This window comes from Opisthocomus hoazin, chromosome 5 (genome assembly GCF_030867145.1).
Source record: "Opisthocomus hoazin isolate bOpiHoa1 chromosome 5, bOpiHoa1.hap1, whole genome shotgun sequence".
Lineage (NCBI taxonomy): Eukaryota > Metazoa > Chordata > Aves > Opisthocomiformes > Opisthocomidae > Opisthocomus > Opisthocomus hoazin.
Window position 1 is genome coordinate 74,924,484 of NC_134418.1, and position 240,762 is coordinate 75,165,245.

Below are 240,762 nucleotides of genomic sequence, written 5' to 3' on the forward strand. Positions count from 1 at the left end.
CCAACCCAAAGCATTCTCTGATTCAGTGAAAGCAGGGTGCTAAAAGACAACGTTATTCCAGATCATGTTCTCACTTTCATTCTGTTCCACTGTCTTAAAATGCTCGCTAGTGAAAAATGGTGCTCTGCTCTTCACGACTCCTCAGCGAAGAGAAGCTACGGCTAAAAACAGGCGCGGACTCACGGCTAAGGGCTCGCAGGCGAGACCCCAGCCCAGCCCCGCCCCCTACCGCCCCGCCCCGCCCCCTGCCGGGCCGGACCGCGGGCTGGCGGCCCGGGGCCTGTCCCCACGGACGCTGCACAGACGTAGGAAGCTGTTGCAGAGGAGATACCGGCGTCTGCACGAGGGGTGAGTGGCTCCGAAGAGCCCCGTCGCTCTTGTCGCAAAAGCCGGCTATTCCCGCTTCCTCGGGGCTCTGCGGGTGCCGAAGTCAGCGGCGCCTCAGGGCAGGGCTCCACAGGCAGCGCCCGGAGGTCGCTCAGTGCGTGGCGGGGTCTCGAACCCGTGGACACACAGACCCACGACCCCAGGTAGCCGTATTCGCCGAGTTCCCCTGTTCGCAGCGACGGCTGTGACCTCGGCTGTGCACAGGAGCAGCTCCTACCTACGAACTTCCAACAGGTTTTCACCCTGCTCTTTTTTTGTATGGCTTTGAAATAGCTGCTCTGATAAATTTTGTTAGTACTCGTTTTTACGCTACGGAACGCTACAAGATTGTAAAGAAAGCTTTAGAGAAGCACTCCCCATTGGGCAACCATCAACTTGCCTTACTCGGCAGTGTCAAAGGGGAGAGGTCACTAGAAAGGCAACATGAGCAGTTTATTATTAAAAAAAGCAGCAAGCAAACAAACAAAAACTCCAAGACCAGCCCACAAGTCTCACTGGTGCACTGATGCCTCTGCAAACACCAAGTCAAAGTCGGTACCTTTCCCACTAATGTTTGAGATTCCCCAGTCAAACACTCCCGGAAAAGCACATCTCCGCCCACGAAGCCAGCCCCGCTACTTGCTGCCTTCCTCAGCAGCGGTGAACGAAGCCATCAGCCTCAGCAAGCGGAGCTGGTAAGGTCAGGAGATGGGGTCTCTCAGCAGCAAGGCCAAAGCTAGAGGCGAGTGTTCTGAACGCTGTGAGGTTTGCAGACAGAGCGGAAAACTCACCTGGCTTATCTTTTTCCAGAGCTACAGGTAAAAATACCACAGAGTAAGAAAGGAAAGAAAAGGGGGCAAGAAAGAGTGAAAGAGAGAAAGACATAAAAAAAGGAGCAAGGAATCAAAAAATATCCTTAATTACTTCAACAGGAAAACTAGCCTGCTGCCCTAACTTGCCTCTTAAGCTGCAGTTATGCAGCAAAGGGGACATTATAATGATCTCAGAGCTGATAAATCATCTGGTACAGAGTAAGGACTAGATTTGGCTTCTGTTGAAAGTAATGGAGTGTCCACTGACACTGCATTAGGAAAAGTACAACATTATGAAAGGCAAAATAAGTCATTTTGTTGAAGAGTACATTACTCATTTAGGCAAGTCAAGCACATATATGTCATTATTTAACAAGTGTAGCAGACAAAAAAACATGGTTTTGACCCTTTTTCAGTGTTGCATTATATTTTAGGAAACATCAACAATTGATTAAAAAAGAAATCCTGTTGTTGCCTTTCAGACTCTTCTCTTGTATTTACACAAATACATTTTCTTGCTGATAAAATCCAGAATGTAGGCAGATCACCATAATTTTTTAAATGCTTGAATAATCTGAGGAAGACCCAGCCACAGAATATGAAACGCTTCTTTGGAGCTATCAGACTGCAAACTGTAAGGAGTAGCAATCTGTTTAGAGCATACCAGGCAAATTCGCATCTATATACTATTTGCTAAAGAAAACTACTGTCATCCTTCATCTGAAACACATAGGTTTTCTAATTGCTTGTAAAAGCAAATTTCCACTGTTGCACTAACATATTTAAGGTGGTAAATAATATAAAGATTTAGCATTCACCAGCAGATGAAATTATTGACTAGAATCACTGGTCCGGAAACGGATCAGCTCCCCCCAAAATGCGTGACACTAGCCAGCGCAAAATTAGTATTTTTAAAAATTTTTCTTTTACTAAATGGCAGCAATATGTAGGTGTTATTTTTTAAACATTCCAAGTAAGCTATCACGATTTTACAATACAAATTCCACTAGTGGAAAAACAAGACAGTGTTTCCGTAGGAAACTGGTTTATTTTAAGGGGCTATTTTCCTGTCAGAGATCTTCAATTCCATGCATTTCAGCAAAAACAGATGCTTATTTTTGTCAGTGCAGAAGATGATTAAAAACTTACATTGTATACAGTGGGGCATCTAGTAGGAGGGCACCTGATGAGAATTCACACTGCCCACAATCACTTCTTGCATTAACCTCACTGACAGTAGACAACATGAAAGCCCAAGAACGAAACAAACTGAACAGCTTTCTGGCCCCCAGAAAAATTCTTAATCCTATCAAAGAGTTTTTAACTACCATAGCTATACATTATCAACTGCTGGCTCTGAAACACTGGTATGTAGCAGCATCTGATGCTAGCAGAATTTCTAGTGTAGTTTATTATTATAAATTAGCATATTGGCAATTGTAATAAATTATGAAACAATGTACTTCTCAAAGATAATGTGTATTAACTCTAAAACTCACTGTTAAGTGACCACGTGACACTTAATAATTGTGCGCATATTCTCAAAGTATTCAACTGTTTTGCTTCCATTCATTTCCAAAAGGGATTAGACCAGGATGAATATCCACAGGCCTATAGTTAGGACAATCACATCTGCAGCTTTCCCAGGCACAAAAGGAACAAAGATTATTTCTCCCTATTCCAATTAAGACAGCAGCTTAATAGCAAACCAGTGGAATTCCTTCCCTCCAGCCCCCCCCAGTTTTGAATCTAGCTGTATAATTTGAAACATTAACATTTGTATGAGATTCAGTTTTCCAAGTCATTAAGATAAATTCAGTTTATTTTGTATTTTCTAATTTGGTCATTCTTGCTGGCAAAGTAATTTTACTTGAAGTTAAAAGTATTAGAAATGATTACTCAAAAATGAAGTACATATAGATGCTGGTTACAAAGTGCAATAGAAATAAGCAGCTCAAAAGGAGTAAAATGAAAACTCATGCTTCATGAATGAAGAATCACATGCCAACTGAAAGAAATTCACATTCTTGGTATAATATTAAATCCATGAACTAATTAAGATCTAATGCCAGCTAATTTAAAATTTTTTAGTGTTTTTAAAACTTTCAGTCTATCCCCAGTAACAGATAAACTGCCATTTTCACTTGTACCAATGAATGGATAAGACTGAGGTTGTAGATATGATTAGGGAGAGACAGGATACAAAAGTTCTATGATTGATAGATTTTTGTTTCCATATTTAAATAAAATATCTCAGATGAAAGCAACATTTCAATGCAAAACCACAGAAGTCTAGATGCAGACATGTTCTTTCTTCTCTTGCAAAGTTTTACATAAAAGAAGGAAGCTAGGCTTCCTATGCTTTTGAAGCTTTCAGATTTTATATGAGCTAGCGGGAAGTTAAAAGTTGGTCTTTAACATTGATGATTAATGTGTCAGTCTGAACTGTCATCATGTATTTCCATCTTGCTTTTTACTTAAGTAATATAGAATCACACTCTTGAGTAGTTTAGCACTGCACCTAAAAAACCCAAGAACTCAAGATGACTATATAAAGGAAATTAATATAGCTATAGAAAGTTCAGAATCAACCTGTTAGCAATTCCTCTAGGTTTACCATACACCAGCCCAGGATATGCTTATACACAACTGAAACTATTCAGAAGATAAGAAATTAAACACACATATACAGTAACTAGCTTGTGTCAAACAAGTTCTGAACAAATTTTGCCTTTTCTTTCCTCTGCACTGCTTAAGATGTAAAAAATTACATGAGATCAAAATCATGATACCATGAGATGTATTTATCTAGGTTATTATAAATCTGAGCCACTGCAGCAGTTCTCAGAAATGGAGTTCATTAATTAGAGCTCAAAAATGGACAGTTGTTTCCAACATCTTTTAAGTCGAAATGGTACAATGCATTTATCTACCACAGTAGTTCTGCTGTACTTTCCTAATAGCATGTCTGATGTTCCAGTAAATTCTGAATAGTGACAGTGTCTTCAAAACTGACCTTATCTCTCTGTTTCAAGCATGTCCAAGCAAAATCTTGTCCCCACTGAAATCAATGACAAAACTTTTGCTTGATATGATGAAAGGCAGGATTCATTACCCCAGATCTTACTACTACAAAGTTCTCTAAATGGCGGATTTTTGAAGTGCAGTGCTTCTATTAAAATAGTTACAATACTCTGTATTTTATGTAGATGCCATTGTTTTCAAATTTGAAAACAAGAAGATCTCAATTCTGGAACTTGGTCCCATTCCAGTTACATCCACTGTGTTACTTTCCTGAAAACCACTGATTTAGCCTCCAGATATGAGTAAGCAAGCATGAAGAAATTATACCTGCATGAAAGCACCTGACAAGAAATATGATATCCTATTTTATTCAATAAAATCTGAAGGATTTGAGTGGCACTGAGGGGGGGCTGGGGGCAGGGAAGAAGATGGAAAAAAATGTCAAGTAAGTGGAATTTTTCTTTAATCTTCCATTCTCTGCTTGTAAAGGATTAATACTCGTAACATCTTACTACAGACAAGAAGACCGTGTGAACTCCAACTTTCTTAATTCTTCAACAGAACTGTCACAGCCTGACATCATGTTACTAAGTATTGACTAAGTTACGATCCCTTACTTAAAAGCTGTCAGCTTTTAACTGGTAATCAAGAGATAATGATAGAAGAAGAAAGGTGGAAGAAAAGCAAGTAAGAGAACTCCTACCAATGAGGGGCTACAATAAGGTACATTTAAACACGGGAAAAGCACAGTAAAGGAAGAGGGCTAGAAGAAAATAAATAGCTATGCACCTGGTCCCTGAAAGGCTACTTGAGGATAAAAGAGATAGACGAGGGACTGAAGGAAAGAAGAAGCAGGCAGAACAGGAGGGGAGGACAGATGTCCATAGAAGACACGGTAAGAGCAGTAAAGAGATAATTTCACAGATCCACAAGGGAAGAGATCAGATGGTAGCTCTATGATCTAATGCACTGTGAACAAGGCTATCTCAAAAATGAAGTTCCAGCATGAATGCAAAACCTTGACTGCAGCAAATTCCCAGTCTCCTTCTCCCGGAGTGGCGAGGTCTGCCCCTACACGTGCCACACACTCTGTAGCGGCTCATGCAGCACGACTGCGTGGCCCCTGCCCACACCACGCAGCCCCACCGCCCACCCCCATCCCGCTGCACGACCCAGGGAGTTCCATGGCCCGCACGCCCATCGGCACCAGACAGGGCACTGCATTCGAACATTTCCCATCACGAAAGAGGCTCTGCCCTTGGAGGCGCGTGGAGGAGTTGGTCCCCCAGTGGTTCACCCACCATGATTTCTCTCTACCTTCTGGGCATTTACAGCACTGCTGGGACTCGCTTCACCTCACGGAGCGTCACCACACCTCATCCCGGCCTGAGGCATCTCATCCTCTCCCACAGTTTCTCAAGCCTCGTTTTCTTGAGATCCCAGTTGGGGTTACCAAAATTCATTGTAAGTGTTAAGAGCTTGCAGCATGAGTAAGGACAAATTTAAACTAACATAAAACAGTTGTAGTAGAGCTGGCACTATAATCTTCTTCCTTCCTACCAGCAAAGAGTTATGAGTATAAAAGTTGTCTACCATTAAAGACCTGAAATTACTCCTGGTTTCTGTAATTATCTAAAACTAAAAAAATTGAGTGCCTAGTTGTTATAAACCATAAGCAACTCATAACACAGAGCTTCTGACTCAATACAATTGTTTTTATGATAACTTTATCTATTAGTTCAAATTAGTACCAAGATATTCAGAAAAAAAGAAAGAAACCTATTCCACGGGATTTAATTTAATGCTAAATGTAAGATGAGAATAACTGCTTCAAGTTTAATCAGAAGTGTATGAAATAAAATATTTGAGAGAAGATATGATTGCTACCTGTGAAATAAGAGGTTTTGTTAGTGGGATTGAATGATAGTACAGTTAATACCCATATCTCTCTCTCTCTTTCTCCTTATCTCTCTGAAGAAGGCTATGGAGGAGAGGAAGGAAGCAAGCAAGGGGGAGAATACAATGTACTTTTAAATCAATATGTTCATTGGTATATGTTTCGTACCATCCAGGACAGCTAGAAATGTTAGTTCTTGGGTTTATCACCTTAGGTTTCTGCATTTGAGATTTAATTATGCAAGATGCTGTAGCGGGCCACTGCAGAAGACATTGCAACAGGGGATAGCGATTTCAAGCAGAATCTCGACAGTTTAATTGTAGGCCTTGGTTGCAGAGACCCATACATGGACATGAGTTACTGCTGTATGACCTGAGCACGTATCATGACGTTAGTATGTACTGCCTTTAACAAAGCGACTTGTACGTACTGTGTTTAAGAGCTTATTCCTATACAGATGTGTAAGAGTTTAATGCTCTCAGAGAACTTCTATTCTGGTCTATAAAATTTATCTATTCTAATTATAATAAAAGGATGAAGACATAATTATATTTGCCAGCTCTTTGCTTTTTCCACCTCGAAGGAATTCTGACAAGCCAGCTGGAGCTGTACAATGCCTGGAGAAGGGAACAAAATCAGCCTCAACACTTTTTTGATTCTAAAATATTTGTTTTAACTAGCATCGATATACCCCTGAAGTTATTTTTCACAGGAGGATAGAAATCCCACAAGTATTTCTGAAAAAAAAAGAAAAAAAAAATCAGAAAAGCAGGTGTTTTGCCTCAGAAGATGCTGGTCCATTATGATCCCAGTTAAAAAGGCACTGACTCTGTACCATTTAAAATACTATTTATTAGAGGTAACACTACAAAGAAAGAGAGAATAGTACAGATAATCTTACCTCCCTTTAGGTGCTGGGACCCCTAAGCTGTGCAGTGTCAAATGGGCCTCTGATCAGCAAGCAGCACACTGCGCAGAGCCTGTCTGTAGAAAGGGTTACCACATGTTGGTCATTTGGGTTACTATAGGATTTTCTTGCAAGAAAACAACTCTATTCATCTTTTCTACTGTTAAATAGGTAGAGTATTCATAGAGAACTTCTTGTACTTTTAGAAAAAAGGCAAGTCCAGGCAGGTGGGGCAATCACCAGTACCACAGAATCACACAGAACCACAGAATAGTAGGGGTTGGAAGGGACCTCTGTGGGTCATCTAGTCGAACCCTCCTGCTGAAGCAGGGTCACCTACAGCAGGCTGCACAGGACCTTGTCCAGGCAGGTCTTGAATATTTCCAGAGAAGGAGACTCCACAACCTCCCTGGGCAGCCTGTTCCAGTGCTCCGTCACCCTCAGAGGGAAGAAGTTCTTCCTCATGTTCAGACGGAACTTCCTGTGCCTCAGTTTGTGCCCATTGCCCCTTGTCCTGTCACTGGGCATCACTGAAAAGAGCTTGGCCCCATCCTCCTGACGCCCACCCTTCAGATATTTCTAAGCATTTATTAGGTCCCCTCGCAGTCTTCTCTTCTTCAGGCTGAACAAGCCCAGTTCCCTCAACCTCTCCTTGTAGGGGAGATGTTCCAGTCCCCTCATCATCCTCGTAGCCCTCTGCTGGACTCTCTCCAGTAGCTCTTCATCTTTCTTGAACTGGGGAGCCCAGAACTGGACACAGCACTCCAGATGAGGCCTCACCAGGGCAGTGTAGAGGGGAAGGAGAACCTCCCTCGTCCTGCTGGCCACACTCCTCCTAATGCACCACAGGATTCCATTGGCTTTCTTGGCAGCCAGGGCACACTGCTGGCTCATGGTTAACCTCTCGTCCACCAGGACACCCAGGTCCCTCTCCGCAGAGCTGCTCTCCAGCAGGTCTACCCCAAGCCTGTAATGATGCATGGGGTTGTTCCTCCCCAGGTGCAGGACCCTGCATTTGCCTTTGTTGAACCTCATCATGTTCCTCTCTGCCCAACTTTCCAGCCTGTCCAGGTCACGCTGAATGGCAGCACAGCCTTCCGGTGTGTCTACCACACCTCCCAGTTTGGTGTCATCAGCAAACTTGCTGAGGGTACATTCTAACTCTTCATCCAGGTCATTGATGAGGAAGTTAAACAAGACTGGGCCAAGTACTGACCCCTGGGGGACACCACTTGTTACCAGCCTCCAACTAGACTCAGCGCTGCTGATGACAACCCTCGGAGTTCTGCCATTTAAGCCAGTTCTCAATCCACTTCACCGACCACTCATCCAGCCCACACTTCCTCAGCTTCCCTAGGAGGATATCATGGGAGACTGTGTCGAAGGCCTTGCTGAAGTCAAGGTAGACAACATCCACAGCTCTCACTTCGTCTACCCAGCCAGTCATGTCATCGTAGAAAGGTATCAGATTGGTCAGGCATGATTTCCCCTTGGTGAATCCTTGCTGACTACTCCTGATAACCTTCTTTTCTTCCACTTGCTTGATGATGGCCTCCAGGGTAAGCTGCTCCATCACCTTTCCTGGGATGGAGGTGAGGCTGACCGGCCTGTAGTGCCCTGGGTACTCCTTCCTGCCCTTTTTGAAAATTGGAGTGACATTGGCCTTTCTCCAGTCCTCGGGCACCTCTCCTGTCCTCCAGGACCTCTCAAAGATGATGGAGAGTGGCTCAGCAATGACATCCGCCAGCTCCCTCAGCACTCGTGGGTGCATTCCATGGGGGCCCATGGATTTGTGGACTTCCAGATCGCTTAAGCGATCCCTCACACAGTCCTCCTCGACCAAGGGAAAGTCATCCTCTTTGTAGGCTTCTTCTGTTACCTCCGGGGCCTGGGATTCCTGAGGGCCTGTCTTGGCACTGAAGACTGAAGCAAAGAAGGCATTTAGTAGCTCTGCCTTCTCCGCATCCTCCGTCACCAGGACACGCGCCTCATTCAGCAGCGGCCCCACATTGTCCCTAGCCTTCCTTTTGCTGCTGATGTAGTTGAAGAAGCCCTTCTTGTTGTTTTTGACATCCCTTGCCAGCTTCAATTCCAGGTGGGCTTTGGCCTTCCTTGTCGCATCCCTGCATGCTCTCACCACGTTTCTGTACTCTTCCCAAGTGGCCTGCCCCTCTTTCCACATTCCATGGACCTTTCTCTTCCACCTGATCTCCACTAGAAGCTCTTTATTTAACCATGCAGGTCTCCTGCCTCCTTTGCTCGATTTCTTTCTCAGGGGCATGCATTGCTCCTGTGCATGGAAGAAGTGTCGTTTAAAGAGCGACCAGCACTCATGGACCCCCCTGCCTTCGAGAGCCCTGGCCCACGGGATTCCTCCCAGTAGCTCCTTGAAGAGGCCAAAGTCAGCCCTCCTAAGGTCCAAGGTTTTGATCCTGCTTATCGCCCTGCTTCCTCCACGCAGGATCCTGAACTCGACCATTTCATGGTCACTGCAGCCGAGTCTACCTCCGACCTTCACATCCTCCACCAGTCCTTCCTTGTTTGTTAACACAAGGTCCAGCAGAGCGCCTTTCCTTGTTGGTTCCTCCACCACTTGCATCAGAAAGTGATCATCGATGCTCTGTAGGAACCTCCTGGATTGCACCTGCCTAGCTGTATGGTCTTCCCAGCTGATGTCAGGGTGGTTGAAGTCCCCCATGAGAACCAGGGCCTGTGATTGTGAGGCTGCTTGCAGCTGCCTGTAGAAGGCCTCATCAACCTCCTCCTCCTGGTCAGGTGGCCTGTAGTGCACACCCACCGTAATGTCACCCTTATGAGCCTGTCCCTTAATTCTAACCCACAAGCTTTCAACTTGTTCCTCATTTGCCCCCAGGCCAAGCTCAATGCATTCTACTTGCTCCCTCACATATAGAGCAACTCCACCACCTCTCCTTGTTGGCCTGTCTTTCCTGAAGAGTCTGTAGCCATCCATGACAGCATGCCAGTCATGCGAGTTGTCCCACCACGTTTCTGTGATAGCGACCAAGTCGTAGCCGTCCTGCTGTATAATGGCTTCCAGCGCCTCCTGTTTATTGCCCATGCTACATGCATTGTTGTAAACACACTTGAGCTAGGCTGTGAATCTCACCCCTGGCCTTGGCACGCCAAGCCTATGCTCATCCCTAGTGAGCTAGGCAATATCCCCTTCCCCCTTCGAACCTAGTTTAAAGCCCTCTCAATGAGCCCCACCAGCTCGTGGCCAAGAATTCTGTTTCCCCTTTGAGACAGCTGAGTTCCACCTGTCGCCAGCAGGCCCGGTGCTGTGTACACCTCCCCGTGATCAAAGAAGCCAAAATTTGACCGATGGCACCAGTCTCTGAGCCACCTGTTAACCAGGTGAGTTTTCCTGCCCCTTTCAGTGCTGTTCCCTGCCACTGATGGGATGGAGGAAAACACCACCTGCGCCCCTGATCCCTCAACCAGTCGCCCCAGTGCCCTGAAGTCCCTTTTGATGGCCTTGGGACTTCTTTCTGCGATCTCGTCCCCGCCAACCTCCATTACCAAGAGGGGGTAGTAATCAGTAGGCCGCACCAGACCAGGGAGTTTCTTCGCAACATCCCTAACCCGGGCCCCAGGGAGGCAGCAGACTTCCCTGTGGGATGGGTCCGGTCGGCAGATCGGGCCCTCTGCTCCCCTCAGAAGGGAATCACCTATGACAATGACCCTCCTTTTTTTCTTAGTTGAGGCAGTTGTAATACATGGGGCTGTCTGACCCATCCTAGGCAACCCCCTGGATGGAGCCTCACCTTCACCCACATCCTCTGTGGCCAGTCCCTCACATTCCAGAGCCCCATACCTGTTGCTTAAGGGCAACTGGGCAGGTGAGGGAGGCTGGGGGGAGATTCGCTTGCCACCCCGAGCAGGGACCTGTTTCCATTCCCCCCCATCTCTTAGGCCCCCTCTTTCTGCTCGGTGGCAAGAGGGTAGGGGGTTCTCTGCTTTCTGTGGAGCCGCCTCCTGCTGCCTCTGCCTCAGGGAGGGCAGGGTGCGGCTCCACCAGTCGATCTCCCTCTCACACTCCCGGATGCTCCTCAACCTCTCCACTTCCTCCTTCAGCTCTGCCACCAGGCTGAGCAGGTCATTCACCTGCTCGCACCGAACACAGCCGTTGTCTCTGCTGTCCGCCAGTACGAGCGCCAGGCTCAGGCACTCCCTGCAGCCAGAGACCGGGACACCCGCGTTCTTGCATGGGGCCTCCGTCTGGGTCCCCACACTCCTTCGAGCAACAGCTTTCCCACGGGTGGTAACCATGGCTAGAATATCTCCTGGAAGAGCGATGCCCACTACTTGAGTTGCTAGGAGGGGCGGCTGCACCCTGCCAGTCGCCTTCCCCGCTCGCTCGAACTGCCGCGCAAACTGCTGCGCCGCTCCCGGGCTGCTGCGCCGGCTCTGTTTGCCGGCTCTGTTTGCCGGCTCTGTTTGCCGGCTCTGTTTGCCGGCTCTGTTTGCCGGCTCTGTTCGCCCGCGCTCCTGGTCGCTCACGCTCCCTGGGGGCTGCTCTTATCCGTGAGGGGGTTTGGCCGCTGTCACACTGGACTCCGCCCCCGCTGAGTCAGAGCTGCTGCTCGGGGGGGGGGAGGGGCTGGGGTCTTCTCTCTCTCTCTCAGCGTTTTTTGCTGCCTCGCCGCTGCGGTTTTGCCACCGGAGAAAGGGTCCCTCGGCGCGAGCCTCTGCTCCAGAGCCCTTCACCTTCAGTAGCTTCAAGTGGGAGCAGCCCGCAGGCTCCTGTTTCAGAAGGAGCTGCCTGAGTCTGTCCCACGGCCACGGGACACGTGCAGCACAGCACAGCACCAGCCTGCGCCTTCTCAGGTTCAACGTTACGTGGGCCAGTATCTCTGTGATATGCGATGGTCTTATGGTCAGGATCACTGCAGGAGGCTGGCACTACCTAGGCTAAGCATCTGTTGCTAGTAAATATCTGGGGAGGTATTCAGGTGGCTTAAATTTAAGTGTCTGAAATTCCTGTTATAGTCAATAATGATCTAATCAATACAGACAACAGATCCCAGAAAACCATTTACTCTAGACACCTAGTCTTTAGTAAACCAAGCTGCTCTGTGAGAGACTGTGAAAGATCTTGTGGGACTCCTGTGAGAGGCTAATGGTAATGGCAGTTATGTACCTACTGGTCCAGCGATTCAAAGTAGCCCAGTCTCAACGTGAATCTCCCCCCAATGCTAGATCTTGTAACTAGAGCCCATCTGCCAGCCAGTTCAGTGCAGTCAGCATCCCAGGTTGCTAAAAAAGAGTCTGTCACCTTGCACTGCCTCAGGTCCTGCAGAACCTCTGTGTTCAAAATCTACCCCATACAGGTCACCAAGGGCAAGTGGGACTTTCTGATTTGGTCTGATTTCATTTGCAAATATGGACTCTGTGATAGATATTCCATTTCTCAAAATAAATTCTTGGCAATCCTAATGCTGTACCAACAGACATCAACAGCACTGCCAAGGTGGCAGTTCTTCCACTTAAAATTGCTTATTAAAAGCTATTGATTTTAGCCACAACAGAGACTGTATCCATCTAATAAAACAACCGCATGAACTAAGTATAATGAATGAAACTTCTTTCAAGTATTTTCTTTTTTTGACACCTTTCAGTAAGCACTTCTCAGCAAGAATGAAGAAAAATAATCAGCAGCCTGAGTCCTACACAAAATTCTTTGCTAGATGCAATCTGACAGTTAAAACGAGGTAGAAAAGCATATGATCCCTGCCAAGCAGCAGGCTAATAGTACTGCAGGATCACTAGTGGAAAAAAACAGTCTTAGTAAGAAATTAAAATAATATTTGCTGCCTCCCACCAGAGGTCAGTCACATCACAGGAATAAAATGAAAATTACCAAAATTCTAAGTACTCATTGATTCTACATGTGATAGAGATTGAAACTCCATTTTTGACCCAATTTAAAGTTCTATTTCTACTTGTTTTATTGTATTATTCATAGTGGGGATAAAGGTATCCTGCTTTAATAACATGAGCGCAGGAGAAAATACAGAGCTCTGGTAAGAAAGAGAAAACACTACCTCTATGATCTTCAGTTTAGCTTTCAGCGAATGAGAAAGAACAAGAAACAATTCTGTAAGAACCTAAGGCACTAGTAACTATAACTGAAGCTCTAGATAAGACTGTGTATAATGGACATTTCACCATGGCAGATTTCTTGAGCTGAAAGTCACAGAGAAGTTAGAAGTAGGATTTGTTCTTAGTAGTGTGATAGAGCTAGACACTTTGCATAAAGGAGTTGTTATGCATGCATAGATTAATCAAGATTCCTAGTAGTTAGTAAAAATTGTATTACTTTTCTGAATAACTAAAATGAAACACAACATAACAGAGATTGCGGTGCTAAATATAATCTCAGAATCCAGAGAAAATTACAACTTCATGCACTCAAATGGGAGTAGTCCTACTTAAATAAAAGGTTTCTATCCTTAACGTGAAAGAAAATTAAAACATTTTCCTGTTATACACATTTAACTTTTTTTCCTCTACTCAGCGCTTCTTAGACCACATGTGTAACACTGCATCCAGTTTTGGGCCCCCAACACAAGAAAGGCATCAATAAGATAGAGTAATTTCAGTAGAGGACCACCAAGATAAAGCTGCGAGCAACCTGGTCTGACCTCATAGCTCACCCTGCTTTGAACAGGCAGATTGTCTCAGAAGGCCCCTTCTAATCTGAATCATCCTCTTGTACTATCTTATGATCCCATGAACCTGTCCTATGACCCACAGACCATCTCTTTTCCAGGAATAATCTTTAAGCGGTTCCAGTCACCCTATCTTAAAAGAATGAAGTAGAACTACAAAAGATAAAGGCAACAAGGATGGTCATTTGAATTTATAGATTAGGTATTATCTAAGAGACAAAATAGGCTAGATCTCTTCAAACTGCGAAAAGAACAGCTGAAAACAGCTATGAAAGCATGAATGACACACAGAAATAGAAAATTATTTTTTGCTACCTGTCATTAAAAAGGGAGCACATGGATTACCAGATAGATGTTTTAAAAGTAACGAAAGCAGATGCTTTTCTGCAGGACTTCAAAAATAGAATTCAGTGTGGTGGGATGTTTTTGGGGATCAAAAGTTTAGGGGGATAGATAAATGCCGGGAGTACATATACATTATCTGAATGCAACATTTAGTACAAGAATCTCATAGTGTATAATTGCCAAAAGATATAATATCAAGAGGAAGAGAGTACTTTTTTTTCCCTTACATTCTTTGCACCTACATCCCCTAGAAGCTTTTGTTGGAGATGGAATACAGTACTTGTGGGACCTTTTGTATGACCAAGTGCCTAATTCATGATTGTCAGAAGGCATAACGTAAAGAGGGAAAGGCTGTATGGCTTCATTCCTTACTCTCTCTGCTCCTACATCTTGTACTGACTATTCTTGGATATGGAATATAGTGCTGGGGACTTCTGGTGTGACCAAGTATGATGGTTATGCCCTTCAAGAAGATCATATAGGTTAAAACTTAGCATAGGCTTCTAAGGAAGGAAGCAAATTCAGCAAAAATTTTCGCTGGCAGGTGGTGTATGTTGGAGCTGTATGCTTCCCCCACAGTAAATCATACGTAAAGTGATACCCTATCCCCCTCTTTTCAGTTCCTTCTGCTAAAGAAGAATCTATTGGCAAGGTCAGGAATCACATTGCAGGACATATCTCCTCAGGAAATAGTTTTTTTTTTTTGTCCAGAGAACAGAGTAAGACGACTTCTTTTTTTTTTCATTTGAGCATGCATAGATATCAGCTACAGAGGGTGGAGTTAGCTTTAAGGAAAGAAATCAAGAGCTGTCTTTGGAGTTGCAGTTCCACAATTCATGGGCTGCCTCCCACTGTTTGCATTTGCATTGAGACAAACACAGTGATGGTGATGTAGTGAGTTGAATCAGGAAATTGTTCTGTCTGAAAAACAATTCAAGGAGAAAGAGTTGTTCAGCAAACAAGTAAGTTCCGTGCTGCAAGTCACCATCCAGCTGCACAAACACCTGGAGGAGGGAAGAAGACGAGAACAAGCAGATGTTGTCCATGATGCCGTGAAAAGCTGGAATTGAAGACTCAATAGTCAGACGACTATTAAGCAGGTATTCTTTATTACGGCACCGGGCACACGGGAGATCTCTCCTCCAAACGTGTGCACCAAACACCCTGTCATTTCAGGTTAAATGCAATCATAATATACATATTCATTATATTTCTGAGAAATGCTTATTCATTACTTTTCCAGGGACTAATTAGCATATGTTAATGTCTTTCACGCATGCCTGTTAGAGTCCTCGGGTAGTCTTTGGGGGTCTCAAGATGAAGGCTTATACTCCTCATCACAGTGTTTGCTTGTTGTCCTTTGCTTCTGTGCAGACTCAGTTCTAAGATCACGTATACCGTGTCCTTCCAGGTTGGTTTGCTCCGGTCTTGTTGCCCTCTTGGTGCCTCTTTATCTCTGTAGCTTGGTGCATTGGCCCTCCCAAGGCTGAGCTGTCCAAGTAACATTATTTAGGAGTCTCTCTATCTTCGAGATTTCCTATCCCCTCCAAAACAGCAAGTCAAGTTTGTCCAAGTAGTGTTATTTAGGAGCCTCTTTATCTTAGCCTTTCCTGTCTTCTCAAAACAGCAAGGATCTACTTTAGTTTCATTACAGTCACTCTAGTAAGTGGAAAATCTTACATTTAGGGGTATCATCCAACAAATGCCTGTGGATTAAAAGCCCACACGATGTACCTGCCTCCAGGCTGGTGGAGCTGGATCCGGCAGAACGCGTTTTGGGACTGGGACTCGAGGGGACTGGTGTGGAACGCAGAGCCCGCGGCCCTTTCCCGTCGCTGAGCATGGAGCCACGGGCTCTACCAGCGCGGCGCAGCTACGGCCGCACGGCTCAACATTGACCTTAAAGCGCTCAGCGTACGACGGCGTCGTCCGGGGGCGCGGGGCCAGAGACCCTCGGGGCGCGTAAGCTGCGCCCTTCCCTCCCGGCACGAGTGTCCGGTCCCCTCACGGTAACGGGGAAGACGGCTGGCTAGCTCGGGAACACCTCCCCGCTCCCAACCCGGCCGACACCCGCACGAAGGAGCGGCGCCGGGGTCGGGGTTCGCCCCCTCAGCGTCTCTCAGGTCACGGTGACGCGGCCGTTAACGGCTGAGCCGCCAGCTGCCGCCGGCCCCTCCCCGGGCCGCGGCTCCTTAGGGGGCCGCGGAGCAACCCGCGCCCCTCGCCCCGTTGCTAAGCAACGCGGCCCTCGTTTCCGCCTGCCCGCCCGCCGGCCTCTCCCTCCAATGAGCGCGCGGCGGGGGCGGGCCCGCCGGGTTGCCCGGGAGACGGGGTTGGTTTTCCCCTGCGCGGCGGCGGCGGGCGCGGGCAGGTGAGGGCTGGCGGCCGCCCCGGGAGCGGGCCCCGACCTCGGCACCCGGCCGGGGTGGGAACGGACGGACGGGCGGTGCGCGGCGCGGCGCGGCGCGGTGTTTCTCGCTCCGCCGTGTGGCGGGTGGGCTCGGGCGGTTGAGGCCGGTGCGTGCCCAGCTAGTCCCGCGGGGGGCGGTTCTGTGGGGCCGGGCCGGGCCCGGCCGTGCCGTCCGCCCGCGGCCTGGGGACGGGGCGGCCCTGGGGAGCTCTCGGGGCTTTGGGCGGTTGGGTGGAGGATCGAGGAGCGGGGCTGGCGGTGGCTGTTGGGTTTTTGCGTCGTTTTGGGGACTTTTCTGTTGTGTGCCTGTCTCTGCACGAACGCGCCTGTGTGGAAAAATAAATTTGAAATCGAGTAAACGCGGAGGCAGCGATCTTCGGAGGAAGCGAACCGCCTGGAGAACGCTTGCCCTCCGTAGGGAGGGAGAGCTTTGGGCTGATTTATTCTTCAGATCCTTTTCCTGGCTGGGACAAGTGTGGGAGGAGAGAGCAAAAACAAACTTAAAGAATCAAAAGAAAATATTCAAGTACAAAACCAAACTACAGGATAAGCAAACAAAGCTTATGGAAACAAATTTAAGGCAGTAGACTCTGCAAATGAAGAAATAAGTTTTTAATTTTTTTTTCTGTTAAATAAATCGCTGGGATATCTGAAGAGCCCTGGCTTTATGTAGAAAAGGTCACACAACAATTTAAGAAATGATCCTGGAAGGCCTGAAAGTGGCAGGCATGAAATAAAAGTCTGAGTGAGGTATTTAATTGCTTGGAATGCTGTAGTAAATACCATAATTCTGGAATTACAGATCAGTGAAGACCATAGTGTTCTTAAGAATTGGCTTAACCACTGCATGATATAGAACATAAATACTTGGAAATTTCTGTTTCAAGCCCCAAAACTTGTTGTTTCAAGGACATCTTTCTGATGGCCATGCACTCAGTCTTTCAAAAACATCGTGGGCTAGGGAGTCCACTGTGTCTCTTTCTAATTCTGGAGTTTAAGTCTCTCCTGTGTTAGAAGTGGAGAGCTTTCCGGTTTTATGCCTCATTTAAAAATATTTGTCATGACCTTATGGAGTTTCCCACTATTATAAAGTGCTTGTAGGGGGAAGAATTCAGATAATAAGCACGTCTAGTAAATGATCAGATGTTCTTCAAACTTTAGCAGACTGTTATTGTGCTGAAGTCATTCATGGTAAGGCATATTTCCCATTGTTTTAAATTAAGTTCAAGTTGCAAACCTTGGCACTTACTAATTTTTTGTAGTCCTAAAATAGTGGAAATTCGCTTAGGTTGTGCCATTTGCAATTAAATTCTTTTCTGATTAAAGCCATTGCTGTATAGGTTGCTGATATATTTTAAGGTTTCTCCTACAGAACACGTTGCTTGCACAAATCAGTCAAGCCAACTTTGTGTTATTGTTATTTATGATTTGCGTATCAGAACTTCGAAAAATTCTGTTAAGACTGTAGTGGTCTTTGGCTAGTTGTTGTAACCCATATGGAGACATGGGGGTCTAAAAAACTTGCAAAGTTAATATGGAGTATGTATGGAGTAACACAGATAATGCAAAATGATATGTTGATGAATTTACAGTTTGGTCATCTGCTATGAGGAAAATTCCCACACAGCAAGAACAGCATAAGAAGGTCCTCACTGAGTTTGACTAAATGGTCCGTTTAACTCAGTGGGCCAGTATTTTATTTCTAACAGTGGTAACAGGAGATGAGAACTTAGGGAAAGCAGTATTTCCTCTTCCTGTGGTCTCAGAGTCAGAGTTGATATGGACAAGAAGAGTTCCTTGAGCAAATCCTGGTGAAGATACCATGTAACTCGCATATTTTGTTGCTATATGAGGCAAAAGATACAAAGCACAAAAAAGAGAAGTATGAATATAACATTTGAATTATAGCAACTCGCCTGTAGGGTGTAGGCAGTTCAGTGACATAGTGTCATTCAGGCTTGCAATTGTTTATGGTAGCAGCTGAGCTGTTCTCTGGGCACTGGAGAAGGGCAGAAGCTTTGTGCAGTATTCTTTTCCCCATGTAAGTCCTAAGTGTAGTAAGAGCACCTTGGCTGAATCCATTTGGGCTGTTTATTCCTTATCCAGTTCTAGCACAGGTTGGAGAATTTGGGTTTGCTGCTGTGTGTGGGATTCACTAGATTAGCAGTAAAGACTTGTACAGTTTTGTTGACTCTCTTTTTTATGTTCTTAACAATATGCTATACTAGCTCTTAAGGCAGTCTTGTGATGAAGTGTGGGAACTCGTCTCTTCCTGTTCTTTCTGTCATTTGGCGGTGTTTTAATTTGTGGTGATGAGCTTGACTGCACCGTCATCTCTGCTAAGGCTCCTCCTTAGGTTTTTCACTTGGGCTACTTCGTTCAGTTTTATCTGGGAAGCTGTATGTGAAGCAGAGAAGTTGATAATTAGTGATTTCTAAAGTCTTCATCAGAAATGAATCTTTCTATTCAGTGTCCAGTATCTTAATTTCCTATTTAATGATGGGGGATGCCCAGCTCTCAGAAGCAGTTGTTGGAGTGGAAAAGTATTAATGTTGTATTTTTTGGGGGGGCTGTATATTATAGGTCTGATATTGGTGAAGTTAATACTGCATTTTCCCCGCTTCATGATTTTTTTTTCTTAATGCTTCTACTGACTAGACATTTGGCTCAGGTACAGGAACCTTTGTCTGCTTTCTAGCCTATATAACCAATTTGAATCCAGCTGATTAGCCTGTATGGTATCTTGATTTAAATAACAGTTCTATATCTCTGATAATTATCACCTCCTTCCATCGTTTTTTAAAACACTGTATCTAAAATGTTTAAATCCATCTCTCTTGAATATGCTGACCAAATGTAGCACATGAATGCCTGGCGTAATGCTGCTAAGCTTCCTTCTGTGTTGAAAATAGCTTTCCTACATTTCTTCTTCTCATGGCCCCATCCCGTTGATGGCTCGTACATGGTTTACCACATCCAGTGTTTGGCTGATTTTGTAAGGGTTTTTTCCTCTCTCCTTTTGTTATACTACAGTTGTGTAGTTTTTACTCAATTTCATAGTCTCTTGAAATCAATCATCTCTACTTGCATTTTTTTGGGGGGGATAGGATTTAAACCATCCCTTCACTTTATAAGTTTCGATATCTCCTATTTTGTTTCTGTCTTAGATATAATTGTTAGCATTTATTTGCGCCATTAGACAAGCTGCTTTTGCCTCTTACTCAGTAGCCTCTTTCTTAATCAGATGTAAATTGCCTGATTTATTGATTGTCTGGATCCTAATCTCCTTGGTTTTGGCCTTCTCTATTGTCTTTTTCAATCTGGTTAAAGCATCATTTGGAGTTTTTATTCTACAGTTGATTTCCTCCTCCTCCACCATAGGCAAATCAAGGTCTAAAAGTACTAATTAATGCTACTATTTTCATTGTCTTAAATTCCTTTTCACGTTGTTACCTATTGTCTGAAAATACCTGTAGTGGGAGACTGATTGTGTTGGAATGAAAGAAAGTATGTCAGATCCTGGAGATCAATTTCATATATAAGCTTAAATGCCAGGAAAGAAAAATTAAGATTTCCACTTTCAAATGTGAGGTTAGTGTTGAGAAGAGCTCTGTAATCATTTGTTGCTAACCTACAGCACATTTTTTTTATACTTAACCTACTAACTATGAACAGGTGTGTAGTTGTATCCCATTCAGTATTCCAGAGAATGGAGTGCAATCTTGTTGCAGCTGAAGAGGTTTCTTTTTTTGGAGGTGGTGGTGGTGTATGTTTTTCCAGGGTTCTTTTCGCTTTTGTGGTTATTAGAGTACAAGTGGCCCCTGGAGTGTCTGAACAGAACTGTTAAATTGACTGTTCTGTAAAAATTCTTAGGGCAGAAAATGTCCATGTTTTAGAACACTATCTTGGAGACAGACTTTTCAAGAGTTGATCTGTTTTGCCAATAAAATCAACTCAATCTTGCCTGTATCCAGTTGTAGCTAGTTTTGCAAATTTGGAGAATTAGTATTAGCAGAAGTGTGAGAGGGTACAGCTTGTACAAGATAATACACAACTGGATGTCATCCACACTTTGGCTGTTCAACCTCTCTCATCTCACCAAATCCATTAACAAATACATACAGATGATTAATAGCACAGGGACATGACCAGGATCCGAGGGATTTTAAATATTATCTTGACCTTCACAGCTAGAGAGAATTATTTCTTCTTTATTCATTAATTTTTTTGCCTGCCTCGAAGTTATGTTCCCTATAGTCTTGTTTGTGTTTCAGATGCTGGATTTTTTTTCTGCCAAGGAAAGTTCTTGGTACATTAGAGTTAAGTATACTGAGGATGTGTTTTTGTTATTTCTTATATCTGCCATAGAAATGTATTTAAATATAAATTAAATAACAACTACTATTATCTTAACATTCAAATCAGAAAAATATAGCTTAAAAATTATTATTATTATTAAAATGTTTACTTTAAAATGTGTCCAGTATTATTCCAGAGAGGGATTTGCGCTATTATAATTTAAATTTATTATAATAAAGTGTCTGTGAAGAACACGTTAGAATGGAATGACATACAATCTAGCTGGGCATAGATAAATCCTATGACCACGATACAGAAAAATACATGCAAAATCTTTCTTGACTTATTAACTCTTTGATCACAGACTGAATTATTTTTTTTCTTTTACAAAAACTAGGGCACTTCAGCTTTGAGTACATCCAGATTTTATACATGTAGTGATTATGAAACCAAGACAAGCATTTCAATATAGACATAGCTTTATGAAAAAAACTGTAATTTTTCTCCATACCTATGTAGTGTGCCCTTTTTGTCTTTTTTGACCAAGAAATTTGAAAATTAAAGAGATACTCGGCTTTACTTTTCTTAAATGTTGTATGTATTCTTCATGGAATTTGAATGGAAGCATCTGCTAAGCCATAGTGTCAGTGGTACTGTATATATAAGCATAGTAATTTGTATATTTTTCTTAAGAGATGTTAAATTTGTGATCTTTTTGAGAAAATAAGACTATAAAAATGTAATTGAATTTATTTTTCAAGATCTAATTATGGAACACTCTTAGGAAGATACGTGATCAAGTCCAATCCACTGCTATTGTTGGCAGCTAGAGCCTAATCTCCTCCATAAACTGATAAAGCTCAGTCTTAAAAGTAGCTATGTTTTTGTCCTTGTACGCTTGTGGGAAGGTTGTTCTAGAGTCTCATCCCAGTGCAGATCTGGTGATGATGATGGTGTTGCAAATCTGTTACTAACAGCTTATTCTAATCGCTGTGAGGTGGCCTGGCTGTCCTGTATGTCATCTTTTCCTGATAAATCCACACAGCCTGTTGGGAAAGAGGAAATGAGGGGAAAAATAAAAAGGACAACCATTTAGAGCCCTGCTTATGTTTGTGCCATTAGTAGCTTGGGAGGAGTAGGGGAAATATAATTCTTAACTGAGCTCATGTGTCACAGGATCACTGAGATATGGGTTTGCTGTGTCATTATCTTAGGATTTCTTATTGCACAGCCTTACTGTAAATATAGTATTTTAGGATATTTAGGATCAAGAAATGCTTCATATTCTCAGTATAAAGGTTCTTAGACCCCTAATTAATAAATAAAACGTGAGGCTTTTTAAGTAAATTCTTTACTATAGATATTAATGTAATAAATTTACATAATCCCATACAAATGACAAAAGTAATGATTTTTTTTATACTCCTGTAATTTAAGGAATTTTTGAAATGTTATTGGGTTTTTTTGTTGTGAGTTTTTTGTTATGAAGACATTAATTCCTATAATGATTTTTTTGGCTTCAAAATATGTCAAAAGAGAAAATGCAAAGTTGTAGCATGTTAATCTTTAGTATATAGTCATTCGATAGATAATTTTTAGGTCTATGATGGGACATATTGTGAAATAATGTCTACATGAATTGACACAGAATGAATTTTGTCATAGAATTGGGTGCAGTGAATCTGAAGACAAGCTTACTACAATACCAATTTCTGTGAGGTGTAAATATAGTCAATTAATTGAAAATCATTCTTAATTTTGAAATATACTTAATGCTACTGATTTATGGCAAGAATACATCAAACCTGACTTAATAGAAATGAGACAAATGTCTAAATATTTTTCTATGTAAAATTTAGGCAGAAACATAAACACTGGTTAGAAATATATTTGGAAAAAAATAAACGCATAGTAGTATATCAACTACAGATTATTAAATGATAGCAATTTGGTGGTGAAAGTGGAAGATCAAGATAGAGCGATTTCTAACCTCTCTTCCATTCTTGAAGATCTTTCTTCATAACTGAAATGCGCTGCTGATTTCAGACATTGCCAGATAACGTGCAAGTGATGCAAGTGGTGGAGGAACCAACAAGGAACCAACAAGTGATGCAAGTGGTGGAGGAACCAACAAGGAAAGGCGCTCTGCTGGACCTTGTATTAACAAACAAGGAGGGACTGGTGGAGGATGTGAAGGTCGGAGGTAGACTCGGCTGCAGTGACCATGAAATGGTCGAGTTCAGGATCCTGCGTGGAGGAAGCAGGGTGATAAGCAGGATCAAAACCTTGGACCTCAGGAGGGCTGACTTTGGCCTCTTCAAGGAGCTACTGGGAGGAATCCCGTGGGCCAGGGCTCTCGAAAGCAGGGGGGTCCAAGAGTGCTGGTCGCTCTTTAAAAATCACTTCCTCCATGCTCAGGAGCGGTGCATCCCCCTGAGAAAGAAATCGAGCAAATGAGGCAGGAGACCTGCATGGTTAAACAAGGAGCTTCTAGTGGAGATCAGGTGGAAGAGAAAGGTCCATGGAATGTGGAAAGAGGGGCAGGCCACTTGGGAAGAATACAGGAATGTGGTCAGAGCATTCAGGGATGCGACGAAGAAGGCCAAAGCCCACCTGGAATTGAAGCTGGCAAGGGATGTCAAAAACAACAAGAAGGGCTCCTTCAACTACATCAGCAGCAAAAGGAAGGCTAGGGACAATGTGGGGCCGCTGCTGAATGAGGCGGGTATCCTGGTGACGGAGGATGCAGAGAAGGCAGAGCTACTAAATGCCTTCTTTGCTTCAGTCTTCAGTGCCAAGACAGGCCCTCAGGAATCCCAGGCCCCGGAGGTAAGAGAAGAAGCCTACAAAGAGGACGACTTTCCCTTGGTCGAGGAGGACTGTGTGAGGGATCGCTTAAGCGATCTGGAAGTCCACAAATCCATGGGCCCCCATGGAATGCACCCACGAGTGCTGAGGGAGCTGGCGGATGTCATTGCTGAGCCACTCTCCATCATCTTTGAGAGGTCCTGGAGGACAGGAGAGGTGCCCGAGGACTGGAGAAAGGCCAATGTCACTCCAATTTTCAAAAAGGGCAAGAAGGAGGACCCAGGGCACTACAGGCCGGTCAGCCTCACCTCCATCCCGGGAAAGGTGATGGAGCAGCTTATCCTGGAGGTCATGAACAAGCAAGTGGAGGAAAATAAGATTACAAGGAGTAGTCAGCATGGATTCACCAAGGGGAAATCATGCCTGACCAATATGATAGCTTTCTATGATGACATGACTGGCTGGGTAGATGAAGGGAGAGCAGTGGATGTTGTCTACCTTGACTTCAGCAAGGCTTTTGACATAGTCTCCCATAATATCCTCCTAGGGAAGCTGAGGAAGTGTGGGCTGGATGAGTGGTCGGTGAAGTGGATAGAGAACTGGCTGAATGGCAGAACTCAGAGGGTTGTCATCAGCAGCGCTGAGTCTGTTTGGAGGCTGGTAACAAGTGGTGTCCCCCAGGGGTCAGTACTGGGCCCAGTCTTGTTTAACTTCTCCATCAACGACCTGGATGAAGAGTTAGAATGTACCCTCAGCAAGTTTGCTGATGACACCAAACTGGGAGGTGTGGTAGATACACCAGAAGGCTGTGCTGCCATTCAGAAGGCTGTGCTGCCATTTAGCAAGACCTGGACAGGCTGGAAAGTTGGGCAGAGAGGAACCTGATGAGGTTCAACAAAGGCAAATGCAGGGTCCTGCACCTGGGGAGGAACAACCCCATGCATCAGGTGTTGTGCATTGTGAAGTGACCCAGATCAGCATTAAATCTAGAACGCTATTTTTGTGTGCTTTTAGTTGGCTTAATTTGCGTATCTCGCTCGCCTTTTAAAATGCACATGGCAATGTAAAAACGCTGAAGTGCTGAGCCTGGCAAAATACCTTGGCTTGCCTTAAAGTATGTTCTTATAATCATATGCATTTCTGTAGAAGTCTTATATTACAGCATTGATAGCTAGTGCGATTTGCACCTCAAATGTTGAGAAGTTAATGTTTGTGAGTGCTAAATAGTAACAGACCTTTTTGACTTGTAACATACATTGATAATATTATTCTTCTTGTATCATATATTTACATACTAGTTGTTGCATATGCAGAACAACTTTAGTTTCTAAAATTTAGTTACTTTACCAGAATTGTTCCTTCTGGGAGTTAAGTCCTGACCCTGAAATGTGTGAAATGATTCTATTGCTCCCTGAAATCGGAGTACCTTGTTCCAAAGGGAGGACTGTGAAATGTGTGCAGCATAGGCTTAATCATAGATTCATGGAATATCTTGAATTGAAAGGGACCTATAAGATCATCAAGTCCAATTCCCTGCTCCTTGCAGGACTACCTAAACTAAACTGTATGACTAAGAGTGTCATCCAGACACTCCTTGAACTCAGAGAAGCTTGGTGCCAGGACCACTTCCCGGGGGAGCCTCTTCCAGTGACTGACCACCCTCTCCATGAAGAACGTTTTCCTGATGTCCAACCTGAACTTCCCCTGATGCAGCTTCATTCCATTTCCTCATGTCAGCTCAAGAATTAAACAATTATTTCTGCATGAAATGAAGAGGATCTGTTTTATCTTTTTATTGCCTCCGGAATATTGCAGATACATTTATTGGACAATCTATTGTAAGGCTGTATGCACCTTAAAGATGACTTTTTTAGTTTGATCTATTAAAATTCCTTTTTAACATTCAATGCTTGAATAAAAATTCTCTTTTTTTTAGTTTGATATCCTAGTATATTTTGTTGTCCTTTAAAGTGAGAACAAAGAACACGTAACTAGATGTACCAACTGGATTTTAGGTTAAGTGTATGCTAAGTTATTTGCAAAACATTTATTAAGATTAACCTTAATTAAAAAAAAAATTAAGGGATGGAATACTTCAGAGTTTTTGTATTTTTTGTTGTAATATTTAGTACATCGAGTTTCATTCATCCTCCACTGGAGTATTATTACACCTCTAGTATAATAGTTTTTCCAGCAGTTGGAGATGAATGATGGAATAGGCAAACAGATACTAAGGAGTCATGATGCATTTGCAACTACTGTTCTGTCTTGTCTTTATTTTTCCAAGTATAATTTAGCACTAAGCTTTTTACTTTATTTACAGGTAATTGTAACAGATCGGCTTTAGCAGTTTAAGTTCCCATCCATTATCCTGTGAAGATTTTAATTGTGTCTGTGCCTTTGAACTGAAGATATCACCAGTTTATTGAAAGGATAATGCAGTATCCATCTTCATTTAGCCCATTCTTCCGTCATGGTCCTGAAACTAAATGTGAACCGAGGTGTTAGTCTCTCTTGAGATGCATCATTCTAACACGTTGCTATTGAGAGTAGAAAATTCCGTTTGCATACATTGTGGAACAGCTGTAGGTGTAGAACAGAAACAAATTTGTTGCTGTTGAACTACATGTAATACTTTGCTCAAGGTTCTGAATGATGCTACCTGCCCTTATAAAGAGACAGAGCAGCCTGAAAGCAAAGGCTTTCCTAAATGCACTAGTATTAATTTATTTGAAACCATGATTTTGGGGTGTAACAAGCAGTAACAATGTGGATATTATTTGTTTAGCAAATTATAAAATTTTTGTGGGAAGGAGGGGTACGTCAGTAACACATGTTATTTAGTTACAGACTGTCGATATGGTCAGGCGTTTCTTCAGCTGCATGAATAGAGGTGTCTGAATTAATCCTATGTTTCCCAGATAGTTTATGAGGCCATGCAATTCTGTGCACTTTGTGTTGTTTAAGTTTGAGTCAAAGTCTCAAAGGGCAAGTAATCTGAAAAATTGCAGCAGTATGCTGGGGAGTTCCTCTGTTTGTTCTTGTGTATGTATACATTTATCTGGAGAACTGTATAACCACAAAAAAATCTATTAATTTGGGAATGCCATTTCCCATAAATAGAGTGAGTGTCTTGACTTAAATTTTTATTATTTTGTGTGTCATTTGTTTTTGTGGTTTTTTTTTTTTCCCTTGGATGTCATAATTTCTGAGTGAGAGGTTGGAAAGCCAAAGTATTGCTGCATTTCTTTATTTCCCTGCTGTGTATCTGAGAATGTAGCCTGCTTATACAATAGCCTTAATGGAAACTGCATGTGCTAGAGTAGGACTGGTAATGACACTGAATTGCTCTTTGGAAATGGTAAATAATGTTGATCACTAACTCCAGGTTAATATCAGGTACTTCCAGCTTTTCTTTTCCTACTTTGCTTTGTTTATTTCTTGGCTGAACAATTGACTTCACACAGATTTGCATTTATTAAATTACAAATTTTGGGAAACTGCTTGTTAATCCAGTACAGAAAGGCAGAGGTTGTTTGGGTTCTAGATTTCTTAAGAAACTGGGGTTTTTTAGGTCTCCATAATCTCTGTCGAGGATTTGATGGTTGCTGCAACCATGCAGTCAGGAAGATTTGTGTAACAATGTCTTCTGAACAGCACCACTGATGAAGTGTGCTGCTGAAGTACTGAATTGTGGTGTGAACAACACAGCTTTTATTCCTCTTTTTACCTCTTGTTTTCATTGGTATAATGCACTGTGAAATCTGATGTGAAACTTGGGAGCATACCAAAAAAGGATAATTAGCTGCAGAAGGAATAAATACACTCAGATATGTGAAACTCTCCTGAGGGAGAGAAAAGAAGCAGATGCATTCTGATGAGTTAATGAAAATTAGTCTCTCCAGATTTCCCAGCCAGTGCTGCTGGCTGTAGCTGAGCCCTTCAGGCTTTGCTGGCTGCGAACAACAAACAACGAAGATGCAGATCTTTTTTCTTTCTTTTCCCCTCCTTTTAAAAAAAATTGTTAAACATAAGATGTTCAGCACTTGCGATAATCATGGCCCCTCCTACTATGCCAGCTGAAACCACTCCCTGCGTAACCAAAACATCACTCCCCATGATTCTGAAGGTATTTTACATTTCAGTACAGGCTTTCGTGCCATGAACCACATTTCTTACAGAAAGTACATTTGAAAAAAAGGAAAAGAATTTTTTAGGAGACAAATAAGAGTGACTCGCACAGCACCTCCTTTTCAGAGCTCAGAAGTACTATAAAATCAAGCTGGAAGCCCTAACCTGCTTTAATTTAAAATACTGGAATATATAATCTAGTAAATGTTTTAGTGTTGATTTCTGTGTTCCAGTTCAGAATCCAATACATATAGCATTTCAATTGCTGCTATAAGTATTTCAGATTATGTATTTATGGATGTAAAGCTTATTAATGTAGAATCGTACCACAGAGTTCAGAGCTGATCTTTGGGTATCTTGTTTCTGAATAATTTGAGTAAATTTTAGCACAGGACTCATTGTACTTACATGTGTTCAGGTTCTGTATTTTTTATTTCAACTGTGCCTTCTATCATGGCTTGGATGACTTATATTTCCCACTGGTTTGATGAAGATGATTGGTATGAAGGACAACAACGAGTAAGAATTGTTTAAATTAATATTTTCTCTTTTACTTCCTTTATATTTTTCTTTCTTAAGCTGCTGTTCATTCTATTGCCAGTACGAGAAGTAATATTCCTGTAGTGGTACTAGAAGGGATTTTTAGTAGTTTTAATTAGATCTGGAATCATAGATAAGCACATCTAAAATTAGTTTTTTGAAAATTAATGTTGCTAGCTGGATAAAAGATACTGGAAGTTTGGTGGCAACATTTTTTTAGGTTGCATAATTTAATGAGTAGTAATTCTTTAATATGTAACGAGATAGAAATTAAGCATTTTATTGTATTAAGAGGAATTAATATACTTTGCATGGAGTAAACTAAAATAATTATAAGCAGTAATTGAATGAAACAAAAATATTTGGGAGATATTAATTCACCTAGGGTCATTTCCAAGTTGTGCCTTGGATACCTGTATATTTTTATTAACATTTTTCCAAAGAGGAGGAGTTGTTGTTACTATAGCAACATTTGCAGGATATCTTGGGGTTTTTTCTAATGTTTTTTTAACTGTATGCCTTGGGCAAGCTTGATCTACTGCTGCTTTCGTGGATTTATGGTGGGAAGTGAATATGTCACATTTCTGTCACTGTATCAAGCTCCTTTATGTAATCATATATTTCTATAATTTCTGTTTCTTGATTTGATAGTATGTTCTCAGCTATTGAATCAGAATGCAGGAGATGCTACTGAAACATAAGGGCCAGCAGCTGCTTTAATTATATTATTATGTATTACTTGGTAATGCCAGTTATATGCACATAAGTATTAAAAACTATCAGAATTTAATACTGTTCCACTGTTCTGATTTTGGATGTCACTCGTGATGTGAATGTTTCAGATGTGGAGTTATCTTTTTATAGCTGCTCATCAGGGATTTGGGTGTGAGATGTGTCAAAAGGTAGCTTTATGTGGAATCAGAAGTGTTGTCTTTGCAATTTGCCAGCAGAAAAGCAATCTTCTGGTGATTGTGGTAGCTCTGGGCTGGAAGATGAGAACGAAACTCTTACGGAGGGTTTTAAATGCTTTTTGCTGAGATCAGGGGTGGTTATATGTATTTCTTTGTATTACATACAGTATCTGAAAACTACATTTCTGGTACCATATGACTAACAAATACTCTGTAGATTATGGTTTTGTTACCGCTGCTGTGTATTATGTTTCGATTGATTAGGTGCATAGCTCAGCATTCCTGGTGATGGGTTATTAGAAATACCAGCATTTCTCTGTGCTCTGTTTCAAATCATAGTATTGCTGTTTATATTATCTTCTTAAAGTTGCACAATAAAAGAGATTCTAGGTAAACTGTACAAGTAGTGTAGTCAAGACAGCCAAAAACATTCCCTGGCAAGACTTGCCCCAAGTCATGATTTTTTTTTTTTTTTAGTGTTAAATTGTTGGCCCTTAGGTTTTCTAAGCAGGGTATATATCTGGGATTAATGTATTCGGTTTTAATTTCAAAAAAGTGTTTGTGTTTGTAAAATACAGTCTCGGGCTGTGATTTCAACTCCAATTTTTTTCTGAGCTTCAGCCAGAGGTCCACAACATTTTTAGGACTTCTTCCATTCTGAAGCCAGAAATACTGTGGTTAAGTCAGTTCTTGTAGTAATTTGGCTCTGGTTTTATTGTAGAGGTTTAGAACATCTGTGAACTCTAGTAGAACACTTGTTTGTTTAAAATGATCTCTTAAATAATAGTGTTCTCTTCCTAATCAGTGGATAACTGAATGCACTCATGTTGAACACTTGCTAGGTTATCATAAGTTAGGAAATGTCATCTGCAGATGCTGGTTGTAAGAGTCTAGCTGAGGCTTCTGGTGTTTTTGAAGAATCTTGCAGAAATTCAAAGCCTTGTCCCAGCCACTCTCTTCTTGCCTCTGGTTAATCTTCTGTTTCTCCAGGAGCCGCAGATGGTCTATGTGCCATGAATTGTATACAGAAATAGAAAAAACTTGTCTAGTTTTTGCAGAGCAGCATGCAAATTCTGTCTGTACTGCTTAGTGGTAAACTAACAACCAAGACTTTAACAAGCAGTAGAGCACCTAGGTTAAATCCTCCTGGGAAGTATGAAGAGCTTGGCTTTTGTTTAGAGCAGTACATGCATAAACCTACATAATTATGGTACGTTGTTCTGTGTTGTGACTGTCATGATTAATGTAGTCAGTCTGTGCTCATCTTTTGCCCAGAAGCTGTTGCTTGAAGTAGTGTACAGTCTCAGACTATTTAGACACCTACATTAGTACCTGCAGTTTGACTGTCCACACCAAGAACTAGAAAATTCTTTAGCATTTTGTGGTACTCTACACAAAGTAGGAAGAATTTTTGTTTAAAGGGAGTAGCTCAATTGATACTGAGATATCTGGTTCATAAGAAACTATAACTGAAATATGACACTGCCATCTATTTCTTTGTTTCTAACCTTTTTTTTGTTACAGATCTGTTAAAATCCATGACAGCTGGTCTTTGACAATATACATATTTTCAAAGTTTTCATAGTATAAGTTTTCTTCTCATCTTCTGATGTGCTTACTTTTACTTTTGAGTTTCCCCAGATTCATAAAGTAATAGATATAAATACAATTTAATGTAATGGATAGATAGTGAATGAATAGAATTTAGAAAATATGCTGACTTATTAACTGCTCCTTCCAGGAACATTAAAGTTTTTGGAAATTTCATTTCTCTGTTTAGTCTTAGTAGATTTAATTTGTGTATTGGCTTTTAAGTTACATATGTACCAGAATATAGGATTATAGATTATGGAATCATAGAGTGGTTTGGGTTGGAAGGGACCTTATATATAACTTAGTTCCAACCCCCCTCCATAGACAGGGATGCCTTCCACCAGCCCAGGTTGCTCAGAGCCCCATCCAACCTATCCTTGAACACTGCCAGGGAGGGGGCATCCACAGCTTCTCTGGGCAGCCTGTGCCAGTGCCTCACCACTCTGAGTGAAGAATTTCTTTCTTACATCTGAGAACTAATTTCTTCTCTCTCCTGCTTCTCTCTTTCATGGGTCTGGACATAATAATGAGAATTTAATGTCTTAACATGGCTATAACGTGCTTGGTGTTTTCCAGACCCATTGGAAGAGGATACCTACTAATTATGCTAATGTTCTTTCATGAGTGTCCGTGCTATTGAGGCAGGCACAGTCAGGAAGAAGTTGTTTTCTGCTGTGTCTTGCAGACACGGAGTGTTTTTGCTGGGTTTGAAGACCTTCATGTTTTTAACAAGATAAAGCCATTGTCCATTATCTGCTGCTTCAAACTGATCCCATTGGATAGGGTAATGAGTTTGAAACTCTGGCTCATAGGTCACATTTTCATCTCCAATGGATAAAAGTTGGGTAAATGTGCCCAGTGTCTTTAAGGAGACATCACTTTTATATAATTAAAGAATATCTTTAATTAATACATTATCATTGACATGTTGACAAAAATACTGGTACCTCTGGACAGTAGTCTGGATGAGATATAATACTTTTGTATGTCAAATATACAGGAGTGGCAGCAAACTTTCCACATAAGAAAAGATACAAACTTAATTGGAAGATAGTGACAATAGAATGAACAGAAGCAGAGTACACTAACACTTTACTACATATAGCTGTTCAGAAACTAGGGGTTTGTATGTACAGAAGCATATTGATTAACACAAGAATACTGTATATTCACTTTTGTGTTCATGCCGTGTTGCGTATGTACTCATTTAGACAGGTCATACACTGTATGGACCGCAATCGCTAACAGTATAAGCAGATGTTATTGGTTGTGCTTGATGGTTATAAATTTATGAATACTTATAACATGCAAGCACATCTCTTGATAATTAAAGGGTGCTAAGTGATGGATTTAAAGAGCTATTTTTAATCGGTAAATATCATTGCAGTACAATTGGGAAATAGACTGAGCAATGAAATACACTGAGTAGCTAAAGCAGAGGAAAAGGAGTTAGGTTAAAATTAAAATGGTGTCTGTTAAAGAGCTGCAGTTGCCAGGCTACTGACACTGCCGTTTTGTGTGTGGTGTGACACAATGCTCAGTCTTTTCTCCAACATCCTTTAGTAACTGCATTATTCTGTGAACATCAAGGTTTAGTTCCTTCATCTGTCAAGTAAAGTGATTTCATTCTACAATCAGAGCAAGATTTTGTGTTTTTGGGAGCAGCAACGTGTTGTAATGAACATGGAAATTCTTAAGTGGTTTACAAAAATGATACCTATGCTAAGGTAGGGATTATTAGGCATTTATCTTTAAGTTATTGGTATATAAACATGTCTATGTATCTAGTCCATTCAGATGATATTTTTAAATAATACTAAGTCTGTGGTATACAGAATTTCAGGGTTGGTTCTTTTTTTTCTATATTTAGCAACAAGGAAGGACTTAGAATGTTGCTGCACACGCCAATTGAAACGAAAGGCTTTTATTGTCCTCCCTCTTCCCTTCATCTCCTTGGAAACTGTGGGCATCCTTTGATAGCATTCCCAGTGTGGTATATGTTTTTTACATGCACAATTTTTTTCAGTGTGTACTTAAGAGTCAAATACAATTACTTGTCCACCCCTTATTTTGAAATAAAAAGCTTTTTTAACAAAGTATGAAAAATCTCCATTGTATAAAAATGCAACCTGTGTGAAATTATACACGTATATATTTATTCAGTTATACTGTATTTCTAGCTTTCTGACGTTTTACTCAGGCTATTCTGATGAATGCTGCTTTCTCCCTTGTACTACGAGTATGTTGAACAAAATTCCACGATGTCTGAAAAGATCTACAAGAAACTGCTTTGATTCATAATACTTCAAAGAAAACAGTTAGTAAGCTGCACAATTGTAATTTCTTCTTCTAGATGTTGTACTGAATCTCTAAGCAAATGCTTCTACTTAATAACATTATTTTTTAAAAAATAGTATGTAACTCATTACAAGCAGCAGAAAATATTGACAGGTTTAAACCAGGAAATATTAATAAATAAAGTGCAATTTCCTTTTTGTAATACAGGTCAGAATATTCTACGTATGTAATTTTTTTACATATACTTAAATAGGAAACTTCTATATGAAGAATCAAAGTTTAATAATGATTCTTAAGAAGGAATTATTAACTGAGTGGAATAATGATACATCACAAAGCAGCATTTTTCATCTAAATGTTGATCTCATTTAGGAGACATTTTCATTTGAATGTCAGACCGTAAGAAAAAATCGTACATTATCAAAACAGTGGTTGTTTTAAATTAAACTTGTGACCGAGGCTATTAGTGAATTTCTGCAAAAAATGTATTAAAGTTACCTTTTGTCTTTAATGTAAGAGAAAACAAATGTGTTCTTCTGTTCCAAATACAGTACTTAATATGACATATCCAGTAATGCTTATAGACATACATTTAAAACTAGGCTGAAATAATTTTATAGCCATTTGATGACAATGATTTTTGGTCATGATTAATCTGGCCTGAATTCAATTTAGTGACATATGCATTTGGGAACCATTAAAATACCCTAAATTGTGCAGGTGTCCTGATGACATTAAAAAAAAAATACATAAAAGCCTCTTCATTGTTAATCTGCTGCATGGAAAACATGGAAATAGTAGCACTAGTAGTGGACTCCAAACCCAGAGTGCTAGTCTGTTTGTGTGATTGTGGTAATTGTAAAGCCAGTGTAGCAGATCTTTTTGTTCTGGATTTCAGCACTTAGACTTGGAATCTTCCTTATTCTCAGCCACTTAGAATAGTATTTTCCTGTAGACTGGATTTCATGTAATCAGGAATAACTTCTCTCTCTCATACCAAGGCAAAAAGGAAAATCTACTCAATATATTAGCAGCAATAGTTTTTATACAGATTACTGCAGAATACTACAAGACGTATCTGTTGTTACTCTGAAAGAAATATTTGTGGAATTCTGGTTTAGCATCTGTAAGAGATCTGAACTTTGCAGTCAATTTTACCTGTAATCCAAACCACAAATTGAACAAGATTTAAGATAATATTTTCTTATATATTAAGCTTCATGAAATCAGGAACCTCTTAGCGTCTATACGAGAAGGTGAAAAAGAGGATCTGTACAAAATGAGACAAATCTGTTATTACTATGAAATAAATATTCGTGCACTCTTAGTGTCTAAAGAGATGTTAACTTTTAATCAGTCTTAGGTGTGATATACCTACAAAGTAAACCTCTGATAATCCAATGTTGTACATCTAATTCTCTTCTGCTTCACCATGTTCTTTACCTGTTTGCTGACATACCTAGTGTTTTAACTATCATTTTCCCTGGAATCAAAAGCAGAAACCAAGAATTCTGGTTCTAGGTGTTATCCTGCATTTTTATTCAATTGTTATGTAATCAACTGGATGACTTTAATTTCAGAAAAAGTGGTTGTTAATGATGCCAGTTATTTTTCTACTGTGACTAGAAAAAGTCTGTGTTGGAGTTCTGAATGCCCCAAATCCAAATATTTCTGAATATATGTGATACTTGAATTGGACAGCAGGGACCTCTGGAATTTGTAGTTTTACTAACCAGTAAAAGAACACTAAATGGCAAAATCAGAAATTTAGAGGGGGTTTTTTGACAGTTTGTGGTGATGATGATGATGATGATGACAATTTTCATAAAAAATTTCTGTGGGACTCATGTCATTTCTAACAAGAGATGGATTGCAAATGAACTGCAAGGTGATGCAATGTATAGACCTGTTCTCTCTAGAATCTCTCTGCAGAAGTCAGAAGAATTGTTGGCCGAGGCAGAAAGGAAGTCTGATAGCCAAAGCACTAGTGTGCAGCAGAGCTGTATATTCTAACTTGTTTTTCTGTATATTTCTGTTCTGTTGTTGTACAGTCTCTTTTACCAAAATTTTCAGAGGTTAAACATGGGTGTTTTATTTTCTTTAGATATTTAGAACTCAGTTAGAACCTTTAAGCACTATAACTACAGTCAGTGATATCTTTGAGATGATCAATCCCAAACATTCAGTCTGATCCTGATCTTCTGCTAAAGAAGCACCCGAAATAAGTCTCTCAATTTTTTTCTTTCACACTTTCCAAAGTGAAAGAGGGAGACATAACTGCGTGGAGGTCACTTCTTATATTTATCACAGAATCACAGAATGGCAGGGGTTGGAAGGGACCTCTGTGGGTCATCTAGACCAACCCCTCTGCCAAAGCAGGGTCACCTAGAGCACGCTGCACAGGACCGCGTCCAGGCAGGTCTTGAATATCTCCAGAGAAGGAGACTGCACAACCTCCCTGGGCAGCCTGTTCCAGTGCTCTGTCACCCTCAGAGCGAAGAAGTTCTTCCTCATGTTCAGACAGAACTTCCTATGCCTCAGTTTGTGCCCATTGCCCCTTGTCCTGTCACTGGGCACCACTGAAAAGAGTCTGGTCCCATCCTCCTGACACCCACCCTTCAGATATTTATAGGCATTTATTAGGTCCCCTCTCAGCCTTCTCTTCTTCAGGCTGAACAAGCCCAGCTCCCTCAGCCTTTCCTCGTAGTGGAGATGCTCCAGTCCCCTCATCATCCTTGTAGCCCTCCGCTGGACTCTCTCCAGTAGCTCCTCATCTTTCTTGAACTGGGGAGCCCAGAACTGGACACAGCACTCCAGATGAGGCCTCACTAGGGCAGAGTAGGGGGGGAGGGGAACCTCCCTCGACCTACTGGCCACACTCCTCCTAATGCACCCCAGGATCCCATTGGACTTCTTGGCAGCCAGGGCACACTGCGGGCTCATGGTCGACTTGTCATCCACCAGGACACCCAGGTCCCTCTCCACAGAGCTGCTCTCCAGCAGGTCCGCCCTGAGCCTGTACTGATGCATGGGGTTGTTCCTCCCTAGGTGCAGGACCCTGCACTTGCCCTTGTTAATATTTAGATAGTAAGCTTTTTATCAATATTGACCGATAGGTTACATTGAGTGCTATAGGTCTCTATTACCATACTCCATACAGCTGATATCAAGTAGGTGGAAAGTGATCTGCAGATGACATATCTCTCCTAATGCTGTTACACAGCAATGCATTGCATAACCAACAGTTGCTCCTTTGAAATACTGGATTGCATTTGAAGTTTCCTTATTTGTTTTTAATTCCCTCTCCTTTGTGGGGCTTGAAAACATACCTAACACTTGGTAAATTGGACATAAGTCTGCTTGTCTTTGAAGACTATAATCTCAGCTCTTTGGAGGATGCGATCTTTAGGTCATATTCCATGTAATCTTTTTCCACATAATGTCCCTCAGTCCATAAATCTATCCACGGTATAAATGTGTCCTTAAATGAGACATTCAATAACATAGTTGGAGGAGTAATTCTTTATGTCTAGACCTTACCTTAGCCCATGCTGAAGCACTCACTGGTATGGTGAAACTTAGCAGAGTTGTCCTTTACCAATCTGCACAAGAAGATTCTTTTCTGGAGGAGCTCTCACTGACGGAAGTACAATTGTTTTCCCATATTAGGATTCTGCTGCTAGCCCAGCTGAAGTCATTCGCGTGAAGAGGTTTCAGCTATGGGTTATCTAAATATCCTGTGTATGGGTAGGACTTTGAGTCATGCTCATAGAGCCTTGTTTGGATTGATTTAACTTCTGTGCAAAGAGGTGAATCATTTTTGCAGCCATATGGACCTTGTTCTGCCGTTTGGATCACCATACTGTTGCAGGCTGTGATCCACCTAGTCATCATTGTCAACCTCAGTTGCAGTTGTTTGGCCACTGGAGCCTTCTGTTGTGGTGGCAAAGTCACAACTATTTCTGCAGGTTGAAGGAGCAGGCATTGCATCATCTGACAATTGGCTTGAACTTGGGACGTTCATGTCATGTAAAGACTGGTTTCTAAGTGAATTCAGAGATTCTGTAAAAAGTGATGGCTTTTCATGCTTGCCTCATTTTGAACTTTTTGTTAAATCAGAGAATCACAGAGTGGTCGAAGTTGGAAGGGACCTCTGGAGGTCATCTTATACTGCCCACCCAGGAGTTAAGTTTAAGTTAAGTTTTTGGTCGGTGAAGTGGATAGAGAACTGGCTGAATGGCAGAACTCAGAGGGTTGTCATCAGCGGCGCTGAGTCTAGTTGGAGGCTGGTGACAAGTGGTGTCCCTCAGGGGTCAGTACTGGGCCCAGTCTTGTTTAACTTCTTCATCAACGACCTGGATGAAGAGTTAGAATGTACCCTCAGCAAGTTTGCTGACGACACCAAACTGGGAGGTGTGGTAGATACACCAGAAGGCTGTGCTGCCATTCAGCGTGACCTGGATAGGCTGGAGAGCTGGGCAGAGAGGAACCTGATGAGGTTCAACAAGGGCAAGTGCAGGGTCCTGCACCTGGGGAGGAACAACCTCATGCACCAGTACAGGCTTGGGGTGGACCTGCTGGAGAGCAGCTCTGCGGAGAGGGACCTGGGTGTCCTGGTGGACGACAGGTTAACTATGAGCCAGCAGTGTGCCCTGGCTGCCAAGAAGGCCAATGGGATCCTGGGGTGCATCAAGAAGAGTGTGGCCAGCAGGACAAGGGAGGTTCTCCTTCCCCTCTACACTACCCTGGTGAGGCCTCATCTGGAGTACTGTGTCCAGTTCTGGGCTCCCCAGTTCAAGAAGGATGAAGAGCTACTGGAGAGAGTCCAGCGGAGGGCTACAAGGATGGTGAGGGGACTGGAGCATCTCCACTACGAGGAGAGGTTGAGGGAACTGGGCTTGTTCAGCCTGAAGAAGAGAAGGCTGCGAGGGGACCTTATAAATGCCTACAAATATCTGAAGGGTGGGCGTCAGGAGGATGGGGCCAAGCTCTTTTCAGTGGTGCCCAGTGACAGGACAAGGGGTAATGGGCACAAACTGAGGCACAGGAAGTTCCGTCTGAACATGAGGAGGAACTTCTTCCCTCTGAGGGTGACGGAGCACTGGAACAGGCTGCCCAGGGAGGTTGTGGAGTCTCCTTCTCTGGAGATATTCAAGACCCGCCTGGACAAGGTCCTGTGCAGCCTGCTGTTGGTGACCCTGCTTATGCGGGGGGGTTGGACTAGATGACCCACAGAGGTCCCTTCCAACCCCTACTATTCTGTGATTCTGTGATTAAGTTTTAACAATACCTTTGCAAAGATGTGCATTCTTGGTCATAGTAGGGTATGTAAATGGGCCATAGGAAAAACGGCCAGGCTCATCTACTCTAAGTAACATTTTGACATTATCATGAATCAAAGTGGGCTAGGTGGATAACTGGTCTGGCCTAGCAAAGCATTTCTTGTGTTTTGATGTTGGTCGGTTGTTGCCTCATGCGGAGCAGAGCTGGTAGTTTGAGACTTGTTTTGGACAGTGAAGGCGTAGTTTGCTGTACGGTAACACAGTGATGTTACCCTAACCTTTGCTTTTTATTTTCGACCGTTTACTTCAACTTTTTTGTTAAACGGTAATTATTAAGAAAATTTAGAAAGCTTCTCTGAAAAAGATGATAATAAATAATGCATAGTTGTTTTATGTGGGTGGTTTGAAGACCTTTTTAGACATGTTGCTTACTTTAAAAAAAGTATTAGTTAGCATATGGTTTATTTTTTCCAGCTGTCTTTGTGGGGGATGAAGGGAAGAGAGCAGAGGGCATTACACGGTAATACAGAAAGTGTTGAACCAGAAGAAAATGAAAGTGATGAAGAACAGCTTCAGCTAGTACAAATCAAGAACTATCCAAGTTTTCTTGTGCTGTCCCCCCTTTTTTTTCTCCCAAATGGATTCCTCTGAATGGTATTAGAATCCCTTCCTTGTGTAGCACTGAGCCCTCTAAGCATCTGCTTGGCTGTATTTTGGATATGTTCATTTGTACCTCCTAAACACAACATGTTGCTCTTAAAACATAAAGGCTAGCTGTGTTTTTAAGGTACATCTGTATATGTTATTTATTGGAACAAAGATGTATTATTCTGTTCTTTAACATTTTGTTGTCTTGTTGTAGTCTAAGAAATTTCTGTTTTAAAGGCAAAAATGTCACAGGTTAAACAAGTGGGACTTCTAGCTGCTGGATGTCAGCCATGGAACAAGGATGTGTGTGCCGCTAGTGGGGACAGATTTGCCTACTGTGCTACTCTTGCTATTTATATTTATCAGGTAAGATTATTTTTATTTAACAGACTGGTTACATTTTTACATTGTTGTCAGCCTTGCTTTGAACCGTTTCAATGTTTCTGCAATGCTTTTGGAAGTAATGATTGCTACTGAGATGATGTCTATGTAAAGCTCAGTCTTACAATAAGGATATTCTTTCCAAATTGTTTTTTCTCCTTGTTACAGCTAGTGCAAAAGATTGATGTAAACTTTATATTTGAAGTTGTACGTGTCAGGAATTACTCTTAACAGACAGGCTCTCAATCCAGCAAACACTTGAGATCAATGAAGTGTGGTGACAGAAGAGCAGTTTCTGAGAGAGAAATGAAGCAATTCCATGGTTTCATTTGAAGCTGTAGTGCAGAAGTAGTCTTTTGAAGTAGTTTAATCCACTTGGCAAAGTTGTGGATTCAGTGGCCTACCTTTCTTTGATTTGGAACAAGTTATTAATTCGTTTATGAACTGCTCAGCGCTGTGGTCTTCTGAAGTTCACAGTTACTATACAGCAACACCTGAGGAAAAAAATAGAAATGCTGTGATGTGGAATTTTCAGATTGAGAAATGTCAGGCAATAAAGGATGTGCTTATTTTAACTTCATGAGTTGTACCACTAGTAGGATTAAAATAAAATTTACTGTGTCGGGTTTGGGCATTTGATTTTTTTTTAAACTGTACTAAGTGATTTAAGAAATGAAAAGGATTTCAACTCGTTTTCATATTCTATCCTGTTTAACCCCTTGCAGATTACTAAATTATTGATACCATCCCTACAAATTAAGCATTTTAGGATTGAGTGCCAGTATTGATGGAATATAATAGTTTACAAGTGAAAAGAGGATAGACTATGTAAATACTGATTGGGGTAACGGAGTATTTGACAACTTTTCTATCCAAGTCAATGTACAAGAGTTATTGTATGAGTTTATTGAGAGGTTGTCGTATACTGACATTTTTTAAATCCACTATAAATTAATCTGTAAGTCTAATACTGTTATATGAACTACTCTCCAACCCAATAGTACTTAAAGTGTGTTTACAATATACATATTTCTAAAAGGAATTTTACTTTTTGTTTAGCTGGATCACCGATACAATGAATTCAAGCTCCGAGCAATCATGTCTGAGCATAAGAAGACGATCACAGCCATATCTTGGTGTCCCCACAATCCTGACATGTTTGCAAGTGCCAGTGCAGACAGCTTAGTGATTATCTGGAATGTGACTGAACAGAAAGTTGTGGCCAAGCTGGACAATACGAAAGGTATTTCAGATGTGGAGGTCTGTTTGATCTGTTTTCATCCACAGGTGTCAGAAATCCTTGATGTAGAGTAAATTCCAAGCAGTTGGTGGGCCGGAAGTTGAACAATTGCATAACACAATATTCTTGTCAGATTTGTTGCAGTTCATTTTGGAAAATAATGATGGTGTGTTGGAGTAAATTGCTCTGAACTGTCTAGTAATTGGTAAAGAAAGAGGTTATTCTTTTTTCTAAAGTACTTGACCAATTCAGGAATTTGCTGTGCCATTGGTTTTTTGTTGAGAAGGAAAAAACCCAATTTTTTCCATCACTGTATTAAAGGATAAGTAAATAAGTTTTAAATCTTGTGTGTTTTCATGATAGCTTTGTGGAAGTGAAAGCAAATTGAATGTAGTCTCTAACATATTCAAGTATAAATTATCAGTGAATTGGAAAAACAGTTTTTGTTTAAATACCCTAGTGTGTGTCTACCTCCATCTTCTCTTAGGACTTGAAAGTCCTGGTTAGGAGATTGTAATAAAAGTCTAGGGGGTTAAAAGTCTGTCTCTGTCACCTTTCACTGCCCGGTTCTGATTCATTCCCTGCAGTCAAAACCACTACCTATATTTCTGTTCTTACAGTCAATCTCTGAAAGGTGTCTTTCACTCATACGTTTGCATTCTTGGAAAACAGGTACAACCCAAGAACAGTCAGTATCTCAGGATCTTCTAAGACATTTCAGGACCCCCTACTCTGTTCTTTCCAGAGCAGTTAGGATACCTCTGTACATCTTGCACATCTTGCATATCCTGCAATGTGAATAAGTAGGAAAAAAACACATTGATTTGATCTATTCTAAAAGGAATATTTTATCAGATTATGCATTAATATAAAAACTGATATTTTTTTCAATACATTGCTTGTTTAAACAACTACTTCAGCCAAAGATTATGTGTGAAAGAAGTATTGTTACTATTTTAAACTTTTTGAAAGCTAATTTAGGGTAATATCTTTAAAACTCCTATTAATTCTGCTTTTACTCTCTTTGACACTGCCATATTAAAGTGTCTAAATACAGTTTTGAATTTTCAGCTTGAGGGGTTCGTCTCACCATCATTTATTCCTTCAGACATGCACTATTAAATTATGAGAATAATGAGGGCTGGAGATGTTGAGGTCAAAATCCTTAAACTGAAATACCTACAGTTAGGTGTTAGACAACTGAATTAAAAATGTCATATATCCAGAAGGAAGCTGTTAGAGTTCCTTTTGATTAAGAGCTAGCTTTCCAGTTTTGTCACAAACATCTGCCTCTGTTATATTTATCTCTAAATTAAATTTTGTTGTGTTTTGCAAAAATAGACATTTTAAATTTTTCAGTATTTTACCAGCTTGATAGCAAATAGCTTGCAGTAAAACATAATGGTGAGTGGAACTGTGAATTAATGGATGTATTGTTTACAGGATCAGGCTTATCCTCTTTCATGTGTGTGATTGTCTTTGGCACTAATGAAGTATAGGTATCATAAAATACAGCCCATCGAAGCAGTATTAAAATAATTTTGGAAATAATTCTACTTCCTGCCTGTGGATATGTGTAATTTCCATTTACACCAGCAGATGTTCCCGCAGTTACCTAAATTTCAGTCTAATCATTTTTATGTAGAAGAATAACTATTTCTACAGATTCTCAGACAATTGCTGATACTTGGTCAAGCAATAATACACTGAATTTCATATCATATCATGGTTCTTACAAGGTTTACCTGTATGTTTCAGGAGTTCCTGTGTCACTTAGCTGGTGCTGGAATACAGGTGATGCAGTTGCATTTGTGTCCCACAGAGGTCCGCTGTACATTTGGACTATCTCAGGACCTGACAGCGGGGTGACTGTACATAGAGAAGCACACAGTTTCTTGTCAGATATCAGTCTGTTTAGATGGCATCCAAAGAAAAAAGGAAAAGTAGTGTTTGGACATACTGATGGAAGCCTGTCTATTTTTCAGCCAGGTAAAAACCAATATGGTGAAACATCTATTTATGTATATGTATTATTTTTGTATCTGTATATGTGTGCAAATCTACTTTTTTTTCATTTAGTATTCATAACATATGTACATATATAAAGCTTGTTCTTAGTTCATAGTATTCCTACTCCTTCCATATCACAAAAGTATGTTTTCTTAGATAAAGCGTGCAGAGCATTTTCTTTGTATCGTCTCCCTTTTGTGATCAAGATAACGTTGCAATTTTCAACAAGTACAATAAACTGTTTTTTTAGGGAATGATAGCGGCCATGATGTTCTGCTGAACTATATTTCCCAGAAAGCTGGTTCTTCTGAGTGGACTGACTTGAATCTTTTGCTTAGTCTCTTACTTTGCTTGCATTTGTTCTAGAGCCCCCTGCTCCGTATTCTGGAGTGCTCTGCATTTTTGTAGGTAGAATATCATGTCATGCTTCATATTATCTTCTTATTCTGTTTTATCAAAGACTATATGGGAAAATATTTATCTCATTATGTCTGAAATCCATCGAGCACATTAGTGCAGATGTTATAAATGGTCCAGTACTCTGCTAATGAAGGTATCTTGCTGATAAACTCCGTTGAAGCTAAAATTCAGCTCTCTCTCATAAATAATTTTCTGCAGAGACAGATATCTGTATTAGCTAGACTGTTTCAGGTTTTTTTTCTGGTTAGTTCTTTGTCCTCCAGTGAAAACGTGATTTTCAACTTTGTAAGAAAATTGTTCTTTAAATAATGGAACATGATACTGTGTAAAATTAACGCAACAGCCATGCAAAATTTATTCTGCTTCGGTTCATTCTACTAAGTTGTCACTCAGGATGTCACAGAGAATATATTCCCTTGCTTCAGTAGTGCTGACTGAATTACTATTGACATTGAGAAGAGAAAATCTGTTTTAGTATTATAACCTCTAAATATGTGTTGAACTGAGACTTTTTATGAGGTTTGTCTAGAATTATTTGAATATGAAAATAGAAATAATGGGAAAAGGATTTAAAATGTCAACATATTTTTCTGCATCTGCAAATATATCAGCCAAAAAAGCTAGCAGCAGTTGCAGTTTTGGATGTAATATGATTCAGTTTGCTATAAAAACTTATTTATTGAAAATTATCCATTACTGCTGGGGAAAAACCTACTTCCATCACCTTCAAATTGAGTTTAGGTTATCACAGAAATTTTGCCTGTCTCTATATTTGGGGTAGTTTTCATTATTATTGTAATATTATACATACTTATTAAGTTCATTTTAAAATAAAAATAAATTAACCATGACATTTGTTTCCTGTTCTTAACTTATATAAGATTCTTCGTTTCCAACAGAGAAATAGTTGAAAGTTTATACATAGGTGAAAATCTTTTCCAGAAATCTTTCTCTGAAAGTCCAGGATTCAAGTGGTGCGGTTTACTTCCAAGTAATAAATTCTTTGGAATTTAAAAAAGAATTTTGCACTTTGGCTTTTAGAAATGAACTTTTCAGGTTTTTGTTTTTAAACTGTTTAGAATTTCACTTTCTCAAAATTAGTCAAGAAAGCAGTACACTTTCAGTTGGAGCATATTAAGAGTTTTTTAAACATGAACACACTTCTTTTAATGAAATGCATGTGAAAAACTTTTTAGTCAGTTAGTATTTTTATTTGATTTTATGTAACAAAAATCACTGATCTGCAAATGTCTACTTACAGATTAACTGTCAGAACTGAGTAGCAAATTTTACTATGTGGGATAAATTAGTACAACAAATTTATATGCATTCAAGAGTAACCACTAATTGAAATACCATAGAGCTGCCATTCAAAGCCCAGACTGGCATGCTGTAAGAAATTTTAATATTTTAATTCAAAGGATTATATTCTTATAATTAAGACAATTACATTGGAGCCATCATAATGACTTTGAGAGAATGCAGACCAGTGTTAGTTTTCTTTTAACTTGCTTTTTTTAAACTATTAGGATTAAGAATTTATTTAGATAAAAACGTAGGTGTGTTTAAGAATAGATCTCAAAAATTTTGGTGAACTGATTAATTCATTAAAACGTGTTTCAAGGTTAGGTAATATTGAAAAATAGATTGTATCATTGATTGTATGACTATAAGTACCATTAGCGTACTGTGGTTACGCTTTCATAAGTCACTTTAATATGTCTTAACATTCAGATATAATTGAAAATGTAGGCTATCCAAGTGATCTGTTTTATCAACTGCAGGTTTCTAGTTTGCAGTTTATAGTAAAAATTCATCTGCCGTCTGTAATTGGTAGCTTTTAAAAAATAACAATACTTAGAAGAAAGCGGTATCAATAGGATGCATATAGGCCCTCTATTTAAAAAGAAAAAAAAGGGGAGAGAAGGGGCACAAAGAATTGGTACTTTTCAATAAGGAATAGAAAGCTAATATTTTGTGTAGAGATCCAAGTTCAACTCTCATCTACCTCATGTCAGAATGTGTACAATGACTTGTTACTGGACCAGAACTTGGTTTGTTACCAAGTGAAATCAATTTATAAAAAACAAACAAACAAACAAACACCCCCTCCCCCCAAAAAAAATAAAAAGAAATACAAAACCAAAATAAAATGAAAAACAACCAAAAACCTATTCCTTACTTCTAAAGGTTTCAGTCCTTTTGTGGGGTACCCTAGAAAGCACTGCCTTGAGAGAACCTGGACATGGACAAGTTCCTGTTAATGGCTTGGAAGCTGGGTGTGATTGACTCCTCCAAGGCTGTAGTCTTTCTGTTGAAGTGTGAGTCACTGCTGCATAATTAGCAGACTACTCAACTTTTTTTCATTATTGTTATCTATGTAGGTTTTTCTCTTGTGGTTGTACTTTCTTTTCATTAACTCCAGACTATCCATTAATGTAGAAGAGCAATTAGGGTGAAAAAAAAATACACAAGGATTTAAGATTTGTACCCTATTTTTAAAGACATAGTGCAGTCTTGTAGAGTGAAATGTTCTGTACTAGTTTACCTTTCTTTTGTTCTCAAAAGAAGCACAGCTTCCTTAAATGACCTGTGATTCAGTTCCATGATTCACACTGCTGATGTTGTCTTTTAATGGAAAATAAAATTTAACAGTTAGGGTTTCCATGAGCTTTGCTTCCGAACTCTGGTGAAACCCAGGTGAAACTGAATAGCTCCTAGACATCCGTGCTCCCCCACCAGCTGATTGTGCTTTCTTGGGACTGAAGTGTTTGAACATGACTGGACTTGTTGCCTTTAGTTCTTGTAAAGCTAACTGAAAAATGACAATTCTGCTTTGTTGTCAGTTCTTGGTTTTCATTTGAATGTCAGTTTTCATTCAACAAAAATTCTGAAGTGTAAGCAGGGACCATTGTTAAAGACGGTGGGAATCCCAAAGTTTTGGGCAAATTTAAAGCAGTTATCTGATGATATTTCTAATGTTACTCCTGATGCTTCAAAAGAGACAACTGCACTTCTGCAGTTGTCTTGAATACAAACGTACATGGAATGGAGAAATAAGTCTCTGCTGTTAATTGTTGTGCAGCCTTAAATTATTTCCCCCATTTCTGGTAATTGAGTTACAGAGTTACCCTAGATATAATGTGCACTAATAGCATTTTCACTAGAAAATCATAATGAGAGTTATTTTAATATTCAGAAAGTTCCCCAGTAAACAAAAACTTTTCAGCATTTTTTTTTTAGTATGTATCAAATAGGGTTTGCTCTGCATTAATCATTAAGGAATATAAGTAGGTCTTGGCATTTATCATAATATGACAAATTAATTGTATTCTTCATATTCAAAATTGAAAATTAGATTAAAAACTGAATAATGGAAGAAGCCAATTCATTATTTCTAGAAAAGGGGTACAAAATTAGTTTGTTTTTCTAATACAAGATCACAACTTCAAAAATACAGATCTGTGTTGTTAATTGTTTGTTTGGATTGTACACTGTCTTATAAAACTAAGAGCCAGCTCTCCGTAAAAACAAAAAGTGGGAAGCAAACATGATGTTAAAAATTATGATTCCAAATAATATGGATCATCAAGTGAAATATGTCTTCTGTTATGCAGGTGTCAAATTAGGTATTTAAGTGCCTGTTCTGGCTTCAAAATCTATGAATGCTTCATGATTGAACACATAGTTTTGAAGAAGAAAAAAAATCTAGAGGCAGTTGTTCATAAACAGTTTTTTGGCTGCTACAGGTTTTTTTTTTCTAGTTCATACTGCTTTTACTTTGCCTGTATTTACTGTGGTGTGCAGATTTACTTAAATAACTTTTAGGCTTTTACTCATGGAAATTGTTAGGAGAATGTATATAATTTAACATACTGGTTTTTGGTATAAAATGATGTTAATAAACCTGGCAGCTGTTTCTATTGCCTGCTGTCTTAAAAAGAAAATTGGATCTGATGGAGCCAGAACTACTTTAAGTCAAAAACTGCAAAACCAGCTTCATTCATTTCACTGGTGCGGACAGTAAAGCAGACTGCTACAGATTTCAGGGAGAGACAATAATTATGTTTCCAAACCTTGTAACTATTGAAAGGTTATACTTGATTTCATTTTGAAATAATCTGTTTTCTTGTGCTCTTCAAGGTTCTAAAAATCAGAAACACGTCCTAAGACCAGAGTCTCTTGAAGGAACAGATGAAGAGGATCCAGTTACAGCGCTGGAGTGGGACCCCTTGTCAACTGACTACCTTCTTGTTGCAAACTTACATAATGGTATTCGACTAGTTGATTCTGAATCTCTGTCCTGTATCACAACTTTTAATTTTCCCAGTGCAGCGGCATCTGTTCAGTGTTTAGCCTGGGTTTCTAGTGCACCTGGAATGTTTATAACTGGAGGTAAGCCTTTTATTTCCTGATTTATGCAAAGGTAATAAATACAGGACTGAGTCTTCAAAACTGATACTTCAAGACTGATCTTTCTGTTTCTTAACATTTCTACAAATAAAAACATACATGCATTTTACAAAAATTACATAAAGCTGTAGACAAGAGCAGAAAACTACACTGAGCCATTTTTACTTATGTTGTTTTTGTTGGGTACATAAACCAGTGACCTCAAACTATTTTTTATACTAAATATTTTCCTCACGCACACTTCAGCAACAAATGAGTTACTTTGGAATAGGAGTAAAAATGCATTGTACTAGTGGATGTCACTTCTTGCCCCCCTGCTTTTCTTAATTTTTAGAAGGATTTAAAAAAAAAAAAAAGTCTGTTTCCTGCCTCTTTTCTACACCATAGACATTAGTGCTCAGGTTAAAGAACTAATGAATAACGGAAGTGAGACTGCGAATATATTATAATGAGAGAGGTTTCATTGAGTTTATCTACTGAAGTTTAAATAACGAATGCTAATAATTATTGTTGTTAACAGTGATATTATCATGGAGATGACAGTGTCTGCTTATAAAATTCTTCTTAGCATTCTGAGTTTAATTCGTTGTATTTTTGCTTAAAACAATTGTTAAATCACATAGCTCTGTGTACAGTAAAAAAGAGAAAAATAAATTTAAAAAAATGCTTTTGTATGTTTTTTTTTTTAAACCTCAGATTCTCAGGTTGGTGTGTTACGTATTTGGAATGTTTCACGTACAACACCTATAGATAATTTTAAATTGAAGAAAACTGGTTTTCATGGTTTGCATGTGCTAAGTTCTCCTCCTAAGAAAAAGTGTAAGTATAATTTTGATTGTTATTCATTGCAGTGGCTGCAAGTTAAGAAAATCTTGTTTGTGAATCTTATTATATCCGAGTTGATCTCTGTAAGTTTGTCAACTCCATGGTTCTTAATTCAACAAAGTATCTTCTAGTGCCAGTGGACTAGACAAATGTGTAAAGGATCAAGCACTTTATAAGGTCTTTCTTTAGTAGGCCAGGCTTCATACAGGAATTCTCCATTTATTTTGTTTTTAGTCTCATTGAAATACAAAGTATTTTACTCTGTAGAATTGTTACTTGTTATTAAATGAAAAAAACTAAATAATAATCTGTTTCTGTCTTTTGCTTTTTTTTGTTAAGCATGTTCATCACATTATCCTACTAAAAATCACCATACATCCTCAACAAGTGAGGCTGTTCCTCCTCCAACTTTTTCCCCAAACCAAGCATTTTCTCTTCCTCCTGGTCACGCTGTCTGTTGCTTCATGGATGGTGGAGTGGGACTTTATGACATGGGAGCCAAGAAGTGGGATTTCCTTAGAGATTTGGTACGTTTCATTTCTTGTCATTGCAATGAGAGTTTATTTGCCTTGTACACTTCCTTCTAACAGCAAAAAACAGAGAATGAAGTCTTCGCAGCACTGTGAAACAGTTTCTTTCATTGAAAAGCGTCTAAATTTGTAGGAAACAAAATGACAGTTCTGAAGTGGAAAGTTATTCTTTCTTGTAAAAAGAATTAATCCTGTTGGAAGTATTCTGGCAGTTTTCATCCTGAAATAAATACTTAAGGGCTTGTTTTGTTTTTGTTTTTTTAAACTGAAATTTAATTTTATGTACTTCTCTGAAATATTATCTGGAGGGTTTTCTGTAATCCAGAATAAAAGTTCTGGTCAAATCAGAGAGAAAATATATGCAACTCAGGTCGTGAGGTCACTCAGTTTAGAATGACAAAGACTGAATTACGAAGTCTTCTTTGAAGCAGAAGTTCAAAACCGGTTTATCACAGATTAGTTGAGTTTCTTCTTCACTGGACTTTTGGCTGTTCTTGAGGATTTTTCTCTTTTCCTCTTTCCCTGTTCCCTTTTCACTGGAAAAACTTGAATAATTTTCAGCTGTACTCCCACCTGCATTTGAATAGAGGCTGCTGGATGGGGTTTTTTCCACTTTTAATGGGTTTGGTCCTGTAAAGCAACTGAGGCTTAAAAAACATATCTTACATATTATCTGTTTCTCATGTATGTATCAAGTTAATTTCTACGGATGCATGTCTTAGAAAACAAGCAACTGACATGTGAAATTTCTAATGTATTAAAGTTTAAACTACAATAGAGCATAGATTGTATTTAGAACATAGAAAGCCCAATGAAATACTAGAAAATTTGCAGAACGTGATCAAAATACAAAGCTTTATTCTTTTAGTCAGATACTTTTTACTTAAAGGACAAAATTATTTCTGTTTTAAAAAATTAATTTTTCTGTGGGTTTTTTTTTAGCTTAACTTTTTAAATTCTATTTTTTAACAACTCGATTTCAATGGAAAATGCTAACATGTCCCTGGTATTGCATCATCCTGTTGTTCCAAGGCAGAATTCTTCTGTCTTTAATAACGATCTATGAAAGGGAGAAGTGTTGTAGCCCAAGCTATTTTATGCCTTTTAATTTTGACTGATGAGCCATAACACACGAGTTTTTTGGAACTCATAATTGATCTGATAGGTTGTAATACAGTGTATTTTAGAGTTTGATCTGGAGTTGGACTTCTGAAAAAAATCAAATGTAATAAAAATGGATTAAATATTTGTTTCATTTAAGGGACATGTTGAGACCATCTTTGATTGCAAATTCAAACCTGATAACCCTGATCTTCTTGCTACAGCTTCATTTGATGGCACAATAAAAGTTTGGGATATAAATACTTTAACAGCGGTTTACACATCTCCTGGTAATGAGGGGGTTATTTATTCCCTTTCTTGGGCTCCAGGTAAGAACATTTTGTCTTAGGTCTAAATGTTCTTTGAATGAGTATTGACCAGGAGCAATTTGTATTTTATAAGTATTAGGTTTAGATAGAAGTGTATCTTATAAGGTTTAAATGTAACTGTTATCTGTGAAACCTGTAGAATTCAATGCTTCAGAGCTTATTGAGGCTTACCCTTATGAGGAATGATCTCAGTATTTCATACTGAGACAGAATAGAGGGAGGAATATCTCCAGAGCCTTTCTACCATTACATTATTGAGATGATGAAAAGGCTTTCTTTGCATGGGAAGCAGCTGATTAAATGAATCCGGATTCTATTTTGTGCTGAAAAAGTGGAACATATGTGTTTCGTTCTTTCTCTTCCTTCTTTGTGTAGGATTCTAATCACTGAAGAGCTCTGCTTTTACTTTATAAAAGTAGGGAGTACCTTTTCTGCAAAGCATCTACTTTTTCTTAGAGAAATCACTCAAGTCAGTGGGAGATTTTCTTCTTAAAACTGTTCTGCAACTGACTTGTGTGAACCTGGGAGTACATTTCAGATGGTTACTAATGTCAGTAGTTGATGATAGGTAGGCCTTCCTGTTATGTTTTAATTCTTTGGACAGTAGATGGATTTTTTAAAGTTTAAATAATTCAGCTCACTGCCTTTCTCCCATATGCTTTTAAACTCTAAGAAATAATAGTTGACAGGAAAAGAATACTGTGATAGGAAACAATGTCATTTGCATATGTGAAATGAATATGCACTGCTTTTATTTCAAAGAGTCTCTTGCACCTTGTTCCTCTTCGCAGATAATTTGTCTTGCTATATGGAAATTATGGCAATATGAAGTATGGTATTTTGTGTTATTTTGTTTTGAAATTTAAATTCAGTTTGTAGTAGTATCTCACATTGAGAGAACACTTTGTTCACTGGGGGTTGATTTTCAAGTCTTGTATTCTGATTTCTTTTTAAAAAGTAAATGTAAGGTAATTGGAAACACGTGCTTCAGTTCCTCACCATCATGTTCAAAAGTTCCTATCAATATCAGACGGAACTTTTCCTGCTCTTTCACATCCCTTACTCCTAGAGAGTTCCTCCTCACCTTGTACTATCATTTATCTTTCTCTTGGACTGTTCGGTGGATGAAGAATTGGTTGGATCGTCGCATACAGAGGATAATGGTCTTCAGCTCAATGTCCAGATGGAGATCAGTAATGAATGATGTCCCTCAGGGGTCCATATCGGGACCAGTACTGTTTAATATCTTCATCAGTGACATGGACAGTGGGATCAAGTGCACCCTCAGCAAGTTTGCAGATGACACCAAGCTGAGTGGTGCAGTCAACATTCCTGAGGGTTGGGATGCCATGCAGAGGGACCTCGACAAGCTGGAGAACTGGGCCCTTATGAACCTCATGAGGTTCAACAAGGCCAAGTGCAAGGTCCTGCACATGAGTCGGGGCAACCCCAGGTATCAACACAGGCTGGGGGATGAAGGGATTTAGAGCAGCCCTGAGGAGAAGGACTTGGGGTTGCTGGTGAAGGAGAACCTGGACATGAGGCAACAATGTGTGCTCGCAGCCCAGAAGGCCAACCGTACCCTGGGCTGCATCCCCAGCAACGTGGCCAGCAGGTTGGGGGAGGGGATTCTGCCCCTCTGCTCCGCTCTGGTGAGACCCCACCAGGAGTCTTGCATCCAGCTCTGGAGCCCTCAGCACAGGAAAGGCAGGGATCTGTTGGAGTGGGACCAGAGGTGGCCACAAAGATGATCTGAGGGCTGGAACACCTCTCCTATGAGGAAAGGCTGGGAGAGTTGGGGCTGTTCAGCCTGGAGAAGACAAGGCTCCAGGGAGGCCTTATTGCAGCCTTTCAGTACTTAAAGGAGGCTTCTAAGAAAGATGAAGACATGCTTTTTAGCAGGGCTTGTTGTGATAGAACAAGGGATAATGGTTTTAAACTAAGAGAGGGTAGATTTAGACTGGATATAAGGGGGAAATTTTTCACATTGAGGGTGGTGAAACACTGGCACAGGTTGCCCAGAGAGGTGGTCGATGCCCCATCCCGGGAAACATTCAGGGTCAGGTTGGGATGGGGCTCTGATCTAGTTGAAGATATCCTGGCTTACTGCAGGGGGTTTGGACTAGATGGCTTTTAAAGGTCCCTTCCAACCCAAACTATTCTGTGATTCTATGATCTTCATCCTTATATAATCCAGTGCATGCCACGATTTGTATTTGGTCTCAAAAGACCTTTGAACACAGTGATTACTCTCCCCCCCCATATCATTCTCCTACCTGAATCTTTTTCCATCTTATGTATGTGCCTTTCTAGATTCCTCTGGCATAGATTGCCTTTTCCACCTCTGAAGTGTGGTATAACAGTTAAAACTTATATATAAACGCACCATATAGCTATTTAGGAAAAGTATAGTTATATTGGGATAGAGGGTCACTGTGATGAGGAGAATTTGGTGGCTTTTGGATTAGGCCTGAGTTCAGTTTTCAAGTTCTCACTACGGAGTCATGTATTCAGATTTTCCACCTGGAGAGTACAGTTACAAATTCAAGTACATTGTTGATGGGCTTAGGTGTTGTAGTGGTGCAAGATTAAGAAAAAAAAAAGTACTGTTATATGTTCTGATTTGTCTCAGTATGTAGGGAATTTTAAAAGAAAATGCTCTAGTTGCTACAACTTTAAGCTTGAAACATTGAGATTATATCTTTTTCTCAGTTTGAGTCATATGCATCATGGACATTATATTATTGTCACCTTAACTGCAGGACTTTCAACAGGCATTGACAATACTTTTTGCAACAATACAACTTTAATTTCACTCTTTCCTCAGCGTAGGAATGTAGAAAAGCAGGTCAGGCTTTCGTTGAAATTGATATTTGTGACTTAGTATCAAATGCTGGCCTTAAACTATGAAAAACTCTTGTTTATGTGCCATTGGTGTCTTCTGTTTAGATTACCTTTCTTGAATTTAAAGTAGAAACGTATTAGTCAAACAGTATTGTGGTCTTATATTTATTATGAGATCTTACAAATATCTTTCCTTAAAGGAGATCTGAACTGCATAGCAGGTGCAACATCCAGAAATGGTGGCTTCATCTGGGATGTCCTGAAAGGCAAAATGATAACCAGATTCAGTGAGGTAAAATGAGATTACATCTGTTTTTGTCTATATGAAAAGTTACTCCCTCTAGTGTCAATAAATAAAGATGGGTCAAAGTTCATATGTTTTTAAAAGATGCTACAATATAAAAATCTATACAAAGAATTATGTGGGTGGCAGTTTACCTCTGAATCAGAAGTATTTTTACTTCCTCGGACTGGATTTGTGACATGAGAATGGTGAAGTGCCAGGTGGTCTCTGTTATCTTAAAATTGGTCCTGCTGATTCTGTCTTATACGTGTAAATGTATGTGGACATACAGACTTGAAACTGGGTATCAAAATGTAAAAATATGTTCTGTATTTTCAAACGTAAGGTCCAGAAAAAATTTTCAGTCCCTGAAGTTTAGACCAGTGACGCTCCATTCCACAGCACTCTAAAACAGTATGCCTTATTTAGGATCTTGCCTTGTATTACCTGAAATCTGTGCAGGCATTAGCAAGGCCTGAAACAGCAGCATAATTGTTATTGGCAGAAGGAGCTATTTAATACTATGTTGTATTATTCTATACTATTCGTGTATTCTTACTATATAGCTGTAATCTTCAGCTTATACAGACATAATAACTGTGGCACCTCCATCAGAGGATGAAGGATGCTCTTTAAGAAGACAGAGATGGAGGGGGCAGAAGACAAATGTACATACATACATTCAGGAATCTTGAGTTCTAACACTCAGAAGATTTGCACTTGTGCTACTAAACATCTTTTCTCAAACACTTGTGCTGATACACGTCCTGCTAAAGTTTTCACATACCACAATTATTCATGCCCGCTAACTTCGTTATATCAAGAAGTAGCTAAACTTTATTCAAGCTTCAGGTTTATATAGTTATGGGTTGCTCATTCTTCAACTTAACCCAGTTTTGTCTCTTGGGTCCTGGAGAGTATGGCAGTTTTACTGTCTCTCTTCTCAGTCCCAATTTTTTGGACTTAGATTCTCAGATATCCCAGTTATATTTGGGACTGATTATAACGTGGTTTTGTACAGTCTACTTTAATGGGAGTACAGGGCTGAAGCCCATAGGAGAATAAAATAAAAAAGATGAGTCAATAGATGAGAGAAAAAAGGGGTGAATTATTTCTTATTGATAGGTATTTTGCATTTTTTGAAGCATGGAAAGAATGGAATCTTCTGCATTGCCTGGAGTCATAAAGATTCCAAAAGAATAGCAACCTGCAGCGGTGATGGATTTTGGTGAGTGTTATTGGAAGAATAACAAAATTGCTAAATGCACTGTCAGTAAACTCTGACAGTGCTATCAGTGATTAATTTTAAAACTGTTTTTAGTGGCCGAAACTTGGATTATATTAATCTCCTGTACTTGTTAGGATATCTTTTTCATGATTTTAAGAAAATAATAAAGGACATGTTTGCAAAAGAAATAGTGTCCAAGGCACTCTAGTGAAACTCAATATTGATTTTTATTTAGCCAAGAGTATTCTTCTAGGTTTCTTGTCTGTAGGTATGGAGGACACTTTCCAAAAGTTATCCCACTTTACTTGTCTTCATTTTTTAAATTTTTTTAAACTTTGTTATTTCAAGGACTAGGAATCACTATTTTAGAACAAAGCAATTGTACTGTTACAGTAGTAAAAACTTGCAAAGCCCGTTGAGAACAGTTTTGCATATATTGTGTTTCAGTACATTTTTAAAACCTTGTTCATTCTTTCCCTTTGCTACCGATGTTATTTCAGCTCAAACATAACAAGAACAAGAATGTTAGGAAACAGTCAATCAACCTTTTTTTTTTTTTTTTTTTTGTATTAAACCCGTAAAGTTCTATTTCTACCTTAAAGCCATAACTACAACTTAGATTTTGGGCTATGAGGATCCTTTCAGGGAGGGTGGTATCGCATTGGATACCTTTACAGCCCCTCTGAAGGAACGTGGACTCTGAAGTCCAATTAAATGTTTTCCGGGGAAATATATAGTTAGCCTTATAGTTGAGGGGCTGTAGAAATAAAGATTTCTCATATTCTTTCTGTATACTGTTTTGTTGTGTGGCTTATTTGCACAGAATTAAACTTGGCTTTTGGATAGCCTACTCAAAATACTTTTTTTCCTCATAATATTGCATTATAATTGGTTTCAGTATTATTCGAACCATTGACGGCAAGGTTCTTCACAAGTACAAACATCCAGCTGCAGTGTTTGGCTGTGACTGGAGTCAAAACAACAAGTAAGTAAAAATTAACCCACGGAATTAATAATATTTACTATTTAAATTGATTACTAATACAGTAACTCAAAGCTATTTAGAATGTGATATTTACTGTGAATTAGAGTGCTGAAATTGTTTCTGTTCCACAGTAGGATATGTCTGTAGCAGCTGTGTATTCTCAGTAGTGTATTTCATTGTGTTGTGGAACACAATGGGTATGTTAATGTGTTGAGTAGGACAAGGACTACTTAACTTTCAAAAGAGGCTCTTTTCATACTGATGGGAGAAAAAAAAATCTCTAGCTGAGTATATAATGGGGAAACAAAAAGCAGACATTCAATAACAGGAAAGGTGGGTTTAGATTGGCTTCCTTTTAATGACTGATAAATTTAAGATATAGCAGGCAACTAAATACACTGTGATACCTGTTAATTTTTCAGATAGTTCCTAATAATGCTGTGAGAAGTTTTTGTCAAAAGCCAATTATACAGTAATTCAATCTATTAATAGTTGTGTTGGGTGCTTGGTCAGACTGTAGTGCAAATTCCCTGTTGCAGCTAACGGATCTTTATCAGTTTTTTTCTGATTTAGTGTATTTAATTGGGTTATCAATAATTACAGCATAAAGAGGCAAAGGAGAAGCAAAAATAAGCTGTTTTTTAAAGTAAACTGCAAAATATGCGTCATATTTATTTTTAAACTAAAAAACGTAAATACTTCTCATGATCTCAGTGACTGAGGGTTTTACTATTTTTATTTTGCAGAGATATGATAGCTACTGGTTGTGAGGATAAAAATGTTCGTGTTTACTACTTGGCAACCAGCTCAGATCAGCCACTGAAAGTTTTTACAGGCCATACTGCAAAGGTGTTTCATGTACGGTGGTCTCCCCTGAGAGAAGGAATCCTCTGCAGTGGCTCTGATGATGGGTGTGTATTTCTGAACCATTAGAAGACTTAAAACCTCAAGCTGGACTAATAGAGGAACTTAAGATCTTTAGTTGTTCTGGTGTTGGCACCTTCAAAAACTCTGTGAAGAATATAATAACCTAAATGTTCAGGTTCAGGCTGTAGCTTTGCTGTTAGCTTAATATAGTATTTGGGCAGCAGGATAATTATCTAAAATTGTCACAACAGCTCTAGCAAGGCAAATTTCCAAATGCTTTCCCAACAGTAGAGTCAGTGACTGATATCTGTTACTCCCAGGAATGATACAAGGAAGATACCACATGCTTACATTATGTCTAAAGATATGGGTGCAAGACCTGCTCTTATTTGATGTCTTTCAAAAGTATAATTAAGTAGAATCTGTGGAGATTTTTAATGGGTGCTAGGTACTTCTGTTTTGGTAGTTTTGATGGCATTTTCTGAGGGAGAGCACATCAGTCTATGGAAAGCAGGAGGAAGGATTTTTCTGTGATTCTAAGCCACTTCCCTGCAGAGTATACAAAACGTTTCTGTAAAGGATCACAAGTTTGGAGTATTGGCTTCTATTGCTTTCCCCAATAGCATGTGTTAGATGTCTATGCTTTCAGAAAAATCAGTTAGTTCATAGTGTAACGATTCATGAAAGAAACCAACTTGACAACAAACTTTTTATGTGTAAATCGAAGATTTACACAAGAAGCAAGAAGTAGTGAATCCAAAATTCTGTCATAGTGTCATTATGATATATTCTGATTTTATTAGCAACAATGGCTATGTAATAAGTCTGGATTACAGAGGGACTTCCAGAATACAGTCACACTTTCACTTTGAGGGAAGGGAGATAATATGTATGTATTGTATATGTAATATATTGTTGAATAATTTAGTCCCAAGTAACACAGAAAGTAAGCAGTCTCTTGTGTTTATTGTACTTGGTAACACTCCGGTTCATAGTCAAACTTGGAACTATTTCAGATGACCTGTTAAGTGGCTAGTCTTACAAACCGTATGCCAGGGTCACACATGAGCACATATTGCTGTAGGATAATATATATGTAAACATATAAAATGGCCTTCTAACTTGTGTATTCTACTTTGTGATGCGAAGCCTAGCAAATGGCCCCGTTGCAGCACTGGAGAGACTGTAATAGGTGCCTCTGCTGCCATCGGTCAGCTTTGGTAACATATTTGATTTGTAATAAAATTTAGCCAGAATTAAAATGATCTTTTCAAGAAACTGAATTTTTAACTTCTTAATTCTGTAGTCTGCTCAATTTGCTGTACCCAGTGATAGCAACTACTGAAAATAAAAGGAAATGCTGGAAACTTACAGGGTTTAAAGGGAACTAAAAAATAGTGAGAAAGCTGGTATGAATTCCTCCTCATTACTTGTGTAATTGTGGTGGGAGTTTCACAATTGAAGATAGTGTGGTGTCCACTTCTGCCATGTGATAAATGCCACATTCAAAGGAGAGAAGATAATAGAACAGACTATTTCAGTTGGAAGGGACCTACAACATCACCTAGTCCAACTGCCTGACCATTTCAGGGCTGACCAAAAGTTAAAGCATGTTTTGAAGGGCATCGTCCAAATGCCTCTTAAACACCGACAGGCTTGGGGCATCGACCACCTCTCTAGGAAGCCTATTCCAGGGTTTGACCACCCTCTTGGTAAAAAAATGCTTCCTAATGTCAAGTCTAGACCTCCCTGACGCAGCTTTGAACTGTTCACACGCGTCCTGTCACTTGATCCCAGGGAGAAGAGCTCAGCACCTCCCTCTCCACGTCCCCTCCTCAGGAAGCTGCCGAGAGCAATGAGGTCTCCCCTCAGCCTCCTTTTCTTCAAACCAGACAAGCCCAAAGCCCTTAGCTGCTCCTCACAGGACATGTCTTCCAGCCCTTGCACCACCTTTGTTGCCCTCCTCTGGACACATTCCAGGACCTTCACATCTTTCTTGAATTGTGGGGCCCAGAACTGCCCACAGCACTCCAGGTGAGGCCGCACCAATGCTGAACACAGCGGGACAATCCCCTCTTTGGACCAGCAGGTTGTGCTGTTTTTGATGCGCCCTGGGATGGGGTTTGCGCTCCTGGCTGCCAGGGACCATTGCTGACTCGTATTGAGCCTGCTGCTGGCCAGCACCCGCAGGTCCCTCTCTGCAGAGCTACTCTCCAGCCACTCCTCTCCCCAGTTATACCTGTGCCTGGCATTACTCCATCCCAGGTGCGGAATTCATTTCTTGGACTTGTTAAACTTCATCCTATTAATCATAGCCCAATGGTCCAATCTGTTTAGATCCCCCTGCAAGGTCTCTTATCCCTCGAGAGAGTCAGCAGCACCTCTCAGTTTGGTATCATCACCAAATTGCTAGTGATTCATTTAAGTCCTGCATCTAGATCATTGATAAATATATTGAACAGAACTGGCCCCAGAATTGAACCCTGAGGAACACTACTGCTGACAAGTTGCCAGCCAGATATAGCCCCATCACTACACCCCTTTGAGCCCTGCCCTTCAGCCAGTTCTTCACCCAGTGCACCATGAACCTACTCATCCCACTGTTGAAGAACCTGTCTAGAGGGATGCTGTGAGGGACAGTATCAAAAACCTTACTGAAATCCAGAAAAACATCTACCACCTTCCCTTCATCCACTAGGTGGGTGACCTTGTCATAGAAGGATATCAAATTAGTTAAACAGGGCTTTCCCTTTGTGAACCCATGTTGACTCTGCCTGATGATCGCATTATTCTTTAAGTGCTTTTCAACATTACCCCGTATGATCCTCTCCGTAGTTTTTCCAGGAACTGAAGTTAGTCTAACAGATCTGTAGTTTCCTAGGGCTGTTAAGCCTTAGGGAAGAAAGATCTTAGTTTTGCTTTCTTTTTCTTTCATTTTTTTTCCCCTTGAGAGTCCTAACAGACAAATTTGTTACACAAACTTCTTTTCTCTCACTGATACTATGATTCTATGATGATTCTGATTCTATGCATGTAAGATAATGGTGTGTGTGAGATTTTGAAAGACCATGCAGTGGATGGAATAGTTTCTTGCTGTGGTGAACTGCCCCATCTTAAACATGAAGGGCATTGGCTCCAACCTGTCCTATTACAACTTCTAGAAACGTATTGCAGATAAATATGCTGATAAATTTGAAGCTTGAATATTGCTGAAGTAGAGAGATAATCATATTTCAGTAGGTGATTTGATGGACATGGGTCTTTTTTATCCTGTTTCAGTACTGTTCGAATATGGGATTATACACAGGATGCTTGTATAAATATCCTTAGTGGACATACAGCTCCAGTACGGGGGCTGATGTGGAATCCTGAAATTCCTTACCTTCTAATATCCGGCAGCTGGGACTACACAATTCGAGTCTGGGACACAAGAGATGGAACATGTTTGGACACAGTTTGTGATCATGGTGCAGATGTGTATGGTAATATTTTAAAATTTTGTTTTATTTCTGTATTGAAATGAATTTTTGAATATTTTTATTTTATAAAATAATTTACTCAAACTGATTATTAGTTAAATGTAATTATTTGACTACATTTTTAAATGCCCTCTCTACTAGGATTAACATGTCATCCTAGTCGTCCATTTACTATGGCATCTTGCTCTCGTGACTCCACTGTGAGACTCTGGTCACTAACACCTCTTATAAACCCTCTACAAATAAATATCTTAGCAGACAGATGTTGGGACGAGATTATTGGTAATACAGGTAAGTAAATTGTATATACCATTGTTTTAATTTCCTGTCTGTTACTACACTTTTTTCTTGGATTGTTTTTTTTTTTATTTTCATGTATTAATCTTTGTGTGTGTTAGATCGTGCTGTGGAATCTGGTGCTCCTCCTTTGCTGTGTGGTAAAGTTTCCAGGGATATTAAACAAGAAGTGGAAAAATTGACAGGAAATCCTCAAGGAAAAAAGCTAAGATGGTTTTCAGAATGTTTTTCAGTAAGTATTCTGCAAACTGAAGGATGTTGTCAGTATTCATGCCTTTCTCTTCTGAAGTCAGTCTCCAAAACTGAAATGTCTTTCTCCTCTACCATTTTTTTTCTTGCTTTCTTAAAAGGAGCTCAGAAAATATGCAGAAATCAGTTCTCTCTCTTAACAGTTCTGCATATAAAAATGTCCGTGACTGACTTGTTTGTCAGTTGTGAACACCAATTTTTCACAAAGTGAGAAGTGGAAACAAATGAAGTTGGATAATCATTTTCCATGGGAAAAGTTTGATTTGACAAGAATTTTCTACTGGAGAAAATGAAAGGATGTTTTTTATCAAACTACATTGGAGTTTTTAATTTTAATCCATCGAAGAGACACTGTCGTTACAGATGAGGTTTAAAATGCCCAAGTGCCAAACCTGCTGTATTACTTTCTAGGAGCTGTAGATCTGGATGACCCATGCCCCAGTATCCATCTATTGCCTTTGCTCCACTGCACAGTAATATTTCCTATAAAGCACTGCAGCCTCTCTGAATTAAAAGTATAAACTACTGGGTCCTTCTGAGTGCTTGTCTGCATAGGAGCTGAACTTCAGGTAGAATAAGGACAAAAATGACCTGGAATTACAGTTTGTGTCAAGCACTGTTGTAATTAAAGTCAATACACTGGTCTAGAAGGACCTAGTTCATCCAAAACTTTTGTTTGGATTTCTAGCTAAATTGAAGTGTATTATTTAGAAATGCTGAAATAATCTTCACCTAGAAGTCTTGACATTTCCTGTCTTATTTAAAATATATATTTTATGGAGTTCCTTGTTTTACATAAGTTATACAGTTTGATGTCCCATGTTGATTCGATAGTGAAACTGTTACAAGAATATTCAAATTTTCCAAGAACAAAAGCTTTTTTTGATCAGCTTTGTTCAGTGCTTTTTGACTCCAGAAAATAAAGTATTCTCCTTAAACTATGAGGAGTCAAGTAAGAGTTTTAAGGGACTGAATAAAAGAGGAATATTTATTTTTTTTTTTCTAGTAGGATCTTCTGCTTTTTACCAGCTCAGAAGTAATTGGACTTCTAAACTTGTGATTCTGTTATTCTTAGAAAAGCTCCTTCAGGTCAAATTTTAATTTTTAATTTTTTTTTTTAAGCTTTTAATTACCCTCTTCTAGAACTTATTGAATGCTAAACCATTGTCCTAGTTGCACGGAAGGATTGATTCAAATCTGAGACCAGTAAAAATGCTTAAAGTTTATTTTAAAACAAAATCACCTTCATGGCCTGCAAGATTTTGTGCATATACAGTTATACCATATGTGTCTACTTTAAGATTTAATATTAAGATAGTAAACTGGATTGTGGCAGTCGAGCCTTGAAGTTATTTTTTACCTGGCTCATGCCTTTGCTTTACACAAAAAGGGGCAACGAGTACCGGGGTAGCTCCTGCACCCCAGCAGCTGAATGTTGTTTTATGCCAGCAGTAGTCACCAGATAGCTTGCATTCCTTTGGGAGCAAAAGGGGAAGCTCTCATGGTGAGCCTTCAACTATATCCACGTGTAACCAAATAGTTGCGTTCACGGACCTTGCTGTATCTTCAAGCCTTCAAGAAGACAAAAAGAGTTGTAGTATCTTGATCTAATTCCTGTCTTCATAATAAAGCTTCTAATATTGAAATGGTCTGAAATTGTGTTTCTTGGAACTGATTGACAAATGTATTTCAATGTTTTTATAAGTTTAATTTATCTCTTGAACATTACTGTGATACAACCCTTTTCTTCCCTAACAATTTTAGCCTCCGGGAGGCAGCAAAAATTTGTGGGATTTGGTTGCTGTAATAAAAGGACAGGATGATAGTTTGCTTCCACAAAACTACTGCAAAGGAATTATGCATATGAAACATCTGGTTAGATTTAGAATGGTAAGTGAAGCATAAATGGCATGTGAAAATGGTTGTTAATCCATATAGCTTTGCACTCTTAAAAATAGCATTTAATACTTTACGAAAGGGTTACCATTTATTTCATGTCCAAAGACATTTGTGCAATATCAGTTCTCTGTGCAATACTAGTCTGTTAGAACAATAGCATCTAGCTAAGTCTGCCTGACTTCATGCGTACTCAGTGTTAAAATGCTGAGTTACAGTTATGAACTAGAAAAATAGTTTTCAAAATAACGAAAAGAAATTGCAAAACAGGCATTACTACAGCTTGAGCTTTGAAGTGAGTTCATCTTCCCTGCTATATGTATGGTACTTTTGTACTATTTTGTTGTATAGACACTAAATTTGTAGTTATGTTGAGATGCAGGGACAGGGGAATTAATCTCTGAAAGTGGTGGAGAGTCAGCAGAAACATGCTCTGTAGCTGTCTGGAAGAAGGAGTGGAAAAGCAAGAACCTGTCATTAACAGCGATGTGCAGCTGAAGAATGACTGCGATGTAACTGTCAAATTCAAGTACTAGGCCACAAACTTATTAGTAGCTGTATATATGAATATGCAACCAGACATAGGATTTGTGCAGAATATGGGGATACATGGTTCTGTCGGGTACTTCTTAGGGATACTAAAGAATCCCATACTGTAACGGCTGGGTTGGAAGCAGAGGAAAGGTACCTACTGGTATGGATCAGGAAACACTTAACTCCCCACTGCCACCCCCAGGGCTGAATACCTGCCAGCTGTCACCGGTTGTCTGTGGTTGCAGACTGTCTCTTTTGCAAAATCCCAGGCTCTTTAAGAGTGTTCTACACACCTTAGGACTTAAGTGATGGAAGTGTTTTATTGGTGATGTTAACTGTGATAATAGCAGCTGCTTTTGTACACTACAAAGCTGGGAGTGTGTGTCTCCATCCGTGTCGTGTGTCCAAAAACCAGTTTTCTCAGCCAGTTAGCCTGAGAAGAAGAAATTCATTCTTGACTCATGCAGTGCAAGCAGTCTGTTTATCCCTGCAACGTGATTTCATGCATTTATAACTCAGGTGACCTAGAATAACTACAGTAATTATTGATCATTCTGTGGATCTGGATTATGTGTTCACATTAAATAAAAGCATTTTGTCCCCTTTTTGCTGACTCAGAGTCTTGCTTGAGAGCCTTAGGAGAAAGTAGGGGTAGGGTGATGCTGGCTGACTGTGTATGGCTGCTAATAGCATTTTTTTTCCTTTGGAAACTGGATAATGGCATTGCAGCACCTAGACATTTCAGAATGAAGTAGGGACCTAGAGCAAGTGTATTTTTCTGTTACTAGCAAACAGGGGATACATTGGAGACTTCAGCATGAAAATGAAAAAAAAAAAAGATAGAGGTGCCAAGTAAAAAAGTAACATAGTTTGTTTTAAAAAAACAGATCCTTTGCCTTTCTCAGCAGCTGCCATTGGTCTACAATGCACTTTTCTTTGGTGAAGAATGTTCAAAGTTCATCCTCTGTCCTCCCATCTGTGGTACTGTAGAGCCATGAATAGCCAAACACCGTCTCGCATTGATGGTACAGAGTTAAACTGACAGTTCTGCAGATGTGAAGCTCCTTTTGCTTTTTTTTTTTTTTTATGTGAAATGTGATCTTGTTGCAACTTGTTTCTCAAACTCTGCCAGATGAAGAAATTTAGTCTTATCTCTTCAGCTAATATAAAAACTGCAGTGATTTGGAATGCAAGTCATTTATTAGTTATAAGGTTAATGGGGGTATGACAGATCAGAACACAGGTTGAGCCTGCTGTCTTTATTCTTTCTTTATTTGGGTATCATTGGAATGGTAATAAGTACAATTTCTGGCTCTGGATGGTTTATATTCAAATATTTTTTTTAAATTTCAAAAATACCATGATTTTTATGTTGGGTATCTGGGTGAATTACTATTACAAATGAGAAAATTGGTGAGAATAAAAAAATGTATAAAAAAGAGATTAAAGGAAGATAATGGAAGAAAATGTATGTGTGCAACCAAACACTAAAACAGTTACTTTAACAATATAAATAGTCCACAATAATCTCATTGGAAGCTCTTCTAATTAGTTCACTGTAGTCTCATTGGAAGCTCTTGCAATTAGTCTTTTCTCAAAAAGGATTTTTGTCTTAAATTATAGCCTTTATATTCCATTGTAGTGTTTGACACTAGTACATTCTTAAGAAAACTTGTTTTCATCATAGACAACTGTACTTTCTTTTTTAACTTTTTAAACCTTTTTCCCCCCTCCCTCAGTCCAAGGCACAAGAACTGACAACAGTAAAAATGTCCAAGTTCGGAGGTGGTATTGGTGCACCAAGCAAAGAAGAGAGGCTTAAAGAAGCTGCAGAAATACATTTAAGACTAGGACAAATTCAGCGATATTGTGAACTAATGGTAGAACTTGGAGAGGTAAAATATCAGAACGTTATTCAAGAACAATAAAATATGAAAGTTTCTGAAAACCAGCTACCCTGGCAAAGATGGGGTAGCAACAAAATGTGTCACAAGTCCAGAAAGGAGTAATCTTACTCCAGTTATATTATTTTGACATATGCAGTCTAATGCATAGCTCATTCCTTATTTAACCTCTTGACAAATTTATTTTTAATGGAAGAAACATGAAACGAGTTAAAAATACAGCTATTTCTCAAAATGTGACGAGCTCAGAGCAAACTGGTCTATTTGAAGATGTCCCTGCTCACCCCAGGGGAGTTGGGCTAGATGAACTCTAAAGGTCCCTTGCAACCCGAAGCATTCTATGATCCTATGAAGATAAAATGATCAGGTTAAATGTATTGCTGCTTTCTTCTAGTGGGACAAAGCTCTCTCAGTTGCACCTGGTGTATCGATGAAATATTGGAGGAAGTTAATGCAAAGGTAAGGTAATAAAAATATGGATCCTGTCAAGTTGCTCTCTGTCAAATAAAAATAGGATGCTGAATTGTCGCTTCTGTCCGTAAAAGGACATAGACAAGTAGGAAGGATGGATGCTAATATCAGTTGTACTTGGCTTTTGTTACAGCATTCAAGTGATGTTACTTTTTATTCAGAGAGCTTTCGGGTGGAACTGTGGAGGATTTGAATAATTTTGAATATGGGAATCAAGTTAAATGGTTGAGCATAGATTGCAAGTTTAACTGGAAATGCTGTAGCTGTCTGGAAAGACAGATGGGTTTCAGTGAACTTTATATGGCTTCATCTAACACCTATATCATAGAGATAAGTTTAGTGATCAATTACATATGTAGATTTTCTTGTTCATTTATTCATTTGTTTAATTAGGAGAGCCGATCAGTTAATTCAGGAAGAAAATGATGATGTCATCCCATACTGTATAGCTGTTGGAGATGTGAAGAAACTAATTTCCTTCTTTACTTCAAGAGGCCAGCTTAAAGAGGCACTGCTTGTTGCACAGGTATTATTATGTACAACAGTGTGGGAGATGTATGTATGTGTATGTTATGTATTTAGCTATTCATTTCTAACTCTGAAGATGACAAGCCTATGTAAAAGGCTAGCTCTGTTGACCTTTGCAAAATGGCTAAATAATACCTTACTCTTTTGTATTGTATTGACCAATTTTTATGCAGAAATCATAAAAAGGTATCTCATATTTACAGATTTTAAGCCTGATTCTTCTGAATTGTAATCAAATGCCAATAATGAAAACTGATGTATTTGATTTTGGTTGAAGTAGAAAATTAACCTGATTTTCAGCAGTCAGTATTGCCCTTAACATCTAAGATATGTCAGATTTCTCTTGTATTTTTACTGAGGTCTTGGTTATACTACTTGCTATAGAATCTCTGGGTGAAACTGCTCAGTTGCAGTAATAATCCATATAGGAAATCAAACTTAAATTAATGCAGAAAACAGTACAAGATATTACCAAAAGCACCTATGTCCATTCTGCTTCCTGAAGTAAACACAGTTAAAGGGCACACAAAACATGCGAGACTGATACTTTGTTTCACTCTTTCTCACCATTCCTTTATTCTTTTGGAGTAACTTCTGCATACTTAATATAGTTTGTTAGATAAACTGTCAAGATTTGTCCCTGGTACATTCTCTCATGCCTGCCAGTCCTTGAACGTTCAATTGCCTCAGAGTTAAGAACTTCAATAATGCACGTGAATTTGTCCGTTAGAAATTGTCTATCTGTATGTTGTTGTTCTTCTAATAGTAGCTGAACAGTGCACAGAATGGAACTTTGAGGCATGCTTAAATTTTAAAATTATAATGTTTGAACCTTAAAGCTTTAGAAAGATCTTAATTTTTCTTGTAAGAGAGACATTGCAGGGGTTGCTTTTTTACAATTCATAGAATAGTCTTTGTCTCAAAGATTTAATCAGATAATATTAAGCAAGAAAATACCAGGACTTTCTTTGCCTTTTAACCGAGCCATGAGTTTTAATGTTGTTATCCCAGCTACACCTGAAAGCACATGAAAGAATTTCCTTTTAACCTACACTGATCTCTGCTCATTGAACATTAGAAATAATTTATTGCCAGACATGAAAAAGGTTCAGCTTAGACCACTCTATAAACCTTTTCAGATTTGCTGATATACCTACTGAGAAGTATCTACTGAGTATACCTACTGAGAAGTTCATCCTTCACTCACAGCCATTTACTCCTTGGGGTGTAAAAATCAAGGTTGCAGCCCTCACTGTCTGTTTTAAGCGTATTCAGATGCTGGAAAAATCCTGTACAAATGCATAGGAAGGAAGAGGTCTTTTGCTTCTGTGGAATTTCTTGTATGGCTGGATAAAACTAGGCTAAGATTTAGCTATGAATAAGTTCATTGGTTTAAACATTTTCTGTGTTATAACTGGGCTTTAGGAGATTTTTTATAGCTCTTAGATCATTTTTTTGTTGAAAAATCATATTTCGTATTCGGTTTTGATTTGTGCATTAATTAATCCTTTTTTTTTTTTTTTTATTCCATTCTAGGCAGCTTGTGAGGGAAATATACAGATGCCATCACTCTCCACAACAAGTGGATCTTCAAATTCTGGTGGAAACAATACAGATGATTATAATGAGTAAGTTGTTCTAGTTTATATCTAAAGCCTCATTTTAGTGCAGAATGTAAAGCCATCAAGGGAGATAAACCTTAGTCGTTTAATCTGGCATCAGCAATGTAGAATTCGACAACAAAATACTACATCTTCTAATACTTAGTTGGCAGAGTTACTAACTAACTGATGCTACACTGAATAATTGTCCCATTGTGCCTCCTTCTGGAACCAAGGGGATTTTTCATATGTGTATATTACAGTTATAATTGCATTTGCTTTATATTTAAGGTGCATTCCTATGCACTTAAATACATTTAAATATGTAGCATATTAACTTAAAGCTTTTGGTAAGTAGAGTAAGATTTAGCATTAACAAGTATCTGTGAGACCCTGTGTTTTATGCATCTCCTCCTCCTGAAGCTTCACTGTATATCAGCAGTGAAGTTTGTGACAATGTATACTAATGGCCATATTTTCATTGTATGTGCCTGTAAAACAAACCATGCATCTCTCCTTGCTTAGAACACTGCTCAAAAACCTTAATTACATTTTCTTACTACACATATAACTTGATGAGCAGCTCAGAGGCTGTTTCGTTACTTCATTTACATGTGCAGGTTTTGAGCAATTAGAGAGATATTTATGCAGAGTTCACAGGTACAGAATGAATATCCTTCTGTCAGTCTGAAGAGACATTTCCAGACTGATGTAGATTTTTGGGAAACTGACCCACCTGAATATGCACCAGCATAAGTAGCGGATGAAGCTCAAACTGATTGCATTTTGAAAGCTAATGGTGTCATTATCTGTAAGTCAAATATAGAAATTTTAAGGTGCAGAAGCAATGGGGTGACTTGTACATAAATTAAGAGCCAAAGAACTCCAGCCTTTAAGCGACCTTGCAGAATTCATGTTTTGTGCTTGCAGGCTCCTGCAGAAAGTCAGTAAAGAACTGGCAGAATGGTATTTCCAGGATGGCCATGCAGTGCTCGCAGCATGTTGCCATCTGGCTGTTGAAAATATAGAGGTAATTTTTTTTTTTCTTTTTTTTTACTCTTAGACTATGGAAAGGCCAACATGAGTTCCTTTTTACATGTCCATGTTAACTGTCTCTTAAAATGTGTGTACCACATTCTAAAATGTATTACTTATCCTTGGTATGTGCTTTCTATATATTTATAGAGAGTTTGATCCTTACAATATTGAAGTTAGCGAGACTCCCCTGCTTCTATTAAACTCAAAATTTCTTTCATGCACAGAAAGTAGTACGTTATTATTTAATTGTATTTTCATATATACAGTATCTTGTTTTATTAGAAAATATAAGGTACCTAAGTACCTTACATATATACATATACACATAAGTATTACTGTTTACTGTTTATGGTGACTCAAAAAACACATGCAGAACTGGCACTTCATTGTTCTACAAAAGATACAATCTCTGCCTTGAAGAATTTGCAGTCTAAATGGTTAAGTAAATAGGAAAAAAACCCTACCCCTCAATACAAAAATAGGGCTGACATGTAGGAAACATTTTATTAGACTTTCATTTTGCTTGTAGTCTTATAAATTGTTTATTTTCCTCATTCTCTCTGGATTTTGTTGTTGGTGACTCAATGTGTTCTTCCTCCTCTGTCCCCCAAAATGAGTAAAATTCCATCTTAATAAGCTGTTCAGAAAGAAAGCAATGATCAGTTAATACGTGTATTTCAAAATAGACATATTTCAAGTTTTTGTATAATCTCATAGTGTTTAATATTCTGCTATGCCTATCGGCAACTCCACTTGCCCAGAGAGGGTAAGAACAGGAGAGTCCTTCCTGGTTTGGGTTGTTTTTTCGTTTTTGTGGGATTTTTTGTTTGGTTTTTTTTTGAGTCTCCTTTCATGAAAATAGAGGGGAAGTATGTACTCTGAAAGCTAGTGTCCTTGCTTAAGACTAGAAGGAATTGCTATCATGCTTTTTAGGTATGATATTTATGTAATCTCTTTGGTTGAAAACAGGAAGATTTTGCTAAAGGAAACCTATTTGTTTATTTAAAAACTGATTAACACATGGTGCACAATTATTTAATCATTCAGGAGACCCAAATTATATATAAAGTTGCTTTAATTAATGCATATTTTGTCATTCTGTAAAAAGCAGTTTCATAAATGAATGTCATATGCTCAACATGGTGAATCCCCAAAGATGCTTATGTCCCTTAATGATATAACTTTTTCATTGAGCAAGCTTGCGATGGCAAACCTGATTCGTGGAAATGAACTGGAGTTGGCAATCAGTGTGGGTACTGTCTTAGGAGAAAGTGCAGCACAAGCAACACATTATGCCCTAGAATTACTAGCAAGAAAATGTATGACAGTAACAACATGGTAAGAATTTCTTAATCCAAAGAAGATTTTTTTTTTCCCTCCCCTCCCCCTTGACAAAATGATTAAGGTGTTTCATTCTGAAACTTCTACAGACACTGAGCCACCATGGGTAGGTAGAATAAGAATTGCTGTATTAGACCTTTGAAGCAAAGGGCATGCAAACGTTCTGCTTTAATCTCAAAATACGTTATGTATGCATTGTAAATGAGAGCAGTCTCGTCATCAAACAGAGTATGAAACCCGCTGGAAAAAAACTAGATATTCGGGCAATAGGTAGCATTGTAATTCCTAGCCTGTACTCAGTAAAAATGACATCTTCAGACAAAGTAGGGCTAGAATTGAACTATAAAGTCAAAAGGAACCGAAGCTTAAGTAGTATCTGTGAAGTGATTCTTAAGTACTTGCTTGAAAAATACGAAAACCTAAGAGGCTGAGGAATTATTTTACATTGGTATTGAGAATACAAAACAGCTGACAAGATTTAGGGATGAAACAGGATTACTGTTTAATTCTGCAGGAGTAGGTGATTTCTCTGTTGCGTGTAAGGGAAACTTTATCTCTGCTAAATTTTCTTTTCCTCCTTGGAGTGGTTTTATTTTGAAGGATACAGTTTTTGGTCTGTTTTTGTCTACCAACAAAAAGCAGAAAATCTCCCTAAGGTGTATTTGGCAGCTCTACAGGTGTTACGGAATTAACATTTCATAGAAAACATGTGCTTAAACAGATACTGCAATGAAGCATCAGTTTTTCTGTGACAGTTCGTATTTGCTTAAGCATCTAGAGGTAGTCTGAGCGAAACCTAGTGGAACTCCTCTCTACAGAGCATTTAGCCTGCCTTAGACAATGAAGCATTGTAGAAAAAGACAAAATAAGAAACGGATGACTTGGTGCCTTGGCTTTGCAATGATTTAGCATGTCTGCATTGCACCAGTTCTAACACGATTGTTTTGGCAACTCCATCTGCAGCTTTTAAAGTCTCTGAAGCTCTGTCTGATCTCCCTGCCTTGATGGTGATGATCAAATTTTATGTAGCCTCTGATAGGAAGCACTGGACGTGGCATTAAGAAAAACAATGTGCATTTTTTTTCCAGTTCCGTAACAAAAGTTTGTTCTGATCTCAGTGCTGTAACAAGTATTTATAATAGTAAGGCACTGACATGTATGTACATAAAACTTCTGCAAACTTATGGCATGTGTACACTGAAGTCTACATGTTATACGTTATAAAATCTTAAATTGGGATACTGCATATTGCCCAAGTATATGTCTGGATTTGTCAGTGGGTTTCATACGCTATCCAGAACACCCATTACAGCTACAACCTGCAATCCTGTCTTCTGGTTTGCAGCCATTACAGCATATTTTTCTGTCCTGTAGGGAAAGATCAGAGATTCCTGAATCTCCTCGTACTTTGTAATGAAGAGGTGCTGGCACAGCGTGGTACCCTTTGGTCCACTGCATGTGTAAGATCATGTATGGGGAAGCTGGAGTTCAAGGGCCTCTGATATTTGAAGGGCTCCCTTTTTGTTTTTACTGGTTGTTATCCTTGGGGATATCCATCAACTGGAAACATTTCATTGTAGAGACAGACTCAATTGTAGACACCTCAAGGAATACCAAAAGGACCTTGATGTGTTAGTAATGAAATCAGTTATTGGTGGAATGCTTTTTGGTTTTTGGTTGTTTTGGGGTTTTTTGTGTGGTTTGTTGTTTATTTTTTTTAAGTGCTCTAAAATATAAAATCAAAACAAAAAAAGGCAAACCTAAATATTAATGCCCTTCCTCATCTTTCCAAATCTACAGCCTTGGGAAAATGTGTGAGTGTTTAAGAACACCATTTTCATTTTATTTGTGCTTAGCACCACGTACTGTTAAAAGAAACCCTCTGCTATTCAGAAGGGTAGTGGTATTTTACTTGAGATACTGAATTCTGCATAGGCAGACTCAGCCACCTCAGTTTGTTCTTTATACTGACAGTGTTTTCAGTCTGATTCTTAAAAAAAGCATTCAAGGTAACGCAATTTGTAGGCCATTATATGAGGGCTTCTTTGGGTTCTTTAAAATAAACATTTGATTTCAGTTTTTTGGCTGAGCAATTTCTAGTCACTTTAAAAAATATTTAAATTGCCTATGAAGATGCGTACATGTGAATAACTGATCTTAAAAATAGTTTAAGAACTTGTGAAACATCCTATGTTATGAAAGAGCTTTTCTGTATCTTGGAAAGGTGGCTATTGCGTGGTAATCGTATAAAAGATTTTCCAAAGCCCTTTTGGCATCAGCTGCTTTAGGTTGTCAAAAGGCATTGGAAAGCTATTTTTTTGTTGTTAAAGTTGGTTAACCTGACCCTTAGATTTGCTGTTGTAGTTGAATTATTTTCTATTAGATTTTTCCTCTGTTTAGTAAGAATACAAAACAAAGATTTTTTCATTACTGTTTCAATGTCTTCCTTTTAGCTTTCCATCACTTGGATACAGGTATTTTGCTTGTTTTTAGAAAGAGAGATTTGACAAGTGTGTGACTTTACTAATGTTAAAAATAAGCTTAAACTACTTTAATTGTGGTGAATACTTGAAAGTGGGATGGAAAGCAGTTGCAAATATTGGACAGTAGCTTGCTCAAACATTTTTAAGCCAAGGAACACATTCTGAAAATCCAGAGGAAATCAGCAGGAGTTTTTGCCTTACACAGGGGCAAGTCAGTCTTGTGGGTCACAGCAGAAATCATGTCTGCATGAATAGAAGAGTCACAGAACAACCAGAATAATCAGTTATTAAAAGCTCAATAGATTCATTTTTTCAAAATAATTTCTTAATATTTACCTGTGTTCTTTCCAGCTGCTTGTTGCGGGGGACAATGAGGGGTAACAAATGGTAAAAATAAAGGAATATTTCAGAAATGTCAGTTTGGTAAAACATGATTTTCCTTTCAGAAGGATGAAAATATGTGTCACATTCTTTTCTTGCATAATCTCTCTTTTGTAATGTCACAGAAACGCTAGTCATTCTAGATGACGGAGAGGTGCTCTATGCTGATGTCATGGAGCTCTGGAAGCCTGGGAGGTTGAGGATGGTTTCATGACACGGGGCCCCTCTAACAGCTTTCCTTCTTTCGAATTGGTTAGGTCCTACGCTCCCTTCCCATCCCTGCTCACATATTCTGCCATCTCATTTTGAGGTGGTTCTGATCCTTGAGAATAGCACAGCTGTTTAATTCAACTAGCTAAAGCAACAGACAATTAACACTTCCCAAAAGAGGCAAATAAATTAAGCCTCACTTATTGCACTGAAATTGTCTTAGAGACTGAGGCTTATTGTGCTGTTCTCTGGAAATAGTACTTTTTTCAGTAAACTCTTTGTTAAAAAGGGAATGTAAAAGAGAAGACAGAGTTTCCTCCTATTACAAACCATCAAGAGTAACCCCATGTCATCTTTTGTTTGTGCAGGGATTTAGCAGCTGATCTTCTTATGATGATTCCTGATAATAAACTGCAGTTAGTAAAACTATGTGCTTTTTATCCTGGATGCGTAGCAGAAATAAATGACCTGCATCAAAAGGTACAATGAAAAAGAATTTACCTGAATGCTAACAAGAGGTTATGTGTTGATTTGTTTACTGATTTCAGAAAACTTAAGGACAAAAAAATCTGTAGGATGAATTTATCACTAACAGTCTCGTATGTTACATGTCCTTTTTTCCTCTTTTAGTCTTCATTGACTTTATTTTCAGTATTGCAGGAGAACAACTTTAGTTCTTTAATTCTGCTCTTTCCATGACACGGGTTACTGCCTGAAGTAGCTTATGATCTTCAGAACTACCTGTCAGTATGGTTTATAACCTCCTCATCACTGAAGTGCAGCCTAATCAAGTCTCAGCAGATCAGCTTTCTGTACTATCCTGAACGGTTTTACATCCTACACCTGTAATCTCCTTGAATCCTCCCTTTCCTCTTCAGCAGCAGAAGGGTCTGCTCCACTAACTCCCTTAATGTTCAGCTCAGACTGCACATCTCTTAAGAAGTAGCAAAAAGTTCACAAAAACATTAGCAATGGAAACCGGTGCTGCTTAAGTTAAAGTTATCGCACCTTCTCCTCCTGTGTTGTTCTCTGGTCTAGATGGCTTTCTTAATGCACGTTATATGCAGGTATGTCCTTCAGACAATGACTCTTCTGTCAGAGAGCTTCATTTTATTGATATGTGCAAACTTCAGTATTTCTCTGCATCTTAAGAGAATTGTTTGAACATGACAATAATTCTTTGGCAAAAATCTTTGTTTTCCAGTGTAATCTTCCTGATGTAGAAGAATGTATGCGATTGGCAGAGACAATTCGGGCAGATGGGGATATATTCGAAACTATGAAGTACTATCTGTTAAGCACAGAACCTGAAAATGCTCTCCCTATTGGCATTCAGTATGTGAAAGGTAGGCACTTGGGCGAAGAAACCTTTTAAAGCAGAAGTCACGTGTGTAGCTTGCCTCTTGAGATATTTTTGTTTCTGTTTTTCAACAGAACAACTTTGTGGCTCAGATTGGACTTTAGATTCAGTCTGTCCGTATCTTGATCTTCTAAGTTACATACGCACTGAACGATTAGTGTTGCATAAATGTAGTGAGTGAGTATATTTTCCTTACTTATACAAGTGGAAGTTTCATTAAAGGAAACTTTTGGAATTAAAAAAATACAGGCGCACACTGTTTCCTAAATTTTCAAGGTTTAGCAAAAAGAAAAAAGATATTTTACTGCTTCTTTCTCTGTGGGACATTTACAGTGGGTGAATTAATGTTGGTATTATTTGAAGAATCTCACTTTGATCAGCTCTGGTTTCAGTTTCCTGAAGAAAAAGAGCAGTGGTACCACACGTAATACGGGTCTTTATGTCAAAGTGTTAAGGAAACTGGAGCTGCCACTCTCAGAATTAACTCTCAAATAGTTGGATAGCTGTGGTTCACCATTACGACAGGTGGCTGAAGCTAGGCCTGGGTGCCTGCACAGAGGTACACGTGAAGAAAAGGAGTAAAAAGCTTAACTCATATCTGTGGCCTGGGGGGAAACTTGGCGAAACTGAAGTCTGCTCTAATACGTGGGGCAATTTTATTCAGAGTTTTATCACAGTAAAAGGTCTGAGTAACATTGTTTTTGTAACTTTACATGATTGTACTTAATAACTACGCGTTGTACATGCTATTTAAAATTTAATAATTGAGATCAATGTAAAGCAGATGGAGTCTGTTTTAACAATTACATCACACAGAAAGTAAGCATAATCAGCAAACGTAAATTCTCCACAAAAGATGGATGGATAAATTAGTGTTTTAAAATAATAGTTTGCATATGAATTTGTTCAGTATTTCTGCAAATGCTGGTTATTGTTCATGATTAAAACTTGTCCATTTATAGATTTCGGAATGAGTTGCTGATTTTGTGTGGTTACATCGGTGCTTTACTTGCTATCAGAAGACAATACAATAGCATTGTGCCTGCACTTTATGAGTATACAAGGTAATACTATGTTTTTGGTAAACTGAGAAATCTCAGTCCCAATTATGATGTATGCCATTCATTGTCCCCACTTCCCCCCACCCCCCTCCCACAAAAACAAAACAAAACAAAAAATCGGAGTTCCCAGTTCTGTTATAAAGTTACAAGAGTATAGCCATGCCTGCACACAGAACCTTCTTTACTTTCTTTATGCGTTATACACGTAGAAGTTTCTGAGCTAAGCAGCAAGTTGTGAATCCAGGATTTCAGTCAAACTCTTAGTTCTCTAAGAAAAACAATTTTTAGAAGTAGATAAGTATTCAGCATTACCTCCATGCATGATTGTGTTGAACAGTAACAGTCCTAATTTTGTAGCTGTGTAGACCATTTCACAAGACTTGCTCAGTAGCAACGAAGACAAGCTTTGAATTTACAGTGTGTAACTGAGTACTAGCTTGATTTCCACCAAGAAACCTGGCTTGACCTTCTGTTACTCAGTGAGCTAATATTCCCAGGCATTAATACACTTGACCTGGCCCACTTGATCTGACCTGGCCTGGTCCTGCCCACTTGGCCCAGCTCAACCCCAACCAGTCACCTGGCCAGGCCCTCCTGACTAGACTTGACTGACTTGAACCTGACCCTATTGACTTAACCTCACTCACTTCATGTGACCTGACTTCGCCCACATGATGCGACCGGACTTGGCTTGAGTTTACCCAACCCACTTGGCTTGACCAGACTGGGCTTGACCCAGCCCAGTCCAGCTTGGCCCAGCCCACTTGACCCTACTTGACCTGACCCACGTGATTTCACTTGGTACCCTTGACTTGACCTGACCCCATTTGTCCCATTTGGACTTGAACCAACCAACCTGGACTTGAAAGGACAAATATTAAGATCAATAAGATCTTTTTCTTATCTGGCAAATAAACTAGGCTTACCTAGAGCACTGCAGTAATCCTTCCTCAGAGTACAGCCGCCATTGTTTAGTCTTCCTGTCTGGTTTGGTAACGGTACTACTGCCCAGCTGACTACTTTCCATTTCTCCCTCACAATATGGGACTGTCAAATCCTTTTGGTTTTGTTACCTGAGTTGCTGGGTAGCAAGGCCAGCCCCAAGATGTCACTGGGTGCAAGCTGCGCTGGCATTGTTCTAGCTGTTACTGCTCCACTAGCTGCTCTGACTGACTGCTGTAGCTTTGCTAACAATTTCAGCTCATTTATCTCTTCATCAAGAATAAATGTTGCATATATGTTGTCCAGTCCTTTCACACCTTACTAGAATTGTGAGCTTTCCTACACCTACTGATATTTTGCCAGAATTGCCCACCAAGGATAATCAAACAACATGAATTTAACATGTCCTGGATCTGTGTGTTTGCCAGTTACCTTCAGCTCCTCTCCATTAGATGTCTCAACAGCGCTCCCTTCCTGTTAGCCATCCTCACCTCTGAAACTTGGTGAGAGGACAGGGAAAAGAGAAAGGGACTGGGGTTTCTTTTGTTGGGTTTTTTTTTCCCCTTTCTGAGCCACCAGACTTCTGTATGGAAAACAACAAGATGAAATACAAGCTTTTACAGAAGGGCTATTCTGATACGGAAATTAATATTAGACTAGTAACAGGCCAACTCAGTTTGTGATACTTTGGCTGTCGAGCTTTAAGTTTTCCTGCGATTTAAAGAACCACACAACAATACTGTCCTAATTTTTTTTCTCAGAATGCCCAATATTTTCAGGATTCATAGATTTTTAGATTCCAGCCCATCTTAAACTGGACACTTAAATACTTAAGGTGGACATTTTTAAGGCATCCCAACACAAATGGAAGTTTGCTGAATTAGGTCAGGTGATAACTGTCCCTTGTATTATATTTTGATAAATAAAAAATGTATTCACTGCGAGGGTTTTGAAATTGTTTTCCACGAGTAAGGAATCAGGTGAAACAAGGCTGTCCCAGAGCATATATTGAAACACGTTACTCTAACTGTATTTTAATCATATCTACTATATATAGGCAACATGAGCCCTTAATTTTTAGTAGAGTGGTCATTATTAAGAAATAAAAACACATACAGCCTTAAAATATAGAACAGCCTCAAAGAAGAAAAAAAACAGAGCTGATTAAAGGCAAGAAAGGTTGAACAGGAAGGTGTAAATAGGGATAATTAAAATCAAACTTCAGTGAAAAGGTATACTTTTATATGTAGCAATTTAGTATTTCTAAGGTTTAGTATTGTGATTATCATGAAGGATCAATTTATTTCCATAAAGTTATTTCCATACCCAATCAAAAATATGTTTATATTACTGCTAGTCTATCTTGCTTTTATTTTAAGAAAATATTCATTGTTAGAATTAATTTGGACTTCAATTATTTGCATTCCTTTTCAGTCAGCTTTTAAAAAGACGGGAAGTATCTGTACCTTTGAAAATTGAACAGCTTTCTGAGGAATTAGATGCATGGAGAGCTTGTACTCAATTAAACAAGTAGGTGGAAAAATATGAAATTACCATGAATGAGACCGTTAATATTTAAAGGTTTAGCCGTAAATACAGTACTTATTTCCTTTGTAAAATCTGAATACGAATGTAAAAAATAAGTACTTTGTGGCTCTTAATTTCTAACACGAGTCAAGATGTATAGTTGAAAAACAAACGTCTCTTGTTCACAGGCCTACCGATGAACTGCCCGGCACCCCGCCTTCTGAATCGCAGCGAGCGCTGTACTCAATGCTGGTATCCCGAATTCAAGAGGAGCCCCTGAAAGGAATGGTTGGGCCGGACTATGTCACTGGGTCCAACCTCCCCAGTCATTCCGATGGTCACATCTCCTGCCTGACAGGGCTAAGGATACAGGTATGGTTTCAGAGAGCTGAGGCGTTCTGTCTCACTGACAGCATGCGCTGGTTGTGAGATTGCCATAAATCTAACGTTGCTCACGTCATCTGCGAGCAAGAACATTTGCCCTGTTGTCACAGGGGCAGAAGTTAAAGAGGACAAGCGCTGAAATCTGCTATATAAAGAATTATTGTCCAATCAAATAATTGCCCAGTTTCCCAATCCAAAGCTTTTTAATTTCTGTGGGAAAGACCGACTTCCTTTGTCAGATGTTCTGACCAAAGTGCATCTAACCTATTGCCTACTACCTCACCACAGCTTGAATGAAAACCAGGAAATTACTTCTCTTCAACCACATGCTAACGTTATTCTGTTGTTAGTATTTATTATTAGGGAAATACATACTATAAAACTTGTAATTCATGATTAATTAAACCCAAGAAGACTAAATATTCAAATATATTTATTCATCACTCACATAGAGTTTTATGATCAAAACACACTGGTCCTTATAACACCTCTTTGGTATATGTTGTTATGTCCATAAAGGGAAAATTGACAGAGCCTGAAAACACTGCTGTCGGGCTCCTGTCTCCAGACAGCGCCTTGGTGCAAATTTACTCTCTTATACGAGGCTGAGTCTATTTCCGCTGCCCAGTGCAAGATGCCAGCCCAAGGAGTCACAGGGTGGTTCAGGGATTAAGAGGGACAGTTTTGCATCAGAAAATGGAAATTGCAAAATGCTAGCGGGATTTTTCAGGTAAAAAAAAATTCACAGCTGCATGCCATCAAGTCCAAAATACTTGGCTGCCAACACTTCCACGTTAGACCAGCGGTCTCTGGCTGTGGCTGTACTCTCAGCATTTGCTAACAGCCACGTAAAGCTGCCATTGCTATAATCCATCCAACAAGAATGGCAAATACGGCATCACCAGCTTGTCATCTACAATATCCTTGTTTCTGGATTAGTGAACATTAGGAGTCATTGCCTTAAGCGTACAGATCAGCTTACAAATCACTTAGTTAATACTAAGGTTTAATAGCCTAATTGCATGTGTTCACAAAGTTAAGTAGCAAGTTCTACTTGTTTTACTTGTTCTTACTTGTTTACTTGTCTGTGAAGATGATGAGGGGACTGGAGCATCTCTGCTACGAGGAAAGACTGAGGGAGCTGCACTTGTTTAGCCTGAAGAAGAGAAGGCTGAGAGGGGACCTAATAAATGCTTATAAATATTTCAAGGGTTGGTGTCAGGAGAACGGGGCCAAGCTCTTTTCAGTGGTGCCCAGTGACAGGACAAGGGGCAATGGGCACAAACTGAAGCAGAGGAAGTTCCGTCTGAACATGAGGAAGAACTTCTTCACTCTGACTCGCTTGGACGAGGTCCTGTGCAGCCTGCTGTAGGCGGCCCTGCTTCAGCAGGGGGGTTGGACTAGATGATCCCCAGAGGTCCCTTCCAACGCCTACCTTTCTGTGAGGTTCCGAGAACATAACTCTTCAAGAAAGCACTTAAAGTGAATTGCAGCTTTGAGACCGTATTTTGTCAGTGAAGAAGTTAGCAAATACCTCTTCTTCCATCAGATAAATTAGTATTTTGTCTTTTTCACAGTGAACATTTGAAATTATTGTGTACACTGTAGGTAGACCCCACATTTTCAAACAATTGATGGAGGCATTATATTAGTCGTTTTGTAGATGGGGACACACACAGATCAGCACAGATAATGACAGACACAAGGAAATGTGTATAGTATTCTGAAGGAAAAAACTTGTTACCTCAGTTTCTAATTCAGGCTAAATTTAACTCTGGAATACTTGACAAACAAATAAAATACTACAATTATTAAAAATCAAACTAAAAATTTAAGGATTATGAAATGTTGGATCTCCAGATTTTGGAACATAACAAGTTCACTGAATTTATAAAGCGTAACTATTATCAAAGCTTTAAGTTGGTGGGGTACAATTTTTGCACGCATGTAGATGATAGTTGCAAATCAGGTTTCTGTGTTCTCAGATAAAACAAAACGTGCTTTCTGTTGCGCTAGCCTTTACACTATACGTATGTACTTTCTTCTTTCTCTCCCGAAACGTTTTTGCTGTACAGGGTCCAGTGTTCTTCCTTGAGGATGGAAAATCTGCAATTTCCCTGAATGATGCTTTGATGTGGGCCAAAGTGAATCCTTTTTCACCACTAGGAACAGGAATACGACTTAACCCATTTTGATGAGGTGTTTTCCTCTGTACTTTGTAGTGCTTAAAATAGCACTCTGGGGGCTAATACTGGTTTAACCTGGGTTGTCAAAGGACAGAAAGATGGCAGTTGACTCCTCCTGAAGGGCAATTACTTGGACTTTTCACACTGTAAAATGAGAACAAGAAAAGGATTTCTATACAAATGTTTGTTGATAATCCAAAGAAAAAGTTATTTGAGAATCCAAAGAAGAAAAAAAAAGTCCTAACTTCATAGACAGCCATGTCTTTTTTTAAATAAGAATAGTGGTGTCAGACAATATCGACATATTTTGGTCAACTCTGTGTAAACAGATGCCGTGTAAAGGAAGTAAGCAACTATCTACACATTATCAAAATATTGATAACAAACTGTGAAATCCATAAACACACTTTCAAATACATAATAATAGAATGACTTTATTGATAGCCACTGCAACCTGTTTTTAGAATGACTGGAATCCTGTGGCTGTTTCACCCATTGTGTCCCCGTTTTTAATTTTGACTAATTTTTACACACAGGATTCTATAGCAAAAGTAAAATTTAACAAGTGTTTAAGTGATTTTTTTTTCATCCATTAGTTATTGTGCTTTAATAGCAGAACAAAGATATTTACTAATGTTTCGTTTAGATAGGTTTGAATATCTAAATGATAAAATTCTATTTTCTGATAACTTCATCTTTGGCAACTGTCCCCCTTATACTTTCACTGGAACCTAAAATGTATTTATAAAACTTTTTTTTTTTTTAAAAGAAAAAAACAAAGAGTTTGTAAGGAACAAACAGCACATGTGTTGAAATTATTTAAATATGTTATGTAAATTTAAAATACTTGTTTTCTTTTTACATTTTGTATTAGTTATACATATACATATAGTATGATAGACCAGAAGTAAATATTTGTGCATATATTTTTATTTACTGAAGCTGTGCTCAAATGAAAAGAAAATTATGGCAATAGAATACTAAGAATATTTAAATTTTAAAGCTATGTATAGTATGGAATTTTTAATATAAGGCAAATCTTATACATCATTATTATTAATAATTATTATAATCAGAAATACCTGTAGAAAAGATGCCTTGGTTTATAATATTCTTTATTAGCTTAATTGATGGCATACAAGCAGAAATCTACTTTATCTGTTGTTACATTTTTTGCTGCTGCTTTAAAATCTAAAATCTGCAGTTAAATAAAATGTAAAAAAAGTTGCAATTAAAAATTGGCAGAACTAGTTCTAGAGAAACAGTTCTAAAATGGGAAATAACACAAGGTCTCTTCTAGCAGACTCTGTTGAACAAAATCCTCAATATATAGGTAAACAGTGCCCTTGTTTAACTAGAAATAACGATGCCAACATGCTGAGAAGGTGGGATGGAGATTACAAATAAAAAAGTCTTGTGGGTTTTTTTTTCTTTTTTCTCTCTTTAAAAAGTTAAAATTTCATTCTGTCAGTGTTCTAGAGTATTATTACAGGGTTTCTGGTGTAAGAATATATTGGGGGTAGGGGAAAGCTTAGCTGTTTTGCAACCTATACAAAAACATTTTTCTGCATAGGTGGATGCTGGAATAGGTTGTTATACTTTTTGCAGGGATTGTTTGGAAAACTGTTTTCCTTTGTTTAACCCTGTGGAGCTTGTGGAATGGGAGTTGGATTTTGGAAATAAAAATTCATGGTTTTTGAAAGAATTTTCCAGCAGTCAGTGATGTGTTGCTTCTGTCATATTAAAGACTAGCTATCTTTCAGCACATAAACTGTACAACCTTGTACGTAAAAGTTGTTAATACAGAGTTGGAGAGCAGAGGTAAGAATTGAATGTGCAGCCCCATCTATGATGACTGGGATCTGAAGGACTGACTCAGCTGCCACTCTACTATATTTAAAATCTTTTGCTGTGTCCTAAAGATTTTTACCCATAGTTCACAGTTTAAATTTCTTACAATATGTAGTATAACTGCATCCATTTGTTGTGCATAAATTGTGCCTTAATGTGGGATCTTAGATAAATTTATTTGTCTTTAAATCAGAGAGTGAGGGTTAAGAACCCTTTCATTGCTGAAATACAAAAATTAAGTCAAAGCACGCTTTTTATATCAGGACTCCATCAGGTAACAGTCATTGTGAATAAAATGAGGTTGCATTTTCGTTAAGGTGATTGTACCCCAGGTGGTGAGCCAAGGGACCATGCAGAAAAGGTTGTAATTGTGTCTACTGCTACAGCTATGGTTGCAATTGTCAGACTATAGATTCTTCATTTTCAAGAATAATTTCAGATTGTTTGCTAATGTGTGACTTCATTGTCTGGCACAGTTAGTCAAATACAGATATTTCCCATTAATATTAAAGAATCCTTTGTCTTCAGATGATTGTTTGACTCTTCTGTACAAGTCATGTTTCGATTTGAATGAAGAATTTTATCGCTTTAGTGCTTCCCAATTACTGTTAAATCTCTGTTAAGTTTAACATCGCTTTATCCCTACAAAATCGAATTAATTGTTCTGTTGAAAGAATCTGACCCACATTACTGACATGTTTATAAGCTTCACGGGTGCACTCACATGCGAGACTTTCCTAGGTGGGTTTCAAAACAACACCAAAAAATCTATCATGCTGTAAACTGTTCCCATTGCAAAGACTGCCTTTAAAATGAGATATGGCACTTGAGATCCATGTTGTTGAATTTCCTCATTGGGTAAAATCATATAAATCCAGAATTACAACAATTTAAGATGACACTAATGCAAGAAACTCCCTTCCTTCTTCACACAGAAAACAAAACTAAACTACTGAGTCTAGATATCTTTTTCAGAGTAGGCATCAGTTTTTTTTTTTAAACTTGAAGGTTACACATTTATGTAGGAAGGAAATGAAATCCAGGAGCATCTTTGCTCTAGATAAAACTAATAAAAACACGGGGCAGGGAATAGGTTTAGAAAAGCAGTTGGGAAGACCAGTATGCGTTTGCACAACAGGCCAAGCTCTGAAGCCATGAAGTACGCTTCCAGATCTAGTGAAAGTTCCAGATGCAACAGTCATACCTTGTGGCTTCTAACGTTGTTCTAAAGAACACCTGGTTTGATGCTTGTGTCTGAGAAATCTAGATGCTGGCGGGGGAGAGGGAAATGGAAAACTATATTAAAAAAAGCAGTGGCTTTGAAGATTCAAAGTATTAAAACTCTGTAATTTAAAATGACAACGCTGTTTTAATCACCTTTTAGTTTAGTGTACAATTTTATAGTTACAACAGTGAAAGAAGACCTCATCTTTCTGTATGAAAGCAGCATTTTGGCTCTATGTACAGAGGCAAAGCACTACCACCTCCAGAAGGTGTGTGATTGTTTGAACCAATGTAGACTCCTGGTGGTAGAAAACAGGAAAAAATCTATGCAAAGAACCTGAACGTCGATTTCACTGATCAGTTTGGCACTGTCGCTGCCGGCGTCTGAACCAGCCCCAGGTGCTGGTGCCTGCGGGTCGGTGCAGCCGCACGCCTGCACACGGGGCCCCGGCTTGCCACAGCGCCCGCTCCGCGCCCCGCCGCTCCTGCCCCGCGTCCCGCAGCCCCCTGCGCAGGGCAGACCTCCGGCAGCGCTGTGGGAACTGCGGCCGGATAATCGCACGTTCATCCACAAAACGAAGATCTCCATTACGCAGTGGGAGGGAGGAAAACTGATTTCAGTATGGTGAAAGCATCCAGAATAAATCAAAGCTCTGAGGAAGGTAATAGAATTGCTTTTGAATATTAGAATAATTTCTGCAGCTGCCATGCCAGCGAATAGCTCAAAGCAGTTATACGTTAAAAATAAAAAAGACTGGCAACCCTCTCCAAAATTCCTATTTTCTAAAAATTGTATCCGATGTCTTCAAATTTTAAACACAAAATCTCTTTGTTGCCTTTATAGCAAAAGTAAACCAAACCCACACAACATTACAGCCTGGAAATATTTAAGTGAAGACTTACGTGGTGTGAGAAACACGTTTACACCGTGTGGCAAAGAGTTTTTCCTCTGGGCTGTGAGCTACGTTCTCAGAGGCTGTGGGGCAGCAAAGACAGTGAACTGCACGCTGTCCCAAAGCCGGTTTAGTGTTAAACCTCCCTGGCAAGCAAAAACCGCAAGCTGTTCCTTTCAGCAGTGTGTTCAGCACCTGATGGGTTGGTTGTTCCCTTCTCTGCTTACTTGCAGTTACTGCCCTTCCCACCCCTTGACTTAGACACCCCACGGATCTTGGCAGCTGTATAAAATGAGCACTACACCAGAAAAAAATCGTCTCTTCTCAGAAGAGCAGGGGAAGCACGAAGCGGGTTGCATGGTGAAAGTGCCCTGTATCTTCTCTTTAAATCAAATGGTTTGCATATGTTGAAAAAACGAAAACGAGATTGCTTCATCATGTCGGGGGCACACCATGAGCGAGATCATCAAAAATCAGCATGGAATAGAATGTTGGGAGCTCGGACAGTATGTCTTGAACCCACACATGCTGAACTGGAACAACTGTTTGAACAGTGGAATCCTGAAGTCATTCCAGTTAAACATCTGACTTGGCAAGGTCGGTCCGATACTGAAATTAAAAAAAGCCAGCCTCTGACAAACTGTGATCGTGTACATCCTTCTGATGATCCAGAACAAATTTTTCATTTGATATCTGTCAATCGGTGTACTTTACTCTCTTCAAAGACGCAGCTTTAAACCGACTGGCCTGAAGTTTAATGTCTATAAATTCTGTTTGCGTATGCTTCATCTACTCCTGCAGCTACCACTGGCATCAAGAAGCTGGAAGAACTTGTACAGTCCCAGGACATGAAACACATGGGACATTAAAAAACGAGGAGAGGAGATTTTTTTTACCTTGGCCTGTGGCACACAAGAGACTGATGTGGGAATGCTGGGTTCCACGCTTGTGCCAGCATTTTGAGGAGGACGCTGAGAAGTCACGGGCGTGCAGAAAAGGGCTCCAAAGTGAAACAAACCAGAGAGCTCAATCTCATTTGGGAAGCAGCACCGATACGTTCTGGTGTCTTTTCACTGAGACAGAGCATCCTCCAAAAAAAAAGATGCACTTTAGCTAATGCACCGGTTAGGATGTGGAATGTGAAAAAATTCAGGTGAAATGCAGCGGCCTGCAAGACCAAGGAGGTCACACTAGGCAGGCTAATGAGGTCTTTGGACATGAAAATCATAGAATCATAGAATAGTTTGGGTTGGAAGGGACCTTAAAGATCATCTAGTTCCAACCCCCCTGCCATGAGCAGGGACACCTTCCACTAGACCAGGTTGCTCAGAGCTCCATCCAACCTGGCCTTGAACACTGCCAGGGAGGGGGCAGCCACAGCTTCTCTGGGAAACCTGTGCCAGGGCCTCAACACCCTCATGGTGAAGAAAATACCTGAACTGGTTGCACTCAGACCAACACATGTACAAATATTTGCAAGATTGGATTGATACAGGAGTATTTTTTTTAAAAGGTCATGCAGTTTGTCTTACAGAAGAGGAGTAATAAGCAACATTAAAATGGACGGCATTATAAACTCAATTGATTTAAAAAAATACCCTTTTACTCTGGAAGACCATTTGATAATATTACTGATCCAATTCCTAACACCGATTACCCACATAAGTTAAATTAACCTAATTAGCAGAAGAAGGAAATAATTAGATATGGCATTATCACTTCACCTGCTCTTCTTCCTGCTGAAGGAAGCCAGTCCTCTCAGCCCCTCCCTTGGTGGCCCTCCTTGGGCTCGCTCCAGCGTGCCAATGCTGCGGCACGGAGCACAGTGCTCCCGCCGCGGGCTCACAGCCGCCGCACAGAGGGGCAGAGTCGCACCCTGACTAACGGACACAGCCCGAGGCGCTGCTGGCCCCACTGCCGCAAGGGCACTGCCCGACTTGTCGGCCGTCGGGAACCCCCGTGTCCTCTTCTTCAAACGCTCTGCTGAAGCCACCCGCCGCTGCCGGTAGTGGTGCATGGGTTACTCTGTCCCCAGAGCTGGACATGGTCGCTGCCGAGTGTCATGGTCATGGCCTGTCAGCCCTCTTCTCCAGCCTGCTGAAGTCCCTCTGCACCTGGAGGGACTTCCTGCATGTCACTCCCTGGCCTGGTTGCTGTGTGTGTCCTCCAGCCCGTTGTCCCAGGTCACCAACAAAGACATTTAGCAGTGCTGCCCCAAGACGCGATCCCTAAGGGAGATCACCTGTAACCGGCCATCGGCTGGACTTCATCTCCACCCCTCTGGTCACAGCCCTTTGAATACGACAGGCCAGCTAGTTTTCCATCCACCTCGTCAACCACTTCTCCACTCTGTGTCTCGGTAATTCGACTACAAGGACACTAGACAACATCCACTGCCACCCCCTTGAACCCAGAGCCATTTATTTCTTCAAAGAATATCAGTGACAAGTTGCAATAGCGCTGCTCTAGGCATAACGATTCAGCCAGGAGGAGCTCAGCAGCTTCTGTCAGTAAGAAGAGGTAGTAGAGGAGAGCATTCATCAGTAACACGGTAACGGTGGAGGGCCTATTTATGAAATTTAAATTTCACTCCAGCAGCATAATGCTGACAGACTACCCCAGGAATGTTGATTGTAGCTACACAGCCGTCATCAACCATCACGAAATGCTGGGAAACACTCAGAAGCCCGTAGGCACGGCCCAATTCCTGTTACCGCCCGTACGGCTCTGACGGCCCTCCCTGACCACGTCCCGGCAAGCCAGACAAAGGCAGCCGGAGGAGGCTGCTGCTCGCTGCCTTCCCCTGTCCTCCCGACGCTCGGCGCAGCCGCTGTGGCAACGCACGACTGCCCCACGCGCTCGTCCTGCTCTAATGCTTTTCAAGAAAAAAAAAACCACTCACCTGGATCCTCGTCCCTCTCTTCTGTTGCCATTCTTGTGCATATTAACGCTGGCTTTCACCGTCTGTCTGTTTAGGTTGCTGCTGGGCTCCATCCTCACGTCTGTTAGCTGGACGTTCCTCCTGGCAGCCTCTGAAGCTGTCGATCCGGCAACCAAGGGCAACTGTGCCTGGTGACAGATGTCAGTAAAATCGGTCTCCCTGTCCTGAAAATTTTAATTCTGAAGGAAAAAAAAAAAAAAGACTTCAGGAATTGATGACATTGCAAAATCACTCAATATTGGTTATTTAGCTTTTACTGTTCTATAATGTATTATTGCTTTCATTCAGAAAACAGGGGGGTGAATAAAGAATCATCTTAAAGAGCCGGACCAAAGCTGCTGAGCGGCAGCCGCTCTCCAGGCCGGTGAGCTCAGCTGGCCAGATTAGCGCTTCTCCAACTCTGCTTCCAGAGTCACACCCCACTTTCAAGCACACTCGATCTCGTTTATGACTCCGCTGTCTCTTGCCACATCAGGGTAAGACATGAGCGGTACTGAGTACGAGGTGAGCGCTGAGCAGCGCCGAGGCCCCTGGCAGGCACCCCCCGCCGATCCCCAGCATCGCGCAGACGCCTCGCGCCAGCGGGGACATTTCTTGTTGCCCCAAAACACCCTTTAATTCAGGCAGAGCGGCTCTCAGTGCCCGGACCGAGCTTGTACCAGCACAAAAACCAACGAAATATCGCTGCGCGCAGCGGCTCGGCCCGGCTGTTTGCGTTTCACACGTCTCATTCTTGCGGGGAGGGAACTCAAGATGGCAGAGCCTGGGCAGGGCGGCGGGCGCTGCCGGGGCAGTGCTGAGCTCCCACCCCCCCCCGCAGTGCATCCCCGAACGTCGCGCTCTGTTCGCTGGCCCCATGTGTGCGCGCGCGTCTCTCGAGGGAGGGTTTCTTGGCAGAACTGAGGTACCTCACTTTATGTTTTTATCTGAAAATGCCTTGCGATGCTTTCCTGCTGGTATAGTAACTCACGCAGTCAGAGACACTTCAGCCAGGATAGGAGGCTTCTCCTAAACGTGGATGTGCTGTAGTGGTCTTCAACGGTGTTCTGACATGGCTCAGTGTTTGTCTCAGATCCCGGTTCCTGATATTTTAATATATTACACTGCTTAACATTTATTTTATACTAAGAATTCAACCCAGCAGAGCCCCGTTGTAAGGGGGCCCTCACATAATGTGAACAATAAGAGTAACTGTTTCCTTTCATTTCTGGCTAAACAAGGGATCATTTTTTGGAAAGAATTTTACCGAACACTAACGTCAGGTATTTCATGACTGTGTGTATTTGGTATGTGGCATTAGCGTGGTCTGACCTGCCCACGACCTGTTCCAGCGCAAAGTCCTGCCAGGGCCAGAACGTCCCTTCCCGATTGTGTTTGTCCCTGTTACATGGTAACAGCGGCGATGCCCATCCAACTCCGCTCAGTTTGCCAAGGTGACTCCATTTTCATATAATTATCTGGTAGCAAAAGATTAAAGATTATCTTGAGAACTGCATATTGCCCGAGATTGAAGTCATAATCTTGCTGTACACTAGTTCTGGATTACTCTTCAGGTGAGTCCACCATTCTGTAGAACTAAAGAGAAGGCGGTACCAGATACCTGTAAAGCCTTTAAGACGGTCCTGTCTGCTCTTTGGACGGTGCTGAGGATCAGTGGGGATGGTGGGAATGGACACTGCAAACGCCACCAGAACACAAACACACCTCTTAGCGATGAGCTGGCTCGGACTCTGACACGACTCTCGGCAAAACTTCCACCTACCACCCAGTTTTGCTTCCAGCAGGTGTTTTGCAGGATAGCCACGCTTGCTGAAAACTAACCGTACCGTACAGAACATGAGAGAGGGGCTTTCTGTGCCACTTTTCCGGAGTAAACTCGAAAAGCACTGTGCACACCTGCAGGTGAGGGTCTACGTGATCTCATTCTACACAAAAAAGTTCAACGGTGCCACGGTTGGCTTGGCACGTCCTTGTTTCTTGAAGTAACACACAGTAACGGGATTGTACATAAAACCACAAATTGGTAGTTTCTGGATGGAAACCAAAGCCACCCAGCTTGCTCCACTACAGAGGGCGTACATTATGGACGCCCGAGCAGCTCCTCTCGCTTGCCTCTGACTGCCCTTTACGGCCCTCGCTAGAGGTTTTGCAGGGAACAGAAGCAAATTAAGATTACTTTTAACAAGGGCAAGTGCCAGGGCGCTGCATTTCTTTATTAGGTGGCGATAATTTAGCAACTGAGTAAGCACTCTTCTTTGTGAAAACTTCCTCTATAGTTAGTTCCTCACTTAGCATCTTTCCAGTCGGAACAGAAATACTGACGGGAGTCACTGAGAAGGAATGGCAGAGGGTGAATCACCACGGGCAAGTGGCGAATTCTCAGGTGTCTCATGCTTTGGTTTGCAGGAACTGGGTGTCAGTCACTGAGGAAGTAATCCGCTCTCAGCAGAAGACCAAAGGAAAAGACCAGGAGAAGGAGCGCTGTATGTCGCCAGAGCAGTCAGATCACCTTTTCTGACGTGACTGGCAATCGTCGCCACACACGGCGCGAGCGAGGCAGAAATCCTTTGGGTTGTCTAATGTCTCCTGGGGGTGTCAGCATTCCTGCTCTGGCTAGAGAGCTGAACAATAACATTTCAGCCTGATCACAGAAATGCCTGCTAGAGCATTCTGGGATTCTGCAACGTGATTTTTTGGAGCTGGGTAATTGTTTATAAACTAGGCGGCAAGAGAAAGAATGTCCTTTTCAGAGAGATACCTGTCCTGATACAGGGAACTGATATATTTCTGGGGCCTTGCATCCACCTCCGGAACTTGAGGTTGAAGATTTAGCATCCACACCTCCACCACACACCTTCAGAAACCTCACAGATACTATAAAATAATATATGCCTTTTCCTGAGGCAAATAATTATTTAATATGCCCATGAGTTGTGACAGAGCATAGCTATGAAAAGATCAGGAAAGAGCCCAGGTAATTCTGTTTTACAAGAAGAGATTTAAAGTATCTCAGCATTAAGGCTTTTGAGGAATATTCCTCTGGAATTTTTAAAGTTACTAACTGTACTAATAAACAGCGAATCTATAAACTGTGCGTGGCTGAAAAAATTGTGATTATGTTCACAGCAGCATAACTCCAATTCACAGCACAGACAGTGACAAAGAATAAAGGAAGTTTCTCACTGTCACGAATGAATTGTCTAGGTAAAGAAAAAGAATAATAATTGTCATCTATTTGTTTTATTTTTATCAGTGTATACAGTGCACCTATCAACAAGTATTTTTAGGTACACAAACAATAGAAATTTAAAAACACATAAAATAATGACTTGAAATGGACAAACTTAACAAATAATAATGAAGAAACTCCTTGTGGTTCAGGTGTGTCAAACAGATTTTAAAAGTATAACTAAAATTACCAGCACTAAAGCTATTTAGTAAGTGTTAGGCTAAAGCTACACAATCATTTCCCAGAGTATCAGCACACTTATTCAATTCAGCCTTATTAGCACCTTGGTACCAGTTGCTGAATGGCTCCCAATTATGATTATATACCAACAGCGGGTGTCAAAGAGAGATATATATATATATTTTTTTTTTTTTAAGTAATACGCAAAAGGCTTTTTTTCCGCCCAGCAGTTCTTTAGATAAAACGTACGATAAAGAGAAAGAAGAAAAAGTACTTGTTATTCAAGTTTCTAAAGGTTAACTACTATGTTATCTATACTGTAAGAAATTCTTCAGTATTGTTGGCAGCTGAAGTTGTGGGACAAGATGCAGTCTAGCTCTTCCTATGTAACTTCGGATACGTAGTCGGCAGAGCTGACAAAGAGAAGACGGCGTGGCTGCGAACAAAAAAGAAAGGACTTTGATTATACAACTATAACAGCCAGTGCTTTGTTTTACAACAGTCTTGTTGTAATGCAATTTCTAAAAAAAAAAGTTCACATTTTGCAGATTTGTCCTTTTCCTTCCCTCCTTTTCCTTCCTTGCCTTTTTCCCCACAAAGATAAAGACTTAGGCTGCTGAAACCATATTAATAATAAAGGAAACACTCAGAAAAGCAAAGTCAAGCCAGCAAATAATTTGTGGTTTAAAATTAAAAACCTGCTCCAAGAAAATATCTGATGTCAACTTTAAAAGCAGCAGTGTTTTTTTTTTTATTCATAGAACAGGTGAAACACATGCTACGGCGCTACAAGGCGCACTGCCAACACAACACTGCACCAAGAATCAGCAAGCAAATCACCCCGGGATCGTGGGCCGTGGTTAGTGGTCTGACTACCTCCTGGTAGCGCCTTCCTCCCTCTGCGCCCCCCACTCCCTCGAAACAAAGACTCCTGTGTTCCTCTGGGCAATAAAACCACAGACGTTTCACGCCAGTACTCTTTTTTTTTTTTTTTACATCTTTGCAGCGGCTTTTAAAAATCCTACTAGCCTTGGTAATTTTGTCATAACCCACTGTTTTTAGAGGGTTTTTTTTAACTGACTGCAGAGGTGTTTTCTGGAGGAAAGCAGCAATCAATGCTACTTGCCAGTTCACTTCTGAAGAGATGCCCGCGGTTATTGCAATAGTTTCTCTGCTGATTTCCCGCCTTTGTCTTGTGGCTTATTTTTACGCTGAACATCGGTCAGTCTGAACAAACCCAGTCCCCTTGGGGATATTCTCTCCCTCTCTAAGGCAACGGACCTTTAAGAGCTTTAAGGGACGCTTACGTGTCGACTCCTATTTCTCAGGCACTTATAATTCAGTAAAGAAAACAGAGAAAATGGAACTTAGTATACTTTTTGCCTACAATCAAAATAAAACACTTTATATACACTTAAAAATATATTCTTAAAAATATTGGGACAGCTGGCCAAAACTAAATATATTTTTAATCCAAAATGGAAATATTCTGTTTCTTTTTAACAAGCTCTGTAACAGCCAGTAAAAAGGTAGCTTTAATGTCTAATTGTGTAAACACCCAATAAACACAAGATTATACTTTTTCAGCTTGTGTGAATTCTGATGCTGCTCAGTCAACAGGCTCTGGCCTGAGACTAAATATTACTGGGTATTTTTATGGTTAGAAAAGAATTTATCTGAATGTCAATATATGCGTTTTGTAAAGCACAATGCTAGGTTCTATAACACGGGTTGTTTCGGCTGTTGCAGCTTTTCTGGGGGGGTGGGTTGTTGTTTTTTTTTTAAGAATACAAGTTACAAGTTGCCAAAACACACATGTAAAACTTACCTTCATGGAGGAGCAGCAGTCTCTCCACTAAACTGCTCGGAGCAGCTAAATCAACAGGCCTCTCAAAATCTGTATTTTTGGCATTTATGTCTGCCCCAAACTCAAGGAGTAAATTTACAATCTCTGTACTAGAATGCTGGGCAGCAGCATGGAGTGGAGTTTCCAAATGCTTTCCCTTCTGCACGTTGGCACCTGGTGGGTAGACAGATGCACATAAAGAGATGTAAGAAGAGATTAATTAAAACTGTCATTAAGTAAAGATGATGTTGCAAAACAAAAATCCCCACTGTCCTAGAATGCCACAGTGAATTTCGCCACTTTATTAATTTTACTGCATAGCACTATCAGTGGTTTTCTTTGAACCCATACGTTTATCCTATTACCTAAGTACAACTAGATATTAAAGGAAAATACTTTATAAAAAGAAGGAAAAGAAAAATCAAATTAGGTCACGTGAGCATCATTGTTGCCCTAATTATAAAAAAGTACATTTTGTACATGTTTAAGAAAATCATCACTACATAAAAATATACTTTCCTTATTTAAATCTTTAAAAAGAATCACTAAACTGAAGTTTAGTATTTATATTTTTGTAAGTACACCAACACAGGAAGGAATGTAAGTTGGACGCTGTATAGTTTTTCATGTGTTGAAGCTGGAAAAGGGTTTGAAACAAGATTCCATCCCATCCAACCTTTATGAAGGATTTTTCTATAAAGGACTTAATTTTAATTCAAGTGGGGTACACAGTCAAGAAAGCTAATAGGGAAAAAAAAAACCCAAACCATTAATTCTCCCAGTCCATAGAATTCTAATTATTACACTTTCGTATCAATAAAGAATTGCTAATTTATTTTTAAATCAAATGGAATAAATTAATTTGCAATAGTGTATTCATATTCAAGAAAAAAATATCCATACAAGAGTTAAACAAAACCAGCTAGTATGGCAGAATTTCCCTTACAGGCAAGATGTTAGTCCTCCTAAAACTGGGTTTGCCCCAACAGTTTTCTAGACTATTCTAGCAGAAGAAAACCCCAGACTTCTTAAGAGAGCTTTACTGATCTTATGAGACCAAAAATTGGCTTTTGTACCAACTTTTCTCCCTGAATCAACAATTTCTGCCTTTTTACTTCCCATTTCAGTAAAATCATGTAATAATATCACAGGCCTAGTAATTAGATTTGAGGTCTGAAAAACTCACTGTTCTCAGTATTAGCAATGTGAGAGTACCTCCACAGTATCATTCTCTTGCCTATTTCATTGCTTATTTGCTTTTTAACTTCTAATACATTCTCATAAATGGACAAAATATGAAAAAAATCAAGCTGACACACGTAGTTACTTCTATTCTCAATTTACATACCCTTTCCTACTTCAGGGCACCAAGGAATGTAGAATATGCCCTTCTGCTACTGTTTTTAGTGTATGGGTAGTATTTGAGTCCCAAAATATGTCACTTCTACTTCTGCGGTTTTTAAACACAAAAATCATGACATGGGGTAATTAATCATACATAGAGACTGACTTAATGAGAAACAATTTAGCTGCTTGCTTAAGTGCTAAATAATCTGCAATTAACTAGAAAAGCAATTCTGGTGCAATGATGGCAAGTCTGTAATTATTCATATACACATTTTCATTCATTCTGCTGCAGGACGCGAAAGCCCTGTTTGTCATTACCTGAAACACAGCAACTGATCCTTTAGCTATGGCCCATTGTGCCTCTGGACTTGCGCTGAAACAGAATGAGCCTCCAACATCTCTCTTTCGTTGATTAAATAAATGATGTGAAATTTAGGATCAAATGCCTTTTACCTTACCTCTTCGCTCTGCAACTCAGCCTTGTAAAAAGATCAGTCAGGACATGCTGAAGAAATAAAAAGGGTGCGACTACACTGCTAAAATGTTGTGTTGAAACCTCAGTGACTACTGTATAAAATTCCATTCTCAAAGCTCATTTTATACCTTTGTTTTTCCTACAGAAAATGAACATTTACAAAGCTGTAGCAGGTATTAAAAACTTTGAACATCCATTCTTACTGGTCTATTTTCCTTTTTCCCCTCATATGCTTGCTATGCCACAAAAAATGAAAGATGTGGTAAGTTACGACAAGAAAACACGCATCACAGAACAAACTTCGAAGTAGAGCCCTGCAAGCAAGGGTTCTGGTTTCACTGATTGAGCACAGCTCACTACAAAGGCGAGTGCAGTACGTTTATTTTACAAACTGGTGATATTTTTATTTAAATCACAACATACCTGCATAAAGAAGCTTTCGAATACAATGGATCTGCTGTGAAACACATGCTACATACAGAGGTGTTCCTAAATGAGGAAGATCTTGGTCAACATCTATACCCCAGGATATCAGCACCTCCAGGCACTCACTGTGACCTGCCAGTACAAAGCACGAGAGAGTTTGCTTGACCTCACGAAGCTGTCTCGTAGATGAAACTGGACACCTTTCTTGACACTATTATTGAGACATTCATCAACTGCTCCGTGCCTGTTCAGCAGGTAGACCCTCACCTCTGCTGGCTGCTTCATGAGTTGGCGATGGAAGGCAGGACTCCCACTGGGCTTTGGCACCGTACTCTAACAGGAGCTCAGCACATGCCGCACTGCCTCTTGAACATGCATTAAATAAAGGGGTCACTCCATCAATTGTTGTAGCGTTTACCTAGAATATATGAAATCTACTTCAGAATGGAATTGAAAGAAAGTTAATTTTTTAAACAGGATATAGTTAGAAACTGCATTAAAATACTAACAATTTACTCGTTAGAACAAGGTAGCTTAACTGATCAGCCCTTGGGCTACTGTCTTCCTCTCACCACACCCCTCAACTGAAATTGGTTTACTATTACTCTTGTTAAACTGTGTTGAATAAACCAACCTGGAATACTAAAGAGCACCCATTAACCTCTGGGCAGTAAATAATTTTCAAAAGTCATTGCACTTAGCTTGTTTCACTGACACAGAAAATCTACGCTTTCTGTAGTAACGGGATAATGGGGACCTTCTCCCCATGGCTCTGTCAAGAACGCAAACTCCATAGTAAATGTGAGAATTATTTGCTGTTTTCATCTGTGGTTTTCATCTCCAGGTTGGAGTGATATTTCACAGGATGGAGAAAAAGCTAATATACAGGCTCGCTGTTTTAATACCAACCTGGCCACCTCACTGGTTAACTGAATATTCCCAGTGTGACAGATTGAGGAGAGAAACCAAGAAAATTTGTGAGGGCTAACGATACTCACAGAAGGAGCACAGGCATTAGGAGAGGGCTCCTTCCAGGACTCTGGCCCATCCTCTTCTGTGCACCCCCCAAACCCACCAAAACAATTAAAAGTACTAAAAAAATTCAGATAGGAAAATGAAATTACTTCTTCTAGTTTTGTCTATAGTATCGATATTTTTTATCTTTAAAATCCTTGTGCTAGCTGAAGTGGAGAGGAACTGTTTTTGGAAAACATCTATGCATTTTTTTTCCTCTATTACACAGACATATTCGACACAGTTCTCAAAACTGAACAGTAAGTATAATAAATATTTCCATAGTTTCCCAAATCTCTGCTCTTTGTGGTGCATTTGAACTCGGATGTCAGCAGAGATTGTAGTGAAAGTGGTCTGTGAAGTCCCATTTTAGTTTTGGGGTAACAGACAGACAGCCTGTGTTAGCAGTACAGAAAAGAGCCGGTGCTTTTTTGTACTCAGATCAAAAAATCTTCAGAGCACAAAGGTGTAGCATGACAAAAGATATTCTGGAGATTAAAAGAACAGTCTCTTGTAAGCCACCCAAAGCAAGAGGAAACCAGTAGAGGGGCGCATTCCGCATTTTAGAAGAGAAATAACGTAATGAAATTCAGAGAAGAAATATGGCTGGTAACATACTGCTAGCAGATTCTCTCCAGTTCATTTCTCTGTCTCAGTGTCTGCCCATCTCCCATCTATTTTCCCTGATGGTGTTCGACTGTTTGACATCTACTCTTACACATATAATTATGTGGTTTGGTTGTTGTTTTTTTTTTTCTTTTAACCTAACATCTCTATACTGATGTTTCTTTGACCCATCACTTTCCTCTGCTAGCTTTCAGATGGCAGCTTATCATAATTAAATGAGATCAACACAGTCAACAGGGAGAGCAGAGAGAAATACCAATTAAAAAAAAAATGAAGGAATATATCCTTCTCAGTAAACCAACGTTAGCATTGGACTTCATATACAAAAGAAAAACCCTTACATTTGCTCCTGCTTCAAGTAGGATTCTTGCACATCCTACATGATCTCCCAGGCAGGCTTCATGAAGTGGAGTTACTTGGTCAATTGTTAGTGTGTCTACATTGTACCCCTAAATAAGACACGAACGAGATGTAACAATCATACAAAAGCTGAGTCATTTGCTCACACTACTGCTCAAATAAATAGTTTACAATACTCTATGCTTAAAACTCTACTTGCAGTAAATAAATCTTAGGCAAGCATCAAAAGAATCTTTCAATCAATCAATGTATATAACAGAATAAAAGCGAGTTGTCAGCTTTTCTTTTTTTTTAAATCAGAAATAGGAATAGGATATAGAGGGTAAAAAGAAGGTGGAAACAGACTTTGAGATGCGCAGTGACAGGACAACAGGCAACAGACACAAGTCGGAACATGGTGAATTCCAATTAATTATATGGAAAAATATTTCACTGTGGGGACAGCGAAACCCTGGAACAGCGGTCCAGAGAGGTTGGGGCATCTCCACTCCTCGTGATCTTTCAAACTCAGTAAGGCCCTGAGTCTAAACTGTCCCATGATTCTATGATTCTCTGACTTCACGTCTGAAATATCTAAAGCCACAAATTTTAGAAAGGAAAACACTTCTTAGACTGACAAAATCATCAAGCTCTTGAAACTTTCTGCAGTAGAAGTTGTTTGATTCTTAAGAACTAATAATTGCATGTATTGTCTTTCAGCAAATCTATTTTACAGCATAGTTTTTCAGATTTGTAGTAGCTAATATGACAATACTGCAATATTAAAATTTAGTGGTTTACAGTCTTTCCCTTTACTAGTAACAAAATACATTTTTTTTAAAATCACAGCTATGCAAAACCCACAATCTTTCAGTGATTCTTCCCCTCAGCAAGTATCTTCCTGGCTAACTCTATTTACCTGAGGGCTTAAAGCACTGGAACTATATCAACTTCTACCATGCAAGAGGGGAAGAGTAATGTACATTTAGATACAGCTTTGGTAAAGATTTTTTTTTTTGAGGGGAAGTTTTAAAACATACAGAGGAAATATTTTAAATATTACCTTATATCTTATCATATTAAAAATTCCTAGATGTGTATTGGTCTGAAAATTTCAAGTGAAAAAAAGCAAAGCAAAGCAAACTAAAACTGCATTAATACTGTATGCTGAGCAATTAAGTAATGTTAAAAATGAAAGCGATTTTAAGAACACAGCCTTCACCTGTGACAATAAAGTCTTTAGAGAAAGAAGACGTCCTTGACTGGCTGCCTCATGCAGAGGTGAGCGATCTGCCCAAGAACCTATATAATAACAACATTCATTGAGTAAACTGTATGAATCAGAAGGATTTTGGAATGCATAGAGCAAAACAGAAAATATAACGCACAGAATGAAGTCAACCGCCCCATGAAATTAATTTTTCCGTTTTAGAGACTGTATGTCAAATTATCAGTTTCTAGACAATAAGAACTGCTCTATCATTAACTGTCAACATCTATAATAAATTATTATGTGGTATAGAGAACAACATATTGATACATTGATTTCAGTAATCTGATATCATAAATTCATCAAATGCCATATTTCTCACTTCTATTTTTGCCTTTTTTTAAAAAAACAGCATATAACTTATTTTTGCAGCTGGCATATAGAAATGTATAGACTTCAACAAATTGATATTTGAACTTAAATCAGACATAAACCTGCCTGAAAAAGATGATGTATATGAAAATCAATATGGAAATCCTTACGTCTGACGAGATTGATCTGCAGTTACTACACTAGTGCAAGGAAAGAAATACAGTGAGAATCACACTAAAAAAAATTGCTGTAGCAGAAATATGATATTAAGTCTAAATTCTCATTCTAGTATGCTATTAGAGCTAAAAATAGATATGCTTAAATGTAAAGACTTGGCATTTATTTTCGTTTATTTATCACCCCCAAGAAAGAAAGGACAAACGCAAAGAAACCCAACAACAACGCCGCCTTCACACACATAACCCCCTCAACTCCCAGCGTCATCCCGTGGCTCCTGACGAAGAACCTGCCCGTTCCTCTAGAAGCCTGGCCACTGACAGGTCTCTGCTAGCCAGGCAGGGTTGCAGGCACAGCTGATACCAAGTTATTGTATGAATTTCACAAATCAAGTTTTGAGAGATTGTGCAAGGAAAAACCATCTTCAAAATATACTATGAATTACCAATATTTATTCCTGTAAGAAGAAAATCACCAGAACTGTAATATGCTAATACAATCACTCGTGTGAGTTATATGAAGCCCCCCAAAATCCCTGGAGAAAGGTAGAGTGAATTAGCTAAGTCTGACAAACTGGTAACCACGGCAGATGAAATCTCCAATGTGTAAACGTGTTTGACTTTGTCCGTTGCAATGGGCTAGGGCTGCCCACAAAGCCAGTTACTGCCTTTTAGTGACAAGGCAATGAATTTTAAAGGAGCAGGCTATTGCTCAATCACTGGCAATCATCAGTCTAAGCTCTAAGGTCACTATGTGGTAGAAGTAGATGCTGTTTCTGTTCCCTGCTGGATCCCTTCTGGCCACTAGTCTGTCTCGGAATGCATGCTTTTGGTTACAATAAACAACCTCCTCAAATCACACGAAGACTGACCAAAAAGATTAAGACTGCTCAGCCTGAAAAGAAATCAGGGCATAGTTAAAAACATCTGCATCTGTGAAGCTCCTTGTACTCTGTCATCTGTAGGAGTAGGTGGACCATAGGTAAGATCCAGCTTCCAATACTCTTTCAGAATTATCTGCACTAAGCTCTGATCACCTGTGTGCACGCATATGTACATGCACACACACTGTTCCCTAAACTTTTAGCTTCAGGTTTATGAAATGTAATATTTTTTAATTATTGCTAGCCAGAATAACAGCTGAAAAAAAGCCATACACAAAGTGACTGGGATTTTAAGGGGTATTATGCTACAAAAACTCAACTCAGAAATCTTAAAGCAACTTGGTTTTGACAAAACATCAGTATTTTCTCAGTCATCGCAATAATCTCAGATATATTTATCCTATTGTATTTTGAATGTGTGCAATCACTATGAGAATTTTGACCAACGTTCTCCTTCTTCTGCAGTAGTATCCGAACCAGCACTCAAGTTGTTTTAACTCAAATGAACTAGATCCATTAAGCTCTCCTGCTGGCAGATGCAAAGAATTCCTCAAAAATAATTTAAAACTGTATTTAGAGGCTGCTTTTGAAATGTTGTCCCCCGTCTCTAGTGATGAGAACTTTTCTCTCTTTAAAGTTTATCCTACTCCTAAATTAACAGGGGAAAAAGAAAGACACTTAACTATTACATAGAAAAACACCTAATAAAAATGTAAGCATCGTGAAGTTTTTATACCCATTAAATACACTCACACTTTGGGCAGTTTTGTAGCCATGTATAACTCTAAACCGAAAAATATGCAGGTAGGATCTGAAAACAACATTTTTTTTCCCACCTTTCTTTCCTTCACCTCCTTCCCTGCTGGGTTGCTCAGAAGAATGTCTGTTAATGTCATTACTCAAGTGACATTGGGAATCAAGTGATGCCAGATCCCGCTGTGAGCTCTGTTTTGTACCTAGCCCCCCTCACAGCCCTGTCTTCATGCAGAGACATCCAACAGCTAGCAGTTCCTGCTAAATCCATTAAATACACAATGCTTGTGTCATCTCCATTAGAAATAAATTCTATAAGCAAAATGCTGCAGAAATATTTTGTGCAAACCAAGTTTGGAAAAAAGCTTTCACATTCCAACTGACTTATCAATAAACATAGTAATTCAGCATTGAACACCACAGGGACAAGAGTATGTTCAAAATAAACATGTATCATAAATAAACATCAAGGAGGTCTTAAAATATATTCTTTGTCTAGATTGTTTCCTTCTGCTAATCTACAAACTTGCTGTGTGTCTCACTTAGAAAACATTAACAAGAATATAAATGAGGATGTTTTGTCATTCACTGTTGTCTGTAACAGAAGTATTAGCAAACATAGTCTATCCCAAAACTGTTAATGCATTAATTCCCTACTGATGGCGTCTCTGACAGATGCTGAATACAAAATATCTCTAACTATATTTAGAAGCCACATTAGTTCCAAGTTCTGTGGTGTACAGTTTACCAGGGCAGCCTACATTGCTTTGTAAGCACTAACAAGAAAGAATAAATATATTCACTGTATTAACAGGCGAAGTTAAAAAAAAAAAATTACAAAGTATCATACAATACCTAAATCTCCATCTCCCCATGGCACTTCCAGCCAATTGCAATTATAAATCCTACTCATTTCTTTCAATCTGGAAAATAAAAAAAAATTTTAAAAAAACCCTGTTCTTTCTAGTTGGGCCTGTTCTTAACACACCCCAGCGATGTTTGGAAGGAGATCAGCAGCTCATTGTAATATGGACTTTCACCCTTCAGTAAACACAGTCCTGAAGATAAGAGCACATACAGGTTCTCAGTTTCTTTTCTTATGCTAAGGGACTGTGGCCCTTTTTACTAATTTTTCACATTTCTTTTTTTAACATAACAACTTTTCAAAGTGCCAGCATCTGTGCATTTGCCTTCGAAGACAGATTAACCAGAATTTCAACACAAGAAAAACTCACAGTGAAATCAAGAAAACCTTGAATTGAAAAAGAACTGCAGGACAAACTCCTTTTTTAACCTCATGCAATGAGACACACAGTTTTGTATCCTCAAGAAATCAGTATTAGTACAGAGATTTGTAAGGGACGTACTGCCAAATGTTCATATGTTATTTTACTACTTACTCATAATCTGCTTAGAAAAGAAACAAGCAAAGCTACTCTGAACGTGTTTCAAATGCTATTTGATCCATACACTGAACTATGTTTTTCTTTTAGTAGTTCACCATTGCCTCAATTACCTTCTAAACAATTCTTTGGTTGTTAAATTGGGGTTTTGATAATTATTCTTAGCACTGAAAATCCCTAAAAATGGGGATTTGCAGTTCTGACTTTGACCCATTTCTAAGCCACTAATGTTACCATCTTCACGTTTTCCTACAGACTTCACTCCTTTACATCTACCTGTAGTTATGATCATAGTAATAAAATACTAAGTAAAAGTATATTTGTAAAAGACATTAACTCCAGTCATCCCATCTTTTTGTTTTTATCTGCAAAAATTTGTGTAGCCTTCAAAGAAAAAAAAAACAAACCCAGAGAACAACTAGTATAAAAGGTACATTAAGAAGCTGCATTTTCAAAACAAGGAGGACTGGAAATGAATGAAAGTCTTCTCACTGACTTCACTGAGAGAATATTTATGCCAGAGCCCAGCACTTTAGAAAAAGACCGCTCTCAGGGTAAACAGATGGCGTCCCAGTCCTCAGAAGAAGCAGTATCATCAGAGAAGAACTGAAAATACCAGCCACCACAGTTCATTATTGGGAGGTGAGAAACACGTACTATTTGGAAAGTGTTGTAGCTAATATTTATTTCTGCAAAAATAAAAATGCTATGTATTGAGCTCATCACTGTTACCTTTTATCCCTTAAGATGTATTCTGAGTGTTTCAGTTTGCGGCAACTGAAGCAACAGACAGGATCAATAACTATAAAAGAAAAAACTCTGTAACATTGTAGTCCCAAGATCAATGGACTTGCTTCATTCCAGTTGTTAAAACTGATATTTTGTATATGTAATTAAGTTTAACAGATTTTTACTGTGGCATTATAAAATTGCCCATTTTTCTAAAGCCCTTGCAGGACAAAGAAGTGTGTCAACTACTTAATTGATATTTGATTTTAAAAACTATTGAAAAGAATCTTAAGTCAAGGATTTTAAAGTTAAGAAATGTATCTGTGGTGCCTAACTATGATTAGATATGACCAGCAAAGCAGAAGCCACTTCATCTTTAACAAATGAAATTCCAACAATCAACACAGAAGAGCTCCAAAAGAATCAGAATTTAGGCTATAGATGATTAAAATATGTCTGAGAGAGAAGATGTAGTTCAAGTAGCATTTAAATATTTCAAGTATTTCAAATAATCTTTTTTCTCATTTGACTGAAAATTATATAACAATGTATAAATATATATACAGAAGTATAGAAACATACGCATACAAAATATGAAACTTGGAACAGGCTGCCCAGGGAGGCTGTGGAGTCTCCTTCTCTGGAGATATTCAAGAACCGCCTGGACAAGGTCCTGTGCAGCCTCCTCTGGGTGACCCTGCTTCGGCAGGGGGGTTGGACTGGATGATCCACAGAGATCCCTTCCAACCCCAAACATTCCGTGATTCTGTGATTGGTTCAAGTCAATATTCTTTTCAGTGTTTATCATCATGTAGACTTTCAAAATTAAGGGATTTCATTCCAAATGCAAATGCCAGCAATTTCCTACTCTTGAAAACCACACAAAACAAATTTATTTTCCCACACAGTTCAGTTTACGATGCATCCACATTACACAACCACAAATTAGTTTTGCCATTCCAGTGTTATATTCAATGAATGAGCTAGCATTCAAATTATTTTGTATCTCCACATCTAGTAGGACCTCTTGCTCTTTAAGACACACTATCCAAACTATAAACGGACTATAACATGTTAATTTTATATGGCCTTTTTCATGGTATTCCCCTGATAACAAAAGAATACTTCAAAACCCTTGCTGAATCTATCTTCATAACATTCATGCTATTTTATAACTAAGGAAACAAAAGACAGAGTTTTAATGCTTAAATTTTAAAACCAATCTAATAGCTTATTTTTTCCAGAGTACTTAAGCATTAGAGTATACACTGAAAGCATGTTTACTTACAGTTATGAGAGCTTTGAGCTTCTGAAATTTCAGCCTCAGATAATAATAACCATGATCACTCAAGAAACTTTTAGGTTAGACGATTGGTCTTAAAACACACAGGTGCCACAGCAAAGTCAAGAATAGAATTTGCTTTTAGGGACACTAAAATATTAACCCTTTTTTCCTACCATTCACTACATGCCTTCTAACCTTTGCAACATGCAGGAAAACATAGGGTGTATTTTTTCTGAGTATAAACCTAATGCATCTGCTGAACACCATCCACCTCGCACATCAAAGGAAGCAGGGGCTTTGTGGGAAATACAGCGTGTGACTGCGCTGTCAAATACTGGCTTATAACGCTTGAGAGGGCCAAATCAGTGTGGCACAAGCATTAATTCTGAGTGCTTTGCCATTGCAATTTAACACACTTTTCACACAGAAACACGAGCCACTAAACTGTATCAACAATCCTGAAAAACTCCAGCAGCAACACCCAAACAGAGCTGGCTGGGCTCCCAGCAGAAGCAACGTTACGCCACGCGCAGGCCGTGGCACCGACGATGGCGGCAGCAGTTGCTGCTGCTGGCTCCGTGCCGGGCCTCGCGCCCAGGGGAGCAGCGTGCCAGGCCCCTGCTCCCGTCACGGGGAAGCATGGCCACAACTGCCCGGCCCATTGCTCATGCACAGTTTGGTTTCTGCATCTTCTTGAAGGATGAACATGTGGCTGGATATTTTTCTAGCTGAAGAGTAGCTTGCAAACTCTGTCTGCCAAAGCTCGAGTGCCAAGGTGTAAAACCACATCAGCCTCTAAACCCAGCACTCCATTAGACCCACGTCAGACTTCATGTGAGTGTGTGGAGCCACTGGGTAGCACTCTTAGGCTGTTCTTATTTCCTTGGACAAGTCATCAGAACAAAGCAAGGGTTCTTCAGTGGCCTTCCCAACTAGACGGTGAAAAGGCACACGGACATTCTGAGCTGAGTTCAGGCTCTGGAGGACTTCTGCCTGGAATAATTTTGATCCTCAAATGCAGCCTCAGTCTTAATCCAGACTGCGAGCAATTTTCCCCACGCTGTGCTCGGAACCCTCAGCATTTCCCCAGCCTGCCAGAGGGTGAACGCAGCACGTGGCCTAATCCCAGCCTTAACAGCAGGCCCCAGCTGCGCAGCAAAGCTGGGCCTAGTGTGCCAATTCTTGCCGCACCCAGGACGTGTTGGTGAAACAGCCTGGTTGGGGACCCTCAGGCCAGTAGGCTGAAGAGCTCTTCCTAGCCTGAATCTATCCTTTCGCCCTTCTACCAAATCTTGCCATGACATATTCCACTCCCCATACCACTTTTAGCCCTTTTTCCAATTTGCATATTTAATTACATACTGCATTGCAGTACGACTTTCTCTTCCATCGCTCTGCAAGGGTGCCTGAGGAACAAAGTCAGGTTTGGATACCCCCATGGATGGGAATAGAGAGGGAAGGAAAGAGCCTCCTTCAGATTTGATGTTAGATATACCTGCTATTCAAGTGAACTGCAACAACCAGATGCCTTGTCAGCAACAGAAGCCTCTCAGTACCTCAAGATGTCCATCAATAAATATATACTCCCGCTCTGGCAATCACAAAGAGGCTGGAAGTAGCTGGACCGTGTTAAAATGGATTCTTCATATAATTTTACTTTCCGTATTTTACTGTGATTTTGAAAACTTCAAAACTTGACTGACTGTGGGTATTTCTTTGTAAGAATGGGAAAAGAGCCTAACCCCGAACCATGCACCAAAGAGTGGCTAGTGTTAACATTGACAGACTTTTGTAAAATTTCTTTTCAGTCTGAGGGAGAATGTCCTAGTTTTTTGGGAACTACTGACCTAACTAGCTGAAATGTTCATAAAGAAAAGTTACTCTAGATCAGGAAATATTAGCCCAAAAGGTGAACAATATCAGGGTAAAAGACAACACTGTGTGTTAAAACTGATGAATAAATATAACCTTACAGTACCACTGCATTCAGTCAGTTACTTGGGAAGCTCTAGTAACTGTTGCTGAAATTCTTGAATATTGCTTAATACTAAAACTGGCAGTACTGGAAATTAGCAAAGGTACTTTAAGAATAACTCTGATTCCTGTAACATATAGCTACATTTTACATGGCAAATTCATAATTATTTTTACGCACAATATATCAAAATTCTCTTTCCTGTTTCCTCCTTTCCTTGCCTATTTTAACATCTCCAGTTTTTAATTTGATATCATATGATCAAGAATTTCAGATTTAATTTCCTTATTTTCTTTTTTGTTTCACTCTAAGCCTTATAATATGGTCAATATTCACTGGAATTATGATCACTCTTTCAAAAATTCCTATTAGACTCTCGTAGTTACTCAAAGCTCCCTTTCATACACTAGTATTATGAAAAAAATAGGAAACTATGACACAGACAATAGCAGTCCTAAACACTTCTTTTATAATAGAGTTTGTACCTCCTGGCTGAAAACGTCAGTGTCCAGCAACTTTAATACCTCCCAAGCACTTCTCTATGCAAACCCTTACAATTGTATCTTTGTCTCTAGTATCTTAGTACCGCACAGTAATTCTGTCACCTGGAGTTCCTCCATTGCCTCCTGTTTCTGGTACCTGTAAACTGCTCTTTACATATCAAGTTATATGTGAAGTTTATCCTCCCCCTGCTTTCATTCCCTGGTTCCCTGTTGTAAACAATTAGCGCTCAGTATCCAGTTACCTTGTGACAGGACAGCAAAAGTCAGGGTAAGTCAAGCCTTAAACACTTGCATAAAACAAACAGGGCAGATAAACAAGAAAAGGTATTTTAGATCAGCTGATAAGAGTGCAGAAAGAACAAAAATAGCTTCAACACCCGTGTGTTAACCCATGCAAGACTAAATAAAGTGCCACTAACATAAGCATGCATTAAGATTACAGCTAGGAAAAAAAAAAAAAAAACCACAACCCAAAACAGTTTAGAGCTAGAACATCATAAATTGGGTCAGCTTAGCGTATTTCAGCACACAGTTTCTGAAATGGCTGCTATACTAACCTTGGCTGGTCAGAATACCCCAGCTAGCTTTTCGTTTTGCAGGACACTCCCCTATGCTTTCTAGGCGTCTTTTGGGGAGATTCTGGCTCCTCTGAACAGCAGTGTTTGTTGTCATTATTTGTTTCTCGAGGACAGCCTGTCCGTCATTGGTGCGGGTACTCTGGTCTGATGAAAGTCCACAAATGGATTTCTACTACCTTTTTTCCTCCTTTCGCTTTTCCACAAAGGATCCCGCTGTACTTACTGTAGAATGGCTACAACACTGAAATCCATTCAGTAACATTTACTAGCTTGGACTAGCGAGTACATAGTGGGGGAAGGGAAGGACTGCTTGAGCATTTTCTATTTTTAAAACAGAGAAAGAATCAGCTTAGCTACAGCATGAGTCTTAACTATTTACATGATTTAAATGGAAAGAAGGTGCTAATTTTTCAATCATTTAACCAAAAAAGAAAGATTCTTAAAGCATAAGTATTCAGTGCTTTGTTGCTTGAATAATAAGCAACCTAAACAGAAAAACTGAAACTGTTTTATCAGAATGACAGTTCTTTTAATAATAGAAACAATAATTATTGTTGCATCAGGCTTTACTCCCATGTAACTTGCAGTTAAGAGAGATTTTGGAATTCAGAAGGATCCATGAAACTATGAAGCACTTCTGTTTTTTTGTGGTTGGTTTGGTTGTTGGTTTGGGTTTTTTTTTTTCTTTAAATAGGGGACAAGGTATCCTACATCCTGAATAAATAAAATCATGGTCTGACTACCAAAACAAAAGACAGAAACCAAAAAGATTTCACTGGTTATTTTGAAAGTCGGATCCCCTTATGAAAGCAAGGCTGTAGTCTTGTTAGAAGAAGCACCAGTCAATATTTTTTTAAAATAGTAACAAAAACAAGGGCAACCAACTAGCAGTATTTTTTTTTTGTTACTATGTATCATGCTGATAGTATACAACAGAAATCTGCAGGGAGAAGCAATCCATGATAAAATTCCCAGCACGGATAAAGAGGACAGTGATTTCTCTGTACTAATAACATGTTAAGACACAGCCTTTACTTCCCTGCCACTTTCTTCTGGTATTTCCTCACTATCTTCTTCTACTGATGTAAAAAATAGCCATTTGCAAACTTTTAAAAAGGAAATTAACATTAGTGGGTTTCATTAGCACTACTACTTTCAAGTACCAAACAAAAATTAATCCCTAAGATGTTGAAATAACACACCCCCCAGGGTTTTTAAGAGAAAATCAGAGGTAAGATTACAGTTACGTAGGGTAAGGCAAAGACGGAGCAGCTGCAAATTTCACCTTGAAATTACAGCACGAGAACTGCCCTACAGGAATGGCGCTCCGCTCTGTACAGAACAGAAGCAGGTGGGCTACTGCTATTCTCACAGAGAGAACAAAACTGCCCTCTCCCAGATGCTATGCTGCCTTCAGAAAGTTGTTTTTCCTCAGGTTTTATCTAGCTGAATGAACCAGAATATCTCACAGACTGACATAAACACTTCTACACATGCAGCAATCAGACTCTGCAACTATGTCTTGAACAGAGCTTTCGCAAAAGGGCTCATTATAAAAGGGCACATTATAAATATATCACGTTAATACTAGAATTATTTGTTAAATTGTGCTGATTTCTTCAAGTGAATAAATACTGTAAGATGAATTAACAGGAAAGCTTGCTAAGGACATGTATACATGTGTCTGTGTCAGGAAGACACCAGCGCTATTCTCCAGGTGAGAAATAACCGATGACAATTTGTGTACTCGCCATGGCTCTGAGGCTCATCTCAGTTTTATACTTCCTTTCCTTTTGGAATGGAATCCAAGGACTTTCAGGAGAAGGTGGTGAGGATTAGGATCAAGCAAAGCATCTGGCACAGTGGGCCGGGAAGACAAGACCTACATGTTTTTGTAGGAGTGCTGTGGGTGAGGCTGTCAGCTGAGAATGAAGTTGGGTCCTTTGAGAGGAGTGGTAGAAACCTGGAAGTAGTTCACACAACTCGCTTTCCACAGATAGTCCAGCCCCCATTCTCTCCTGGTGGTCTCAGAGGTGTGACTTGCAGGAGCGAGGACACCAGCAGGTGCACAGACAGCTGCCCCGGCTTCAAAGAGGAAGGCCCCAGGGCAGTCAGCAGCCCCTGCTCGCTCTCCCCCAGAGAGCTGCACAAGAAGCAAGGAGCTATCGGCAGACTCAGGCGGACCCCAAAATCTGCCACCAGCAAGGCAAGGGTCCCGGGAAAAGTACTGCTATTCCATAGACACTCGCCGTTCCTTAAGTTGCCTTGAATACTTTGGAGGACATTAGAATGCAATGTATAAAAACCCGCACTAGCTTTTTTCATGCTTTGAAGAAGCTTATCCCATTCAGGACTCTAAAAGCAACTTCTCAGCAAATTCTGCTAGGCACAACCATCTATCCTTTGGCCAAAAGCCATTAAAAAGTCCTATTAAAAGATTACATAAATAAAAGTTTAAAAAAAAAAAAAAGTGAAAGCTCGACCAACATCAGAAATCACCTGGAAATGTATTAAAAATATACTGCAGTTGTTGATATAAAGAGAGGATGAACATATAGTTAAAACTGTGGAGTAAGACTGAAAAACTCGCTATTTCACTTCCACCTCTGATGCGGAATTGCTATGTGATCTTCCACAAGTCAGCCATCCATGCACTGGTTACATTAGCTACAAAATAAAAATCAGTATCTCTGGACTTCATTAGGTAATCAAACTATTAATATTTGAAACTGCTTAGGCTTGGTACTCAGATTCTCTTCGCCAGATTTTTCTCTGTAGCAGACACTCACACACTTCCAAAATCCGCCAGAAAACCTGTAACAGAAATCTAAGTAGATATCCAAGTACGCAGAAAACACAGTGGGCCATTGCCTTCCCCGCCTCGGCGCACAAGCAATTAGGGACAGTATTTAGATTACAGTTACCCATGGAAGCAATACAGCTACCTGGAAAAACAAGCAGCCAGAGGAAGGGGCAGACACCGCAGTCTGAGAGTAAGGAAACTGGAGGATTTTACTGATGAGTTTGGAATTCTGACTTAATTTAGCAGACAAGCTTTAAATAAACCATTATTTTGCACTTCACTAATAATTAGTTCTGTTCCACTTCTGTAACCCAGGGGAAGAACTGTTAAAGGAAACTTTCATGTTATTTTCTTCACAATCTTTATACAGATTTTTATAAAAACAAATGTCAGCATAGTTTCAACATTTCTATCTCAGCAAATAGCTCTGAGTTTACTCTACCAGGGCAGCAGTTCTTAACAGGTGGGAATGAAAATGGAAAGAAATTTTTGTTCCTCCCTTTGAATGGGGAACTCATTTGATTTTGAAGACTGTTCTTAAGGCAATAAAGATGCAATTGTGATAATGCACAAAAAAAAATTTTAAACAAAAACGATGACAAAAAACCCCCACACCTTTCAACAAATGATGCAGCCTGATGCAATACAGTCCAAACTCCAATAACAACAATTTACCTTAGGAAAAACTGGACAAAATTGCACTATTTTCAAATGTCACAGATCAGTGGTTTGGGTGCAACCCTCCTTAAGCTAGCCAACTGATGAGCCACCTCGCTTCCCAGACTGTTCTCTGCTTTCAGATTCACTCTGCTTTTATGGGCAGGATTGTTATGGAGTGACGGTGACTGCACGGGACCTGCCACACCAAATTCTGCAACATGACTAGAAACTGCCTTTTCCTGCTGATGCAACCCACAGCCCCAACCACGAAGCTGAAGTGATAGACAGGCTCCCTGGATCTCAGGGCTGCTACCCCAAGAGCTCCCTATCATTTGACATCGTCAGAAATGGACCAGGAGAGCTTTGAACATTCCTCCCTGTAGGAGAAGCCAAGACAAAGCAAGTTTTAGAAATAATTACAGAAATATAGTTACCAACAAAAACTTCGTGTCCCAAAAGGCCGCAGTGGCCACTGTTACATCCTGCAGTGCCAAGGAACTTAAACACACCCTAAAAGTACAGTGATAAAGCTCTAACAGCAGGAGAGGGAAAAGATTGGAGCAACTATTTTTTTTTTTCTGAACAGATTCTTGCATCAAGCCATACTTGAGGGCCAATACAATGATATTGTAAGTATTCATAACCAGAAGCTTAGGCATCACCCAGGTGTCACCAACCTGTGCTCTGTCCTCCCTATTGTGATAAATGCTGGCAGATACGCAGATAATACTTAAATGGTCATCAGCTATTTAAGCATAAAATGACATTTCTTTACACCACTATAAGCACTAAAAAAGCCTATTACGCACTCCTGCTCTTTGTACAGTATCATCACTGTCTCTTAGATGGAAATCCAAATTGTTATTATTCTTATTATTAAGGTAGCAACAGCATGGATGGCTAGTAATTTTTCTACCTCTTCCCCTGAGATTTTTACAGTTGTTAGGCCCTGTATCCTTGGAAGCTGGTAATCAGAGCAGAAGGTTGAGAAAATATTTAAAAGTCTGATGTGATAAAGGCTCTCTCTCAGCCCCTGCAGACAATGACACATTTACTATATTTCCTGGCTTGTGGATTTGCAATGTGTACCCGCCAGACCTCTCCATGCAGACAGACAGCGGTAACAGAGAATATTTGCTAATACACAGGCTAAAGTAAACCAAATCACTGCAGTCATGCTGATGAATCCAGCCAAATCAGTTACCAAGCAGTCCTGGCTTTCAGATATTGACAGAAATGAAAGGCACAAGGCACGAGACCAGTAGTAGGCACAGGAGTGGTATAGAGCACCAGAGTGAATCTCCAGTCAATTACCAGGAGAGAACAGCCATAAAGAGAGGGATCATATCTATAGCCAGAAAGACTCTGGACATAGCACAGCGTAACATCCACTGGTGCAACAGATGCAGCATGCCGCAATGGATTTATGACCAACCAGCCAGCATTGCTGCAGTGGCGAACAGAGCTCAGTACTTAGGAACGCAATGCATTCCCCCAAAGCCGTCATCATCTCACCCTGGCAGAAGTTCACTCGCTGCCTGCCTGCATTGCAAATGTTTGAGAACATCCCCTACAAGAGAGGAGTGTGAATAGCAGAGCCCCGGCCATAACAACCCTATGGCTGAGGGGAGGAACATCACCTTCAGGGAGCTGTGCTATTTTGGTCTTCCCCTCTTGCCTTATGCCTCACCACTGCAAAAAAAGACCAGAGCAGATGGTACGCTTGAGCGTGCCCCAGTCCAGTACTGGAGTCTCCTGACAGCTCTTCTTTAACAATTGTGTTTAAGGCCTTGGAGGCAGATTGCTTCAGGAATATCTTTTAGTCTTATTGCTATGCACCTTTACAAATCCAGGTTTTAATCTACATTAGCGTTCGTAATGTTTCATTTTGTATTTATTTGTCGTTCAAAAGCTTATTATTAATTTCATCAAGAAAAAATAAAGAAATCGGTTGATGAAGGGGATTTCCATGTGAGTTAACTTTAGAGTGTGCACATGAAGCAAGCCAGTAGGACCTAGGTTGGTGACAAGTTAAGGTCCATCTCCTGAAAAGACACTTTTCAAGGAGGCACACAAATGATACTGACCATAAAACACAGTTTACGGCAATGCTATTCTCAAGGAGGTCCTGACATACAAATACAGACAGGAGTTTTAAAAACATCCACAAAGGAATCCACATGATAGGATATCTCAGTTCCTTTCAGGGAAGCAAGCATGCAAACAGGCTCCAGCAGATACATTAACTGAAGTTCCTGTAGCCTTAGACATTTTCTTTAAGGTGAGGGAAGAGTCAATTCCTGCAAACAGATATGCTTGGGTTTTGTTGCTGCTAATAGGTCAGGGCTCTGGCCACACCAGTCTAGTTGCATCATGTAACTCTCGCCAAAAGGGCTTTAAGGTAGATTATGGTCTTCAGAGGAGAACTGTTCTGGTATCTTTCTAATACGTGGTGTCGTTTGCTTCATTCTAAGCAAGTGTCGTCTTGAGATTTATTCTGAAGTATGTCTCTTCTTTGGCAGTTATTTGTCATACTAGGCAAAGTTATTTAGTGTGTAAGAGAAGGTGATGAGCTCCATCAAAAATAACTCCCTTCTGAACTTTCAAAAAAGAACATTCACACCATCTTAAGCATTTTTACACTATTAGCTTACGTGCTGCATATGAAAAACAAATGCTAAATGTGGTGCCTTACACCAAGTGGTATGGTGAATAGGTATGCCATACAATATTCCTGTCATTACTAAATGAATCTCTATTGTATCCAGGAAGCTAGCAGAGGTCTTATATGGCTTTTATTAATAGAACTGTGATCTCTGTGGAATGCAAGTTGAGAAAATGCCTCATGCCTATCTTCCCTACCTAACAACTGTTGCTGAGTGACATTATCAATTGCAACTCATAAGAATAAAATAATAGGAAAACTTCGCTCTAACCATTCACTACAGTTCAAAATGTAAACAAGCTTTCCAAACAGCAGATCTCTAACAGCCAAAACATCACATTATTTCCTATTCATGAGTTGTATTTAATGGACCATTTTCTTGGGTCCACCCAAGCAGCACTCAGTGTACAAGAAAGCAGGAAACAGAAAGCTTCATACTGTTTACAAGCCTCATAATCCTGAAAGGAGATGGGGACTCCAGTCTTGAACTACCACAATCCCATGGATGGCTTAATTTAGGGTAACTAGGAATAACTAGTGTACTGAGCATTCCCACCATGCCTGGCCAAGGCAGATACAGCAAAGATGGGTAGCTTAGAACTTGCTATATTCATTCAAGAGTAGCCTTTTTTTAAAAAAAAAATAATAAATCGGGTCATATTCACCTCTACAGTTCTGCAAAAACAGTACGACATATTTTGAGAAGCTACATGCAAATACCACAAATACAAATTCTGCTTTCAAATAACTTTCAAATATTACTTAAAAATAGCACAGTGAAGCACAAAGTGATACTCTATGAAAATTTTTGAAAAGACAGTTGACAAAATTAAAAACCAGGATATTAAAGGAAAAGCATTTTATGTTGTCAGAACTACTCAGCTTGTGCCTCGGACCCCAGGTATTTGTATAAGTACATGACTGGCTGTTTGTCATTTATGCTAAATTAACTTCTGTAAAGTGATTCTTTCATAACAAAGTTCCTCTGTATCACCTTCTGCTTGCAGCTAAAAGCATTTTGACAGTTACTGAGTATCAGGTTTCATTTTGATAAAATAGACTCTTTCTGCCTTATAAAAAGTTTATGAATGGCAGCTTTACCTCCTTCTATAAAGTCATCTGTGTTATCGAAGTATGGACTCTTCCATACAAACCAAGCTCTTACCAGTATTTGTCAGCAGAGTTTATATCTTACAGACCCAAAACACCTGACTATGAATTAAGTCTTCAGATTTGATACGCATTTACACTTTAAAATCACTTCACACCACAGCACTACCACCTCATCATAAAGCAAATGAACTATAAAACTCAGCTGAAGCTTCAACTCAGCGCTTGTATATACCCAGAGCACTTTCACGATACGACCAGCTAGTTGGTATAGTAGGAAGAGTCTAAAGGTTGCTTTTATTCTCCAGTTTGCATCCAGCAACAGCTGTACAAAAGGCTGAGTTATTAACCCTTCACAGCTCTGGAAACACAGTGAGAGAAGAAATCTTATTGTGCAGATCACTGTCACTGCAGACAGCCTGCTAAGGAGCTATTTATATCCAAAGTTAATTTATTTGCAAGTAAGTTCATTTTTGTAGGTCAGTTTGTAGGGTCCAGAATTTTAAAATGGAATAAACATGTACCTGCTACAACTTTTTCCATAAGGAAAGAAATTATTAATAAAATGTTGACTTTTGAAAATCTTCTAGCATAATGAATAAATGCATGTTCACTTCAACACAATAAAAAAGGAAAAGCTAGGCATCATAACCTATTTACAACACAGCTATAGTCCCTGCTCGCAAAGCACTTAGCTCTGAACAACTAAAGAGGCCCTTTCAATTCAATGGGGCAAATATGCATATATGAGTAGGTCTTTACCAAATTAGTGCCAAAGCTAAATATAATCCAGTAAATGGGACCTTTATAATACAATGCAACCCTTTTTCATTTAATTCTTTTATGGTAGTAATACCATTGACTTCACGGAAAAAAAGAATTAAATTCTGATAGTTAAGACACAGGTCTTTAATCCGCTTTCAACAAATGTAAAAGACTGCAGAGTTTTGTCCTGCAATCGGTGCTATTCAGTTTTTTAATATTGTGGATGATAAAATATTGTATTCCTTTTTGTAAAATCAGTAGATGACACTGAACTGCAGGTGTTGCAACTGGTCAGAGGGAAACAATTCAAGACAGTCTTGAGTAAAATGGAGAAATTGTCTGATATCAAGAACATGAAGTAAGTTGAAGGCCAGTACAAAGTATTACACATAGAGAGGAATAAGCAAATGCATAGTACAGGGACTCTGTTTTAACATAGGGTTCATAGGCTACAGACTGTATCCTTAATACTTTACTGTTGGGGAGAAAAAAAAAGGGGGGGGGGAGCAAGCATCATTCCAGGAGGTATTACATATCATATATATGGCACATGATATAACTGTTCCACTTTTATACAACTAATAGTTCCACTGGTTGCACTAATAAAGTCTCAGCTGGAGCACTCTGTTTAACACGGGGAATTAGACATCAATAAAGATGTCTATGAACCGTATATGAACTGGCACAAGTCCAAAGGAGAGCAACTACAGTAATTCTAGGTCTAGAAAACAAGACTTAGAAGGACAGACTAAGTTAAATCCTTTTTTCTTTATTCTAGAAAAGACAAAAACAGCAGAGGTAGGAAGACATATGACATTAGTATTTAAATTGATTACCTTTCATACACGGAGAAAAACTGATAAATACCTTAATCATATTTTATGTATTTAGTTTGCTGAAATAAAGATTTAGGTAGGTCTTGGGGAGTGTGGGAAGCATTCTAGTGACAGGAACAGTAAAGACTGTAATTGGTTGCATAAGGACACTGCAGAAATCACTATTACTAAGCATTTTAAAAACAGGCTAGCCAAACATTTGCCAGACAGCCCATGTATATTTGATCCTGGAGCATCCATATTACCTCCGAAGGTGCCTTTCAGCTGTACGCAAGAGAACTTTTATTCAGACTTCATCTCCATAAAGAAACTAATGTAACTTATAATTAGAGCTTTTACATGCACTTTTCTGGTCTTAGCTGATGCTGACCACTGATCTAGTTCTTCTATTTCAGTGCCACGTACATAGTATAATAATTCCAAATTAATTATTGGGACGCTATTCCTATCTACCTGTTCCAAAAGCTGATCCAACAGACAGATTTAACACAGTAGATTGCTGACTATCCCAACTGGAGAGAAAACACTCCTGAAATATTAAGGAACAAAATATGACCTGTTTCACAACTAGTAAGTAGCATCAAGATCACATCAGGCAGATGTCACAGGTAAAGCTGTCACCTTGTATTCTACAAAGAACTAAGCCATGAAACAGAGGAAGTCAGCCATGAACTGTGTGATCCCTGGGCCTCAAATCCTGTACCTGCCTGTACACCTTCAGCTTGATAAAAGGAGCTCCACCAAGCACTACTGCTCAGTAACTAAAATGTCCTCAATTATACAGGCTTCATAAAAGAAAGGCTTATTTTAACTCAGGAGCTCATGAAATAATGCCTGTGCCTAGTAGCACATTTCCAAAGGCTCTTTTCTTCTTAAAAATTATAGCACTCTAGCCTAGCCAAGCTATTACAATAGCAAGAAGTAATTTTGTACTATTACAAGCAAACTGAAAATACCAGCACTAACAGAATTTTAAGAGTACACAATCAGGTTAAAACTAGAAAATTAAAACTAACATTTCCTCTAACTCAAATTACTTCTTGAAACATTATAAACTTTAATTAGGCAATGATAGGCTAATTTTCTGGGTTTGTTTTGGTTTGTTTTTTTTTTTCACTGAGGCTTCTCTGTTGCTTAAGAAAAAGCACAGAACAGGATCACTAATTAGAAGGATACTCAGTATTTAATTTTATCATTTAACGATTCAAGCTGTAGCTTCACTTTACTTATTGTACCTCTTCTGGATATTACTTTGAAGAGGATATTTTGTTACAGGGTATTGTATAAACTCTGCTGAGGTATTTCTGTACTGTATTTCACAAACATAAACAAGCCAAATCCCACAACGTGGTGTGAGTTGAGACAGTAACATGCCCCCTTCTACAAACATAGAACAAAGGTATAGAACAGATGAGGTAAAACAGTAATTTTGAGGAGCCTTATTTTCATCCCAAAGAGCAAGGATTGGTCCTGTTAATCACGACAAATGGCTCAATTTGCAGATTATGTAACATTAGCTGAACATGGGTTTAGGACTGTTATGAATCCAGACCCAAACCCTGCAAGCTGGGCAGTGAAAAATTAAGACACACTGCTGTCAAGTTGTAAACAGCACAGTTGAAGCACAAAAGATTTGCATTAAGTAATTTCTTTTAATCAACCAAACAGAAAACCAGAAACTGTACGATATGTTTGAGCCTTTAAATCAATACAAACCTCTGCTACCCAAGCAAAACAGTAGCCTGCAAGTGACAGATTTTCATTTTTTCTGTGGGCCAGCTACTAGAATGCTGAATATACATTTATTTACATCTAACAGTTCAGACAGTTAACAAATGACCAAACTACAGTCTCCTGGATTCAGCAACAGGTAACACTGTAGAGACCATTTTGCTTTCCAGTCTGATGCATGTTATTCCATTCTCTCTAGTTTTCCCCAGTCTTTTTCCTTCCTTACTCAGATTCTGCATCAGTCTTCCCAGAATGAGCCACCTTAGAGCTAGCCAGCAGTTTCTGATAAAGAATTCTTGATTTCAAGTGAGGGCTACCACAATCTCCGAGAGTATTTCTGCCAATGGGACAGACAGTCCTTCCCATCCTACTGTAGTGAAGACATACCTACATACACCCCCCACATACATACATACCTGTACATATACTCACACACAAACACACATGCGTAATAGTTCACATGATGTCATCAACATACTCAGATGTAAAAACTCTGTGTTTCAGAGCTTCCTCTCTAAATTGTGCAGAAAACACATGATATAAATCCACCCCAAGTAAACCTTCAGCAAGGCAAGCTAATTCCCGCTATAGGATGTAAGCCTCTCTTTCTGGTTTGCAAATTTAAACACACACAGAAAACATCTAGCTTTTGTCCAGTCACTGAAGTCCGAAAAGATACTCAGGTCTGAAACTGTTTTTGGCTTGTTTCTACAGTTTCTCCCTTTGCATTTAACTCGGATCATTTCTTCTCATTCACAGTACCTAGGGATGAGTGGTGAAGGCGATAAGAGGCAAGACAAGTCCTTCCTGTTCCATCACCTGACTCAAGCTTGATGTCATCCCAGAATACAAGGAACAACAACAAAGACAAGTGAGCAGCAGGCATCCCAAGTTGAGCAAAAACAAGGCTCATTCACGCACTAGGATACCACAGTCGAGAAGAGAGAGTTTTCTGCGTTCTGTGACCCAGAAAAAGAACTGAATGAAAACAGTAGTGGCTCACCACAATGAGCTTGGGGGAACAGTAGTGCCCAGCTCTGCCAAAGTTCTGCTTGAGCAAACAGAAGAAGGAGTTTTCACAAGAGCCTTTAACCCAGTAAAATCTGATGGCTTTCTACACAGATGCCCAAAAGCTCACGCTAACAAACAGTAAGATTGTTCATATGTGCCAAGACAGTAACTTATTCAAAGTACAGAAGGACTGTATCTTCTCAAGAAAATTATTATAAGAAAATTTTAACTAATCAAGAAATAATTCTCAGAAATATTTGGACTAGTTTCACTAAAGTGTTGCAAAATAATCACGTGCCAAGCATAGACAATTTCAACCACACGAGTAAGCTAGGAAACCTTAGAAGCAATTGGGAAAAAAGTCTTAGATTGGGGAGTATTTGGTAATCTTAAATATAGCCATCTTAAGTAGAGGCCTCTCTCCTAACCAGACATTGGCTGTAATACTTCAGTTTTATTCCGAACTTAATATTAACCTTAAAAAAAAGAGCTTAAAAATATCTAACAACACTCCTTATTTTTTTTTTTAAAAAACACAGTAATACCTACAGAAAAAAAAAAAAACACTCACGCATACCATCTGACAAACTGAATATAAATGAGGCTAGCAGATTAGTAATTACCTGGGAAAAAAACCAGTAACAACAAAAGCCCCAAACAGTAGTGATAAGATAGTAAGTACAAATATACCTTGTCCTTGAGGAACTCCGTAAAATTCAGCAGCTATCCTTGCTGCTTCCTTACGGTTTCCTTTCACAATGTAGAAATGACTAAGTATAGCGAGGCTGATCTTCACAAAAAGTTTAAAACAAAAAAGTGAAAGTATAGTAAAGTAGACATTGGATAGCTGCTGAGCAAAAGGGCGACTTTCTTCTATGACAGTCATTGCTGCAGCAAAACCTCTCTCGGTGTTTGGGTAGGGCTCTCAAATGTGTTGATAAGATCATATGGCTCCAGCCACGCACTCTTGGGAACAACTGGTCCTGAGGAAAGAAAATATCAGCTGGTCATGATGCTTGCTGCTCAAAATATGACGATTATTTATACTGTACATAGTATTGAGTTCACTACCGCTCCTGCTAGCCTGGTGATATTCAAGTGGGACAGAATATAACAGACACAGGTTCCATTTAAAAGGTCTGTTTCATTGCAAATTCTGCATTTCTAATTAATTTATTTACCCTATTCTTACATGCTCAAAAATACACTGTCAAAAGTATTATTATTAAGAAATACAATTTCATGTATTAAAGGAGGTAACTTTGGTAATCAGTTTTTGCTAAAATAAATTCTCCTGCTTCTTAAGTACAATTGCTCTTTTGTGCTACTTCATTTTATGTTAGACTAGTATTTTTTTCTTACAAAGCTAGAACCACATCTCTAAATACTTGAAATACACACTGTTAAAGAAACAGATTTAATATATACCAGCTTTGACAGTCTCTTATTATTTTGTTCAGGCTGAATGAAAACATCTAGTATACACAGCTTACAGCATTATACAAAAAAAGAGTATTCAGGGCAGATTATATGAATCAAACTCCTAAATATTTTTATAAATAAGATATTGGAGTATTTAAAATTAAATTAATTAAAATGTAACTAAAATTTTAAAAATGCAATGGTAAATATACAACATGGAAAATTTCTCATGCCTACGACACATTTCGTTGTGCTGCATCACATTATTTTAAACCTACAACATGACAGGCCTGATGTCTTGTCCAGTTTTAGAGAAGGGAATCTAAATTCCTCAGATTTTTTAAGAATTAATTTGTTTATATACCATAAGGTTATTACTCACAGTCATCAGCAATTCTGCACAAGTTGTTCCATTAGTGTGAGTAACCGCTGAGTAAATAATCATGTCACAACATGATACAAACTGAGGAGCTGCAGGACAGAACTAGATTCCTAAGTAAGCTATAACCCTAAAATAAAGAATCACAGCCGCATAGGAAAGGGTGCTGCTCTAAACTATTTCTTTTATTTAAAAGGAAATATAAAAGTGTCAGTGTCTTGAATTACAGTTTAAAATATGCTACCCATAGTAATCTTAAATTGAAACACCCTTTCTATTCTACCCTGGATTCTCTTGTTTGATGGTCAGAAAAAAAGATATTAGAATGTTGGCAACTGTCCATCAGGAACAGAGGGTATGATTCAAATGTCACTGCTTCCACAGATCCCCCTGACTTCACCCTGACTTCAATGAACAGCATAGCAGACATTAAGGACATGATACAAAATCACATTTCTGAAAGGAAAAGTGGCAAAACAAAGAACCTCTTATCATCTAGCTCCAGAAGTAATTTATTAGAGTAAGAAACTATAATGTTTTCTGGAAACTACATTCAAAAAAACGTACACAAATGAAGAAGAGACAATGATAAAAGGAAATGTGCTTTGAAATAAATATCAAGATTTTTAACAGACAGGAACTGAATGGTGCTTATCTTGAGAGAAACAGACATTCAGTCTTTTTCTTTGAAAAAAATTTAATCCATATAAACGTCAAAACAGTAACTAGAAAAAGCAATTAAAAAGCAGTTTACAGTGTAAATTACATTAGTCTGTGAAAAAATATACACATTTTCTTCTAAATTTCATTTATAGACATTTTCTCATCCAGTCAGAATAGGAACTGCTCTCCTCATACCATAGTTAGAAGCAGGAGTGAGTACTTAAAATGCCAAATGAAAATCCCTTTTTATATTTGGCACATTGTTATCTGACACTGAATTGAGGTGTCATGTTTTCCATAAGGATAAATGGGCATTATGTTCTGAGCCACCACTGCCAATTTCCGTTTCAGTCATTAACAGAAATGATACTTTCCTTAGTAACACATCCAGTATTAGAATTTCTTATTTCTTCCATATTTCTACTAGCATTATTAAGCTTAACTCAATCAGTCCACAGAATTCCCCAGCCATCTTAAGTACCTGTTTTGCAAATTTACCATGCAGAGTAAGGAAGAATCATAATTGTGTCATGGAAAGCCTGCCTTTTTCTTCTTTATAGTGTTTTACCTGACCCTTTTTTGCCTGACTCCACATTGTGTCATCTAGTAAGTGTTCTTTCTCATCTGGACTTCTCCCATGTTTTGTTAATTAACAAAATAGTCTTTCTTTGTAGAGGCGAAAATCCAAATAGCAATTACTATAAATAACAGCTGGAGTTAACAGCAGCGCTCAGAGCTAATCTTCCCCTCCCAATACCATTTTCTGCTTCTTCTAACTGCAGTAGACAAATCACTGAAAAGAAAGGTCTCAGTTTTAGGTTGTCTTCTTCAGGTTCAATTTTTCTACAATCAACAATAACAATAACCTTTTCAAAAATAAGCTTGTGGATGCATGTAACATTTCATAAGTCATCTTTCAAAAATCCTCACTGATCTGTAAAACTGCTTGTAGAAACAACACAAAAATTGAGCAGGAAGGTTATTCCTGTATCAAAGTTTGTCTTCTGTTCTGTCAAGAATTTCCTTCCTCAGCTATAAACTACATCAAAATGAAAATAATTATGAGATTTGAGAATTTCAGTTCACACATGCTCATAAGAAGCTGACAAAATTACTCTCTTAATAATATTTCTTCTTTTTTTAAAGTCCTAACTCATATGTGTCAGCTTAACTGGAAACTCTCCCAACCTCACAGAACCACCACATTTACCCTAATCTAAGGCTCCTAAGGCTCTGCAGAAACTGCCGTTACAGCTTGTTGGCAAACCCATGCTACCAGGCACCCAGTCAGGAAAACAGAACAACTGTTCAGATGTTAACGCTCACATGGCATTTTGGAAGAATCAACAATGTGAATACTGAGACTTGAACACAAAATAGATGAAGGCGTGCCCATACAGACTGGGAGAACCAGGAACAGAAAGCTACAGATGGTGTAGAGGAAATCAGATAGAAGCAGCATAAGTAAATAAGTAAAGGACCTGACAGTCATCACAACACCATGAAAAAGTGTAAAAAAACTGGCATGAAAGTGTCTCAAATTTTCTATTGCACGGCAATGTGAAGCAACTGGACTCTGGTCTTGCAGCAGTGCAGAGAGTGCACTGAGGGCTTCCAAACAGAAATGCGTCATCAAGATGTAACAAATATACAACAACAATATTATAAAAATATCAAAGCACTTGAAAAGAGCAGTGGCTTAATCTGGACATTCACATTTCCTGTATAGTTTTGACTTCTGGGAATAAAATTTCCCTCACTTGAAAAAGGGGTTTAAAAGGATGACTCAAGAGGAGTATTCTGAAGATGACTTCATTGCTGCTAAGAAAATACTCAGATATTCTGGTAAAAACTATGCTGAAATTAATTAGGTATCTAATATTTTTTCTTTTAATACAAAATTTGGATAACAAACCTAAATAAAATGAAATACTGAATGTTCATTCACTTAATGGCTACAAAAGGGACAGCATGTAAAATTACTGTAACATTTCAGTTTTCATCACAGCACACAGGAAAATGGCACCAAGCTACACTGCTGATACACAATACTAGGACTTTTGTTTCAAGAACACAGTAATAGTGTGACAGACAAGGATCCCCCTAGCTTGACATACTAGCATATTCCCAGCAAATAACACAAGAACAATGTACTAATTTCTCTGGTATGCCTTCGCCATTTCTGGCAATTAACTATTTTAGTTTTAAAACCATTTTAAAAACTTCAAATGCTGGAATTTATGGTCTTAATACCCTTTTAATGTAGCTTAGCCAGTTATCACTTCTAAAGACCACAACCAGTATATTCAAGATAGCAATACTGCCATTTACAATGACTATAAAAGTGGTGAGTTTCAAACCCCCAGTGCTCAAAGTATCCTGCCCTTTAATGCCTTACTGTAGAGGCCAAGTACAGAAAGAAATTATTCAGCAGCAGCACCTATTCGTGGTAATTCAAACTGTTTGTGAAATCTAGTGCAATTTACCTACAACCTAAGGCAGTAACTTTTAGGAAAAAAGTATGCACTATCTTCTATGATTAATTACATAACCATGTTAATAAACTCTTTATTTTATTCTGGCAATTTTTCCTCAACGCTTTAGAAGAGTGGTGTCCTAATTTTCAGTAAGGCAAGACACACAGGACAAATAACACAACTGATACAATATTGAGTATTTGAAAGCATCTTTTAATACTGAAGGCTGCAAAACCCTTACAAATGTGATATCTTTATGGCATATACTGTGTCTTTAGTTCTGGAAAATATACTTACTTCTAATTAAATATTTTAAAGCAATATCCTTATATTACAGTAATATAGAGGCTGTAGAAGAGTAATTATACTCACGGCACAAATTCTGTTATAGTTAGTCTTAATGGTTTTCTTCAATATTTTGGGGATGCATCCAAATGACTGAAACGGAAGATGTTATTTTAAAGGCAAGATATGCAATACAGTACAAGGAATTATTTGATGACACTTCACCTGTCTGTCTTTCTCCACATATAAGACAATTGGCTGAAAATACGCAAGAAGTTAAGATAGTTGTCCTGATTTTGAAACTTATGGCTAATTACAAATAAAACAGAAGGTAATTTAATGAAATAGGATGCCAGGCAGAGGAACGGACACTCTTAGGTGCTTTGAAGAATACATTATTTTATACACTACAGACAACCCACCAGAAGAAACTCCTAAAACAATGACCTCGAAACAGAAAGATTTTAAAATAAAATCAGGAAGAAGCCCCTAGTTCTAGAACAGAGCTTCTGATGCAAACATACAATGCTTGATGAAGGACTCAAAAATGCTGAGAAGCCTGAGCTACTGAAAAGACAATGTCCGATTCAGTATGAAAAATGACCTATGTAGTGACCTGCTGACTTGTATTTTAATAGGTGTGTGGGATGCTAATCCTCAACACTTAAAATTTTATCTGATTCATCTAAAGTTACTGAATGTTGTTTATACATCAAGGAGGAAACAGCATGTTAAGCATTTTTTCTATTATTTCCTATTCAAAGCACTTGAAATGAATAAATCTAAACACAGAGCAATTATTTTATAATGCATTTGCTCATACTTGTTATGTAAAAAGTTACCTTAAGTCAGCAGTGAAGGCAAGACAAAAAGACATACAATTAAACAATCTTCAAAAAATACTAAATATTATTTTCAATAATACCCTTCATAAGTTAAGGATATTATGCATCTATGCTCTAGGCATAGAAAAACAAATAAATCATATTTATCTGATAGCTGCAAGAAATTCAGAAATCGGACTGGAAGACATCAAACAGCTGCTGAGTCCTTTTCCAAACAGGAACTCCAGCCCATTAGCACAACCCAGACACCACTCTTTCTTTGTCAAACACGAAGAGAAGAGGTGGCCAAAGTACAGAAGTTGTGCTACTGTTCTGGGGGAATGAAAAGAAGAAAAGTGAGAGAACACAAACTTTGGTCCAGAAAAGACCAAGCTCAGTTCAGATCTGAACTGCTTTTTCACTGCACCCTGCTGCTATCCTTAAAACCGACCTACCTGACCACACGACAAAGCCATATTCTCAGCACAAAACCTTGAGACTTGTGTTGCCATTTGGAGCAAATACAACACTGTAAAACAAATGAAAGGCCTACATCTCCTTTTTACAGCTTTTCTTCCTGAAGTACCTTAATGCCATGTCTATCCAAAATCTACACAAGCAATGCAGCGTGAGGTTACAACTGATATCCAAAGTTCTGTTTCATTCAGATTTCTGCAGTTCTCCCAATTCCTGCTAGGCTCCTGATCACCCAACTAAAGACTTTAACCAAAAGTCCTTTTCAAAATGTGATGCAATGACATCTTAAGTGCCATAACAGGGAAAATTAGAACAAGTGTGGAAAAATACGTCACCCTCCTCCTCTTCGTAGTCCTGCTCCAACTGTGAACACTCATTCTACTGAACAGCTATGTATTTAGACACCATTCCTCTTCTCTCATAAGACTATGAAAGACACCAGTTCATTTGAAAAGCTTTAATGCACAAAAAATTATCATATACAGGTTTTGTTGCATATATAATTTCTCTCTGTATTTCGGTGTAGCATGTTATTTCTATCAGTTCTCAAACTGCTCCAGAAAGTCCAAATTCATGCCTTTAGGTGTGTGGGGTTGTTTTTTTTTTCCTCCACTGTGTTAAAATCAGTGCTCTGATACAGTTTAGGTTCTATACAAAATCAAGTTCTTCTGGTACATGAATAATGCAACCTTTCATTTGTGTTATCACGGAAAGTTTGCTTATTCTACTGCTAACTTTCAATTAGTTTAAAATTGTTTTATTCAGGTCTTTTGTCTTTCCTGTCTGTTGAAAATACTACTCCTATCTTGTAAAATAGTTCTAACACACAGACTTGCATGTCTGGATTTCCAGAGAACGGAATTACTGGTGAAGGATTTAAATATCAATCAGTATCTCTAGACAGAACAGACATTCCCTGTATCAGATGTGTTTAAAAACATAAAAAGTAACTCAGATATTTAAGTGAAATTACACAATTCCAGTTTTCTAACTTTCTCAGTTCTTTGAAAGAATACACAGAAATTTTCAAGCTCTATCACTTTGTTACACACCCACCAGACAGCTGCTTCTCACAATGGTGATAGATTCCACTTCAGTTACAAGTCTAACATCAAATAATCCCTGCTATCAGCAACATTATCATATGAGCACTCTTGATCTGCTTAACCAGTCCATCTAATCACTGACAGTAAAGTTCCATACAGAAGGGAAGCCAGTATAACTGACGTGCTCACAAGTAAATTCAATGTGAGTTCTGCTAAGAAACCGAGTAAGTTTGTCCTACAGTATTTATTGCAGTCCTCTTTGGATATCTAACATGACTCAACTATTAAGAGCATTATAGAAGAAGATTCCAAAATAAGTCATGTGTGTACTGGGAGACATTACTAAAACCAGAAACGTGTCAGACCGCAGGCACGCACAGCCTGCTGACAGACAAACTCTAGCAAATCTTGCCCCCCAGGAGTTTAAAAAGTTACCACCTCCAGCTGCCCATTCCATTCCTCAGCTAAAGGCTCCTGCCCTTCTTTCTCCCTTCCTGGAAATCAACAGGAAAGAATGTGTATTAGCATTCAGCCATTTCAGTTAAAAGTTTGGGAATTTAAACTGTTGATGAGTTTAAATTAACCTACTGGACCTCAGACTGAAACAAATACCCACACCCCCTTCCTTAGTTATGTGTTACTACAGCTACTACTATGCTTTTGAAATTTGAACTACCTTGACAGAACTAACTTCGCTATTTGTCACGTCTCTGGCAGGCAGTGCAACCACCCTATTAATCTAAACTCACGTGACTGAACCTGGTATTTTTGCATGTATTTTTCATTTCTTTAATGAACTACAAAAATGTCACCTGTTGTTACTATATAGCTGTCTCTAAATAAATAAATAAATTGGTAACATTCAAACCCCAAAAAAGCCATGATGTGCAGATTTGGTTTTCATCACACAGACAGTTAGTACACGAGAAATGAACTTGACATAAATTTTCTGTTTCAACTGACAGTTTTCAAAAGACTAGACCTGTACCTGTAACTAAAACCTCTCTGTCACTTTGAAACCTAGACAGACTCCTTCAGCTGTTTGAATTTGTGTTACCTGGACTTATGAAACTGTTTTGGATCCATAGTAATTTTTTTATTTATGTGTAAGATCTTTAAATTATGTCATCATGATGAGATGAACGTCAATTATTCTAAAGTGAAAAGTTTGCTTGAAATAATATGAGTTGTGAATGTTCTCTGTCACCAATTTGAATTCCTTTCAAAATTGCTAATTTTATTCTACATCATAATCTGTATTTTAATTTTTCTTTAATTGCTCAACTGATTTTTTTTCTTCATTTTACTGTTTTTAGAAACAGTTTGTAATCATCTGTTTCCTTGAACTTTATATCCACTTTCTTCAAACGTTTGCCAGGTTTTCTTCTAGGCTAAGTAAAAGTGGTTTCATTTGTCTCCTTTCTGTATTAAATATATTTTGGTGCCTATGAATGGTACTAATCAAAGGAAACAACAAAGTCACTTTCATGACTTGGTAGGGATGACAGTTAGAAGATTATTCTGCAAGCATATGTCACTACAAGCTGACTGCCATGGCTAGTGTTCATATCAGAAAGGTTTTTTCCATCCACTGAAATTGGTATCACTTAAATGACATCATCATGAGAGAGCTAGCAAAACATTCTTTTCCTCCAGCCAAGGCATAACAGTCTCTGCTTGGTCCTTTTACAAGAGACATAAAAATACTTTGTGATGAAGAACTTGTAACTGACTCTGAATGAGTAAAACCAGAGTGAGATGGATGAGTAGCACACAGGCTTCTTGCCACAGAATGCAAAGCACAATGAAGTGTCAAAGCTTCAGCTGAACCAGTGATGCAGTAGAGGACTTCACCTAACATGGCTTTATATATCATGGAATGGGCAATAACAAATCTGCCAGGAGCCAAAAATGAATGGTGACGGGCTCCAAAACATACTTAGAGTTGGTTTTGGAGCCAAGAACATTTGGTTCCATCTCTGCTGCATCATTGCTATGCTGCTAAATGAGACAGCGTTATAAATTTCTGATTTCAGAATGAACTTGATATTTTAAAACTCCTTTAGACTTTCATGTTGGAGACTAGTAAGAAGAATACAGAGGCAAGCGAAAATTCCTGTTTGCTTATCTTCTTATTCTCCACACTTTGTAGATCCAAAGCAAAAAAATCGAGGTGAGAAGAAAGTTAGAAATAAAAACCCTTCAATGTGGTTCAGTAAGACTCCTTCTCTCAGCCACTGCCTTTCCACACCAGTTGTAAAAATGGCCCACCCAGAAGAGGTGCTAACTGCAAGGGGGCTGTTGCAACAGAGACAAAAATTCCCCAAGTTGCTCATGGCCACATTTATTTTAACCTTCACCCGCACACCCAGAGCTGCCTAAGAGGCTGTGTGTCTCTACTGTCTCTTAAAGAGTTAACGTTTCAATAATTAAAGACAAATGCAGTAAAGGATTTAGACATTCATGATAAAATTTAGGCAGCATATACACAGCCCTAGACCAGAAAAAGTTATCTGTACACTCCTCATCTAACTAGGCAGGTGCCAAAGATGCCACCAGCACCTAAACTTTCACCTGTAAAATTAGTTAGAAACTTAAGCCCCAAGGCCAAAGGTGCTACCAACATGGGCTGACAATAATACCTCCCCTTCACCTGGAATTCACAAACCATACACCCCAAACTGTCAGCCACCTCAAAGCTCCTATCCATCTGTAGCATGTTGGAACCAATCTAACTTCAGAAGAAAAAACAAAGACCTCACAGCAATCTCTGTTGATGGTCAATGTCAACACCTGCCATTTTGTTTGCAGATGATTAAAGGAATCACTCACTAACTTGAGCATCAGAGCAGAAACATATAAACCAAAGCAAGCAAGCAAGCTACTCTCTCTCAGAAGACTACTCTAATAATCAGCTGCTGACTGGGACCAATCCTGTCGAAGTGCTGACACTATGAAAAAAAAGAACACGATCAACAGGTCAAAGAGCGCATAAAAACACAATTCCAAAGTTGGATAATTCTGGGGAAGGACAGGAGAAGAAGGAAGAATTCTGCTTTTTGACCTGCTCCCAATCCCATCTCTGCATTTTGTTCAATTAGTTTGCAGTGAAAAATTATGAAATTTCTTGAAGTAAGAACCAGGCTGACCACTGCCGTGCCTCATGTGCTCTGCTGGTCTGGGCCTGAGTACACTGCTCGGGCATACTGAATCCTCATACCACTGCATCTTGGAAACGGTCTCCAAAACATTTCTGCCTCCCCAGTACTCTATAAACTTTGTTTTCACAATTATAATATTTGATCCATTCAGACTCACACAACTTGTTTAGCTGACAGTGACTTCTGACATTATTATTCTGCCACTATTCTTTACAAGAAGAACAGATTCTATACTTTTCAGAGAACAATTTGGAACCTACCAGCAAACAGCTGTTGTGAATAATCCTCTTCCCTTCCTCCTTCATAACTGCCGTCTTTGTTTAAAATTTTTCTCCTCTCTTGATTTTGCAAGATTTCAGTCATTAAAAAGCCACAGAAGGTTTCTTGGTTCTGAAACAGTAATAGATCAGTCCTTGAATAAACTACACCATTTGTCTTCCCCAGCATACTGTGCTTTTAAGTGGCATTTATTCAAGTGTTCTACTAAAATAAATCCAAACCCACAGGAGCAACAGTCATATATTTCTCCATTTGTCTTAAAAACACATGGTGACATGAACTTGGCTAAAACTTTTGATTTTAGTCTTCTTCAGGTACTTGACTGCTGCTTTGGAAATTTCACTACTTTACTCCTGTAAGTTCTGCCTTAGTTACTAAAGTTTCCCCCAACAGCAGAGTTGTTTAATGAAAAACTCTGAAAAGCAGCTATAGGAACTACAAGCAAGAGCAAAGGCAATTGAGCCTTTTGTTTTGTAGATAGAAGAAAAGAAACACATTCACACTTGGGACTACCTTGCTGATTACAGCAGAGATTTCACAACTTCTGATATGTTTAGGTTCCCCAGTTTGCACTAAAACCTTCCTTGTTGCTTCTAAGTCTTCAAATGTTTTGGGGAAAAGTATCCACTTCTCAGTAACAGTTATCCAAGGTTACAGTAACACCATGTTCCAGACCATAAATGAAACACCTTTACCTCACAACAGTGAATGTTTTGAATAGAAAATCAAAGCATGAAATACGAACAAGCAAACAAAAACCTTTACACAAGAAACTCTGTGTTTCTGGAACTCTTCTGGAGTATCAGGAAGATCAAGAACTACCAAATTCAAACCAGCAAAGAGTTTATCATCAGAACATTGCTAAAGAGCCTATCCTCTTTTGACCTATGACTGATTTCATTACGGCAAACGCACAGACACACAGAAACCAACAGCACAGTGGAACAGAGGTGCCCAACTGCAAGGAATGTCCCCACCTTCATAACCTACATTCAATAACAGTGCTAAACAGAGGTGTGCTACAGATAAGCTGAGTGGAAACACAAAGCATTTGTATGATCTTTTTTCTCTTCCATTCTCTACCTTTAGATGCAAAGATTTTTCTTCTCTGAATTAGAGACCTGACTCAGTTACAGGGGAGGAAAAGAAACAGCCCTGTTGTTACAGGTCATATGTATTTCAAAATGTCCCAACAGTCCACGCCTTCTTCTCCCTACCCCTTCAGGCACCATGAGGCCTTCCACCTTTTTGGACCCCTGTATGTGAGCTCCTGTTCCAGCTCCCCATGTTCACATTAGAATGTTACAGCTGGGAAGTCAGATATAACTGAACCACTGCTGACACCTGTTGTCCGCCCTGAGAAACCCGTGTTAATCAGGCCTGGTGTATTAATACAGCGAAATATGGAAAGCACCCCATTGCAGAGGCTCCCTCTCCCCCCAGTTCTCAGACTCCTAATGTCGCAGGTCCAGGGAGCAGGAATGGGCGCCAAGCAGGGGCCTGGGAAGAGGAGTTAGATAAGTTACATAAGCCAAGCTTTGCTAGCACCGATTTGAAGCGAAGTTTCAACCAGCTCGGAGGGGTAAGGTGAAAGACTGGCTCGTCCCGCGACCGGTGCGGGATCACTGAGCCATCTGGAAAAGAACAAGGATTCCCGTGACATGCCCAGCTGCTAGAGGAGATTTGTAGACAAGATGATTTACGTACCGAGTACGTGTCTAACAAAGCACAAATGAGCAAGAACATCCCACAGGAAACAAAGCAGCGAAGGGCAAGGCACAGTACCACCCAGGTACAGACGCCGAGTGAAAAGCCTTCACCTCAAACGTTATTTACATTTTATTATACCAATACAAAAATCCACCAGAGCTACAAACGCCAGCACCGCTCTAGAAACGGATGCCTGCGAAACACAGCGGGTGGCAAGCAATTAGTTCACCAAAAACGCTCCAACACATAACAGCCCTTCAGTTACGAAGGAACTGGGACGAGAACCAGGCCGGGCCCGGGGGCACCCTCCGCGGCTGAGCAGGGCACAACGAAGTGGGCACGCCTTGCCTTCAGGAGCTCTCCCGCCGGGAAGCGGCCAGGCTGCGGCCCGCAGCCCTCCCCGCCATGTCGCGACAGAGAGCGATGCCCGTGAGCGGCCCAGCGCCGGGCGGAAGCGCCGGGAGGGGGGGCGGCCACCCCTGCCGCGGGCGCAGGCGCGGTGCGGGAGGGGCGTGGCCCCGCCCCGACTGGGCGGGCTCTTAGGCGAGGCCGCGCCCCTCCCTCCGCGGCCCCAGCCCAGGCGCCGCTGCCCGCCCGGCCGCTTCCTGCCGCGTCCCGGAGCCGCCGCCCCCCTCCCCGAGCAGCGGCCGGAGCCTGGGAGCCGGCGCGGCGGCCGGGCCGAGCGGGGAGATGAACACGGTGCTGTCCCGGGCCAACTCGCTGTTCGCCTTTTCTTTGAGCGTGATGGCGGCGCTCACCTTCGGTTGCTTCATCACCACCGCCTTCAAGGAGCGGAGCGTGCCCGTCAGCATCGCCGTCTCCCGGGTCACGCTGTGAGTGCGGGCGGTAGAGTGACGGGCCGGGCCGGGGTGGGGGGCTGCCCGCCGGAGAGAGGAAGGGTTCGTCTGGGAGCCGTTTGGCGGCTGCCCGCCGGGGAGCCGCTGCGGGGCGGTTAAAGGCTGGGGGGCGCGAGGGGACGGCGCAGCCGCGAGCGGAGGCCGCCGCGGGAGCCCCCGGCCGAGGCCGCCGAGTCCCCGCTCCCCGCCCGCTCCCTCGCTCCGCTCCCGGCCAATGAGCGAGCCCCACGACGGCGCCCCGCCGCCTGGCGGCCCGGCCGGGCGGGACCGGGAGCCGGGCGCCGCCCCCCGCCTCAGGCGCTCCGCGGCCGCTCAGCGGAGCTCGGAGGGGGTCGAGCGGACGGCTCTGGGTGGTTTCGAGGGCGCGGGGACCTCGAAGCGTGCGGTTTATTTCCCCCCCCCAGCACCATTTTTAATCAGTGATTCCCTCATATTTTCCCACTTGCTCTGCGGCAGCAGCCTGGCCGGGCTGGCTTCTCTTCCTGCGAAACGCGCCAGGTGTAGGACACGTCGTTCCACATCGGAAGCGGGTTGCCCACATGACACGATGCGCCGAAGCGAACTTCTGCCTGGGGAGCCTTTTTGTACTTCTGTTGTTTTTTTTTTTAAAAAAAGGGAACTTTGTCACAGGAAACTCCCATCCTGTTAAGCGTCTGTGATGTGGAGGGCTGCAGTTTCACAGTTGATGTTGGGTTGACGGTTGGGCTTGATGACCTTGGAGGTCTTTTCCAGCCTTAACGATTCTATGATTCACGAGCAGCTGCTGCGGCCACCAAAACGTGGAGGTTGGTCTTTTCTGGCGCAGCCACCGAAACGTGGAGGTCGGTCTTTGCTGGTGCTGCTCGCCACGTGGTCCTTTACCAGAGCTGCACAGGCAAACCGGGCTTGCAGGATGCTGGGCTGTTTTAACTCCACTGATGAGTTGGTTTAGTTTGGTTTTGGCCAAGTTAGTGAGCTAAAGCAGCTCATGGAGCTTTGGACCACCCCAGAAGGGGGTGGTCCGACACTGGAATGGGTTGCCCAGAGAGGTAGTGGAGGCCCCATCGCTGGAAACATTCAAGGTCAGGTTGGACGGGGCTCTGAGCAACCTGGTGTACTTCAGGATGTCCCTGCTCACTGCAGGGGGGTTGGGCTAGATGATCTCGAAAGGTCCCTTCCAACCCAAAGCATTCTATGATTTTTTTAAAGTACGTGGCAGGGGTGGATGGCTAGCAGCGGGGTTTGAAAGGGGAGGTGAATGCAAATAGTGGGAACTGCCATCGCCTTTTGTATTACTTTAATATCCCAGGAAAATAAACCCTGTGTTTATACTAGATTGAGGATTGCAAACAGCATAAAACCAGCATAAAAGCATATTTTTTGAGTATTCCCGTAAGCTTCACATAGATGAGGGAGCATAGTAATGCCTAATTTGGATGAAATTTGTAGTGCCGTGCCAGTCCCTCCCGTGATGCACAGATCTGGTATTAATGAGAGGCGTTACGGCTTAGTTGCTTGTCTTGAACTTCTGAGAAGTTCTGCACACCCCAGGCTTAAGGCCTGCTGCCACGCCAGATTCAGAAATGAAGTCAAGTGCTTCACAAGGGCTAGTACTTAAAAAGATGTTGCTTTTTGCAAAAGGATGGAAATTCATAGCATGGCTTAAAGTGGGAAGTTTTGGTTGTGTTTTTCTTAACTACTGTCTCCAAAAGTGCTCTTTCTGCTGGTAAGCTTTTTTTCTTCGGGATTACTAAACTTAGTTTTAATTAAAAGATATTTTAATAGGCTAATCTTCAAACTGGAATAAATGTCACTAAGAAGTTCATAATTCATAAAATTTTTGTTACATGAGGAGCTAAGGTTCATAGCTGATTGCCAACCTGCTTATGGTATTCCTCTTTGTAGAGGGTAAGTTTGGTAGATTGATAAGCTTTTTGAATACATGTGAAAATACCTGCTGTGTCTCTGTTATTTTGCAATTTCTTTTTCTAATGTGGCTTAGTGTGGCAATGTCAGATACTCCTCCAAATGTGGATTTGAAATAAAGTCTTCCAAAATGATATGATTTTCCATACTGTAGAAGAAAAAAAGTGTTTTCTTTATACCGCTACTTAAATACATTCCAGGGAGAAATCTTGCAAGTTGTGTGAACTACAAACATAAATTCTGTTCTGTCAGAATGGTTGGAGTGTTTCGCGTGAGACTGAGCACTAGCAGCTTTTTTTTTATAGAAAGTTGAGAGATAATACTGAAAATCGTTGCCAGCAGACGGCTACGCTGCCGATACTCCAATTGGCTTTATGTATTTGGGGATGAGTAACACATTTTACTAAAATTAGATGTGGTGCAGTTTAGGTACAGACAGATACAGATTTTTGTTAACAGGAAAAAGTTTACAGGCTATTTGTATAACTTAGGTGACTGTGGTGTCAAGGCCTGTCATTCAAAACTGGGGCTCCATGATTTCCGGAAGACAGGTTTTATTTTGTAGTGTTGATTATATTTTAGCCAAAAGTGTTTGAAAGAAAGTACACAAAATGAAATTAGATAGTAAGAATTATAATTTATGTAATGCATGAAACCGAAATAATGAGAAAGGATAATACTGTGTTTTGTTTTGTCTTAGAAAAAATGTAGAAGATTTCACTGGACCTAGAGAAAGAAGCGACCTGGGATTCGTCACATTTGACATTACGGCAGATATCCTTAATGGAAAAAATGGTTTGCGAACATTTAGAAATAAGAACATCTTGACATCTGTTTTTGTTACCTTGTAATCTTCGGATATTCAGAACTGGAGGAAAAACTAGCAATTTGTCTTAAAATACAAATTTCAAGCAGTGAAAAGTAGTATTTTACATAGCTAGGGCAGTAAAATAAAACTTGGAATAGCTGTTTCTCTAGCAGATGACACGGGGCAAGTTGTTTTCTGTCTTTTTTTAATGTCTGTTTTTAAAATGGGGCTCTGTAGTGAAATGCACTGTATCTAGACATGCGGACAGTATTACCATTAAGTGAAGTCTGTATTAGTGGTTTGAGGTGTGAATTAATTATAGGGTTTATATAACATATTATTTTGACTGTCATACAATCTAGAAACTCCAAGGCACCTTTCAAACTCACTTTGTTGTGAGTTTTTCAAAGTTCTGACCATGTAATAGTTGCATACAAGTACCTGTCTTCCTTTGAAAACAAAAAGACGTTGTAATCCTTTATTTGTTTAGTTGTTCAAGTATCGAACCTTTAGCATTGAATAGTATTAAATTCACTGGGAAGCATACGAGGTACCACAAAATTTATCACATTACTTTTTTGGCCTCTTTCTCATTGCTGTTGCGTTTTTGCAGCTTTTCTTTTGTATTTCTCTGCTTCCCTATTAGTCTGTTTTTTACTGGGGAGAGAGGGTTGTGCATAGGTGTTTTTGTTTGATTTTGTTTTGGGTAGGTTTGATTTGAGTCTTGATATAAACAGAATTATCTGTTTTTCTGCAAAAGTCAGTACCAAATATGAGGCAGCATGCTCTACCTCAGGTGATTACACTAAGCCTTGCTTTGCAGCTGGGCTGAGATTCTGGGCATTCTTTTCCAGTCTGCTGTGTTTGGTCACTCTGTTAGGTGAGACATTGATTACCTCTGTGTTTTGGTTTCCCTCTGTTGGAGAATACTACGTTGTGTAAGCAAACCAGACAAAATACAAATCTTGAATGCACGTAAATGCTGGATAAACAGTTTGGTCAGATTTTTGCAGGCGTGTGTTGCACAGGAATAAGAGGGGGTTTTTAAATCAGCTGAGAGCAGGAGAGGTGAACTCCTAAGTCTGAGTTTTACTTCTGAAATGCAAGTATCTATTAAAACCAGAGACTGAAATTCTGAAGTAGATGAATTGTATGCAGTATGTATAGGGGGAGGCAGGGCAAGGCAGGATGGGAGCTCTAAAAGAAATGTTCATATACAAGGGATTAGTCTGCAGTATGCAGATGTAAAGATTCCATGTTTTATGACTTTTAATAGTAGCTGTGGTTTTAAGGTTTTCTTTAGACAGACTGTGAGTTAATCTTTCATGTCTGGTATAAATAAACACCACAGTGTGAAAGTTGTAAAATACAACTTTCTGGTAGATTTTTTTTTTTTTGGATGAATTTCGTAAAGAGATACTGGTAGGTGGGGTCTCTTAACTAACGGAAACAAGTTGTCAGTCCTAAGAAAAGTTAAATAAAATGACAGTTAGAAAAAGCAACCAGGGAAAGGAAACAGGAGGAGACAGTTTTACAGACTCTTCGTAGCTTACTTAATTTGTGGCTACCTTCAACAAGCGTTAAGAAATTCTACAAAGGAGATCTCCAGAATCTTGTATGTTGTTTTGAATTAGGTGATGAAAAATGTTCAAGTAAAATAGCACCAGCAATTCTTGCAACAACAGCAGTTAGTTACTTAATTCTTTTCCTTGCTTGCCTTTTGAATTAGTGGCTTTAAAACAGGATTCAGTCTTGGGATGAGTGGAACAAGATACAATAGATATTGAGGCTGGCTGGGGAATCTGTTTAATTTATTCTTTGAGGTAGTGGCAAATAGAATAAAAAAGAGGACTGGGAGATAAAAGGTTACAGCTAATTTTTATTGTGAGTTAAAAGGTCTTTTTCCTCAGCAGTCACACACAGTGCATTTTATTGCTAAATAAACAGACAAGTATTTAGAATACCGGTTTTATTATACTGGCAGTCTCAAAAGGCAGTCGTCAGTTCTCTACTGCTGATGAAAAATCTGAGCAGAGTTTTGTTCCAGTCTGATAAGCTGGCTTTCTCTGTAGTAAGTAGGTAACTAAATTTGCTAATTCCTGGTGTCCTTTCCAATATGAAATACTTCCCATCTACTAACTTCTCTAATGTGGGTGTTACAGGCCCTTTGAACTCTCTGCACTCCGCCAATTTTGTGTTTATGTATTGTTTAGTGCTATTGTATCTCAATCCACAGCTGGATAGCAGGGATATTTCATAGTATAAATAATTGCTTTGAAGATATTTACTGAAGAATTCTGTCTTGCCTTTTATGTTTAAGGTTTTATAATAGATTGTCTAGTAGTGGATTATGGTTACTAGCTTGCACTGTCAAATCTAGAATTCTTAAATCGGTGGAGGTAATAGATGTTAGATTTTATAAATAGTAAAAAAAAAACCAAAAAACACCAGACCAAAACCCTGTTGCTTTAATACGATTAAAATACATGTTAGAACTCCTGGAAGTACTCTGATTTATAAATAAGGTGAGGTATGTTGACAGGTAAGAACTCACTGTAGTTATTATAGTCTAGGTCTAGTAAAAATAAAACAGGGTTATGTGAGTACAATGTGGTATTTTTCTTAACTTGCTTACATCTGCAGAGTATATTTGACTGGAATGTTAAACAATTGTTTCTGTATTTGTCTGCAGAATATTCAACAAAAAACAATGTAAGTATCAAAAAGAAAGTTGAAGCGATTAACCTTTCTGTACTGCAGGTATTTTTAACATTCTGAAGTTCTGCTGGGAAGAGTTAAGGCACCAGTATTTCCTACTGGCTTGGAGTGTTTTTACTGGCCTTCATGATCGCTGTTTTCTTGACAGTTTAACCGCAGGGTGGGAAGTTCACCCTCACAAAACCCATCTTGATATGTGCCCAGCAGTGCATGAGAAAAGTAACACATGCCTTGTTGTTCACTTACAATAGTGAACTGTAAATGAGTTTTTTCACTTATTTGCTCCATGTTGTTTTACTTTTCTGTAATGTTCTGTCATTGACTGCAGTTAGAAACAAGGTACAGTGGCATTTGGTCTGGCCAGGTGTGGTGGGTCTTTTGTTCGTAGATCACAGAAGTGTTTGCCGGTACCAGTTACTGTAGCCCCATAATACATTTATGTTATCTCATCATACTTCTCAAAATAATTGGCCTTGCTGCACCCTTTAAATTGGTTGCTACTGATACTTCACTTTGGATGGCTGAAGGCTTTTTACACTGATCTAACAGCAGCTGTGTGGGACAGTCTATGGAAAAATTATTTTAATGAAACATCATGCTACCATGGTACCACTGAATTCTAGTTTAAGATACTGTGGTCATATTGCAAGGTTGTAGTGAAGGCTTGGGGTTTTTTTCTTAACTTGCTGCACAAAACTATCTCACTGCTTTTCTTTCTTTTTTCTTTTTTTTTTTTAAGCACCTTAGTTATTTTATATGTGCTGGTGGATATTGTGTTTGTTCTAAAGTAGTTTTAAAGTTCTTTATTGGGGTCTCAGATGAAAGATGACAATCAAGTCCATCTTTCATCTACTTTTTTTTCATGTGGCTCACTAGTTGCAAATATTGAGAAACGTTTTTTTCTAAATTGTTCTGTAAGGTACTAAATAAGACTGTTCAGACTTAATTACTTAAAAAAGAACAGTATAATAAAGTTTCAAATATTTAAGAATTTGGGATCTGTCTCTTGAATTGTTCGTACAATTCTTGGGGTTGAGTTTGCAATTCAAGTAGACATTTTTTACATTAAAGCTGGAAAAATGTTAAATACCTTGGCAGTGTCACAATAGCTCAACTGAAGTCCTTTATTTGAAACAAAGTCTAAATGTTGCTTTAAAAGTGACTTACCTTTGCAATTTGAAAGGAAAAACCACCATACCTTGTAAGTCGTTGAAAGCTTATGAGTTTTTAAAATGGCTTTCTCACGTTTTGTTGAGTTGTTTGTTCTTTCCATTCCGTGACACGCTTAGGTGTATAACTAGTTCCCCCCTGTAAAGCATTATTTTGTTAAATTAGTTACGGATTGTAAGCATGTACTTGAACTTCAGGGGTTTTAGATGAGTAATGCTATGAAATTCCAGTGACTGAATATGATCTTGTAAGGTAACTTGCTGACTTAATTACAATTGTATTTGTAGGCTCTAAATCAGGTGGTCCTTTGGGACAAGATCATGCTGAGAGGGGATAACCCAAGACTGTTCTTAAAAGATATGAAGTCAAAGTACTTTTTCTTTGATGATGGAAATGGTCTCAAGTAAGTAAATCCATATTATTGTTACTAATAATATTCATGGTGTCTTGATTTACTTGCATACTTTGCATTTTATATGTGTTTTTATCAGGCAAGGAAGGGAAGAGATGAGCATGGCTGAGTCGAGACATGCTGGTCAAACTAAAGAGCAAGAGGGAACTGCACAGGCAATGGAAGCAGGGACAGGTAACCTGTGAAGAGTATAGGGACACTGCCCGGTTGTGTAGGGATGGGGTCAGGAGGGACAAGGTGTGGCTGGAGCTCAATTTGGCAAGGGATGCAAAGAATAACAAGAAGGGCTGCTACACGTCTGTCAACTAGAAAAGAAAGGTTATAAAGAAAGCGTACCCCCCCGATGAACAAGAATGGTGACCTTGTATCAACAGATGAGGAGAAGGCTGAGGTACTCGACAACTCTTTTGTCCCAGTCTTCACTGGCAGCCTAGCTCCTCACCTCTCTCGAGTTGGTGGACTGCAAGATGGGGACCAGGGGGGTAAAGCCCCTCCCACTGTAAAGGAAGATCAGGTTCGTGACCACCTGAGGAACCTGAACGTACAGAAGTCTATGGGACCTGATGAGATGCATCCCAGAGTCCTGAGGGAATCAGCGGATGTAGTTGCCCAGCCACTCTCCATGATATTTGAAGAGTCATGGCAGTCAGGTGGAGCCCCTGGTGACTGGAAAAAGGGAAACATTGTGCCCGTTTTTAAAAAGCATAGAAAGGAGAACCCTGGGAACTACTGATCTATCAGCGCCACCTCTGTTCCTGGGAAGATCGTGGAACAGAGCCTCCTAGAAGCTATGCTAAAGCACATGGAGGACAGGGAGGTGATTGGAGACAGCCAGCATGGCTTCACCAAGGACAAGTCCTGCCTGACCAACCTTGTGGCTTTCTGTGATGGAGTGACTGCAACAGTGGACAAGGGAAGAGCAATGGATGTGGTCTGTCTGGACTTCTGTAAGGCCTTTGGCACAATCCCCCATGGCATCTTTCTCTCTAAATTGGAGAGATACGGATTTGATGGGTGGACTGTTTAGTGGATGAGGAATTGGTTGGATGGTCACAGCCAGAGGGTAGTGGTCAATGGCTCGATGTCCAAATCGACACCAGTGACAAGCGGTGTCCCTCAGGGTTCTGCACTGGGACTGGTGCTGCTTAATATTTTCATCAGTGGCATAGACAGTGAGATCGAGTGCACGCTCAGCAAGTCTGCAGATGATGCCAAGCTGAGTTGACACACCAGAAGGATGGGATCCAGAGAGACCTGGACAAGCTGGAGATGTGGACCTGCACGAACCTCATGAGGTTCAACAAGGCCAAGTACAAGGTCCTGCACATGGGTCAGGGCAACCCCCAGTATCAATACAGGCTGGAGGATGAAAGGATTGAGAGCAGCCCTGAGGAGAAGGACTTGGGCGTATTGGTGGATGAAAAGCAAAAAGCTGGACATGATCCAGCAGTGTGTGCTCACAGCCCAGCAGGCCAACTGTATCCTGGGCTGCATCCCCAGCAGAGTGGCCATCAGGTCGAGGGAGGGGATTCTGCCCCTCTGCTCTGCTCTGGTGAGACCCCGCCGGGAGTCCTGCATCCAGCTCTGGAGCCCTCAGCACAGGAAAGGCAGGGATCTGTTGGAGCGGGGCCAGAGAAGGTCACAAAAATGATCAGAGGGCTGGAACACCTCTGCTGTGAGAAAGGCTGAGAGAGTTGAGGCTGTTCAGCGTAGAGAAGACAAGGCTCCAGGGAGACCTTATTGCAGCCTTGCAGTACCTAAAGGGGCCCCAAAAGAAAGATGGAGAAAATCTTTTTAGCAAGGCCTGTTGTGACAGGACAAGGAGTAATGGATTTGAACTAAGGGAGGGTAGATTTAGACTGGATATAAGGAAGAAATTTTTTACCAGGAGGGTGGTGAAACACTGGAAGGGGTTGCCCAGAGAGGTAGTGGAGGCCCCATCCCTGGCAACATTCAAGGCCAGGTTGGACAGGGCTCTGAGCAATGTGGTCTGGTTGAAGATGTCCCTGCTCACTGCAGGGGGGTTGGCTAGATGGCCTTTAAAGGTCCCTTCCAACCCAAGGCCTTCTATGATTCTGCTGGTGTGGCCAGATACCTATATTGTGTCTGATGTTCTGTCAGTCTATTGCATCTTCATAGTTTGATTGTTAGAAGTGATTGTTAGAAGGTGATCTTGGGACAGAAGATACCCTGTTTCTTCTGTAGACTAGAAGTTGTGCTATTATTATGAGCAGTAGGCTTCTGGGTTTCTGCTTCCAGTATTGTCTGCGTGCAGTTGGTTCTGTGATGCACTCAACTCCAAGGGAGTTAGGTAACAGTAAAAAAAAAAGTCTTATCTGGAAAACAGGTAATACTTTGTGAAGTAACTACATAGAATTAAAAAGACAACTGTTTCTGGGTCAGGGAAACCATTTGTATCTGAATTTATTTAATATTGGTAATTATTAATTAAATTGGTTTACTCGAGTATTTATGCTGATAATCTTTGTTGCTTTTGCAGGGGAAACAGGAACGTCACTTTGACTCTCTCCTGGAATGTTGTACCGAATGCTGGCATTCTACCTCTTGTAACCGGATCAGGACATGTGTCTGTACCTTTCCCAGATACCTATGAAACAACAAAAAGTTACTAAATTATAATACTGAATCCTAAGCAAGATATTTTTATACTTGTATATTGTGAATAAATTTTATTGCCGTTTCTTCTCGCATCCCATGCAACCCTCAGCGAAAGGTACATGATTTCCTCAGGTTTAACAGCATAGGAAAAGGAAATGAAAGTTCCGGGTTGTTGTTTTTTTGGGTTTTTTTGTTAATAAAACATTGAAGCTGAAACTTAAGGGAAAGGTAAATTGCAGAGTAATGGTTTTTGGGGGGGGAAGCTGAGGAAGTTTTTTTTCTTTTCTTTCTCCTGGTTATCTGGGTATAGATCTCCCTTTCTTTGAATAAACATTTTTAAACCGGAAGATAGTCTTGCTGTGGTTTTTTGAGGTACTGTGGTAGTTAGTTATTCTGTGTAGAACTCAAATACCTTCTGGAGTCAGTTTCTGCGAGTGCCTGAAGGAAATGGCTATTCTGTTTTACAGCACTTTGCTAAATGCGTGTTAAGAGTAAGGTAAGCTTGGCCCTTTCTAGGACTGCCAGCAGCTGCTTTGGAAACTCATTAGCTGCCAGTCAGCCTGCAGAACTCGTTTTGAGTGTCACTGATGTAGCCCACATGCATTCTGTATTATAAAACTTTTTAATAACTGCTTATAATGCAGTTAACTGAAGAGTGAAATCTTTTCAGTGGATTAAGCGCAAGTCAGTAAGAAAAGTCAAAGCTTTAGGTAAAGAAGGTGTCTACAAAGCAACTGCTTGGTTTTTATTGGGATCTGCTCAGCAGGAAGGATGAAGGCCCTTGTTCCAGAGGGGGCTGGGACAACCAATATTAGAGGGGCCCTTGCATAGCAAGGAATACGACAGATGTTCTCCGAAACAGTCTGGGAAAACATCTAAGAAATAGTGGGTTTCCCATGGGAACAGAGAGAAACTTCGATTTACCAGCTTGATCGTGGAGGCGAGTCTACCTGCGAGCCTTCCCCATCTGCATCAGCCAGGAATGGTGGGGAGCTGCGTGCAGTGGTTCCAGTCAGCACCTCTGCTGAAGACGTGGCCTCTCTTTGTGTCCTCCTTCACTCAGCTGCTGATGCTTGTCGTAGTTGGGCAGACAGAAGGAAGAAAGGGGGTCTTTGGGCTGCGTCTTAGTGGTGATGATGGTTGATACTGGTCAATGGGTGTTGCTCATCGTGTGTCCAGGAGGAGGAGCACTTGCCACTGTCGCCTTCCTCACGTAGTTCTTAATGTACACATATATATTCAAAGTATGGTAGAAGTTAATTTATTGCCAGATGTGGAATGTTCTGAATGTGCTGGGGACTTTCAAAAGAGCGAACATAGCCTGAAATTGAAACTGAGTTTTTTAATACTGTAAATCAGAAGAAATAATAGGAAAAATGATGATAACGGCAGTGGGACAAACTGTTCAACAGAAGAGATGCAAAAGAGTGGAGCAGTCTCCCCCTTTGTTGTAAGTTTACCGAAGAGCTGATGGATTTTGAGGAAGCCAACTTGCTTTTAAAAAGGGATCTTTAATATTTGTGAATTATCCCTAAGTGACGATGAAGTACATTCTCCATCTTGGTGTATCAATCAAAGAGTTGCTGAAAAAATTTCCAAAAACTGCTTTGTCTTTTTAGAAACAAAATTAAGTATGAAAACTAAAAAATTTCTTTCATGGGAATATTTTCGACATTTTTTCATTTGTATCCAGCATATTTACATGAATTTCAATTCTCTGAACTTCTGCTGTGTTCCACAGATCAGCATAATCAGCACACTGAAGTACATCCTAATTTTTCTGTGCTTCGATATCAAATGTATATATCGCTCTGAAGACTTACACTGTTACAGAGAACTTCATACTGTCATACAAAAGAAAAAAAAAATTTTGTTAGAGATAATTGGGTGAAGTTGTGGAGTTGTTTTGTTAATTGCCAAGTGGTTTGTTTATTCATCAATTATATTCCTGAAATGTTTACTGAAACTCATTTCTTGTGGCTTTCCATTCAGCCACTTCCCTGAATTCCTCTGGCAGTACGCTTCCAAGGAGTGTAAAGGCTGCATAGGAAAGAGATGCAAAGACAGGGATCCGCTGCCAAAAACCAGAGAGAAGTCTGCCTGCTTTCCTCCGGAATGGTATGTTCCTCCCAGCAGACAGCAGCAGAATTTTAAGACACTCAAATTGTAGCTTCGAACATGATGCTTCAAGCTTTTCTAGCCTTTCCCCGTGAAGAGAAATTGCAATGTCTGGGGTAAGGCCGTTAGAGGGATCAAGAAGAAACCAGGTTGTGTTCAAGTTCTGAGAAGAGCTCGGGAAAGGCCGGCATAGATGAGCACTGAAATGATGCTGTGACAGCTCACTCTCCGCTTCTCAGCCGCCGAGTGGAGCGGGGTGCTCTCTGTCCTCTCCTTGGTTCGGGGAGCAAGGAGGCAAATTCCTCAGCTGGTCTCTTTAGAGCCTTTCAAAAAGTAAAATGCTTACTGTGTTTTGTTGTGACAGTTCTCAAACCGTTTAGAAGAACACTCTTCTATGGGAATCAAATGGCATCTACTTCCCCTTGTCTCTTCTGATACATCTTATAAAGAGAAGCAGTAGTATTGCTGGCAGTTGATCGTTCTCTTAGATGTGTTACTAACTAAATAATGTTTTGTGTAGCGATGTGTACAAAAGACAACTGATTTACTTAGCAACTAGCAACTGATTTACTTAATGGGAAAAGGCCAGAAATCCTTTTGAAGGAAACTGGAACTGAAAACGCTTCTGATGCGTTTTGGATAGCAATTTATTGAGGTTTTGGAGACCGGAGTTGTTGTCTAAGGACTGAAAAAAGCAAACTCTTAAAGCAGCCTGGGTGTCCATTTACTGTGGAGAGCGCACGGCACAGAAAGCCCTATGCGGGAGAGGGAAGTAACTTCTACAGATCTGTATTTACAGCTCTGCTCCGGTGCGCATACGGTCCTATTTATGCTTTGGCACGATAGATATTGAAAATAGGAAGACATTGAGAAAACTTGAGATTTTCTCCATTAAAAACAGTTTAAAACTGTTTAAAATCTGTTTTTAAAACAGTTTTAAACTGTTCATGCAACCAAACAAGCAAACAGGTGTATACTCTTTTGCATGAAGAATCCCCTTGTAAGCACACAGGTACACGCTCGTATTACAGTAGTCACATCAGGCTACTATTTTATTATACAAAACCCCCAAAACTTAGCTTGAACAAGCCAAACTGCTGCTGGATCTTCTTCTGGTGCCCTCCACCACTTCCCTGGGACCATTTCTGTGAATCTGCACATTCTTGAAGAGATGAGGCATGGGTAAAGACAAAGTAGTCATTCCATTGTTAAAGTTTCTTTTTCCCTTAATATTGTATCACGGTAATAATTCCTTTTGTGCAAGTTATTGTTTAGTTTATCCACTAATAATTGTTCTTATCTAGCAATTCTTAATTTTCTTGTTTTATGTGGAAAGATAGCCAGAATTTTCTCTCTGTCTTTTCTGCTTACTCCAGACTCCAAGAGACTGGCATTTATAATTTGTTTTTCCAAACATTATTGCTCTAATAATGAAATGCTAAATCTAAATGAAATTCTCTATGCATAAGCTATTGAGAAAACAAAACAAACAAAAAACCCCTCTGAATCAGTATAGTTATATTATCCGGACTTACAAGCTGTTGATTCAAAATGAAAATAATGGAGCCAAATACATCATTACAAGACTATTTGAAGACTGAGGTGTGGTCCAGAGGGGGTGTCTGAGCTCCCCCAGCGCAGCGCTGATGCCGCACACCAAAGTTACCTGGGACTCCCCCGGGCTTTCCAGCTGTAGCCCCTTGTGCTGGTTAGTGGTGCTCCAGGCCATAAACGCTGCAGAAATAGCTGGTGCTCCGTTGAAGTCCAGCTGGCAGTAAATGGATTAGAGAGAACAGGCGTATTTCCAGCCCTGGAGGATCGTGGCAGTGAGCAAGTGTTTTTATAATTTGGAGACCCGTTTACATTATACCCATAACTTTGTTATCAGCAACTGTCATTTATTTTGCACTTGCAATCCAATGACTTCCAAGTGCTTTCCCAGAAAAATCCATGTTTATTTGCAGAAAGAGGCTGGTGTTCTTAACCCGTACTGGGAGTGTTTTTGCAAGAGACCGTCTCAAAAATATCATCTGACGGTAGCTGGAGCTGCCTGGGGCGGTCGGTGACAAACCTGCTGCGGGCTTCTACCGCCTGGCTGCACGGGTGGTTGCCAGGCAAATAGGGTAATTAATTAATTGGGCCTCCTCACTGGGGCTCCCTTTGCAGAACCAGGCTTTGGACTTCACACGTGGGGTTTTGCTCCTGTGCTGCAGCAGCGGCAACAGGTACAGTGCTGTTAATTCCGTCTGCCTCCTCGCTCGGTGTCTCTTCTTGCTTTACTATGGTTTGGTTTTTTCCGTGAGTGAAGCGACTGCCGTGGTGCTGGGCGCTCGTGCTGAGGCGAATGAATTTGGTTTGGCACAGAGGAGAGGTTTCGGAGCATGGTGACGTGCGGGCTGTTTTGAGAAAGAGAAGGGGTTTGGGTGGGGCTGCAGAAGATCAGTTCAGAAATGAGTGTTTGGTTTAAGCGTAAAAAATATTTGCCTTTAAGAATAACTTGTGTTGGATGTAGTTACGAGTGGCTGACACAGCAGGCAGACAAAAGAGTTCTTTTTTGTGTAAGACAGTAATTGAAGAGTAAGATAAAACTAGTGTGATTGGGAAGTAACAGCAATGAGATTGTGGCTGCTGTAGTCTGTTTCTCCCCCCTACGCCCCCCTTTCTACTTTTATTTCTAAAAGGTAATTTCCTTCCTGTTTTATTTCTCCTCTTTCTCCCAGTTTTGAAAGGAGAGGGTCAGAGGTTCTTTTTCTTCGCTTCTAGCCCCTGTCTCTCATTAAATGCTACTTGTTCATTTTTTTTTTTTGCTTTGGGAATCGGCATGGGCACTGGCACCCGCAACCTTGCCGGGTACACGGCTGCAGCCAATGCAAGCATTTCTCTTTTTAACAATTGGGGTGTTTACATTTACAAATGTTAAGATTAAAAGTGATTGTACAACTTCAAGTTTGTTAGTCATGTCCTTTTTTTAATGCTCTCCCTATGCCATCGGGAGGAGGAAATGTTCAAGTACTTAAAAAAGTCTGATTCTTTAATATTAAAGAACAAATAATGTGGAACTTCTAATTGTATCTTACGTAGCAAATTGTTCTCCTTTCAGGGAGTGTATGGTATGCATCTGTATCTACAGTTCAGTGTAATGCTTTAAGAACTGGTCAATACCAGGGAATTTTAGCAATTTGTTTGCAGTGCTGCTTACACATCTGGGGAACCAGCATCAAACACCGAGACTTGTCTGCCCAGTTCTACTGGGTGCAACCCAGTTTAATGCTTTCACTCCCCAGGAGCTATAGGAGGGTGTAGGTGACTTGTTTTCCTGGAGCCCACAAGTAAAGTTCTTTGCTGGCTCTGATTGTGAATTCTTCTTGTCTTTTTTTTTTTTTTCTCTCTCTCTTTTTTTTTTTTTTTGCTTTGCTTGTTTTCTTTCTGTCAAAGAGAACTGCAGATAGTTTGCATTCAGAAAACCAATATTCATTTGTCTTTAAATTCAAAGTAACTCTTTAATGTTCTCTTTTTGGCAGTATTGTAGCAAACTCTAGTTTTCACATTGCACGCAACCAGAACAGCACATTATGATTTAGGGATCCAACAGATGTTCTACCAGATTTTAATTCTATTTTATTGTTTTTGTTGGTACAAAAGAAAAATGAGAAAATGAAAATGGATGGAGGCAATAGCTTAATAGCTTTTACTTTTTTTTTTTCTTTTCATTTCTTTGGGTTCATGGTGATGCTTCTACAGGGCAAAAGAAGATCTTGTCAAATAAAATTTTATTTTTGTTTGGAAAGAAGGATCAGTTTCTGTGGCTGAAAGAGTGCTGATATTTGATATCCATATAGTCTTTGAGTAAAGGTCAGTTGTTAACTCTGGAAGTTTTGAGGTTTTTCTTCCCCCTTTAAACTTCGTCAGAACATTTTATTTACTACCTGCATATTAAAGAATTCATAAAATGTTTTACAATTTCCCATTTTCCTGTGTATATTCTTGCTTTTTCTCCTGCTTTCTGGGTGTGATACAGTGGGATTATTTTCATTCTGATGTGCTGACCCCTTCATGCACAAAATTAGTTTCTGAATTACGTTTTACCAAGACATCATGTTGGGAAAAATTTTTTCTGGATACTGGATTTGATCGCTTCTGCAGGAAAATTTTGTAGGAAATTCTAAGACACTATCTTGCATCTAACGAGTAAAAGCAATGTTGATGCAGTTCTGTTCTGAAACCTCATTACATCATGATTGCAATAATTTAAATATTTTTATGTGAATAATTTAGACGTTCTGAATCATTGTCCTTTGTCTAAACTCTAAAGACAGTTTTATTTAATAATATACAGTTTGTATAATTACCAGCAGATGTCAGGCATTCACTTTACAAAACAACTGAGCTTGAAAAGTGTCTGTTTTCACAGTAGGATATAAGAAGCTTTGTTTTTAAATTTAGGTATATAATGCTATTGTGCAGCTTGTTACCCATTAGACTTGAGAGAGCTTAATTTAATGAATGACTTTTCAAGCTGTTTTGTGTTAAACAGTGGTGGGCTTAATCTTAATGTGACATCTTTTTCAATATTTGACATATTTACGAATGACATATGTGACATGGTAAAAAAATGAGTCAAAGCAACGTACATGTGTATGTAAATGACATCCTTGCATTTGTTTTCTCTAGACACTAGATGTCTGGTGAGATTTAAGATAGCACTGTTTAGTTTATCCCTGAGATATAACCAGTCATCTCTTGCAAATGAATGAATTCTTACAGTTAAAATCCATGAGGGAGTCAGGACTTTGGGATATTATTCTTGGCTCCTCTACAGATCTTTCATGGACCAAAGAAGAAGTTGCAGATGACAAAACTATGGTACAGAGTTTTAAAACTGGTAGGAGCAATGGTTGGTTGTCATGCAAGCACTTTGAAACTTACTTCACTGTGAACAGAAGTCAACTTATTCAACTTTGCATTGTATGGGTAGGGATTACTGTAGAGAATAACAACACAGTCTTTCTGATGCTCTGCTGTTGTTACGAATGTAGGTAGATCAATTTTTGGTGCGTTTATTAACTGCCTGTTAAATGTTTCCTGTAGGAAACAAAATAAAAATATTTTTCCTAAATATTTGGGCAGTGGAGCATGGATAGCTGCCCTTTGAAGTGGGGTGGTATTTCTATGCAGATAACCGCATTGACCCTGTTCTTTAAGGTAAATGTCTGTGTTGTGAGCATCTAGCCCTGCTAAATGGGAACAGCTGCTTCCCAAGGAGACAAGATACAAGGTTGTGCTAGTGCTGCAGCCACAGGAGTCTCAAAGCAGTATTGGTTAAAAACAACAGAAAGGATTGAGCATGAAACGAGACCCGCTGCCTTGGCAGTTCCTACTCTATCAGAAACAAACCACTATTTTCATCCTCTCCCTACCCAACTTTAGCCACTACAAATAAAAAGGAACAAAATAATTGACGTAACAAAATGCGCCATTCTGTATACATGTGAAAGAAAGAGGGAGGACTACATCTATTGGGCTTTTTTTGTACCTGTTCTAGAATGTTGTGGGTTTTTCCCTCATGCACAAGCACTAAAGATGTCTTTTTGATCAAAAACAAAACATAAAGACAAAGATTAGATCTGCTACAATTAGGGATCAATAGTGTTCATAAACCACTCTGAAAGTGCCCTGAGAAGACATGAAAGAGGATGACTGTGTAAAGCAAACAGACTTGGAAGCAAATCTTACACGCTTCTTCCACCTCTTGCACCTTGGCTCAAGAGCTGATGCCTCTGTAGCACCAAGTACGTGGTGGAGAATTAAAGAGCTTACACATGTTTTTCGAATGAATAAAGTGTGACTACTCCTTTAGTCATGCATAGAGAATCAGTTAGTATCTGCTTAACATTGCACGTAGCAGTTCGTGGTGCTCAATATTACTTTCTTGCAAGGTTAGCATGGTTAGGTTTCCATTTCTTTCATCTGGACCTCATTCATTCACCTCTGAGCTGCAAGAAATTCAGGCAAATGGCCATCTTTGGTGCCTGGGTCCAAAGCCTAAAACCAACTCGGACAGGGCATCCCACCCTGCACAAAATAACCACTGGCAAGTAGCGGTATTTCAGAGATTGCTTGGAACAAGTAACACATTAAAAGACAGGTAATGGTAACTCTGTCAACCAATTAATTTATGTAAACTATGAGAGGCCAAATTAATTTGTCAGCTATGACAGGCCCTTTGGAAATCTCCTCTATTTGTGGGACTCTTGGCTATAAGCCTGTCATGAGAGTGGCCAGAGGCAGCGCAGTGAAACCTCCACTTCCACTGGGAAGGCTGTGGTGCGCACCGTGGAGCTTGTAAAGCTGAAAGGCCGGGGCGTGCCAGGGTTACTGTCAGGTTGGGGTTTGGCTGTGACTCCCTAGAGCTTTTATTGCTTTAGTGAGCCAGTGCTGGAGCAGCTTCTGCTGCTCGCTGCTGTTGCAGGGGTTTGCAGTGTCTGCGGGAGGTGAGCCTGCGGCACTGGGGTTCACCTGAGCTGCTGGGACCAACTCCTGCCCAACCCGGCAGCGGGTGCGCATCGCTGATCCTCAGCACAAGCGCGTTCATTTTTTGGCTTGTCTGGCTCTTCCACTTAGGCTCTTGCATCTTGTATTTATAGTTTTGAAAGTACCTGGTATTGATTAAGGGGATGGCATGTAAGGCATGCGTCAGGAGAAGGTTCAATTTTAAATGTAAAAGAAATACAAATGCATATGACTGTTCAGAGCACGAACAGCATGGTCTACAACCACGCAAATAGTCCTGCGTGATCTCTTTCCGAAGGAGAAAATACTAACTTCCACTTCCTCCTGATATAAAGGTCTTTTTCATTAGCAATATTAAAAGGTTCCAACCAGATTTCTGAAGAGCCAATCATGGAAATGTAAACACACAGTGAGAAATATTCTAAAATCAGTCAAATTGTGAAACTTCCTTTCTTGTTAAACTACATTAATGATTCGAATAGTCTTTTATTAACACTAAACTAATACACCGCGCTAGGTTTCCTTAGGGAAAAAGTGACGGAGAATAGTTTATCGGCAGACAACGCCCTTGCAGTGGGTCACTAGATGGCAATGTTGCATACAGCACCGGGGGCTTCTGTCCTAACTCTCCAAGCAAGATTTTGACATCCAGAGAAAACAGCTTTTTGAGGTAGTTTGCATGGATAAAAGCAGAGCAGACTTGAAGAGAGATAATCTTGTCGCAAGGCTGTTCCCTAAAAACCGTGTGTTTATACTCGTGAAAGGAGAGAAACGTTAGTGATGTTTGTGGTCAGATGTGTTTTGAGGACCATGAGTAGAGAGAAACAGAGATTGCACAAGGTATCTGTCTAGTCAGAGTTTGTGTCGTACTGCTCCTTCATGGAAGGGCAGCTGGAAAGGTCTTGGCATCTGCTCTCCGTCTTGGTAGCCGAGTAACACTGTGTCTAGGCTGCAGCCTATTAATTCTTGCCCATGTTCAGTAAAACTAGACCATTTCCCATAGGTTTTTTTCCTGTTTGGTGGCGTTTTGTTCGTTTGTGTTTTTAACCTCCAGACCCAATATTAAGAGGGACTAGGGGAACTCGCTGCAGGCAAGCAGCGCTTGGCAGAGCCGGCTGTGACGGTACTGCCCTCGCGTCGTGCTCGGAAATTCCACTGGTACCGAAGGGAGTTGCACAGGCAGAACGCACGAAGGGTCCACAACGCAAAGATTGCACGCAATGAATTATAGAGGGGAAACTAAGCTTTTCAGTTTCCTTCGCTTATCCCAGTGTGCCTGGCTATTGCACAACAGATGGGGTCAAGTGACCTCTCAGTGTACGCACAGACTAGTACCCATTAATCGTGAAGGGAGGTAAGATTTCATGGTATGTGAGGATTTTTTTTTCCCCTTGTGCTGAAATACAGAGATGCTATGGGGAAATGAAGCCTTGATGATGCATTGACTTTACACAAATGGCATATTATTTTAAGATTAAAATCATATTCCCTTTCCTTTTTACTGTAATGGATCATAAAACAATGTTGCACAAGACGGGTGCATTTTAGTTGTTGTTAAGAAGTCACATGGCTGCAAAGTTTAAATAAGTTCGTATTGAACAGGGAAACAAATTTCTTAATTTCTATCTACAATCCTAAAAGCTAGCAACTAGAATTAAATGTTAACTTTTTGTTGACAGGGCATTTGAAAATCTGCTACAACCACTCTCTCAGTCTTTCTTACCAATGGATGTTTCCATTGCTCTTGTTCATTCATGAGAACAAGGGAAGTGATGCAGGATGAGCTGGTGAGAAAATTTAAAGGAAACAATAGTAGTGACTCACAACTGAAGTCCATGCTGCAGAAATTCCCACCTTTCAAAGAAGGTCTGCTAAAGAAAACTCAAAGTAATGTTCTAGCCAAATCAAAATTATATTGAAGAAATACTATGGCATGCAAAGTATTGTTTTCAGAGGGACAACCCAGTCCGCTTGTGCGTTTGTTCTGAACTTTTTTTGGATTAATTGCATGCTAAAAATTGCTTGCCCAATCCATTGTCTTCAGAGACTGCCCTTTCTTTGAAGACTTGCAGGAGTTGAATTCTGCAAAGAGCTGACTGCATTCTCTGGCATTAAGTTTCTCTGCTCTTTGGAGCTGATTTTTTGAAGTGTTTAGCAGAATGTGTTTAATACTTCAAGGGCTTGGGTCTTCCAAATGTTAAATTCAGTATAACAATATCGTGAAAACTAGCACTAAAACAGGAACACAGTGGCCAAAAGAATACGCAATGTAATGTGAGAAGCCACAGACTGTGATGGATTTTTATGTTTTAATTGTTACGCACTTTACACATTTGTGATGAGGTAGTGATGTTTTCAAACACAACTCATCTCCCTCCAAGTTGCTCTGTAAATGTCTTTTTCCTAGCTAGTGTGTACAGCTCCTCTTTGTGACTACTCTTGGGATCAAATTAAGTCACGTACCTGATTTTACCACGTGAGAAACATGCTTCTATGAATGGTGGTTCTTCTGTGTTGCAAAATGGAACAGAATAGTATCTTGGGGGAAATTGAGTTCAACATAGTAAGATTTTTATCTGCCGCTGGTAGGTCTCTGCATATGGCTTCTGTTACATGACTGCTTAGAAGACTTATTTTCTCATGAATGCTTGTAGCTGTCATGTTAAAGGAATCTTGTTTATCTGGGGGCTGAAGTTAAAATTACAGAAGTTGTATTTTTAGTGGTGATTTGATGTGTATACAGCACTGAGAACACTAATAGACTAAAGTTGTCTGTTAATCCACTAAACAGAAAACATACTGTGTCATATACGGTCATTTTCATGTTAATTTATCAGTGCTCTTAACTATGTCTGGCAAACTCTTGAAGCTATCATCTGGAAGAGTTGCTCCTAAATGTGTATGAGCTCTGACTTTTTATAGTAGAAAACATACTAAGTCTTTTTTTTTTTTTAAATATATCCATGGTTACATTAATATTACCAAGTTACCAGATATTTCAGTGGTTGTCTACTAAGAATCTTTTCAAGATCTTGGAATATGTTATAAAGTGAGAAATTTAATAAAAATACAACCTCAGACCATGCACAGATATAGCAAAATATGAAAGGCAATGTATGCAAATCCACAGAGCAATATTGCCTAAATATATAGACACACCATGATATTTATTAGGTGTGCAGTGGATCACTCCAATGAGATAATGTTTGAGAGAGTGACTATATGATTGACTGCTGTGAACATTTCATTTCTGCATATTGGTATGCTTCTGGGGTTTTTTTAGCTGTTGATTTAATCATTCTGATATGTCTGTGTCTTTACAATTTCTTTGCCCTGCCCCCAACGGCTATTCATGTACACCAAGCTTTCTGATCAAACACCTAAACTCAGTTCAGTGGACTTGTGCAATTTTGTAAAATTGGTACAACAGCCCCCAAAGAGGGACATCAGTATCTTCCCATCCTCCCTTGGTATGCCTGTGGACCACATCTGGATTCTTGGAAATTTTGTCCGTTGGAGAACCACTATTATTTTAAAAAAATTCACACATAAAAAAATCAGAGCTTCATTGCTTTGACCTGTCAGTTCAGTCTTAAAAAATTTGTTTTGTATAAATGAGCTATGTACAGACTTTCAAATGGATACCTACAAATGGATGAAGCTGCTGTGTTGTTCTAAAATTCCTGAACAATTTTCTAGTAGACAAATAATGTAGCAAAGACAAAACACTTCTCGTAAGTATGCCAATTTTAAGGAAATCTTTTGGGAAGTAAAAGTCTTAAAATGCATCTACTGTAAAATGATTTAAATTCTAATGCTTTAAAACATTACATCATTGAATACAGAAATTATACTTTTCCTGCTTTTCACAGTTACAAGATTTCATTTCAAATTTTCATTATAAGAAAGGCATGGAATGTGGAAGGAGAGGATGACTCTGGTTTTTCTTAATTCTGCACTACAAAAATAAAGTAAGAAATAAGCTACCTTTCTGCCTCTCCGTGAAAAAAAAGATTGAACATCTCCCCATTCTTAAGTGCTGTGCCCTCAAGTATCACCTAGTTCCTGTTTTTTTAAAGATGATATACCTTGATTTCCATTTCTGTATGCCACACATGATATTGTGTAGCCATCCTGATGAAGCAGCCTCTTGTCGTCCCATAGAGCTTTTTTGACTGGTCATATTTTGCTGATAGGTTATGTAGTCGGACTATTTTTCTTTCTGCTTGGCCATGATTTGCTGCAGAGAGGTGTAGTCTTTCTCAATTATATCGTCTTTATGCTACATTCTTTTGTGCTGCTGTTCTTTAATAACTTGGAATACAAAGCGTTCTGTTTTATCTCTACAGAAGCGGTACTATGGTTTGAGTTCCTACGCAGTAGCCCAGAGTGTAAGCCCAGCCCCATGGTACAGCAGCTCGGTCAGCGGCTCTTCCGTGCTCCTCATAGAATCATAGAAAGTTTTGGGTTGGAAGGGACCCCTAGAGGTCATCTAGTCCGACCCCCCCGCAGCGAGCAGGGACACCACTAACTAGATCAGGTTGCTCAGAGCCCTGTTCAACCTGGTCTTGAATGTTTCCAGGAACGGGGCCTCCACTACCTCTCTGGGCAACCCGTTCCAGTGTTTTTCCCACCCTCATTGTAAAGAATTTCTTCCTGATATCCAGCCTAAACCTACCCTCTTTTAGTTTAAAATCATTACCTCTCGTCCTGTCACTGCTGTCTCTACTAAAAAGATCGTCCCCATCTTTCCTATAGGCTCCCTTTAAGTACTGAAAGGCTGCAATCAAGTGTCCCCCCAGCCTTCTCTTCTCCAGGCTGAACAAGCCCAACTCTCTCAGCCTGTCCTCATAGGACAGGTGCTCCAGCCCTCGGATCGGTTTTGTAGCCCTCCTTTGGACCCGCTCCAACAGGTCCATGTCCTTCTTGTGCTGAGGGCTCCAGAGCTGAACGCAGTACTCCAGGTGAGGTCTCACCAGAGCAGAGTAGAGGGGCAGAATCACTTCTCTCGACCTGCTGGCCACTCTTCTCTTGATGCAGCCCAGGACACGGTTGACCCTCTGGGCTGCCAGTGCACATTGCCGGCTCATGTCCAGCCTTTCGTCTGTCAGTACCCCCAAGTCCCTCTCAGCAGAGCTGCTCTCAATCCTTTCATCCCCCAGCCTGTATTGATACTGGGGATTACCCCGACCCAGGTGTAGGACTTTTGGTGCTTTTCTTTACAGAAAGATTAGTCAGTAGTTGATCTGAAGCCTGGGCTGAACTTCTGGTTCGTGTGGGTGTAATTAAGCAGCATGCAAGCTGGTCTATTGGGCAATGTACTGCTATAGTTTGAATAACTTGGGCTGGAGTTCCATTATAGACCTAGGTGCCAAGCTCCTAATGAAGCAAGTTACTTCTTGCCTGCAGCAGGTAGTAGAGCGTAGCGGGGAAGATGCTTGGGTTGCAAATGAGATGGTTGATGTTGTCATAGCCTAAAAACTCACATCTGCAGGAACAATTTTTTGAGTCTCCCCTCTACTAATAAGTTACTTTGTGCTGATGTGCTTGTCCTGCTGCTTGTTCTGGATCCAGCTCAGGGATCTCTATCCTGTGTTACACTGTAAAATATATACTTTATTCTGTTCCCTTGTGAGGTTTTTCTGTGAATCTGAGCTAAGTGTGTTAGCTGGAAGCAGTAACAGGCTGATCTGTAATCTCAACCAAAAAGTAGAGTGGGATAGAAGCTCTTAAAAGGGGATATATAAACATGGAAACTGTCGTTCTGCTGCTGGAACTACTGAATTCTCTCTGTGGCTTCAGACCAGCTATTTGTTTACTATCTTTATTTACTCATGAAAGAAGGATGATAGTTATTTACCTCACTGGAAGTTTTAATGGTTCATTAGTTTATTTTCAAAGCAATTCATGACAGCTGAAGCAGACCAGCATACACACACAAATTTCCAGTGGCCAAGACCTAGCAGCTCAGTTACGTTGATCCCTGCCCAGACAGCTGTCTCCACTTCTTCAGCAGGGATCCTAAGGCTGGCTTCAAGATGTCCTCTCTTTTTTTTTCCCTGTGCCTGCCTCAGATATTTATATTTATATACATTTTTTCCGCCCCGGAACCTGGTTCATGATGTCCTTCATGAGTGTTCCCGAAAACCTAACTAACTAAACAAAACAGGTACCTAGACTTGTGATCACTGTAGGAAGGTGGTCCTGTGTCCAAATGACTTTTTAAACTTTTAAAGAACTGGGCTTTTCAGGAAATTTATGATTCAGGTTTTGTAGGAAAAACATGGAATCTGCTTGCAGGGAGGGGATAACTACCAGGGACGGTAGAAAGAAGGTGAACAGTGGGGAGATGAAGGTAACAGAATGAAAAAAAAGCATCATTTCCTGGCGAAAGTGAACAGCAAATCACGAAAAGGGCTAGATAAGGCCTGTTTCACTGCCTGTGTAAATGAAAATACAAGCTGTGTCATGTTAGCAAACTGGGCAGTGTTTACCTGGCACTTGGAAATGCAGTTTTTGCAGGTAGGATGTCAAAGTTCTGTTCATGCCTCACAAAAGCCTGCTCCTGGCTTGTCAGAGATTACCAAAAAGCTTTGAGGCTACTGTATTAAAATTGTCTTTGCTTAGCACATAATGAACACATATTGTATCTCAAAATGTACAAAGTTGCACAAGACCTGAAATAAAGTAAGCCTTTCTGCATTTTTGGTAAGGGATGGGTTTTTTTCTTTCTGCAAACAGGACTTCAGGCTATAAACAAGAAAATAACCACTGGTGGATATTTGTCCTGCTACAAACAAGTTAGCAATGCTAGAAAGCTATTTTTTTAACTAAACAGGTGTAATTTTGCCAGTAAATTGACAAAACTTGCCTCAAGAAATTAAATATATCTATATATGGAAAAATCAGTTCTCACAGTAAGCAATAAATTGATACATACAGTAGTGATTAAATTGTGGTATCAAAGTGAAGCTGATTTAGGATAAATAAGATAAATTTGCTGATGTAACAGATCAGATACTTGGTTGTCCCATAAATATTACTTAATGCAGCAGTTGTGTTAGGAACGAGCTAAAAGCTGCCAACATGTTTGTATACAAAGGGTAATGTTTTAATTTAATTCTGCCATTTAGTTTAAGCAGCCCTTAGGTTCTTCCAGACATGAGAAAAATGTGAATTAGCGTTGCAAATTCTTGCAACCAAGACTGTTTCAGCTTTTTGTATAAAAGCTAAAAACAAATGTTCTCTTGTTCTTCTGTAATCTTTAACCCAATTGCCTAGGTAATATGACATAAGGTCCCATCCTCCACAACCCTTCTTTCCCTGTGGGTTTTAAGGTCGTAGCATCACTTCCAAAATGAGAGAGCAGAATTGTGCCTCAGGGACAGCTCTGTCACTCGGGACCTGAAAAAATGTGTTTTTTCACTTCTGAAGTATTTTGAATGCGTTTGTATATGCTTGATAGCAGTAGCAAGAAAAACAGGTAAAAAACATACAAACCATGATTTACAAAAAAACAATGTGGAAAATAATATCCTAAGCTTTCTACTGGCAATGTTTTTGTATGCCACCCAATTTTACACAATTTTTAAATGACAAGTTTCTGGCTGCCAATTCTGTATGGAAGAGACTTCAGATATTAACTGCGATTTACTCTGAAAAAAACCAGAAGAGTCTGTAGTGACAACATGCATATTTGAAATAAAGAAAAATCTTCAGGTTCAGAGACAAATGTAACTGTGAGACATTCATAATTAGTCCTCTCTAAGAGCAAATTTTAGCTTTATTTGTCTGTGTATGCTGGTGTTATTCTTTTAGCCTTTTTCTAAGCATATCATAAATATATCTTCTCCTAATATTCTTTTAGAAATAATTCTGTCACTTTTCCTTTGCTTATGCAGTGATGAATTCTCTGTGTGTACGTTCAGAGTCAATGATGCTTTAGAGATGTTTCAACTGGAAGCTGCTTCCAGAACTATTTGCAGAACAAGGACTACGTTCATCAATGACATGAAAAATATTTTCTTGAGTTCAGGAGGGGCTAAGTGCTTGAAAGAGACATCTATGCATGGTTGCTAAACAAAAAAATTATCAGCCTTGGGATAACCTTTGAGATTAAATAATTGAGGGGGTTCTTACTTGCACAAGCTCACATATACTTGCCCAGTTCTTGCTTTTTCCACAGCTGGGGATCAAAGTGCTTGCCTATATGGACCCTTGGTCTCAGATAATGTTGCTTTTATGCTTTGCCATCTATGTACTTACTCATCTTTTTATTTATGTTTATTTGTGTAATGAATTAAGAATTTAACAAGTCAATAAAACAAAAAAAACCCCAGGAAACTGGCAAAATATGTGGCTACAGAGGTTTCACGTAAGTGCATGCTCTACCACCTAAAACTCATCTCTCCCATAGGTGTTAGGATGTGTGTGTCACCTTCAGATTGGTGGAAAACATGCAAAATTTGATTATTTCTTTTTGCTAGAGGATCTAATGAAAAACTACCATCTGTGCCTTCTTGTTTGTCTTTTCTCAAGCTCTAGCCTACCGATCAGTTTGTAACACATAATCCTGGAGTCAAAATGCCTTACTTCTGAAATTCAGTGTCTGCTGTTTGACTCCTGAGATGGCTTGATCGCTCTTTCTCTCTGTAACACGAAATCTTTCCTAAAATGCTGCTTGCTTGCACTCATGACCTCCTTTCTTTTTCACAACAGTATTGCCCCTCTCCTTCCTCCAGGTACGAGCATCGCTCGTCCTTATGGCAAAGGGCAGTCGGCCGCTGGATGAAGCCGCAGAAAGCCACTTCTGCTGACCACTTCTGCACTCCAGATGCTAGGTCTTGCCCCGAGTCTCCCCTTGGCAGGGCACAAGGGCCACCTTCCCGTCACCCTCTGCCGTTCCTGGTGTCAGCAGGGGATGTGGCGGGTCAGGGGATGTGCGTCCCTGCTGCCCCATGTGCTCTCCCCCCCACGTCTGCTTGCTGGGATGCTCTGGGGAGGGATTTGGCCCTTGGGGTGGTGGATGCTCCTCGTCCTTCCAGCTGCCTTCCCAGGGAGTGGATGTGCGCTAAGGAATCTGAGTTGTGATTCACTCGCTTCGTTAAAATTTGAAAGAGGATTTTGTGACTTTAAAATAACTTCTAGTTCTTCCACGTGAAGGCATTCTTTTAAAAATCTGTGCAGCCAAATATGTTTTATGATAGTAATCAGAAATGAGCACCCTTCTCCTGTTTCAGGTCAAGCAACTGCACGTGAAACACAGTTTGCATGTCGTTGTCTGGGATTTGTCTCAGATCTGTGGGCAGTTAAATATTTTTGAAGTTCTCTTTTTTTTTTTTTTTTTTAAATTCATTCAGTTGAGTGAGAGCCTACAGATAAAATCGTCTGGATTTGAAGTCAATTGCTAGGTATGTTGAATACTTATATCTCCAAAGAAATAACAGACATTCTTTTGTATTTGGTTTTGTCACTAAGCAGGTTAGGTCAGTAGGACATAGATTTACTTCCTGCAAGCTCCTTCTCTGCTCCTGACTTACAAGCTGAGCCCTGAAAAGCTCTGCAGCAGTGCGAAGTAGCAGCATTCAGTATTGGAGCGTGTGAGAGCGGTAGTAAAATACCTCCTTTTCTTAATCACTAGAAAGTACTTTTAAAGGCTTCCATACCTAAAATATTTGGCGTTGGGTTTTGTATGTGGTAGGATTTACAGGAAGTAAGTGGTTAGGACTTATTTTTTTATTATTCACATTGACCACACACCACTTCTGTATTGGATGTGCTGAGGTTCACTTCTGTACAGAATAATAAAAATCATAGTGGATGAAACAGTTAAACTCTGTTTTAATTTTTGCCTTGTATTACATCTCGGGATAAAAATATATGCAGTCACCTTCTACGTGCTTATTATAGAAGAAATAATTCTGTCTTTGATATAAGAGCCAAAGTTTAGATTTAAAATGCAAACTATGGTTACAGAAGTAACCCTTATGTCAGGAATTGTACAGCAGCATCTTCATGGCCCAAAGCTTTTCTCAGAGTGGTGGAAGAGGGATTTTTTTTCTGTTCTTCCTTTTCTCTTTAGAATTCTAAGGCAGGTTGTTTTTCAGTGCTGAGGGACCCCTGAAGACCTTTTCATCTTGAAAAGATTGTATCAAAGATTTGCACAAAGCAAAATTGTCTTTCTTCTGGCCCTGGTTCCATCTGTGCAGATAGCCTCTGAATAAAAGTATTAATATTTAAAATTGACGTAGATGAACAGACTACTGGCTGGTACTTGCATGATTACTTGTTTCCTGTTATATGTTTCCTGTGATATCTTTTTTCTTTTTTCCAGTTGTAGCTTGGGATTTAACCTAGCAGCTATGTTTTTGTTACAAATTGTGTGGCTGAATTCCCTAATCTCTTTTGTAGCTCTTCAGCTTCATCACTTAAAAAGGCTGTATTTCAGAATAAATCAAATTTATCTGTTAGATTTACTCCTGAAATATTTGCAGTTGAGCAGAGAATTTCATAAACTAGAATTTCAATGTTTGTTATCCAATATTTGTATCAAAAATAAAGCTGTAAAACTGAAAACTGAATTGCCCTAATGGTGAGGGACAACAGGTTTCGTTATTCCAGGTGTGACACAGTCTAAAACTGCTGCTGGGAACCTTCAGAGTTGCACTGCTGGTCGGAGGGCTTGTAGTACTATGCTCTCCCGCTTCCACCTCTTGACCGCGCTCCTGCTACCTCTTGCCTCGCCCAACGAGCCCGGCAGGGCAGACCTAGGCACAGCTGGCTGTGCAGGGGTGCAGGGACGGTGACTGGGAACATCCACAGTCACCCAGCAAGAAAATTTACGACTGAATTATAGTGACTTCATGGGTAGAGACAGTGGAAACCGTAAGCTGTTTGTGAATCGAAGAACTTCTCCTTCTTGGGTTTGTGCTGTAAGAAGTGAGCTGTGTCCAGAGGCATTTGCAGCACAACGGACAATGTTCAGCTCTCCAGACCCCCACCTGTGGGGCATGGTTTTCCTCTCTGCTATACAGCTTGAGGGAACAAAACCCCGTAGCACGCTGGGAACAGAATTCCGTCTCTGTGGATTTAGGTAGATTGATACAGGTGAACAACTTCATTGCTTCAGTGTATGAAGTTGTACGCAGAGAGGGTGACTGCAGTGCAGGGAGGATACTTATTCTGTTACTTCCCTATGGAAGATGTGCGTTATAGGCTTTTGAAATAGTCATGAAAACCATCTGTATGACCAGCTAAACTCTCCAAATCTTAATGAGGAAACTTTTAATTCCACTTTGTTTCCTGAGGTGACCTCATTCTTTTGGTGGGAACCTGCTCAACTATTGCCAGGAAGTGTTTAGGAGATGGTTGGGTGTACAAAGACTTCCTTTGACACAGCACTGAGCTTTTAGATATGAAACTTGTTACACAAACATGCCATAACTATCAGTCACCTGTTCTGATGATTAGAGAAGACAGAAGTGGCCAGAATCTGAAGTTGATATGATTTGCTGCTGTTGTTATTTACCATGACAAATGGATGGATGGAGGTGAGGAAAAAAGACAACCACAAATTTAAGATACTTTTTTTTTTTTCACCTTTTCTTTTCTAAGCTTTCTAAAGTTAGCTGTCTAGTCCTACATTTAAGATAGTTTGGGAACTTGAATGAAATTTGGGATTGTATACATAGTTATTTACTTTTGTTGCTGAAATTCTTGCTAAAACTATGGAACTTCATATAGCCTGCAGACAGCTAAGAAGACATATTAGACTCTGTGACTGGGTTTTGTGAATATGAAACCCAGCCCATTCTTTGCAATTGTGAATACTGAGTGTCCATCATCAAAAAATGGAGACACTCAGCATTACTGTACTAGGGAGTTCTAAAGATTTTTTTACTCATAAAATTTATCTCCTCCCTACCCAGTGCAAAAATGCAGATTTGTCAGGTTTATTTCAATGAACTACTTTCAATGAATTTTTATGGCTTTGATTTTTGTCTTTAATTTGTAAAAGGAAAGCACTTTCAGAGATGGGAAATATTTCCCCAGACAGAAAAAATTCAGCTTAACTTTAGTATAAATTGGGTAACAATTATTCATAGGTAGGCCTAAAATATTAGAGTATTGGAATCAGGGATCTCATCTGCTATATCGTGACACTTTACAGAATACGGGAACACATATAAGTGGACAGTGGCTTGCAAAATTTTGGCGCCTAATTAGCAGCTAACAAATTTCAGAACTTCTGGACCAATATGTATTTTTTTACAGGGCACCCTAAAAGCACTCTTGAATATGGTTCTGAGAATTACTGAATTCCCACAGACCACAGTTTGGAAGCTGCTGCTAAATATAGTATCCATTGTTGCTCCTTGCATAGGAGGATGTGAAATAGGTAGAGAAAAACTGAAATCTGTGAAATTTATCTACCTGTAAAATGGGTTGATGACATTTCCTTCCTTTTTTAATGATTTTGCGATCCCTTGGTGAAAAATGATGTATAAGAACAAAATAGTAGTGTTGCTTGTTACTACTATCATATAAGGAAATACAATGCAGTTTGTGTAACTTCTATTAGCTTCAAACTCTCATTGCAGAGCATAAACAAGATGAAAACCCCAGAAATCTCAGATTTTTGTTACAAGTAATTGCTCAGACCTTTCTTTTTGTAATGAAATAATCCTAAAGATGTAGCTTAACTACAACTTTCTACCAAGAGTTAAAATGGTAAATGATGTAATTTAAAAGGCTGTTTCAGTTGTGGTCTAGTGTGAGTTAATTTCTTTCCAGAATGCATGTAATATTGCTGGCAGAATTTTACAAAATCTAGTAGTGCTGTAATGCATTATTTTTTGAAGGAAAGGTTTGGTGCCTGATTCCGTTTCCTTCTTTTTTGAGGCAGCTAGAAATAAAGCAGATAACCAGTTTGGGATTTGCGGATTAATTTAAGAAATCATTGTTTTTATAATTACTCTAACATGTAAATATGTTTGCATAATTACTGTAACATGTATTAATCGGGACTAATCTGAGTGCAAACTTGAATCTCATTTACTAACGGAATAAGACCTTGAAGAGTATGTAGCTTACAGTGTAGTAAGGAATTAGGAGTATTTAGTTATGTACTGTAGCCATGAAAAGACTTTTCTTAAATACACCTATTAAGTCCAGAAATGCACTGACTTTGCTTTAAAAATAGAATCATAGGATCATTAAGGTTGGACAAGACCTTCAAGATCATCAAGTCCAACTGTCCATATACAGTAGTCCATGCACTTACTAGAAAGGAGGCAAAAAGAGTGTGTTGCTGTTGAGGTACTTTGATTTTTAAAGTTTTCTATAAATGGTAAAACATCTGTAAAGAATACCTGCATCGTTAAAACTACCAGAAAGTAGTAGTAGAAACTATGGCTATGCTTGGTGGTCCACCCCGCGTCAGCAGCCAGAGTGAAGTGCTCGGGGCCCAAGCAAAGGTCTTGTTCAGCTTGCTCGTGTTCTGGTGCTTTCAGGGTGGCTCCACAGCCTTGGTGGCACTCCTTGTAGCTGCTTCTACGTGTCATTGGCTTATTTTAAGTGGCCATTCTTCACAAATGTCTTTTAAAAGATGATCTTCAGGCTGCAAGATATTGCCAAGTCGTAAATATGTTAGCTGTATACACCAAAGTTGCTATTTAACATGATTCTGTGAACTATTAAACAGGCCTTACGGCTCAGCTGATAGTTCCCATTACAAGATTATGCGGTTCCAGCTTGTTCGTATTTTGGCTGATTTGCTTGAAACTAAAACTAAAAGTTGCTGTTTAAGTTAAAAATACTGTAATAGTGGTTACATGCACAATACCTTCTCTCCCTGAATGGCTTCGCTGTCTTTAGTTTGGACTGCAATACTCTAAATCTTTAAGATTTTATTATAATGGATACAGACTCCTCAGGTTCTTGTAGCTGAAGTGAAAATTGTAGTTACTCCTAGAGATGTCCATTTCCTGCTCATGTTGGAGTACACATTGTGAATTTTAATTTCAAGTTGGGTTTAGCGATTTCATTAGTGACTATGTCTATCCCACAGTCTTACTCCATCTCTTTCCATATGACACCTGCCACTTTGTCACCCCTGAAGAGATGGGGGAGGACTTGTGATGTGAACTGTGTGCAAGAGAGCTGTTCTTCCACTTATTTGGCTCTTTTGTAGCCCGCATCAGTCCTATATGTTCTGATTAGAAATCCCTTCCCTCTTTGCTGCTTCCACAGGTTGCTGCGTTATGCCAGTGAGTTGTAGTGACTCACCATAAAGGATGGAGGATGATATGGCAATGCTAAAACTAAACAAAAATTTATCCCACAAAAATTTTTTTTAACCTTTTGCGCATCTGTTGGAAATGAAGAGAATTGGTCAAGCTGTTAGAAAACCTGAAGGGCTTCCTAACAGTGACTCGCAATCAGAGCAAGGGGAGATGGCTGCTCAGGGGCAGCACTGCCCTCCTTACCTAGGGGCTGTTGCTTGAAACCGCCAAGTCCATCAATGTTTTCCCTTTCATACATAGCACACTTTAAAGGAGGGCTATGAAGAAGCTTGAAACTTCCTATAACATCAGCCAGAGACTGATACAGGAAATAATGTGGTCTGCATTTCACTCTTGGAGACTTAAAGAGGTTGTGTGAACATATCAACATCATCAGACTCTTGTGAAAGTACTCTGAAGTACTCTTCTTCCACACATTTGAGTTCATGCAGCCATGAGTCTGTGTAGGGTGGAAAATGTAGTTTTGGTCTGCAGAGCCATTAAATCTACTGGTGATAGCTGAGTTATCAGTGTCTGTGATATGAGTATGAAACGCATTGCCCATGCTTTGGAACTTTTTTTCTGGAAAACTTTCAAAAGAGCTAAATGATGATTGTAGTTGTCCATTTTGTTATCTTTAGTGTTACACGTTTTATAATGTTATCTGTGTAATTTTGCATTATTTTCCAATTCTGTGGATAATTTTATCTGGAAAGTTGCTGATCAAGTAGCTTGATGGTGTGTCTGTGTTGTTAGGTGGGTCTTCTCTATGCATGTGTTCAACAGTGAATTTCTTGGTAAAACAATATTTTTTTTTTATTCTTGCTTGCCAAAGCAAGTAAATGAAGAATGATTTTAATTCTCATTCAGACTAGGATTATATTTTCTGTTTATGCTAATCCATTACATCTGTGGAATTCTAATGTATGGGCCATTAAGGGCAAGCAGAAGAAAATTAGACTGCCGAGGTACGTTTCCGTGATGAAGTGGGTCAAACACACATTAGGGTTGGTGAAAGTGCTTGAAAACCACAGCATCTGATCTGGCTTTTAGTTTTTACTTCGATTTGTGGGGATGAAGTTTAATGTTCTTTGCTGGTTTGCTTCTAAACTATGTATTTATTATGAAAAGCTTTTGAAAAAAGATCTTAGTTTTAGGATTTGTAAAACAATTTTCAGAATCTTTGTGCTGCAAATGAAGGTTACTGCTTTTTTTAAAAAAATAAAAACACAGCAGTGGAGTACAATTTGTCTGAATATTTGTAATGCATAAGGTTCATTTTACTAGGATTTGCAGGGCTAAACTTTACAATTTTTTCGTATTTTACCTGTAAACTACATATTTGATATGGAAAACTTTTTTTATTTAAAAAAAGACCATAAACATCTTCAAGATGTCCAAGACAATTTTCAGTATTTTTGTGCAAATTAAGCTTACTGATCTTACTTTTTAAGTCCATGGCAGAAGAATACAATTTGCTCATATGTTTGCAACTGATAAGGTTAATGATTTCAGATCTATTTTTCTTTTAGTATCTGTATTTTGTCTGTTCAGGGTACTACTGCCTGCCTGCCTGCAGAAAAGTACAAACTTTCTCATGCTTGCTTAAACACTTTTAGTATAGCTAAGGTGCAGCCTTCAGTGATTAGCATGGTATTTCTCGTTTCCTAGAGACCAAGTGCTAAGTCTATTAGACATTTCCTGTTATTCTTTTGAATTGTAAATACTATTCTTGTAAATTGAAAAGGCCAGTGTAGGGAGATATTCATGCAATTTCCCATCTATTAAAGATGTAGATTTGAGAATGGAGAAACAATAAAATGCAGTTTTTTTGTAGAAATTAAGAAACACTATAGATGGAATTCACACTCTGAGCATTCACAAGGAGCAAATATTTGGAATGCCAACATCAATTGTTTTCCTTTTCTCATGATCTGTTTGAAGCAAATATCAGCACATAACTAAAGCAAATGGTCAAATCCTGATCTTGGAGGTCCTGGAGGAAAGTCTGTAGCAACTCTTTTTAGCATCAGTGAAAGTATTCAGTGACATAAGTGAGATCAGCATTTGGCCTCCTGCTTTATCTTTTTAGAAAGTCCTTCAGTATACAAATGCAGATGTTGTAATTCTTAAATTAAGCTATTTGGCTAGCATTTGGAGTAGCAGCCAATAAGAACATAGAGAGCTTACAACCCAGTGTACACTGTTTGTAAGAATTAATGTTTATAGCCGGATACAGCTGATTTGGGGGCAGGAGAGAATGGAGGGAAATGAAGGAGGAGAAGGAAAAAAAGAAACAGTCCAGGGAGGGGGAGAGGAGGGAGAATGAAATCGCACAACCTACTGAATGTGAGCTCTGTGTGTCAGCCTGAAGACCACCCATGGGGAGGACAAGTGAGCCTAACCTTTTCTTAAAATTCTGGCTGCCTTTGAAATGCAGCATCCTACAAAGCAGCTGCAGCAAAAAGTATTAACCAGCCTCAAGTGCAGGTATAAACTTAATGATCTCCAGACTTCAAATGCATCCTGTCAGCTGCGTTTACATACGTTGATCTAGAACACATGGCATTTATTGGAGTTGGTTAATCTTTGCTGATGTAGGGGAGCTCAGACTTGTATGATCCTGCTGCATTTCAGGAGGGCAGGTGGTAGCTGCATTACATCTTTTCTTAAGGATTCCGCCAGGAAAGAATGGAATTTCATTATAGCTTGGATTGCCCAGGAAGCATTTACGAATATATTGGGTACTTTTTGAATTTACTTGCTTCTTGAACATGGACCCCCAGATACTTTTACACAGATGCTGGCAACTTATGGTGTGATTTTTTTTTTTTTTCTTCTAGTTTGACATTTTTTAAAGTTCTTCCCTTCTCTAGGCAGAGTTTTGAGCCCTTTTGATCACTACGCCTTTGTGGCTGCAGAGACCACAGTGATCTAAACCAACTCAAATGGTTTGCCAAGAAACTTTCAGGCAAACCAGAGCATTTAGCCACATGCTGGAGGGGGCATGACTATAACATAAGCAGTGGCAGGCACACCTGTATTGTACTCAGCCTCTTACTCTCCTGCAATAGGACCTTCGTTATAACCATTTCTAAACTACCCACTTTAATCTGCATCCTTTGCTGTTGCCTATGCGTTTTGTAAATGGCCTGCATTTTTTTGCCTGGCTGGAACCAAAACAAGTTGGGATAGCAACAGCACCCAGAATTTTCTACATCAGTTTTGTCCTTTAAAAAAAAAAAAACCAAACCAAAACCCCAAAACAACTGAAAAAAAAAAAAAAAAAAAAAACCCCAGGCAAAATAACGTGTACTCAGAGTGCTGACAGCATTGCACCTCCTCATGCACAAGGTATCAGCTTGTTTTTGCACCTTTGGCTTCTGGGCAGTCCCTAGCAAAAGCCAGAGCAATGCTGGTGCTGCAGTGAAGCAAGCTTGCAGGTGCAGCTGTGTTTTCCTCTCAGAAGTTTTGACTGTGAAAGCAACCCCTTTCTTTCTCTTACTCACAATGAGTGTGCTTTGTTCTTCGAAATAAATGTTGTCCAGTTTACAGAATAAGAATTTTTTTTTTTTTTTCCAGAGACTCGCTGTGAGGCCTGGTTTGGTGACGCCAATAGTTCTGTCTTCAAAAGCTCCTCCATCGCTGGAGGTGGTGGAATGGTGTCTTCTTGTAGCTCTCCTCTGCTGGGCAGAAAGAGGGGCTGGAAAGGGGAAGGCATTCAAAGGGATGGCTTTTTCATCCACAGAAGTGCTTTTGCCTTCTGACTGATAAAAGCCCTATACACAAGCCTATAAATTTCAGCTCATGCAGCCTCTTTCACTTGTGCACTACGGCACACTTTAAAACTATATGCTTGGCGCTTATTAGTGGTGTTTTCTATGCACTGAACATACTTCAACTTGTATATGCCAGTCAATAATTTTTAGAAAATAAACAATACAGAAAAAAAGAATAAAATGTTTAATGGTGTGTTGTGTCCTGTATCAAAACTCTAGTGTATGTGTGCAGTGTGTGCGGTGTGCACGTGCCTGCATTTTGCTGCTGAATTATTTGGGTTATTACGTTACCTCAAATTAGAGGGGTTTCCATCTGAAAGTTTTGCAGAGGATTAAAGTAAGACATATAAGAACTCCTACCAAAGGTAGCTTGATGAGCAAGAGTCAAAGGTACTGAAATAAACCCAACATCTTTATTCCAGTATTTTTTTTAAATGATAATATATCTACAACTGCTCTACTATGAGGTTTTTATTAAATTACATTTGTGTAATAACAAGTAACTTGTGCGATCTAAAAATAGTAAATCTCGTGTCTGCATCAGGGTCTAGGAAAAAAACTCAAAAAATAAACAGTAGGAAATTGCAATTGATTATGCCCCATCTTTTGAGCTATCCGCAAACTTTTTAAAATCATAAAAATCTATATAGGCTGAAGGGGAGACTGACTAAGTTCACTCAAGAAAAATCTGTCAAAGGCCAAGATGACACCTCTGGTTCAGGAAGCCACTAAATTGCAAGTTAGCTGGAGACTGGGAGAGTATTCAGGGGAAATATCACTGTATGCTTGCTTTATTTATTTACTCTTCCCAGTCATTTTGTTTATTCAGAAAAAGAGGGTGCCTGTCCAGATGATGTTTTGGTCTGAGTCTGTGCCCTTTTGTCTCAAGAACCTGGACAGAAAAGTCATGTAAATCAACAAGAAATAGTTGTTCTGGTTTCGTAGGCTACAATCTGAATTTGTCTGCTTTTGCAAGTCCAACAGAAAATGTTATGACTCTGGAAACTGCAACAGAACACTTTCATTATGGCATGTTGTAAGAAGCGGATGAATAAACATTGGTATAGACTGTGTGTTCTTGTAAATGTTTGGGGCTGTATTTGAAGTAAGGGGAAAATATAGCACAGTCTTGAATAGTTGCTTGCAACAAATATAGCATTAATAAATCAGAGCTGGGAGTGACACGTAATTCAAAATTAGAGCAGCTGGATGTCAGCTAGCACAGACCCTTTTTAATTTTTTTTTTTTTTTTTTCTTCTGGAGAATGGGAACAGTGCTGTGGGGTTACTTGACCACAGTGCCACTGAAAAAAGTGAAAAACCAATCAAAATTAGAACTAATTTCTACAGAAAGTCAGAACAGTTTATTTCCCCATTCTAACAAATAATCTACTATGGTTTTTCACAGCCCTTTGAAAGCCTTTTCACTTTTTGGCGCCAGATGTGTTCGGAACAACGGTGTTTTGTATTACCGTGTTGCACAGCGATATCCTGGTGCTAAAGAATATTTTCCTTTTTCCATAGATGCCAGCCAAGACATGCTGGGGGCAGAATTATTATTATGTGAAAATTATCAGCTATTGTGCTTCATAGCTGTTATTCCTGTCTGATAATAGCCTCTTTCTGAAGATGCCTGCCTATTGAGGAATCCGTCACATACCTGATACGTTTCAAAGAGGTAGCAATACTAAGACCATTCGTTTATGTGCTCCATATTGACCCTGATAACTACAGGAAGTTATCATTTGCATAATTAAGTGTTTGAATGGCATGGCATGAAGTGCAAGTGTCTGCCTTCTGAAAGCAGGCAGGTAAGGTAGTTTGCAAGCAATTGTGGAATATGGGTAAGACAAGGGCCCAAACTACTAGACCTTTTGGAAGCATGAAATAAAAACCTACTACACCAGTTATGTTACAGTAATGGTATTCTCAAATTCTTTCCCAAAGATATTTGTTCTGAATATCTATGAATGTGTGCTTTTTCATTGTATCTTTTTTTTTAACTGTTGGGTGAAATTTTTCTTTAAAAAGAAAAATATATGATATGAACTGGACAGGACTCACATGATCAAGACTGAAGATACCTATACAGAGAAATGCCAAATAATCAGTCCTTGCATAGGAATGACTGAGCTGTTTCTGATAAGAGGTTAAGTGATAATTAAGTATATCCAGGTGAAGGAACCATGGAATACAGCCAACGTAAAGGAATAGGAGGCTGAGATGTTCACTTCCTCCATTCTTGCAAGAAGAGAATGTAGAGGGAGAGGAGGTTCAGCCACCTCTGGCTGAAGATGAACGAAACACGCGTTCTGCTGCCACAATATCTTTGTTTTGTTTACTTCAAGGCCTCCATAAGTGTGCCATAAGAACTGTTTAGATTTAGATTTTCCTGTCCAAGTTTAATAAGCAGTCCACTTCGAAAAGAAAATGCATTGTTTATACAGTATACCTATCTCTGTCCCTAATATTATTGATTCCTATCTGGATGTAATTCTGTCATCTCAATTCCCGCTCATAGAAAGAAAAATTGATTCTTTTCTAACTATGGATTGAGCTTTAGGTAAATATGCCAAGATTGACCTTTTTTTTTTTTCCTAACTAGAGGAATGATTAACTAAAATATTTGAATGATTAACAGTAGTTAAACTACTGTTTTGTTCACTAGTTTTACATAGAATGGAAAAATTGTTATTATACTTTGGCATTTTCTTACACTACAAACAGTCTATTTTTTATGATCTACTGCAACACACTCCGTGAAAAAGTGTCCATTTGTATGATTTAAGTAAGCTGAGGTTTCTAGTCCTAAACAAGGATGCTACAGTCTAATCTCCTAAATGAGTATGTGAAAAAAATATAGGAAATTATTGAATAATGTAAAAAACTCTCATTTATTTGCTTCTTGATAAATGTATGAAAAAAATACAGGAAGGCAATGAATGCCATTCTCATGCCTGACTCCTGGAACAAAAAAAGGATGAAACGATGGAATTCTGGTTTTGTTTCAGCTCACTGGGGTCCTGCTACTGACCTCAGTGGAGTCTCGCTCCCGCTTCCTGTGGGTTGCACCCTCTGAAGCTGGTTAGCACAAAGGCTTGCATAACTTGATATTTTTGATATCTGTGAATAATGTGAGAGGCGCTGGAGCTAGCTGCAGTAGCGTAAGGACAGAAAAAGCTGAAGGACAGTTAAAGCCTTTGTGCTGAACTGGGAAAGGAGGCCTGTTTGCACCTCCGGCTCAGTATTTCAATTGTTGCAGCTCTTCATTGTCAGAAGCTTGAAGAGAAATACTTGCAAGTTTGTTCCAGTGTGTGCTTCAGTGGTTAACATTTCTAGCAAGGATAAAGTGTTAAAACAGCTTGGTTGGATTGCATACAATTTTAATTTCAAGGTTATTTTTATTCTCAGGTCAACCAATTGGCCACTGAAGGACATCTCATTTTTTTGAGGCTTGCATCATGTTGTACCACCTTTCAAATTTACAGTTTTATTTGACATCTTTAGATGTATCAAATGTGTCTAATTCAAAACCTTCTCATGGAGGAAGATGGCAGGTCTGCTTAAAGGAACAGCATCAGCATCTAGATATTACACAATTCTGTGTTCATTACTTGGAATTTTCAAGGCTGATATAAAGTTATTTGCTTTCTAAAAGTTTTCAACACTAAGAAAAAACAGCAAACAAATCATACTGTTGTAGCGTTTCTCTAGCTGTCATGGATTTGAGATTTCTGCACAAGATTCTCTGGTTGTGGTGATAGCACTGACACGGTCAGTGGTGGCAGGTACATCAGTCCTTTTTGCTAGCTTTGGCTAGGTTACTCTGTCCTTCTGGACGGTGTCTACCTTCCCAGTTTGATGTGCAACCCGCTCGGTTTTTCTGTCAGGAGCCAGCTGTGCTTGCACATGTTCTCTGTTATATTCAGGAAACAGGAAGAAACCTGACCCACTGCCGATCAGAAATGCTTGCTTGTAACCCCAAGGACATTAGTAGCCAAAATCAGTTCATTTTCAAGATTTTTTTTCCCCCCCTGAGAAAATGAGAGTTATATGGGCAAATTTCTTTTGTTGTCCTTCAAGAAAATATTGTTTTAATTTTTATAGATTGTGACGCAGCTATGGTTTGCTTGCTTTGGCAAAGGCAAGGTTCTTGCCCCAGCTTTGTTTTAAGTTGAAGCGAGGAATAGCTTAGATTTTAACAGAATGGGATTGTAGCAGGTTTCAGCTGTCTCAGGGTTTTACGGACTTCAGTGCCTGCACTACTGTCACTCACGTTTTCTCCCTTCATTCTGAGTTTGAACACTGCTTTGGGACGAAGGCGCATGAATAATAAACTCTTTCTGACATCTGCAGAAGGCAGTAGCTGTAACTCATGATAGAGGTCACTGGTGGGACAGGAGGTTTGTATTGTGTCCTCTTTTCCTGCTGCCAGTCATTTACCTTTTTATAGGCATTAAACATTAAAATAAAAATGATTGTACATTATAAGCGCTTCCTTTCATGAAGTATACAAAAGTCCTTTGAAACAAAGTGAACTAATTCTATGACTGATTTAAATTAAACATTGCCTTGGGTTAGCTTTATGTTAGAACTTGATTCATTTGTATCCCAGCTGTAACTGCCATTTTAACTGACTTTTCCTGTTAACAAAATCCAAATGATAGCTCCGAGGCTAGCCTGTAGAAAAGGCCTGAGGTGAGCCTACGAAACATGTTAACTTTAGAAGGGCTGTATTTCTTAAATAGCTGTATACGTAACCTTATTCTTGTAGGTTTATTAATAGTGAAATACTTTTTGAAGAGACTTGTAACTTAATTTTGAACAATATTAAGATGAATATACTGTCAGTCTATTTTCTAAATTCATACTTTGTTATTTCTTGTTGCAGTTAAACATACCTTTATTTCATTCTGAGCATCTGTACTAGTGGGTCTCAAGGGATAGAATTAATTTTCTTCATGGCAGCCCATATGGTGTTCTGTTTTAGATTTGTGACCAAAACAGTGTTGGTAACACCGATGGTTTTGCTATTGCTTATCACTTGCACTGCGTCAATGCCTTCTCTGTTTCCCTCTCTGTGCCCTCAGGGAGTAGCTTAGGGGTGGGCAAGAGGTTGAGAGGGGATAGCACTGGGACAGCTGACCCGAACTGACCAAAGGGATGTTCCATGCCATATAATGTCCCACTTGGCAATAAAACTGGCAGCGGAGAGTTTTTCCAAGGTGGCCTTTGCTTGAGGATTGTTTGGGCAGCAGTCTGCTGGTGGGAAGTGGTGAGTGAATGCCTTTGCATCACTTGGGTTTTTTTTGCTTTTTAGGGGGTGTTTTCTTCACTTCTTAAACTGTCTGTATCTTGACCCACAAGTTTTTCTCGCCTTTGGCCCCATCCCCCCCATCTCACTGGGAAAGGATTAAACAAGCAATAGGGTGGGAGTTTAGCTGGGGTCAACCCACCACAGTATTATATGCCAATTAAAAGCTTATGCATTTCATTTTTGTAAGGTTGCTAGAATCTTGGTACACTGTATTTCTTCATTAATGGATATACATGTACATAAGCCAAGATTAATTCCACTAGTCAGTTTGGATTTAGTGTAAAAGAAACACGGGCACAGAGACTAGTCATTGTGCCTGTGCTTTCACACTATATTAAGTCAGCCAAACACTTTCAAACTTTAAAACAATGTAATCTGAAATGAGAGATGTTTGAAATACTAATCCAAATTAATTCTTGGTTCCTGATGTCTCTGCTGTAGGGCTCAGAGGAAAATGTAATTTAATAAGAATTATGGGCCATTGTAGAGGAAAGCAGAAGTAGTAACTTTAGGGGAACCTCCACATAATTCCGGTTAGAGCAAGACCTTTCATCTGTGGTATGTACATCATTCAAATGTATTGAAGTAAAAAGTGGCAAGGTACAGTGTTAAAAATGTCAGCTACTAATGCTGGTTGTTGTTGCAAACGTAGCTACTACTACTACTGGAAGATTTTTGTCAACTCCTGAATGGGAAAATGAGCTTACAAATTATGTTCAATAAAGACTGCTGGGCAAATTAAATGGCAAATAGATCTGTGAGAATGAGAGCCACTAAAAACAAACAAAAACCATTACAGAAACCTAAAACTAATTAGTGGGGCTTAGGCCAGATTTCTAACTTACAGGGGTTCTTAGAAAGTGAACTTGTAACAATGAAAGATGAATAATATCTGTTATAACGACAACGAACCAAAAACTGAGACAGAGGTGATATACTTATCCCCTCTCTAACAAACTTCTACTGTTTACAAAAAAAAATTGATTTCATCAATGGAATAGTTTCACCTGTGACCAATGTGCATCAGACAAAGCTGTACTCAGGCTTTTCAGATCACCAGGTGGTGCATTTAGCTGGTACACTTCAGGTTATTTATTGTGCAAACTTGTCTGCAGACACACTCTATTCAGCTGGGATCAGACACCTGAATGAGTTATGAAATACCTTTCCTTTACAGTGACTGGAAGGATACAGTTTCCAGGTAGTTCTCTTTTTTGCTTTAAAATGAGTAGCATTCTCCTAAAGACCAAACAGCTACAGGGTATCTACTAAAAAATGTATACTTTATTATTTTCTTCTCTGCTGTGATCTACAGCTGTAACTCTCATATGATAGAAAGAGGGTTCTGTAGTTTGGCAAAAATTAGAAAATGTTAAGCATAAGGATACATGGTATTTGAATTTCACTGGTTTAATAAGTATACCAATATGCTGCTTCTGTTCTCTTCTGTTTTGTCTGTTTCTAATGTGGATAATTCTTATGGTAATCTGAGAAATGTCAGCTGTTGTCTGAGACTGCGGTTTGGTTCCTGTTTCTTTACAGCATTATTTTGGTCACTTCTTTAAGCAAAATGTTATGAATTATTGTCTTGAAGTATATTTAAGATTTTTCTTAAACAATAAATGTGAAAGAAAGCTATATGAGTGCAAATGCTTATATCTTCCCCCAGCAGACAATTTTCTTGTGCATTGCTTTGATTATTGTGATAATATAATGTTTGCAGTTTCGATATTTAATAGTGATTATCTGATTTAGAATTTTTTTTTTATAATCCTTAATAATTCTGAGATTTAATTGGTTTTCCCACCAGAGGATAAGTTTGCGTAGGTTGTCTCCAGTCTCAGCTTTTCTGCCCATCTTTGCTTGTTCTTGGCTGTGTCCTTCCCCTACTTGCTTTATTGTAGATCTTAACCAGATCACTTAAAGTTTATGTGTTAGAGAGCAGTCGCGCAAATAGTTCTGCTGGTAAAGCTGAAAATTGGCAGGATAGAAGTGAATGGGTGAGAACTTGTCAAGTCTGATAACTTAACCAGATGCCTCACCACTGAAAAGCTTGTTTAGCCATCAGCACTAGACAGCAATACAATCTGAGAAAATGACTGTAAAGAAAATGTATTTAATGAAGTCAAAGGCAGACGACAGGGAAACCCACACTGCTTATAAATAGGCATGCTCAGAAAAACATTGATGTGGTAGATTTTTATATGCTTAAAGAAGAAAAGAGGCACTTTGCTATGATATAGCTCAAGGAATTAGAAAATCTCACAACAGTTTTTGGAATAGTCTTCAGATTTGCCAAATTTTACAGGTTTGAGGTACTAACAGAACAAGTGCGTTCTTTCATATGTTACGTAAGTGCACATGTATATATGCATTATAGATATAGAACCTATAATGTGCTAGAAGACCCAACCTAATGGTATTTGGTTAAAAAAAGTTATCTGTTCTTTCTGCATTATTCACAGTTATTTGTACGCAGGCAAAAATATCTGAATGTATTCAATGTTGCTATATAAATGGATATTAAAATATGATGATCTGGTATACAGTAAAATGGATTTTTATGTTATAGAAAAAGGTCTCCATCCTGGTGTTTTTTTTCAATTTAGGGCACACATTTTGGAACACAGGGAATTTTACAGTTTAACAACTGGAACACTAGGCACAGCTGGTGAATTTGTGTAATCTAGAAAAAAATTGCCTTTTAGTTTTCAGCTGGTGGAAAGACAAGTAATGTAGGAGTGACACTTGAGGGAGTGCGTAAAATTAATTAAAATCTGAAAAATTACGCATCTGTTCTGTTTGTACACTGATTTATTTTTTGATGATTTTATTGTTCCTTTTTTTCCATGTGGGTTGTTTTCTTTATATTAACTTGATTTCCAGATTAAAAAAATAGCTGAATTTTACCCAATTACAGTCTTTTTCCTTAGATCTTCCTATACCAGAACTTAGAAGTGTGCAGAAATCTATATTATGAAGAATATTTTTAAGTGACATAATGTAAATCACTTCCACAAATTTCACAACAAGGTTCCTTGGCAGTCATATGTGATTTAATGCCAGACATCTCCTTTGTATTTTTTTTCTATTGGACCCTAGTAGAATAAGGTTTGCTCTGAGTAATGGAAAGCTTGACCATGTAAAAATTTATTACGGTGTGTCCGTACAACCCTGTGATCTATATAAAAGAAAATTGTTACTTCCCAAGGTGTAGAAATGTGCTTTGATTCCCACCCACCTTTTTCATCTTTGTCAGATGCAGCCTCTAATTGTATTTAACTGAATAAACAGAAAGCATAATAGAACATCATCTGGTTCTAACCTGCAGGTTTCACAGTGCAATAGTGAGGACACTAGGGTTTCAATTTCATTTGTGTTGTCATGTTGACGGATTAGCCAGTGCTTGTCATGGGCTATGAGCCAAGTGATGTCTTTTGAATGTGATTCCAAAGAAAACAACAGACTTTCCAATCGATGAAAGCTTAGAGGGGTTCTTTCTGGTTGTTAGAAATAATAGGTGACTGAAAAACTCAGGCACATAAAAATGTACACACTGCTGTGTTCAGTGTAGCTTACATATTGAGTGGAACACATGCAATAGCTTAATATGATCTCATGATTTCATTAGAAAAAATGTCTCTAACAATATTACAATTAATCTTATGAAAAACAACTTTACAATACGATACTTGAGATGGAATGTATTTTTCAGACCTGTTTGAAGGAAATAGCCATGAAAGCTGTCTTTGTGGGGTTTTGTTTGTCATACAAGTAGGGGCATGTTGCATGTACGGCCTATTTGTGCCATCAACATGTGGGTTAGAAGTTGCAGCTTCTCTAATGGGAATTACATTAGATCCATTAGATTGACCTTTTGATCCTGAAGTCTTTATTTTGGGGCATTCTTGGACTCAGTCCTGTGCATGGAAAAAAGAATGAACACAAGAGCATGAGAAAGTAAAGCAGGAACTAAAGAAGTTGGCAGCATTGGTGGACTGAAGGGGCATTAAGGAAAGATTAGTAAAGAAAGGTTTAAACTCTCATGAATCCCATGCAACTTCTAGTATCTGCTATTGTGACCATTTCTGATAGCCAGACAAACTCATTTAAAGATGATCAGTTTCTTTACCTCATGCTGAAAAGTGCTGTGGTGTGTATGTTTGGGACAATTATCTCAACACATAGTTGAATTCTCTCAAACAAGTGAAATAAGCAGGGCAAAACACTACAAAAGTTGGAAAACCATGATGTCTAATGAACTGAATGTTCATACCCACAAAAATACACACTTTTTAAACTCTGTAAAGTTTTACCTTAGCATCATTGAGTCTCATTCACAAAATTTTATCAGCATCCTCTAAGAAAAACATTTCCTTTAGCTGGTTTAGAAATGACAAATTTAGATTAGATGTAATCTTGTTGTTCTACAGTGAACTAAAGCAAACATATCACAGAAACATCACTGAAACTTGTACTGTTGCACTTGCAGAAATGCAGTTTATCTGCATCTCTTTAAAAACTGAAGAAAGTTTTCATATTTCAGAGCTTTGTATCCAGTGCATTAACCTTTAACAGCTGGACTTCTTAGATCAAATTTGTTGTTTAGGTACAGATGGTGACAAGAAGTATGGGTGAATTAGAAACTTTGCTTCAGATATTTTCAGTCTTCACATGACATGTTTACTTGTCTGCTCAGTCACTTCTATTCATGATATCGTTGGGAAAGCTTAGAATAATGGAAAGGTTTGGTTTGGAAGGGAACTTAAAGATCACCTGGTTCCACCCCCTCTGACATGGGCAGGGACACCTTCCACTAGACCAGGTTGCTCAAAGCCTCATCCCGCCTGGCATTCAACACTTCCAGGGAGGGGGCAGCGACAGCTTCTCTGGGCAATCTGTTCCAGTGCCTCACAACCCTCACAGAAAAGAATTTCTTTCTATTCTCTAATCTAAATCTACCCTCTTTTACTTTAAAAACAATACCACTTGTCCTATCACTACATACCCTTGTAAAAAATCCCTCTCCAGCTTTCTTGTAGGCCCCCTTCAGGTACTGGAAGGCTTCCACAAGGTCTCCCCAGAGCCTTCTCTTCTCCAAGCTGAACAGCCTCAACTTTCCCAGCCTTTCCTCACAGGAGAGGTGTTCCATGCCTCTGATCATCTTTGTGGCCTCCTCTGGACCCGCTCCAACAGGTCCATGTCTTTCCTGTGCTGAGGGCTCCAAAGCAGGACGCAGGACTCCAGGTGGGGTATCACCAGAGCTGAGCAGAGGGGCAGAATCTCCTCCCTCAATCTACTGGCCATGCTTCTCTTGATGCAGCCCAGGATATGGTTGGCCTTCTGGACTGCAAGTGTGCATTTCCGGGTCATGATGAGCTTCTCTTATCCACCAACATCCCCAAGTCCTTCTCGGCAGGGCTGCTCTCAATCCCTTCATCCACCCAGTCCACGTTTGTGCTTGTGATTGCCCCAACCCATGTGCAGGACCTTGCACTTGGTCTTGTTGAACTTTGTGACTATTGCATAGGCCCACCTCTCAAGCATGTCAAGGTTGCTCTATATGGCATCCCTTCCTTCCTGCGTGTCAACTGCACAACTCAGCTTGGTGTCGTCTGCTAACTTGCTGAAGGTGCATTCAATCCTACTGTCTGTGTTTCCAACAAATATGTTAAACAGCACCAGTCCCAATACCACCCCCTGAGGAACACTACACGTCACTGGTCTCCACGTGGGCATGGAACCATTGACCATAACTCTTTGAGTGGGAACATCCAACCAATTCCTTATCCACTGGGTGGTCTGTCTATCAAATCCACATATCTCCAGTTTAGAGACAAGGATGTCATGCGGGACAGTGTCAAATGCTTTGCTCAAGTCCAGGTAGATGACATCAGTTGTTCTTCCCTGATCCACCGACACAGTAACCCTATTGCAGAAGGCCACGAAATTTGTCAGGCATGATTTGTGCTTAGTGAAGCCATGTTGTCTGTCACCAATCAGCTTATTTTGGGATCTTGCGCTTGAGGAATAATCTTGATTATGTCATTCAAGAACAAAAAACCACTTCCAAATGAGAAGCTGAACACAAAGTAGCTGTCAAAGTGATAGTGTAATATGAGATTCTGGTGCCCAAGCACATTCTGAAAAGTTCTGTGGTTTCATGTTGTTCAGTGCATATCATATAATCATTTGACCAATGTGGGAGATGCTGCCATTTGGAAAGGATTCCATTTTAATTAGCTATAATCATTTGTTATGAAATTATTTAAACAGGCTGGCTTGACTCTGACTGTTGGAGGTATTAGCAGCATTCTGGCTTTTCTATAAGAGGAAAAAACATTATTTTTAGTCTGGAATGCATTCAGGTTTAACTATTCACAAGAAGAGTTCATAGTATTCTGTAGGCTCTGGGAGAGGTCACAATGAGAAAGCATGTTGGGAAAACTCAAAAGTGGTCCACCGGTGCCAAATGAGATACCAGTGTTGCATGTTACTTAGAAATGTGCAAATAAGTTGGCATTTACTAATGAGCATACTAACAATAATTTTATTAATGCTGTGAGGCTCTTGCACTTTGAACTATTTGTTTCTTCTGTATGTGTATTTTATTCACTTTAAAAATCAGCCTCAAAGAATTGGCATTGGTTCTGTAATTCCAGTCGTGGGGCTTACAGGAAAGTAAATAAAATTATTTTAATAAAATTAAGGAGGTTTTAGGTTAAGCTTATAGCTAGGTAGGAGTTGTATGGGCATAAGAACATACTCCTGCTTTATTCTATTTGATATCTGGACCCCTCTGTGCTGCCGTTGTTACTCTGGCGGAAATTATAGAACAGTGAAGAGGAAAGGTGAAAATGACTCAGTGACATTTGCTTGTTTGATATCTGGTGTCCTGGTGGTACAATATGACCAAAAGTGGCTGCTTCCCAAAGGGGCCTGCACCCTATAAGGTTTGTAGCCCTCCTTGCCTTTACCCAGGGCTTGGCTTTTCCTTAATGGCACTCCAGAAGTCAAAGCTGACCCTTCAAAGTGCAGTCCTGGCAGGAGTCAGGGACAGAGAAGCTTTGAAAGCATTGGCTTTATCTCAGAGTTAAATATAAGGTGCACGTTTTTCTTTCTCTGCTGGACCATCAGACAAGTGATTATTGCATCTTTTGGTAGCCCATTGTATATTTATGTACTGTTTTTCAGCCCCTTACTGGCCAAAATACGCAGGATAAACAACTTCCAAATGAAAGCCAAAAAGTAAATTGGTCACAGGAATGTCAAGAGAAACCAAACCAAAAGTGCTTCCCTTCTGAAACATCCTGAGAAAATGTTGGTAGACTCTTAGAAAGGGATATGATTGAATTGTAAAATTTCATAGCCATGTGAGTTATAGGAGATTAGAGAAGCTGCTTTTATGAGTGCAACTGATAAAAATTACCATTTTTTTCCCTCCCCATTTTTTGGCACAAAACTCTTTATGCAGAATCTAAGACAAGTGTGCTAATTTCAGTTTAAGAGCAGGCTGGGAGCAGTTGCTCTGAGGCTAGTTATGGTGGTCAGGCAGAGAAGCTGAGAGAAAATAGTATTGAGTATGTGTAAATCTTCTTAAGAGGAAGACGGCACAGGTCATTTACCTCTGAAATCAAGTGCAGGTAGTTTAATGCTTAGGTAAGTGAGGAAATAATGAGAGATGATATATGAGGACATTTGTACTGGAGATTCTGTATTTTTTCCTATACAATCCCTGGTGACTGTTTATGGTAATAAGAATACTCAGAACTGAGATATCAATATTTCTTATTTGAATTAGAATTGAACTTGATATTAGGTATTTCAGCAAGTGTAAAAGACAACACTGAACTTTGTTTTTCCCAAAAATCTTGATAGCATAATTCTGTCAAATGCTGTATTTTTAAGTGCGTGGTTATACCTAAGTGTCCTTTGTCCTATAAGCTTTGGGTTCTTCTTTTGTCCTGATGAAAACCTGGACTCGTAAGGTGAAAAGAACGGAGAAGAAGTTGCATGAGTTAAACTGGTATTACGTTCTAAATTGTCTTCAACCAGTGAAACATTCCACTGCTGTTTTTTGTAACATAGACTATGGTGGGGCCTTCTGTTTGGAATATCTAAATATAGTGTTAAGTTATTAAAATGGTATCTTTTCTAGGTGAAGTTTTAGGACTATACGTAGTCTTAAAAGTTTATTTCTAAATTAATGTAATTTCATACTGTCAGATTATTGTGTATTTTAATTTACCTAGTAAAAGAGCAGTGTTAATTTTCAAAAAGTTAGTATTCTGTTAAAGCAGAGCTTTCAACTCCATGCTGGAATTAACTTTCAGCGTTAATCTACCTCTCTTGTAATTAAACTGTACTCAAAAAATGGAAACACTTGAAACAATTTAAAAAAGGATCTTGCTTGAAACACTTGATGAATGTGGTCCAGTTTGGCAACCATAACTAAATAAAGAAACAGCCTTGTAACTGTGTTACCCCCTCTTCTCCACTAACTGTGACTAAGAGGGAGTGTTTTCTTCTTCACAATAAGAGGAAATCTCATTTGTTACACGACAACTTTTAATGTTATCTCTGTAAGCACAGTTTAAAGACAAATTACAATACCAAACACAGATTTAATGGAAAAAACATGTATTGAACATGGGGAAAAATGTATAGTTTGGTCCTATGAATATCCCAGTTTTTTTAAACTAACCTGTTCTAGATTAAAAACAAAAAACTTGAAAAGATTGTTTTCTTTCATGTCCCTGACGTGGTTTCAACAGATGTTCCATGTTTCGTCTTGTAAGTGATACTTTAAAGCCATCTGTGGTGTCGTAAAGGCTGTTGATAGTGACAGAAAAATTAAAGCTGCCTTTTTAAATCTTGGAAGAGAATCTTGGAACTAATCCTGACATCTATATTGGTGATCCAAGAACAGTTTGCCACTGGGTTTAATAAGCCTTGAATGAAAACTTGAGTCTCCAGTCAGTGTATCCAAACCCACACTTAGTTAACTATGGTAGTTTAAAGAAAATTCAGAGATGTAACATTTCTTAATCTCAGTACTTATTATGTTTTTAATACTAATTTTTTCTTACGAAACAGAATATTGAATGATATGGCAAATAGGAGTCAACACAGAAGCTTACTCTTGTAGATGACAATGATTTTTTCAATCTGGAATTCTGATCCCATATAAACTTGTGGAGATACTTGGACAGTTTTTACACATCATCTTTTCAGTTAGATTAACCTTAATGACTTATAATGAAGATGCTTAACTGATGTAATTATTATAAAAGATATAGGATAATCATAATCAAAATCGTTTGCCTTATGTAAATTTTACAAGAAAATAAACTAGATATAAGCAACTCCATTCATAGTTTTGTTTTGAGGTTTTCTGTGTTCTCCCATTGGCAGGTTAATAAGCTTGTGCATACCTCTGGTTCTTATCTGGAATATGAAGGGACTTTCAACAACATATGGTTTTATTAAGTTTTATTAGCACTACTATTGGATATAGATTTGTATACAATTCCAAGGCTGTTTTCAATTTATTTTTGACTATGTTAAATTGGTTTATGATATATTCTGTTAAATGTAGGGACACTGGGATCTTTCACTTGAACAAAGTAAAATAAAAAGAAAAAAATACCTATAGAAAATAGAAAATGAACTTAAAGAACACTGTAATGTAAGTGCAATATAGAATAGCTGTGTGATTATGATCCAGAAGTCATTTTAGTCATTTTACTTTGAATTTTCTTGAGTTGTAATATTAGATTTTGAAGTAATTTCACATCCATATAATGTTTTTTCTCCTTGCTGATGCATGCTGTAAAACTTAACATTCCTCCAGAAAAGAATCTATGTCGAAATATTGAAATAATAGGGCGTTTTGTTGTATTGGTTTTAATACTGTTTAATTTTGCAGTCAGCAATTAGGAGAAGTAAAATAAAATATTTGGTTTTAATTTTGCCATTTTAGTCAGTGAAAATTTATTTGATTGAGTTAAATGAAGTAAATGGATGTAGAATAAGTGTAATGTCTCAAACCTTGGTTGATCACTGAGGGTAGGTCATCTGTTAGCAACAGGAGTCTATATAGAGGGCAGACACTCCGATACCTTTTTTTAATTATAATATTCTCTAGAATGTAATAGAAGATATATCTAAATATTGCCAGAGACTTAGAGCTCCTCTCAGGAAATTGGATTGCTCTTTGGAATTTACGTGTTAGAAATGGTGCAAACGGACATGTGATACTCAAAACCAGAAAAAGAATCTGAGAAATGGACGGCCAGAGGTGACCCCAAGTTACCTTTACAGAAATAAAGTTAATTCATTGCTTTGGTGAACAGTACACCTTGTGTTTTTCTGCTTCTTGCAGCTGAGTCAGAAATACTTTTTATTTTTTCTTTTTTTAAGGAATTTATTTTATAACAAAAATCACAGGAAGACATGGAAAGCAGGCCTTCAAAGCATGTCAGCAGTCTGTCTAGTTTATTCCCTTACCCCAAAGCAATATCATTTATATATTTGTCTTCCCTAATAAATATTTAAGATCCAGCTGGGCACAGAATTCCAGCATCCCTAGACAATTTATGCCAGTGTTTTGCTATTCTTACTTCCATAAACCATCTTTGTGATACTAAAGTCTTGTTGACTGATTTCTTCTTGACACCCTTCTATGAAGTGATATTACAGTTTATTTGTTCATCCTAGGATCATGCAAATTTTATAAGACAACTCACAGGCAGTTGCTTTTATATATTTGAAGAGTATTATATTGGCTAAACAGGGCTGCTTCTTGCAGCTTGTTTCCACTAGTTTCAGTTATTTCAGTCTTAGTTCACAGTGTTTTCACCTGATTTTTCTTGCCGCTAGTGAGCGGAACACAGGCTAAAATGATGCCTCTGTAAAACCTACAAAGATTTGTTGTTGCTGTTTGTTGTTCAACACAAGTGAAATATTTGAAAAATACTAATTAATGCAGAGAGTCTAGAAGTAATCTAATTTTTTCAAACAAATGCTTATTGAAATCAGCAGCGCTGGAAATAGAAAAGTGGTTTGCTGTGTCCTGACATTACGTTATTTAGCTAGCCATGATAGTAGTGCTGGTTAAGACTGGTAGGGCTTCAGCCAGAATAATGCCTCTGGATGTAAGCAATAAGGATTGTTATGCAATTGGGAAAACAGAAAACATACTGTCTGTCAGGCCGCTTTCCTTAAGGATGATATCCTTCAATGGTCTGAGCATTCTTAGCTAAGAATCTGGTTTCCACAGATGGAAAATGGTGAAAATTCATTGTTTGGATAGAATAATAGAAACAAAGCATTCTTTTCCCTGGCTTCTCCTCTTGCATCAACAGACAAGTAGATGAAAAGGTATTTCTTGTGTACTCTCGACTAAGACTTTCCACAATTTCATTTTGCAGTTGTCTTATGAGTAAAGTTTCAGAAAACAATGCCACTCAGGTACTTGCTTTTGTGAATGTTCAGCACCTTGATCTTAAAACAACATTTACTCGACTAGATCTCTGAGATTATGTCTAAATTAAATGGTTTTTTCACTGTTATTTGATACCAGTATTTTTTTTGAATGATCAACTGACTATATTATAGTCCTGTAAAATGCAGTTGTGCTGTAAGTAATTTTCTTTTTAACCTTTAAAAACAGTCTGAGTTAAAATCCTCTTCCTACTTTTTGTAAAATAAAACGCCTAATATGTGCTGTTAGAGGTTTTCAGAAACTGTGATTTCTGTAGTAATTGTATTTTCATTAATGAATGAATGATTAGGAAGCAAATTCACAGGGGAGGAAAAGAATCTGTGGATTTATGAAAAGCAAAAATTGTCTGGATGTAATGAGTGAGAATGATGGCATATTTTGTGCAGTAATTGCAACCTGGTTTATCAAATCATATGGTACATAAATGAAAGTCTTTTACTGAATGCTGTGCCAAAACAAACTAAGTTAAAGCGGATGCCTATTCCCCTTCAGATTTATTTTATCTGAAACTGAGATAATAAATTGTTGAAATGAGGCCAGAAAAACAATCAAGATAATCACATCACCAGACCTTAAACAACTACATTCCTCTATTGGAAAGAAGCTTTAATTTCACTGATTAATTAATTTCAATCTCTTCTAATGTTTTCTTCACACTATACCTTTGATTAGGCTGTACTGGCAGTAGTAATGGTTTGGCAGTGTTCTGATTAAATAACGACTTGGATACCAATAAAGATCAAAACACAGGAACAGCTAAGGCTTATTTCTATTTGAACACAGTACAGTAGTTGTTTCCTTAAACGTTCAATCCAGTAATTAGCTTTGGTATGTGCATAAGATGATTGTAATCAACCATCTTTGCAGGGTACGTAGTAGCTATGTTTTGATATTCAGCTAGTTATCTCTTTCTCAGTTAGATAGCAAACCAAAAACTTATTAGTGTAACAGTAAAAAATACTTTATGTGATGCTATATTTCTCTTTGGCCATTTCACAAAAATATGTAACAATGTTAGAGATACTGCATGGGACGTATAAGAAGATTGATTCTTACATCATGCCCAAAAAGTCACTGCTGTCTTGTTCTGAAATATAACAAAGACAAGTGAGACATAGAACGATTCATCTTCTCTCACTTTGCACTGATGATGCTGAATGGATTTGTAGAACAACTTGATTTTTTTCAAATGAGAACAAAGACTGGAATGTCCAAAGTACAGCTTCTATTAGGTGATAAAGTTTTAATTTGAAATTTTAACTTCAGAAACTGGATCTAAATTTAGGTGCCTCTGAACAGCAACTTAAACTGGCTCACAGTATAAAAATGAAGCCACCCTGTTGCTGGATTAAAAATGTTTGGGTTCAGCGGAGCTTTCTCTGTTCCTGAAACAACAATTTGTAGGCTAGTTAGAGTTTCTTACTGAAATTCAAGAATAATGTAATGTGAAATCATTACAACGGTTACAGCTGGGTGGTTTTTGACAGCCTGAAATTGAACTAGATATAAATCTTTATCTGCTGTAACTAAGAACTACCATCACTTCTATTTGAAATGCTTAATAAAATAAGCTGTTGTTCAGGCTAAGAAGTGCCGGATGAAAGACAATCTTTTTGTCAGGACAGCAGGATACTCTTGATGAGTATCATGTAATCACCTGCCTAGTAGTAAAATGTGTTAATATGTTGCACTTGAGTAGGTGCTGAAAATACCTTCCTTTCTTTTACATCCAAACAGTAGTTGGGAAACCATGATACTGTAAAGCCTAAATTTGATGGTGGGGAGGGTTGAACCAGCTAAGTCTTCTCTACCCCCTGACAGCTGGTGTAACATCACCAAAATAAGTGTGAAAAGAACAGTAAAATCTCTAACCAGGGTTAGATTGTTTCAATTCATTTATTTTTCTCCTGACCTTTTCCAATTATTACTTTTTATAAGAGACACAAATCTGTTTGTTAAAATGGAAATTTCACGAGATTTCTGAGGAGTTTCTCTATTTTATAGTAATAGGTGGTATCTTCATGCTGGGGAGCAACTAACCACTATTTTACAAAGAAGTGACTACCAACTCATCATTAAGAAGGTGTGTGATATTTTGATGGACACATGTCCCACGCCCATGTTGTCAATAGTTACCAAGGAAACAATTTTGGGAAACTTCTGAAGCATAATGTCATGTTGCAAAGAACCAGGCTTTTCAGACTGATTCTTAAAATTGCCATGTATTTTCTGGCTTTTGAGGCAGTTGCTAATGAAGCCAGAAACACAACTAATATAATGCAAGGAAACGCCTTTATCAGCACTCATACCCAAAGTTTCATCTGAAAGTAATCATTTTCCTTCTCTAAGTGGACTCTTCACAACCCAGGCAGTATGGGAATCTCTGATCTTAAATCAGACCACTTAATAATTTTTAGAGTGACATAAGCATGTTAAGTATTGCCAAATTCCCATCAATTAAAATGTATTTTATTTAAGAACGGCATTTTTTATAACTAACTCTCTATCTCTTTCTCACACACACCCATACACATGCTTTTCATTGTATTTATTGGACAAGATGTCAGTTGTGGATATTGCAGCATAGTTTATATAAAGGATTAGTCCATACCCTTGAAACACTATTTGAATATTCGACAATTCTCTGGCTGCTATAGCATTTAAATTCCTTGATGTATTTTCCTAATGTCATGATTTACTTTACAAGGAGACGTTTCACTTTGCGTTTCTAAAAAAGCAAACCAAAAATGAACATTTTTAAATGTTTTAAAACACTTATTTGAGTTTGAAAGGAAACATGAAAAGAAGGTTAATTAACATTAAGGACTGTAAATCACACAACACTTTATTTGTTTAGGTAGGCAGGCAGACTTACGTGGTAGGGTGGAGGCAGGATATCCTAGATATCATAAATTTTTCCCCTATAATTATAAGCCCTAATCAGCATTTTGTCTGCACTTTTCCCTTGTGCAAACACCCTGCTAAATTGATAGGACTCTTTAAGCAGTCTAAAATCCCGTAGTGATTACTGCTAACACTGTTATCTTTGCATGTGTTGCAAAGGCTGAGTTAGCTTGAAGGGGAGTATCAGAATTTGTGTGTACAGACAGCTTTCCTAAATTTATTCATTTGAGCTATGATGAAATGAAAAAGGCTTTTTCTGTTTTTCTCCAAGTCCTGATCTAATTAGTCTTATCTGCATACAGAAATCTGGAAGGCTTGGTTATCTGTTCTGAAACATACGTTACAGTTATACTACTGCTTTTCTGACCTCGACTCCAGTAGACTTCCAGCATGCTTGCTGACTGCCCATGACATTAAACTCTTATTTATGGGATACAAGCTCTTGAAGTCCTCCTACATTTCTGTGGTCACAGAAGACAAAGCTGTCTGAAATTAACTGGATCTTCCTCTCACTTGTAAAGCGCATAGAATGGCAAAATGCTCAGAAATAGCTATGTAGTTTATTAAGATCTCGCCTCTCTAGATTAGCACAGAGCATCACTCTGAGGGTCTTTGCCCTGTTTCATGGAGAACACATGCTTGGGCAGTGCCTCAGCCATAAAGCAGAGACCTGCCCCAATAGAGGCTGATGCCGGTCTGCACGAGTACTTTAATTATTTGCCGCTCCAGCTATCCTTTATGCAGAGATTAGTAATATCTGAGAGATGGTATTGCATTGATTGGTGGTGTCTTCTGTTGCCCAGCTGAATCTAGCACACACATTTGGAGACACCAGCCTAAATCATGAGTGGGCCAGAGCAGAGAATTTCTCACGTACAAAGATGGGGCTGAATTGAATGCAGGAGCCCCAGAACCAATAAATTTTGGGGAGATGAGGTGGAAGTTTCAAAACTGGACAAAAAAAATAATGGTGGTGATAGCAGAATGAATGAACAGTAAAAATACAATTTACTCACTTGGCTTGGTGGCCTTTCAAAGTAAGAAGATAAATTAGCTGAGCTAATCAGCTAAATTAGCTTAGCTAAACTCAGGGAAAGTCTGAGTAGCCCTGAAAAGGTGCACTGTTAATACAATGCATTCTCAGAATGCAGAAAAAAATTGTCTTTACAAAAGCATTGAAGTAAAAACATTTGTCAGGTGCACCTTTTAGGGCAAAACTGTGAAGACAATTTTAAACTCAAAATTTGCATGCAAATTCTTCATATGTATCTGACAAATAATTGTCATCTATAACAGCAATCAAATTATGCTTATTTGGTACCTTAGCTATCTATTTAGATATCTAGCTTTTATTTTATTTGGCCTCAGTACTGAGAACCTTACCTGTGCTTAAGAAGAATAGTATGAAACTGATAAAAGACACGTAACTGAATTTGTGAAAGGACCTGGCCTTAGAGTTATTTTCTGGAAATGTTTTATCTTGATGCATTGCCAGTGGTGTCCCTTCACGTTCCCCTTTGCAGACTGCAGTCCTTCTTCATGGAATCATTTTTTTTCTACTATTCATTTATTTTGGTTACTTTTTTCCATGTTGTTTCTTTCTCCAGCTCACCTCTAGTATGGTTGCTGAAGTTATGAGTAAAGTGGAAATCACTAAAGAATTATCTCTTAAAAGTGCCCAGAGTTTTAGTAGCCGTCATGCCATTGGCAGCAAAGTAATGGGTGGAGCAGCTGGGATGAAGAACAGGCAATGTCCATAACACTGTTCTAGAAAGGTTACAGCAATGGCTTGAATAATTTTGTGACTTATCTTTTTAATATAGAAACCTCACTTTATTTGAGCAGAACACAAGTACTTCTCAGCTGGCAGGGCCAGTAACTGTGAGCTGATCTTGTAGATTTCTGTAGGAGAGCGCCTTTCTCGTTTGGTCACTTCCTTTTGGTCAAGAAGCAGCAGAAACATCGGGCTGGCTCAGCAGAAAAAAATTATGTTTGAATGTCATATCGTTGCATATGTTTTCATATATTAACCATATAAAAATAATTTAAACTTTATAACATTTTTCATTCAGGCTTATTTTTATAGAAATTGAGATTTATTTTTTTTTCCAGAACAATATTTGTTAACAAAAACTAATCACATTCACAGATACTTTACACATTTATTTAAAAGAAAAACATCCTCCTTCACCCTCCCACTCCCCCTGTAAAACATAAATATTTTCTGACTGGATGACCCTGTTTTACAACCAGCTGTGAGTTGGCATTTATCAAGGCTGAATTTATTACATAAAAATACAAAAACAATAAGTTTCTATAGAGATTCAGTATAAATCAGGTTTATTTTTAAAATATTTAATCAAAAACAGATGTGTCTTCTAACGCCTGATCAGCCAGAGACTAATAGATAAAAGCTAAAACTTGACTATGATCAAATATGAATGTATAGAAAAATTGAAGTATTTTAGAATGCATGCCTGTTTGCAAGTAAATGTCAGATTACAAGAAACCTCTGATTTCAAGATTATTCCAGAGAAAAATAGCATTTAATTAGTTACAGTTCCAAAATGGCACATAGTTAGTTGCTTTCCAGGTGAATAAAGAACAGTGGTGAATTGTATATAAATTAAATGGAAAGCAAAGCATATCAATAAAACAGTTCTGAAATGGCAGATCACGGGGAAGGAGATGAATTAAAAAATAAATCAGCTGGAAATTACATATGACAGAAATACCAATATGCAACGTTGATTTAGTGTTTATTTAGAATTCACTTACAACTTCATTTCTGTTGAACAAGTGAATGAATTCAGATTGTTGTATTTGGATGTATTCTGAAAGTCTTCATAACAGTATTATTAGAAACTCTAAAAAAGTAGGGCTTTTTACTACTTAGTGTGCCCTTATCCATGCTTTCTCTCTATTTTGTGCACGCTTTCTGAAATTGTTATTATATATACACTATATACAATATATTATATATACAATACATATAATTTTGTATACTTGAATGCATATTCTATATAATCTTACAACCAATAAATTTCTACTTTTTCTGTTAGTATTTCCATATCTTGTAGATTTTCATGGGATATATAGTGACTAATAAACAGAAGTAAACTACAGTAACTAATTTTAATTTCAGTTCAGCTTCACCTAGGTGATTTTTATTTCATTAGGATCTTTCACCTTAACAGCATCAATGGACTAAAGTAGCTGATGATAATGTGTGATTTCTCCAGTTTCTCTGGTTTTACAAAAGTGAAAAGCAAGACAGATATTCTATTATACATACTCAATGAATGTTGATTATTTTAAATACAAACATAGAATAAAAGTGCGTATAGTATATACTAATATATGTAATTTAATAAATATATATGTATTCTATATATTCTACAATATTTGTTTTGTCTCATCTCAGATATAGATAAACTCTATGCTGATGTATGCAACTTGTTGGATATAAAAATTCTTAGTCTTGTTTTGTTATTTTGGTTTATGTTTTATAGACTCTTCTCATCACTGGAAAAAACCCAAAATATTTTAATAATCACTGTTTCTGTAGAATATTTTTCTATCATTGGAAACCATCAATTACACTTCACTGGCTTAGGGCCTTTTCTTGAAGTACATAGCAGTCTAACTCCCACGCCAGCCTTAGAAAACATTCTTTGATTAGTATGTGTGCAGATAACTGAATGCCCTTCATTGATTTCTTGGGCTTTGATAAGCGATTTATTGAAGGATAAAAATTTCTCCAGAAGATTTTTGTCCTTTTTCCCACTGGGCAGTATTGGAGAAGCTTCTCAAAGTCAGTCACTTTCACTGCAGATGGACAAGCTACTCTGGTCGCTTTATGGCACCTGAAAGAGTGAAACAATAAGAGTTTTGTAGGGGTTTTTTTTTTGGTTGGTTGGCTTTTTAAAGTCTCTGTTTCTGAATGAGACAGTTCCAAAGGATACAGCACTGGTTAACTGACTGTACTAAGTGTAATTATTAGGAAAAATAAGGCTTAGCAACTAAATTGGCGGAGATCTTATTTCATTTCCTTTGTATTCCTGTAGACCTCTACCCTCAGGAACTGAGCTGTGGGTTTGACTTGTGTGAGGAAACTGGATGTTGCATCCTCTTGTCCTCAAGACTTGAAGGCAGTTCATCTGCAAATTGTGTGGTCTAAAATATTAAGTCTGGTTGCAAGACATTTGAAAATGGGAAGAAACCCTGTGTAGTGCGTGTCTTCCTTCCATTAATTCCCGAGTGCCTTCATTAGCAGCCTGGTAAAATCCTGTGTTTTATCAGATTTCATTTGTCTGCATTAAGGATGACCAGATCATGTTTGCCCATTGTCTGCTTGCTCCTACATTAACTCACAGCTGTCAAACAAGTAATAGGTGGAGGTCCAATGGGCTGGTACTTCCTGCTCACTTCCAGATCTACTGATAAAAGAGTTTTTGCTTGGATGTCTCTCAGGGTTTGATGGCCTGTCAGACCAAAGCTGAAGGGTTGGTTTTCTTCCTCGCCGTATCTTAAACACACACACACACACGTACACATCTCAGTATCAACAGTGTGAATGCAAAACTCCAAAAGTCAGAAATACAAGCTTGTTTTTTATACACTTTTGTGTTTAGAGTTTCTTGTCCTTTCTTAAGACTTGATGAAAAAGTACTAATAATGTTCTCTTATTGTTTATGAAACATCTAATCAGAGGCAATAAAAGTAATTCTGAGTAACAAAAGCAAGAAAGCTACTGCCTTAGAATACTTTGTTATTGAAAAATTTCTCCTTGCTGTTCTTATGCACTTCCTAATGGCTAAGTAAGAAAAGTAAATTGAGCACTACCTATTCTATTCTGCTAGATTTTTCTCCTTGATAATAATGTAATGCTGAGGTTTGGTGTGTTGTTTCAGAAAATTTTGTAAACACAGGTGACTATTTAAGATCCAGAAATTATTTAATAGGCAAAACCTGCCATTAATTAAAGAGGCTATTGAATGATAATGGCAAAAAAAGGATACTTCTGTATATATTGACTTGATTCAAACCATCACATTATTTTAAAACTTTGGTTTCAGAAAATGCTGTATCAGTTTTGACATTGAAATTGGATATAGTTAGTATAATATCTAACTTTCACTGTAGTAGAAAATAATTTTAAAATAATCTTGGCTCTGGAATATTATACTGGAACTTGGCAGCTTTCTCTGGCTATTGTGATGCTTGAATTAAGCAGCTCAGTCCCCACTAGGGTGTTAACTAACTTTATCCATAAACAAATTGAGAAATTATAGGTAATTATAAATGCACACAGTTGGCTCTATATATCTGTAAAGCTTCTGCAGTGTTTGAAAGTCTATTGTCAAATCGTTTTTCTGGGAATTAGAGGGTGGGGTGTTTAGTGCTTCAAAAATAAATAAATAAGAAAAGGGAAGGGTGTGTTGTTCCTTGATCAATTCCAAGCCCAAGTTGGGAGACTTTTATGCACTTGGACTTTTGTAATGGATCGACTGGCTGAGTATAGTTATGGGGAAATGCTAAATACTTAATGCTTGACTGGAAATTTTCCGCTAAGATAATGATCTTCTAAGGTGTAATGTGCCCTCTACATAAATAGATGTGTATCAGTGGTAATAACATTTGGGAGAGTCCCTCATAAAATTCTGTGTGTAACAGAAGTAGAAAGAGGTGAACTTCTGTTAACCTTTTCACAGCACACCCAGGACCAGACATTTACATTTTGGAAGAGTACACAAATCAAGAAACTAAAGGGTTACTTGGTGCAAAGTGATGCTTTCCATTATTGATGCTTATTACATCAATGAAGACATTCTACCCAACTCGGTCGTGGAATGTCAATGTTGTTGGTATCTCTATGTGAAATGGAGAGACTTACTCTGGCTTGTTGGGGAGTCTGTTGCTGAAACTCATCTGAAGAGGAGAGAGGAAGCAAATAATGGCTCAGGAGGTAAAAAGGCAAGGCAGGCAGGGAGAAACTGTGTGGTTAGGCACAGATCAGAAGTAGGGGTACATCTAAGCCTAAAAGTGAGAAAAAATGTCATGGAAAAATATATCTAGTAATGGGATTTTTTTCTTAATCTGTTGAAACGAGGAGATATTGAAATTGTCTTTCTGGTGATCAATGCCAGGGTGAAACTTTTCATATTTTTATAGTGTAAAAACAAAAACCTATTCAAAGACAAAGTTGTGGTGTGTTTGTTTTTTTTTTTTTTTCCCAGCGTGTTACTTCCTTCTGAGTTGCAGAAAGTATTTAAAAAGCATGTATTGACTTAGGAAAACTTGTCTAGATTGACAGCATACCTTTTCTCGTTGTAGCTGAAATATCAGATACACATACGAATGCAAGTCTGAGCTTGCAGAATAGTAGTATTCAGCAAGAAACAGAAGTTTGTGGAAAACATTTGATCCATTGATTTTGTGGGATTAGAACTAATGAAAAGTGATCTGCAAGACTTTCAGAAGTATTCTTTCTACTTTTTCCACAATATGAGTATAAATCAAAGATGTATTTCTGCTTTCTCTTTCAGCATGTCTCAGTCTACTTGACAGACAAGTTATGTGGGTATCATCTGAAATGAAACCTGTGATAGTTTATCAGGGTAGAAGGAAACAGCTAAAACCTTCCTCGATTATTGAATATTCTAGATCCTTTTTGTAAAAGTGGGTGTTACCAAATACTAATCAGCTCCATCCCTTACCTGGCTGATGACAAATGATGAAGATAGCTGGAACCACTTTCCATCAAGTTTATAAATGGTTTCTTGAGGGGAAAATTAAAAAGCAAACTTCCTTAAATACGTCTAGTCAATTACTGATAGATATCAGGTATTACTTAATAACTAGACTTTATGTAACTGAAAAAAGAATTAAATCTTTAGAACAGAATTAAATGTATTTAAATCTGAAATGGGATTTTATTTGTAGTGGTCAGTTTCCTGTTTCCTTATGGTATCGGATGGGTAACTAGGCTCTGTAGCATGTAGTACTATCTAAAGACAGCTGCTTTTAAACATTTTGTAAGGAGAATTTGAAGAAAATTTGTCAGCTGTTTTAAAGATGGGGAGAAAAATACAAAACGTAAATGTTTCATTTAATTTATTCTTGGAATAAAACATTAGTATTTCATTCTGGAATGACTGTTTCCACTTTAGAAGTCAACTGAAGTTAAAAAATAAAGGAAGAAAAGGGAAAAAAAAATTAAATTAATCAAAACAAAAATTGCAACAAAATGTTACGTCTTGGATTAAGCTAAATATTTCACGTAGATTAAAATACACTTCTCCTCCCTGCCTCCATTTAGAAATATCCTTTTTAGAGCTGAAAGATATTTTTTGTTAATATCAACTCTACCAGCCACAAACTGCTGTTCCTGTGATTTTGAAAGTTTTGGTACAGAAGGAAAGATTATATTATAGTTCCATTCATTCTCCTTCAAGAATGGTCCATAGGCAGTTACTTTTCTATTTCCAAAAGCTACAACCTTAGAAATGTTCAGAACAACAGACTTAATTTGTTTTGGTGTTTTTTTTTTTTTTTTACAGAATCACAGAATCACAGAATAGTAGGGGTTGGAAGGGACCTCTGTGGGTCATCTAGTCCAACCCTCCTGCCGAAGCAGAGTCACCTACAGTAGGTTGTAGAGGACCTTGTCCAGGCGGGTCTTGAATATCTCCAGAGAAGGATACCCCACAACCTCCCTGGGCAGCCTGTTCCAGTGCTCCGTCACCCTCAGAGGGAAGAAGTTCCTCCTCATGTTCAGACGGAACTTCCTGTGCTTCAGTCTGTGCCCATTGCCCCTTGTCCTGTCACTGGGCACCACTGAAAAGAGCTTGGCCCCATCCTCCTGACACCCACCCTTCACATATTTCTAAGCATTTATAAGGTCCCCTCGCAGCCTTCTCTTCTTCAGGCTGAACAAGCCCAGTTGCCTCAACCTCTCCTCATAGGGGAGATGTTCCAGTCCCCTCATCATTCTCGTAGCCCTCCGCTGGACTCTCTCCAGTAGCTCTTCATCTTTCTTGAACTGGGGAGCCCAGAACTGGACACAGCACTCCAGATGAGGCCTCACCAGGGCAGTGTAGAGGGGAAAGAGAACCATCCCTCGTCCTGGTGGTCACACTTTTCTTGATGCACCCCAGTATGCCATTGGCTTTCTTGGCAGCCAGGGCACACTGCTCGCTCATGGTTACCCTGTCGTCCACCAGGACGCCCAGGTCCCTCTCTACAGAGCTGCTCTCCAGCAGGTCCACCCCAAGCCTGTACTGGTGCATGAAGTTGTTCCTCCCCAGGTGCAGGACCCTGCATTTGCCTTTGTTGAACCTCATCAGGTTCCTCTCTGCCCAACTTTCCAGCCTATCCAGGTCATGCTGAATGGCAGCACAGCCTTCTGGTGTATCTACCACACCTCCCAGTTTGGCGTCATCAGCAAACTTGCTGAGGGTACATTCTAACTCTTCATCCAGGTCGTTGATGAAGAAGTTAAACAAGACTGGGCCCAGTACTGACCCCTGGGGGACACCACTTGTCAGCAGCCTCCAACTAGACTCAGTGCCGCTGATGACAACCCTCTGAGTTCTGCCATTCAGCCAGTTCTCTATCCACCTCACCGACCACTCATCCAGCCCACACTTCCTCAGCTTCCCTAGGAGGATATCATGGGAGACTGTGTCGAAAGCCTTGCTGAAGTCTAGGTAGACAACATCTATGGCTCTCCCTTCATCTACCCAGCCAGTCATGTCATCGTAGAAAGCTATCAGACTGGTCAGGCATGATTTCCTCTTGGTGAATCCTTGCTGACTACTCCTGATAACCTTCTTTTCTTCCACTTGCTTCATCATGGCCTCCAGGGTAAGCTGCTCCATCACCTTTCCCGGGATGGAGGTGAGGCTGACCAGCCTGTAGTTCCCTGGGTCCTCCTTCTTGCCCTTTTTGAAGATTGGAGTGACATTGGCCTTTCTCCAGTCCTCGGGCACCTCTCCTGTCCTCCAGGACCTCTCAAAGATGATGGAGAGTGGCTCAGCAATGACATCCGCCAGCTCTCTCAGCACTCGTGGGTGCATTCCATCGGGGCCCATGGATTTGTGGACATCCAGATCACTTAAGCGATCCCTCACGCAGTCCTCCTTGACCAAGGGAAAGTCGTCCTCTTTGTAGGCTTCTTCTCTTACCTCCGGGGCCTGGGATTCCTGAGGGCCTGCCTTGGCACTGAAGACTGAAGCAAAGAAGGCATTCAGTAGCTCTGCCTTCTCCGCATCCTCCGTCACCAGGACACCTGCCTCATTCAGAAGCGGCCCCACGTTGTCCCTAGCCTGCCTTTTGCTGCTGATGTAGTTGAAGAAGCCCAACTACAAAATCTTTAAATCTTTTCTTTTCAATTACTACAGTAGATCGATGGATGGATATGGGTTTGTCATTACCATGGGCTGTCACTAGTATTTCTAAAGTTTGTTTTGTTTTATTTCCCCTTCAGCCAGAACCATGGCCTTCCTGTACATTTGGCTGATGACAAGCCCTGGACCAAGGCCATCTGGCTTAGCTGCTACCCAGATAAGGTTGGCAAGGAAGAATCTTTTGAGCAAATGTCAAAATCCGTAGCTGCTCCCTCAGTTGAGAGTGTCTGCTTGTAAGCTGGTCAAACTGGCTTGCAGTAGTTTAAATCTCTTCAGTGTCATTATTTTCTCCTTACTTGAGATACAGCTTTTCATTTTTGTTTTTGTCTTATGGTGATTTTTAACTCCTGATTAATAAGTGGCTGAAAGAGACATTTAAGCCTTAGGTCTCTAACAGCTCTTTGCAGGCAATCAACCACTAGAAGACGACTGAACTTATTTTACTTTAGACAGAAGATGAAGTTGGAGCAGAGAGAGGCAGATCTGTTATTTGTCAGTTTAGAGATGATGACAACAGAGTTTATGCTTGTTTGTGACAGCATCTTTAGGCACGGAGGAGTTGCAGACAAAAGCTTTAGGGAATAAACCACAAGTTCAGAATAGGGGAAGAGACGTTTTCTGGAGGAGTTATGAAGAAAGCCAAATGACAGGTATGAAATACAACTGGAGTCTCCTCTCTTGAGAAAAGAGAGGTATAACTGACCTGGACTTTGAAATTTAGTATTATTGTGTAATGCCTTAAAGGGTAAAATACAAGCTTTTAGTTTCCATCTACATACATGACACCAGGTTCTGCTTACCTAAAATGGTGAGTTTGAATTGTAGGTTTCCTGAAAGGGCTTGACACATCCCTGCATAGAAGAGTGGGAGGTGGTGGATTAACTAGGTGTGGTCGTAACACTCTTGCCTAATCTTGGCTTCCAAATGTGGAAAAAAAAGAAAGGATAAATACCCTGCTCTCTCTATCTTTACTCATGTGAGAAGGATCATGGTAGTCTATATGGGCAGTGGCAAGGCAGTAGGTGAGTTACTCCTTCACCAGCTGTCCTCATGTTGAATTCTGACGCTACGCTAACCAGTTGCTAATCCATAGCCTAACAGTTAGTGATGATAGCTGTCTCCAAGCTGGCTTCACTCACACCCCTGTAAAATTCACAGGCTACATCATCTGACTAAAAAAATTAACCAAAGGAAACCTATCCGCATGTGGTTGGGATAAAGACAAAGACCAGCAAAGACTTCATCTGATCTCTGCACTGCACAATCTCACTTTGAGGGCCTAGAGACTTATTTGTCCAATCAATTTTCCGTTATTATTTTGCATTTATAATAATAAATCTACTTCTGTAAATTAAAATGGTGTGGTGTTTCTACATCTAAGTGTTTGTGACTATTTTTACAACCTGAGAAGATAGCAAGTGACTTCAGCAGAAGCTTAATGGGCCATCAAAGTGTGATGTTTAGGTAAAATAAGAAATAACTGAATAAATAATTCAGTAAATAGTATCCTTGAGGGAATTAACTCAAGGTCTTGGGAAGAAAGCTGTCCTCCTTATATTCATGAAGTTAGGGTTTCATAAGAATCAGCGCAGTTTTGATTCTTGTTGGTATCACTATTTTCCTTTGATAATTTGCTGCTGCTTCTTGATTTGATTTTGGTTTTAGTAAGCTTGATTTAAGTGTTATTCATATAGTACTTGATTGCAATATTACTTTTTAGCTTTTTAATTTTTAAATTTTCTTATTTTCTATGCAACTCTCATAAGCCCTAGAGAAACTTTCACAGCAATGTTCTCACGCCCAGAAGGTCAAATACACTTTCCACTGATGTGTGTTCAAGTTTTATTTCCAAATTAATACTTAGCTTCTTTACACAATAATGATCATGATGTGCATGTAAAAACATGTTTTAGCGGGTACTTAGCAAGTCTTTACAGATGATCCATCTTTTAGCAATGTAGCCAAACAGTTTTAAAAAAATGACTTCAGGGAGAAAATAGGTTATATGGTAAAGGCAGAGAAACAATAACATCTTCAGTTGCCAGCATATGTTTATACTGGGTGGGCTTTTGGCACAAGTAATCCTGAACTCTTTTTTTTAAGTGCATTTTTCCTGTAAATTCTCTGTAGCATGTTATATTTTAGTTGATACTGTACCTAACCCGTCTCTAAGGCAACTAGGCTTGCTTTTTAACTTCTAAGAGGGAAAATCATAAGACATACATATGGATATGCTACAGCAAGAGACATCTGTAAGGAATTTAAATACTAACCACTGACTTTTCTTTCCTATCCTACTGTCTGAGTCTATTTGCTTATATATAGGCATAGGGTCCATTCTTGTAGATCTGACTCAGATGAATACACTAGTCATAGGAGCGAAGACTATCAAATGATAAAGATAGAAAAAGATCAAATAATGGAAAGGTATGCAAGGGATGGATGTTGAAATAGAGCAGGCATTTTAAATTCTCTATAGTATTTAAAGGCACCAGGGACCTTATAGCTCTCGGAATTTGATGGAGATCACTAAGAGATCAAATAAAGCCAGAGCAAGTATTACCATGAGAAAATGTAACAGTGTTACATTGGGAAAATCTGAAAGTTCAAAAGAAGACATCAGCAAGACCTTAGTGTTAAAATGCAAAAAAGCTTTGGATGAACAAGCAGTCTATTGTCATGTTAAAGCCTCTTGGAGGAATGGTCAATCAGTAAATGTGATTTTATTTAACATTTTACTTTTACTTTTTAGTCCTAGTTTTACTTTGCGACTTTGTTTTATCTCATACGTGAAAAGAAAGTAAGGCCTAGGGTGTCTATAATAAGCATTTACATCAGGGAACTTCTCCACCATTTTCTGTTACAACAGAAAATTAGGGGGAAGGGCTTCATCTTTTTACCTGTACTAATGTTTATAGTTTTTATTTTATTCATGTCGTTTTCAGAAAGCTTTGCTAGTTTCTGAGGTGCTGGGTGATGGTGAATTGGAAGATGGTAAATTTATAGACTAGGTGAGTCTGTTTTGATGCAACTTTCCTGCAGAAAGGAGTGCCACAAGGGAAATATGTTATTAACCTTCTCTGATAAAGACTCTATGAATTTCATATACTGAATTTCCTATTGGAACTGAGAAAATCATATTAATAATTATAGCAATGATTAGACAAATAATTGAATAGTGCCTGGACAGATAAAGCAGTTTTTGTGGCTTCACAGTAAAAGCTGCTGCAATGTGGTAATTATATTTCAGTGCAATGTAGTCTATCTTCTTTCTGTTCAAGAAGTTTACTGTCCTCGACTCTCATATCTGTGAGAAACTGAGAAATAATTTAAGCAGAGAAGTTCATTTTTTATTCAAATATTTTTAATAGTATACAAAGAAAGACAGTCAATCTTTGAACTTTATTTGTTCCCATTGAAAAGTTAAGCTGAAATTCAAAGACTAGACACATCTTCTGATGGAAGAAGGCTCACAGAAAGGTTTTTTATTGCATTTCATGGTTAATTTATCTTTAATGAGCACAATTGAAGAAAAATTGGGGCCTTAGTTGTTCTTAAAACATGCCACTGTAATACACTACCACTGAAAATTGCCAAGTTTCTGAGCTGCCAACTGGTCTTTGTACTCATGACTCCATGGAAAAAAAATTGATTTCATGCCATATGATGACATACAAATAGGAAGGCCTGTTTCCTTGGAGGATATAATTTTCTTTTAACTTGAGAGAATATTTTATCATTACAATATCACAAATAACTCTAAATGTTATCTTGCACTTCACGTCCGTATCTTTGTTTTTGTCTTGTGTCTTTTTTGATGAATGTGTTCTCCAGGGCTTATTGTGTGTGTGAATCTCATTTATGGATTATAAAAATTGCTGCTAGATTTAATTTTGATTGTACAGCTGTGTTCAGTCTTTACTTCAGTTTCCTTTGATTTACTCATTGCTTTTCTTTATTTGGTGCCTTGCCACAAGGCAGATATTTCTGTAACCCATATAAAAACGTGCTAATATATGGTTAGGGTATGGTCTTGTTCCACCTTTTATATCATCACAGAGTCTACAGACATGTTAATTTAAGTAAGGATTTCCAAGTGGGTATAACTGTACTTTTTCATATCACTTTATTTCTCCTCCACCTGAACAGCTCCTACTTCAAATATTCAATGAAAGATATTGTCTGATGATTTATAAATTATTGACTATCAGCTTCTGAGCATCTGGCCTTCTTAACCTACTTAGTACTCATTTCAGACAGTTCTTTCTCTCCAAATCCTTAATTTAATTAGAATTTGGATAGCAATGTGGATGAAAGAAAAATTCTGCCTTTAAATATTTAACATAATTTATATACCCTCAGCTATTTTTCCTAAATGTTGCCATATTTGAAACAACTTTGCTGTTCTGAACCCCTGTACTTGTCAACTTAAAAACTTTAGGATTATTTTCATCCCATTTCTCAAAATGTGTTGACTTTTCATTGTTGGGGTTTTGTTTTGTTTTGTTTTTCTTGGGAGAATGTTCCCTCATGTTTGAACATATTAGTTTAAAAAAAATTATATGTATTTTTTTTAAAAAAACAGGCAATTTAGTTATCTTTTACTAGGAACTAGATGCTGCTTTTTATTTTGCCCTATGAGCATTTAAACAAATCATTGTAGCACAAAGTAATGCCAATAATATTGTCAGTGAAACATGGTATATACAGTTCCCAGAGATTGAGGCTTTAAAAAAAAATTAGCAAAAAAAGCCCATAGAAATAATACTTTTATTGACAAATGCTACTCCAGATTTAAACTGATATTTCTAATGCACACTAATAATGTGTAAGGTAAATGTGTAAGGTAAAAGTTATGGTTTAAGATCTTTTGTTCTGAAGTCACGAATGTTAAGTTATATATGTTTTAAAGCCAGAAAAATTGCTATTCCTGCTATAAGAATGGCACAAAGACAAAAGACAGTTGGTTTGCGATTTAGTTTTTGATTTATTTGACCAAATATTGCCATCCATAATACAGATACTGTTGTCAGAATTATTCATCTGGGTTCACTTATAGGCAGAAGAAAAAAAATAGGCATTTCTGTGGAGTGACTAATGCCATTCTAAAATTGGTAAGATAAAACACACCCTTTCAGTGCCCTCCATTGTCTACGAAGGGGCACGGAGGTCACCAGTCCAGGTATCGCCAGTCTGTCATGTTACTCTCTACAGATCTGGGAGAGATCACTGTTCAGCTACCCATTTGTACAGTGTGTAACTGAAGCCAGATGTGAGTACATACAACTCTGCATACACAATATAGGATTCTATTTTGCTGTTCAGAGTAAAATTTAATTAGATTTTGTTTTTATATTTTATTACATTTTCTTGACCTGCCAGGCCTCTTGTCCAATAAAAAAATACGGCATCTCTTCAAGAACTTCTTAAAATCCTTTCTTAAAATCTGAATGACAAGTACAGTTATCATAATTCTCATTCTGTGTTCTGCTAGGTTATGAAGTTCAGGCTTGTTTTAGCTTGATAATATAAACTTTGGAAATGTATTAAAAATTTTACATTAAAGCATCCAACAGCTTTGTGGAATACTGTTGCTCCAAAAGTTTATGATCATTGATGAAAAATAAGTAATGCAGGTAAAGATGATTGTGATGAATGCAATTATGGTCAGGTTTGCAATTTTCCCCTTACGTATTTGGTCTGTCTTTGGTCTTTATTTATTTAAGATTTAGGAAGTGACATGTTTATTCTTGAGAAAGTTGAAAAACTTCAGCTTCGCAGCTTTCTAATGAAGTAAATTCCATTGGACAGAGGAGACCACATCTCCGATTTCTTTGTAAGCCATCCTTGGGGCAATTTGCTTAGAGGCACACGAGTGACACAGTGGAAAAAAAACAAGATCTCAGAGCTTCCCATGGGAAATGTCATTCTTGTTAGGTCACACATTCAGGCTGTCTCTTGTGCATGACATACTTGAATCCTTTCAGCACAGAGACCCATTTACCACAGAGGGGAAGGAGACTTGTCAGTTAGGAAGACATGTTATTTCCTGGAAAGGTGCTCTAATCAGAAGGTGATTGTACATAGATAGGTAGTTCCTACCATTTACAATTGTTTTTGCTCTTCTTCCAGACAAAAACCCTAACCTACAAATCTGACTACCTTTGTCTTCAGTATTGGGTTTGTATAACGTACAGTAACAGAGCAAAACTCTACATACTCACTGTAAGGAGAAACTGTCATTTTCTGAGCAGCATTTATGCTCAGCAATAAGTTCACTGTATGAGATAGGAGTGCAATGACAAGAAAATCTCATGCAATCATATGCATACTTCCCTTTTGCAATGGCATGGATTAGCCTAGACAACTTCAAATTAGCATTTACACATTAGGTTTCAATGGGTCTTTTCAATGTCTAGATTTTTAAACATATTTAAATAGTAATACAAATACACCATGGGATGCTTGGTAAGGTTGCAGTTTTCCAGTCCTTCTGATCGTTCTATCTGATGGAAAGCAAACAAAAAATCTCACCAATACACCCATTTCAAATCTGGAAGTAGCTGGGTGGTACAACTGAACTGTGACCTCACAAATATGTGAACATTCAGAGGCTTGCTCAATCACTGTGTCTGTTCTTCCTTTTCAATTCTAGCCCCATTTTTCCTTCTTGATAGGTATGTAAATAAATAACCTACCTTCCCTGTCCAGATCTTTCACTGTCTTCCCTTGTATATGCATTGCAATCAGAGAAAAAGATGTGAAAGGTAATTTATTATTATCAAGTATCATTATCAGCTTGTGCGCTGGGTTATCTAGGATTATCCTGTTCTGTACGGAAAAAACCCCTAATTGCTCAGTATGGGGTTTACTCCATAGTCTCTCAGAACGCTCAGGATAAATGGAAAGAGGGTGTCCTTTCACTTCTTTGAGAAATCCGAACACCTGGAAAGCCCATGTTGGGTGTTCATGAGGGCAGCCAGTCCCTCCACTGGGCTACCTTAGTTCTTGCAGACGGACTCCTTCCATGTCTGAAGAAAATTATGTTCATTTCCTTAAAGAGAGGGTCAGAGGAAAAGAAGGTCTCCTAGACCCTTTCATTATGCAATGGAGTAAGTCCTGTCTTGGCAGTGAGGTGGGAATTAGCGTAATAATACCTAACAGTTCTTCTGCTGACATTCTTGTGGAGTCAAAATCCATTAATTTAATGAAACTCAGAATGCAATTTTATAATACAAGTTACAAGAATTATGAAAAACAGAAAATAGCGACTTAATTTCAATTCTAAAGGCAAGGACAAGTTAAAATAAACCAGCTTCTCTCAGGAGCAGTTCCAGAACACACTAGGTGGTGCTGTAATCCCAACAGCAATTGCTGGATACACTTTATTTCTGCTTTCCTACTGTCAAGGTATAGCTTCTTGCAGATAGCTTTTTACATATTTCCTTATACTTTTGAAACTTTAAATACTTCCTGTGCATTTTAAGATGCTGTCACTGATATTTTATTTGGTAGGAATAACTTTGCATGCTTTTATTTTCCACGTTTTAATTTTTGGTCCAGCGAAATCATCCAATAGATTTTGATTCTCATTGTACTTAGGACCCAGATTTTGGACATGGGTTGTCCTTCTGTATATTTTTCAGGAAAATTCTGGATGTCATGCTAAAAAAAACTTTCTAAGCATAAGCATTACTATCTATGCTTGCATCTATATTGCCACTCTACGAACATCAGTGACAGTGAATCGCACTGCACGTAGTTTGGAATAGGCATATCAAAAGTGCAGGGAACATACCGGATTTACCTTCCCTTTACCATCCATGTTACAGTTATGTAGCCTTATAACCCCATATATAAGGTGTTGCCTTTGCTAGAAAAACGCCATGGATCTTTGTGTTAATCACAGAATCACAGAATCACAGAATGGTAGGGGTTGGAAGGGACCTCTGTGGGTCATCTAGTCCAACCCTCCTGCCGAAGCAGGGTCACCTACAGTAGGCTGTAGAGGACCTTGTCCAGGAGAGTCTTGAATATCTCCAGAGAAGGAGACTCCACAACCTTTTCCAGTGCTGCATCACCCTCAGAGGAAAGCTAATGGCATGAGCCTCAGGTTTATCAGGCTCTGTATAGACCTTGTCTCAGTCTTCCTGGAAGTTTGTTTTAGCTTGTTTAGCTGTTACAGCAATTACCTAATGACAAGATGACCACGAACGATTTGTTCTATCTTTTGCTTAGCTTTGTGCAATTTTGTGGTATGGGGATTACTGTTATGTATATATTTTAATAATAGGTAATAATATCATACAGTTATTCTATGTAGAATGAACTGTGATCCTGGAATAAAATGTAGAGTAGAGGGGGCAGGGGATGACAATGGAAGACTTTCAAATTATACTAGAGGCCCCAGTGCTATAAACCACTCCATGTGGTTGGTCACTGGTCACCACAGAAATGCAGCCTTGGGACTGGTCAAAACCAGTGTCAGGGACTGTGAAGAGAACAGAGAGAAATATCCAATATGTTAAAACATGCTATATATAGTAAACGTGATCGCAATGTGGAATTGTAAACCAGTGATACAAGCACCATATAGAGTGTGTTAGAAGGAACATCAATAGTTCTAAACAGACCTTAAAGGGGAGGAAGAAAACTTCAACATCACACCCCTCCTGCAGAAGAGTAGAAAGCAGTCATCAGCTTCTACTGCAAGCCTTAGTCCTCTCCCAAACGAAGAGTGAGAAAACACAAAAAATAATGTGTAAACACTAGGAAATGCATGGACTCAATTTTAACTAGTATTTTGGAAGCTTTTTCTAGAATAGTACTCTTTCTTTTCATTTTTCTCTTTTTTCTTTTTTTCTTCCCCTGTAATAAGCAGATCTGGGCTAATATTAATTCCTTGATTAGGCTGTTATGATTTCAGATTTACAGAAATGAGTTGTAATTTTTAACCTGTAAGGTGTTTCTTTAGTCCATGTGAACTGCACAAGGTGTATCACAACAAACTGATGGGGCAGTGTAGGCTGTAATCTGGATGCAACACCTTCAGCATTTTGGCAGCGCTGTGTTTTACTTCCCCCTCTTGGGGATCATTTCATGAGCAAGGGAAAGAAGATAAAGAAAATATTTGGAAATGGCAGGATGAGAGAATGAGACTTCATACATACTATGTATTTTTTCAGATGATGTAATGTTTAATAACTCTTCCATAGCACTTTCTCACTCTTCTGTAATCCAAGCATATATATTTAAGCAAACATTAGCAGGGTACCATTGTCATACCTCATGTGGCAACTTCTCTATTCATTGTTAGTACAAAGAGTGAAAATTGAGTATGACTTTCAAAGAGAAAATTTCATTCAGCCCTTCAATGACTTTATCTTGGAAATATTACCCATACTCCTTTTTTATATGTATGGTTTAAACAACAGTACGCATTCACTGTGGTCCTATTAATGTATCCGTAACAGCTGGAAATACTCTCTAGTCATGATGTGAACTGGGAATGGTGTGGGGCGATGTGAGAGCACTCCAGTTCAACATTTAGATTAACATTTTTAGACAGTTTGAACCCATACCCTAGAAGCAAATCAAAAGAACTATACATTTTTATTAGTTCTACACAAGTCATATATTACATTACTATATCAGATTTTGTTTAGGTTATTTAAATACAGTTTTAGTCTTGTCAAGTGTCCTGTATTAAACTACAGTTACATGTTGACATCTATTGTGGAGGAAAGGTTTCATCAGATGTTTACTATCACACTAGAAGGTAGCTTTGGGTAGGCAAATATTGCAGAAATTAACTCAGCTTAATTAAATCTAAAAATACTGAAGGATTAATAAAATGCTTTTTAAAGAACTTAGCATGCTGCCAACTTCTGTATCACGAAAATCTTTACTCCTACTATTGCTTTTCGATTCTCTATCTGAAAATTTGTTTTATCCAGTGTTTTATCTATTACCCTTATATTTTACGGTACATTTTGAATCACCTTTCTAATGGAACTTTCACCTTATAATTTCTTTAATTTCTGAAAAAATTTAATTTCTTTTTAACATTTTAATTACAAAACTATATGCAGTTAACTCAAAATAGGTGTTTGCACTCAATATTAAACCAAAATGGAGACATGAATTCCATTTTTTTCAGTTTTTTCCATTCTAATCAGAAAGTAATTATGCACCATCATCTTTTGCTACTTCAAACTACATATTAAAAAAAAATTCAGTCAATTTCTTTCTCTTTTTCTGATAAATTTTCTATCAATTTGCCTACTTCAACTGATTTTGAAAGACCAACAGAAGTCTCAAGGCTATTAAGTTCATACAGGTTCATGAAAATGAATCTGAATCTCATGTATGGCTGATACGTCCTCAGCAAAATGCTGTGGTATGAGGTTAGCCAGCAAAGTCCTGTGGGCTTTTGAGTTGATCCATCTGTGGGAAAAGCCTCAACTCACTAGGCATCTGAGCATCTAACCAGGAGACCCCTGACCATAAGAATCTAAGTATCCTGAGTTTCACCAGTTTTGTGAGAGTTCCAGCAATATGTCAAGGCTTATTTTTTTCCTTTCCACAGTGGGGGGGGACACATAGGGTAAATAAAATTTTGTATTACAAGTAAATAGAAAGCAAATATTTTTCCCAGCATGTGCTCTCCTACCTGGAAAGCTACTTCTGCTTGAAACTGTACAATCTTTACATCTGAAACAAATGTTTACTTTGTGTACCACAAAAACCTAACAACTTTCTTTTGAATCAGTCTAAAACCTGCTTCCTTAAGCTGTTGTGGTGCTTCATAAGAGTTGAGGTCACATATCTTACGCTTTCATTGTTTGTCGGGCTTCCCCTCTAGACTATGTATTCTGTGGCTCACCGTGATCACAGTGAAGCTGCTTCATTATAGTGACCCAGGCAAAGGGACAATTGCAGTGGCACCTAGAGCTGTAGTCTGTTAGGCGAACTTCTTGAGCACTGTTAGTTATGAGACTGTATAAAATCCATGTGCATTCTTTTTTTTTTTCCACCTCTCTTCTTGTAAAGTAGAATTTATATAAATTCCAGATTGTTGTGGTTTAACCCAGCAGCTGACAACTAGGACCACATGGCTGCTCACTCGCTCCTTCCCTCCCCCACAGTGGGATGAGAAGGAGAATTAAAAAAATAAAAAAACCTGGCAGGTTGAGATAATGACAGTTTAGTAAGACAACAAATGAAATAGTAATAATAAGGAATATGTGAAGCAAGCTACATACAATACAATTTTTCTCACCACCCAATGACCAATTGCATAGCCAGTCCCCAAGCAATGATCGTGGAACCTGAGGGTTTCCCAGAGTTCATGAGTTTCATGGATTTCAGCAAATTCATGAATTTTGTAATCTCTGCTAACTCCCAGATAAAAAGACCAAACTCAAGAAAAAGTTTGAACTCCCAGAAAAGAGAGGACTGAACTCCTGTAAAAGAGGAGGTTCCTGCCTCCCAACCAACCCCCAATCATAAACTGAGCATGATGTCCATGGTATGGAATATTTCCACTGGCCAGCTTGGGCTGGCTGCCTGGCTGTGCTCCCTCCCAGCTCCTGCACCCCTGCTCATTAGCTGAATGTGGGAGACTGGAAAAAGTCCTTGATTTCTTAGCAACAACCAAGATCATCAGTGTATTATCAACATTCTTATCATATTAAATCCAAAACACAGCAGCCACTGGGAGGAAAATTAACTATCCCGAAACCAGAACACAGATTAAAAAAAAAAAAGAGTCCAAAATTTCAAATTTCCTCTTATTTCGATAGCAGGAACAGACCTCTTGTCTTCTCACTCTAAAGGAACTCTTTCAGAAGCCATACAGTTTTGCATAGTATCCAGTAACTATAAAAGTTTCATTTTTTTATCACATCTTCAGGATAATTTCAACAGATGAGGAAAATTAGATAACTTGTAATAATTTGAATGAGCTGGATCGTTACATCATGTAATGTAGGATGCCAGTGTAAGGAAATGCCATTTCCCCATAGGAAATTAAAACAATGAACATCTATTTTGAGATGAGAAAGATGCTATCAGTTTATGTAGACAAAAGATCATCATATCTCATAATTTTATGCTTACACAATAAATATAATTAAAGATGGAAAAGGATCTTGTAGATAGTACTTTCTACTGGTACACTGTGAGCAGCTTAATGAAGCACTGTTCAGAAAATCTTTGTAGGCAACTTGGAAAAGTTCATATTGCATCCTTCCTTGTTCCATAACTGTTCTCTGCAAAATGTGATTTTTGGCAAAACCTTTTTAGCTTTAGTTTCACATCCTCTGTGTACTTTTCTCTCAGCTGATACAAGACGAAAGTTCCTTCTGTTTGCTTAAGAAGTAAAACGTACACTTGCTTATGTTCCTTTGATATCCAAAGACAGGACAAGATTTGGGCCACTATAGGGTTTTTCCTTTACTTTTTTCTTCAAAACAAAGGCTGAACACAGATTGTCATAAGTAGACATGAGTTCATTTCAAAGGGTAAATCTGTAGGGTCCCTCACACTTCATCCCCTCCAGTGCATCTCTCTTTGATATCTCTCATGATACTAGTCTTCTGCTGAAAAAAATAAAAGAAAAAAAAGCTGCTGGTTAATACAGTGATGTTTGGAATGATCTAACTTTTAAAGGAGTTTGACCAAAATTATGGAATTCTTCCTGCCAAAGACAATGATGTTCAGCAGTTGCCAATCTTCAGTAGAAACTACCAAATGTGCTTTTGATTAGTTCCTTGGCATACATGGAGAAAATCCTGCCAAGGGTACAAGCAAGCAATACCAGAGAAACTAGGTGCAGTCTGTCTTCCACCTCTCCTGCCTGCTCCCTCCTCCAGGATTAATAAGATAAAAACAAAGATGACTTTTGTGACTCTAAGACATACAATGTTTTGAAAATGCTCAGGTAAATGGAAGTTTATATTAGTTACAAGCCAGCACTGGAAAAACATAAAGCAAATAAAAACCTCAGGACCTTATTATTTATAACTTATAACTTAATAAGTCAGTTGTTAGCTTGGCTAGTAAAAATGCAGATATGTAAACATTATTTCCATCTGAGAATAATCTTTAATGACCTAATTGTTCTTTGTCAAAGTGCCTAGTGACATTACATCTTTTCAATTTACAATTAATATCAGATAATGATAAGATAAAAAATAAATTACAGGTTTAATTCTGAGAACAAATCTGTAGTCTTACAGAAATCTATTCAATTTAGGTTTGGGAAACTGCATTCAGAATCCATGCCACAACAAAATTCCTAACATTTTTTGCATGCTAATTACAGATACCAAGGTGCCCCAAATCCACTAGCCAGTCTTATCCTCTAGCTTCCAGGTATTTGAAAGTTTTAGCCTCCTCCTTTTAGCTCTATACTTTACCGAAGTTACTGAGAAACTTGCATTAGTAATACAGGATTGTGTTACTTTTTAGCTTATGTAATTAAAGCTCTTCAGTTTCCTTCAACAGTTCTCAGGTCTTGGAAAACTAGAACCATCTTGAATTCTTTAAAAAGGAGGAGAGTTTAGGGGACTGTTTAAACTCAGCATTGGGCTAGGCTAGGTATACTATCAAAAATAGTCATTGTTACTGCAAAATAGCGATGGATAGTCAGGCTATGTGATATTTATTGATGTTACATCTGTAAAATGTAAAAATAAACATTCAAAAAATTATATTGCAGAAGTCCTACAACATCATTTTTGGTTTATATCAGTGAAACCGAGAGCAGGCGCTAAGTAATTTATCTCTACAGAAAACACAGTGTACAGGAAACATGCAACGGTACTCATTCTGTTAACAATTTTAATTTTTACGTTGTATTTCAACGTAAAAGAGCTCAAAAGTTTTAAAAGTTTCACAAGGAAATCTGTAAAAGCAGCTTAGATCTGAATTGTGGTCAATTTGCCCAATCTTGATTTTTGTGGCACTTCCGTTGTTTTACAGTAATTTAGTTTATTTGTAAGGTGCAATGAGACAGACAGGATTAAAAGTCTAAATTGTTAAAATGAATTGTATTCTCATGGGAGTGATGGTGATACATTAACTTTATAAATAAAAATAAGAAGGTTAATCAAAAGTAAGAGGAGAATTTATTTAGATAAAACACGTAATATTGCTTTGAGTAAATACAAATGTTAAATCTTTCAAGCTCTGAAGGTCGGGGAAATTTCTCACATGATCAATTTAATTCTTTCTCAAAGTATGTTAATGGGGTAGGTGTAAAGGAGAAAGAAGCAAACAAGGCAGGCATAAATACTTGTATTTATGTCTGTTGCACTGAGTTGAAACACATAAACTCAAGGTGAATTAAAATTTTCCTGCTTATTTATGAGGACGAAAGTTGGACCTTCCATAAACTGCCCTGTCATATTTTAGGAGATCTATTGAATTTCTCTCTGATTCATCCTGTCCTGTCAATCTCTCAAACAGCATCACCAAGTCAGAACAGGCTGCGGCTCATTTTTTTGAAGAGTTTTCTGGTTTGCGCAATCAAACTGTAATGATAATAGCTGTGACTATTTGCTGGTTTAAAATGTAACCCTGTTAAATATCAACCAAAGGCTTCTGCAGAGGCTGCCGCCTTCAGCTGGTGCGTGACTTGGCTGTTTACAGAAAGCTGACTGCATGTTTCGGGCTGTTTACAAAGTGGCTCCGAAGGTTTACTTAGCAGTGGTCTGCTTTCAACAAAGTTGTGCGCGCTATTTCCAACCGAGGTTTTTTTTTTTTTTGGACTTCCATGAGGAGGGGGAACAGCTTGAGTTTATTTAGCCCTCCGTTTCACTTGTGAGCTGGCTTTAGAGTTTAGTTCAGAAGGAAGCGTGCGCCCTTCAGGGGGAACTGCTTCTAGAGGAATTCTCTGCTGGGCAGTTATAAAGGTTTTAGGTTTGTTGATGCCTACCTCAATTTTGGATCCCAAAGAAGATTTGAATAGGCGTGTTTTAGATTTACTTTTTATATTTTACTTCTTGCTTTTAGTGGGATTTAGTATTGTTAGAAGGTCATCAGTGAATAGAAAGATGACAGCAACACACATTTCTTGACCACTTCCACCCATCATCTATAAGAATCAACACGAGTAGTTCATGTCTTTTTATTAAACTGTTCTGAAGCATAATCGTACTTGTCTAATGATAAATTTTGTTTCTTAAAAATAGTTCTTCACGACTGTACTATTTTTTTTACTCTTGCATTTATTTATCTATCAGTTCCCAACTCTGTTGCTTGATAACAAAGCTGATTTCTCCTGATATGCTGTCTCTGCAAGGAAAGTGTCACACCCAATGATAAATTTATGATAGTACAGTCTTCTCCACTCACATTTGATTGTAAACAAAAGGTCTGTACCTTATCCTGCAGGATCAAATAGAAGAAACCTGGATTGTGAGGAAAAGAGCTCCTTTTCCAAAACATTTTTGATGACTGCATTGTAGGTAATACATAACTCTTACGTACTTCACACTATTAATATTTTTCCTTGTTTTCACTGAACTGAAAGTTAGTCTTTGTATTAATTAAGGAAATAATAAAGTGACAATCAAAGTAAATCTGCATTACTTGTAGGCTATACCATCTCTTATTTGATTTCCTGCTGAGGAAACTGGGCTTTTTGGGGTGGAGCAAATAGACTGGAATCCATAAGAACTTTATTTTTAAAAAACTAGCAGTCATATTAGGTCTAAATTGTAAAATAAATGTATGCAGCTTTTTTTTTTTTTTGTTGTGAGCAGAGTGGTTTAGATGAATCTGATCCTTTAATGTTCTGTTTTAAAATTTTTAAATTACTTCTGTATGCATGAAGAGATTTTGGAAAAATCTCTGTTCTTGGATAGCCATTTTGAGATACCTTTAAATGTGTGACAAATCCATAATCTCATTTAAAAATCTTCGTCTTTATTATCCTTGTACTACAGATCTGAGAAATAAAAACAAATTGTTTGTACAAGATACAAAATCATTACCATAGAATATCTTGAGTTGAAAGAGACCCATAAGGATCGTACTCATTCTTTCAGTGTGTTTGCTCTTTCAGACTGTGTTTCTGTGGTGATTCTTCAAATTTCCATAGCTGCTTCTTCTTAAAGGGTATGTAATAAAAATTAAATCTTAAAATGCAAAGAAGGAATAAATTAATGATTAATGGCAGACATACAAATTTTAGCATTTGTTTTCAGAATCTCGGTGTAGGTTGTCTTAGATCTACCACTTGTAATTACTTAGAATCTGGAGTATTATTTCATCAAAAATATGCAATGAGGAGCAAATAAAATAATAATATTAAAATCAGCACCTGGATTTCCTAGCATTATGAGATGAAATAGTTCACTGCTGCAAATGCGGATGTATTGAATGGTATTCTTCAATCATCTATCTCTAATTATGTAGTTCTTGGTATTACTTCATAGCTTGAATAATTGAATAAAAAGAATATATAGAATATTTGCAGATAACAATGACTTAGAAGGAAGTGATAAAGCATGCAGAATGAAAGATTAGAATGTTCTTTAAAAATGGAAGAAAATATTTCAGAAATACATGAGAGAAGGGGAAGTTGTACATTTAAATGATAAAAATCATGAGGTTGGTGGAATTAAGTAGATGGAATGCAAAACTTCATATTGGTCTACTGGGAAATACAAAGAGAAGGGTTATATATAAAATCTGTCAGATAGTCTTTTTGCTTTAAACTAAGTTAGGAAGATGTAAACATGTTTTTAGAAGACATGATTCCATGAAGAAAAATGGAAGGACTACAGGTTGTTTAGAACAAAAAAAGAGAAGACTGGGTTGAATGTTCCAATAAACATGGGGAAAAACTGCTTGAAAAGAATATTTTATTTTTCCTGTATTCAGCGTTGATAATACAGAAAACAGTTGGCTTCAAATTGCAATAAGGAAAAGTAAGGCAAGACAGAAAATTATCAATGGTAAGGGCAGATGAATAGATTGCTTAGAAGGTTATGGAATCTCTATTGTTATTTATTGAAACATTTCTTTATATTTTTAAACTTTTTTGTTTGAGAACCATGTGAGTGTGAGTGATCCACACCTTAACATATGGGAGTGTACTAGAGACTATCTTGAAGGCACTTATAGATCTTTCTACTACTCTTTTTCCTTTTTCCTGCTTGTGTTTTCAGTCTACGTAATATATTATAGTCTATCAGCTTACATACGCTGTTTTGTAAGTGCAGATTGCCTGTTTAAATAGAGTGGGATACAACTGGAGATATTTTGCTCCTTGTATGTAGAAAAAAGCCTCAAGATATTAAAAAAAGGAACAAGATAATTTATCACATGGAAATGAAGAAGAATATTACTATATATTCTTGGTGCTGTGAATATGATGTTGTCAACAGTTTATGAACACAGGATTGTAAAAATAAAATAAGATATTCAAAATTGTATTGAAGTGTAAAATGATGTCAGGGAGAATGACAGACTTCAATATAACCATAAAACCAGTGTCTGGCAGTAGAAATAAAACTTAAAGACATCTATAGATACTTTGAAAGGCATCCCTGGCATGATTACATTGCAGATAATAAAATATAGCAAGTTCTAAGCGTTTGAGGTTGATATTAGATGGCATACAAATAAGAGTGAGGAACCAAACACTTCTGTGGTTTTTAAAAAAACAAAAATCCCTTAGATGGCCATGGTGTTGTATATAAGAAAATATGTAGTCTGTCTAAAAAAGAGTAAGGCAAATTGTGACAAAGCAAAAAGAGGTATCCTTACATTGCGGATCAACCTCCATGTCTAAACTATGGGTATGCACCACTTCAGATGTACAAGCAGCTCCATGCAGAATAGCACTGTGGGTGATGTATGCAGAGTAATTCTTTAATCAGATACTAAACTAGTATTTTCTAGGACTAAACAATAGAAGAATTAGTTATTTAAAGCAGCAACATGCATCTACTCTTATGTTCCCAGCTGGAAATAGCGAAATTCAAGTTCATTCCCAGTGATATAAAACAGTGATTATAAACTAGCAGGTACATGTTCCTCTGAGCAGCAAGAGGAAAGGAGAGGCAAAGAGGAGAAAAAATCTCTAAGACCTGTAAAATGATATAATATAGAAGCTTTGACTGACTTCAAATTTTCCTACCTGGTGTGCATTGTGTGTGTTTCATGCATTTCTTTGGTTCTTAATAATCAAGGTAGTTCCAGTCCAACTCACAGAAAAATGGGGACATGTTGCTTGAGAGATTTTGATTATGTGAACAATTGGTGGTGTATTTAATTCCTCACTAGATCTCACTTACTGATTAAAGAGAAAGTGTCCTTGATTCATTAAAACCAAGCTTGCATTCCGCAGGAGTCCAAACAACCTATATACAGTTAGTGATATAAGTGACTTTTTGATCCTTTGGAGTAACCTGATGTCCTTCATAAAATTTGTAATGTAAACATGATCCTCCAGTACATGCATTGGAGCTAAAATACATTTTCTTAATTAGAAAGTATAAGGAAATAATCCAAATTTGCAAAGATGCTAGTCTAGCTCAATAGAAATATTGAAGAATGTGATGAAGTGTTTGTTGTGAAAAAAACATGTGCATGGAGCTCTACTGTGGAGCTAGGAAAAAGGACCTGAGCCTACTACAATGCTGCACTAGGTTGCTGACCCTTGGAAAAGAGGTAATTTGTTCTTCAGCAGTAGCTCGTGCTTTGTAGCCATGTAACTCCATAAAAATTGTTTCAACTATTAACTAACTATACAAGAGCTAAAATGCCAGTTCTGAAAGTTATGTATTTGAACACTTGGGAATCTAAATGCCATTGAAAATGGAAGGTAACACTCAAATTTGGGGACACTGAAAAATTATGCTGTCAGCCCAGTCCCTCAAGAACAATGGATGGTTGACACAGCATTCAAAAGACAATAGAAGGAAATGCCTTTAAGGGAGCTGTTAAAGAAAAGCCTTTTAAAATAGCCACTGAGTCTTTTTTGACTCTGCCTTCAATTCTGCCACAAGATGACAGTATCTCAGGACGTGACTGTTACGGTGCGGTTGAGGGGTTTTGCATGTGAATGTTCAGTAAGTCTATGGTGTAACAGTAGATAAAGCCTTGAACTAAGAATAACAGTATTTTGCAAGGCAGCATGCAGAATTACTCCTTCATGAAGTCATAGAGGTGAAAAGGGCAATTCTAGCCCATTTTCCTACGGGTCCCATTAAGAGCGAAACAAAATGTAGTATTTGCCTTGAGACTTCGTTTCAATGGAAGTCAGCTATGGGGTGAGAAATATGCCTAGACAGAGCAACAGATGCAGTAGGTATCTGCTCCTGCTAACCCCGTTGCGCTGTTGGCATGAGGCCTTGTCACCTGCAGATAACTTCTCCACACTGCTGTTCAATGACACTATCTTGATGCCATCACAGTGTTTCAGTATGTAACTGAAAACATAACTTAGTTGGCAGGTGAAATGACAATTTATCTAAGTTTTGAAAAGTATCTTTGATTAAATAAAAATAAAAAATGAATCAGCTTTTATCAGAACTGCACAGAATTTCTCATCAGACTGCATGTAATCAGTATTGCCACATATAACCTTTTGACGTTTTTTGTAACTCCTTCTTCCCCTCTACTGGGAAATGAAGAATCCCACAAACAAAACACTGCAAAAGAACCTCTTCTCAACAAAAGCTTTCTACAGTACATAAGCAAATGTTCCACTGTTCATTAGGTAGAGCTCTTTACCCCTAAACTCCATACGGGCATACATGATTTTTCCCTTCCTGATGCAGATTGAAATATCATAGACTCACAGAATGGTAGGGGTTGGAAGGGACGTCTGGAGATCATCTAGTCCAGTGCCACTGCCAAAGCAGGGTCACCTACAGCAGGCTGCACAGGACCACGTCCAGGCGGGTCTTGAATATCTCCAGAGAAGGAGACTCCACAATCCCTCTGGGCAGCCTGTTCCAGTGCTCCGTCACCCTCAGAGGGAAGAAGTTCTTCCTCATGTTCAGATGGAAATTCCTATGCTTCAGTTTGTGCCCATTGTCCCTTGTCCTGTTGCTGGGCACCACTGAAAAGAGTCTGGCCCCTTCCTCGTGACACCCACCCTTGAGATATTTATAGGCATTTATAAGGTCCCCTCTCAGCCTTCTCGTCTTCAGGCTGAACAAGCCCAGCTCCCTCAGCCTCTCCTCAAAGGAGATACGCTCCAGTCCCCTGACCGTCTTCGTAGCCCTCCGCTGGACTCTCTCCAGTAGCTCTTCATCTTTCTTGAACTGGGGAGCCCAGAACTGGACACAGTACTCCAGATGGGGCCTCACTAGGGCAGAGTAGAGGGGGAAGAGAACCTCCCTCGACCTGCTGGCCACACTCTTCTTAACACACCCCAGGATCCCATTGGCCTTCTTGGCAACCGGGGCACACTGCTGGCTCATGGTTAACCTGTCATCCACCAGCACTCCCAGGTCCCTCTCCACAGAGTTTCTTCCCAGCAGGTCCACCCTGAGCCTGCACTGGTGCGTTGGGTTGTTCCTTCCCTTGTGCAGGACCCTGCACTTGCCCTTGTTGAACTTCATCAGGTTCCTCTGCGCCCAACTCTCCAGCCTGTCCAGGTCTCGCTGAATGGCAGCACAGCCTGATGGTGTATCCACCACTCCTCCCAGTTTTGTGTCATCAGCAAACTTGCTGAGGGTACACTCTGTCCCTTCATCCAGGACATTGATGAAGAAGTTGAACGAGACTGAGCCGAGTACTGACCCCTGGGGAACCCCACTAGCTACAGGTCTCCAACGAGACTTTGCACCGCTGATGACAACACTCTGAGCTCTGTCATTCAGCCAGTTCTCAATCCATGTCACTGTCTACCCATCTAGCCCACGTGTCCTGTGCTTTCCTGTGAGGATGTTGTGGGAGACAGTGTCAAAAGCCTTGCTGAAGTCAGGGTAGACAACAGCCACTGCTCTCCCCTCATCTACCCAGCCAGTCATGCCATCACAGAAGGCTATCAGATTGGTGAAGCATGACTTTCCCTTGGTGAATCCATGAGACTACTCCTGATGACCTTTTTTTCCTCCACTTGCTTAGAGATGACATCGAGAATGAGCTGTTCCATCACCTTTCCAGGGATGGAGGTGAGGCTGACTGGCCTGTAGTTCCCTGGGAAGGGATGGAAGTCTTGTTTGATATGGCTTTCAAGAAAAGCAGGAGTGAGGGAGAGAAGTCTTAAATGATAATTTCACTTACTGTCTTCAACAAACAGGGCTGATGAAGGTCTCATCGTTTTTATTCAGTAGAATACGTACAAGAAAAGAGTTGGGAGATTTTTCCTGTTTAATGTCTCCCCTCTGACTAGCTTTTTGTGATTGATTATTTGCTCCTCAAAGAACAGATTGCTACAAGCCAAGGAAGGGAACTTGATGCATTTGTTACATTTTAGGAAGCATCTGAAGTTTCACTTACTGCATATAAATATGGTACACAGAATTGTGTCCTTTTTGGGCAATCCTACAAGAATAATCATCGCATTCCTGGATATTAAGAAACCAGAAGAAAGAGACTGCGTAGTGGAAACTGTTTTCAGGATGTCTGCAAGCTTTATAAGGTGCATTTCATGTAGAGATTGGTCATAAATAGGACTGTAGTTTCTGTGCAGCCAGCCTGTTAGATGAGTTCATATGTGAATGTCAGTATTTTGAATAGCTCTATGGGGTGAAAATGGGAGCGGAAGATCGCTGATGGCATACTCAATATCTTTGGATTCTGGCCTGTGAAACTCACTTCTGGACTTGCTTCTAGATAATAATTCAAATGAATCCTTTACCTGAAAGAAATGAATGTCAAACAGTGTATAGCTTCACTTACGACAGTAGTTTGGATGCTTAATTTCATTAACGTTTTAGACCACATTCCCTACTTGATGCTTTATCAGGAAAGATGGTGGTTCCTCCAAAAGGATGAGTATCTTCTCAGTTCTTCTGAAATGCATATAGCAAGTCTTCTTGGCTAAATGTACTGCTCCTTTTCTTGGAATGACAGAGTCCTTTGAGGTAATTCTTTTTCCCTGCTCTTCTCATTTTATTCACTTTCAAAAACAAAAGGTCTACTGCTGAGATTTATATACTCTTCTCAGGGCTTTTCAAACATCTATCACATAATATGTACAAGGTGTATGGAAAAGGCAAGGCAACGCAAATTTTGGAGAAGCAGCATAAAACATAGCTTCTATTTCCATTTAAAAATATATTTTTATTCACTTTTATATTCACTTTAATTATAAATTAAATTTTAAGGGTAAGAGATTGCTTTAGAGGAGATTTGCTTAAGTACTTACATTAACGATTTGATTCTGCAGTAGTCTTCAGAAGTTATTTAATTGAACAAATACTTACTAGCTTATCCTTACAGTTTAGCAGCTGTCAGAATACGTAATTTTAAAGGTCAGCACTTAGGTATTTACTTTCTAAATGTTGAGGGGGTGGAAAAAGAGGGACAAAGATCACTTGCTTGGATACTTTGCCTTGCTTTGAATGGAAAGAAAAATCCAAAACCATGAAGTCTTAACAATCGCTTTGCTTTCATCATGTTTTCAATAGCTTGTGCAAAGCCTTTCTCCCTTACGAAGCCAAGCAGGATTTGTCCCTTTATGATGATTGTCTTAGAGCAGTTAAAACACAGGAAAACGAGTTTAGCAGCTGTCAAAATTAGTGCAACTCCAGGGACTAATAAAAACTGTAATGTTGACACATCACATAACATCCCTGGGATGTGGGACACCACCTAATGTGCGTCTTGTCTGACCTACTATATGTGTGTGTGGCAGTCCTTGAGTATAGTCATTAAATTGAAGAGGGACACTATGCTTAGGTTTCCAATTTTATACACTACTTAAAGGAGAATAAACATTTTACTGTAAGTCTGGGGAACCAAAACATAATCTGAATTTGTGGAGAGCTGGATTGCAGTACTGAGGCATACTTAAATGCCCCTTACCAAATGTGTGTGTCTGTGTTATTTCTTCAGTGTGTGAATGTGTATATGTCTAATAATGTTCATATTTATAAAATATTTGGTCTGAGTGATAAAAGCCAATATGTATATATATATATTCAATGTATAGCCAGAAATGACAAGAGTTTCTAAGTATGTGTTCTTTGAAAATATTTCCAGATGCTAAAATAAACAATAAAAATATTGGTAGAAAATATAAGTATGAAAAAAAGCAAAATGCGTTTTTATGAGAATTTTGTTTCCAAAGTACTGATTTAATTACCTTGAACTAAATAGGTCAAGGACTTGAATGCCGAAAAGGATTGCAAGTCAAAATACAAAACAACTGAAACCATCACCCTCGTAGGGAAGGTCTCCAGGCTTATCTGGATGAATGGTGACCTGAGAAAGAACCTCTTCCCTCCTGCCCTAAAGACAGCATGAAAGAGACCGTATCTTGTAGGTCAGAGAAAGTAGGAAGAGGTTAGAATTGCCAGAAGTCAAACTGAAGTGACCTTTGCAAGGAAATTAAAGCAAACAAACAAAAAGATTCTTTAGATATATATATATAAGAAGAGAACAAGATCTGTTTGCATGAGGCAACATGTATTGGCCCCAAATAAGTGTAGTATTTTGATTCGCTTTTAAATAGTGATAAAAAAAGTCTGCAAAATCTAGACGGCTAATGGTTATGAACATGTGGCAATGGAAATAATCTGCTTAATGATGGTAAGAAAGCTCAGAATGTAACATACTCCAAATGGATTGTGGGTGGGAATTGGATATGCACTTTCAAGGGTTTTGACATTTTAGGTCTGGTAGCAAGTATTAAGAAAATGGGATAAGGAGTAAAGGAAAAAAAAAGCAGAAAACCAGAATAAGGTACAATTTAAGTTCAACAAAGATATATCTTCCTAACGAATGTAACCTTTGATACAGTAACTTCTAATTCTGGTAATGTGAATAGGTATTTTCTGATGTCCCTAACTAACGCTGTTCAAGCATAAGGCATACGCCTTCCGTGCTGACTGCAGTCATTGTGGTTTCTGTTTTGTATTGCATACTCTAAACTTGCCAGGGAGTAGTGGAGAGTTTTATGGCTTGTTTTGTGCTGGAGGAGCAAGAATTGTTGTTCCGTGGACTCCCACACTTCTCTATGCTGGGTCACTTTGATTCTAGGGATGAAACGTGATGCCTGGAGGAAATTTTTCTCCAGGGAACTTCCCTTCCCTTGTACAGGGTGCTACATAAACACCTCGATTTGTGTTTCCTCAAAAGACATATTCTGTGTAAAGATATATAAACAGCTAGCCTTGCCTTTAGTACTTTAACCCAATGCCTCCTGAATGTGATTCTTGGACTACTAATGGGATGAAAAATACTAGTAAATGGCTTCTTGCCTGTCTGCTGAATCAACCTGCCTTCACCAGGTTCTCATTTGCGGGATTGAAAGCAGATCTCTGGCCCTCAAAATATAGGAGCTGCACTGCTACTGCTTTTAAACCAAGAACTAATCAATGAGGCCTGGAGAAGGATTAAAGGTTGTGTTATGAATGCATTATAAACACTGGTTATTAATGGAAGTTACTGCACGGACTACAGCAAGAAACTCTTGTTCTCCAGGGAGCTTGGAGAAAATCTGCTTTACCAAAGGCAGAATTTACCTCCTGTTTCCAGTGGCACTGTGGAAAACAGCCAATAGCTCTGAAAAACTATTTCTTTTTCACAAACAACTGAAGACAAATTTTATTAGAATTTTTTTCCCCAAGAGATATTAGCCACTGTTGACCGACTATTCAGAGAAAGGAGAGGTTACAGGACTGGCCTACAAAAGCTTTCATAATGTTTTAACTAAGGGCTGGGATGTCTCCCATCTTTTTTTTTTTTTTTCCCCCCTTTGTTGCTTGGGATAATTCATATTGTAAGTCTTCTAAAAAACTGCCTTCTCTGAAACTACGTTTTTGACCTTCTCGGGTTGACTGAAGCAGGCCAATCAGTAACAAAACAATCCCTTGGTTGGTCTCTTTGCCTTGATGCTTTCACTAGAAAATTTGTTGGCTTTGCCACCAGATAGTTATAAAATTACTTGCCCTGCAGTATTAAATAAATAATCGATGAATTTTGAAATGACCAGAGCAGATAACTCAGTAAACTCAGATGCTTTCCTAACTCATACATCTTTACAGTGAATTCAGTATTGATGAAAGGCTTGTAAGTCTTACAGGTACAACACGGTTACTGCAATTGTCTTGCATCATCTTGATAAGTAAAAGCAACCTCTGGATGACAATTTAGCCTATTTCCATTTTGAAAAGGGATCTGTATTGACACCTTATACATGTGAAATATGCTGGTAGACTTTGTCAGATTCTTCTTTGCAGATGTTGTCTGAATCGTTTTCACTGCCACACAGGCTATACCACAGTCTTCTCTCTGAAAGATCCTATGTTAAAAACTGTTGTAAATCTAATTGCTTTTTTGGAATTCGGACCTCCATAATGTGGATTTTGTATGGAGAGCAAATAAGATATAAAGCTAGTGTCAATATGCTGTGGTATAATTTTCTATTCTTAACATGTATATGGTTGTACGGCATGAAACCAGGAAGGGACCAAAGAAAATGGGGGATGAGTACAGACCCAGCTATTAGTGAATGTGTATCTCTGCTGGTGCTGTACTTGGGTAGAAAGAGGTTTGTGTTAAACACCCAATTCCTGTCAAGTTTTCAGTAGAGGAGTTTGGTTTGGTAGCATTCAAACAAAAATTTGCACTGACTCCAGTGATTTCATACAGGGAAAGCCCTGGGGTTGCAGAAGTTACTGCTCAGTATGTCCTGAAATTGTGGCAATCCAGATGTTATCTGCCCGTCAATATGGAAGTGCCTCACAAGGGAGAGAAAGACGTCACCTCCTGTATGTGATCAGCAGTCAGCTTCTTCCCTAAAATCACACAAAATTATATTTTTTGCCACCGCAGAGAAATTATATTTTTTGTCCCCCTCAAGTAACTTGGACAGTAAATATGTTTTTTTGGGGGATTAACCCTCCCCATTGCTGATGATTCACATATATTCTAACCCTAAGAACTCCTGTGTGTCCTACTGCACTCCCTGCCACAGCATTTCAGTACTAGGAAAAGTTCTTACTCCTCCTCTAAACCTCTCTGTGCTCTGCTGCTTAAGCCAACTTTTTTCCAGATTCTGCAAGAGTCACTTCAGAAACCTGCTTTGTGGATGGCAGGGGACGCAGGAGGAGTACGCCAGGTATGCCATTTCACCTGTCACTCTCCAAAGCTCTCCACCTGCAAGTGCCTACACGGAGAAAAACTGACTCTCATGACTTGTTTAGCGGCTGCTTGTGGCATGTCCTTCCTGGTCACTCCTACAGAGGAAGCTGAGCTTAGATGAGAAGTAGTTCAGCACAGCCCTGGCTAGACAAACAAATAATACTGATGCATGGAGCAGGCGAAGCAGTGGAAGAGCTGGTGGGACTCTTCAAGGAGGGTCTGCAGAGATCTGAAAATCTGTAAAGCAGGTTTACAATGTCCTGAATTCTAGTCTGTGACTATGCACACATGGTAGTTGCGTATTGGGTGATAAGAGTATTATCTTTTCTCTCTGAAGTGAAATACTCCAAGATTATCCCTGATATTATTAAACACAGCTGCAACATACGCTACATAACCTAAAGCTTGGCACACTCAAAAGTCAATTCTAGTAGAGAGTACTGCAGTTTGCCTGTTCACAAATGTGTGCTGTAAGCCTGACGAGCCTTTACTTTCGAGGATATTTTAGGAATTTTGTGTCATGTTTACTCTTCTACTGATATACCTGGAGAACACAAATTGCAGATTTTTAACAGTGGTGTTGAATTGCTGGGATATCTTTATATCTCTTTCAATGTCTGAGGACATTGTCTTTTAAGATCAAGATTGTCTTTTATTTAGCAGAACTTATGGCTTACATGGAAGCTTTGACTTGGAGGCAAAGCTTGTTGGTTGGGTGGTTTTGGTCTCTATTGTGCTCACACTTCGGTTAGATTCTTTTTGTAGTCTTCTTGTAATTATGAATTAGCTTTTTGCCATTGACAGATTCGTGAAAGGTGGTTATAGGTTATTTATGCTTTAAGAATGTTTTAGTTTGGGTTATATCTTCAGAAATAAAAAAAAAGAGAAAATTGCATTGTATTAGGTATTTTCATTCCAGGTGCAAATTTCATTTCAGAAGAGAAAATTTTCTTGAAAATAAAAAGAAAATAATTATTGATATATGGAACATTTTCTGTGCTTGTAAACTCCTTACAGGTTTAAGGAAATGAAATTTCATTCATGTTTGGCATATCATATGCACAGTTCCATAGAGTTCAAAGTCTTGTTTTACCCTTCAGCACCGGGAATTGGGATTTCCCAACACAATGCAGCCACAAAAAATGAATTAGCACTGACACAGGGCTCATGACCTCCTTGGCGCCAAGGGGCTACATTTAGTCAATTTCCTGCAAGGATACAGTTCAAGGAAAGTTTCTCACCGATGCCTAATGTAATTTATCTGATCACATTTACTTTTTCTTTTAACTTTTATAGGAGTGACTTTAAAAAAAAATTCCATTTTTAATAGTTATTTGAATACCATTCCCTCGCTGAAAATAAGATTTTATTCCATTGCCTTTGTACATACCCTGTTTGACTGTCAGGTCCAGCATTTTGTTATTTCAGCAGACTTCAAACATGTAATAAATAAATTTCCACTGGGTTGGCACTTCCTTTTTGCTTCCTGATGTAGGGATTGATTGTTCTTCGCAAGTCTCTCGGGATTTTATGAGCTTTCTCAGAATGAGTGACTTGACCAGAAATTCAACCATCATAATTTTCAGAAACTGTTCACACAGAAAACCCGATAGAGGTAAATTTTTAGAACAATAGCGACTGCAGCATATTGTACGAGATCAAATGCCTTCTCAGGTGTAACAGGAGATACCAACAATGATGGAATTGACTCAAAATATTGTTAGTCATGGGATTAGAGTCAGTTGCAGGGAAGGTTGTTAATATGAAAAGCTGTATAAGAGAATTCTTCGAATCAGGATTTCTCACAAGAGGTGTCTTTATATATGCACAAAAATACTAATGTGACTACTCAGCAATTTGGATGCTTAGCAAGTACAATGGAGACGAAACAAAATTAAAACTACTTACTGAACCCAGCTTAGGATAAGAACATAGTAAAATCTTAGTGAAATCTAAATTAACTAAGTAATGTAATTGAATAAATATGTCAAACAGAAAAAAATGAAAGCAACTAAAGTAACAAAAATGTTAAACTGTGAAAGTTCAGGGTTCAAACCAGGTGGTTAGAAAGAATGTCCAGTGACATTATAGAGTCCAAGAGAATCCTGGTCTCCTGTAGGCCTTGCATTTATACCTGGCAGCCCTGAACTGAAGTGTCAGATAGGCTTGGTGTCTAAAATGGCAAGAAATACCTATGTTTAGTCTCAGAAATCACCTTCTAATATTCTACTAACTATCCAATTGTATTAGTGTATACCTATATATTTATTTAACTGGTCAGCAATAAAATATTGTCTCTTAGTTAATAAAACAGGATGAATAAAACCAGTTCTTCTGGATAGTTCAACAGAATTGCTAAACATCTGAGATTTGATATAACCTTCTTTCTTAAACACTTTTGGCCACAGCTGGGTATAATTTCTCTTCTGTGCCAAAGTCTGTGAAATATTTGGGAAGGTATCTGTGTCCAATGAATCATACAGGTTGGAAAAGACCTTTAAGATCATCGAATTCCACCATAAACCTAACACTGCCAAGTCCACCACTAAACTATGTCCCTAAGTGCCACATCTACACGTCTTTTAAATACCTCCAGGGATGGTGACTCAACCACTTCCCTGGGCAGCCTGTTCCAGTGCTTGACAACTCTTTCAGTGAAGAGGTTTTTCCTAAGATCCCATCTAAACCTTCCCTGGCGCAATTTGAGGCCATTTCCTCCCATCCTACCACTCATTACTTGGGAGACCAACATCCACCTCGCTACACTCTCTTTTTGGACAGTTGTAGAAAGAAGTAATGTCTCCCCTCAGTCTCCTCTTCTCCACACTAAACAAACCCAGTTCCCTCATCCGCTTCTCATAAGACTTGTTCTCTAGACCCTTTACCAGCTTCGTTGCTCTTGACTGGACGTGCTCCAGCAACTCAATATCTTTCTTGTAGTGAGGGGCCTGAAACTGTTTCTGTGATTGCAACTATATCATAGTTTTCCAGCTGCATGATGGCTTCCAACTCCTGTTTGTTGCCCATGCTACATGCATTGGTGTAGATGTGCTTCAGCTGGGCTATTGATCCTGCCACTTTTTTTGGGTGAGAAGCCCTAATTCCTACATGACCATTCTCAGGCGCTTCTATGGTTTCTACCACATCATTTAACCTTGTGTCTTCACTGCCATGTGGATCTCCATCCCATACCTCCACTGAGATGGCAGATCAAAGGACCTTGCTAGCACACTGTCCCTCAAACGCTGGCTGTCACCCCCAGGCTTATCTCGAGGGAGTCTTGTTTTATCCCTTTCCCCCTGCGGTCACTTTTCATAGAATCATAGAAAAAATTAGTGTGGGGCCCCTGGAGCTTGTCTGATCTAATCCAACCTGCTCAAAGCAGGGGCAGCTTTGGGTTGCCTAGGTCGTTGTCCAGCTGAGTTTTGAAAATCTCTAAGAATGAAGATACTGAAACCTCCCTGGACAGCCCCAGAGCCAGTCACTTGATGACAGAAGAAAATTTGGTTAGTGAGGTGCGCTTTACCTTCAGCAAAACCATTCAGGTCACCTAAGAAGCACAGACTTGTGTGTGGTTCGTAACGTGTTTTTATCTTCAGATTATATGGAAAAAAGTTTTGTACTTGAGTCTGATAGATTTGCCTTTCTTCTTCTTGTCCTGTTACAACAATGTAGGACAGGGAAAAATGTCATTATTCATAAAACATAAAAAGAGAGTCTGGCTTTACCTGGTAATACCAAAGATTGTCTGTAGAGTTTAATAGATTGAGTATTCTAGAGTAGAGCAGTGAAAATAAGTAAATTTTGTACGATTGTCTCTAGAGTTTAATAGATTGAGTATTCTAGAGTAGAGCAGTGAAAATAAGTAAATTTTGTACTATCATGTAGCTAAGTTTTTGGATGTCTGATTTGGTTTTCCTATTCATTTTTTTCAAATGCTTTGACTAATTAGATTTCTCTGGAGCCAACTTGATGCACATCTGGGTTGGACTGCTAATTGCCCTATCAGATCTTACTGGCAGATTTTTTAAGAAATCAATGTTTGTCAGTACCATGAAGCAGAAAATGAGATTGCACAGTTATTTCCTATTCCAAATATAGGCTAACACTGGATTAAATATTAGTAATTGTTGGAAAACATGTTTTGTAATGGTGTGATTCGAAGATCCGGTAGGAAAAACCTAGAAAAAACTAGAAACTATTAAGGCTTTTTTGTTATAGTTTTGTTATAGTTTCACATTTCTTACAATCCCCTCTATCAGGTGAATGATGCATAATTAGCATTCCTAGACATCCTATTAAAAATATTTCTGGAAAGCATTTTAAATGACACAGAAGTAAGTGTCAAATATGCATTTAATTTATACTTTAAAAGTTTTCGTATGATAAACACACAATATTTAACTGACTGGTTTTTAGTCATAAAATATAAGGATTATTATTGTTACATTACGTATTTTATACGTATTAGAAGCTGTGTGGTCATTCTACAGGTATCAAATGCAAACTGTATTTTCCATGCCAAGCAGTGTAACTCCTGTTAGGAGTAACAAAATAAGTCTGTCATCACTTCTTATTAATTCCTAATTTACATTTGAATCAATTATTATTGGAATGGTCCATACGTGACCCTTGAGAGTCTTGGGTTTTAAGGGAAGCTCCCCTGCCCTTAATGCAGCATGTCAATGGCACGAGCAGAAGGTGGTGGCAGAGGCTGTGCCAGCCTGAGACCACCCTTGGTACAGGTCTGGACCTCTTGCCCTAGGGCACTGCAGGAGCACCACATCCAGGGCTTTGGCTTCTCTCCGCTCGTTGGGGAACCTGGTGAGTCATGGTTCTTGGCGATGTGAAGATTTGGGTATGTGACTCACGGATTGGTGTGTTGCATTTGAAAAGTTAAGATGCAGCCTTCCTCTGCTGAAATGTTAAAGCGCTGCTGTTGGTACAGTCATTCACTCAGGAATAAGTGGCTACTTGACTGCTGTGCAAATGTCATACTCATGCACGGAGTTCAACATCACGTAATTTTCCTACATTCTTACCACAGGAAAAAAAACGTTGAGGGCTTCGATCCAAAGTAATCATGTTTCCTGTTTTCATCCACCAGTTGTACAGTTTTACCATGTTGTGTGGAAAGACGGCTGGAATTACATATCCTGTCTAAGCAACTACTATACAAGTTTGTACTTGGGAAGTAAATGAGCTCAGAAATACTTGTACAGACTGCTATTTGGTGGAAAGAAATGAAACTACTTAATAATTTGTCAATGTATCTATGCCCTATATAATCACGATAATTCAGCCATTTTAATGAGAATTTTATGCCCAATGGCATAACTCTCAGTCTTCAATTGTAACAAACATAGAATCACAGAATCACAGAATGGTAGGGGTTGGAAGGGACCTCTGTGGGTCATCTAGTCCAACCCTCCTGCCGAAGCAGGGTCACCTACAGCAGGCTGCACAGGACCTTGTCCAGGCGGGTCTTGAATATCTCCAGAGAAGGAGACTCCACAACCTCCCTGGACAGCCTGTTCCAGTGCTCCGTCACGCTCAGAGGGAAGAAATTCTTCCTCATGTTCAGATGGAACTTCCTGTGCTTCAGTTTGTGCCCATTGCCCCTTGTCCTGTCACTGGGCACCACTGAAAAGAGCTTGGCCCCATCCTCCTGACACCCACCCTTCAGATATTTGTAAGTATATATTAGGTCCCCTCTCAGCCTTCTCTTCTTCAGGCTGAACAAGCCCAGCTCCCTCAGCCTCCCCTCATAGGAGAGATGCTCCAGTCCCCTCACTATCCTTGTAGCCCTCCGCTGGACTCTCTCCAGTAGCTCTTCATCTTTCTTGAACTGGGGAGCCCAGAACTGGACACAGCACTCCAGATGAGGCCTCACCAGGGCAGTGTAGAGGGAAGGAGAACCTCCCTCGACCTGCTGGCCACACTCCTCCTAATGCACCCCAGAATGCCATTGGCCTTCTTGGCAACCAGGGCACACTGTTGGCTCACGGTTAACCTGTCGTCCACCAGGACACCTACGTACCTCTCGGCAGAGCTGCTCTCCAGCAGGTCCACCCCAAGCCTGTACTGATGCATGGGGTTGTTCTTCCCCAGGTGCAGGACCCTGCATTTGCCTTTGTTGAACCTCATCAGGTTCCTCTCTGCCCAACTTTCCAGCCTGTCCAGGTCTCACTGAATGGCAGCACAGCCTTCTGGTGTATCTACCACACCTCCCAGTTTGGTGTCATCAGCAAACTTGCTGAGGGTACATTCTAACTCTTCATCCAGGTCATTGATGAAGAAGTTAAACAAGACTGGGCCCAGTACTGACCCCTGAGGGACACCACTAGTTACCAGCCTCCAACTAGACTCAGTGCCACTGATGACAACCCTCTGCGTTCTGCCATTCAGCCAGTTCTCAATCCACCTCACCGACCACTCATCCAGCCCACACTTCCTCAGCTTCCCTAGGAGGATATCATGGGAGACTGTGTCGAAAGCCTTGCTGAAGTCTAGGTAGACAACATCCACTGCTCTCCCTTCATCTACCCAGCCAGTCATGTCATCGTAGAAAGCTATCAGACTGGTCAGGCATGATTTCCCCTTGGTGAATCCATGCTGATTACTCCTGATAACCTTCTTTTCTTCCACTTGCTTCATGATGGCCTCCAGGATAAGCTGCTCCATCACCTTTCCTGGGATGGAGGTGAGGCTGACCGGCCTGTAGTTCCCTGGGTCCTCCTTCTTGCCCTTTTTGAAGATTGGAGTGACATTGGCCTTTCTCCAGCCCTCGGACACCTCTCCTGTCCTCCAGGACCTCTCAAAGATGATGGAGAGTGGCTCAGCAATGACATCCGCCAGCTCTCTCAGCACTCATGGGTGCATTCCATCGGGGCCCATGGATTTGTGGGCGTCCAGATCGCTTAAGCGATCCCTCACACAGTCCTCCTCGACCAAGGGAAAGTCGTCCTCTCTGTAGGCTTCCTCTCTTACCTCCGGGGCCTGGGATTCCTGAGGGCCTGTCTTAGCACTGAAGAGTGAAGCAAAGAAGGCATTCAGTAGCTCTGCCTTCTACATGCAACTACTACCTAAAATGAAACTGGAAATGTACAACTACGTTCAGCAGAGTGCTTTTCCTCATCCACCTGCATGAATTTAGAAAATTGCTATTACGAGACAAGAACTGAGAGTTTGATCTCTGTTGGTCAATAATTAATTCAAAGAGGGAGAAGCTGTATGTACAGTGGTATGAAGATTGATATTTTCATTATCACAGCTTTTAAAAGAGGTGAGTCTTAGAGGAGATGCTAAATTTCAGTCCTGCCATGTAAATATCTGAAATTCTGAATCACTGAGCTCAATTTTGAGACTGTGCTGCTTTATTAGGAAAGAAACTATGTGATGCCATATTCAGGCTTTCTTCATGACAGCTTACTACTACGAAGACAGAAGAAGTAAACGAGAGGCTGGGTGCCACGACACTGATCCAGGGGCAATCAGCAATCAGTCTCAGTTTTGGAAGTGCAGACGTTATCCTGAACAGGGAATCAGCCAGTGACCACAGAGACAATGATGGGACATAAATCCCTGCGCAGTGATTGTGTGTGAAATTAGGTGCTGAAACTAAAAGGTGAGAGAAACTTTGAAAGACTTGATGTAACATTTTACATAAAATTAACTTCTAGTAATACTACATAAAATCTACTTCCTTACAAAAAACTAAACATATAGTTCTCTTATTGGTTGTATAATAGTAGGTAAAAAATACATCTTTTCTAAATCATTCATACGTATACTGGGAGGAGATGGTGCATCATGGGACACACTTGAAAAAGCTTGGTAATTGCTGCAGTATAAGAGCAAGACTGATAATTTCAAACACCTAGTACAGGGCTCATTTCTTTGCTCAGGGTAAAATCTTGTCATCCTTATTGTAAGGAAATTATGATATTTGCAAGAAAAGAGATTTTTTCTATTCCTGGTAATCTTATTTCTTTTTTCTATCTGTAATAGTATTGTATCTACCAAAACAGGAAGCAGTTCAAAACAACAGATTTTCCCCAGATCTCCCTTCATTTTGAAACTCAAATGTCTGATTTTTTTTTATCCTATCTACATATACATGCATATATACACAAATGTATATATACATATTTATACTTCATTTATATATACACATTTATACATAATCATATCCATATTTACAGAGAAATATTATACAAGCTCCCTTGGTTGCCTAAACATATATCTGCAGGAATTTACCAGGTGTTCTTAAAGATATTTAGAAAAACAGTTATATTCTACACTTTAAAGGGAATATTCATTTTTTAATTTTTTTTAAAATCGTACTAAGAACACAAAATATAGCTTTTTTTGGAGACCTCTCACAGTGATAGCATTTTTTAGCCACAGATCATGAGAGGAATTAAGCATCTTTTTGTTTGATGTAGATGCTGGTACCTATATTCTGACTAAGAAGCATTTCCCATTTAAAGCATGTCAGAATCTAAGACCTAATTCTGTGTGCAGATTCACTGAAATAGTTGATTTCAACAGCAAGCAGTGGGAAGGAATAAAAAAAAAAGCGCCTTCCTAAGCCAAAATTCTGGCACTCTTGTGGAAAGGGGAAAAGGTGGTTTTACTACTGGTGTGGGACTGTTATGCATTATTTTTCTCATTATCTTTCCTGCTATCTTTTCTCCCTTTCTCAAGATCTGGACTGTGACATGGATTTTGTTGGATGTGGGTACCTTCTCACAGTTAGGCATTGAAGGTAAACTATTTCTAAAGTTTTGTAACAAAGGAAGAATTTTGCTTCTTAGTAGGATGTGTATAGATGTGGGGTTTTGAGATTCCATACGGAAGGGTGCATGAACCTAACTGAATGAGAAATGCTCTGCTCTTGTGAAGATACTGGTGCTCCTCACATAAAAAGTAGCTGTGAGAGAAGGATAGAAATGGATCAGGGAAGTAGGCCAGAAGCTTTTTTGTTAATGTTGCAGGGGATCAGACTGTATATAAACTCTATATTATATATATAAACTATACAGGACATATAGTGAGGCTACCTGTTTCCCTAGTGCTGGATACCAGATCTTAACACCTGGTCGTGCAGCACTTCAAGCGTTTTTAATTCCCATCAAAGTCTGCAATGAACTAGAGGATATGTCTTGTTTGCCTCTTGCCATAGGAATTACTCTGCTGTTTATGGACTGCTTAGAAAACGGCCTAATGCTGGCCTGAAAAGGCTTATGCAAGAGCAAAAAGACATTTCTATTGTTTTTATTTTTCAATGCATCTGTCATTATATTTTTTTCATTTTCATTTGTTGAAAATTTATGAAATACATGAATAGCACTGGAACCGCTATTTTTATTGAGATGTATGAAAACCTTGCAGTGTTCTCTGTCTTCTTTGTAGTTAAACATCTCTAGAGAATATGTTTAACATTGCTTTTGCTATATTTTGGCTTGAGAGGGAGACTAGATCTTTGTTAGAAATGCATAATATTTGGCATAATCTGGAAGTAAAACAGGATTTATGAGAATTTTAACTAAAGAAAAAAATTAACTATTGCAGTATTACTTTTTTAAGTACATGAAGGGCATAGTTGATGATGTTCTCATACATGGTGTGTCTCAGTAGATGGAATGATCCAGCTGAGTAACTTTCTCTGCTTTTATGAAAATGTTTTCTACTCAGCAGATGACAGTTTCGGTCGACAATTATTTTCTTTGGTATAAAGACAAAATAAAATGTATGCAATGCAAGTAATAAATACGCAAAATTTAACATTCTCAAAGGGGAAAAACATACTTTCAAGGCTTTAGAGGTAGAATGGATCAGCTCTCATCAATTCCAGAATACTGTTTTTGACTTTGAAAGGCAATTACATTTTTCTTCATTTCAGCTAAGATAAATTTGGACATATGAGTGCTAAGTATGAATGCACATGTGGGTTTTGAAGATAGGCAAGCAGAATGTTATCTGATTGCTGCGACAATGGCTTTTTACTGCAAGATAATATCAAATTAAACAGCTTTCTTATTTAGCAGATAGCTTCACCAGAAACAATGGAAATATGACTTAAAATAGATTCATGGGCCATGTGTAGATCTCTCATATCTTACACAAACTCAGGTTAAGTATTTCTGAAGTCCACTAAGTGAACTCCTAGCTCCTATGACTCCAACTCTCCACCTTTCCCTGAGAATCCTGTATTTTCTTTAGTATTCAAAGTGTGTGATGAGAAGTAAAAAAGATGGGAAGGGATTTTCAACCTTTTTCTCGCATTAGAAGAAACAAGTTAAATGTTCATCACCACGAAATATTCCACCAGAATGACTGGTGTCAGTGATACGGTATTGCCGATAAGCACCATGAATATATGAGAGTGTTTGGTTCTTTCACATCAAGCACTACAATAAAATGTGCTCGTTTTGTGTAAGCATGTACAAATCCTTGTGAAAGTTATTTCAAGAACTCATATATACTAGACAAGAGAAGCACAGCAAAAGTGAGAAATGGGAATTAGTCATGTGAACCAGATGAAGAGGATTTAGTCCCATACTTGTTAAGTCTCCACAGCTACAAACTAACAGCAAGCAATAACATGCAGGACAGTTTAGTCCCTTCTCTAACATCTGCTGGCATGTTAGAAGAATATGATAGTCAAATAGTACTGGAATGCAGGTCTTCCATTTTAATATCAAGAACAATCGTTTAGAAAATTATATTCTCCGTTTCTGATCCAAATTTTATTTGCTTATTTCATACAGAGTATAATAACCCAAACAGAAGAGAGAACATTTTCCATGTATTTTGGGCATAAAGATGTTACTACTTTCTGAGTATCTACTGGATTTTACTTCTCAGGGTAAACAGAGACATCATCAGTTTATGTATCTTGACGGGGTTGAGGCATATAGTTATGCTGCACTCTCGGCATTTGTAGAAGTGGATCTTCAGGTTAGAGGAACTTACTCTGGAAACTTGTCTCCTATGAATTTGGGGCAAATAAATGTCAATTTTTAGGGTCTAAGTTTAGGATTTAGGTACAGCTTACAGTGATTATAAAGGCAATTGTGGATCTAATCCCTTGTATATTTTTCCTTTCAGCGTCCTTTGGTTTTCCTCTTTATAGATTCTTCAGTGATAAATAAGGACATTTTAAGTGCTGACTCATGGGTATTTGTGAGACTTAGATTTTGGTATAGCATTTCACTATGTTGCTAACTCCCATGGCAGCAACAATATAGTTAGTTTAGACCAAATTGTGGTCTCTTATCTGGTTTAAAACTTCCTGAACCTTATATAAAACAGTTTTGCTGTCACTGGGCGTTGTTTTGAATGCACTTAATCTTAATTAACACTTCATTAATGGTGGGATGTTTCATTTTCTCTGTCTTATTTTTTCAGTCCTTTTCCATGAGGCGTGCTTTGAGCTTCACAGTGTTGCTTACTCTCTTGAAAAGCTAACAGGAATTCTAGTAGATATCTGTTGCTTCATTTTGTGTAAAAACAGTAACAAAAGTTATGGATGATGTCGTCTCAAGCTACGGAGTTCTAACAGCTGTAGTCACCTATTTAGTAAATGTAAAGAGTTTTCAGGTAGAATATTCATGAGTATATGTAGTTTTCCCCTCCTTGAGCAATCAAAGATGTTAGAACAACCTGTAAAGAACAGGAGTGCTTGACGACATTTACCAGGCCTTGCAACTCTGAGGACTGATCGGAGTCTTACAGTGATGCCATTAAAATGAATAATACCATTTAAATCAGCAGAAAGAATCAGTGAGGTCGGAAACAAGCTGTCTCCTGCAGATGTAATGGTTTTGACTTGCCTCTACCTAATCTCTTCTCGATGTGCTTCTCAGAGGCCAAGAGAATTATTTATTTATTTAGTAATTTATTTCATTTTGCTTCCCTGAGTACTGATTTTTCTTCCTGGAAGTTTGAGAAGCTCCCCTAATACAACTGATCTTCGGTCTAAGCTGTAAGCAGGTCCAAGCAGCTGTCCTGTGTGTCAGCCACAGAAGAAGCCAGGATCTTGGCAGCACTGTTGGCTGCAGCTGCATGTCCAGCTTGAAACCCTCAGAGAGAGTAGGCTGGTTTAGGAAACCACGTACACAGTTCTGCAGAACCCTGGCTGCTGATAGAGAGAGCAACTGAACAGGGACTGCGGGCTGTGAAAGGTGAAGCTTGACTAACCTGCTGGTTGCTTTTTTTGTCACATCGTTGTTAGAGTTATTAAAATAAAAATTGAAGTATATTAATTATTTTTCAAAATAAAGTATAATTAAAGAATCTAAGCTATACTTCCTGTATGTTTTAAAGAACAATGACAAGTAATTAATAAAGTAAAGGGAAATGTGAGCTGGTAGATCCTCAGTAGCTCAAGACTTGTAATTGTAAAGATTTGTAAAATCTGAATTCTTCTAAACTTAATACACTATAAATCCAGCGCAGTAACGTACCAAATGAATAGATGAACTTCTATTGCTTGGATTCTCTAAAGCGTAACCTGAGTATTTATCTTTCAAAAGAATATTAATTTTTTTATATACATACTTGAAGCAATAGTAAAACATTTCATCACTGCACTGCAAATAAATATATATATATATGTATTTGAAACTTATGCTCTTATTTTTGGAAATAAATGCTTAATCTCTAATTTTTTCCATAGTTTGGAAATGAAAGTAAATGTTAGTACTACATCTTCCTCTAACGGATGTAACTGACTTGATTTAGCCTCAGAAAAATACTTTGGTGTTTGCTTTTTATTAAGTTTACTTTAATTTTACTTGAGTTTAATTCCAGATAAGCTTCCAGGCAGTGTGTCTGCTCATATGTTTAGATTTTTTCAATTTTTTTTCTGAAAGCAATACAAGTCCAAGGTATTTTAGTGCTTCAGTAACAGGTTACTTGCTACATTTGCACTAAGTTGAGCCTAAAGCATTCTGTGACTTGGTCGCTCTCTGCATCCAAATTACTGGAGAAGGTGCAGGCTGGTGAAAAGCACATTCATCTTATGACGGCAACCTGAGCCTACGAATACCATTTATCCTTAAAAACAGAATTACCCTTCTGGGAAGGATCCTGTGACCACATTACACCTGTCTTCACAGTGATGTAAAGCATAGAGGTGGGTATGTCTGGGCTAAGGAAGATCACAGACCTCGTTTTTTTTTGTGGTATGTTTGAAAAGTCTCCTTACCTGCCCTTGAGCCCTGGATTTTTTCCACACAGTGTGAATGAAATGTGAACATAAACTCAGTTACAAGGCTGGATTTAATTCCAAAATGCTGCATTGGACATTGCTGAGGGCTGCAAGAGTGCAATGTTAGACTGCAGAGATAGTATCCAGCACCCAGCAGCAGTAAAGCTTGTGCCTTTTGCATGCAGGGTGATATCACAAATTGTCTTCCATGTTTCAAGTGTAATCTGCTAGGGTGATTTCTGTATCTGTTATTTTTATTTGCAAGTTTGCTTTGGGAGGCTCTCAACTGCAATAATTTTTATTATTATTTGTTTGGGCAGAGCGGATTTGCACCTTTAGAATGTGAAGTTTCAGACTTCTTTTTAACACCTGTTCTTCCATGTGTGTATAGTTAAGAGTGTCACTAGACATCTAAAAATGGATCAATCTCCACATTGGCATGGTTTTTTAAAATAGAGAGAGGAAAAGAGCTCTTAATGGTAATAGAGAGGAAAGCAATGCCATTTTTAGTGAGAGGTTGGATATAAAAGGGAAATGGAAGGGTTAGAGTTGACAGTGATACATAAGAAAGGCTGAAAGGGAAATACAGATATTCTTATGGGGAGACTGAGATATGGTCCAGAAATCTAAGAGAAGTAATTTAAGTTGAGAAAGGGGGCAAAGGGGAAGAGTTCAATGACCACATACAGCTGACTATAAATGTAGAAAATGGATAGATAAAGAGTTTGCCGAAACTCAGTTGAAAGTCAGTGTCCGGTCAGGAACGGATACAGTACCCTTACCCAGGAAAGATATCTAAATCTACAGGATGCTATTTTCATGACAATATTTTTCTGAGAAGAAAAGAGAATAAATGGCAATATACCATTTTCAGAGATTTCCATAGTGGTTTGCCAACAATTAGTAATGCTTATACAAAAGAGCAAAGCATTCTGTTTTAAGATTTTTTTTTTTTTCTGGAATGTGCTGTGTTTAGTGATTCAATACATTTTTAAGCTGAAGTAAGGTCCCCTGATTCATAGCCTCAGACTACACATAAAATGTACATTTTTATAATGACAAATTACTGAAATTTTAGAAACTAAACTAAATTACTTAGATAAAATGAGTCCAGATATGTTCTTCCAGAAAAATGTTTTGATCTATCCAGAGGTTCCAAGAACTCTAGTGTACTATAGAGCCTTAAATCTGCATTAAACTGGCCTAATTTTATTAGACCTTATTAGTCCTTCATATTTATATTACATTAAAAAAATTAAATACCTGGTCCATTTGATTTTAATATTTCATCACTCAATCGGAAGGTTGTCCTGTTTTCTTTCACAGAAGTTTTATCTGAAATGGGAAAGGAAAAGAGAAACAGAAAACAAGAAGGCTGTTAAATAAATTACCAGCTATTTTCATTTTTTTCAATAAAGAAAAAAACCTATAATATTAAAAATTATTACCGTATCATATAGACTAAATTACAAAGGCTCTGAAAATTTTTAGTTGATCCCCTTTACACTTCTCTGCTTGAGGGCAACCTTTTGTACCTCCAAATCTTGTCAAATTAAATAATAATTAATAAATTAAATGGTCTTTAAAGAATACAATCTTAATTTAAATATAAATTAAATAATATTTAAAAGAATATAGTCCATCCCTCAGGCTAATCTGTTGATGAGCTTACTAGCTGCATAAATTATTCTATTCCTAGTTTACAGCATAGATGTAGTAACATAGCTAGTGATAATTCCAGAAAATCAGAGAGAGAGATGTTAAGATTCAAGAGCATTTGGAGCTGTCACTGAGATCTGAAGGCTGAAAATGAGAATACTGAAAGCAATCTTAACACTAAGTCTTTCAAGATGATATGGTACATATGCAAGATTTCATGCTGGTCTTTCAAACAGAACTAAGAGAATTGATTTACTGTCAACTTGTTCAACACAAATTAAACAAACATGTCAGCAGACTAACACTACTCACACTGTAAATAGTATGGCCTTCTGTTAATACAGGTAGAGAGAGGTTCCTCTGCATAATTCATGGTCTCCATATAGTACGATATTGAATGAGTGCAGAAACTGTTCTAAATTCCTGACGAAATGCAAGCATAAGTCTATTTACTATTAAATGTGATTTACTGTAGTTACACTTGCTCTTTCTCTCCCCCCAGCTTGTATTTTTTGTAAAAGGTACACCTGGTTTAGACAAATAACAATATAAGCATTTTATTTAGAGTTAGTGCAGGATAACTTGTATATAGAATTTTCATCTATATTTTAGATTTTTTAAGCTGTATAGTCTCTTTTTTACATATTTTGAGAACACTAAACCCAGATTTGAAATGAAGATGAAAATTGTTATATTATAATCAAACAACACTTCAAAACTGAAAATGGTGTAAATCTATCAGCGACTTTATACAATACATGCAAGGAAGACCTGCTGTGCAGATTATGCCACTACTCTGTATTTCTCCACAGATACACACTTGCTTAAAAATAGATGATGTTGTGACAGTACTGAGATAAACAGAATCACATTTTATCACACAATGGGAAATCTGCAGCCTGTATTAATGATAGTAATTGTGGTATTTTTTGTATTCTTGTGTAGAATACATTTTTTAAAAAATGCTATTAAAAAAAACCAAAAAACAAGCAGAATTGGAGAGCCTGATTACCAGAAAATGCTATCAACTGCTTGCATGTATTATTCTACTCATCTGCAATACCTTTTAGAACAGTTGACCAATCACTTTGCTCAGACATAAACTTGATTTGCAGTAACTTTTAGAAGTCAGCTCTTTGCATTCTTTAAATCTTAGTTTTACTTAGTGATTTCCATAATTGATGAGCAAAAGTCCCAATATTTGGAAAGCTAAGAAATTGAAAAAAATGTGTTCAGGGGAGTAATTCTTATTGAATGCTGACATTTGTAATAGAGCTGGTGCTTCATTTTCGAACTCCCTGCCTTCCTTTCCCTATGCTGATGGGTTTTATGATTTTGGAGTCTAGTGTGCTCAGTAGAAATCCAAATATCTGCTTCGCCAGAATGGTTTTATTAGCTCTGTTTTCATGAACTCCTTCCAAATAGTTTAAACATGTGAAGTGAGCATTGCTCAGTTTAGTAGGTCTTTTTTTCTTTGCACAGCATTGTAACGTGCACTTTTTATGTTCTATGTAGAATTACTTGTTGGAATGCAGTTTTGCTCTGTCTTCACTTTTGCCCTTCTCCTTTTTAACCATAAATACATATTTTATCTGTTAGATACTGGCTGGATTCGCGTCCATCCTGCTTTCAGATTTGGTTTGTCTTTCCCCCACTGGCTTGGATAGAAATTCGAAAGCTTATTTTGGGAGCTTGTCCTACAGTTTGTTTTCTCAAGTCTTCATCAAAGTTTGCTCTTTAATTGATTTCTTAAGGTATTTTATGCTTCCTTCAAACAACTGACATAGCGAAGTGGATGCCCGGATCTCTAGCAGTATTGAATGAAGTTTTGACTATTAACCTCTTGCTATTGGATTGACGTTGCCAGTTTAGACACTGTTGATTTGCATGGCTACTAATCCAACCGATGGGAATTGTGCGTTCTTATACAGGCAGAAATTTGTATTTCAATGTGAAATCATCATCCGGAGTTCTACCTGCATTTGATTGCTGAGGCAATATAGTAATCAAGACATTTCTCAGAATTTGTATGTCTAACTTCATCCTATTATCTCATTTGGATAATAAATAGCTGACCTCTTAGGAAGAACACTGAGGACACTAGATGTACAGTGGAAAGTGTGAACTCTCAAGCTGACTGTCATCCTGCCTGCTTGTTAGACTGTCTCTACTCGTGATGGGGGCTGAGAAATTAAAAGTAGCTTTCACTGAGTTTTAGGAACTCTGATATCTAAATATTCAAGCACGTAGAAAAGCAATTCCCCATCAACAACTTTCTAGAAAATAATCAGCAATAATACTATTCAATTAATAACTCTTTTAAGAACAGCTACTTAGAACCAGCACTTCAGAATAATGACATCTAAAATTATTTTTGCAGATCTGCCCACTCCTGTTACAAAAATCTCACTTTGAAGCTTTGCTTATTTCAA

The 240,762-nt window shown here is 39.0% G+C and overlaps 3 protein-coding genes across 12 annotated transcripts; 2 read left to right on the forward strand and 1 right to left on the reverse strand.

The window, feature by feature from the left end:
- Nucleotides 1-16,335: 16,335 nt before the first annotated feature.
- Nucleotides 16,336-81,996, forward strand: WDR17 (WD repeat domain 17). Of its 5 annotated transcripts, none has more exons than XM_075421769.1 (30): nucleotides 16,336-16,414; nucleotides 39,201-39,329; nucleotides 40,404-40,587; nucleotides 42,343-42,573; nucleotides 47,158-47,409; nucleotides 48,124-48,246; nucleotides 48,592-48,779; nucleotides 50,044-50,212; nucleotides 53,257-53,348; nucleotides 54,485-54,567; nucleotides 55,466-55,552; nucleotides 56,299-56,463; nucleotides 59,699-59,901; nucleotides 60,040-60,189; nucleotides 60,297-60,427; nucleotides 62,209-62,334; nucleotides 64,614-64,769; nucleotides 65,173-65,237; nucleotides 65,643-65,775; nucleotides 67,314-67,405; nucleotides 68,309-68,408; nucleotides 69,615-69,754; nucleotides 72,211-72,231; nucleotides 73,200-73,311; nucleotides 74,036-74,177; nucleotides 74,227-74,368; nucleotides 75,154-75,255; nucleotides 77,629-77,724; nucleotides 77,910-78,093; nucleotides 80,181-81,996. In XM_075421769.1, exons 2-30 carry the CDS (start codon nucleotides 39,207-39,209, stop codon nucleotides 80,298-80,300), a joined length of 3,912 nt encoding a protein of 1,303 aa, XP_075277884.1. In that variant the 5' UTR covers nucleotides 16,336-16,414; nucleotides 39,201-39,206; the 3' UTR covers nucleotides 80,301-81,996. The 5 variants fall into 5 exon arrangements, with proteins under 5 accessions (XP_075277884.1, XP_075277881.1, XP_075277883.1 ...); XM_075421766.1 differs by lacking the exon at nucleotides 16,336-16,414 and adding an exon at nucleotides 27,569-28,210; XM_075421768.1 differs by lacking the exon at nucleotides 16,336-16,414 and adding an exon at nucleotides 27,569-28,210 and having other exon boundaries at nucleotides 74,266-74,368.
- Nucleotides 81,997-90,786: 8,790 nt separating this feature from the next.
- Nucleotides 90,787-131,699, reverse strand: ASB5 (ankyrin repeat and SOCS box containing 5). Of its 6 annotated transcripts, XM_075421771.1 has the most exons (10): nucleotides 131,614-131,696; nucleotides 129,127-129,256; nucleotides 123,446-123,511; nucleotides 118,823-119,115; nucleotides 97,906-97,985; nucleotides 96,686-96,793; nucleotides 94,971-95,121; nucleotides 94,701-94,835; nucleotides 92,438-92,629; nucleotides 90,787-91,045 (listed from the first exon to the last, which is right to left on the reverse strand). In XM_075421771.1, exons 4-10 carry the CDS (start codon nucleotides 119,016-119,018, stop codon nucleotides 90,918-90,920), a joined length of 990 nt encoding a protein of 329 aa, XP_075277886.1. In that variant the 5' UTR covers nucleotides 119,019-119,115; nucleotides 123,446-123,511; nucleotides 129,127-129,256; nucleotides 131,614-131,696; the 3' UTR covers nucleotides 90,787-90,917. The 6 variants fall into 6 exon arrangements, with proteins under 6 accessions (XP_075277886.1, XP_075277888.1, XP_075277889.1 ...); XM_075421773.1 differs by lacking the exon at nucleotides 123,446-123,511; XM_075421774.1 differs by lacking the exons at nucleotides 123,446-123,511; nucleotides 129,127-129,256 and having other exon boundaries at nucleotides 131,614-131,699.
- SPCS3 (signal peptidase complex subunit 3) lies at nucleotides 131,427-141,685 on the forward strand. The gene is made up of 5 exons (XM_075421778.1): nucleotides 131,427-131,688; nucleotides 134,318-134,391; nucleotides 137,061-137,137; nucleotides 138,601-138,716; nucleotides 141,226-141,685. The coding sequence occupies exons 1-5, from the start codon at nucleotides 131,546-131,548 to the stop codon at nucleotides 141,356-141,358; spliced, it is 543 nt and encodes a 180-aa protein (XP_075277893.1). The 5' UTR covers nucleotides 131,427-131,545; the 3' UTR covers nucleotides 141,359-141,685.
- Nucleotides 141,686-240,762: the final 99,077 nt, after the last annotated feature.

Excerpts from the sequence above, each read along its gene's own strand:
- WDR17 (XM_075421766.1), top strand. The coding sequence starts at position 28,100 with ATGTGTTCAGGTTCTGTATTTTTTATTTCAACTGTGCCTTCTATCATG. Across the intron at positions 42,574-47,157 it reads CCTGTCTATTTTTCAGCCAG|GTTCTAAAAATCAGAAACAC; the intron begins GTAAAAACCAAT and ends GTGCTCTTCAAG. Across the intron at positions 59,902-60,039 it reads TCATGGTGCAGATGTGTATG|GATTAACATGTCATCCTAGT; the intron begins GTAATATTTTAA and ends CCTCTCTACTAG.
- ASB5 (XM_075421774.1), bottom strand. The coding sequence starts at position 119,018 with ATGACTGTCATAGAAGAAAGTCGCCCTTTTGCTCAGCAGCTATCCAAT. Across the intron at positions 97,986-118,822 it reads CGGAGTTCCTCAAGGACAAG|GTTCTTGGGCAGATCGCTCA; the intron begins GTATATTTGTAC and ends GTTATTATATAG. Across the intron at positions 92,630-94,700 it reads TCGAAAGCTTCTTTATGCAG|GTGCCAACGTGCAGAAGGGA; the intron begins GTATGTTGTGAT and ends TCTACCCACCAG.
- SPCS3 (XM_075421778.1), top strand. The coding sequence starts at position 131,546 with ATGAACACGGTGCTGTCCCGGGCCAACTCGCTGTTCGCCTTTTCTTTG. Across the intron at positions 131,689-134,317 it reads GCCGTCTCCCGGGTCACGCT|AAAAAATGTAGAAGATTTCA; the intron begins GTGAGTGCGGGC and ends GTTTTGTCTTAG. Across the intron at positions 137,138-138,600 it reads AATATTCAACAAAAAACAAT|GCTCTAAATCAGGTGGTCCT; the intron begins GTAAGTATCAAA and ends TTGTATTTGTAG.